Source organism: Mercenaria mercenaria, chromosome 8 (assembly GCF_021730395.1).
Source record: "Mercenaria mercenaria strain notata chromosome 8, MADL_Memer_1, whole genome shotgun sequence".
NCBI lineage: Eukaryota > Metazoa > Mollusca > Bivalvia > Venerida > Veneridae > Mercenaria > Mercenaria mercenaria.
The window spans coordinates 10,010,795-10,250,978 of record NC_069368.1 but is presented as its reverse complement, the minus strand read 5'-3'; the positions used below and the strand labels follow the sequence as shown (position 1 = coordinate 10,250,978).

Below are 240,184 nucleotides of genomic sequence, written 5' to 3'. Positions count from 1 at the left end.
TCTTTTCCATTTTAATAAAACTACATACGATGAAAATAAATTAGCATAATTGTATAGTCTACGTAAAAGAACCAAAAATATTGATAGAATAGGTTAACGAAACAAATAAGCCTGTATTATGATATCTAAATTTTTCATTAAATCGTTGGTTTTTTTTAAAACAAAACATAATATATTGATGTTTCTGGCACAACTTTTCATAAACGTTCCTTAAGACAATTGATTGCCTCAGTTTAATAAGAAATTACCGACACTTGTACAATATAACTTCATTTTCCATTAACTTCATTTTCCATTGCCCGCCCGCTTAGCTCAGTAGGTAGAGCGTAGGTAGAGCGTTGGTCTACGGATCGAGGGGTCGTGAGTTCGATCCTCAGGCGGGGCGTATGTTCTTCGTGACTATTTGATAAACGACATTGTGTTTGAAATCATTAGTCCTCCACCTCTGATTCATGTGGGGAAGCTGGCAGTTACTTGCGGTTTGTACTGGTACAGAATCCAGGAACACTGGTCAGGTTAACTGCCCGCCGTTACATGACTGAAATACTGTTGAAAAACGGCGTTAAACCCAAAACAAACAAACAATCAATCATTTTCCATTGAATTCCTTTTATGCCATTTACATATTAAAAAAACTATCTTTGATAAATATAGGATATATATTTGTTTATGTGCATGATTGAAATTTATTTCACCAAGTGAGCCGCAGACGCATTAGTTTCTTGTGTGAAATATATATCTAAATTTAAAATGTAAATATATATTTTTTCCTTTGCCTGTTTTGTAGTTCCTTACAAGTAAAAAAAATTCACTATAAAACTACCAGATCTAAATTTATTTCATTGTTATATTTCAATTCCTGACTTAATAAAAGGAATAAAATAGTTTTTTCTAAAAAATTTATAGACCATTTCGCGGCACGCTGTTATTCTGCACGCGGAAAATATATTTGACTTGAATGCAGACATTTCGCATACAATGAAAACAAAAGCTATTTATCGCTGAACCGCTTATAAACTTATTTGAATGTCGTCTGGGAAAATAATCTGTTCTAATTTGCAAACCGGCAATTGTCTACAATAAAACTCATTTGGGACTCGTTCCACAACTAGAAAAGGGTAATATGCTAAGTCCAATTTATTATTTAAATACCACTGAAAACTGGTGAGGGTAAATAATGATGGAATGGTATGTAATTTGAACTGGCGTACATGCTGCTTTTGTTAGTTTACTTAAGTGTTTACGTCACTTCTATCGGAACGATACATTATATTTAAGATACTGGCACACCTTGGCCAGGGCCTCGACATACCTGCAGGCAGCCCGAGAGGCTTCCGATTATGACAAGCAAGCTTGGTTTCTAGATATATGTGTCATCATGTGATGTACTTTACGAAACAAGACAACGCAACGGCAGTTTAGCCGGCTTTGACGTTAACGTCAACAGGGGCTTAGGATCTGTGGTCTTGAAAATTACAGAATGCTATCTTTTCATAATATAAAACAATTTATTTCAAATAAATGAACTTCAAGGAAACTGTGTGAAGTTATAATTATGTTCAAAACATGACCAATGAGAGTTTCAATAGTAAAACATACAATACTTCAAACAGGTTTGATGACGAAAATGTTAATGAAAAAACCTAATCAATATGGTGAAATAATTACAGAAGACTAAGGCAGTTTTGCTTTACAGTTTGTTTAAAGCTCCATCGTTATTACACGTTTGATAGAATTATTTGCCGTATACAATGCATAACTTCTGACAGTTAATGTAATATCTTAATTGTTGTGTATTTTCATTAACTACCCTTTCCGTACCTTTTTTAACTTGATAAAACAAAATGCTCGAAGTGATCTTTATAGCATACTTTATCAAATGGAAAAGGGGACCTCGTCGTTCATTTTCCTGCTTGTGTTCTAAACGTCTTTTGGCGTAGAAAGTGATATTGTTATCGAATATAATGGATATGTCACATACCTGTATATGACTAAAAATATGCTGACTATATGAAACATTTTGAAGGCGGATCGTTTACATTATTTTCTCAGTCGTGATTTAATGTTTTCTATTGTCATTCTTTCTCTGTGGAAATGGATGCTATTTACGACTAGCAATTTACAAGTTATGTTTACAGATGAATAATAGACGGCTATTTACGAAGAGTGTAAACCAAATCAATGGTATTATTTCTTTTTCTATTGTTAGTTTATGTCCGTTTTGTTAATGAACGTATCAGAAAAAATGTAAGATTGGTCAAGGATCCTAGGATTTAATGGCAAATGTGTACGACAAAATATTTCGTCTCCGGAGATATTTGAGATTTTGTGTTCAATGTTGAGGTGCAATGTTTTATTTCAATAATTGTAATTTTTTTTTCAAAAACACTTCTATATACTTTAGAAAAGATAGTAAAAACCAAATATACCATTGTTTTATAGGTGCAAATGTTTCTCTGACCTCTATATACCGCACGTGGAAATAAAATTGTTAGTAGTTTACCTTTGAGAAGGTTTGGAATACTGTTTGCAGCAGAGGCAACTTTAACTTGTGAATAATTCATACCTTGTAAAAAATGTACGGTTTGTACGGATGTTTTAGTTCACATAGTGTTTTAAGCATTTGCTAATCAGGTTCTTGATCTGATGAGAGGGTACATAGTTTCTATATTAACTTTACTTACCAATTTAACTAGCGTGCGTTAGTACCGATTTCCAGGCCCAGTTTTTGTACTTTTCAAAACGGTTTTCAATGAACAGATTAGCAAAGACCAATCACTTTTTCAATATTTTAGCCTCTTGTTGATCTTTTAAAAAGTGTTAGATTAAATGTACTTCGGTTGAATGCTTTTGTATTTGTATAATGTACTACCCATCCATAACTGAACTACTGTCTACTGTGGCACATGGGATCTACACCCTCCCCCGAAAGCTGTAAAAATGCCAATAATTGTGGCCAATAATTGTGTCTGTGTGACGTTAAGTCCACAAAAACAAAACAAATTACGTACAGAAAAGTTTTTAACAGTATTGAACTAAGATATGCCGGCATTCTTTCCAGATCATTTGGCTAGAATATGGTGTTTTGCCTATGGACCAAAGGGACTTGTGGATTTAGGTAGCCAAAGAGAGGCGACAGTAAAGACGTACTATAAATGGTTCAGATTTTATTTACTTCACAACAGCGGGTGTTAAATGCTGTGTGGCGACCGTAAAAAGTCGCCCCGACTTCATCTCAGTGTTGTTATATTTTCTGGTCCTTCGGGATCTATAAAAAATAATAATATAAAAACATATTGAAAATAGGACAGCCGCATTGGAACACTTGCAGTCCTTTATGACAGCAGTTGTTTGGTTAATTTGGGTTAACCTAACAAGAGTTCATGGATTCTGTACCAGTACACTCCTGTTCTCTGCTAGTAACTGCAAACTTCCCGTGGAGGACGCATGATTTCAGACACAATGTATTTTATCAAATCGTCACGAACAACATGCACCTAGCCCGGAGATCGAGCTCATGACCCGCAGTCCGTAGATGTGCGTTATCCCTATTGAGCTAAGCGGGCGGGCTTTATGACAGCGGTGGATCAGTTTAGGAAAAAAACAACGTTCTTTTTGTTCGCACCATGTACTTTTTTCGAACGTTTGGAGATTTAAAGTCACCTTATGCAAATGACAATGATTATAGTACCAAAATAATTTGATTTTTTGTTAAAAATAACGTCACCGTAGCGACTAAGTGAACTTGAAAAGTTATTTTTTTAAAAATTCTATTGGTACCTTAAGCAGTCGAACTTATCGAATTTTACACAAATATAACTAAAGTAAACCTGTAATAAATATTCAATTACATCGAAACTCAATATGTGTTAGTTTACCAAACAATGATGCAATTTACTTCCTTCTTTTGCAAAACATAAACCTATTTATTATCATTTCCTCATTCCAAGTATTGACATATTTGCATGTTTCTTATGAATCTACACATTCTTCTCTAATCTGTTTGAAAGAGATAGGACGGGCTTAAGCTTTCCATTTATAGACGGATTTGATATGACTTGCACGGATAACAAAGAATAATATTTCAAACGAACATATCGTTATCAACCCATTCATTCGATTTGGATGTGCTGTTATAAATAAACTGCAGATATTATCATTCAGAATGCTTGATTTATCAATCAATCCTTAGCTAAATGATTTGTCATGTTGATAAGAAAAAAATGAGATAATATATTATCTAATATTGTGACATTGCATGTACAACAAAATGAAGGAAAGGTGTTTAAAGGTACATTGAGCTTTTTATGTCACAAGAATATTCAGAAAAGTAATTCTACAAGTTTAGATAGGTTTATTATCATCATCGAATATGGTACAAGCTACTGACAAACTTTTAACAAGTGTACAACATCACAAACAAAAGAAATTTCCATACAGAAAATAAATGGAAAAGGTAAAATGAATATTAATGCAAACACTTAATAATGCTGTTTTTTTTATAATAAAAAAGTTCTACTTGAAACTCATCAAATAATAACGTAATATAACAAGGACATCTAATATAACACGTGTAAGAACTGAAAACGTTACAAACGGACTCAAAATTATTAGTGTGGCCTTCGTAGCTATGTGGTTAAAGTCTCTGACTTCAAATTACTTGCCCCTGTCTGATGTGGGTTCGATCCTTGTTCAGGGCCTTCAATTTTTCATGCAAAGAAGCCATCCAGCTGGCTAATGGAAGGTCGGTGTTCTATCAAAGTACACGCCCGTGATGAAATAATGCTCGGAGTGGCATCTTAGTTGTTTGTTGGAACGTCGCCACCTACACCTACGACGCTGTGAAGGTACGCCCCTTAACCCCAACCCCCAGAAAAAAAAAACAAAGAAAAATAGTAGTACTTTGGTACGTAAATATCACCAAGTATCTTTTTAACACCTAAACATTTTTTCTCAACATCTTTATCATTATTTTTTCATTCTGAACTAATTCAACCTTACTTTTTGTTCCTTAACTATTCAACGTTATTTCTTGATTGATAGGTTCTATTTACCTTTACTTTTAAATCTTAAACGTCTGAAAAGTACAAAATAAGAGAAGAAACAACAAATAATTATGACGAACTGCCAATGAATCGAAGTATATAAAACCATGTATTTCTTCATATATATTAATCCATCGAAAATTCTTACAACTTTGAGACTTATATCACGATGATCGATATTTTGACTACATTAATCGCTGTTGTTAAGCTACCTTAAATGAGTCAATATATTCAGAATAAAGCACAAATAAACCGGTAATACGTAGATAAATCTATTTATAGGCTATATCTAATGTTTGTTCTAGATATATTTTCCATAATATACATTTTGTAAAACGTTATTGTCGCACAAACTGGTATTATAGTTACTATTATTTGATATATGCTAAGCGTAACTGACTATTGTTATCGTTAATGCATGTTTAAGATTGTTGTAAAAAGTTTATCGGTGTGTATCTAGTACTGCATAACCTTCAATACGACATATAATAGTAATATTTGTTAAAAGTGTGATCGTCAATAAAACTTTTTACTGTGAAACAGAATATGATTACCATGTGACAATGAAATTATTATATATAAAATTGTTTGTACAAATGTAATGAGGTACTATATGTCTATGATACTGAAATAATATTTAGTTCTGGTTAAGAAACTAATTTTGGTTTAAACAATATTTTATTAACCACAAGTCATTTACAACATGTACATATATGAAAAAGGCATACAGGATGTTGGAAGCTGAACGCTTATTTGAAACTCTCTCCTTCGAGAACTAATTTTCAGGCTTGAAAAACCGAATAATATGTGAATTTGTTCGTTAACTCTTTGACAAAAGTGACCCCCATTGACTGGAAAACACGCCAAAAAAACCTCTAAAGGGCAAATAGTTATCATACAGGGTATAAATTGTATCCAAATATGCTGTGAATGTCAAAATGAAGGCACATGTAGCTTTTTATATGGCAAAAGAATTTCCCCAAGTTACCCCTATTTCAAAAATAAATAAAAATGACTTTCAGTTCTACTTACTTCGGAGACTGTAAAAACAAAATGTTTTGCAGGAGAGAGTCGAAACTTGTTTTGTACATAGTTTGTTTTTTTCTGGACAAAAAGTAAATACCAAGCGAAACTATTATGCTTGCCTTCACGTATGTTAGGGTTTCACCTGGCGGGGATAACTTTTATTTACACTGTCTTGTGACGTTGGAACATGGTGGGGTAAGAGTGAGGTTAGGTGCACCATAAACCGGTTTAAACTCCCCAGTGGTGGTTTTGCCCCTAACCGTTCCAAGGCGGTGACCCACAGTGTTCCTGTATTTGTTTGTTTGTCTTTATGTGTTTATTTTGTGTGTGTGTGTGTGTGTGTGTGGTGTGCGAGTGTTGTTCGTATGTGCCTTTGGGGAGGCTGCGTTATCTATATACAAGGATGCGTTTTGCTACTTTTCAACAGTTGAAGATTTATACAACCTTCTGCTCCCATTTAAGCTTCGTTTCGAAGCTAACATTACTGCCAAATTTAGATAGATGCTCATTTACAAAAAGTGTCTATAATGGTTTTGGCTTATATTGATCAAATATTTAGTCGATGTGGAAACATTAGTAACCAAGTAGGCATTGAAACTAAGAACACAAACTTCAAGTAAGCACTATTAGTTTTAGGTGTATATATATAGCTTACTGCATCAAAGTGCACAGTCAGACTGAAAAATATTTAATAAATCATTGCCTGAAAAAAGAGTAATTTCAGCTGAAAAAATTATCCTAAAAAACGGAGACAACTTTGCAACTTGTGACATTTTGTGGTGGAATTTGTCGAAAAAAACCCAGATGATGTTTTATCACAGTTAAAACCCACAGAATTTCACAAGAAAAATATATGTTGAGATAGCTACTGCTGGAAAGAGAAAAATATCCGTTACCAATATATGCGTCAAAGTATTGGAAAATACCTAGAAATAATGAGAAAATCAAAGAAAACAATTCCAGGACTGTTAGATGCATGACTGTGTTATTATGTATAGCAGTTGACACAGATAATTTACTTTTCCATCGTACTTATATAACATGTACAGGATTATGATTGATAAACGGTGTTCACTCAACAGTGTCACTCTATAAACAGATTGTTTCCCTTGTGTAAAAGGGGCTTAGGGTAAGTATCAAGATGAAGTCATACAAGTGCATAAATCGAGGTATGAACATATCAACCAGAACTCAGAAATGATTGAAGCAATGAAATGATTAATGTAAATACTATAGTTTCTTTACTTTCAGCGATTGACAAACGATGGGCGTAAAAATTTGCTTGAATGGTAACTCATCAAAATGTTAATAAAATCATGAATTCACAATTACACAAGTGGTGTGAAATAATTTCCATTACTCTTTGGATGAAGTAAAACGTAGAATTTTACTGAAAATTAATCATCACTTAGTCTACCAAACCATTGACAGTACAGATATTTCGAAACAAAATTAGTTCATGAACATAATATTCGGCTCCTGAAGTCAGATAAGTTTCTTCCTTCGATTTCGAAAAACGTCCCGTCATTCATCAGGCTATAGGCAGAGGACAAACATGATTTAGCAACATGAATATCGCATTGAAATTCATGCACTCTAGCTTTCAGCACAAAGTAAATCATTTTCCTTCGCTGCTCAAGAAGAGGCCCTGACTGGAAACAACGTTCGAGACATGTTAGAATATCGACAGAGTGGTCAATGTCCTCTTGAGATACTTCTTCTGATATGTCCACCTCAAAATTGTGTCCAATTTTCAACAGACCATGGACCGTGTAAAGGCTCATTATCCTTTTCATGAACGTGCAAAATTCAGTTTGAAAAGACGAAAAGAAACAAAGTCCATGGTAACATTCCGATTGAACTTGACGGCGATCATCGTCGGTTTTACGTCTCATAAATCGTAACTGGTGTACGTACCTTCTGTCATGCATTAGAAGAGACTTTGCGAGTGGATCGGAATAGATATCAGCTAGGCAGCTTGCGTTATGTAAATGCTCATCTGCGATATCACTATTTCCTTCAAGCTCAAAAGCAACGGCTTTTTTACTTTCTTTAACAATCTGAATTACGGTCTTGTCAACCCCACATGGCGTATACTTTTCCATATTAACAATCAGCTCTCTTATATCATTACTCCGTTCACATTGCTGTACACGAAGCCATGTGACTACAGCAAGTCTGTTAACTGCTGTTTGGATACGACTTGTATTATCGCAGTTAGAATTTCGTATGGACGAAATATGTTCATCTAACTTTTTCTCTAAGTCACTTTTTCTACACTTGAATCCGTTATCATCACACAAACTCTTAAGGCTGTGAAAATATCGCTGCAATTTAGAGCTATTAGTAAGCTTTGCTTGACCCATTTCCCTAACTGCGTTCCCTCTAATTCTCTCAGCAAGGCATCGAAAGTCAAGAAGCTGAAGAGTGCCGGATAACTCTGAAAATGGTACAAACTCCAATAAGGCGTAAATGAATAACAAAAGTTGCTCTTTATTGCAAACGACTTCGTCCGAAATCTTATTAAGTAAATGCACATATATATTAGTATCTACAATTATATTTCTTGTCTTACATTTGTGCAAGGCTGACAGAATATCTAAATATCCTTTATTCTGTTCAACGGCATCTATGATTGCTCTTTCCTCACTTTTTGAAATATTTGCCCGCAAAGCTCTTGTAGCAGAATTGTCACTGTTCAGACTTATTATCATATCATCAGCATTTAAATCCATTTCTATATTTGTATGTTCAGCTATCAAACTACTTAGGCGGGAAGTAAGTCTGTCCTATGCACGTGTTTTGTTTTGTTCCGCGTTTATAAAGAAGGCGAAATCTGGGATTCCAAAATTGCTAAAAATAGTAGAATTGTATTATCCAATTATTTGTATATTTTCCGATAACTTGGTTCAAAATCTAAATCCATGTATTTGTTTCTTCCAATATAAACTTAAAACTTCCTTAGAATAAACAGAAAACATGAATGGAGTATTTTCTTTCACCATACATAAATTTTTAAAAACTTTAATTCAGAGTTTCTTGAGCGGGAAGTTTAAACGCAATTTGACCTTGAAATGATAACATTACATTTACATTCAAGATCTATATTCCGTGAGAGGAGACAATAAGATAAGTTCCTTTTAGATTTAAAGAAAACTAACATGAATGTTTGAAAAAAAGCTGCAAAGACACGTCTCCAAACATCTTTTTTAAAGGAATAAAGTAATAAATTGTTCATATAAAACAGATATGCAACAAAGCGGATCAAGTTCACATTAGGGCAAGTGTGAATCTGGTTAACCATGAATGTGTTTAGTTTTCCAGTTATCTTTTTTCAAAGCCTACCTATTGTTTGCTACCAATTTTCAACCTTAATCTACCCATTATATTGTTCATTACGTATTTGTTTTACCATTTGTCTTGTTGTTGATTACATAATTTACTCTGCCATTTACACTGCCCATTTAAGCAAATACAGTGCCGCTGTGGATGTTGCTCGAGATTAAGTGTACTGTGATGTTGTTTTGTGTGCATAATGCTTCTGCAACTCGTATCTAAGCTTAAATGAACAGATGATAATATTTCGAATAAAACCGTTACATGGTCAAATTCTGACTCACCACCTTTAACTACATCCTATGTCTAAGTATAAATGATCAGATGTTTATATTTCGAAAAAAAAAAACACACACACAAAAAAAAACAAAACTAATTAGCTGCTTAAACTTCAACTCATGTCTAAGCATAAATGATCAGGTGTTTCTTATTCAAACAAGAGGGTCATGATTGGCCTATATTGTTCACCTGAGTTTAGTTGCTTGAACAAATTTCTTTGCTAAAGCTTCAGAAACAATAGGTGAATAGGTCATGGTAAAGATTAATAATACCTGTCATGTGTTTACAAATCGGATAGAAATATATATCCCTCGGCCACCTGCGCACTGGGTGGTAACGAGGCGTGCCGATGCTTGCTCATGCGCTGGTGGCCGAGGGACGGATATTTTTATCCGTTTCGTAAACACATGTGTGATATGTTTTCTTGAATATCGTATACATATAAACTTTTATTTTAACATATTACTTTTCTTACCGTACTTTACAAATAGTAGAAGAAAAAAAGCAAATAGAAATACTTTCTTTTTAGCACTCTTTCCTATAGTAGACGTTGTACACAAAGCGCGGGAAATTAACGTCCGTGGGCAGATGTGACGCCATGACGTTTCAGTGACACACAATAACAAAGTTCCAATTTAGTTTTATCGTTTGTAACCTAACGGTATGTTCTTACCGTAAAATAATGTATTTTTTTAATCGAGTAATACTATAAGGAACGGAGAGAAACTACCAAGGTACCTGATGTTTTCGTATTTTACATTAACAATACATAATCAATGCATGAATCGCTAGTTGCCATTTACAGCACGAGTGTCATCTGGCATGGGGGTGCCAGATGTGTTTAGCCGGTATGGGTGAAATCACCAGAAACGCCAGTCCAGTGTGCAAGAATATTCAAGATAACTTTAGCTGATGCTGCATACCAAAAGCAAGCCCTAGGACCTGTGGATTTGGACAAGAATATGTTTAAAGTTTTTTTCCTTTCGGCAACCATGAACCATGGCAACCAGAGTTCGTATGGAATTCAATTTTTTGAACAATTTTTTATGAAGACTACCCAAGGAACACCCCTCTTAAGTTACATCAAAATTTGCCGGGTCGTTAAAAGGAGATGTTGTTGAAAGGAAAGTGTGGACGGACGGACGGATGACGGATGGACGCCGGACGTTGAGTGATCACAATATCTTAACCCCCAAGCACTTTTTGCTCAGGTGAGCTAAAGAAACAGCAAAATAAACACCGTTATGTGTCCAAAATCTGATTAACAACCTTTAACTACAACCCATACAGTGTAAATAATCAAATGTTAATATTTAGAACAAAATAATCTGCTTTACCACCTTTAACTAGATATTAATACTTTGAACAAAATCCTTTCATAGCTAAAATCGTAACAAACGCCTTTCAAAAGTGTTACCTGACAATATTTCATATCAAGACAATGAAAAATATGACCTATCAGAAACTGAATCTAATTATCATTTAGACTTTTACAGAAATGAGAATATCTATATCAAATTTCAAGTAATATACTAGCTTTGTCTACACAGGTGGTTAAAATTCATAAATATTTGATGAATTTATAAAACACACATGCTGACACGGTGCGAAACAATGTTATGTGTATTTACTTGTGTCCTAACATTAAACTGGGTTAGTATGTCGTGACAACGAGATATGAAACTACTTCTGCAATTACAAATTACACACGGCAAATATTATGCGCAGTTGTATAAACAGATTACGTAAACATTACTAAACATTATGCGCAGTGTCGGTAAATAATATCTTAGTATAATTAGTATATAATGACGCGATCCTAAAATAAAAACAATGGGATCCCAAGTTTGAACCAAATTCATATGAAAAATTTACATGGGATATACGAGGGGCATTTCAAAAGTAATGCAACAGGGGTAATAAAAAGCGCGCAATTGATAGATTTTTTTTTAATTACGCGTCATACCCTAAAAACAATCACCCTTGCTATGTACACAAAGTTGCAAACTAATTTTAAAGACATTTTCATACTCATTTTTAGGTATGCCCAGCGTACACTGATAAACAGCGGATCCCAGGGCCTATCGGGACCTATAATGTCTACCAGCTAAATGTTTTTTCAGGGAACAAAAATAGTCACATGAGGCTAGGTCTGGGGAATATGGGGCATGTCGAAGAATCGAAACCTTTCTTTATTCAAAAACGAGGTCACAACAGCAGACTTTTGCGCATGAGCGTTGTCGTGCAGCAGGGATAGGTGCCTAAACCCAGTGTGTGGGCGTCGTTTAAAACATTGTTGTTTAAGTTTCTTCAGCACTTTCTCTTTGAAAAAAAAATCCTGTCAGAGATTTTATATTTTGCTCAACTAGTTGCATAATTGGATCACGAATATCAAAGAAAATAACAAACATTGCTTTCTAAGCACTCATCAGTCCTTTGCAATGGAGGGGCGGCAGGCGGCAGTTTTTGGTAGCCCATATTTTGTTGTTAATATTCCTAGTAGGCTCAAAAAGTGTACCCATGTCTCATCTCTAGTAATGTCAGAAAACTGCTTTCTATGGTATTTTGGAAACATTTTAAGCAGATTTATTTTAAATCGGACACGTTTATGTTTGTCCGACAATAAATGAGGGATCCGTTAACTGTAAAGCGCCTCATTTTCAAGTTAAGTTTTACTATGCGTCAGACTTAACCTCATCGCATACGTTTTCGAACATATTGTTAGAAGTGGCACTACAAGGACGTCCAGATTTTGATGCATCATTAATGCAGTCAAAGCCGCTTTCGAACTTCTTAACCCACCGCGTGACTGTTACAATCGACACTTCTTTCTACCCATGAACATCGCACAATTCCACAAAAATCTCAGCTGCCTTTACACTTCTCTTGCCGACCATTTTTACAATAGGGTCAATGACTATCTGTTGCTTTTGTCAAAGTATTAGCAATAATACAGCATGTAAACATGTAAATTTGGCATTTATGTGTAGAGAATGGATTTCTCGTTATACCGGTACGCTTTTTATGTGAATTTATGCAAAGCAAGGCGGCACGATAATCAGTTACACTATTTTTGAAATGCTCCTCGTATTTGCAATATATAAAACAAACTAATACCAACCAAGGTATTTTTATGTTTTAGTATGATTTGGCTAGGTGTGAGCCATGGAGGACAACAGATCACGTCCTCTATAGCTCACATCTGGCCAACTCAAATCCGGCCAAGTCATACTATATCACATACCATTTTACTTCTATTTTTAGCTCACCTGAGCAATGCTCAGGTGAGTTTTTCTGATCGCTCGATGTCCGGCGTCCGTCGTCTGTCTGTCGTCCGTCTGTCGTCTGTCTGTCGTCCGTCAACATTTAGCTTGTGTATGCGATAGAGGCTGTATTTTTCAACTTATCTTCATGAATTTTGGTCAGAATAATTACCTTGATGAAATCTAGGCCGAGTTCGAAAATAGGTCATCTGGGGTCAAAAACTAGGTCACTAGGTCAAATCAAAGATAAACCTTGTGTATGCGATAGAGGCGGTATTTTTCAATTGATCTTCATGAATCTTGGTCAGAATGATAACCTTGATAAAATCTAGGCCGAGTTTGAAAATGGATCATCTCGAGTCAAAAACTAGGTCACTAGGTCAAATCAAAGATAAACCTTGTGTATGCGATAGAGGCGGTATTTTTCAATTGATCTTCATGAATATTGGTCAGAATGATAACTTTGATGAAATCTAGGCCGAGTTTGAAAATGGGTCATCTCGGGTTAAAAACTAGGTTACTAGGTCAAATCAAAGAAAAACCTTGTGTATGCGATAGAGGCTGTATTTTTCAATTGATCTTCATGAATTTTGGTCAGAATAATTGCCTTGATATAATCTAAGCCGAGTTCGAAAATGGGTCGTCTCAGGTCAAAAACTAGGTCACTAGGTCAAATCAAAGAAAAGCCTTGTATATGTGATAGAGGCGGTTTTTTTTTTCAATTAATCTTTATGGGTATTGGTCAGAATGATAACCTTGATAAAATCTAGGCCGAGTTCGAAAATGAGTCATCTCGGGTCAAAAACTAGGTCACTAGGTCAAATCAAAGAAAACCCTTGTGTATGCGATAGAGGCTGTATTTTTCAATTGATCTTCCTGAATATTGGTCAGAATGATTGCCTTGAGGCTGTATTTTTCAATTATTCATCATGAATATTGGTCAGAATGATAAACCTGATAAAATCTAGGCCGAGTTCGAAAATGGGTCATCTCGAATCAAAAACTAGGTCACTAGGTCAAATCAAAGAAAACCCTTGTGTATGCGATAGAGGCTGTATTTTTCAATTGATCTTCCTGAATATTGGTCAGAATGATTGCCTTGATGAAATCTAGGCCTAGTTCGAAATTGGATCATCTAGGGTCAAAAACTAGGTCACTAGGTCAAATAAAAAAAAAACCTTGTGTATGCGATAGAGGCTGTATTTTTCAATTAATCTTTATGAGTATTGGTCAGAATGATAACCTTGATGAAATCTAGGCCGAGTTCGAAAATGGGTCATCTCGGGTCACAAACTAGGTCACTAGGTCAAATCAAAGAAAAACCTTTTTCAATTATTCTTCATGAATATTGGTCAGAATGATAACCTTGATGAAATCTAGGCCGAGTTCGAAAATGGGTCATCTTGAATCAAAAACTAGGTCACTAGGTCAAATCAAGGAAAAACCTTGTGTATGCGATAGAGGCTGTATTTTTCAATTGATCTTCCTGAATATTGGTCAGAATGATTGCCTTGATGAAGTCCAGGCCTAGTTCGAAAATGGGTCATCTCGGGTCAAAAACTAGGTCAAATCAAAGAAAAACCCTGTGTATGCAATAGAGGCTGTATTTTTCAACTGATCTTCATGAAATTTAGCCAGAGTGATTATCTTGATAAAATCTAGGCCGACTTCGAAAATGGGTCATCTGGGTCAAAAACTAGGTCACTAGGTCAAATCGAAGAAAAACATTGTGTATGCAATAGAGGATGTATTTTTCAGTTGATCTGCATGAAATTTGGTCAAAGTGATTGCCTTGATGAAATCTAGGTCGAGTTTGAATATGGGTTATCTGAGGTCAAAAACTTTGTCACTAGGTCAAATTAAAGAGAAATCTTGTGTATGCGATAGACTGTTTTTTTTCAATTGATTTTTATGAAATTTGGTCGGGATGATTGCCTTAATGAAATCTAGGTAGAATTTGAATATGGGTCATCTGAGGTCAAAAACTAGGTCACATGGTCAATTCAAAGAAAAAACTTGTGTATGTGATAGAGGCTGTATTTTTCACTTGATCTTCATGAATTTTGGTCAGAATGATTGCCTTGATAAAATCTAGGTCGGGTTTGAACATGGGTCATCTAGGGTCAAAAACTAGGTCATATCTAAGAAAATGCTTGTTTTATCGCAAGAGACCTTTTTTTGATCCTGTCTTAATGAAAACTGGTCAGAATATTTGTTTCCATGAAATCACTAGGTCAAACATGTTTTACACTGTTATGGTGTGTTTCTTAGGTGAGCGACCTAGGGCCATCTTGGCCCTCTTGTTATGTTTGAGATCCTTATGCCATATTTGTAATTTTTGTCGGAGTTTAAGACACAGGTATAGGTCAATGGTGAATTACTTTACTTGTACATCATTGTAGAGGAACAATACTGATGATGCGTTCCCACGACATATTTCGTAAAATAATCGTTCAAAATGTTGTTAAAATACATTACGTTAAATATGTTCAAGGGTCACATTTCACTTAACTATTTTTCTTTTTATGTAATAGTTATAGTATGTGTGAGAGTGTGTTACCAGGATATATCAGAGCTAGGGGTACATCGAGGGTATTTTTCTCTGCACATATCGTCGAGGCCGGTAGGCCGAGACAGATATGTGAAGAGAAAAATAACGAGATGTACCCCTAGCTCTGATATATCCTGGTAACACACGAGCACTACATATTATAACTGTTTTATCGCATAGTTTATCATTAAAATTTATATATCATTTTCATTTAAATTTGTTTATTATTATTTTTACTATTTTGATTCCCTTTCTGCACCTTGCTGACTGAAACACTAAAACTTCTGTTTTAGAAAATGTGTTCCCCAGATAAAAGTACCCAACAAATTTCTGCATTGCATTTCATTGGCCAGACATATTGTAAAACTTGTTGTTTTGTTTGTAAAAAAAATCAAAGAAAAAGAAACATTTGAGAAATCTCAGAATTTCATATATTTCATGTATTTCTGAATTTGGCAATAACTATCAAGTTTTTGAAATATTCTAGTTTATCTATTCTTTTACTTTATAAATGTAGGTGTTTGTGACAATTCTTTCTCTGTGAACTGTAAATTGGAGCTAAAATCATCTTTTCTTTGAAAGGAAAAAATTATACTCCCTTGATAGGGCCTCAGTAGAGAAAAAGTGTTCCGATATATATCGGAACAGTTTTACTGTGCCGATATATATCGGAACACTTTTTTTCTTATGAAACTCCATAGAGATTTCCGTGTTGATATATAACGCAACAGTTTTGTAAGATATCAGCACAGTTTTGTAGTAATAATGTGTGTTACTATGTATAACATGCTGCAAAGATCAAAGGAAAATTGCCCCACTATGCGATAATAAATTTTTAAACTCTGATCAAATCTGTTTAACTTTACTAAATATATAAATTTAGTTTGTGTATAGAGCTACAGTCATAGTTAAAGTAATGCAGTCAAGTCACAGTTCGTTGTCGCAAAAACAGCCAGGTTTTAGTGGTAGTACATGTACACACTTTATACTATTTTAAGCTTAATGCATAACACTGTTGACACACATGAACGTGTTAATTGTATGTTTACATAAACTATATGAGGTAATTGTTTTCTGAATATGAAATTTAGATCTGATATACCATTAAAAATTGTAATCTGAAATACTCATCTTATACACGAGTAATTCTGTTACTTACACAGCAGAGACAATTTGCAAAAGTACATGTCAAACGAATGCTATGATTTGACCAGTTAGCTTACAGATACTATGTTTGCAATGCACATATAGACATTATACATGTGATATTTGTGAATGTGTTATAATGCTTTATATGATGTATGTATATAAATGAGAATAAAGATAGAATCTACGGAGTTAAACTGTCTTTAAGTAAACGTCCTGAAAGAGGAATTTGTCACCGGTGTACTCAACGCCATAGAAAAATGTCAACATCTAGAAACAAGCATCACTGTGACAGGAAATATACACTTCATGCAATACGATGGTGATTCAATAAACTTTGTCATTAGTCTTCGTATGCCTTAATCATCAATAAGATTAACATAATTTTCACATCATCCCGTCATCCCTTCTCTGTGAGAAATACACTTTAGGAGTCTTCCCCATGATACAATGTTGATACACTGAAACATTGCAGAGCCAAGGACACTTACAGTGGAATAGCATTCGCTTCTTTTCACATTCATGCCATTAATTTATACATTATGGAGATAGATGATAAACTGTAGTGCTTAAATGTAAAATGAATATTTTCTGTTCTTTTTACCTGCAAGCATGTTCGTTAGTAAGGAAAATAGGAAAAAGTCACAGGAATTTACGTCAGGAGAATGTGGGTGATCAACCAGAATAACATTTTCATGTCCCAAGAAAGAATGTACAATCTGACTGTTGTGGGTGGACGCATTGGCATTTTTATGAATAGGCCGAATTTTACTTTAAATTTAGAACTTACTATGATAGTTTTACCCTCTTTGAATTTGTATATTAGGGCCACAAGAACTGAGGAAAATGGCATATCTTTTTTGCAATGACCGGCTTGTCTGACATTTATTCAGCCATTGATAGCGTTTTGCTCCAAATGATAAACTCAAGTTTCAATCCAAGTGATTAATTTTGCCTGAGATTACAATTCTATATCTTTTTCAGCATTAGTTGACACAGTCTAAACGTTTTGACTTTTGGTCAGGAGTCAGTAAAAGGGGGACCCACCCAGCGCAAGCTTTCTGTAACTGGAAACGGTTATATTCACGGTCCATTCTGAAAAATCTATAGCGTGAGCTATTTGGAAAACAGTATATTGGCAATCCATCTTCTTCTTCTACCATACCCCTAACGGCAGCAATGCTGCAATAACAGGTCTGCCTGAACGGTTACTGCCTATTTACTATTATTTTTACACCCTTGAAATCTTAACCCAACAACAAACTGTACTGACGTCTCTACAAGAACTACCATGGACACGACGCAATTCAAAATACCCACAAAGAAAACAGGGCTTAAATAATAACCCGGATTTTGTCTTTTCGTTTAATTATTGAAATATAGTGGCTGTATATGAGTATGCATAATTCAACAAAAGCATCACCAAACACGCCAAAACAGGTGCAAATGTACCAACCTTTCTGATATGTCTTTTGTAGCATAATGTTCTGTATATAATTTATTATTGTGATGACAAAGCAAAATTATGTTTAAATAATCCTAAAGTGAAAAGTGTTGGATAAATAATAATGAACTTGTCATAGATGCATAAAATGATTCTGGCCTTTCCATTGCAATAGGTGCATTTGAATCTTACACTTTTTAATCATTTCAGCATCCTCTAGTTTTAAATGATATCAGATTATTATTTTATTATTATTATTATTATACCACATTTATATAGCACTCTTTTCATACAAAATATGTGCGTTCAAAAGTGCTTTACTGTTACAAAAACATAAAGAACACATACATACATATACATACATGTAAATAAGTTGGTAAAGTCGGTTCAAGACCGGCGTGATGTGATCGCATCGTGGAGTCTTGGTTATGATGCGGGTCGCTGTGTTTTGTACACATTGAAGTTTTTGCAGTGTGTCCGTGGAGATTCCATACAGCAGCGAGTTACAGTAATCTACTTTCGATGTAACCAGAAAGTTCACAAGAGACTTGGAAGCATCAGCTGTGATGTACAGCCTAATGTGGCTTATTTGTCAAGTTGTGCATAACTAGCTCTACAAAGAGTATTAACATGCTGTATCATGACCATGTTTGAATCCATTCTAGCACCGAGATTCTTCACACAAATTGATGGTTTAATCTGAGAGGGTCCTACTTTCACGCAGATATCTTCGGGTATTTTTGTGTGATTTGTGTTCAAACACAATCGGATGCAGTTAAGTATGCTTACAGACAGATTCAACCCTTGCAAAATAATGCAAACCAAGGTATCAGTTTTCTATGTTGTGTTTTGAACCTTTTTCAGTATTTCATTAACGTAACGGCGGGCAGTTAACCTAACCGTTGTTCCTTGATTCAGTGGCAATAGTAACCTGTTACTGCAAGTAACAGCTAACTTAATTTGAATCAGAAAGGCATCAGTTTGAGCTAACATATTCAAATGCATGTAATATTTTTTTGTAAAGTGTTTCGTGTCCATCTTCGATCTACATGTACTTTCATACAATTTTCATAGCAACAGATATTCTTCCCTCTCAGACATGTTGTAGTGTAAAGAAAACATCTGCTAATTTGATATAAGCGTTTATGGTTTCGTTGGTTTGACGTAAATTAGCTTCTTCATGAAAATTTATAAACCTGTAAGGAAATTACAGCAAAGTCACTTTGCGTATGTTTTTGAATGGGGAAAAATTGCTTAAAATGTTTTGATGTACTGGAATTGAAACTTTTTAGCCCAAAGCAGCGTATCTGTCAATTTTGTAGAAAACCTCTCGCGATTTCGCATACTATAAAATATTACCGCGGGAAATCAGACGCAATAATTAGCTTCTTGTGTGCTCCCCGCGTGCTTGTCCATTTTCGTTTGACACCGACAGACGAATGTTTACCTATATAAGTCTATGTCATACGTATGAGCGATTAAAATTATTTCTTTCCTAATAGTGTATTAAAACAGAAAAAGATCTGTCATGAGAAAAGAGAAATAATTTGTTTCAAACTTAGAAATATTGATATTTTTCAAGACTTTTACATTTCAATAACAACTGCTTTAGATGAAATTGATATACAAATGACAAGAAGTATGATCTATTAGCCAATACATTTGATCTTCGGTGTAATCGTTTGTACTGTGTTATCTTAGCAGGACATTAAGTTTTCATTTAAAGAGGTTAATCAGAGTTTGGTAAGTAATGGATTTATTTAAGGCTTTAACAACTGTTTATTTACACTAAATTTAATTTAGCATAATCATAAATTTGTATAACATGTTTAGCCTAAGGAATAATATCAATATAGGAATTGCATTGTATATATAATGCAGAACTTTATCAACAAAGCTTGTAAATTCATTTTAGCCTTCTTTTGCCTATATTGATAGATAAATCAAAATAACGCTATCTAATTGTTTCATATTAAATTGAGTTTATTACAATTTTTTTCCACCCTTGCCCGAAAAAACAGTAATGAGTTTGTACACTGTTCAGACAATTGTGCTCTGTTGAAATTTAACCAAACACAAGTTTACCTGCATAAACAGAAAGCGTGATATGTAACCATGCGCGGATCCAGGGGGGGGGGGGAGGTCCGGACCCCCTCTGGAAAATCTTTAAAAAAGGAAAGAAGAAAAGAAGGAAAGAAAATGTTTTTCGAAAAAGGCAACATTAGGACTGCATGTAAAGTATATGCGGCTGCTGCTACATACGACCCCGACATAATTCATATTATTTATCTAAAAGAAACTAAGAATTTTACCTTCAAGAAAGCTTGATTTTATCATTTTTCCCAAATTTAACAGGTTAGTCCATAAAACTGCCCCAAAATGCAAAAACTGAAGTGCTAAATTTCAAAATGTCCAGGGTGTGTGGGGGCAGGGGATCGGACCCCCTCTGAGAAAATTGGCTGTGTCCGTGCATGGTCATTATACCTGTCCAGTACTGGACATTATGGTAAACGCTTCTTTCCTGCACAAATGACAATTTCGCAACTTCTGTCCGGTTTGTACAAATTTCTGGCCGCGATAAACCATTTGACTTCTTCGACTGATTGAATGAGGCGACAGCGGTGGCTTGTAAATAACAAAAGTAAAGTCGGACATCTTTCGGAAGCAAATATCTACAAAGGAATACAAAAACTCGGTTTTTGGAGTTGTCCACGCATGAGTAAATGACACGTTCATATCCCCTCACGCCCCTAGCATCGTCCTACGCGGAACTCTATTATACAAATTCATTGAATTCAATGATTCCAATGGACCAGAAAATATACCAAATGTAAAGCATTTGTACTAAGGAGATTTATTGTTGTAACAAAGCATCAAAATATGTACAGTCAGTCCTGTACTAAGAAACCGATTGAAGGAGCAACACAATCAAGCTGCTTAAAGCAGGTGGCTGCTTAAGTCATGTTGAATTTTGAACAAAATTTCAATTTTTACAGGATGCCTAAGGCAAGTGGCTGTTAAATACGGGTGGCCGGTAAATGTATACTTTCCAAGTATTATAAACAGCAGTTTTACGGAGTGAGAAATGAAACGAAATATCACCTAAGCATGCGCTAAGTTAAGAAAGATTAGTGATTTCGCCAACTAACATAATGCCGGCTTGTAATGACAAAGGAGTTTAAAACCCCAATGGAAAACAGCCTGCACTGACTTCGATAGAAATTATTTTTAGAAAACCTGATCTGATTAAGCGCAATATCATTGTGATTTTTATGTTAGCCGCTGGCAAAAAAACTCAAAAGACATCAATATAGAGGTTATAGAAACTCAATTTGAATTATTAGTTGTTTTTCGAAATTTGAAAACTTCAAGTCGATTGTAGAACAATGTGTCGTACAGCCAAGGTGAACGAAACCGAAAAGAAGTCAGGCAAGCTTTCGTAACCTTTGTTACGTTAAATAAATAAAATAAAGGAATAACCAATGCTGCAGTACTTTTCAAATGATATTTTGTGTCTCTGATGTCAAATACACAAGTCGATATAGCTTCAAATGCCGGATTGGCTAAGAAGTATTCACAATGCTGATGAGTGTTGTCTTTATGTCAATTACAATCCATTAATAACACAAATGAAATGCTTCCCAAGTTCTTGAAATATTTCAAGCAGTTTTTATTTTGATCGTTCGAAGCAACTTGCATTAAAGGGACATGTATTTACATACCCATGTATGGTATCTTATAGTAATTTGTTTTATAGAGTTGCGTAGATAATAAACGTTCCTTTGGAGTTTCTTTCACTAGCATACACCAGACTAAACATATAATGTCATATTTCAGATATTAAGAAAAATACAATCCTTAACAAAGTTCAGGAACCCTTAAGACTTTGATATAATATAGTTTAATTTTATTTACAAATTAAAGAATAAGCTTTCTTTATTCCGTGTCTTGTGCAAAGTTTCCTCTTTTGTCATATTTCAATAACCTGAACATTTTAATTTATTTACTTTTTGCATGTATGAGAGCCGAAGGTATTATATATTCAAAATTCAACTTTCTTATACGCTTTCTATGGATATACTTTATTATATAGAAGTCTACATTGTTAATATGTAGCCTTGCGATATTCTATAATTTCAACGGTGATAGTGCTATATCGGTAATGTGAAAACGTGGCATGCGAAGTCTTTAAGCAATTTAACTGACGAAGCAACGCTTTACTGCTTTACTTGAAAAGTTTTCAATAAAAGTTTAATTGTTGTTTCGAGAATATAAAAACTAAAAAGGCTTTTAAAACCTAAACACGTTTTCTTTCAGACGAAAGGCAACAAGAAATAAACAGGCTTTCGCTTTGTTGAAACGTCATTACTTTCACGCAAGATAATAAAAGACTCACTTTTAAAGATGAATCTGTCAATTTTATGACGAACGTTATTAAAATATTAAATTTTACATGGACGGTGACATTTCTTTAGGGTATAATAAATTAAAACTTAGATTAGTCGCAGTTCAGTGCAACGGTTAAATTTAACTCGGACTGATCTTCGTTGAAAAATTTGATACGGGCTAAACTAACGAAATAGTGGATGTAAAAACAAAACCCGTTTAATTATTTTGAAATCTATGTTGATTTTCTTTCACTGACATGCTTAATTAAAGTAGATTAATTGTTTCTTATTTAGACGACAAAGTGAGCCAAAAACTAAGCATACTACGTATGCCAGGTTAGACTTGCAATAAAATGTCCTACGTAACGTTTCGTTTTAAATTCTGCTTTTACATTTATACTATGGACAAGGTGAGAAAATATAGAGACAGATGTTTACATTAGTGATTAGACAATTTGTCACATGTTTTCGTGACCTTACATATAGTCATACTGTCATAAGCTGAGTAATTTCATGTAGATATATCATGGACCTATGTCTTGAAACAAAACATGAATATTCAGAATTGTTTTAATCGTAAATGATATGTTCAGAATTATAAATGAAATAGAATACTAGAAGTCAAACATACACACACAAATGAAACAATGAGACGTGTTCGAACGTCTACTGAGACGAGAATTTGTCCATAAAAATGATATGATACAGAATCTGGGGATAAAACATGACAGAATCATTGTTTCGGTCTGTCAAAGAACTCATCCTTGTTCTTCTCAATGTACTGCATATTGAAATTTTACACCGGACAAAGTGAGAACCATACACGATATTACAAGCCTGTTAGTTTGTAATACCGGGCCACTGGACTAACGTGTGTGTCCTTTTATTGAAAAGAAAATGTATTTGTTCATTAATCTTGTGAACTACAATAGGAGGTGTATTGCTGGCGGATCTGTTCAGATGTTAGGGTAGGATGAAGGTATCTAATTGTTTCAGTCTGTCATAGAACTCATACTTTGTACTACATGTGCACAATGGTAATGTCTATTCATTACTATAAAGCCGTCTTGATGGCAGTCGGACATTTCGATTTCTGGAAACTGTTATTGTAATTGCCAAGGTAAAACATTTGAAAATACTGTTATCAAGAATTTTTTTAAAATACTCTATTGATTTCCATAGTAAACATAGCCCCGCCGTGGAACCTAACTCAAAACCTCTCATTGGTAGTAATGTGTAACGTCTTTTGTAGCAGAGCATTGTGTTGTTAGGCTAAAGCGCTGCATACACTTCAAATAAATACAAACCAGTTAAACAAATGGCCAGATGTTCTGCAAGGAAAGTTATATGTATTCAAAATTAAAGTTAAAATGAGAAACTTTTCCTGAAGCTATTACACTTCAAAATGAAACAGAAAATACTACAGTCCTTGTTTTTAAAGCAGCATGCCTCCAGATCGTTCGACAACAAAAAACATTTTTTTAGATATCTTGAAATAAATGCTATATTTCTTAAGAAGGCTTTAAAACTTCTTTGCGATGAAAATCGAAAAGCGTTTGTCACGCTTTTACTCCAGGTAAGCTGTCTCCATTATAAATATCTATATTTTGAAGCCATTATTCACTACTTCAGCAATAGCGCTATTGGTTACGACGACGGGAAAATGTCTTCATTGTCGCGGCGATCCGGTGTTCGATTCCCGACGCGGTCATCTTTTTTTCTTGATTTGGAACTTTTAAAATATGTTAGAAACAAAAATGCATATTCTAATGTTCATAATATGACCAAACTTCAATATGAAAGAAAGATTATTTTTTAGTCAAATCTGGAGGCATGCTGCTTTAACATAATCTTTTAAACTGCATGTAACCAAAAAAACTAGACATTTTTTGTTACAGTATGAATTAATAATTAATGACAAAACAGAACTGAAAATATACTGTTTCTGTAACAGTTTCTGTAACAGTATAGTGGATATTTTGGCAATCATTACGCAAGATGAAAGAAGACTAAAATTTCAGAATATACAATCACACTTTTGGTGATAATTATATTACATTTTGTCAATTAACATATCTTAAAGACCGAAACTTGTACTTGCGGCTGCAGGCAAATATTCGTTGTTATCTAGTCATAGGATTCCTCTTTAATACCCCAGTCACACATATGGCGCGGATAGCTACATCTAGCTACGGACAGAAACGTAGTAATCCGTATCGATCCGTACCTGAGCCGTACCTCAGAGTAGTCATTCGTATTAATCCGTACCAAAACGCGGTCAAGACGTATTCAAACTTATTCCAATCTTGCAAGTTTCTCCAACTTTTGAACATGCACAAAAGTTTGAGCGAACCTTAGCCATTTGAGCGTGACTTTAGTCCAACTTAGCTGAAACTTATTCATGCGTAGTTAAACGTACTTAAACGTAGTTATCCGTGCTGTTACGTACCTCGCCGTAGCTGAACGTAGTTATCCGAGGCTGCTCGGACTTAAGCATAGTTCAAAGTAGTTTACTGCAGACCCGTCAGTGCGCTGGGCAAGTTGCAAGGCGCAGTAAAACGTAATTCAACGTAGTACCTCGTACCTATCCGTACTTATTCGCGTTCTGTATTGTTTTGTTTGTTTCCTGTTTCTCATCATTTTTCCCGTACTAAGACGTACTTCTCCGTAGTTATACACCCACAGACGACAAAGTGAGCCAAAAATTCTATCCGCACCGTACCTCAACGCACGGACATATCCGTATGTGTGACTGTAGCTTAACAGCAACAAATTTATATCTTAAACTAATATTTTCACCTTGTTTCTGATTCTATGTCCAATCTTTTTATTTGATTATTTATTGAATGAAGTCCATTTTCCAAGAGCGAAAAGATATCGTTTAAGATTAGCCGAGTACACTTATTTGTACATCATGTTCATTCCATTCCGTTCAAGGAATGGTAACGTATTGACGGTCATCAATTCAATTATCTACCCGAAATTGTTTCCTTAGTTAAATAATACTGTTTTTCAAAAACTCCAGAATAAATCGACCTTCTTCACAAAACACCATTTTAGGCATTTGCAGAAGTACAGTGTTCATGTGCGCTTTACGTAATTAAAAGCGCTTATTAGATTTAATGGGCCTCCGTGGCCAAGTGGCCAAGTGGTTAAGGTCGAAGGCTACAAATCACTTGCCCCTCACCGATGTCGCTTCAAGCCTCACTTGGAACGTACAATTCATCATGTGAGGTAGCCATTCAGCTGGATTACGGAAGTCAGTGGTTCTACCCAAGTGCCACCCGTGATGAAATAATGCCCAGACGGGTATCTTTGGTTTTCCTATAACATTAAAAGCTAGAAAGTCGTCACGTGACCTATAATTGTGTAGACGTGTCCGCATTTTTTTTCGGTCCCATATCCTAAGCTGAATACAAGAATACAAGAAACGCACTTCAGACTTCTCTACGCGGATATTTATCGCATCAAATATAATGCACTCGTTTAGTCATTTGTAAATTTTATAGCCGATAACGACTTTGTCAAATCATTTTTCTGACGGAGAAAAATTGCTACCAGCTGATCAGGAATTGAACTATTTCCGAAACATTCAACGGACACACACGCATGCCCATTATATATTTATTCACCAGTTCATCTATAACATGGCTTATCTATATTTAATTAATGATTGTTTATTTGATTTTCTTATAAAGCATATTCTCAAGACGGATTTATTCTAGCTAACATGTTTTCGCCATCTGTGCTGCAATCAACTTACGATTTGTTTCGTATTACATTTCGAATTTACTTATAATAATTGTTATCTGCAAAGATCTTAGACTATTGAAGAAACAATTGCGGTGCGCATGTTTGTATCGGAGACCTTCTGGAACAAATAAATATCTTTGTTTCGTAAAATGAAACTTTGACATAAATCAGGAGGCCTGACCTTTTAAAGAATTAATTCATCGTCTAAATTGTAATTGTTCTCTAATATTATTGAAATACCCTCTTTTGTCACGTATTTATTCAAAGTGTCCCCTGTCTCTTTTGACAAAGACATGTTTCTTAATTGAACATTTTGCAAGAGAGTATCCTCATTATGTTTACGTTAATTGGCATGCAGTTTAACAAAAACACTGTTTTATACGGGAGAAGAGAGGAATATTAAGGGTATGAAGTTTCAGACATTCACTTTGCAGTAAACAGTTACAACAAGTCTATGATGTCGAGTTATATTTCATCAAGTCTTATTAAACTAGGATATAGATATCGTTATACACATTCCAACATTGAAACACTCGGCGCCGGTAGGCTCTACACTAACTATTTTTAGGTGGGGTTTATCAGTATCATATGGCTAGAATCTTGTACTGAATGTACATTCTTCAAGTATAAAATAGGAGTATGAGCCTATAGAGTATACTAGCCTCTTGTGTATGGAGAGTAAAAAATACGGTTTTATAAAAAAATGCATTGCAATTATTAGGTTAAGTGTGTGTTGATTTTGAGTTGATTTTGCTTGTGTCGGAATGCAAATCCATAGTTTTGATTGAGCCACAATGCAGAAGCTTTATTTTAACCAAGGCCTAAAAAAAATTTTTTTTGTTTCCGGTAACATGCTCAAAAAAATTAGGGTAGGTAGGTCGGAAATTTTTTTTTTTTTGGAATTTTTTTTTATTAAGGGAGACTTTTCGGAAATCATTTTTTTGTCAAAAAATGATCACAAATAAGGGGGTTATGCCTTTAGAGCATCCTTAAGTTGATTTCTAACATCACTGGCCATGTTTAAAGCATAAAAAGTGCAGTTTTGCATCTTTTTGTTAAAAAGTTAAAAAAAATATTCTCCAAGGCCATAAAAACATTTAGGGTCGGGCCAAAAATTTAGGGTAGGTCGGGATACCGGAAACAAACAATTTTTTTTTTTACGCCACCAAGTATAAACTAAGTGTTACGAAGTTCGTTTTAAATTGTTGACTTGCTTCACAACAAACATGCATAAGGCAGTGTTATGAAGATTTACTTAATCATATTTATCACATTAGAAGATGCACGAATCATTTACTAGATATTGTACTTCAAATGCACTTCCATCCAACTGATACACCGAACGGAGCTTGAAAGAACTTCAATACCCGGTAAGAAACGTCATTTTCCTTTAAACACAGCCCTATAGTAATGTATTGATGCATGTGTAGATGATTAACATAATACACAAAGATATATAGACAAAGTAAAATATAAAACCAATGAGGACGAAGCGAAATATAAAGTAACACATTGGAGCAGCGTCTTGCTATAACAACCATTTAAAAGTTTAAATCATTATCGCTTGTAAGGTAATCTTAAACGAATTTTTATCGTTTTATTTCTTTAAGACAGGTTTATTACGTGTGTTCCTCCGAAAATGTATCTCAGATCTTTACACTGCAATTGTTATGGATATTCATTTCTGAGCAACTTCACCGTAATGAGCGAAAGTGGTTCAATTTATTTCAGTCGCAAAAGATGATATGAATTACATATTGAGCTATTTATTAACGTTTTCTGTTGATACTAATATATTTACCTTTTATCTCTTCTGCGAAGTGTTTCCTCTACATCAAGGAAATGCAATAATTTCAGTTACTTTCTGTGTTATTTTTAAAAAGAGATTCGTGTATTTTGTTTCCAAGTTATCGACAACAATAATCAAAATAATGCATTCCCTTAATACAAATACAAACTTTGACAGCATTTGTCTCGCCCTTTTATTTCCTTCGACATTTCTAAAACTTCTATGACAGCTTTCTCTATTCCTCTATTCCGCTATATTTAATAGAAATCTGGTAAATTCATACTTAAACTTTGTCACAATGTTCTCGAAATAATCTTATAGGAATTTAATCATAAAACAGATCAACAGATATGTAAAATATCAATTAATATAATCAATAATCATAATAAGTGGTCTGAGCTTGAATGTGATGCCATCTTTAAGTCCTATATGAATCACTCGCAATAAAACCAGTACAGGTTTTAACTTAGAGGCCTGTACTGGTTCTTCCCAGGAAAGACGGCCTCGCGTGTACCGGTGTTATACACCAGGCACGTTAAAGAACCAGACTGTCTATTCGCAAAGAGCTAGGCTAAGTTAGCCGCACAAGTCTGTATCTAAAAACGATTTCTCTCTATCTGTTCTGAGGGCTTTATCTCACTCTGTCCCTCTGGTCAGATCGCTCTGTGTCTGTACTAGTAGAGGTTAATTTGGCTGCGTTTGTTATATGTAAAGCGCCTTTGAACGTGTTTATCACGAAAAGGGCGCTATTAAAATTTGGCATAATAATAATAATAAATACAGGTGCCGTGCCATATGTAAAGTGTGGATTTAAGCTGAAACAAAAAGAAGTAATGATAATAATGGCAAAAGTATTTAAAATGACATTCACTGACTGATTTGAACCTGAGAAACAGCAGACATTTATTTGCTATTTATGGCAAACGAGAGTTCTTTTGGTTTACCGTTCGATGTTCTCATGATTAACTCGCTCGAACATTAAGCCCTAAGTGGTCTGCCCAACCGGAAACTACCTAGCATCTTGCGAACAACAACAACAACCACGTAGCTTAAACAAACTGAAATGCATTTTAAACGATAATATTTAACTATGTATATAACTATTTGTCATATCAGTGGTCTATTGGAAAGAGTTGATGGAATTTATTTTGAAAATAATTAATGTTTTGCGTGAATACACAAAAACAATTTAAGTCGGAAAAGTTAATTTGACATAACCTTTTGTGCTTTCGCTTTTATTCTGATGCAGTAAACACATTAAGTATGAACAATCTATTTGCATTTCATCTGGTATTATTTTAGGGTATTATTACACATTCTCTTAATAGATTCTTATGATATAACACTTGAGAACGCGTCTAGATAGAAGTTAATACACATTTTATATTGAAGCCAATATCTTATTTAACAGTATAACAAAAGTCTTAAGTTTTAAGTTAATACAAAAGAAAATTCACTTTGACGACAGTAAAACTAACTTAAAGAAAAGAAGGATAAATTTCCAGTAGGAAACGCAAAGTGCAAAAACCGCAGCACCCTCCCGACTCATATGTGTCTGTATGTATGCATATGATATGTAGAACAAAACGAAAACGAGGAAAAATGAACAAGAAGAAAAAAAACAACAGTAGGACTTTGCCTTGGAACGGTCAATATCAAAAGCACTTCGCGAGATTTTTACCGGTAACAGTTGCACCGCACAATTAAATCTACTTAACAGAAGCCATTGCATGTAAAACAAAGCGATGCTCTTGTAAATTCATAGAAAAGCAAGCCTAAAGGACTTTATTCACATGTATTCTGTGCCTCTGTAGACAGAACAGTATACGTAAGAAAGCAAACATACAAAAGAAGAGTTGTTACGGTCAACATTCTTACATCAGAAATAACAGTCGACCCTTCCTTTCATAGTCCTACGATAAAAAACATACCTAACTCAGTGTCTCAGTTTTGAATGCTAAGGAAACTATAAACCAACCGTCTTAGATGAACTTATTTGCTGTCTTAATGTCTATTAAATAACTATTCCTAGAAAGAAAACACTCAATACAAAGCAATAACATTATTCCAAATTAACTTTTGACTATTAAGGTAGTAGATCACTAATAGTAATGTTTTCAAAATGGCCTTTGCTTGGTATATTCTGAACGGTAACCGTGTTTTGCACTATTTTGCAATTTTTAAACAACTTTTACCGTGCCGTTTTTTTTTATAAATTTTGTACTGCTTATGGTATCTCCTCAAGCTCAAGTAGAGACAAATTTCAGTGTGGTGGCCACAATCCAAAACGTTTGCAGAGAACTCATTTTACCATTAATTTTAATAAAAGAAACATCAAACTATTGGTAAACAATTATAAAACACAAAATAAAAATGTCAATATCATTTTTTCTATTGTGCCTCAAGAACACGGATTTAATGAGACAGAATTCATACTTCAACATTGAAAAAATAAGGTCGAATGCTGTGTTTTTGTTTTGAATTTTGCTTACTGCATTTAAAAATAACCTTAGGGTAGACGTAAAACCTACCTAAATTTCTTCCACAATATATAATCCAAGAGTGAAAGCAAAAGAGAGAACTTTCACCGCATGTAACTCAATATTTTTAAAGATGTGTAACTCTACCCCTTCTGTTTAAGTAGTAAATTCACTTTTAACACCAAGAAATCGCTTATAAGATTCATCTTTTTCCATTTTTGTACAAGAAATCAATAATAAGCCTTGAAAGAAGTACAAACTTACTAGAAAAAAAGGAAAATAAGGAAAAAAAATTTGGTCCCAGTAGGGCTTGAACCTACGCACCCCTAAGAATTGCAGTAAAAGTAGGATTATGGTAGGAATTGAATACTCTTCAAAAAGGAGGTTCTCTATTAGTGATCTAATACCTTAAGTTGTATTAACATTTCCAATTTTAACACAAGTCAGTCCTTTACTTATAGAGTTTTAGAAAAGTTGCTGTATTGGTACTAGGATATTGGCCGAGTGGTTCATATTAACATTTTCCAGTTTCAAGTTAGTCCTCTATGTAATAAATAGTTTCACAATAATTCCAATACTGATACTAGTACATGTACAAATGGCTTCCTGTGCGGAGGTTTTCAATTCAATATCTCCAGTTTCAAGATCAATCCTCAGTTTAGATAGTTTTAGTCCAAAAGGGTAAAGACGCTGACTTCAAATCACTTGCCCCTCGTTGCTTTGGATTCAAAATCTGGGTTGAAGTGTAGAATTCCTTCATAAACGAGACCCAACTACCTGGCTACCTGATCGTCAGAGGTTCTGTCAACTATTGAATAGCTGAAAACCTCTCTATATGATCAAACATGTTTTAGTGTGACGCATATACAAGGAGCTTAAAATAAATAAATAAAGTTCGCGAGTTTGCAATTTACATAAATCGGATTAGCTCTAGATTGCTTAGTTAATCGATTTAAAAGATCACGAATGATTTGAACTGGTTCTTACTCTCAAGTGTCTTTAAATGTGTTTATCTATGGTGATGATGTGGCACTTTGCCACTTTCAAAGGAAATTTGACTCCGTTTGGTTAAGACATTTCAGACACTGATTACCCATGGCGATATAAACAGAGAACATTTACATTGCTCGATTCAGTTGTAATCCTCGAGCCAACGATGCTTTGGCCAGTGGTGTTTCACTGTAATAGATGTTTCGAACTGTATTGAAAATACACCGATTATGACATTATAGTCGGCAATACTAAGATTTTTGTTACGCAGGAAAACAAATTTCGTGCAAATCAACTCACTCGCACCCCTTACTTTTTCTGACGTTTTTACAGTTTAAATTATTTAGCCGAAATCACAAATCAAATGGCTTTTTGACTTTTTTTGTATCTTTGGCATTTTTTCCTTTACAAAATGCATAATGCAATTTGAAAGTCCTTGGCAAAACACATAACCTTGTCATACACTAATTCGGTTTTAAGTTTCTAATCGAGACGAGTCTATGTTATTATTAGAAAGCCATCTTGTCTGTTTCATTTTGCTTAAACATTAGTGCCAAAAGTAAGATAATTGGCCAGTATACTATTTAGTCTTAACCACAGACACTTTTAATCAATCATTTTATTATTTCCAACATTACTGATTTCAAAGTTGTCTCCAAGGGTATTGATCTGGGGATGACCCCACCTACCGTGTGTTGTTCTGGTGATATTATGCTTGTGATAAATGTGGAGTCTTAAATAAATATGTATGTTTTGTTTTGTTCTTTTCTTTAACCTTTAGCCTGCTGGAGGCAACAGATTTTGCCTTTGCGACCAGAGCAGACCAAGATCAGCCTGCACATCTGTGCAATCTGATCATGGTCTGCACTGCACTGTTCGCTATTCAGTCAGTATATTTTCAGTGAACACCCCTTTAATAATAAGTTGCACTGCCCAAATTGAATGATGTACCAGTCCATTTTAGAAATTTAGCAGGGTAAAGGTTACCGATACTCGATATAGATTTATTGGAGATTTCTAAAGTGTTCAGGACACACACTGATGGGGTTGAGTATATTTTTAACATTGTTATGCAGGGAAAATAGTATCCATAAACCATTATGCGCGAGTTCTGTGTAAACTGACCCAAGCTTCTAAAATGATGAGTTTATTGTAAAATTGACACTAACTATCATTCCATAAATGTACAACTGTCTGAAACAGGAATATTGTCAGGCGTATGAACGGAGATACGTTTTCAACGGTTAAACAACTGCTTGTAATCAAAGATATCTAGTTGCGTAATCCATGAAGTCGATTTTGCCAAGCATGTGTTTTCTCGGTTAAACACAAAACGTGCATTACTTGCATAAAGGAGTAACGACACTGTCAGTACTATTTTGTTATGCTTTTTTGCAGAAATGAATGACATTTTTTAAAGCGGGTAAAGAGATTATGTTGCACTGAGGTAAAAATATAAACTGTTTGTTTTACGACAGGAAAAATTGCACTTCTTATATGTAGTACGTAAATTGAAATAATAAGTTTCATCTTACATAGAAAGACAGCTTTGCCAATTGATATAACAGAAATACGAATAAATAAGGGAATACATATTTTATTATAAGAATAATATTTAGTAGTTAATATATATAATTTATTATGCACTTAATTTGTTTCCGATATCAACAGTCTCATAATACAAAGACCTATTCTAGACGTTTCAAGCTAGATATTGATCGTACGTTTTCATTATGGGGAAAAGGTAAGTAACATTTATCTGTATGTATCAGGTGCAGGACCAGTTACGGAATCGGACATCGGGGGAGGCGCTAGTAATATTGGAGGGCCGACTGAAAGCCCTGAACTGTCTTTGCGCATACTATATGAACTTCCAGATGGTTCAAATCCTGAGTGTTTTAACAAAGAAAGAGTTCCTTAACTGCTCAGTTTTACAGTGTCTTACTAATATACCTCGTGATTTGAATGTTTATCTATTAGTAAAAGAGGAATAAAAATAGTCCAGACTTTTAATATTGTAATATAGAAAATTTCTTTCTTTCTATTCCGTTTTGATCATTTTGATTCAATATGAGCCATGCCATGTGAAAACCAACATAGTGGCTTTGCGACCAGCATGGATCCAGACCAGCCTGCGCATCCGCGCAGTCTGGTCAGGATCCATGCTGTTCGCTAACAGTTTCTCTAATTGCAATAAACTTTGAAAGCGAACTACATGGACCCTGACCAGACTGCGCGGATGCGCAGGCTGGTCTGGATCCATGCTGGTCGCAAAGCCACTATGTTGGTTTTCTCATGGCACGGCTCAATTATATTTTACTTTTGAGAAAGTAGATAATTGTACAACAGATTCTGAAATTGTTTAGACGGTGCAATGTGTTAAGCTTTAGACAGGTTGTCAGGAGGTTAATAGGCCTGTGGTTATCTGCTCTTGACATGGCGTTAATGAGATCGTACTAGACCACCTCAGGATGGCTCTTCTTTTACATTTAGATACTATGGCAACCATTTCAACTCTTTATGTTGTTTTCTTTTGCTGAGTTTACTGTCATACCGAAATAATTATAGGTACTATAGCGACTTTCAGGCTTTTCATGTTGGAGGTGCCTCGCTGTGTATTATTTCCTTACAGAATGGCACCTTGATAGAACCATCGAACTTGTGTAAGCCAGCACACATATGAGAGATTCAACGCCCCAAGCGAAGTTCGAGCCCACATCGGCGAGAGTCAAGTGATTTGACTTTAACCACCCAGCCACGTAGATGTCCCTTTAGAATTTAGCTAAAACTGCTTGTAGCGGTAGTTGTTTATAAATCACTTCATTTTAACACATGATATCTACAAAAACTATTCATAATATTATAACAGATAGACAATTAAATTATGTACAGTTTATCTATGTTGCTTCAGTAGACATGGATACTTTTTCTGCACATTATATGAAGAGTTTATTTTCAATACAGCATGACCGAAAAAAATATGACACAACAATTAGCTCAATCAACCATTTTCTTGTCAACAGCGTTGAGAAAACATATTTAAACCAATGAGTTCATGCAAATGAAAAATTATAGTCTCTTAAAAAATCTTATTTCCTTTTATTTCTATCTTTTATCAAATGCAGTTGATAATATACGTGCACTAAAATGTAACAAGTTAATACAAAACGGCAATTTAGATTTCAAAACCTAACTTTTATTAGGGAAAATCGTTCCATCAAATGATTCCGAAAAAAAAAATATTTGTTCCGTTTTTATCGCATAGCGCTACGCCATAATAAGAAAATAACTTCATATTTTGTGCGATAAAAATAGACATGTTTACACTAAAAGCAATAAGTACAGTTGTTTATTCTCCTTTGCTGATTACTATTCAAGTGGTAATTGTATATTTATGAAAAAGTAAAAATAATATGTTAGGTAAACATGAGAGAAGAATAAAGAAATACTGCGCAGAAATATTTTGTTAAATGTAGAAAATTATTCTAATTCGGCAATGTGAAAATAATTTTTACACAAATTTATTGAATGGATTCAATGACCACAAAGGACCAGAAAAGTAATACAATGAAAATAAATATGTTGTTATGTTGATTTAATGTAACCAATCACAAACTTGGATATATTTGGTAAGAATGCAAGACTTAGTGTTATCAAATCTATGAAACATCATTTCTAATGCATTAAATATCAAACGTTGCATTATCTTTTTTTTTCTTCATTCAATCGTGCAACGTTTTTGACTGAAATATTTAACTACAATGAATGATTATTGGTCCCCTATTTTTCTGTACTGATTGTATCAAAACAACTTCCCCTACCTGCATTTAGACGGTATTATCAGACACACCGATCTTTTCCAAGTATGTACTAGACAATAGCAGTTACCTTACAGATAAGATGTTCAGCAGCCATGGTAGGGCCCCATTAGACCACTCAGTTCCTTATAAAATAGTTTGCAGATTCTATGATAAAATTACATCACGTTACAAGGGAGAAAATTACGGAAATATCAGATGAAAGAAAAAAATCCCATGGGAAATTTGAGTGATCGCCTTTAGACTGCACATGTTACTAAGTAATCCCGAACGGCGGCCCAATCATAGGCAGCTATAAATTTCTTTTTATCATTGGGCTAAAAGTTTATTCTTACTGAATTGAATAATCACTTGAATGAAAAAGCACACATGTACATTTTTCCAGTTGATTTCATTATTGGAATTCATCGGAAGTTGTTGTCATAGAAATACATATAACTGATATGAGTCTTTTTCCATTAGTAATACATGCATTTTTTTTGCAATAAAGACATCAAATTCAATCTAATAAAGTCAGTTAGACTGTGAGTTAATGAAAACTTATCATATGAATAAAATTGTGATAAATCAAGTCGTTGCATCGGCTGAAAAATTATTGAAAAAGACGTTAAACCCGAACACACACACGCGCACACGCACACACACACGCGCACACACACATGTACTGTTACAGCACGAATAGTTATACCTATATCGAGAGATGTATTAAAGTTATAAAAATGTCCATCCTAGAGATTTTGTCAACCATCTTAAAAGCTGCGTTTTGAGGTTGTTTCATTCTGTAGGAATATAATATCATGTGCATATAGGCATATCCGTCTCAATAGTAAATGTTTGCGCCGTTACGATGATCCGCAAAGTTATCGCGTAAACAGTTACATGACAGGCGAACATTCCCACTCTCACCTACAACAAACGATAGAGCATTTTTGTTGCCTTCCATGCTTAATAATAAATAATTGTAAAATTCAAATGAGTGACTTTTTCTTCTTATGTTTTTCTTATTAAAGCGTATTTAAACAAAGCGCGGACAATTTACGTCCGTAAACAGGAAACACGTTTTGACGTTACAAAAGCAAATAACAATGAAATGTTCCGATCATGTTTTTTTTTTATTTTCATAAAATATCGTTACTTCAATGAATCGAGAATTATACTATAAGGAACATAGAGAAACGGTCAAATATATTTTAAAATGTTTTATACCGTAAAGACTTACAGTTAAAAAAGCAAGAGCGTTATCTTATACCACATGGGCTTTCAAACAACTTGATATTTTAGCACGGAATACCTGAGCATTTGTAAGTAACAGATGACCTTTTTTATTCTAGTCTCACTCACATATTCATTTTCATTTTAAAACTGTTCGTCTTCTGTCTTGTCATATGTAAAAAACTAGTTCTTAACTGACAAAAGTTTACCAAGGAAACCTGTCTAGACTTCCGTATAAAGCAAATTATCGCAGTAAATGGGCAGTAGACAGTCCTTTACTCTGCTTGTAGCTGTATTATATTCACATGTCGCCAGACTTTCAAGACTTAAGCCTACACAAGTTGATTGGCATTGCTTTATTTCGTCTGTGATTGGCATAAGTTATTGTAATGCGTTTTGTTTGATGGCTTTTTAGCCAAATTCATGTTATAATGCAAGGTCCTAAGGGACGTTTATTGCGAAGTCGCCCTATCAAAAAAGTTGCGTCGGTGTGACTACAAAGGCAGCAAACACATTGAGTAAACACCAGTTTGCTTTCCGCTCGTTTACAGTTTTTTGTTACACAACTTTAATTTGATTATCTTTCACGATTTAGCAAGATAATCAATTTGATGGAGATAGTCTTTGGTTGTTATTATTTATCATGGTGGCAAAATTACTTTCGTGAAGACATTTACTAAAATTGTTTACAGTGGTTAGATCTTTTAAATACATTTGCAAATATTTACTTCAGTACAGACTCTATCAGTCCGTTTTAAGGTATGGATGCATGACCAAATTGAAATTGTTATTCAATTATGAGAACCATGAACTGAAGCAATCAATGAAATAAAAGATATTACATGAGTGTCTTTTTATATTGAATTTATTAAAAGAGTTGAATAAAATGATAAAATGCGAGGTTCTGCCGAGCATTTTATTAATTTTATTAATTTTATTCAACGAGTTTAATTAATTCAAAGTGGAAAGACACATGTAAGCTTAAAATGTTGAAACATCAAAATTTCTTCTTTCTTTACCTATTTTAGACGAAGTAAATTCAGCCAACGTCTTCTATAGATAAACGACGTCAACGTCAAAGCTTTATTACACTAGTGTATTATCACATTTTTGTAATGGCTTTATTACACTCATACGACGTCAAATGTGTGATAATTAAATATTATGACGTATGGATTTACTTTTCTTAAATTTTCTAAAAAGGAAAAGCATTTCAATGTGTTATACATTGGCTACGGAAACATGTTTCCTCCTGTTCGAGTTAATTAGGGAGTACGGCTCGTATTCCATTTGAGAAATATACAATTAAATTTGTTCTTCGTAACAAAATTTAGATGCTTGAATTGTATTGTTTAATATACAAATTCGATTATGACATGCGTCTTAATAGATGTGACGGCATAGGAATAATATTTATACATATATGAACAAAATGTACACTTGCACTCACTGTATTTCATGATGCCGTGATTGCTTTTCTATTAACAGAATGTTAATTTAATAATTACTGTTTTATGTTATCAGTATGGTACTTTTATTCTCTGCAATTACTTGTGTGTGTCATTGGCAAGTTTTCCCTGTGCAACCATCGCTACTGATTTTTTGCGCTGGATACAATTTTTATTTTATTTATTTATTTCATGTAATACTATCTTATATGTTCCTTGTAGTTTTCGCAGGGGGAAATGAAATTAGGCAATTTTCAGTATACATGTTTAGTTTTATGCACAGTGTATACATTTTAAACATAATTTCACCTTGCCAAATGCTTTGAGAATTCTTCTAATAAATTCTCGGCCTTTTCCCACTGAATTTTGTTTTAGTTTTCATTTATACTGATGAATTAGTTGTAGTGCCTATGAAAGACGTATTAGGTCAAACGCTTACTCATGTGCCAACGCAATGATGATATAATTAGTCATTTATAGTTTTAGCTATTGTTTTCTCTAAATAATCGGTGATTATTGCGTCTTGCTTATGGTAGCTGTTATACCCTGTTATATATGCACAGTCGATGTAATAATTCAATGGAAAGGCCTACCTAGTAAAACCTATGAAATTCTGCATTGAATATCTATTTCATTTTAGTATTGTACGATCGCCAGGCTGTTAAGACGGTTAAGACTAGACTGTAACATCACTATTATATTTCTTGTGATAAAAGAATTACTTTAGAAACCAGACAAATAATGTAATAGCTTATTTGGCACTAGCATACAGCAGTCGTGAATTTGCCAAGTTGTGTATCATTCTTTCACTTGACTTTTTAAATACAAAACACTGATGCGCACATGCACATACAGACAGACAGACAGACAGACAAAACCATACCAACACCCACAGTACAAACGAGCGTGAACATTCCACAAGTTCACTAACCCAAAAAGATTAGTTTCGATGCTTCTTTACATACACACACCCTAATTGTATTTCACATTCGTTCTGGTACAACGTTTGCATATAAACTTTTGCATATATAGCCAAATCTCTGTTATCATGTCTCACAAATCAGCGGTCTCATTTAAACCATTTTTAGCTCATCTGATTTTCTGAGAAAAGAAAATGATGAGTTATTGTTATCACTTGATCGGCGTCGGTGTCGGCGTTGCCTGGTTAAGTTTTATGTTTAGGTCAATTTTTCTCCTAACTGTCGAAGCTGTTGCTATAAAACTTGCAACACTTTTTTACCATCAATAGCTGACTCTGTACAGCAAGAAACATAACTCCATCCTGCTTTTTGCAAGAATTATGGCCCCTTTTAGACTTAGAAAATATCAGATTTCTTGGTTAAGTTTTATGTTAAGTTCAACTTTTCTCCTAAACTATCAAAGCTATTGCTTTTAAACTTGCAACACTTGATCACCATCAGAAGCTGACTCTGTACAACAAGAAACATAACTCCATCCTGCTTTTTGCAAGAAGTATGGCCCCTTTTGGACTTAGAAAATCAGATTTCTTGGTTAAGTTTTATGTTTAAGTCAGTTTTTCTCCTAAACTGTCAAAGCTATAGCTTTAAAACTTGCATCATTTGTTTCCCATCTAAAGCAGACTGTGTACAGCAAGAAACATAACCCCATCCTGCTTTTTGCAAGAATTATGGCCCCTTTTGGACTAAGAAAATATCAAATTTCTTGGTTAAGTTTTATGTTTAGGTCAACTTTTCTCTTTAACGGTCAAAGCTATTGCTTTAAAACTTGAAGCAATTATTTGCCATTAAAAGCTAACTCTGCACAACAAGTACCATAACTCTACATTGCTTTTTGCAAAAATTATGGCCCTTTTTGGACTTAGAAAATCATGATAGGACAGTATACAGAGGCAAAAAAATCAGATGAGCGTCTGCACCCGCAAGGCGGTGCTCTTGTTAATTGCTGGGATCAGAGGAGCTAAATTTTTTCTTCCTTACAGTTAACTGGATCTAAAGAATACTCTGAATTTATATAAATAGTTTGCATAAAGGGATATAATTAAATTCAGAACAGTTGACATTCCCATACTTGAAATCCTCGAGAATAGAAATTCGCATTAAAAATCATTATGTAAGTAGAAAAAAATTATATTCACCACCACAATACACCTGTCCAGAACAATTACGGCAAACCTAACCGCCTAGCACAAAAACGAGAGTGCACATTCCACAACAAGTAAACTAACCCAAAAAGGTCAGTCTCGATACTACTTTACATACACAACCAAATTGTAACAAACATTCATATTGCTTCAGCATTTGCATATATACTCGAATTTCTGTTATCATGTCTCACTACTCAGCGGTGACATTCTTATCTGTTTTAACTGATTGGGAACAGAAAAGCTATATTTTAATAATAGAAAGGGGGTGGGGAGGGGTCCCAGTTAGGTGTCTGCGCAAAATGTTTTTTGATTTTATTTATACTTTGTGGTAATATACCTACATGTATTAAGTTTCATTAACAAGTGTATGTTACTGTTACCAGTTTTGACTTACTTTTATAGATATTCACATTTAAAGTGGGTGGGGTAATCTGACATGTGACCAGCCAGGAACACAATTTCTGTTATTTTTTTAAAAAATGGTTCTAACTTTTTACCTGAAACCTATTATGATAAAATAACTATGCAATGGACATACACACAACATGTTGCATTTTAAATTGTACTGAATACTTTTTTCAGCACAGAGCCACAAAGTGGTCTAATCAAATTTACTGATTTTCAATGGACGAACTATACATGTAGGTATATTACCACAAAGTATAAATAAAATCAAAAAAACATTTTGCGCAGACACCTAACTGGGACCCCCCCCACCTTTGATAATTCGATCATTTTAACTTTTATATTAAATGTTTCCACAGATCGTGACACTACCTGCAAGTGTGTTTGTATTTTGATTTGTTTAATTTCGATTTCTTCTGTACTATTACAGTTCTAGTCGTATATCATAACATGTTTTGTTCCAAAACTGTCCTTTTCGGAAACGACTTCCGAGAAAAGTATTGTGACACTCTTTTGCCGGTCCATAGATTCTTTTTCAAAATTAACAGAAATATTTCAAAAGCTTTTCTCAACAAAATGGAAGAAGCAAAATGGTTGTCTATCGAGTTTGTTTTCGATCAATGAAGCTGCAAAAAAATAGGAACTCTGCAAAAGCGTTAAAGGCGGCAAATGACGTTTTATGTTTACCCACTCTATTTACGCGTATACGAAAATTGCAAGCGGATTGTAAATGTCACTATAAACTGCGTAATATGAAACTGTTAATCTTAAATTCTATAATATACAATATATGATACTATTATAAAAGTTGAAACTTTGTAGGAAATATTTAATTATTTTTCATTCGTATAAGTAGAATGCCTGCAGAATAAGTTCTAACCGCAATAATATCTTTCTGTGTCTTGGCCCCGGTGGGATTCGAGAGAGCCGATGTAACATTAAATATTGACCCCGTTGAAAATTGACCCCATTGCTCAAAATTTAATGTTGAAATGTTAGCGGGGTCAATTCTCAACATTGAAAAAGGACCTTTTGATCAAAATTTAATGTTGAAATGTCGGCGGGTCAATTCTCAACGTTGAAAAAGGACCTTTTGATCAAAATTTAATGTTGAAATGTTGACGGTGTAAATTCTAAACGTTAAAAAAGGACCCATGGGGTCTATTTTCAACGGGGTCAGTATTTTATGTTACACCGACCACCGTATAACTGGTCCACTTACAATTGCCACAGCATAAAATGTTGAAAGTCGAAATCAAACAACTATAAATAATGGATGCTGCACGTTTGTCCGCTCGTGTGGAGCTCGAACTCACAAAGAAGCGGTAGTTGCCGCTAACTTGAAAAATCGTTCAGTAAATGTGTCTGAAAAATACTGAAGATTTTAAATTTTTAAGTTGTAAGTTGATACTTCTATTGTTTTAGTTGTTTGTTATTCTGATAAACGCATTGTTTCATACTTTTAAATAAAAGAAGGCAAGTATAGTACAGCCGTAATTGTCCTTCTCTGGGTGCGTTGTGTGCTAGTTGAGAAGGAATACGGCTGGACCTTTAGTTTTACCCTTTTTCGATTTTCCATATTTCCATATTAGGATAGTTGTCATAATAATTCATTATTCGCAATATAAATAAATGTGCAATTTGAAGTTAACCGGAAAGTTGTGTACAGTGGCTACATCACTGGAAAGCAAGAAGAAGATATGCATGTACATGTACACGAATACGGATAATTTAAATGTCATTATTAGGAAACTTATGCAACTTGAAATGGATAAAATAACAGTATCTTTCGTATCTTTAAGACTGATTAATAAAATTGCGACTGCATTATTCCAAGCGTTATTTCATTTAGTATCCATTGTGGTGTAAATGACGGGAAATAATTTCTTTTGTGAAGAAAATGTCAGAATTGAAATTGTCTCTTTATTTGTTTGTGTTATTTGAAACATGTCCTTGCAAATAATACCTAGTGTCTTCGAATGGCAAGGCCGTGACAGTAGCCAGATTCAAGCCATCTTATTCCTGGTCCAATGGCATGCCGTTTTTGCTACACAAGTTATGATAGAACGTATACCGCCGCGAGATGTCTCGAAGCGTAATGTTTGGTGTTTGGTAAGGCGGCGCTGAATAACACCTTCTTCACCTGAAATTCAATGAACATTACTTTGTTTATTACAATAACGTTGCTAAAAATTACATGCCATCATTTGCACCAAATACTGCAATATAGCTAATGGGGGACAAATAATTAGATTTTAACGGTAAGCTGAAACACCAAATGGGCTAAAACATTCTCTGTATGGTATTTTGTAGTCTGTGTTCAGACCCAGTGTTTTGTTCACAGGAGATAACTCCTCAGGCTATTCAAATTTTGTATAATTATGTCCCTTTTCTTCTCAAAACATTGGATAATCAGAGCCAAGAAAGATCGGTCAGAATATATAAGAGAAATAATTAACAAAATTTAAAAAGATAATATAGTCAGTAGCCAGACTAGGTATTTTGAGACAAAGTCATGTTTGTTGTTATTAAAGTTCATGCTGTTGAACAATAGTTAAAACAAAAAGCAAATACGTTTTTTATTCGTTAATTTCAATTTCCATCGTAGGGTCCTACTTTTGCTTGTTTAACGTCAGTGTGCTTTTGTAGAAATGTCGAAAAGTAATGTAGGATTTATTCAAAATTAGGAAAATAAACCTTATACACTTTTTTTCAGTATATTCTTTTGTTATCAGTACATTTTGTTTCACGGTCTTTGTTTGTGTCTGTTAAAGTCAGAATTCCGATTAAATAATATTTATTATTGAAACTCTATTTAGTTATTAGTTATTATTTTTCCTCTCCAAAAGTAATGAATGCTAGTGTAATTAAGCCTAATGAAAAACGAAAAAGGATCATCAAAAATACTTGTCTTGCATATTTGTACACGCCCTTGATGGATTTCGAGAGTTCTGAGATATAATATGCACCGTTCTTTGATTATAATGTCATTATTTTTATCTATTTATCTACCCGTTATTGCTTTTTATGTTATCACACATTTCGTGCTCGGTCTTTCTCATTTTTACAGCAGAATCTACAGTCCCAAGATACAGATATCTGTTAACAAGAAATCATTGCCAATTTGTCTGCGATTCATTGCTCTAAGTGAGAAGTCCCATCTGACATATTTACCTATGCAGTTCGTCTCTCAACAATCATTATTTTACCAGATATTATGAAGTATTAAGAATAATTATCTAACAAATATCTGGTACCCTGGTATCATATATATTCAATCGAAATATTCTCTTAGAAATAAAAGCGTCCACCCATTCTTTGAATACTCTATACTAGCATTTTGTTTTGGAAAATGCATTCGCCCTGTAGTTGGTAAATATTATGTGAATTTTTTTGAATGTTTGAATTTGTGGTTGAGAACGCAAAATGAGTAAAATGATATCAAAGCATTATTTGATTTTGTTTACACTTTCATATAATTATTATTGTTAACGAAATAGTTCTCAATATGTTAGAAGATTTAATAAAATGTGAAAGTTATTTTCAAACTATCGAGGAGTGTGATAATAGAATCCATTAAATTGATAGTGATACATTGTATTAGTTTCATTCCGTTGCAATTAAGGATACTTCGCAAGAAACATTTATAACAATTCACATACATATCTTGTCATCTCTATATACCTATACAGATTTGAGATGGTAGACAAAATCACCTTTTTGAGATGATGTTTTTAATATGAAAGTGACAATACACACAAGTTTGACACTTATCGAACTGTATTCAGAAGATATTTTATTTGCAATATTCCTTTGTGGCCATGAAAATTCAATCCGGTTTTCAGAATTCAGAGTTTACAGTATTCAGAGTGCTTTTAAATTGAATATTTTTGACTTATAAAACCGATTTTCAAAAGGTCCTGGTTTTGGAGCTTTTACTGCAGTTTTCTCTGTTTTCATATACGTTAACCAGTCTCTGTTTCGTAAGAAACGTTCAATTATAAAAGCTTAGAAAATCAAAATTGTTGGTGCATCACATTTATTACTTTCCTTTTTATACATCGTATTAACTGTGTAAATCATCTTACGATGTCAGTAACTCAAGGATCAATATGGCACGCAGTTACTTTTGTCATAAATTTAAATTTAAAAGTACGACATATTTACAAACAGATCTTGAGATCGTGGGCTTTATTGGTATTTGTCTGAATTCACTCTCTTATGCTGTCAAGTGTTATATTCTTTGCGTTATTGGTTGAATTTCTGTTTCGACCTTTTTACCTTCTGTCGTCTGCATTTTCCACAAAATATATTTCGTAACATTTTGTGTGGCAGTCTACTTAAAGAAAGCTATTTTGTTGTATTAACACTGGCTTGAAACAGCACGAGGAAACGTGATACTGTTATAAATGCAATATATTCATATTAACTTTGTTTTTATAATAATTTCAACGAAGGGGAAATACTAAATTGCTGAGCACGGAATAATGACTTTAAAAGTTTTATCATTAGCCGTTATTGTGATAATCATCAGCTCAGGTAATTGGTAATTGTTTATTTTCATTTAGACTATGTCTTAATATTTATAAAATTAAATGTAAATCCTTTATTTTCTGATTGCTATTAAAACAATATTGCATGCCATCTACAGCACAAATACTTGTATTTCTGCATCCGCATAAAGGCAATCATTAATATATGTTGTTTTGACATCGTTTGCTAGTCGTTTTCATTTGCGTCATAAAATCGTAAATTCATAAATCGTTTAATAATAAAATCGTTATGTCTGCGATCTGAATGTTCACACTGATATAAATATAATAAAGGTTAATCTAAATTGGATTTTGTAAAAAGTTCTTAAGGGCAAGAAGATATATATATTCTTCCTTATTTTTTTCAATACTGAAGATTAACATATTATTACTGAATTTGTTTAACATTTTACTAAATCACAACCTGGACACATTTACAACACAAGTTCCGTTTATATGTTTTATGTTCATTAAACTGACTACAATTTATTGATATATAAAACATGCGTTTATGTCGACATTCACTTTGGATTTGATTGTAGAACATCAAATGACCTTTATAGAGGACCCATTTGTTGTTTTCATCGAGGCAATTACGGGTAGATTATTGTCATGTTATAATCTTAAGATTTCATAAATGATTTGTCTGTGAATAATTATTACGAAGCCGTTTTCTTCTGACATTTGGACATTGATCTGAAGTTTTGATGCAAATATTTCTAACGTTTGAAATGACAGAACATATAATTTGTTTCCGCAACATAGTATTATAGAATACTTTACGAAATGAAAGTAAATCTTGAGTTGAAATTAATTACATATGTTTTAAAGCTTTATCTTGTCATTATAAACCATATTTGAATCATTTCTAGGCATGTTAGTCACTCTTTACTTTTGCAGATTTGTTTCTAATAGTTACTGAAGTTTTAAATGCTAGTTTTCTGGCAAGACAATCGTGTTTCTTTCAAAATCGCCTTGTACAGAACCTTGATAGCAGCCAAAGCTGTTTTACACAATATGATGTTTTTACAGCAATATGGATTTTTTTATTTTAATGACATTTAAAAAATATCCGGTCACAAATGGCATGGATACACATTAAATAAAAATAGCCATGTTCCAAGAACGTATCCAGTTTAATCCATAACTCTTAAGCAGGGAATCAAAGGATATGTACATATAAATAGTATGTTTAGAGAAAGTAAACAGTGTAGACTCAGAGAACCAAACAAATATAGAAGGGACACAATTACAAAATGGACATCATCTTGGAACCTTACATAAGTAAATCGTAAATTTGTGAATATAAACAAACTGATTCACAGTTATGCAAAAAGCCCTTCCTCTTTGTACACAGCATATTCCAAAGCTACAAGGTTGTGAAAAAGTACATTCCCGCCAGATGAAACCATCCATTTAAAATGTAGCAGTTTTGTTCAGTATTAATCCATACTCTTTACCTACTTGACAAATAGTTTTTAATAGATATTTTTGTAAAACTTCCGTCTGTATATGGAATGTGCTAAAGAGTTTCCTATAATAACATGTACAAGCAATTAATTCGGAACACTTCTGTTACTGGTTAGAAATCATCTAGAATATGAACTTCTAAGTATACATCCTATTGTTTTAAGAATCTACATAACTCTGTCTGTGATCTCACGTTGAATTTGTAGACTACCGTTATAAGTATGTTTATTGACATTCCGTTAAAAGGCTAAGTAATTACATTAATTACAAAACGTAAAGTCGGAACACATACTGAACGTATTTGGTATTGTAATGAAATCTGTGTACTTTGTAAGCTGATTCATAACACTCACAATGAAAGGAAGACAAAAAAACGCTAGAAAATGAGCAGATTTTGTCCTAGCATTTAAATACTTAATCTCCTCTCCCTGCTGGTATTTACAGTTATGTCGTAATACAGCATAATGTAGTTGATTTACATGCAAATACTGCTAATCAATATGTAATTACTAGCAATCTGTATAAGGCCTGATGTAACAATTACCTCTAAGATTAATGAAATTATTAGAAATATACTGACCACCAAATACGGGCCGGTTTATTCAATACGCCGAAGACGTCAACTACCTATTTTTTTTTTTGTTATAACCTTAAAAGTCATTTGGCTATTAAAACGTTGAAATAAACATAGGGCGACAGAAGGCATTCATACAAATCCCCTTCTTCTGAGCAATATGCTAAACCTAACAACAATATTTGAAAATGTGAAGATAGCGAAAAGCCTTGCAATAAATGTCAAAGACGATTATCAAATTTGGTAAAGAGGCACCAGAAAAGTATCAGCACATGTGCAATAAGACTGCATTTATCTAGATAACAGCTATACATTTATAGACATTTACTACAAGAAAAAGAATGGGAGATCGATTCAATTATGTTGTCTCCAGTTTTGAAACTAACCTAAAAAGAAAGCATATGTTATGAGTCCAAGCTTTGTCATCAGATTGCTTGTATCCTTTTTCGAAATAATTGTTTTCAAACCTCACATGCCGCATTCCGATCAAAGTTTCACTGATTCTGTTTAATTAGCATGTAACATCTGTGGAAGTAGATACAATTGACGTCACCACTATTAAAAGTAAAATGAAGATATTCTCGCAAGCCATATGGCCATACCATGAGATTATACTTTGTAATTTGATTAAATTTACTCCGTATCGGGACTGAATATGTATGGCATGTCAATCGTTGCTAAATTATATATGTATGTTAATATCATTATTGTATGTTTGTTATTGTTATTCAATGTCTTGTCATTCATATTCTAAAAGTCATTATTGTTATTCTATATTTCGTTATTCTTATTTTATCTCTGATATTGTTATTCAATGCCGTGTCATTCATATTCTAAGTCTTACCATTGTTATTCTATATGTCGTTATTCTTATTGTATGTTCGATATTCTTATGGTAAAAGTCATCATTGTTGTTCAATATCTGACGATTCTATTTACAAAACGTGTAATTCTTATTCTATGTTATGTGATTGTATTTGTATAGCGTCGCTGTGCTATTTATATCGCGGGAAATCGCACATACAATAAGAATATCAAGCTTACAAAAACAATTATAATGAATATACAACTACAATAACGCCTTTTACAATAAGAATATCGAACATACAATAAGAATAACGACATATAGAATAACAATGGTAACACTTAGAATATGAATGACATGACATTTAATAACAATATCAAAGATACAATAAGAATAACGAAATATATAATGACATTAATGACTTTTACCATACGAATATCGAGCATACAATAAGAATAACGACGTGTACAATAACAATGGTAAGACTTAGAATATGAATAAAACGACATTGAATAATAATATCAAAGATACAATAACAATAACGAAACATAGAATAACAATAATGACTTTTACCATAAGAATATCGAATATTCCATAAGAATATCGACATATACAATAACAATAGCAAATTTTAGAATATGAATGACACGACATTGAATAACAGTAACAAACATGCAATAATAATAACATACATATATAATTTAGCAACGTTTGACATGCCATAAAATGCTTTCTACGAGCTAAAGGTTTAACAGTACAATAAATAAGTACAATAAAATGTACATATTATGTAAAGAGAAAAGAGTTTAAAAGTCAGTTGCTCTTTTCCACGAAGATTAATTAAAAAAATCTTTAAATATTAAGTATAAATTCTAGGCAAATTTTCAGTGAGAGAAGATTCTGTCAATTTGTTGTTTTTTTTTAATCGTTTTCTTTCAATGAGTTTTTGCTTTTAAATTATTGCATAGTTTGTTTCTGCGCTTGCCTAATATGTTTAGCCTAGAATAATCTATAAGTAAATATATGTAATATCTTAGTTGGGTATAGATGTAACATTAATAAACCTATTAATTTTATTGCTTGAAATAATAGAATAGCCATTTACTTCCATGAAACGTTACCTTTTTCAATTAATACGCTAATTTGCAAATAACATAGATGTGTTATAAATTATTGACTGGCTTCATACCAAACATCGTACTTTCAAATGTTTATTTATGGCTTTTACTAATGCTGTACCGAACAATATTAGCCCATGTTTACGTAATTGTTTTAACATATACTGAACAAAAAAATCTTCCGATTTCTATACATATGTTTTAATGTTATAAAAAGAAATCAACTTGTCAAATGGACTACATATGTTCGGGCGAACGATTATATGTCAAATAAAACCAATAACAACTGGATTGTACGCATTACACCAAAAAGAAAACGTTGAACTCGATTTCCTTGTGCATGCACGGACCAGTATAATTCGTGTTTATAAAATTCTTTTGGTTTAAGTACAATTTGTTTAAAATGAAGGATCAATTCTGATCATACAATTCTCTTACTGAAATCTTTCACCCGCGGAAGGATGTTTTTGCTTCGTTTTTCTAATAATACTGAATGCCAGTGTAACCAAGGGCAATGTAAATATGAAACAGATAATAAGAAAAATACTTGTATTGCATACTTGTAAGCCGTCAATGGATTTCCTATCCTCAGAGACATTAAATGTATACCTTTTTGATTATGAAATGGTTTACAGTGTTTTTTATGATGTTATTACTTGTTTCTTGCGTAGTGTTCTCCGTTTTCATATAACTGTCTTAGAGACGGAAAAATAAACTGTTACCATGCCAGAATAATTTGTATATTTGATGTATTGATAACGTAACACTTTAGTACAGGTTGTGCTTGACTCCCTTTTCATTCTACCATTGCAATGATTACAATTTGAACTGCTGTTGGTAATAAGGTTTGGGTTATTGATGGCTGATATTGGACAATTACTTTAATAGCTGGATCCACGTATTATATCATATTCAATAGTTAAGGAAGAAAAAGCCTTTGTTAGAGCGAGTAATCCTTGTAAAATAGTATGTATGAATTTCAGCCAATCAGAAATAACTGCTTTTATCTCGAATCAATTCTAAGCACCAATCAAAGCGAACTTTGGCAGATAGCACGAGAGTGCAAGGGTATAAATAGGCAGACGGATGACAGTGATTTCATTCTGTGTAATAAAAACGAGAATTCAAGGTATAATTTATCCATGGGTCAGTACCTTGATAAGAAAGTTATAGCAGCTGCACTGTCAAGGCGTATAAATGATTTGAAAAAAGGGACGTTTGTCCTTCATTGTCTAAAGAAGAGTTGCAGTATCATAACTAGGTTTTGAGCTCCAGGGTCAGCGCATAGAAGTTATATGGTCGTTGAATGCTAAAGACGATAGCATATACATTGTATAGGCTGGACATCGAACGCTGAGACAGAGGGCAGAGACACATAGTTTGGTAATCTACTAAAGCAGTAAGAAACTTCCAGCTTACAGACGAGGTTCAACGTTGTTGGTGAAGTACAATCATGGTATATTGGTTTTACCTATATGGTAGTTAAATGCTTTATATGATAGCGTACGGACGCTAGCCATAAAGGTGTCAGGGCAAACATACTGTTTTGAAACTTAAATTAAGAAGACATATGCCGAACATCTATGCGATAGAACTCGTATCTTGATGATTCAAAGATATCGTCTAACGGGAACTTCAACAAAGAACAGGCAAGTATGGTACCTCCAGCCTATATCATCCATGAACTTACTGAGTTCACAATTCAAATAATTCACAAATCATTGGTATACTAATTATTTAGGCGAGGTAGCCAGAGGAAAAGTTCTCACCAGCTATGCTATTCGATATTTCATTTCTCAGCCTGTCTAAGACACGGTCAACTTTGCGCTTGGACCCATTTCATTGCGGGAGATATGAAAGGTGTAGGCACTTCCCTGGGTAATACATCTCGTATCTCGACATACCAAGATGTGATCCCCCAGTCACCAGTGTTTCATTCCCCTGAAAAATCTATCTTACAATTTTATTATCTTGCGGGTTCATCTGAAAACAAACCTTGATGTACCAGACAATATCCTGTTTTAAGCGGAATATCTGAAAACTGAAATGTGTACCACGCTATCATAACTATTCATAGGAAATAGTTGTCTTGATTGTTTACGTACACAATTTTAAACAAGCGTATTCTTTATATTAGCTCAAAGTACGTAATAGACGTTCTTGTATATTATTGAGACTTTTTTAAAATGTTGTTTTATTGCTTGCTGAATGAATAATTGACACCATAGCTTTACTATTTTTCTAAATGTGTAAAATTTCATAAATATTCTACTAGTTACTAGAAATGCGTAGGGAGCATGAGGACGTTAAAACTGTGAAATTAGTTTATTGTGAGAAAATGTGCAATATTTGTTGAAGCAGGCAATATTTATCAGTATTTTTGAATGTCTCATCATGTCTATATACTTACATATGTTTAGTTACATTTTCAGTGATTCTCATTTAAATGTATATCTTCTGTCCATGAATTCCACTTAAGCAGGTAATAGGAATCGGTTCATAAAATGGTAATGAAATATGTACCACCCATCACGGGTGTTACACATTTCACTAGTCTCAAACAAATGGGATCTGCTATTATTTTACTTAGTTGGGTTCTGTGCTTCCACAAGGTCATGCTGTAGATTGTATTATAGCCATGAACAATGTAAGCTATTAATCATTCCCCGTAGCAGGCCATCGTCTTGGTTATGCAAATGCTACAATAACTGGTGAGTTCGTCATTTAGATATGATATAATAATGTAAAATGTTTGCACATAACTATAATAGCAGGTTTAAGAATTTAATAGCCCTTTACTGTTAAGTACAGTAAAAAAATAAAACACTTCACCAAAAAGAAATGAATCACTCGTTGTGCCAGATATAATAATACAGATAAATACAGTGGTTTCATTGTGGTTATACTTCTTTATATGTAAATAGTTAAAATGTGCTTTAGTAGTAAAGAAAAGTATTAGTAAAAAAAATACATAGAGGATATTTGTTTGTTTCAGTGTAAGATCGAAATATCTTTCCCCGAGAAAACACCAGAAGCAATATATTCCCTAGTGGTGCAGCCAGGAATGACAGTTTAAAATCTGATGACCACGAGAGAAAGATATTTCGATCTTACATGTAAAGCAAAAATATCTTTATTGTTTTTTCATGTCTTTTAAATTATTTTTATATCAAATTGTAACAGTTTTACCCACACAAATTTACCCGCATATGGTAACGTCATACACAGAATCATGAGTAAATTATTCTTTGAGATTTTATTTTTTTTTATACTTTTACACTTTTATACGATGGAACGCATTATTTTTTTAAATGTATTTATATTCTTCTATTTATTTATATGATTTATAATATTCTTGCATGTTCTAGTGTATTTACGTAACAGGGGATATTATAACATGAAAACACTACTGTTTGAAAAAAAAGAAAGAAATTTATGATTATAATTAACCATTTAAACAAACTGCTGAAAAACATGAAAATGTTTGTAAATGTTTTCAGTTACACACCTTTTGTAATGTTTTTATCAAGTATGGGTGCCAGTCTGCGTTTAACAATGCACGTAGAAATGTTTGTTTATCTTATTGCAAATCATTCTCGTTGATGTGCAACGTTCACTGTGTTCGTTACCCAACACATTGCTTGTAATAATGAATGGGATGCTCTTCTTGTTACATAATGCTCTTATCGTTTTTTTTTACAAATTGATACACGTTTTGTGAAACATTCTGATTTGTCTGATCTTACTGCTCTTGTATTGTCAACTGTTGAATGCATTGTCTTATTGGTTGAGTTTCTGATCCGACCTTTTTACCTTGCGTCCTCTATATTTTCAATTAGATATATTTCGTAACATTTACATTGAACGACAGAAAAATGTTTTTGTCTTATTAATATGGACTTAAAATACCACTCGGAAAAGTGTTACCTATGAAAAAGCAGTTTATCTACGAATGAAGTTTACTTTCTTTCTTTTAAATAGTTTCAACGATGGTGCAGTTCTAAATAGGTGAACACGGAATAATGACTGTAAGAATTTATCATTAGTTTGATACTTTTCAGCTCACGTAATTAATTATGTTTATTTGGATTTACTTTTAAAATCTAAATATTTTAATTACAAGTATTTTATTTCTTCAAAAGTGTGCCTGTCTTCAGTTTAGGAATCACAAAACCTGTTTGTAAATCAAGGCTCGTATCTTTAAATTCTAATAAGTGTTATTTGAAGAGAAAGGTACTTCCGTGTTTTTTCTTTCATGTTGAATATTTTGTTACATGAACCGTACACACTAATGGGACGGCGTTCTATGAACCTCGCCATTCTCTATGGCACCAGACCAGAAATGGCGTTTTCTCTTGGTCTTGATTCTTTTACATCTGTCCATTTTTGCCAATCACAAAATCTTATATTTGAAACCACTTAAAAATTTTACCTTTTACGTCATTAGTCAATCTAATCAAATTAAAGGGTTTATAAATTAAATTAATTATTTTAATGTTTTCATTTGGGTAAAAAAATTGAGTCTGTTATATATGTCTGGTTTCCATTGGTTACAGTTATGTAATTTACGATTCTTTGAAAAAGATCAATCAAGTGAGTAAGATATACTTCCTTACTTAAGTTATAACACAGATGCAAAATTTGCACATTCTTTCTGAAAACAGTTTACTAATTTGATTTCTTAAACTTTTCACTCGGGACAAATAGTAAAATTATCTACATTGTACTTCAGTCTCCTTTTTAGAATTTCACAACATAATTGCAAATTCGGTGTGCATGTTTTATGGTGTACATTCTTTGATATTTTTTCTGTCGGGTTTGTATCATTATTGATTTGTAACAGATGTGTATGTATTTCTTTTTTTCTGATTATTTTAAGTAAAACAATGAAATGACTTTTTTTGAGCTGTTAGAAATGAGCTCATTAAGGCAATTACGAGCAGAATATTGTCCCTCGCAAATGTCATAAAACTAAGTTGTCAGTTAATTTGCATTATCAAAAAATGTTCCCATGACTTTTTGACAGTAATGTAGGGAGATCTCTCCACGTATAAATATTTAACTTTCTCAACAAACATTTTACCAATCGGTACTACTTGAAGTGATCTACATTTTTGTATTTGTATTTAAAAGGTAGATTTGTTTCTCGGGATTTCCGCTACTGTTTCTGTTTTGGGTGTGACCTGGCTATGTATGCATAGATAATACACTTATGTTTTATTTATGAATATACATATGATTGACTTCTAGCTATAACTCATCACTATTTCACATATCACTTCGGATTCGGGCTAGTAACAGTTATAGTCATGATTTATAGGCTGCAAACAAAGGATGTTTGTGTGCAAATACAACAATAAATGTTACTTTCTCTAAGATATTTGTACAAGTAAACATGAAAGCAATGATTATGACCGATACAGTAATTTTTGTAGTTCAGTGTTCATTTCTTCAACTGTTCAACTGGCTAGACAGCCATCAGAACTTCATAGTACGTATCACCCTAATTTTTTTAAATTTGTTTTCATTCTTACCGTTTTTACAAACGTTGGGTTCACCACCCTTGTCCCGTTTCGACTTTAAATTGAGTTTATCATACGTATTCTTGCTATACCGAGAAAGTTTACATTTCCTAAATTGTAAAAGGATGTTACATTCTCTTCAAAAAGTTAAAAGGCTTTTGCAGTAGCTTTATCGTTTACGTTGTTTAAATTCTTATATTAATGTATTTATACCGTAGATCTATATTTCAAAACGGAGCAGGTAAAATAGATATGTGTTTCTTTGGTTTAGTTAATACGTGTTATTTGGTGAATTAAGACTTTATGATGATGCTGAAGTTTAACTGAATTTTAAATTCTGAGTGGCAAAAGATTCATTCACGCTTTTGCACTTTTATATATGGGTGTAAATTGAATTTGTCTCCGTACGATTTCGTTATTAAATGACATTATCATCTTGCGCACAAGGAATCCGAGACTATAAAATGTCCAAAACTTGTCATTGAATAAGATCTATAAGAAGATCATTTGGAAGTATATAATGTTACCAAGCAAATTAAGAGCTGATTCGATTTGATTAAGTATGTTCAGGACAGGTAATGAAATGTCATAAACACCCTAACGCCCTCTAGCAACGAGTAAGCGGGACTCTATCATAGTAAACCCGAATGATGCTAAAGGACCAGAAGATATTACAGCACTACATCTGAAGGGGAGACCATTTAAAGATGTCAAACGGCACTTAAAGGCTACTATTATTATAGCTAATAAATTCTACTCGACCACTACAATGAACCAGAACATTATGACTGAATGTGTGTTTAAAGTAAATATGTTAAAGAAAGATAAAGCTAAAGGGCAATAATTTTTGTTTCATAATTACATTGTACAGTGCCTTGATCGCACAAACAGCTGCTTTACAATATCTTTTATTTCATTGCTTTGTGCAGATTTTATTCAGTTTTTCTGGCTTATATCTTTACCTTTGTAACAAAAGCTAGCTTCCTTTGCATGTAAATGCTACGTTGACATTATCTTCTTGTTTATACTAATAAAGAAAGAATAAGTATGTTACTATATTTCATCAGTTAGTGTGTAGCATGAGTGAATAAATCATTCGCACCTGACCGACTGCCCATATTTCAATTACTGATACAATTATTGGAACATATTTATTATTTCTATTCTAACAACGGAAATAACTCGCGTTTTACAGTACGAAATTTTCAGGCTTTTTACGTCTTTCGGGTCATGCTGTTGCAATTTACCCACATGGTTATATTGGCATTAAATGTATATATAACAATGGTGTTTAAGGTTACATCCATTGATTACCAAGAATCGGACAGAAACAGTTATATATTAGGATTCTAGTGCACACTTTCTCCCCTAAATTGATGTCACTGTAGGCTATCAAAAATAGATTCAATACCTAGAGTTATTACATACACGTTTTATTACACGTTGAATTATCGAAATATCAGAGTGAAATTTATCTGGTATTTTCACAGGGAAAAAATGAAATATATTTTTCACTGATAAGAAACTATCAAATGGGCGAATGTAATCAACACATGAAATAAAAAGATTTTTTGCTTGTTTTTCATGTAACATCAAAATATCTTTCACTCATGAACACCATCTCGTGGCTATGTAACTATTGCATCTGTCGTTCACTCCTGAAATACATTTAATCTTACACTGAAACAAACAAATATCCTCTATATATACAGTGGAACCGAGAACGTCAAAAGTTTTCCGCATTGACGTCAGAATTTCATATGTTGTGCGTGAGGTAATTTTATGTGTGTCGTTGCTTTATACTTTCTTTAAGTGAGCATTGTCAATTTTATTCATAATATTTACAAAATATTAATATAAGTAGATACGTATGTAATAAAAAGTTTATTATTAGCTCTGCATTGAGAAATATGAACTTGTTTTTTAGCAGGATAATATTGCGCTCCTACAGTCGCGCCATATTTCCAATGCAGAACTCGTGCACATTTCTCGATACAAAACTAACAACTTAATATGAAGATATATAACTCACAATATCAAAAATTCTCACATGGTTTCAAACAAAGGGTCGTGTTTACATTACAAATGATTTAGTTGAATTTGATTTACCATGTGCAAGATGAATATTTGACAACGTTCGACTAAAGATGATTCTAACACGATCCGATTTATTTTCCTATTAAACAAAGAAGGCTGGAAACAGTGAATTATTAAACAACAATTATTTAATGAATGCCGTCATGGATGTACTTTAAAGTCCTTGGTAACGTGTTAGAATCGAAATAATATATCTCATTTAGTGATTTGCTCTTGAATAAATCATTGTTTGTCGTTCAGATGCGTATTATTATATCACTCAGGCTGCGCCCTCGTGATATAATTTCTTCGCATCTGAACTCCAAACAATGATTTATTCAGCGACAAATCACCGATGAGATATATTATTTCTTCAATAACAACATATAGAAATAACAACAAATATCAGTTTTATAAACTTCCGTTAAAACAAATCATGTCAGCGACAGCCGAAATATGATTGTGTAGATATTGCAGTATTAACAGCTGTAAAGCAGAACTATACTACAAATGTACTTTATACTCAGTGTTGGTAATTTATAACTCATGTAACCGTGTGATAAACAATGAGATAATTTATAGGTTGTAAAATAAGACTGCAGACGGCACCAGACCACTTTACATTGTAATCAACATGACATAAAATCAAACGTAAGCTTTTAACGTCGAAACAAATTAATTTTCAAAAAAAAAAAAAACAACAAAAAATCAATTCGCCTATTTTTCTCCATCTTTTTATCAGTGTAAATGTAACTGATCATTAATTAATGAGCGTTGCCCGATGGTCAATCTAAACTTCTAGTTTCGGTGCATCAAGTAATTATCTAGATAATAGTCCTGAGTTGACCATATTTTACTGTCTTTTACAAAATTTCCATATTGAAAAGCCTGAATACTGTCAGTTGTATTTGCAAATTAATAACAGGCTCGGCTTGGTTTTCTCAGATCAAATATTAAACTTACAACTTTTTTTTATAATGAATTGACCATTCCCCATGATCCCCAAAATTATATAAAAAAAGGATTAAGAACTGGAAGCATTTTACGGAGGACAAATGGAATGCGGCAGGTCGTGGGTTCGCCCGTTGGCTCAAAGACGTGAAAAATGATACTAGCACCTTCCCCGCTTGGTGCCCAGCATTAAGAAGATAGTAATCTAGAATGTAACACAGTTATATTTGTTCTTTTCACATTTGAATATTTAAAACACTCATTAAGTACTATGAAATTCTACAGTTATTGACATGGTGGGCATAATTCTGGACAGCTCCGACATTGTTTTGAATGTTTGTGAATGTTTAACTAAAATAGAGATAATATGTTTCAACTTGTACTTCTACAAAGTAATCTTCGTAATGCAAAACCAAAGTTACAGTTAAAAAACGAGTGTGTTACTTCCCGGGTGATTATTGGGCAAATAATTGTATTAGATGTAATTATACTGACGTGAATCTTCAGCCTTTACGCGCTCGGCATTCCCTTGAAATACGAAAACGTGGCATACAATCATCATTAGAGAAAACTGTATGTGGCATTGTCAGACTAAGACGGAAACCAACTCGTTGCGTTCATTTGTTTAAGACAAGTCCTTTGTGACCTTATAAACAGATTAACTACAAATTCCAGAGCAAAAATAGTCATTTTAAATCAGCAATTTGGACAGCAATTATGGAGATAGATTTTATGTTGTTGTTTTTTATTTTATTTTTGTATGTCTAAAATGGCAAACATTTGCTTAATAAATATTTAAAGTTATCAGTTAATTGCATTTTAAGTATTTGAATGATTTCTTTTTTAAATTGATAATTTAATTGCAGTCACGACTATGCTAAATGCTACCTTTGAAAAGAGACCACTTGGCCTTGAATACAAATAGTGTCGTTTTCAAGCTGTATGTTGTTTTAACATGTGAGTAAAGACCGCCTGTAAATAAAGACCATTTTTGTGGCCTTTTATTAATACAATATACATTTTTCGAAGTTTAACCAATAGGTACAAAAAAAAACACAAATCACAAATGTTATTTTTAGCATATTAATGAAAAATGGACCTCTGTGAGCCCTTCCCAATATAAATCTTATTCAATTATTGTCAGAGGTCCCATTAGCCGCACAAATACAGATTCCTCAAACAAACTATTTATGATTTAGAATTATATTTTTTATCATATTCATCATATTGTAACTATTTACATTAGTAACTATTTATGTTCTGTTAAAATTTGGTTTTCATGAAATTTAGACAATAGATTATAGACAAGAGCATTGCGGTTGAACCGTGTTGGACTAGAAAATTGATGTGGTACTTACGAGCCATGATTGCTCCGTATAACACATCAGCATTGAGGCGATATTCATAAGTCGTTAGAAGGAGCCTCAATGAGGTCTTTAACGGCATTATTTACACCGCGTCATGTCCATATAATCCCAGACTTTTATACTGAGTGAAAATGTACATTTTGAAGTTTCTGTATTAAGTAGTACAATGATTTTTCATAAAAGCTGACATTTGGCGACGTGTAAAATTTTATAAATTTCTTACCTTATATGCTACATGAAAAGAAATGTACAGAAATTAAGATTTTACGCGTCTGTGAATTAACATTCATTGTTAATACTGGTTTCACTTGCAACGGCACTCTTCAGGTTATATTACAGCTTTCTATTCTTAAATGATAGAGGAAGATCAACGCCGCCTATTTAGGCATCATTTAAGGTTGCATGGAGCGCCTTGGCAAAACTGCCGACAATCCGCAAGCCAGCTTGATTGCACCCGAGCATGACGACCTGAGCGGGTCTCGAACCTACATTGGAAAGGCAAGTGATTCTATGTCAGCCTTTTAAACCACTCGGCCACAGACCTGATTATTTTTCATGTAAATAGCAAGGAAATTACATGTAAATGTAATACGTCATTATATTATTTTTTAATTAATCCACATGTGTTACGTCATGCTACTGTTCACGTCAATGGAATTAATTTTACCAGCAGCGTAATTCGAACAGACAATATCCCGCGCATATTCAATACAATGATTACAAAATCTGGAATGTGATTTTAACACTACAGACTTCTTTGGTTTGTCCTTATTGTAAATCTATGTATTTTGTGCATATGTCATTTACTTACCTATCGATGTATATACTGCTGTAGCATTTCGTATCAGAGAGAATGCGTTTCTAGAATGCAAATATTTCTCTTTGCTATTTGTCGTCGTTTCACACTGATTTGTCCCTTTATATATTAAGGTATTGGACCCATAATAGTAATGTTTAAAAAATGGCATTTGCTTGGTATATCTTTAAAGCTGACCGTGCTTCGCACTGTGTTGTAATTTTCAAAAAAACTTCTACCGTGCCGTTCTTTTTATACATTTTGTATAATTTATGGTATTACCTCAAGCTCAAGTAGAGACAAATTTCAAAGTGATGGCCACTGTCTAACACGTTTGCAGAGAATTCATTATACCATTAATTTTGATAAAAGAAACATCAAACTATTGGTAAACAATAATAAAACACAAAATAAAACTGTCAATATCATTTTTTTCTAGGGTGCCTCAAGTAAACGTCTTTAATGAGACAGAATTCTAACCTCAACACTGAAAAAATTAAGGTCGAGTCCTATGGGGCTGTTTTAAATTTTGCTCATTTCATTCAAAAATAACATTGGGGCAGAAGTTAAACCTACCTACATTTCTTCCACAATATGTAATCTAAAGAGTAAAAGCAAAACAGATAACTTTTACCATATGTAACTCAGTATTTTTAAAGATGTCAAACTATGCCCCTTTCTGTTTTAGAGGTAAATTCACTTTGAGCAGCAAGAAATCGCTTATCAAATGAAAAATCTCCGCTTTTGTACAATAAATCAATAATAAATCTTGAAAAAAGTAAAAACTTACTAGAAAAAAAAAATGAAAATAAGGAAAACAATTTGGTCCCAGTGGAGCTTGAACCTACGCCCCTCTGAAAAAAATCAGTCAAAGTCGGTTTATGGTAGGAATTGAATACTGTCCTCAAAAGGAGGTACTCTATTACGGGTCTAATACCTTAATATAACTTTTAACATTCCAGGCGTGGTATCGTTTGACAATATTATTCAACAATGTAACATTGTATACGATGCTATTTAGTACTGCAAACAATATGAGATGGAACTGACTGAGAACAATTCAAAATTCAAATTGGCCAGTATTACAACAACAGGACAAATTAGAGAATAGATCATTCCTGTTGGTTATAAAAAGATATGATGATGTTATGTTATAATAATTATGACCTTATGTACACAAAATGGCATCTTCTAAATGTTTATACAGATAGTTACTTCACTTTAACTTATTTTCCATAGTCGTATCGGCCTTCGGTGGCCAGGCTTGATCCATCATGACCACCCTCTTAATAAGTTGTACAACAAATATGCCTTCACTTTATAAACAACTTTACTATAACCTAAACAGCTTTACTTTAACTCGGGAAATACTTTTCAGGCGACAGTTGATTCTAACTCTGAAATAATTGTTCGTCAGACATGTAATCCCGCTGGTATATCTATCTACAAAGTACTGAGTGTAATTATCTGATAGTAATGATAATTATGCAACAATGTCATCATAATATAATACATTTCTACTAGATAATCTTTGTGCTCAATGGTCTACATTAAATTAATAAAAAAGAATGTTCCATTTTTTAACTTGCTATCTAATTGTTTTACATTGTCTTAGAATTTTCTTACATATAACTTTATTTACTCACCAATGCTGGATTTTGACTTGCAGTCTTAAAGAAACTTTGGTATTTCTTTTCCGTATTCTTTCTTGCTTTTAATATAAACCTACATTTATCTCTCCAGGTATTTCACACTGTCACACCATGAATTATCAAGCTGATGTGGCAACTGCATCATAAATTAACTTATACCCAGTGTAATTACTGATATATATTAAGAAGCAAATTAAAAAAGGTGTTATAGTCATTGTGGAGTATATGATTTCAGTTAAAATCTCAATTTCCAAACCGTATTCACATCATTATATATGTAATTGTCTATATCAAACCTTAAAAACACACGTGACCATCTGTATTGATACAGTTGTAATAATTGCGATGTAGGAGATGAAGAGACAATACCGTATGTCAAGTGTAGAGCCCGAGCCCATAAATCCTTTAGTTTTTGGATGTTTATTGCGGTGCCAAAACAACTATTTTCCCCGAAAGATCAATAACTATTAACATGTATTTTATCTTGTAATATGATCACAAAGAGTAGATACCGTTGAGAACAGGTCTGCCAACTTCATGATAAAGTTTGCAAATGAGCATATCATATCTAAATTCTTTCTGTAGTCGATATGACGTTACAAAACGAGAAAATAAAGTAATAAAATCCTCAAGGGAAATTCCAGTGCTAACCATTTGACTTTAATTTGTGATACATGCATACACTCTATCTTAGTGGTGCAAACCTACTTTTGGAAAGTTTACAACGTAATACTATTTCACATTGAATTTATATCTTGCTACGTTTCTGTAAATATTTATTTTATAAAGCGCAAAATATCAATATAATTATCTCATTAAGAAATATTTCATGCAGGACTTTGTACCAAACAAAATATAAAGGCGTGGGGACTATAATAGCTGTTTTTTGGCCCCATCTCGGAACTTCAAGAAATTGACCCGAATAATAGATCAAGACATTTTTTTTGCCATTAAACTAAGCATACCCGAAAGATGGTTACCATAGCAACCAGTCTACATTAACACCTGAAAAGTGCAGTTTTGCACAGATTCATTTGTTTTTGGAGCATATACGTTAATTAATCGGGAAAGAGTTCAATACATATCATTATTTTAATGTCTAAATAATTCACTTAATGTTGATATCTTTCCGTAACTATGGTTACCGAAGGTTAAAACTATCAACAGCAGTATTTTAACGATATTAATACATTCCCAAGGTAACTGTTGTTCAGTGTAATATTACTTTAATCTAACAATTTTGACATTTAATCATTTATCACGTAATTTATCAACTGAATACCCCCGTTCTTCCATATAATGCATTTTAATCTATTCTTCTTTAGTTATATCTGTATTTGATACAGTGTTATCATCACTTGAACCAACGTCATTAAATTGTCTGTCAGCCTCTTGCACAAGGTAAAAAAAAATATATCAAACAGGGAATGCCACGTACCAAAGTACCAAAATCGCAGCCTCCCCAAAACGAAACCTACAGCACGCAGACGTGCACACCACAAAAACACACACACATACACATACACGCGCGCACACACAAAGCCAACATATGAGGACAAAACGAACAAACAAAGGAACACAGTGGGGCACCGCCTTGACGGTCAGTGGCAAAACCACCACTGGGGAGCTTAAACAGGTTTATGGTGCGCACCAAACCTCACTCTTACCCCCACCATGTTCCAAAGACACGGGACAGTGTAAATAAAAGTAATCCCCTCCAGGTGAATCTCTAACACACGTAATGGAACAAAAAGGCATGACATGTAAAACACAAAAATGCTCGTGTATAAATATATAAAAAGAAAACCTTTAGAACCAAAAACGTATGTACTCAATGCCTTTTCAGAGCAACAAGAGAAACACCCTTAAGGGCCCGACAAAACAGGACAGAAGACATATATCACAACAGTTCAGTCCTGGTAGGATTTAAAAACTGCTTATCATAGAGTCCTCCCCCTCTTCCGTCAGACACAATCAAAGCGGGAAGCGTAGTGTCCAACTGTAAACGGGTTGAACACTAAACATGCGGTATGTCTCAAAACAGTTGGGTCGTAACCTCTTTTAATAAAACGTTTTATAATTTTACCAAATACATTTGGAAAATTACCATGACCCAAGATCTTACGAAGTTCATTATAAACCACATCCGCATAAAAACGGGTTAAGAAATACCTTCTCGCAGAAGTGTCTTTAAATTACTATTGAATTTTAAAACTAAATCAGAATTACGACAGTAAAATTTAGCAAAATATTTACGCAATTTGTAATAACGGTAGCCTTGCTGAAGAAGTTTACTTGTAATATATAGATTACGTTCATTGAAATGCTTGACATGACTACACGCTCTGGCAAACCGGATTAATTGAGAAATATATACCCCATAAGATGTAGCCCGAGGTACATCCCCATCCAAATGGGGAAAATTTACAATACTGAAGTTAAAATCATCCCTCTTGTCATAAATTTTGGTATGTATAATATTGTCATAAATAGAGAGATGTAAGCATCAGTATCCGAATTGTTAGTTTTAATTAACTGAAGCTCCCTAGGATAGATAGTACCCACCAATTGACCAATTGACTAAAAACCGGATTATCCATATTAAGAATATCATCCAGATAGCGTGATGTATTATTAAATGCAGTTATAATATCTGCCTGCGTATCTGGAGAAAGGCTCAACATAAAGTCTCTTTCATAACAATATAAAAACAAATCTGCGACAAGGGGTGCACACTTTGTTCCTATGGGAATACCAACTACTTGTCTAAAAACTGCATTCCCAAGCCTGATGTAAATGTTGTTCAATAAAAAGGAAAGAGCTTTACAAACTTCGTCACAGGTCCACATTGTATAATGTTTAATAATATTGCTAGTAAAAAAAGCTTTATCAAAACTGCAAGCGAGAAATGTAGCATTCTCTCTGGCAAAAGTCTTTTGAATTAGGGCAGTTAGTTTGTCATTTATTAAGTTAAGTGGGATACAAAGTAGAAAAATCGTATGTACTGACTGTAGATACATTGTAATTATTAATTTTAAACTTATCCAGGATTTTGCCAGAATTTTTAATCGACCAAAATAAATGTTTACCAGAGTTTTCGTATATTTTATCGCAGTATCTTTCCACGTGGGTTTTCACAGCAGTTAGACATGATGTTAATAGTTTTGAAATATTTGTAGTTGTACAAGAGCTTGAATTAGCGATGAAGCGGGCTTTATATGGTTGTTTATGCAATTTAGGAATCCAGTACATGGTTGGTAGTTTAATTTGTTGATCGTCTATACGAACTGTTAAATTAGAAACTTCAGTGATGTAATCAGTGACCAAATTATTTTCAACAGAAGGACTCAGTGTTTTAGTGCTATTTAGTTCGTTTTGTAAAACATTAATATAATGTAGGCGTCAAATGATGATAATATTGTTGGCCGCCTTGTCTGCTGGAACTAAGACATACTTAGAATGAAATTCTTGGATTTCCTTTTTCAAATGTCTTAAAGTAAACTTGGGTTTTGGTGGAAGTAGGTGTTCATTAGTTTGATAAAATTTTATTCGAGAATCAACAATGTTAAAAATATTTCGTTTCCAAGACTTTAATAAATATTATCATTTAAGCCCAACGGAAATGGTGACTGTAAATTTTTAATCCATTTGAATTCTGCTACATGTCTGGCTTTAATTTTAAAACTAGATGTGGAATCTATATCATAAACGATTTGCTCTACTGGCTGCATTGTTACCTGATCAAATGTCTGGCCAGATTTACGAAAGTGTTGGTATAAAAATGTAGTAAACTTGTTCCGACTACGCATTTTGTATGAATGCTCACGGAAACGAATTTTTAAAGAATGCCCAGTTTGGCCAACATACTGAATACTACAATTGGGTGCGTTTCAAGTCAGTACATATATCATGTGGGACGTATTTCAATCAACGTCAGAATTGAATTAAGTTCCACATTAAAAGTTCTGCCGTTAACGTTTGAGGTAATTGTAGACCTGTGCGATAAATGATTGCAACAACCGCACCTCTTAGAATTGCACTTGTTAATAGAACGGTACTCTCTACATCTCTGTGGAAAATTTGTATGTTTTATTTTATATTTCTTCAGTATAGTAGAAGTTAAAGGTGATAGACAAATACGTAGATTATTACGAAAAACAGCTGGAGAATTTAAACTAGTACGTGGAAAATAAAATGATTGTACAGAAGTCAATTTTTATTTGCTTGCCACTGCTTTTCCTAATATCGAGCATACCCCAGGTACCAGATTAGTACAATGTTAGCACGTTCCAACAACCCTAATTCTAGGTCTGCATATACAATACCATGCGCAAACGTTTGCTTCGTTGTATTTGATAAAACTTTGTAAAAGTTTGATGATGTATGCCTGCTTTGTAATTTTGCTCTCAAAAAGTGTCCATCGTCATTATTCACAAAAAAGATCAAATCCACAATGCGTATCAAAGTGTACCTGTGCATATATTTTAGCCATGTTAAGTTGGTACACACCAACCGATAAACTCCTTATTTCAGAGTGACTAAATGCAATAAGAATTATCTTCTCGGCATGTCCAGTCATCCCATGAAGTATCAATATTCCGGGTCAAGTGGTTCTCAAGTTATGGATCCGAAGCGGTTTTTCATGTTCTTGCCCTTATGACCTTGACCTCTTAAAGAATTGCCCTAAGATCAATAGGGGTCATCTACATTCATGTCAGTAGTTAGATACATGGGGTTTTTGGCATTTTAACCCCCCCTGACCCCTTGTCCCTATTCTATAAGTGCACTTTAACCTTGCCCTAAACTTAAAATACTAACTTAGTACCCTTGATACCCTAAAAATTTTTTAAATCTTTAGTTAAACCGAATGAAAACCTTTGGTTTAACCAAAAAAAAGATTTAGTTTTTGGTCCGAACTGACCAATGCCGGACAATTTAAAATCCACAGGCTTTATCAAAGATACAAGCTAAAATAAAATTGACTTAAATATCAATACAGTACACCGTAAGGTATTTACTTCCTGATTGACAGTGCATATCAAGATAAAGATCAGGTTTCAGTTTAACTGGAGAACAAATACTACGCTATAGTAAATACAATTCTATTGTGATTGAAGCTTGTCCTATTTGTAAACACTATTTGCCCTTTATTACCTTGTTAAAAGGTAAATAAATGTTTTTTTTTTAAAAAGATTATGCGGGAAACCACAAATAAACCAATCAAAAGCCTGCCATTTTTTTGCCAAGGGGCACAATTTTGGCTTGTCGGCCAATTTGGGCAAACTTTGGCAAAATTTTTTGGCAAAACTTTGACAATTATTTTATTAAAAAAATGAAAGGGGTTTTTGACTTATTTTAAATTTAAATAATTTATATATTAGGGTACCTAGTAATTAAATTTAATTAAAATTTTTTTAAATTTCAAAATTTTTTTCTATCATGGAATGCGTTCATTCGAACAGGTTTACTTTCACCAAACGTTCCAAATCCGATACAATATTTATGTGGGTTCATCCGATATTATAACTGACTACTCCCCGGAAAAACGAAATGTTTCTTCTGAAATTTCGAATCGTTTAAGAAAATATCAAACATTTTCCATTAATAGATAAATTTTAAATTTTTTTCTTATAAAAAAAATAAACCATCATTCAAACCCCTCCACAATTTTTATTTCTCCAATATACCAAAAATTTAATCATTATCATCATCCACCCCCCCTAAATAAACTGCGATATTGGACTTTTAATGGGTTTTAAATCCGTTCACCGGGGCCCTGGCCCCCGTTTAAAAATTTAATATCTATTTTTTAAATTCCAGTTTTATTAAACCGAAACACCCCATTCAAAACCACATTTGGTACGCTACATTAATTGTTGGGTTTTGTGTAAAAATTTTTTGTAATCTACAAAAATTCCAAATTTTAAAAAACCCTTTCCATTTAAAAATTTCAATCATCCATACCTTCAAGTTGAATGTATCCAAGCCCCAAAGAGGGTTAAAAACTTTTTTCATTTTACATATGTTTTAAAACTTTTATATTCAATAAGAAACCTTCAGCCCCAATTTTCCCCCTACCCTTTTTTTTCTATTTTTGTCTTCTTTTTAAGTTTAAAATTTTCAGCAAATCATCAAGTCTTTTGTTGTACAATTTCAGAAGCAAAAAAATTTCACAACCCTTTTTTTCTACTTTGTGTTTCTTGTTTTAAAAAAGCATTTTTTACTTTTTAAAATTTTTTTTTCCCAAATTTTTGAATTTTTTTTCATCTTTAGTAGAAATTTTCCCCTTCGACATTAGCGTTATTGCTTTAGTTTTAGCAGAAATTACTTATATTAGCAGGATGATTCCCCTTGTTTATCCTTTTTTAACACAAGTCAAATCATTTATTTTTTTTTTTAATTTTATCATTAAAATTTATCTTTAAAATTTCTTTAATACTTTTTGTATAAACCAAGTTTATTTAAAACTCTTCGATTTATATTGTGATTGCATAACAAATTAAAATCAGGTCACAAGTTTTTTTTTCAAATTTCTATCGTTATAACTGTGTTAATTGCTTCAGTATAGCAGTAAAAAAACTCTCCTTGTTTAACTGTTTTTCAACTCAAAGTCCATTCATTTTATGTTCTTAAATTTTAAGCATTAAGCTGCGTCATATCTTCTTGAAAATTTTTTTTGTAAATTACTTAAGTTGAACTTTAAATTAGAGGGTTGTCAACATCAAACCCAAATTTGAATTTGTTTTTTTAAAGTCACTTTTTTAGAATTAATTTCTTTTTTAAAAACCCTTTGGGGTTCATGATCACACCTCTTTGTGAAGCTCCCTTTTCCCAATTCAATTTTATTCTGCAATTTTATTTGAAATTATTCAAAATAAATCTTATGCTTTTTTTTTTCAGTTTTTATTTATTTTTTTTCTGTTCAATTTCAACTGTACTATTTTGAAAATTTTTTTTCAGCTTAAATAATCTTTCTTTTAGTTCTTCATGTTTTTTTCATACTATTTTTTAATTCTAAACTTATGAATAAAATTTTTAAATTAACTCAAATATTTCTTTTTTTGTCATTGTAAAATAAATTTTCTTTTTAAAAGTTCTTAAAAAAATCCTAGTTTTCATTTCTTCTTAATTTTACCTTTTAATTTAAACTTCAAAAATGAATTTTTTTTAAAATCTTTTTTTTCTCAAATTTCTTTACTTCTGTTTCTAATGTCTTTTTTAAAAATACTTTTTTTTTAAAATTTATAGCATCTTTACCTTTAACTTTTTTATACACAAACCGTCTTAAACTAATCGGGGATTTATCGGGATTTCCTAAGTTGATTATTTTATTACCTCCCAACAAAGTCTTTCATTGTGTTATAAAGTTCCTTTTTCGTGAAAATGTTTCCATGTCCTTTCAAAATTTTTTATATTTTTTTTTTAGTACATAATCATTTTAAACAAATCAAATTAACTTTACTTACACTTCAGTTCACTTATTTGTTCTATATTATTAAAACTCCAAAAAATTTACCAGTAAAGTTTTTTTTTTAAAAAACCCCTTTGGGTTTGTCAATATATAAAAATCATATTTTTGATTTGTTCTTAGCAAAATATCACGATCTATATTTTTTTCACAAAAATCATATTTTTTTCTCGTTACCTGGATTTTTTCAAAAAAAATTTAAAAATTAACAGTTTTTTCAAATATCTTTTGGTGTTTATAGTGACGACTTAAAAAATACACAACTTTTTTGTGACGCCTTAAATAAAGTTTTTTGTTATTTCATTTGAACTTTTTTTTTTCACAAAAAAAATCATCAAAATACATTTTTTTTTTCTAAAATTCAAGTTTCTCAAAAGGTTAAATTTTGGGTTTTGGGAAACGATATTAAAGTATTTTTTTTGGGATCTATTTTAAATTTTTTTTTGAAATTTGATTTAAAGGGGGTTTTAAAATCCTGATATTAGATTGTTCTAGGTTTTAGCATAAAAGTATAATTTATCAAAATATATAAGAGGTTTTCGAAGAATCATTAATGTATTTTTTTTTTTTCCAGATCCAGAAGATCCACATTTTAAAATTCAAAAACATAATCGGGCAAAAAAAGGAAAAATTGTTTAAAGTTTTTGGGATTTTCACTTTTGATCATAATTTGGAATTTCCTTTTATAAATTTAAAAACTAAATTTTAAAATTTTATAATACATTTTTTTACAATATCTTACTTTTTTTTACAATATTTAAATATCTTCATTCCCTTACTTTATTATATAAATCCCAATAAAAAATTTAAGAAATGATAAAAAAAAAAATTAGCGGGCAAAAGAGGAAATCTTGAGAAAAATAATGAAGAAAAAATAAAAACCCCCAAATGGGGATTTTAACTAAATTTATAAGCCAAATTACTGAAAAAATAAAAAGTAAAAAAGAACAATTATAAAGTCAAAAAACATTACCGGAATTTAAGGGAAAATTTACGTTATTTTCCAAAAAAGTTTTTGCTGATTAATACATGAAATAAAAATCAAAAAAGGGCGACAAGAAAAGGGAAAAACCCCCCCCCCCGGCTACAACCACCATTACAACCTTTTACCGCTGGAAGATACTAGGGGTTTTGAAGAGCTTTTCCAAATCGACCCGATTAATACCGCCGAAAAATCTTTGGGTTTTTGGATGATAAAAGATATTTTTTAAAAAACAAAAAGAATTTCCTAAAAAATCAAGAAAATTTGGGGAGCAAAGACCAAAAAATTTTGTTTTTTTTAAATAAAGAATTGATTTAAAATTTTTAGTACAGAAAAATAAAAACACACCCAAAAGTTTTATTTTTTTTCACAGAAAAATCAAAAATCCAATGAAAAATGACTAGGGAAGAAGAAAGGGATATCTAAAAAAGACAACAAAAAATAAAAAAATTTGGTAATGAATCTGGTGCATATCCAGAATAAAAATCCCCAGATCTTGATTTAAAGCAACGAAAGCTTTAAAGCTAAGTGGGAAATATAACAAAATAGAGACGAAACATTGATATTCTAAAAACGGGAAAAAAAGTATAGGGGAAAAGGAAAAAGATATCACAACCATAAAATTTTTTACCAAAGGGACTTATGGAATTTAATTTTTACTTAAATAACCCCTTTTAGGGTCAAACAAATTAATTGCAAAGGATGAATAACGGGAAAAGATATTAACACAAAGTAATAATATTTATTATTTGATTATAAAAAAAATAACAAAAGAAAAGCATTAAATCATTCAAAAAAAAATATTTAAAAAATTAAAAAAAAAACGGATTCCCTATCAAAAAAGCATAAATTTAAAAAAGTAATTGAGGAAAGGGTTAGACTTTTTGTCCATTTCCAAAAAATTTGGTTAAAATGCTTGGGTTTTTATTTGGGGGTTAAATGATGCGGAAAAAAATGAAAAAAAAAAAATAAAGGGATTAGAAAATTGCGAACTATTAAAAATGAAAAAAGTTCCAGAAAAACAAAATGTTTATAAAATTTATTTTTTCGAATTTACACTTTTTAAATTTTTTAAAACTTTATTTTTAAATTAAAAGATATTTTTAAAAATTATATAAATAAAAAAAAAATATTTTTAATTTTCTGAAACTTAAAAATAAAAATAAACCGATGATTTTAAAAATCAGATTTAGTCTTTCTTTATTTAATAAAAAAAAAACTTATGTTGTTTTTGGGGGATAGTAAAAACACTAACCTACTTTTGGGCTAATTTATGATAATAGAAAATAAAAAATTCGTTACAATAATGGAAAGAATGAAAGATCATATTTACAATGGTTCTTACAGTTACACAGATATTAATAATATATTAGGGAAACTTAAAAAAGTAATATGATTTTAAATTTAAAAAATCAAAATTTGCCCAATAAGTTGGAATTTGATTTAAGTATTTAAGATTTTGATTTAAATTACAGATAATTTATTTGGATTTAAAAAATTCCCAAATTTTCATACTTCTTGTTTTGAAAAAAAAGCATTGAAAATACCGATGGGGAACAAAACCCCCGAATAAACAAACTCTGTTGTACTTTTTACATTCATTGTGATCTATTTGAAATTCACTTGTTGGGTAATTTCATGTTTTCTTGCTTTAAGACTGAAATTTAAAACAAAGCTTATCCATTTACAAAAAACCCAAAAGTTGGTATTCTAAAATTTAAATAAAAAATTTAAATTCAATTTGAATATAATTACAATGTATTTTAGAAAAATTTTTTTAAAGGTTGAAAAAAATTTTCCCTAAATTTTTAAAAGAAATTAATTAAAACTAAATTTTTTAAAAAAAATTTTTTAATTATAAAATTTAAATTTTATTTTAAAATTTAAAAAAAAAAGTTTATGAAAAAAAAATAAAAGGAAAATTTTATTTATTTGATCCAAAAAAGGAAAAGAAATCAACATAAAACGTAAACTTTGACACTTTAAAAAATTGTTTAAAGCGAGTTGCATCTTCAATTGCACAGCTGGAAAAAAGTTTTGGGAAAACGAAAAAGCCACTTGAAAGTGGAAAAAAAAGTTGGGCACAAATTGGGAAATTTACCCTGCTGAAAAAATTTTTAAAAAACTTAAAAAAAACCTGCTCCGGAGTTGTTTTTTTAATTCCCAAGGGAATTAAAGAAAAAAATAACAGTAAAAATATTAAAAAAAAAGGGGGGAGAATATCATATGAAAAAATAAATATTGTCAGGATCTAAAACTTCACTAAACAAAACGTATTAACAGATTAAATTTAAAAAAAAACAAAAGTTTTAAAACTTTAATAAAAAAAAAAAAAATAGAAAAAAACAAAAATAAAAAATAAAATAAATATAATAAAAACATGTTTAAAAAAAAAAAATATTGTAAAAGATAAAAATTTAACTCCTATTAAATTAGATACAGTTAATATCTTCCGGGGAAATAATGTTAACAAAAAAAAAACCCGGATACATTTTACAATTAATGATAGAAGTTCAATTTTGATTGGGTTTAATGGTTTTTTTGAAGTAAGTTTTAAAGTAAATGCTTGCAAAGGGTAAAAATTAGGTGACGAGGAGATGCCTTAAAAAATTGCCTAATAATAATGAGCTTCTTTAAATTATCATTAGGGGTTTAAACAAAAGGGAAAAAATTATTTTTTTTGTAAAAATTTATAAAAATAAAAATGAAAAAAATTTAGTTAATTTGTCTGAAATTATGAAAAATCAACTGGAACAAATAGTTATTTATTTAGACGTTAACGAATGCGAAGCGGGAAAGGGTCAACGGGATTTTAATTCGGGGTTTGCTACTAGAATTTTTAAATCGAAGGGCGAACAAATACAAAAATTCCTTAAAAATTTATTCATTTTTCAGGGTTTTAAAAACTAATATTTTACCTCCAGTAAATTCAAATAACACTGCCTGACGATGAGAAAATTTAAATTTTTTTAGAGCAAAGCTGCTGACCCTGGAGGGTAATTTTAAAAAAAATTAATCTATGTTCCCTTTATTTTTATAAAATTTGGTTTGACAATTACTACTGAAGATTTAAAAAAGAAAGAGGGTAAACCCTTGGGGAAAAGGGGTGACACAATCAACTATACACAAAAAAACTAAAAAACCTTTAAATAACGCTGGTGTAAAAAAAAACCCACAACTTTTTTGTTTTTATTTACAACGCCCGATAAAAGAAATTCCCCAAAGAACAACCCAAATTTATTAATACTTTAAAGTTAATGCGAAAATAAAATTCCCTTTTGACCCTGCCCGTCTTAAAGTTGTAATGGTGTTTTTTTACCAAAACGAAACACAAGTATACAAAAATTTAATAGATGTAATAATTATTATTAAAAACAAAATAATAAGACACTGGAATCTCTAAATGATAAAATTTTTTAAATTTTTTGGTTTATTCTTTTTAAATTTGGGAATAAAAAAAGGAATAACACAGAAGACCAAGCATATTACTTTAACACAAAATTTAAAATACCCACCACACTAATATCGTGTTTAGCAATTGTATTGATAAAAAAACATTGAAATAAATACTTTTGGAAATGAACTTGTTTTGTTTAAATGAACTTGCTTTGTTTAAAGAACTTGTTTTGTTTAAATAAACTTGTTTTTTTTTTAAAAAAAAATAAATAAAATTTAAAAATAAAAAAATAAAAATTTAAATTATAATACTCAAATTAATTAATAAAAAATTTAAACCTTTACGAGGGACAAAAGAAAAATTTACCCCGACCTACAAAAAAACAAAATTCCACATATTTTTAGATTAAACATGAAAAATTACATGGAAATTTCCCCTTTTACTTTTAAAAAAAACCAAAAATAATAAAATTAAAAAAATGTTTTCAAATAAAAAAGGGGTTTAAAATTCATTTCCCAAAAAACCAAATGTCCATCAAGTCAAAGGTGGGTTTTTAGGAGCTTTAGCTGGTTTTTAGGAAAAAAAATTTTTCCCAAAGGCACAAAAAAACTCCAAAAAAAAGCCCCTCTGGGATTGGGGGTTTACTGGGGTAGCCTACTGGGTTAGTAAAATACTTGGAAAAAGGTATTATTTTAAGCTAATGATAAAGAAAATGATACCCATATCACACCTAATCAAAGAAGCAATTAGTAGGACTGGGGTGATTTAAAATTAAAACAAAACAAAAAAAGACGGTGGCTTTTTTGGTATTTGGCTGCAGTCAAATACCTTTGATTACACTTTGTTAAGTGGAAAGGATTACAGATTGATTCACAACGGGGAAACCCTTAAAACAATTCCCCTAGTAAAAAAAAAATAAAATTTTTGTAAAAAGAAATAAAATTTTTAAACAAAACCTATTTCTAACTTTTTAAATTTAACAAAGGGGAAAACAAAATTTTAAAAAAATTTAAAAAATTTAGGGGTATTTTAGAAAAAATTTTTTTAAAATTTAAAAATAAAGGACGAGGGGGAATTAAAAAATTTTGGACGATTCTATTGGTCCCGGAACACATTGGTTTGTTACTAAATACTTTTACTTTGACCCTTTGGACTTCCTCCACCAAAAAATATTAATAAACCAAATTAAAATACAAAAATTCAATATCAAACAAAGAAATTGCTTTGCGGATATTTTTGTTTATTTTTCATTAAAATGTTTTCAAACAAGACCGTTGTTGATTTATTTTATAAATATAAAAATTAATAAAGTAAAACAAAATGAACAAACTAATAAATTTTTTTAACCAATAAGGACTGTAATTAAATTATTAAACTATTTTTATTTAACGGGAAAAATTAAATAATGGGAAAATTCAAAAAATAAATGAAAAAGTAAATAAAATGAAAAAAAATTAAAAGAAAACTCCATTTTTTTTTAAAAAAGTTTACCCAGATCTGATGGGGATTATTTCAATGGAAAACGTAAAATCTTCCTGGTTTAGTTCAAAAAGGGAATAATGAAAAATTAAATTTTAATTGCATTTTAAAATTTTTCTTGTGATGCAATTTAAAATTTGATAAAGAGAAGCTAAATTACAATAAAAAATAAAAAAATTAATTCTTCAAAGTTACAATGCAAAAAATAACAAAAAAAAAAATCTATTTCTATAATTATGCCAAATGAATTTAAAAAAAAATGAGTTATTTAATTTTTCTTTAAATGTTATAATATTCATTAACAAATTTTTGGGGTTCTTAAATTTAATTTTAATTAATTTTAATTTAAATTAATTTTTTTTAATTAAGAATTAATTAAATTTTTAAAAAAAAGCTAAAGTTCAATACCATTACAAGAATATTCTTTTTTTTGCATAACATGATAAAGATGTTTTATTTAAACATAACGGGAAAAATTGTGTTACAAACGAATAACCTTTTAAATGTGATTCTTTTGGTTAATTAAACAAAGTACTTTTTAATTTTTATGAACTATTGTTTTTTTAAAAAACCATTTTTTTTAAATTTCCTTTTCATTTTTTTAAAATTTAAATTCATTTTCTAATAAAATGAATACATTTTACTTCTTAATCCACAAATTCAAAATGGGGAAAGCCGGGGTTTATCTTTAAATTTTTCCCTTACTTTTTTATTATAAAAAAAAAATTTTGAATTACATCAAATCACAATAAATAAATCTTTGTCCTTATAAAAACCCCAATGCTCTTTGGGTTTTTATTTATAAAAAATGAATCATTGTCAGTAATAAATTTACATTACCCTCGTCTTTTCCTTAATATAATTTTAATGAAAATCTACATTAAATTTTTGATAAATCTAGAATGCACATTCCAACAAAAAGGTCGTTTTTTAAAAAAACTTTTTTTTATTCAGAATACCAAAAGGTTTGAGTTAAAAATCGTTTTAACTAACAAGAAGGTTTGGCTAGATTTTAATAAATATTTTTATCATGTGTTAATTTAAATTAAACCCCCTTGCGTAAATTCTCCTCTTTTACCCAATACAGAATTGGTTTATTAAAAATAAAAAAGTCCTTTTCAAAAAATTTTTTGCTTTAAAACTTTTTTGAGTATTTAATAAAATACTTTTTTTAAAACCCAAAGGACTTTCGTCAAAGTTAATACTTTATTTTTTTTGTTTCTTTTAAACCCTAAAAGTGTATATGTTCAAATTTTTAAATGAACTACTAATTTTTTTTTTCATTAAATTGGAACCAAATTCTTTACATTTTTTTTTCCCATTCAAATTCTTTTTTAGTTTTACTATAACAAAAGCCTTGGGCTTAAAAATAATTTTTTTAGGAGCTAAAAATAACATTATGTACGTATGTAATCTTTTGGATATTCAAGATCACATTTTAACTATAAAATTATTTTACCTTTTGCAAAATTTTTTTTTTGATTTTTTTTCGGGTATAAATTTAAAGTTTTTCCCGAGGGGGAAAGTTAACAAGCCAACCTAAAAGGGTTATTGGCGTCGAGGTAAAAGTATTTTCTTTCTTCTTTTTGAATTTTAAACTTCATAATTTATTGTTTTCTTTCTGTTTCGTTTGGAAATATAACTTTATTCTCCTCTCAGTCCCCCTTTTCAAAAAAAAGATACTACAAATCATTATTAAACTAATTTAATTCCAGCATTTTTAACATTTTCATCCCAAGAAAACCCGGGGTACAAAATAATGACAAGGGTCTAATTTGTAGTACTCTAAACATTTTTTCTAAAAATTTTTAAATACATCAGCTAAAAATAAACGCTTTTTAAAAAAAGATCAATATTCTCCCATTTTTTTAATTTTAAAATTTTTTCCCAAAAATTTTTTATGTTCGATTCATTTTTCAGAATAGGGGTTTTTTTTAAATTGAATAAAAACCTCTTTTTGAAGGGAATTTTTTTTTCTTTTAATTTTTTAAAGAAAACCATGTAATCATATGATAAAAACCTTTTTTTCTTTAATAATTTAAAACTTCACAATTAAAAATTCTTGAGATAAGTATTTAAAATTCTGGAATTTTTTTACAATTTTCCAATGGAAGACATAAATTGGGAAAGAATCAAAAAAAACCATCGGAAAACATAAATGCCATAACTTTCCAAATTTTTTAGGGAAAACATTAATTTTTTTTTAAATTTTCCCATTTTTTGATAAAAAGACCTCAAACCCTTAAATTATAAAAAAAGGAATTTTGTGTTATTTAAAAAATTTAAAAATTTCATTCTGAGTAAACCTTCCCCTAAATTTTTCCCGTTTTATGACAAGGTCTTTACTTTGATTGAAAACTTCTATATTTCTTTTTCACAGATTGACAAAACTTTTGTTTTTTTAATTTTACTTTTATCTTTTTTTTTGACATTCTTATTCTTTGTTTTTAAAAGTTCTTTTTAAAAATTTCTTTACAATATTCATTTTTTCCCAAGCCTTTTTTCAATAAACTTATAAACTGATTTGGGGCCCCTAAAATCCCGGTTTGGGTTTTGTATATTTTTCTCATAACAAAAAACAAAAATTTTTAGCCCAACCCAATCTATATGATTTTGATATGGGAAAAGAAGATTCTTTTATGGAAAAAAATTAAAATTTTTTTTGTTATTTATTCAAACAGCAAAATTACAAAAGGTACTCTAAACCCTTTTTTAAAATTTTTTAAAGTAATTTAATTCCCTTTTGGCATTTTTACACCTTGGGTACCAAATAGCTAAAAAATTTGGAATATTTTTTTAATATTCTTTCTTTAGTAAATTTTTTTAAACAACTTTTTCAGAAAAATTTTTTTCTTTATGTTGTTTTGTAAACATTAATCTATTTAAATCTTTTATCCAAACATAATGTTGACAAAATTCTTGAGGGGTTCGTCACATCTTATTTATCATTATTTTATCATTTATTTTTATCATTAGTAATTAACAACATTCACAGTGTTCTTCGTATTTATATTTTGAATTTCAAAGGATAAAACTTTTTCTCATAAACCCAAAAATTTTAAAATTTCTTTAAAACTTCAATTTAGGATTTGATTTAATGTAAAAGGGAAATTTTTTCCCTATAATAAGATCGTTTATATTTTTTTTAATTTTTTAAAATTTTTTGATTTTTTTTAAAAGGAAATTTAACAAAGACACCCTCTAAAACTTCGTTTCATCATTCTTTAATTATTAACCTTTCATTTTATGTTGTATGGTTTTTTGGGAATTTTAAATAATTGAACAGCCATGGCTATACTTTTACTTTTATATAATGACACAAAGCTCATTCTCCACCACTTCCTTCAAATCCAATTACCAAAATTTTATTTAAATTAAAATTTTTCAAAACTTGATGTAAAAATTTTTTTATTTCGTTTGTTTAAATAAATTTTTAAAAGCCTTTGATTGAAAATAAGCTATTTATATATTGTACAGTTTTTAAAATCCATTTTTTCAAAAATTATTTTTAAAACAACGTTTATTTTTTTTACCCTTTTTAAAATTTAAGTTTAATTAAGTATTTTATAAGGTCGTTTATATTTTAAAATAAAAAATGATTCGGGGGCTTTCTATAAATTTTTTTTTTAAATTTTAAAATTTTTAAAATTTTTTGTAATCTCTGTTTTCCTTTTTTTTTTTAGAAAATAAAATTTTTTTAAAAAAGGGGATTTTTAAAAAAAACTTAAAAATTTTTAAATAAAAAAATTTTTAAAAATTTTCTTTAAAAAAAAAAATATTTAAATTTTTATTTTTTTCCATTAACTTTTTAATTTTCCCCTTTTACTCGGTTTTCTCCCTTTTCAGCACATTGTATTAACCCCGAATTATACCCAAGGTTTTTAAAGCGCATAAATTGCTTTATATGTTTTTTTTCATTGTATCCAGCGGTTACAATAACTTTTTTTGGGTTGTTTTTTAATATTATTTGGTCTGGGGGCAATCACAAAAACTTTTTAAAACTAGAGGGTTTTTTTTACTCGAGGCACATTTTTTTTTCTTCAGTTTAAAAGACAACCACGGCCCATTCAAATAAAGTTCTTTTTCGAAGGGAAAGGGTTATAACATTTTGGGGAATTTATCAATGACATGATTTTATATTCATCGCTAAATATTTGATCAATTTGATTTTTAAAAACATTTTTTTTTTTTAAAAACTTTCTTATAGAATTTTTTTTTTGGGGTTCATTATTTCTCCTAAATGCTAAAAATTTTGACAAAACTCTATCTACCCTTTTTTTACCATCTAATAAATTACTTTAGAAAAAAATCTCTAAAAAAACACGTAAAAATTTAAAACAGCTCTTCTTCTTTTTTTTTTTTTATATCCGTTAAGTTTAAAATTCCCTTTATAACGTTTTAAAAGGGATAATATTTTTTTTTCTTTCGCATTTTTAATAGTATTGTAAAAATATCCTAATAACTTTTTTCTCTTCTTTTTTATTACTTTTTAATCCGTGCTTTTTTATTTGTTTTTTTAAATTTTTTTATGATTGCTTTTTAAAAAAATTTCTTTCGTCAAATTTAGTCTGTTTGTAAATATGGGAATTACGAGGAACACGCCCCGCAACTGCTACAATAAGGGTCTGGAACAATGCTAATGCAGCTGAACAACCAAAGACAAACCCGCTGTAATAAAACGTACTTACTCCCCCCACAAAATTATAAAAATTTTTCTGTAAACGCAGCTATTTAGGGTTAAATGAATGATTTAAAACTATGTTTCTATTTCCATTATTAAAATTAAATTTTTATGGGCCATTTAATAATATATTTTTTAAATTAAATTTTTTCAATTCACTAAAAGGTACCCAACTATTAAATTTTTTTATTGTAACCTTTCCATTTTACTAAACTTTTTTTTCTTTTGTCTCGTCTAAAAATTTTTTCATTCTAAAAAACTCTTGTTAGTAGGGAAAAGTTCTTGTTCATAAAAAACCTTGAATTTTTTCATCATTTAAAACTTTATAGGTTATGTTCTGGGTTGTATTTTTTAAATTTTATAATTTTAAAAAATTTTCCCCTGTCCATTTTGGGGTAATACCTTTTTTTAAAAGTCTTTTAATTTGCTTAAACAACTCGATCACCAATTTTAAATTTTGTTTTACCTTGGTATCTTTAAAATTTCCCTATAAATTAATAAAAAAATACCTTTTTTTTAAGTTTTTTTCACTTTGGTTGGTGTCATTTTTATACAGAATGTTTGTTTTGTTATTTTATCAACCAATCCTGAAATTATCTAAAAAGTAAATATTTTTTCTTAAAATTTTCCACATTATGTTTTTAAAAAATTCATTAAATCTTTTAATAACTAAGGCCTTTTTCCTTTTTAAAAGTATGAAACCTATTTAAACTTATTTTTATTCAAAAAAAATTCAAAATTTTTTTTTATAAAATTTCTTTTCCTTTTCTACCCAAAATTTACTGGGAATCGTCCTTTTAATATTATTTTTTTTAATGCTTTATAACAATTCTCCGTTTTATTTTTTAAAGGAATAACCCAAACATATTTACTAAAAAATATCAATCGGTTTAAAAAGTATTTTCCCCCTTTTTTAATTTTGAAAAAACTTTCATGTCAACTAAATCAGCTGACCAAGTATCATCAATATCATTAACAATCACTCTTCGTTTCTTAAATTTTCTTTTAATTGGTTTGTGTAATTCTTCTGCTAATTCATCGCTCCATGTGATTCCGGGGTTATACTCTACCCCCTTTTCCCGTTTTTTGATTTTTGTCCGAGACCAAGTGTGTATTTCGTTTTGATAGCTGTTTTACAACTAAATGTTTTGCAATCTTTTCTCCAAATGTTTTTGATTTAGTTTTATTTAAATTGGAAAGCATTTGCTTATCACATGTACCCTTTTTTACACCACTGTCATAGCAAAAATCATGGTCCATACATACTGCATCCAGTTCATTGACAGGGGGTCCATTATCTAGGGGATTTCCTGGCCCACAATAATTATATCCTGGAAGTGTTAAACCTTTCTTAGGTAATAAAGGTAACATTGCTTTGTGAATATCTAAATTACCCCCTGTACTTTTAACAAACTTTGATTTTATTTTTCCACAAGATGAACAAGTAGCCTTTATCATTTTTCTCCCGTTTTTTGTTATAACATAATGAGGATTTATATTATCAGTTAATCTTCTTTCTTTCAAACAATATATTTTATTCTGTAAACTCATCTATATCATATGTATTTAAAACTTTTTAGTTGGTTTTTACTGGGTTTAAAACCTGTGGGTTTTTAATTGTTCAGCATTGGTCAGTTCGGACCAAAAACTAAATCTTTTTTTTGGTTAAACCAAAGGTTTTCATTCGGTTTAACTAAAGATTTAAAAAATTTTTAGGGTATCAAGGGTACTAAGTTAGTATTTTAAGTTTAGGGCAAGGTTAAAGTGCACTTATAGAATAGGGACAAGGGGTCAGGGGGGGGGGGGGTTAAAATGCCAAAAACCCCATGTATCTAACTACTCATGTCCAATCATCCAGTGAAGTTTCAACACTCTGGGCCAAGTGGTTCTCAAGTTATGGATCGGAAACGGTTTTCCATGTTCTGGCCCCTTTGATCAAGTGAACCCGAAATCAATAGGGGCCATCTACTCTGCATGTCCAGTTATCCTATGAAGTTTCAACATTCTGGGTCAAGTGATTCCCGGTTTTTGATCGGAAACGGGGTTTCTTGTTCAGTACCCTGTGACTTTGACCCTTCAACGGAGTGACCCCAAAATCAATCGGGGTCATCTTCATCATTAAGCCAAGGACTCAGTACATGTCCAAACAACATATAGTGTACAACTTCTTATGCTATATAGTAATCCTTTAAGTTTTATGACTCTAGATCAAGTACATTTTGAGATACATGGAAAACGAAATTATGCTCTTAATGCGTACTTTTGACCAAATCAAGCGCCATAACCCTTCTTGCGCAGCGTGAAAACCTAAAACAAAAGTCTGGTGCATAAATTCAAACCTACATAGTTTCATGATAATAAATTATAATAAATTAAATGATAAAGTTGAAGGCGTCCGTGCAAAAAGGTACCTATCTCCATTTAGTAAAAATGTTGGAAAACGCATTTTAGTAAAATTTCGGTGAAGTGTGATATTTCCCAAAATAGTTGCAGCTATAGATTGTATGCTATTTAAACAGTCATATTACCAAGTTTCGTGTTTTTTTGCACTATTTATATAATTTTTATAACAAAAATGTTGCTTTTGTTAATTATGTTTATGCAACAAGGGTTCTAAGTCCATGAGTTATGCAACAAGGGTTCTAAGTCCATGGAGATAGGACCATTGTTGTATTTAAACCATGATTTGGGCATCACTTTGCCTAAATATATCAGTGAAATATATTAATTTCACGTACCTGATGAGTTTAAAAACCATTGATATAGCCCATTTACTATAGGCTTGTTATGTTTATTATCCGAAACGGCTATCAAAGCCCTGAACTCTTTGATGTAAACTCATTTTGGAGTTAGTTCCAATGTTGCATACCTTAAATACCATTTTTTACTCTTAAACAGAAGAATACACTGATGGGGGAAAGTTAATCAGGTGGGGAATGTTCTTTTTATGCCACAAAGGTTCTAACTCCATTTTGACCAAAAATGGAGATAGGTACCTTTTTGCACGGACCCCTTCGATTGTAAGTAAAATATTTTACAGACAAATGCAACACAAAACTTTAAAGGGACTGGCCTCCAGATCGTCCGACAACAATTTTTTTTATATCTTTTTTAGATATCTGGAAATTAATGCTATATTTCTTTAAAACTTAATTACTAACAGACTATATGTTACGGAAACACGTGAGAATTAGTTGTTTATACTACCTTTTACGATGAAAATCGAAAAGCGTTTGTAGCAATTTACTTGAGGTAAACTGCCTCGATTATAAATATCTATATTCAATGCGCATTTAGCTTTAAATCCTCCATAGCGCTATTGGTAGCGGCAGAAGAAAACTTTTATTGCCGCGGCGATCTGGGTTCGATTCCTAACACGGTCATCTTTTTTTTCTCGATTTGGCGTTTTTAAAATTGTTTAGAAACAAAAGCTCATATTCTGATTTTCATAATATGACCGAACTTCACTTTGAAAGAAAGATCATTTTTTAGCCAAAATCTGGAGGTCAGTGCCTTTAAGTACCTTAAATGTATTTTTCACTAGGCCAACGACTAATACTCCGGTCTGGCTGAGTGAAACACCAAGTAGAACAACAGATATGCAACTTCACATGCTATACAATAAACCTCTAAAGTGTAATGACTCTAAGTCAAATACTTTTTGAAATACATGAGACACAATGTTGTATGCCCTTTATGCATTATTATTGACGACCAAGAATCATATAACTCTGATCTTACCGATATAAATCCCAAACAAAACCAAAGGTACAAAATTTCACATGCTAAATAATATTCCTGTAACGTTTCATAATCCTAGGTCAAATACTTTTGAGATACAGGTGACACAAGCTTTCAGGCCTTTTTATGTATTTTTATCAAGGGCCATAATTCGTGTCTGAAATCCCAACTGAAACACAAGGTACACAACTTAACATGCTGAATAACACTCATTTGAGGTTTAATTACTTTATGTCAATGACTTTTTTGAAAACAAAATCGGACGGACGTACAGGCGGACTGATAGACAGAAAAAGACAATTCTTCAGGAGTGAATCTCCCAAAGGGGGAGGGGGTGGGGAGGGGGGTGAAGGGTGTGTGTGTGTGGGGGGGGGGGGGGGGGGGAACAAAAGCATTTGCTTTTAAAAGTAAACCACTCAAACGGGAAAGTCGTCATATCCAGCTGCATAGCAAAATAAGGCAAAACACATTTAATATAACATTTAGTAACACTACTGCACGTGTACAGTATTTAATTTAGTTTATTGCCCTGGTAACTGCATAATTGTGTGCTTAGTTCCACAAAACTTTCGCGAACATAAAACGTACTTCTTATTCAATGTAATAAAAAGAGAAACTGAAGGTAATCAATTGACAAATAAAACCGCTATATTGCATTTAAATCACCTACGCATCGACTTTTAACTAGCGCCGTATTGTAAGCCAGAGAGCAAAACCCCAGTACCGTACTCACAGCGCGTCATGACAACGTGTTTACAATAACTTCTTGTTTATGAATTTACATATCATTAACATGTTCGGGAACTATAATTAAACTGAAATAAAATTTCAAATCAATGTATAAATATATGATTTTTATGTTCGTTTATTTCTAGCATAAAATCTCTCTGATATTGAAAATGACACCAAATCTAGACTAGATCTATTGTACTGCATTTTATATATTTTGATACTGTAATGGTAATTATACGTTTACCGGATTGTTTACACAGTTTATAAATAATTGTGTTTGAAATTAGATTTCAAGTTTTATATTTAGTTCCATTATCCCCGATATAATTATAATGGCAGTCTGGCCGTACTCATCGGCTAAAGATACGGCCGTGGCGATACAGTAAAATAAGCCTTTGTGTATACTGATTAACGATCGCTGATACGTAGAATCATATGAAGAGATATAGCTTTTATTGGGTTGTAAGCCTACAGCTGATATACCCGTAATGTCTGCTCTTCTGGCGAACCGGGTGATCCGCGGCTATGAACATCAGTTGGAACCGTGCAAACCTTCCGAACAAACTGATTAGATTTCTCTTTTGATAGTTGTTGAAAACGACAAGCGTTTTGATTTATTAAAGAACAGATTCATTGACACTGTCGCCCATAGCCAGGTGCGTATACACCTGGATATCGTTGATTAAAGATTAAACTCTCTCCGCATGCAAGAACCAACACCAAAATTACTCAAAATATTTATTAAAGATCACGAAATATGTATGTATACTTTGAAAATTTCATTGGTTCTGATTTGCGGAGGTATGTAAATTTCACCAAATACGCCAAAATTACGCCTGAAAATAGTTTAAAATAACATTTCTTGCTACATTTAGACCGTTGGCATAGAAACGGACAATTTATTTCTAAACATTTCTGCCTGAAATATAGTGGTGATCACTAAAACTAGATGCTTTGTTGTAGTTTTCAACTGACTTTTAATTTTTTAAATTTTGGGGCCAGAAACAGCCATAACAGTCCTAATGCCTTTACTTTGAAGAAAACAGATAATCGACTTTTGGTCTGTGTTTTAAATGTTATTTTTGAAATACATAAGTAAATCGTATGTCGACGATTAAACAAGATGTATGTAAAGTTACCAATTGGTTAAGGTCGCTGGTTTCGAATCACTTACCATTTATTGTTTGGTTTTAGAATTCTCTAATGAGAGAAAGCCATCCAATTGGCTTACGGGAGGTCGATGCTTGTACCCAGTGCCCGCTCGTACCTGCAAGAATTAGCTTGAGGGGCATTTTGTTTCTTTCTTTACTACCAAAAAGCTGGAAAGTGGCATTTTGGCCTTGAATTGTTTTGGTGTGGTATCAACACATCAAAGATAACACAGATATGCAAATTAATTTTGGAACTTACAGTTTTTACTTTATTCTTTTCAGTGTAAATGTGACGTTTGTGTCGTTTGTGTGTTAAATTGCAATTGCGTAACAACGGGACGATGTCTATAAAAGTTTTACTCACAACTCTAATCGTGATAACCCTAAGCTCAGGTATGTAAATCTATAAATCATTAATTCTTTTAATCTTCGGCAGACACCAGCTTTCAACTGTTTTCAGTTTTTTGTTTTAGTGCACAACGTATACTATGATTATGCACAATTATAATTAGATTTCGCCTAAGGTTATTTACTCATCAGAACAAAGACTTATACTTGTCTTGAACTTAATGTCAAACCTTCATACCTTTTCAACAGAAACCACCTGATCCGTCAGCTCTTATTCTTTACTGGTGTTGTTCCCTTTCATTTGTCTGTATTTTCCTAAATTTATCTCATTGCTTCAGTAATTAAACATAAAGTGTAAAATATTGTTGTGTCAAATGATTGGTTTATAACAGCAAATGACTCAGTGTCCTGAATAGAATCTAATTTTACAAAAACGTCGTTTATGGTATGCAGCTTGATTGATAACTATTTCATCTTTGGGCCTCCTTGGCCGGGTGGTTAAGGTTGCTGACTTCAAATCACTGGCCCCTCGCTGATGTCGGTTCGAGCCGCACACGGGTGTTGAATTCTTCCTGTGAGGAAGCCATCCAGCTGGCTTACGGAAGGCCGGTGGTTCTACCCAGGTGCAAGCTCGGGATGAAATATTGCACGGAGAAGCACCTGGTGTCTTCCTCCACAATCAAAGCTGGAATGTCGCCATATGACCTATAATTGTGTCGGTGTGACGTTAAATCCTGCCTCCCCTCCCCCAAAAAGAAAAAGACTTTATTTTGGATTTTGATCGACTCTTACCAAATGCGCGGATATTAATAAACGACTTTAATTGTCTGTGTATTCTGTAGAGTATGTCATCCGTAGAATACTGTTTATTTTCTGGTAATTCTTAAAATAAGAAGACAATATCGACAACGTCTTATTTTTTATTTTCATAAAATGCTGAAAATATATAGTTTTTAACAGTAAAAATAGATAAACGCAGGGATGTAGTAAAACTTTTCGTATGCAACGATCTAATCCAAGTTTATTCGTATGCATATAATCAAACAGGTCAAACATTACTTTAAAAAAAATTTTGTTTTATCCACTTAATTAATTAAAAAAACGTGTAATATAGTTAAATAAATTCAAATTTATAAACGTATAAAGATGATTACATAAAGTTATTTATTTTGGTTTTTCAACGATTCGGACCTGAGCAAACATAGAATGAAATGAAAAGGTGTTACTTCGCAGCTGAAGGAATTTGTAACGAAATTTGTTTTGAGAAATATCCGGACTGCTGCTTCGAAATGCAACAGTATTGCACACCAAATCGTAATTTATCTCAACAGACGTTGAGAGCATTTTACTGCAACTGACAAAAATTGTAAGAGACGGCGTCCTCTTGCAGTAATATAGCTGTTTCTCTCAGTTACGTTCAGTTACATATATTCTCTGACTTTGTTAACATTTGAAGGGCAAATGTCTTAAGAATTACTCCTTGAAATATACCGTATTGTGCGTTAGAAATGATGATATACTTCCGTTTGATGTGAAGACGACTGAAAGTTACAAAGATACAAAGTCGGGTATTTTTTAAAATGTAGCGTGCGTTGGATTAAATTCCGATATAAAAAAAAAACAGATCAGGTTAAATAACTGTTGACAAATGCACGTCGCTATGAATTGCTTGTAGCTGAGAGTTTCAGTCAACAGTATTTCTCTTATTGGAGGAACAGATTAATGCGCTTCAGATACTTATAATACTGCGTTCAGACTACGTTCTTAATCCTATATTAACTTGGGTTTATTTTTTAAACTCGTATTATGTAAAGGTCAAGTGGGTTCTGTAATATAGCATTAAAACTACCTCGGGAGGTGGTTTTAATACTATATTAAAAAGTAATACTACATTATTTTACAAGTGGGAACGCAAATGAGAGTTATAACTGGTTTTACAATCCCAAATCCCTAGATCTTACATTTTGGCCGAAGAATACCATGTGTTTCTCTTTTGAATCAAACAATTGATGCCATGGCTGGCAAAAGTAATTGGAGTGTTGATGAAACAAATGCATTAAATTGTGATATGGAGTCATGCTGATGCCCAAAATGGACTATAGACGGAATTAACAGAAATTCTTAGATGAACACGGAAGTTTGAACATTGATGACTCCTTCTTGTTTCTGTCAGCCTCCTTCTTTGTAACCTTTTTTGCTTATTGGAAAATATTTATTTACTTCTAACATTGCATGTATATATTTAAACCACATTTCTTTGCCAAGTGTGGACGCAAACAAAATTATATTTTTATGGGTTTTAAATGTCAAATAACAATTATAGCCAATTAGTGCCTGATAAAAATAAAACCGATCTGCTAGTGTAGAAATAAAAAGTCGCTTTTGTAAGTAACTACAAATTAGAACAAAAACAGTTTTATAGCCAAATACTACATATTATATACCTCCCAAGAATCTTTGCGCTCCTATTTTAGAAGATAAATATTAAAACCCTAACATGAAGAACGGAACGACTGTCGTGTCACATATTAAATTTTCTTCCTTCTAATAAAACACTCCCACATGGCCATGTAGGAAGCAATGATTTCTTTATCGACGGGTGTTCGTTTAATTTGATATAACTGTGACAAGATTACATTAACACTAGTGGAATAAATATAAGTGACCCCGCCGGGGAACAGCAGACAAAGAAGGAGCAAGCAAATATCAATATTTCCTGTCTGATGCGAAAAAGAACTGCTATGTATTTACAGTGAAGAATTTTGTCAATAACATTTGATAAAATGGTAACGTAGGGACAGTACCTTATTTTTTTAAAACATAGATATGAAGTTACGAGATTTGAAGTACATGCACACATCCAAATATTTGTCAAAAATATGTACATTTTTAATACTTGATTTGTAAACAAAAAAGTCATAGTTATGAGCAATCAAAATTGTCGTATGAATGCAAATTTTGTGACATAATCTATTGGATGTTTTCTATTGGATGTAATTCACTTTCTGTTCCAGAGTGATTTGAGTAACGTAACAATGTTCTAAAATACTGTTCGCAATGTATATAGAGCAATGGAGCAGTTCGATTCCTTGTAAATAATATTTTACAGACAAACAGTATTTAAGTTCAGACCGGGACTTGAACAAAAGACCTCTCATACTCTCATGCGTAGAATAGTCATACTACCACAGCGTTATAAATGCATGTTCTATTGTAATGCAAAGTAAGTTCACATTTATTCTCTATCCGACTGGAACAGTTTTGTGACAAAGACATATTCAGTCTGTGAGTATACTCCTCATCATCGTTGAATTATATCTAGTTTTCACACGTATTCAATTGGTGAAAGGGGCTCAAATTTCAATTTCAGTCACGTGTTATTTCAATATGAACTTACTAACTGGCAGGGACACCTTTTTCGTTCCTATTTTAAGTAATATGTTAAATTACTATTTTCTTTCTTGCAGTCTGCAAACAAGTAAAGCATAGATTGTTAGTTTACGGCTTTGTTATGCCTGGTTTTAATTGACGCTGACTTATTCATAATGTAATCACATCTGGTTTTCAAGAAACAAAATTGATGCTTTCTTGTAGTTTGACAGCTGTAGGTATTGCTTTCACTGATAGTTACAAAGTTTTGCAAATCAGTTTTCATATACTTGGGTCGAATTAGGTAAGCAGGATACAGGCATAACATAGTTTAAGTCGATTGAAATAAGATTGTTAACATGGCCCGACTTTGTTTCTTTCAGATAAATAGGTACTTCTCCTAAACGAACTTGATAAAGAGTTTACATATAGTAAATTATCAATGTATTATATTATATCTTTGTAATATGTGTGTATACCTGTCAAGATCAGTAACTATCAAATATGAGACTTATAAGTAGACAGACTCCATTGAGGTGCTTAATAATGAAACACTTATACAAAACGTGCATTACCTACTTTTTCTATTTTACCAGTTCTTTGATCATCTGGCGGAATGCGATTTTTATAGTTTGTTATTATAATAAAGTTAGCGTGGATCTTAATTAGATGGTGCTAAATTCACTTACATAACATGGTGTTATAATGAGAAGCTAACAGACCGCCCAAGCCTACTGTCTAGAAATGAAATGATCAACATACCAAATTCTTATTACTTCATCATTAACATTTGATAACATCTACAGTCAAACCTGTATTCAGTAGCCAGCCAAAAAGAGCTACACAGATAAGCTGCTTAATACAGGTGGCTGCTTAATGCGAGTCAAAATTAGAACATAATGTCAATTTGAGATGTACGCTGACTTGCTGCCTGCGACAAGTGGCTGCTTAATGCAGGTGAGTGAGTGAGTGAGTTGGGTTGTACGGCGAATCGACACAAAATGGTCATATATCGCCGAGAAGAAGTCATATTGCAAACGCCAACTTTAAAGCATAAACATTGATGTATAAATTGATGCAGGAGGCCGCTAAGACAGTTTCGACTGTATATTTAGTTTAAAACTTCAGTCAGATTATGTTATTGTCATACATGAGACACTTCGTTAATAAATGTGATACATGCAGTATTCAAGAAATAAATTCAGTTGTCAACATAGCTGTTCCAGTTATATGTTTTAAGAGTAAAAAAACAACGTAACAATTTCACAAAACAATATTTACTTTTCATTCGATCATATGATGTTCTACAGTTTCCTAATACAACTTTTCTGCTGTTGAGATTGGATGAGTTGAAGTATGCTAGTATTAGAAAAACCATGCGAGTTTGCAGTATGATACAGAAGAAATATATGAAATACAGCAATAACATTTTATATAAATGTTTGTCCCCGTTCAGTACATTTAGATGTTACAAAATTAAAAAACACAGCATTGAATAATGCAAGCTGCAAAGAAATAATCTCAGATAATATCTTTATCATTTGGAATAAATGAATTTCTTTCCTTCTAAGTGCCGCAAGTTTTGTAATGAGGACAGTTCCACAGAATTCAATACCAGTCATCTGCTTAACAGACAATTGTTGTTTTATCAAATGGAACGGCCATGGAACTATTTTTTAAGGAACGGTTTGTGGTTTATAGTATCAAACACAGCCAAACTGATGTAATTAAATTTCGTCCTACAGGTTACAAGACAAATATTTGAGTATGTTGATGTTTTCATACAAGAGTTATTTACATTTATTCCCCCGAGTTGACTTAATATTATATCTTAAGATCTTTATAAAGTGTTCTTTTCAGATTATAGCATGTAACTGAAAGCAGCTCTACCATAAACGTCCGTCTTTAAAGATATGTTACTTTGGTACAAGCGCCACTTCTTGCCATTTTCACATGGAACTATTGATTATTGTATTTCATGATTGTACACTTATTTGTTAAGAATGAATTGAAAAACACTTTTATCAAGTGTACTCAATAGAATTTTGAATCGACCACCTGGTTCTTTTACAACTTGAAGTCAACTGATGAATCTACAGATTTAGTGTTAACAATTTGTTATTCAAAATTGTCGCTGAAAGCTGATATTTTTCCGCTATCTCATGAGACAACATGTCTACAAGGATTAGCGAAATCAGAAAATTTTCCTGAATCCTTTTTTTCAGATTATGTTCTGTGGTGACCACGCTTCTTGACAAAAGTGTCTCAAACGTGTAATATTCTGTTTAATGCAGGACTAGTGTTGTTAATTTCTTCGCTACCGAATTACTGATAACGAATTAAAATCCACCAAACTGTTGCGTCAGTGAAATATTGGCGCCGTGCTGATACCAATGCGTGATATAAAATGATCTTAATTTGTTCTTTCATGATGTTGTAGCTTTTATAAAGGCGGCACTTTTTAATTAATTATTGACAATTGAAGTTTTTATTATATTGTACAACACCTAGAACTGTCGCTCGTTTTTACAAATTTTAAAACTCACACCTCTACGTCTATCGTTTCATTTATAATAACGGTTGTGTCACTGATACAACGCTGAAACACGTACATGTAAAAATGATGTGAAAGGGTTCATCGGTTAATCGATGGTGAACGACTCGGCCAAACCAATGAACTTATTTGAATTCATAGATTTTGGAATTATACACTTTTAACTTGATATAAAGTCACGGACGTTCTGCCGTTAGAATAAAGGGACGAACATATGAGCCGTGCCATGAGAAAACCAACATAGTGGGTTTGCGACCAGCATGGATCCAGACCAGCCTGCGCATCCGCGCAGTCTGGTCAGGATCCGTGCTGTTCGCTAACAGTTTCTCTAATTGCAATAGGATCTGAAAGCGAACAGCATGGATCCTAACCAGACTGCGCGGATGCGCAGACTGGTCTGGATCCATGCTGGTCGCAAACCCACTATGTTGGTTTTCTCATGCCGCGGCTCATATTATGTTATAAATATTCCTTTCTAAGACTTTAAGTGCTATTTGTATAAGCTTAACAGTTACTGTTGAAATGCTTAGGGTGTTTGACTATTATTTCAGTTTAAATACAACAATGATTCATTTTATTCGTGTTCTCTACCAATTTCACAACAGAAACAATGTAAGTTTGTATATCGGTGCATTCTTCAATTGTTATAAGCTGGTTATGTTTGTATTACTGTCTACGGTGTAACACAACAGCACGTTGTTACGACCCAATCATTAAATTGCATCGATATGCTACCTACAAGCTCTGCGGTTGAGATCCTGAACTCGAGTTAAGCTGAATAACTCTATGGCAGGGTAACTTGTCACACATATATAATTACTCCAACCTATAAATTAACTGACCAACCACAGTATTGGTCCTGGCAATAAGTAAGGTCGTGCTACCTTTGCAAACTGAGAACGAACCTATTATATAGATATTCCTACGCCCCATGTAAAGTTTACGATTATTGTTTGATAGTGACAATATCGAACCCTGTTAATTAAGATATTGCATCTTTTGTCGTATTTTAACTACTCAGCTCATTCGAGAGCATGAATATCCAATTTGTTAAGGCATTCGAATTTGTCTCAATGCTATAACAATATTCACAATTCATTGCATTAACATTGTACTACTTTTGTTGAACGAATCCATTTTAACTTTTAATTACTCTCGTGAAGTTATCGCTCTTAATAATGGCAGAAGTTTTCAATTTATTTCGAAATGTTTCAACTAAATACTTACATATTCTACACAAATATATCATATCTATATTAGTTTGTACACCTTTATTTCATTCTTATATTATATTCCAAAATATCGATTTTAGTTGGTTTTATGTGACAGATATTTTCCAATAAATCTTCGTCTAATTTCGTTTACATTTTACATACTAGCATTGAAACAATCCCATATCTTGCTCTACAGATTGGAAATATTCATTATTTAATTTCATTTGTCTGGACAAAACCTGTTTCAATGACATCAGAACTGCAGCGAAATAAAACAATCATGCACATTCAATGGGACCTAATTGCATCAAAGAGCACAAATTGCCTAACTCATTTGGCAGAAAGTGTTTGCGTATGCAGTAATAAGGTTTGTCTGATGTTTAATTACACACATTTTCACCAGAGCATCAAAAGCATTCCTCAAAATGTTGTATACAATGCATTCTAATATGTTTGTCTCTGTTAAAACACGCTTACGCTAGAATGACGTCACGTTAACGTGCGGTGACGTCAAAGTTTTTGTTGCGACCAAGAAAGAGCGCTGTTATATTTTATCTACTGTTTTAGATTAAGGGCTTATTAGAATTGAAATAGTTTATAGCAAAACCGTGTGTTAACACTATACACTCGGGCGGTAATACGTCGTACAAATAATTTCACTCGGGTTGCGCCCTCGTAAAATTATTACGGACGACGTATAACCGCCCATCGTGCATAGTGTGAAAAGACTAGAAGCGCGGTGAAGTCACTTCGATTTAATTGGACATTGATTGGCTGACACTTACGAAAAAAGTTTATTCTAGTTTAAATTTATATTTGTTTAACTTGTCAGAATCATTTAAATGTAATGATAATACATTTTGTTGAAAAGAAAAACTTAACTACACCTTAATCGTACAAAAATCATGTAATTATTTCCTTGATTACTTCATATGAAAAACTGACGGAAGGCATGCATAGCTTATTCTAGAGGACGAAAAAACTCGCTTTTGTATATTCAACAGTTAATAACAAAATGAAAACATAAATGATTAATGTATTTTATAGTCAGACACTTTACAGGTTTACTTGTCCTGTATAAGAAAAATAGATATTGGACCTCTAACAAAAAGAAAGTGTCGCCTGTCACATCACAAAATATATCGTCTTTCTTGAAATATAACGTTCCAACAGGGATATGTATTTACTTGAAGCAATATTTTCTGTTTTACTGCAGTTTAGTTTTATTCGATATGAAAGTAACAAGATTATATTGATACAAGTAGAATAAAGATAAGTGGCCCCGTTGGGGTTCAACAGACACATATTACTATAATTTCTTCTAGTCTATCAGCGTGATATTTAAAAGTTTGTTAATTATGAATGTCTTTACTCTTGTTAAGTAAGCCTACAAGAATAATATTGCAGTCTGCCATCAAACTAATCATATAAAATTTAGTGTTGTACATTATCAATAATATTTGACAATTACTGTTATTATTATAAGAAGTTGCAAATTAAAAGCAAAGTTCAGTTTGGAACATAGAAACCTTTCATTTTACGTACTGAAACGTATTTACATGCGGAAAGGTGTCTTATACTTTGCTTGTTTGCTGATTTTTAAAATTATTTCTTTTGTTTGGTTTTCATGTCAAACTGCTCAAATGACAAACACAGTTATCAAAACCTTGCTTTAAACAAATTACTTCGATGCTTTCAAATCAGTCTGACAGCGGTGAAATAACTTTTTTTGGTACCAAACATGAGGCAAAGTGCAATATCTGGGTATCAAAATTCAGTTACTTTAAAACTTAAACCCTACGATTTTTTAAAATAGATTTATACACACCAACTTGTAATTAATGGACGTGCCAAGTGCTATTATTCGACAGCAAACGGTTTATTACGTTGATAATATGAATAACATGTATTAATGCATAAGAACAATAACTCTCAGATAGGCCAGTCTCCTTTGAACTATTTTAGTGATGAATTACTGTTACAGACTGACTGTTTTACTTAAGTTTTCTCTCTCAATCGTTTGATTAACTGTCGGGATATATATAATTTGATATCGTAATACAGTTGGCGGGAAATTTAATTTGCTACCATTATAGGCCTGTAATTGTCGGCACTTGTGAAAAAAGGAGAAAATAATAAACCACCGAAGCCTCTTGTCAAAAATGGACAACATATATAATTCATTTAACGCTTTAATCAAATTCTGTAGATAAACACCTCTTTTCTTTACAGAAATATACATATATGCATATTTCAAAAATGAATTGATAATAAAGAGACAAATGTATGTTTATACATATAAAACAACTGAAAGATGAAAGACATGAAGAGATAAGTTATATCGTTGATTGCTTACACAGTAAGTTCACTTTCCTGTAAAATGGTCTCCGGCGGGAAAACAATCAATTATCAAAAAAGATTTTGAAAACTATGGATGTGCTTGTCACCAAATATATCCGTCGTCTACCGTGAAAACTGCAGATTTTGAAAAATCTGGCTATGTTTTTCATCAAAGTTAATTGTCGTCAAAAATTGATTCAGTTTGTCAAATGATACATGTATGTATTGTTTTGTCTCTATCAAATGGACATATGTCTAACTGTTTATTAAGCCTACGCCTTATCCTTATCATCTCATTTCTGGTATCATTGGCATTCCTTCTGACACTACATTTTCCTAATACTACTTTCATTGCTATTGAGAATGTAAGAACGTGCCAATATGTCGCTGCGATAACTCCCTGTATATGATAGAATCAGGAGTATATTAAAGTAGTGATTGACATAAATATCTCGTGCAGTTTTGGCTGTTTGAAACTGATTAACATATGAGAAACTCAAAGTAACGTTTGTAGTACGAAGGAAAATAATTTCAGACACCATATCTTATATCAAATACATAGAAACAAGAAATATCTTTAAAAAGGATGGTCGGCGAATTGTAATAAGACAAGAAGTTTATGAGGTTTTCACATCATTTGTGTTATTCTATCATCTTTCTAACATTTTGCCAATAGCAAAACTAAACACGACACTTAAACAATTTAAACACTTCTTTACCTGTAAGACTTTAATCGATCGGCTAATCACACCCTTATTCATGTGATACGCAGACCGTATTCAGCTCTCACGGTAAATTGATATCTGTTGATATTTGAACAGGTATACTTATCATTTTTAGATGATATCAATATTCTTGCTAAATATACAGAGCGAAACTTACTTTAAAACTGTAAACAGCGCCATTAAGGATAAACGCTTTGTCTGACATTTCACTCAACGTTGCACAATCGGCAGAGTGAAAAAAGACACTCTGACACTCTCGTCCAGTCAGGCAGAGTGTTGCTAAATCTTTCATTTTGATAAATTATCTATAATGTGTTATCAAGTAATCTGATTTGCAAACTAAAATCACGCGGCATGGGATAGTCCAGGTCAAGAATTCGTTCTTAGACGGCGTTTGCCGAAATACTGGTTTTCATGGGATCTTCCAGCATCTACTGACATAACCAATTTCAGCCTTTACAGGCTAGTACGTTCAGTTACTCCAGTTTTTATTTTCAACATGAAGCTGGATAAAAATCAAAAGCCTTTACAGTAATGTTGTACTTTGATGCTTACAGTATGTTCTTCATTGAAAGGGAAAAGGTTTTCTCACGACAGATGCATGACGTTACGCTACGAATGATAAAATAAAACGGAACCGTATAAAACGTTATGACGTCAACATCACCACTGACGACGTTATAATTATTAGTTATGACCCTTGTGCTAACTACAAAAATATAATAATGCCACAAGCAATAGGAGAACCTATAGTACGAATTTGTTTCCATTTACAACTTCTTATGTCACAATACAAAATGTCGAACAATAAAATTTATGCAATGGCTAAATGTCAGGCACCTTTTAGCTATATGTAAAAATTATCTAAAAAGGAATAGGTTTTGGTTATTGCATAAGTTTAAAATTAAATTGATTCGTGGAAATATTACAGTAATAATACAATAAGGAATATATTCGAAATATCTGCGATTTTTGTTTTCTACCTGACATATACAAGGTCACATTATTAAATTAACATATTTTCCATCCTCTTAGTAAGGTGGAAATGAACTTTGTGTTCCATCCTCGGATTTACTAACTTCTTCTTCGTTTATACAAAGTTATTATACAATGTAATTGCTATGGAAATTGAGCAAAACTTTCCTTTCCTACTCATTTAAATCCGCCCTTACACAAAGTAGTTATATATTAAGAAATGTTCACACCTTACACTGTAATCCCAAGTGAAGGACTAAGACTACTTTCCATATGTAATAAGGAAAGAGAAGTATAGTGGTTTCATACAAGCTATTTTCCACCTTTTCATAGTTACTTTGTCACATTTGTAAGCGATAATTGTTCTTCATGTACATAAGTTCAGAATTGCAAGCAAGGAAGTTTTTTTCAATAGCATGCCATTTATACCTTAGGATGCATTATGCTTATATTGGCATTTATTTCAAGGCGATGCTTCTATGCTGCTGAATGTTGCACACTTTTTCAACACTTTCACGTTATTGGTTGAATCTTTAAATGAATATTAACTTTACGTGCACATTTCAGCTGGATATTTCTGTTTATATGTTGTATTACAAATAACGAAACAACCTATATTTGATTCAAATGTATTGACTTAAAGGAGTGATGTAACGATAACATTTTTTATAGACAGCGACACTTCTTACATATTCTCGAATTGTTGGAGAAATGCTGCATAATTTAAAAAGGAACAATGGCAATAAAAGTTTTATTAACAACCCTAATTGTGATTACCCTCAGCTCAGGTAAAATATTTTATATATTTAGACGATATTATAGAACTGTGAAACACTGTTTTTGCTCGAGTATATGAAATACAATATATGTTGCCTAGATACTATTGTTATTTCCAATGACTCGGGAAGACGTGTTACATTAAATACGTATGTTCAACTTGTTTACAAAAATATGTACTATGTATATTTACTAATTACTGTATTTATGTTATATTTTATATAATTGTATTGTTTATAATTGTTGAAATTAAGAACAAAGTATGCAATGATTGTCGCACCTGTATATGCTGAAGAATATTCGGGTCATCCACATGTTAGCTTTGACTATATTTATTTGTGTCATCCGTTGAAAATTTTCTAACATTATGTTAGCAAAATGTAGAATATGACTGCGACAAACTGTTAACGATAAAAGGTCATTTTATATAAACCCTGTAAGTTTGACTTGCTCAGTGCAACGTAGTAGTTTTTAACTTGAGACGTGAAGCGTGGAACTGGAAATGGCAGAAGACGATCTAAAAGTGACACAGTATCCTACAGGTTAAAAAGCAATGGTTACGGACAGCATATAATTGCTCTATAATTTGCATAGCTCCGCTGGATATGTGCTTTCTGAACAAATACGCTATGCATATTTTATTTCATAAGGTACTCAAACACAAATTGGTCGGGACTAGTGACAGAATTAATTCATGTTTGCAAAGGAACATGTGAGAATTTTTAAATAAAATGTATAGAAAGATCCTGCGTTTAGTTATTTATATTTCTGTTCGATTATAGCATACAAATAATTATTTACTTGTTACGTTTGTTCGATGATAAAAACAAAATGTATTTGATTATCGCACAGACATTGTTTTTAAATATATTTAGTTGTCCCATTAACGAAGACATATTTGGTACAAACTTCTAAATGTGTGTCCAATAATCGAAGACATATTTAATACATACTGCTACATGTAAACAGATGTAAGATAAATTCTGTTTTGAGATGCTGTTCCAAATCATTCTTTAAAGACTGAAATGCTTTCCACCAGGATTTACCGTAGTCAGCCATTTTAATTGTTGACGTAGGCAAAGTGTTGTGGTTCAACCAATCATTATCGAACATAAATTATCGGACGCATATTTTATTAGTGTCTTTCAAATATGTCTTCGATTAGCAGTATGTATTAAAAATGCCTTCGATGATCGAACACATTTAGCAGCATATATTAAAAATGCCTTCGATTATCGAACACATACAGTAACATGCACTAAATAAGTCTTCGATTATTGAACACACATTTAGAAGTTTGTACCAAATATGTCTTCGATTATTGAACGCATATATACAGTAATGTATCAAATAAGTCTTCGATTATTGGACACATTTAGCAGTAAGTTTTAAAAATGCCTTCGATTATCGAACACATTTAGCAGTATATATTAAAAATATCTTCGATTATCGAACACATATAGTAACATGCACTAAATAAGTTTTCGATTATTGAACACACATTTAGAAGTTTGTACCAAATATGTCTTCGATTATTGAATGCATACATACATTTATGTATCAAATAAGTCTTCGATTATTGGACATATAAATATAGTTAAAAACAAAGTCGATAATAAAATACATTTTGATTTTATCATTCGAACAAACGTAACATGAAAATAATTATTATTTGTATGCGATAATCGAACAGAAATATAAACAATAAACGCATATGTGTCCGACTATTGAACATAATACAAAAAATGAACATAGACACAAATCTTCTGCCCTACGGCTTTGAAATAAAAACAGAAGTGTGAAAAATAGTATTATCATGCACCAACAATTGAAATAATTCTCATCAAACCAGAAGCAGAGTAGGTAATTGTGCGCAATTTTACCTTGATTTAAGCTTCCAAAGACATGTTTAAGGTTTTGCTGTGATATAATGTCTAAACAAACACATTATCTAAAGTAGATTTCTTTTTTGTCTTAAAACTCGCGGAGGTGCTCTTTGAACGTTATAACAATGTTATTGAATTTACTTGATTTTTGCTTTGCTATGATGTTTAAGTAAACACATTATCTGAAAATGACTACTTTTTTGCTTTGATATTCTCATAAGTGCTTTTGAAAGTTATTATGAGCTCTTAGTTGCAGCTGTTGCAATAGAGGTAATTCTTTAACGATGTTTGCTTTTTATACAGGCATTGGCTGACATTCCAAATTTTACCAGAATACTGTTTCTACCGCTTTATATTTTACTGATATACGAAGACGTTTTCCTTCCTGTGGGGTAATGAATTCAACAAAATTGTGTAATCGGTTACATGTGTATGAAGTAATAAAAAAAACTGTTAACTGCATAATTACTGATTGTTTGACTTTTATACATGTAGCATTATAATTATTATTTCGTCATCCAATTTATCTTGGTACTATGCTCTAACTATTCAATACTTATTTCTTTTTGAGAAAATCGGTGATTAGAATATATGGACCTAACTATGAAATACAAAATTATAAGTTGTAATTCCTATATTTCATCTTATGGAATAGTACTCCGATGATTAAAACAGATGAAATACATTCAAACCAATCATTGCTTAAGGCTTTGGAGGTATAAGCAACTTTTTATTCTTGTTTTTGACTTCGAAGCAAACATAAAATGATTGTTATTCACTTCTTTTCTGTTTTTGTCTGCTTCACTTATTTGGTATAAAACCTAATCGTGTTCAAAATATCAACCATTTTCGGAGTTTAGAAGTTGTTTTGGTTGATGTGCTCTACCGAACATATATCTATTTTTCATGATGATTTGCCTAGGTTAGAACTGAATGCCGATATATGTAATATTGATTAAATGTAAAAGTTTTTGTTCTTTGTAAGAAAGTTTGAATTTAATCTTGTCTTAATAGTGGTTAATCAGACTTTGGTCAGAAAAATACTTTTTTGAAACTTGTGATCACTGACACTAACTTTGTTTACTAAGCGCTTAAAATTAGTAAGATGTTCACTGCTGGTGTTTTCAAATTTTGACTTTCCTATCCTTATTGCCTAAACAAGATTATTTTAGCATATTAGTATAAATTTGGTAAACAAACCTTGCTTAAGGAATGATATAAATATCAGATCTACTATATTATATTTGCAGTAACAACAATACACTTATCTGAATTCATTAGAAATGCAAGTTTAAAAACTGTATTTATGTAGCCTGCATTTCCCTATCTTGGTTGCGCAACCATAGAATATTGATAATATTGACTAAAAAGAAACGCTTATGTGATTGACTACCTTTAAAAGAACGTATACAGTTGGTAAGAATTAATCCATTTCTGCATAAAAGTAACAAGCTATGTATTTTTATTCTGAATGAATATTTAACGCATAAAGCATACATCGGATTAACAGAGTAGCTGTGTCGTTTATGTTGATAAACAAAGATGTTTCTCTTCCTTTACGCGAAATGTCAACATTCCCAAAGGGTTATGTATTTACTTGGAGCAATGATTTCTATATCACAGCGCTTTTGCTTAATTCGATATAAATGTGACAAGTTCACATTTACAATAGTAGAATAAAGATAAGTGACCCCGCCGGGGTTTACAAGCACACAAAGATAAAAAGTACATAACATATATGTTGAACATTTTCGTCTATGATAACTGAGAACGTCCAATGATAATACATTTTTCAGAATTTTCATTTCTTGAAAAGATATTTCAAGTTTTTCGTGCATCTTATTAACTATATAACCTCTAATAGTGAGTAGGTTATAGGAAAAAGATGTTTCCTTTTGTGAAGAAAGCACCAAACTTTGTATGTAACTATTTTGAAGTATGCTGAACCAAAAAAAAGGAGGAGACACGCAGTTCGCTAACCCCAATTAGCTTAAAATGAGGCCCCAAAAAGGGACCTATATTTTATATATTTTAATCATATATTTTTGAAAGCAATGTCCAAATGGTTAATTTAAAACCAAAATAAGTAGCTATTATTGACATAATATTTATTTAGTTACATTTTATTTACATTTGATATATGGGACACTAACAAATGGCATAGATGAGGCCCTAAAAGGGGGAAAATTGTTTAAAAATTTCATTTACAGGATGACTTTATTTTTAAGTGTGAATATTATATCACTCGGGTAAACAAAACTAATTTTAGTATTTAATTATATCAAAATATTATTTAAACATTCTTTACATTTTGAGGTTCATTAAGGGTATTTTATAAAAACAAGTTCATATATACGTAGTAGTACATACTGTAATTCATATAATCGATTTTACAGTACTAAGACTTACATGGGGTACCGATAGTTCGATTTCCCTATGCATATTATTAAGCATTTAAAAGAGCAGCTATAGAAGGGGTTATTATGTGTTTTTCTTGTAATTCAATATCTAATTTAAATTCATGTAAAACCTATGATAAAAACATAATTTATATATTTTTCAAGACAATGACTTCAAGCTAAAGCGTACGATCATCCTAACGCTTTCTTTAAAACAAAAGAAAATGGAATGTGAACTAAATGTATTGTTGTATTTATTATTAATTTATACTATATTCAACACTAATTTATTTGAATTAGATAAAGATTTGAAGTTTTAGAATCAGTCTAAATTCCGCTTTCTTGAAAAAAGCACTTATATTGTATGATAGATTAACCTTTGCATAGTTTGAACCAACGACCTTCCTATTGATCTGACAATACCTTTACCACTAGACGGTCTCTCTCACTGAACCCCTCCCCAGAGCTTATAATTTACTATAAACATTTCTAAAGTGCAGTGATTTACTGCAGACACCCTAAGAACGCAAATAGTTACATATAATCAAAGCACTGAGAGTACTGATGGGGCGGTGCATTTCAGCTGTTTTTGTAACATTCTTAGATGAAAATCAAATATTGAGATAGGAACCTGTGGTTTGCGCAAGAGACTTCGTCTGACTGACGATGACACTCATGCCAAATATAAGATAGATTGCAGAATAAAATGTGAAACACTACATTTTATCAATTACATTCAAAGAGTTTAATAAATTCAACGTGGATAGTCACAAATGTAAGATGAATTCTTTTTATCACATGTTAGCCTTTCTTGTTGAAACACCAAATATTCGACTTTCTTCTGCTATATAAACAAGTCAATTTGACCGATGTCGCCTATACTATAAATGACGTCAATGTCAAAGCTTTATTACAATAGTGTAGTATCGTTTTTATTTAATGGCTGTATTACACTCCTGCAACGTCAAATATGTAATAAATAGAGAATATTAGGTTACTGTCATATAAATTTAATTTTTTTAATCGAGTCAGAGAAAATATAAACAAGAGGACAATGAAGGCCCTGTATCGCTCACCTGAGCTATTGACCTAAAGATTATCAAAATTAACATTCTGACCAAGTTTCATTAAGATATGGTCATAAATGTGGTCTCTAATGTGTAAACTAGCTTTTCCTTTGATTTGACCCGGTGATCCAGTTTTTAACCCGACATGACCCAAGTTCGAGCTTGACCTAAAGATCACCAAGATTAACATTCCGACCAAGTTTCATGAAGATACAGTCATAAATGTGGCCTCAACAAGCTTTTCCTTTGATCTGACCCAGTCACTGGGTTTTTACCCCCACCTGACCCAAATTTGCACTTGACAAAAAGATCATCAAAATTAATATTCTGACCAAGTTTCATTAAGATATCTTCATAAATGTGGCCTCTTTAGTGTAAATTAGCTTTTCCTTTGATTTGACCTGGTGATCTAGTTTTTTTTTATTCTAGATGACCTAGATACAAATTGGACCTTACGATCTTTAAGATCAACATTCTGACAAAGTTTCATGAAGATATAGTCATAGATGTGGCCTCTACAGTGTTAATAAGCTTTTCCTTTAATTTGAAATGGTGACCTGGTTTTGACCCAAGATAACCTGATATCAAACTTTTCAAAGACTTTATTGAGGGTTACATACTGGCCAAGTTTCATTAAGATTGGGCCCAAATTGTGACCTCTGGAGTGTTAACAAGCTTTTCCTTTAATTTAAACTGGTGACCTAGATTTTGACGCCAGATGACCCAATGTCAAACTCTTGCAAGATTTTATTGAGGGTTCCATTCTGACCAAGTTTCATTAAGATTGGGCCAAACATTTGACCTCTAGAGTGTTTACAAGCTTTCCCTTTGATTTGACCTGGTGACCTAGTTTTAGAGCTAAGATGACCCAATCAAGAACTCATCAAAAGTTTTATTAAAGGTAACATTCTGACTAAGTTTCATTGAGACTTGCTCAAAAGTGTGAAAATTTCTGCGTGATAACTGTTCAGATTGGGAAAAATGCCATTTATGGAAAGATGTTGTTAGTGTAAAATAACTTACGGTGTTTTCCTAAAAGTTGAGGGCATCTACGGCGCTATTTAAATCATATGACTTTTAAAACAGTTATTCCTTTTTTAAAAGATATTTGAACAAGAGGGCCAAAATGGCCCTATATCGCTCACCAGTTATCATTGCACTTAAGGACAAGACGATCAAACTAGAGGTCAAAACGTTTTTCTATGTTTAGACCTAGTGACCTTGTTTTTGACCGCAGTTGACCCGGTTTCAAACTTGACCTAGATATCATCAAGATGAACATTCAGACCAACTTTCATACAGATCCCGTGAAAAATATGGCCTCTAGAGTGGTCAAAAGGTTTTTCTATTATTTGACCTACTGACCTAGTTTTTGACTGCATGTGACCCAGTTTCAAACTTGACCTAGATATCATGAAGATGAACATTCTGACCAATTTTCATGCAGATCACATGAAAAATATGACCTCTAGAGAGCTCACAAGGTTTTTCTATTATTTGACCTACTGACCTAATTTTGGACGGATGTGACCCAGTTTCAAACTTGATCTAGGTATATATCATCAAGATGAACATTCTGACCAATTTCCACGCAGATCCCATGAAAAATATGGCCTCTAGAGTGGTCACAACGATTTTCTATTATTTGACCTAATGACCTAGTTTTTGACCGCAGTTGAGCAAGTTTCGAATTTGACCTAGATACTATCAAGATGAACATTCTGACCATTTTCATGCAGATCCCATGAAAAATATGACCTCTAGAGAGGTCACAAGGATTTTCTATTATTTGACCTACTGACCTAGTTTTTGACTGCAGTTGACCCAGTTTCGTATCTGGCCTAGATATTATCAAGGTGAACATTCTCACCAATTTTCATGAAGATCCATTGAAAAATATGGCCTCTAGAGAGGTCAAAATGTTTTTCTATTTTTAGACCTACTGACCTAGTTTTTGACCGCATGTGACCCAGTTTCAAACTTGATCTACATATCATCAAAGTGAATATTCTGACCAATTTTCATAAAGATCTCTTAAAAAATGTGACCTCTAGAGAGCTTACAAGGTTTTTTAATTATTTGACCTACTGACCTAGCTTTGAACCGGATGTAATCCAGTTTCAAATTTGATCTAGATATCATCAAGATGAACATTTTGACCAACTTCCATGCAGATCCCATGAAAAATATGACCTCTAGAGAGGTCACAAGGATTTTCTATTATTTGACCTTCTGACCTAGTTTTTGACCACAGTTAACCCAGTTTCAAACCTGACCTAGATATTTTCAAGATGAACATTCTGATCAATTTATATGCAGATCCCATAAAAAATACGGCCTCTACAGAGGTCACAAGGTTTTTCTATTATTTGACCTATTGACCTAGTTTTGGATCGGACGTGACCCAGTTTCAAACTTGCCCTAGATATCATCAAGATAAACATTCTGACCAATTTTCATGCAGATCCCATGAAAAATTTGACCTCTAGAGAGGTCACAAGGTTTTCCTATTTTTAGACCTACTGACCTAGTTTTTGACCGCATGTGACCCAGTTTCAAATTTGACCTAGATATTATCAAGGTGAACATTCTCACCAATTGTCATGAAAATAAATTGAAAAATATGGCCTCAGAGTGGTCACAAGCAAAAGTTTACACACGGAAGCACGGACGACGGACACTGCGCGATCACAAAAGCTCACCTTGTCACTATGTGACAGGTGAGCTAATAAAATACAAGTCCTGGGCAACTTTGGTAACAATCCAATAAGAAATGATGCCACTATTGCATGTCAAAGATAGCGAAATATGGACGGTCCCCCTATTTTAAAGCCCGAAACTCGGGCCCAAATTAACCGACCCATCTGGTTTTCGAAAGGAACCAAGATCTTTCACCAATCTAACTTCTGACCAAGTTTGGTGAACATGCAAAAATAAATAAAAGCGCTATCGTGAACACAAGGCTAAAATCTGCAATTTTAACCATTTCAAGGAGCATAACTCCAAGACCCATCGTGCAATATGGCTGGTTTTCGAAAGGAACCGAGATCTAATAGAGATACAAGTTATGTGCAAGTTTGGTTCAATTCAAATAAGAAATGAAAGCGCTATCGTGAACACAAGCTCAATTGTGGACAGACGGACGACGGACAAAAGACCTTTGGTCAGGTGAGCTAATAACGAAACATGAATATTGTTAGCATTTCGAAACTTTTTGGATTTTTTAATATCTAAAAATGAACGAAATTATTAAGAATTAAAAATTCTAATCCCACACACAAACAATGTAAATTATTTTTGTGCCCACCACCAGATAAACAGGTGTTGATGCGTGACGTCAGGGTGATCTATCATATTTGATAAGGAAAAACTGTGGCTACAAACAACAGTTGATTTCTTTCTTAATTAAGATTTAATTCGACATGAAAAAGGTTGTGAAACCAAAAATCGGTCATGTGGTTTACGGAAAACCTAAGTTATTATCGATTCCGAAAATGGCAAATCGACAGGATACAGTTAATTGGAGTGGTATTTGTTGCACAAACAATTTGTTTTTCAGTGTACACTTTAAATAGAATGAGGTCCAATTGATTGGATACCAATTTGTAAAAATGTGCGTTTTGTAATATTATTAAACCGGATGTGACTGGAGCCGTACACCTGTTGACTTTCAAAGAACAACTACCTTTGACGATTTAATTTAATGCTCGTTCATGATCATCATCAAATACATTCGACTACCCAGGGGTGGCAAATTCAATTGTCCGTATTGCCCAGGTTGTCCCAAAGCTTGTACTGACGAGTCTAATTTGACTACAATTTACTATATAACTACTATACGGACAAGTACACAATAGCAACTGACAAAAAGGACAAACAAGTCAAAATCAGATTTTGCCACCCCTGCTACCTTGCATAGAAATCTGAAGATTAATACGTCAAACCGTAACAATAAGCGTTTAGTGTTATCTATCTATTTATACTGCATTACCCCTCTTTACGAGTATTATGTGCAGCTGCGCACCTGTACAAGAAATTTAAAAGTAGAATTGACAGTAGAATACTAGAATACACAAACAGCTAAATTATTGAATACAGCCTTTGAAATAAATCAAAAATATTATAAAATAAGAGTAGTCCAAACTATTAGATGTGTACATGCTCATTTTACCTTCAACATCCATTATTTTATATTTCATTTTTAATCTGCATTGTAACGTCTAAAAGGGCCCTAATATGTAGAATGTAGCATTTTCTCAAACGTAAAATATACGATGTACGCAGATTTAAACAGTACTAGTTTAGCCTTCGATCCTTATTCACATATGCAGTTGAAAAAAGGATTGTTTTCGGTGTAAGTAGTGTTCTTTCACTTTGGATTGGGTTATGTTGATCGTAATTTGAAGAATAAAGGCGACATGATGTGTGTTCACTTCTGACAACATGTTATAAATGGCAATCCGATAAGACCTGACATAACCGATAGACATCCGTCAAAGTGTTAAAATATGTTATGTCAGGTCTTATTGATAGGACTAAAAATATGAGCTGATAAACAAACGCTAACCTTGTTTAGCTTTTTTCCCGACCTCTCTGTTCTACATTCTTGAATAATTTTGATTTGCTGCCATGCAAAATTTTGTCCGAAGTTCAGTTGTTTACCGAATTACCTATCTTCACCAAGCAAACAATTGACGTGACTTATACACACGCCATAACGCCGCTTGACAGAATAGGCAACCCGTATCCTCGATGATTTTATTCAATAACACTCCATTCCAGATGCAATATCTTCCTAGATTGAATTGCAGAAAGCTAAAATCCTGAACAAATGCTAACATGAGTCACTTTCCGTTTCCTCAAGCGTTTCCGTTATAAAAACTTTCATGTAGCGATAGTAATTGCAAATACGGTATGCATACACTACACATTTGTACCATGGTCTCACGAACCTAATAAAAGTCCAGTTTATAATAATAATCGCGTAGATATGTTGTTTTTTGTTGTTTTTTTTTTTTTTTGCTGTTATTCGAAAGAACAAGATGGCGTCGTTTTAAGAAAAAAATTAAAAAAGTAGTCCGCCAGGCTACAAGTCACTGACTTGTATATATTTTTAGACAATTCAGATTAAAACCAAGTGGGGTTTTCCCTCATGACGTCAGAGTGTAAAAATTATCTGGTTTACCTGCCCCTCTTTCACTGTCGTACTAAAATACATAGATACGACGGGAACCAGACAAGTCTAAAATAGCTGCAATATAGGTCATATTCATCCGCTTTGTTTTAGGAGCTCTTCTTTATGAGAGGATGTAGAAAGTGGATGCGCTTTGCCGTTTTGCACTAAGAAGTGACGGGCTTTCATTTTCCCGTCTTAATTCCATTGGAGGCGGAGCTTACATGTACGCACCGCCCCAAAAATAGTTTAAGATGAAAATGTGATACAGAAATAAAGAAGGTCATACCAAATAGAGTTAGATGTAAATTTTTGAAGGTAAAGATTAATCGATTAGTTTATAAACAATGTCTCCTTAAAATGTATTAGCAACTAGCAACCTGTTTTACTATAAAAAAATAACAGTGTGTATTAGTGTTGGTTGCTCGTGACATTATGCCTTTGTGGTTTTGTTTTTATGCATCTACGGCAAACAAATGTGTACCATGTCGCATACCAGTTAGTGCACCACATGTTGTGACTTCAAACTTTTGGAACAATACATGGTAATGTTATGAACACAGGTATCAATCTGTAAGTCAGTAAGTGGTGCCAGATGAAGTTCTAGGTCCTAAAGGAAGTAGACAGCATGAAAACGTCTAAATTACCTGATTTTCACATTTCTAATATTTATATATGAAGCCATGTTTGTGGAGAGACATTAAGGTATGGACATACTAAAAAGATGACCTTCTTTATTCTAGATAAAATTGACAAATTTCAAATGGCTACAGCACAGAGCAGGACCCGTTTTAAATGTCTGTAGCTTACATTTTTATGCCCCCAGCATCTACTGATGCGGGAGGCATTATAGAGATTGTCCTGTCCGTCCGTACGAGGTTAACTAAATGGGATCGTTTCGTCTAGCATCAATACCCCTTAATAGAATGACTTGATACTAATGCAGATGTAACCTGTGACCATTCTTCATCTTCAGACATGATCTGTTCTCAGTTTGACTTTGACCTTGACCTCATTTTGAACTTAGGTTGCTTTATATGGGCCATCTCTTGGTTAACCAAATGGGACCGTTTCGGATAGCATCAATACCCCTTACAAGAATGAATTGATACTTATACATATGTAAACTGTGACTATTCCTCATCTTCAAACATCACCTGACCTCAGTTTGAGCTTGACCTTGACCTCGTTTTGGACTTAGGTGTAAAATCTATCGACAAGGATGCCACTGGGGGCATCAAGCGTTTATTGAACGCAGCTCCTTGTTACATTTTCTTAAAGAATATTGTCAGTGCTGAAAAAAACATCAAATGGGAGTCATGTTCTTCAGTCAAACAAACCAACTACAATATCAACTAAAAATGATACCCCAAATTGTATGACATACATTTCCATAATAAATCTGTCATGCTATCATATTATTGCGAAAATGCTTCCTATATGTCAAGGATAGATCTGTTATGTAATTTCAGCAAACAAAATGTAAAAAAGGAAGGAAAAAAGCTCAACAGAGCAAAGAAGGAGGACTCTTTGAATGCGCCATTTTGCAACCACCATGATTTTTTCCGCGCCCGTTTTCTATTTAGTGTCTGTATACCTTAATTGTGACCCTTGCATTGCTTAATTCTGTTGAATCTGGATTGACCAGTAATGACACTTGACTTTCATTATTATGTTCACTTCATAAAACCAATTAAATGCCAGTGGAATAACACATTCATGTATAAGAAATATAAATTTGTCAAACAAATGTATTAGAGAAGTACTGGGAAACCTGTTACAATTCTTAGATATCTATTGAATGGGTGTAAATAAAAGTTTCTTTTATTTTATGGGTCCTTGGATGAGTCATTTAATTTGAAAACATGGTTATGTTGTATATGATTATACTGTTATGTAACATACAAAAATGATCCATTGAAGGGCCTCTCTTTTTATATAAATCTATTGCTCTAATAAAAATACAGATATATAGGTTAACTCATGGACCTAAACATGTGAATATGTTTTCTTTTTTGATGATTTATACATTTGATCCATGAATTCTGTTTGTTTTTACTCATGTTAAGTTCAGAAATATGATATTTTAACGATTGAAATAAATTAATTTGCCCTTAAAATGTGATTTTTAACAACATCTCCTTTAAGGACCTCATATTGTTTTTCCTGAGTCATGTATATTGAGTGTGTATAAAATGTAATTGAATAAATATTGTGCCAATGGTTATAATTGGTTAAGGTAATGAAGTAACATTTTTGAAATTGTAGATATATTTAATTGAAATAAATAAAAGGTAGTTCCCCTTTGGGGCCTCATGTTTTGGTCTATTCAAGCCAACAAATCGTATATGTAGTCCATTTCTGATCCAGTATACTTTATAACACTTTATAATACAACTTTCATTTTTTCTTCATAAGAAACATCTTTTCACACGCAGTTTTGAAATTAAACATACAGTAAAATCTGATTACCTCCCTTTTTAGTATGTATCTTGAGAAATATGAGTGTTTTGTAGTAAACTTTGTATATTGTCAATACCAAATGGTTGTTTGGCTATGTTATTGATATGTTATCCATGTTTAGATCATAAGAAACATTATTTTATAGACAAATTTCAATTTAAAGGAAAAAATATTATTATTTTCAAGACATTTTACCTCCCTTTTTAAAACTGATTTAAAAGGAGGTTCCAAGTGAGATATAGCGTGTCTCCTCCTCTTGTAGGATTTGGGATACCTTAAAGTAATTTCATGCAAACTTTGGTGCTTTCTTCACAAAGGGGAACATCTTTGCCATTTTTTGTTCCATATCTTACCCGCTATAAAGGCTCAATCATAGTTGTATAAATCGCACCACTTGCTTTATTCTTATTATGTACGTATATAAAGGTTCATATTCTGTTTACGCATTTGCCCTTATATGATGAATGTTGCTTATCATATATTACTTAATTAGCAATTGAGTGTAGCGCTTTCATCTATAAATAAAAGAATTGTTTGTCCTGATAAGTTATATCACGTCTTCATGTGACTCTTGGCAATACATTTAACTTATGCCCATGATACTTTCACGGAAAGTTCAAACTCTACCTATTGATGAAAACTTAATAGTTTGTCTCTCACTAGAACAAATACCAAGAAAGTATAAGAATTAAGAACAACAAATTAATAAATAAATTTTTGAAAAATTTTCAATAAGGATTAATTTGCTTTCAGCTTAATCCTTTTCATTTTTGTTGTGTTCAATATGTTTTCATGTAGCTGTATATAGACGAATAAAATATGTTTAAACCAAATTAATAAAAATACATCATGTTACAAAAACAGTCGAAATTAAATGGACAAAATGTTTTCAGTTAATGCCAAAGTAAGCAATAACGCAGCAGATTAAAAATGTTAATGTATTTATTTAAGTTTAAACTTGAAAAATAACTTACTGATGTCATGTGATAAAACACTGTAATTTTGTTCTTTCTGCTGCTTCGCCCCTGCAACCATATGACATTGATACCAATAATACTGATTTGTAATTCCTTGCTTCGTAAAATTTCACACGAGATATAACCACAATAGTATATCTGTCTACAAGTTTTGTTTTCTCAGACAATGTAGAACGTTAAGTTGAATTAACTGAACGCCGACTAAGAACCAATTCGTGACCTGGGGCCGTATTCATAAAGCATCTTAAGTATAAGTATAAGAAATTGATTATTTACTTAAGTATTACTTAGGTAAGAAATTTATTTTACTTAAGTATATTTGCTATTCATAACACAACTTAATAAGTAATTCTTGGCTTTTATTGTGGACGAAAACATTAAAAAAAATAACATTAATTTCAGATAGATGCAGCATGCACAATTATGTTTAAAGTGCTTTTATCTGAAAAACAACACTTTAATCGTACTCGCGGTGCCATTTTGATTTCTGACTTAAGTCATTTCTTAAGTTTAAGCTGTTTTATGAATAGGACTTAAGTATTTTACTTAGACTTAAGCTGAAATCACCACAAACTTAAGTAAAATCTTCAACTTAAGTCAAAACTTATACTTAAGATGCTTTATGATTACGGCCCCTGATGTCTCTAATTTAAATGTCGATCTTTTGCACAAAGAGTTGTTAAGTTCACTTTCTTAGTACTCTGATATGCGTAACGATCATGACAACACATGGCAACATAAAAGAATACCTTTACAGAGCCAGAAGAGATAATAAAAATTCTTCAGACGACTTGCTTTAGGAAACACTTCATAATTATTTTCCCTATCTGAAAATGAAAGACAAAGGAAAAATGAGTGTAACAGTTTCAAAGATAATTAATTCTAACGCTTTGTTCGTGAAAATAAAAGGCGAACACTTAAAAAGCCATTTGTCAGTTTGAAGATGGATTCACGACTGAAGTTTGAAGTTGCTGTAACATTCATCAACATGACACAATAATCCTTTTTACTACAGTTAATTTAATTGATGTTTGGAAAATAGTTAATATAAAAATGTAATATTGGAGTCAACTCCTATTCGTGTTTTAAATTTACGTGTATGGTTATAACATAGCCTTGTTGCGTCCTTTCTTTCCAAAGAATCCAGTTTTGCACATTCGATAACACATTTATTATCTTTACTTCCATATCACTATTTACAATAGTATACATTTTGTCTTGACAATAAAATGCATTTTCTTGCTTTATAATACAGCAAAGCATTTGCAATAATATGATAGCAATATTATTATTAGATTTTTTGGCAGTTCTTGAAAAGTTCGCCTGACATATAGATATAGCCCCATTGAGTATCTGTCTACAATTTTGGTTTCCCAGACATTATCAAGAATGTTAAAGTCTTAAGTGCAATTACCAGTGATTAGAGATGACCACTGTAATATCATATAATATTCATTCAGGACAAAATGACCTAGATTATTAGACTGAGTAGGCAAAACTGGAAATCTGTGTGATACGATATAATAATTTTGAATGGTCGAACCAAATTCAAAACATGGCGTTAAAACCGCACAACACGAACGACTTGAAACAGTTCAAATGGAATAATTCGTCTGTAGCAACCAGTTTTTTCATTCCTTTCCTCCATTAACAGCGAACAATGTCAGTCAGTTACACTGAGAATTGTTAAGATCACATTTGTGTCACTGTGATATACAATACGATTAAATAACAACACAAAGGAACTTATTTACGAAGCCAGAAGGGATGATATAAAAAGAACATTCACAGGAGCGTTTGTTAAACGACACTCCGTTTTTATTTGCTCTATGAGCAGATACAATACAAATAGAAAAGTGGGTGTAGTAATTTCAAAGGAAACGAAATCTTCCAAACGTTATTACCGCGAAAATAAAAGGCAAACACTTAAAAACCTATTCGTCAAATTGGAGATGAATGGATGATTGAAAAGCAGCATATTTTGAATGGCTTGTGCTAGTACCATTCATCAACATGGCAAGATGTTAACTTCGCCTACATTAATTGATGTTTGCGGAAGATCTGATTACTTGAGAGCCAACAACGGTTCGTTTCGTTTTGGACAAATAAAAGTATAAGGCAGGAAAGAATTACAGTTAGAGTTTATGTTTAATTTTGGCAGGGTTATTAAGAAGCATGTTTGATTTACAAATTTATCTGGAATAAGTTGTATGCTTCTGTACAAATAAAATCAAAAGGTTACCGCCAGTCTAAAGGTCAAGGTCAAATAGTTTATTTATATCTCTTCATATGTACAGCATGATAAAACAGTATACTATTAAGACATTATAAAATACCTATGCCTTTCTATACAGAGGCGTAAGAGACAACTTGATCTATACATTAGTTTTATACATTTACACATTTTATTGAGTCATTAGCATAAAACTATTAAAATCATTATTAATAAGTATACATTTTATAATAAAAGATTTCCGTACACATGGTGTCTTTCTCCACATGATATAGCTGTAAATTACCAGATTATTTAAAATTGGGCGGATACAACTATAAACCCATGACGAAAATACATTTAGTTGGTAAACCATATTCTACCTAATTCAAATACAATCTATACTAAATTGTTTTAATGATAAAACAAAATTTAACTGCTTTCAGTGTTTGAAAACGTTTAAGATTCACAAACCATTGAAAAATGATAGTTTTACAGTCGCTTATTTAAAGCTTTATGTGGCATTTATTTCTCTTTAATTCCCATGCCAGTTTAGTGTAACCATTTGTGTTACTGTTGTTTTTGTTGAAACTCTTTTAGATCACTGTACAGTGTTTCTGCACTATGCGTATTAGCTTGCAAATGTCATAATATAAACTTTACAATGGCTTTAAAAAGCTATTGCTTCATTCGGACACTACTTTATTTATATACCATTAAATGAAAATTAGGACCATATTAACGAAAAAACTTTATTATGTTTAACATATGGCTGACAGTTATTCGGAACGAATATTCGTTGCATCTTTTCGAATTTGGGTTCCGGTTCTGTGGGGTAAGGCTGCATTTGCACTTAATGTCGTCAATGCTATCAGTGGCGCTGCTATTCCTTTTTATATCGTTTTAACTATGGTCCTTTATGTGCTTTTTGTCCTCGTTGTCTATTTGATATACATACATACGTTGATCTGTGGTTTCATTTTTGGAGGTTGCATTATGAGAACGAGGTTATTTCTATTGGATTATTTGCCTTTTCTCTTATAGCAAAAACGAAATGTGAGAAATTCTTACGCTTAAGTCCCTGAACGTAAAACACCACAATTGCCTGAACATTATTTTCTTCCCTTGTCAATGGGGACAGGAAAAGTTCAATTGTTTCAAGCTAGCAATTAACACTTATCTGTACGCCGCTGGCATGCCGTTCTTTTAGAAGGCTGGTAACTTCATTTGTAAAACATACTGTATTGTCACAATTCAATTATCTGTAGAATTGGTTTCTTGTTTAAACACATTTTTAATTGTTTTTCATTTTCAGAAATTGAAAACGTCAAAAAGAAGCGTTCATAAACAGATCTTTTGAAAATTCGGATACGTATGGTTCTCTTGGAATTTGTTTAAGGTATTAGGCCCCTAATAGTAGCGTTTAAAAAATGGCATTTGCTTGGTATATTCTTACAGTTGACCGTGCTTCGCACTTTGTCGCAAATTTTTAAAAACTTTTACCGTGCCGTTTTTTTTTATAAATTTTGTGTAATTTATGGTATTTCCTCAACCTCAAGTAGAGACATATTTCAAAGTGATGGCCTATATCCAAAATGTTTGCAGAAATTTCATTATACCATAATTTTTTATGAAAGAATCATCAAACTATTGGTAATTAATTATAAAACTAAAAAATAAAAGTGTCAGTATCATTTTTTTCTAGCACCCTCAAGTAAACGGATTTAATGAGACAGAATTCTATCTCCAACATTGAAAAATTAAGGTCGAATCCTGCGGGTCTGTTTTGATTTTTGCTCACTTCATTCAAAAATAACTGTGGGGCAGAAGTAAAACTTACCTACATTTCTTCCATAATATGTAATCTAAAGAATGAAGGCAAAATATAGAACTTTTACCGCACGTAACTCAGTATTTTTATAGATGTCTAACTCTACCCCTTCTATTTCAGAGGTAAATTCACTTTGAACAGCAAGAAATCGCTTATCAAATGAATATTTTCCATTTTTATACAATAAATCAATAACAAGTCTTGAAAGAAGTAAACACTTACTAGAAAAAAAGAAAAATAAGAAAAAAAATTTTGGTCCCAGTGGGGCTTGAACCTACGCAACCCTGAAAATCGCAGTCAAAGTAGGTTTATGGTAGAAATTGAATACTCTTCAAAAAGGAGATACTCTATTATGGGCCTAATACCTTAAAACATATACACTAGACGATGTCCTGTTAAATGTTGAATACTTTTGAATCGATTACTGAAGTGTTGATTTGAGCAATCAAGTCAACTATTTCTTCAGTTGCCTGCTTGACATAGAAATGGATAAATTGTTTTTGTGTCCATTTTATGGACTTTAAACAGCAGAATTGATGTAAATGGTAAATGTTTTATATAGGGACGTACTTTAAAGTTTAGAAACCTTATCTAGAAGTAACGAATAGTTTGGAAAGAACTATAGCTATAAGTTTGCCTACAGTTCTAATCATGATTCCAGTCAAATCAGATAAACTATTTATATAGGTTAAGACAACCGTACTGTTACTGTTAGTGTAGAAGAGATGTGTATCACCTAGAAACAAACCATTCATACATTGAGTTATGTAGAACGTTATCATTAAGTGTAGCAGCACTATTTGTTTATGATGAAAGAAATGTAATTCGCGATTTATAATTTTTATTTAATAAAATCTATTCATACATGTATGTACAACACGTTTGGGTCAGTTCCCGTACTCGGCTTGCATCCAGTGTTCAGATCCGTCTGGTACAGTTTTCAGTAGTATCGGCTAGACTGGATGCTATTCAGATACATATATCACCTTTCGAGTGCTTGCCTCTATTCCATGTGGAAACCTCCTTCAACTACCACGCTTGACATAACTATATTTACTATTATCTTTATGAGCATCTTTACTTACAATGAGAACTATTTATATATTTGCCATTGATGCAATTTAATTTCTAACTTGTTGGTTAAATCTATAAGATACTTGTCATGATTAACAATTACCAGACAAGGGACTTAAATCTTGTCAGTTTTGGTTTCCTTTAGCCGTTAATCAAGCTTATTCATACTTCACTTTATATGTAATAAACAAGAAACTAAAAAAGACACAGCACAGTGTGAAAGTAATGATTGGTAATTGCACATTTTATTTTGCCTTTTGGTGTTCTATAAAAACATTCGATTGAAACAAGATAACTGTTGCTTATGTTTCGCTAAGTTGGCAAACCTATTTTTAGATTGTTACCCATTTCCATTTGCCCTATAATACATTATTTTTGGAAAATATGATATTGTTCTATAATTTGCTAGAACACAAGACAAGATTTTCCTTGACATGCGTACACAACAAACATTTATTAGGTAAAAAGGTTTTTCCACATTTTCAGGTCTACATTTTATTCTTTTACAATAACAAGAAAACAAACTATTCAGTCAGACGTGCTGTAACTCGTCCAGCCTATCAAAGAAAACGCACTATCTAAGTGTATCCTTCAAGTTTTCAGGGTATATTTGAGTATGATTACGTCCGTGCATTTCTATAATGTTTAATTACAAACACTCCCTGTATGCTGACTATGACTTTGATAATCTTAAGATTCTCGTAAATGCTAATCGAAAATGATTACACGTAATTGACTACAACCGTGCAAAACACGTCCTTCTCGAATTGTTTGCCTTTGTCACAAGCACTGTTAAAAAATTCCATTTTTTTTCATAAACATATTGTTTTTCCTCCTTCACGGTGGAATGTTGACATTTTTGCTTTTATTTCATGCTAAATTCTTTACACTCTTGTATTAAACAACACTCAACAAAATTTCCAAGGATCTTTGAATATTGCTTCATCTGTAAATACAAATATTAAAATTAATATTGATTTAAAATATCTTTTTGAAATTGTTTTTGAAATCAAACCTGAATTTCAATTTGAACATTTCATTCAATAATAAGTCATAAAATCAGTAAAACCAAAGCAAAGTTACAGTGATACAAGGTCTGTTAGTTTAGCCCCAGTTTGTGAAAACAACACCAAAGACACATTACGAAGAGCCACAATTACGGAACGCAGCAAAACAAAAATAAACATCACATCACCGTCTGTACGTATGTGTAAACGATAGGCATATGCATAGAGACTCGCAGACTAAAACACATTAAGGAATAAAATTGGGCAACGTCTTGAGAATTTCTCCGAACTTGAAATCAGCACATCAAACCGAAAATAGGTTTGCCATATTCTTGTTGGATTACTGTCATACATTTAGCGGTCAGTGTGATAGGATGAGCTTATAGGACGGTTTCTACTTTGAATACATAATAATCGTTTTCTTACACAAGTGAACGTTACTATGTATACGATGATTAAAAAAATAACATGCGACAGTCATTGCATTATGCTTTTTTCTTCGGACAACCATGATTAAGTGCAACAAAGGGTCAGGTTTCTAGACGAGTCATTAATATATGTCAAGTGGCATGTTTGGATATTAATGACCGCTCCATATGAAATACTATTAGGCCATCTCTCGAACGTGTTTCGTGGTCGAGAATGAACACAAAAGATAATAAGCATTTATGTACATGTGCTTAAAACAACGTGAAATCAATTCTAAACGTATATCATCTAACAGTTAACATTAATATGCATTATGTGCGGAAGCCAGGCATCATTCTCTCAAAGTTCAAATGAGAAATTCCCACATTTAAGTAATAACAGCTTTGATTTCACATTATTTTGCATACTCAGTACTTAAATATGTATGATGAAATATTCAAAATTATATACTGGTCGCTAGAATGAATTGAAAATAGACGTTTGCTTATAGCTACTTTTTCAGATCCGAAAGTAACTGGGAAGACTTATCTGAAGATGTTCTTCATCAATATTTATAAACTTTTATTATACTCTAGATACTTTATTGATTTAGCGAAGAACATACATTTAAAATAGCTACAGTTTTTATTGCTTTTGAGAAGTTTGACAGACATACTCTTAATGTAAATGTGACAGGAAAATATAAATATTACATTTTCCTCGAAAGAAAGTAATATAAAAAATGTTTTTGTTATAAAATACCCCGAATGAGCTAAGGGCACACGGACGTTTAATCAATTATACATGTATCAGTTAAAGGGTGCTTACCTTAAAGTGCCACGTCAAACAGGTATCGCGGCAACATGTCAGTTGGTCGCTCAAAAAAGAAACACCCAGCGCCCTCCGGATGCATGGTCGTGCATGTAGGGCTTTGATATAAGGAAATTTATTTTGAAAGTTTTTGTATCACACAGAATATGTTGTAACTACTTGAAATTTGTATAAAGAGGTACTTAGCATTTATCTGAGAAGCTCCTAATTTTCGAAAATGTAAAAACTTTTTGACAACATGTAAAGTGACTTGTTTCTGTTACACTGTCAACTTGTCTAATGAAGTGTCATAAAAAGCAAATATAATCTTGTTTACATTTTATAAGTGGTTTACAAATCTCCGGAGATATAGATTGTATCTACCATTGTGTGGAGAAGAAGACTTTCCTTTTCACAATTCTGCCTCACAAAACATTTCCTTTGTCATACTTTGAAAACTAATCATTATTATAGAACAAAAGAATTTCAAAAAGGAAATCAAAATGGTGAAAACATAATGTCTATACTTACTGAAATTCCAGAAATTGTGTACCATTTTCTTATGTAAAGTCTGCATAAAGTTTTTTCTGAAAATAATAATAAAAAATAAGAAAGGCAGAATATCAACAGAAACACAATTCAGAGACTGCAAAAAACCCAGAAAAAGAGTTAACTCCATAGATCAACCGACATGACAAAATATAAAGGTTGCAGGTTCGGTTTTATTGAGTCTGTTCATTGATGGTAGAGGAAATGGATGTAACCATCTCTTTGGTTGCACAGAACTGGTACAAGTACATCCGCAGTGTTACAGGGTGCAGTACATGGATCCATCAATGATACACGTGAGTGTAATTCCGAGACAGCGGCGTATGGCCCCCAGTTAGAATAATGGGTTGTTTGATATTTGTCTTTGTTTTTTTTAGCCCTAAATGAGAAGATCGACATACTTGATGATGTATACTAGCAATCAAAACGGTACAAAAAATAAATAAATTGACAAACAAATAGCACAAGTGGAAAAGGTTAAATGTAGGACAACAGTAATTGAAGCCTCGTGTACATGTAGTTATTTCAATTGTTCTTGTAATTACGGTCATACCACTTCATGCCTAAATGTCACTTGGAATTTATCAGATTTAGAACATATGGGTGCCACTAAGCAAATAAAAATTAATGTTTTTAAGGATTACTGTCTTGGATACTTACATTTTATTTTAGAGATATATTGCCCAAGTGTTAAAAACAGATAACCCTTCACACAAATAATGCTTACGCTGTGGGGATATTAGTCACATTTTGTGATTGCTCCAGACTTTAAAGCAAACATCAAACAAAACAATATAATAGATCAACTTTCTATTTGTGTCTACTCAAGAAATCTGAATTTAAATCTAAACTAATATCTTTTGAAAGGATAAACCTTTCATACTAGGAACATAAATTGCATATCACTATTTTCTATCTTTTAAGTTATTGGTTTGTTTCCTCTATCAAACGTGTAATGTATCATTTTAATATCAAGATTATACTGTAATAGAATTGTATGGACATACCCAAAATCTCCATGCATGAAAGAAAATAAAGGAAACCCCCCATGCATAAGTGCAAACAGATTTTTGATGCACGAAGCAATAATCTTATTTTAATGCTTAGCCTACCTATTCGTAGGACACTGCTCAATTCCTGTTGCAACATTGCTTGTCTGTCGTCTTGTATAAATCATAGTCTTTTATGTATTGCCGTCAATGTTCCCACAGGGGTATGTTTTTACTTCGAGCAATGATCTTGTATCACAGCACCTTGCTTAATTCGATATAAAAGTGACATGATTATATTAACACCGGTAGAATAAAGATAAGTGACCCCGCTGAGGTTTCATGGCAGCAGACAAAGGCAGAGAAAATATAACAGATAATCTTCAAACATTTTCGTCCATTTTATGAGACCATTCAGTAACAAGACACTTTATTACACTACTTCTTCTTTGAGATGATAGTCTTTGAAGCTTAGAAGGCTCAATCAATAGACATTTTGTTTAAACTCCAGCACTTCCTTTGTTTCGCTATTTTTAAGTATATTTCTGTATTTGAGAGTTAACCCTAGAAGGTTCGGTGCTGCTGTGTCCAAGTTCTATAATTAAGTTATTTTTTCTTCCTACGAGAATAATTTATAAAATCAACATATCCGTGTGGCTGTGCTAATGGTGATTGGAGAATAATGAAGATGACCCTGCAGCTATATTGAACTTGATGAGAAGTTAATAAGAAAGCATGATAAAGCGCAAGTTCACAAATGTTGGTCATTTCAACACAATTACAAGATTATGGTATTTTATGCTATAATTACCATAAATATTATTTTCAAGATTAAATTCATTTTGACATGTTCATGCTAGATGTTAAAAAGAAACATTAATTGTACCTGTGTAGCTAAGATATCAGGAACAGCTATTGATTTTATGTGGTGGCATTTGTAGACCCTCTTACAGTCTATTTTGTTCCAATTAATGAAATTCATGGAAACTGAACACGCAACGACAAGGCATTGTAAAAAGAATTGTTTGATATGACCCAATACATATTGCAGTATCAACAGCATTGTAAAGTTGGTGACAAAACACCATTGGTAGGTTGTGTGTGTCGGACGTGGGGAGGGGGTCTTTAAACAGGTTAATGCTGTGCACCTGCTGCAGTTAGTGTCTTAAGCCATTCAATATGGCATACACGTACATACAAAAGATAGACGGTAAGGGTAGATTTCTCGGAAGCACAGAGCACCACAAACACAGCCACAGAGCCAAGCATTTGCAAAGTAGGCGCACAAGAAGAAGATACGCTGTAACGGAAAAATATTATAGACGGGTTGCCTCTTAAATCCAACAAGTGCATTTGAATTGTATGCAAAATATAGACACAGGAGGAGAAAAGGGTAGGGGAGAGGAAGGGGTGGGGGATGAAGGGGAAAGTAGAACAAAGATGAATATCCAAAAGAGAATGCTACGTTCCTTAATCACAGTTACCCTGCAACGTAAACCACAGCAGCACAGACGCTCACGTACAAATGACAACGAACACATACATAACTAACTTACATAGTTAAACAAACAAATAGACAAGTAAGACACACAGACGCACAAGCACACACATACATACACAATGTGTAAAATGTCATCTCCGTAGAGTAAGTGAGTCCCTAACAAACTAACGAAGTAGTAATATTAACAAAATGCACAAAATATACAAACGTGCGTGTGTAAAATGTGTAAAACGCAAACCAATTTCTATTTTTAGTTTGGGCCTATGGTGCCATGCATAGCTTTTTGGCTGTTTTTGGAGCTCTGTACATCCGGGCAATCTACCTTAACCTTTTTTTTATTTTTAGATCATTCTTAGGGTACATTGAGTGTGTGAGAGCTGATATTTCATTATGCGTAAAATATTTTCTACTGCCGAAAATAGATGAAGAATCAACAATTTAAACATCACAAAGCAAACGTTTCCTTACAATTTCTCTAGAAATAAGGTTAAAAGAAACAACAATTAAAAAATTACAGAAATAGAAGTTTCCTTGCAATTTCGAATTTCAAATGAAGAAGTTTTAATCATTTCAAGTAAAACGAAAAATATATAATTCGTCTGTAGTAATGTTCTATGTCATCGTGAAAACTGTAAATCTAATTATTATTTACTGAAAAAGAACAGGAGAAAGCACATCTTAAGAACGCAACCGCCAATACAGCACTCCACATGGAAATATTGGTATATGACAATTTAACAGCATCGCATGCATAGTGGTTGTGCATTTTATTTGGACATTATTCATCAACATGAATATATACCTCTCCTACATTAACTAGCTTTGGCATTTGTCTGTTTAGCAAAATAATATTGCTGCGCGAACACTTTTTCGTTGAGCTCAATGGAAGAGTTGTTTGGAGCAGGCAACTGTATTTTTAAATGTGTTTTAGCAATTGTGAAACAATAAAGAGGACCAATGATAGTGATGTCTCGAGGAATACGACAAATGAATGTTTCATATGTCAAAATTCTTCCATGATATTGTATGTCCAGTTTAAGGATTTTGGTAATTCTTTTAGCATCTTTGAGCATCTTGATAAGCTTATTCTGGACGGCCATATTTTTATGTGAAAGTAAAAGAGTGGATTTCTACGGTGCCCATAAAGTGACATGTTACGCACTTTTTTTTCCACTTAGGTAATGTGAGACTTTTTTTATTTCGTTTAAACGAAATCATTTCGTTTTAACGAAATAACTATTTCGTTTAAACGAAATAACTAATTCGTTTAAACGAAATAACTAATTCGTTTAAACGAAATCATTTCGTTTAAACGAAATAATTAATTCGTTTAAACGAAATGATTTCGTTTAAACGAAATAACATTTCGTAAAAACGAAATGATTTCGTTTAAACGAAATAATTTCGTTTAAACGAATTAGTTATTTCGTTTAAACGAATTAGTTATTTCTTTTAAACGAAATGATTTCGTTTAAACGAAATATTTATTTCGTTTAAACGAAATCATTTCATTTAAACGAAATAAAAAAAGTCTCACATTACCTAAGTGGAAAAAAGTGCATAACATGTCACTTTAGGGGCACCGTAGATTTCATTGTACGTTTTACTTTTTAAATAAAAAAGAGCGATACAGTATCAAACAATATATTTGTCATAATATAAAAAGAACTTTTAATTTCGGAGAAATGTCATATTTATAATTGTTAACATCAAATTTTAAACTTCACTTTCATCAACGCTTAATTAAAACAAATAAGTTTTATCATGCAACATAAAAAAATACCCATATCCATAGAATTATCACAATGTTTTTCGAAAAAGCCAAATGGATATATTATTGGACATATTGTGAAATTCTCCAAAAGCCGAAAGGATCATTCATAAAAGTGGTGGTCTGTAGAATTATTATCTAATTTGATATGTTGTTCATTGAAATTCTTGGTGAAAAAAACTCCGTGTAAAAATTAATTGATATACCTGTTAATGTTACAATTGATGTAATAATGTATAACATTAAATTTTGAATGTACCACATAGATTCATACGTGCCATTACTCCTTAATTATAATATTATACTATAAATTACAATGTATATATATTGCCTAAATAAAAAATGGTATAATATTAAATTTCATAACTATTTAAAGTAACTGTACCAGCGTTTTATCAAACGTATATTTTCTGTCAAATGTGTGTTTCTTTTAAATGCATATTTATTAGTAATTATGATCACTATTCGATCTACTGTTTAATTGCTATTTTCAAAGTAACATGTAATTTCTTTTTTTAATTTATATATAATAAGAGATAATGCCAGCATTTTGTTGCTTCAAAACTTCAAACCCTACCAATACAGAGCTAGCACTTGCAGCTAATTTCAAAGAGCAGTTTCGCAAAAAAAAAAAATCAAAACATGTAACAGTCTAGTACTTAATTGTATACATAAATACATGTTACATTGTTTATTAAGCAAACAATTGGCAAAAAGCTGATGACATTCATGTCAATATACAAGTTCATTAGCACAGCTGATGACATTTATGTAAGTTTGTTCTGTTTTGTGTTTAACGCCGTTTTCTAACAGTATTTCAGTTATGTAACGGCGGGCAGTTCACCTAACCAGTGTTCTTGGATTCTACACCAGTACAAACCTGTTCTCCGCAAGTAAATCCCAACTTCCCAACATGAATCAGAGGTAGAGGACGAATGGTTTTCAGACACAGTGTCTTACATCAAATCGTCACGGAGAACATACGCCTCGCCCAGGGCTCGAACTCATGACCCGGGATCCGTAGATCTGCGCTCTTGCTATTGAGCTAGGCGGGCGGGCATATATGAGTATAGCTAATCCGTCCGCTTAGCTCCGTAGGGAGAGCGTTGGTCTACGGATCGCAGGGTCGCTAGTTCGATCCCCGGGCGGGGCGTATGTTCTCCGTGACGATTTGATAAAAGACACTGTGTCTGACATCATTTGTCCTCCACCTCTGATAATTCATGTGGGGAAGTTGGCAGTTACTTGCGGAGAACAGGTTTGTACTGGTACAGAATCCAGGAACACTGGTTAGGTTAACTGCCCGCCGTTACATGACTGAAATACTGTTGAAAAACGGCGTTAAACCCAAAACAAAACAAAAAACAAAAATATATGAGTATAGGAGCCTGTTAGCACAGCATAATAATTTCATGCGGTCTTATAACTAGGTTATTTTCAAAGATACCTACACAGTTCTCATTATCTACAGCACAGGCATTGCAAAGGATTATAGAGCATTTTATAAGAACATTTATAATATTGATAGTTTGTACCAATATTTTAGTACATTCATTTAAGTTATCTGTGAAACACAAAAACGAAAACAAAATTCTTAAGCGTGCAACATTCACTAAATGTTCCATTTTGACAATTATTTCTCATTATTCAACACTAGCACACATAATGGGGAGTGAATTTTCCGCTATTCTTCCATCCATGTCATCTAAAATACATTAGCACTTATTTGGATGAATAAAGCTGTCAGTCATACAAACATTCTATTAGGCTGTAACGATTTTGTATTAGCAGAAATATCCAGAGGCTGCAAGTTTGTTGTGGATAATTGTTATTTAATGACAGTAGCATTAGGATATTTAAGGTAATTTGTCTGTTTGATTAATCTGATGTATAATCTCTAAGTTTGTTGTAGTTCTAAAGATAATATTTTTGGACAAAAGCATTGATGGCATAAACTCGCGAGTTCGAGGCTAACGGCTAATTATTGTATAGTATGTAAAGGTTTGGAAAATGCACGGAAAATGCACGGACGGTACTGGCGTCCTGAAAACTGGTATGCAAAAACTGGAAAAAACTTAGTCATTTGAATAAAAGACAAACATAATGTTAAATATACGAAAGATCGTTCACTGGAAATTACAGTTGTGCACACAAACACTTTGACGGGCCTCTTTTTAAAAGATTTCTTTACTCCTGACGTAATTTATAGCAAATGGCGTCTCATAAAACATGGAAATGTCAGTGATTGCTAGGCAATGTTTACATCGTGATTTGTAGAAATATTTATTAAGTCTTTTAAGTATGTGTAAAGTATGGTCATTTAACAATTCATCAATGGGATACCAGTATCAAGGTTCAAGGAGTAGTTATATAAGGTTAATGATTTAATTTCTTTTCTTTTATTGCAGCATAAATGACATATCCGATTTTGTAATTTTGGATCAGCTGAACAATTATCATGTTTGTCCATGTTTTTGGTAATGCAAAGATTATTAAATTATTTTAAAAGTAAAATTTCCTTCTTTGAGATGGTTTTTAACTGACAACAATCCGTGATCATTTGTCTTCAAAATCGCCGTTCATAAAATGTAACCTGCATAATATTATATATTTTATAAATTAATTAAGCTTCAAACACAAGTCCTTAGAAGCGTTCTTCGCTCCCAAATTATACAGATCTCCTTTAAGACTTATTTTCATACACTGCACATTTATGTAGATTCGTAATATAATACTTCAAATACGTCTACAAATGTGTTATTGTGTTGTTAAACATCAGTCGAAAAAAGGTATATTTGTAGTCAACAATAAATAGTCGTTAATTCACCTTCATGGATAGACATTCTACCATGTGCAAATTCGATGACTGATAATTTTTGTCACCGATTACATACATTTGATAATGCAAATGGAATACAAAATCGGGGAAACATTATCTCAAGAAATATTTACGTTTCATTTTTTCACAAACTTGGCCAGAACAATTATATCTGAATTTAATGAAGAAGCAATTAGTTTATACAACCAACTCTGGGGTTATACGGGTAACTCATTATAATGCTGTGTATAGAAATGGTGATTTAATTACACCTGAGTGCTGATGCGAGTTGCCATGCTCTACTCATTTTAGTCTGTTATAATTATATTTATTTGTATTATCTGTTTTCAATATTGTGACGCAATAAATGCAGTGTCTTGTAATTCTTTTGTTTTCTTCACACAGTGGTCAACATGTCCTTTAAGAGCATTGAAAACTAAGAGGCGTTAAATTGTGACACTTTTGATACATCATAAACATGGTATTTTGAAACCTTCGCTGCCAATGTAACGCCGCTGACTTCGAATCACTTCCCCCCTCAACTTTGAATCGACGTGAATTACACCTATGGGGGAGAAGGAGAATGAAGAATTCTCCATAGACAGTCTTACGGAAGTTCAGTGTCCTTCCTAGGTGTGTACCATACTTGAAGCAATGCCCGGAGGGGCTCCTAGGGTCTTCCACGGCCATCAAAAGCTGAAAAGTCTCTACATGACTCAAATTGTAGCAGTGGGACATTAAACCTAACCAACCGTCATCATTTACATTTGCATGTACAAGAAAATGTATGATATGAATCTATGGTCTCCTGTGAAGTCATTTCTTGCTCAATGAGACATTGTTTTACTATGAGTGAGGCTAGATGCTCATAATATTTTTGGCCATCGGCTGTTCCTGAGTGGTGCCCCAATCTGCTGTTTTTCCTGCGTATCTGTTTGTTTGCTATGTGTGTGTGTGTTTGTGCATGCGTGCGTAAGTGTTTGTCTTCTCTACGTGCGTCTTTGGCTCCGCGGTTTCAGAGCGTGGATATCCGTGTTGTGTATTCATCTTTACCTTTTTCAACTTTTAACAACACTCCACCCTTTTATATACCCTTTACAAATTTTTGTAGTTAGCATATAATTAAAATATACTTGTTTTAATCTTTGAAGCAACCTGTCTGCTATATTCTTTCGTTAAAGTTTCTTTTTGTTGATAACTACATTGCGATGCATGGCTCTCTGACTGTGCTTGGGGTACTCAGTGCTTCCGGCGAATCTACCCTTACCTTTTTTAGCTCACCTGTCACATAGTGACAAGGTGAGCTTTTGTGATCGCACAGCGTCCGTCGTCCGTGCGTCCGTCCGTGCGTGCGTAAACTTTTGCTTGTGACCACTCTAGAGGTCACATTTTCGTGGGATCTTTATGAAAGTTGGTCAGAATATCACCTTGATGATATCTAGGTCAAGTCTGAAACTGGGTTACGTTCCCTCAAAAACTAGGTCAGTAGGTCAAATAATATAAAAGCCTTGTGACCTCTCTAGAGGTCATATTTTTCATGGGATCTGTATGAAAGTTGGTCTGAATGTTCATCTTGATGATATCTAGGTCAAGTTTGAAACTGGGTCAACTGCAATCAAAAACTAGGTCAGTAGGTCTAAAAATAGAAAAACCTTGTGACCTCTCTAGAGGCCATACTTGTAAATGGATCTTCATGAAAATTGGTCAGAATGTTCATCTTGATGATATCTAGGTTAAATTTGAAACTGGGTCACATGCCCTCAATAACTAGGTCAGTAGGTCAAATAACACAAAAACCTTGTGACCTCTGTAGAGGCCATATTTTTCATGGGATCTATATGAAAGTTGGTCTGAATGTTCATCTTGGTGATATCTAGGTCAAGTTTGAAACTGGGTCAGCTGTGGTCAAAAAATACGTCAGTAGGTCTGAAAATAGAAAAACCTTGTGACCTCTCTAGAGGCCATACTTTTCAATGGATCTTCACGGAAGTAAGTCAGAATGTTCACCTTGATGATATCTAGATCAAGTTCGAAACTTGGTTACGTGTTGTCAATAACTAGGTCAGTAGGTCAAATAATAAAAAAAACCTTGTGACCTCTTTAGAGGCCATATTTTTCATTGGATCACTCTGTACTTATACAAACATACTTGAAGCTTTGTACACAGGTGAGCGCTTTAGGGTCAATGACCCTCTTGTCTTTTGTCTGTTAGACAATTGACACCGATACCAGTAATACAAGTTTGAAATTCTTTCATCTGGTAACATTCCATCGGCACAGCAGTCTAAATCTTTTTTCTTCCAGAAATTTTTACTTGTAAAGTAGAATTGGCTCGGTTAATCAAAAATGACCGCTGCAAAACAGTATAACTTTCATTCAGGACAAAGTTGTGCTTAGATTATATTGGAGCAACTATTCAAAAATCAAAAATTCAGAATGGCTGTACACATTTAGAAATCTGAATAAACGTTATCATTTTACATAGCACATAACAAATATTTATATATAAACAGCTGAAAATGATAAATAAGTATATATTTGTCTGTACCTATAAAACAAGGCGCATTTTCCTGCTCTATATTTTTATAACCTTTGGTATTTCACTTTGGTTCTCTTTTTATATTTTATATTCACTCTGATAATTTGAACTCTAATCACACACTTTCCTATTATCCTGTTACAATCGCATATCGTTTATATAAGAACAGAAAGATTTATTACTTTCGTATGAGCCTGACATATGTTTGATAGTGACAACTTAAAAGAATTTATTTATGGAGCCAGAACAGATAATGAAAACAGAACTGTCGAACAAAATGCTGTCAGAAGACACACATTAGTGATTTATTTGCTCTACAAGAATATGGAATACACAGACTAAAACAACTGTATTTGTTACAGGAAATTAAATCCTCGAAAAGCCACTAGCAAGAAAATATAAGTTAAACAATTTATCAATTTGGAGATTCGTTCAATTAATATTGAAAGTTTGTCTATTCATCAGAATGTCAGTGTTAACATCTCCTCAAATTTATTTATGTTTGGGCAACAATTGATTTAAAATTACAGGTTTTTTTTTAAATAATTGACAACAATGTTATTGTAAATGAAGCAGAAAAAAATGGAGAGGTGAATATTAGCAATGCGGTGCATATGTTGTTATATAGAAGATGTATTGTTTAAGAAATAATATATCTCATCCAGTGATTTGTCGTTGAATAAATCATTGTTTGGAGTTCAGATGCGAAGGAATTATATCACGAGGGCGCAGCCCGAGTGATATAATACTACGCATCTGAACGACAAACAATGATTTATTCAAGAGCAAATCACTAAATGAGATATATTATTTCGATTCTAACACGTTACAAAGGATTTTTAAGTACATCCTTGATGACATGCATTAAATATTTGCCCGTTTTTAATCGGTTTCTTTTCCAGCGCGCCGCTATGCCGTTTGACGCCATCACGTAATAATTGTGACGTCAGAACAGTGATTTGTTGTATAATAATTCACTGTTTTCTGCCTTCTTTGTTTAATAGGAAAATGAATCGGATCGTGTTAGAATGAAGAATATATCTTATACAGCGGGAAAAAAGATATAAACATAGTTTAATAGTTTAACATACGACTTTATTTTATTACTCTTAGTTTTGTATGTTGATGTTATTCGTTTATTAGTATTTTTTCGTAACGGGCACCTGCGACAGAAAGGTTAAGATAGCATGTGTAACCATTACATTGCTATCAACAATCGCAACCGTAGAATTCTTCCAGTTAAGAAATTCCTTGTAATAATGTAGATGCAAACAAAACCTAAACATTTAAAATCCAGTAATGGAAATGGTTGAAATCTCAAGACTTGGCAGGCCATATTTAGCATTATTTTCAAAAATCCAGTTATTTTATTATTTCGAAAAAACGTAGTTTAATTTAAAACACGGTTGTGTTGTAATCCTTTGTTAGTTTTGTCAGTTATGTATATTATTGTTTCCTCACTGTTCTATACGCGCGTTACTTTAGCGTAACTATCCATTCTTACCTTGTAACCGTCCAGTTTTTAGATAATGGATATTTTAAGAAATGACGGACGTGTCTAGAAAACTTGTGCGTTGATAGGTGTGAATACACCAAACTCCAACTTAAACATTCATAAATAAGTTTCGAAATGTATACCGTTAAGTGTCACAGAAATCAGAGCTGAAATAAAAATCTGAAGGTGTAGGACTTTGACCAAAATCAGCTAAAAAATTATCAAACAAGTTAATGAATAAGTCAAAAGAAGTTACGCACAGTAAGTATACACCTAAATCACCCTAGAAAAGTATCACAGAAAGACACATAATATGTCGTTTTCGTTTCGGCTGAAATAAGCTAAAAATGGGTAACGTTATGTAGCATTCTCATTTCTAATCAGATATTGCATGCTTGTCTTTCTAATGTACTGCGCCTGTATAAAGTTAATACATTTGCTTAAACAGACAGTTACTGGAATCCAACTCGGACTCGTTCCCCAAGAGTTTCACTTTTCACCTTAATATCAGTTTGAAATATATGGATCTATAAGCATATTTTAAAGTTTTGAAAAATCAGAGTTCAATGAAATCGTACATTGCAGAAAAAAACCCGCAAACGTGCAGAACTGCCTTGACCAGTCAATGTAAAGTGATATTCTGCCTATAAACAAAGATATGATACTGAGATGCACAAAAGAATATGAACTTTTAGAAACTTTTTGTCAAATGAAAAGCCCAAGGGAAATTTCAGTGATTGTCTTTGGCATTAAACGATAACACATGAAAACAATCTGAGTGGTAACATAAATGTACTAAAATTTGCCTAACACGACATTTAAGACGGAATGTTACCGGTTTGATTTGATTGAGCCTTTTCGCGGACGAAAGTGGAAATGCATGCTACCGTCCATGCCCTATAGTCTTGGACTGAGTAGATCTCAACATTTGTACATGTTACCTTTCTGGGATTCGATTGTTTCCAATTTGTTTCATTTTTCATTCATCAAAATAGAATAACAGCCAAGTAATACAACTATTTATCCACTGCATAAATGACAGTTTTCTGATTTGATTCTTTATTAACACCTTTATTCATTTTATAAGTGGTTTGCCACTTTAAACTTGGTAATGAGATTCACTGGAAAATATGTTAACTTTTATTAACATTGATCACGATGATGGTGTCGAGTTGGTACTAAGAATGAAGTATTGTGCACACCATTAACCGTTCTAAACTATTCAATGGAGTATTATTTTCACTTTTTGATTGAAGTACTTATGGGGATAATTGTTTCAGTTAACTTTATATTTGTTCAATTCATATTAGTCCATAGCTATTTGTTTTGGCGGCCTGAAGGCCTTTTATGGATGTGTACAACATTTTTATTTCAATACAATAATTTCAAGGACAAAACACAATGAAAAGAATCAACAAGAGCTTAGAAGTAATGTGTTGCGCTTGTTTATGATTAGTTTTGACATTCTCATAAATGAAACACTTGCAGATATAATTGCCGTATTGACTTTCGCTATGCCTCTATCCATTGTCATGTAAAGTGCATTAGCACTTAATTTAATAAAAATGTCAGTCATACAAACATTGAAGCCGATTTTACATTAACGGAAGGAAATATCACCAGATTTTACCAATAAAGTTGAAAGCTTTTAGGATATAATTGTAATTTAATGACATCATTATTAAGATATTTAAGGCCTATTAACCTGATATATAATCTATAAATTGTACCGTGTAAGTTATGAAACAAGTCAAAAGATTTTCTGCGGCCAGAAGTTATACAGACAAGAAATTATTACGGATGTATGTGTGCACAATTGTTTTTCCGGAAAATTACGAACACTGACGGAAATGAAATTAATTTTCAAAAGAAAACAATAGTTTCTTGCTGTTCTAAAACAGTATCCAAACCTGATTTGTATTTACTTTTATTGATTGATTGTTGCCTGAAAATTATCTATGGCAGATTATTTGGGAAAACGGCTTCCATAAAAGTAATAAGCCAATCGCATATTGGTAAAAGTTACGTGAAAACACCCATGCTACACTACTCGTTGCTTTCCAATATACAATCTGGTACACATTGTTTTAGCATCATTTCTTTCTTTAGACCAGGTTTCTTTTAAATAATAGTTACAACATACCAATTTTAACCTGGATAGTGCGATAACAGCTAAGTACTTATTAATTCCAATAACAAAAGCAATATGTAACAAATTCATTATTTAAGAAAAAAAAAGTCTCGCTTAATAAAAAAAATCCAAAAAAATATTTTTTTCCGACCTACCTACCCTAATTTTTTTGAGCATGTTACCGGAAACAAAGATTTTTTTAGGTCTTATCTTGCAAATAAACATGATTTTCATGTTGATATGCTTACAAATAAAAATGGCATTGAGGTTAAAGTATCAGTTTATTGATTTAACAAATAATACAAATAATAAAATGAAAACGTTAACTACTGATACATGCTGTATCTTTGCATAGCACAGAATAACATGAGGACCGTCATTTAGGACCAGACGCAACAGGTCAAAAGACAAACATCAAGCGTAAATACGTAATGCTTCTTTTATCGAAAATACCTTTTGCGTGATACTGAAGAAAGACACTTGATTTTCAATTCTTCTTTTCTAAGTCAACTTTCTTTCGACGACTATGATGCATAGCTTAAAGTATACTTGTACATATATTTTTTTCTTTCAATTTTATAACATGTGTCTACAATGTAAATAATCTTTCCACGAACGAATAATAGATGAGACAATATACAAAATGTACTTAAAGTCTGTCAGTTTGGTTTCCTTTAACTGATCATTCCCCCTATAACACTTGACATACCAATATAGTCTTAAGCATGTATTAAGTGTGAAACTAGAATGCTGAAGCAAATAATTGGTAATTGTATAGGACAATACATGATCATCTGCTCAGTGTTCTCTAAGAATACGATCAAAGTGTACTAGATAATAGCATATAATTTGGTATGGTTTGATAGCAAACAGTGTTCAATTGTTACTAGATTCTACAGATGCTAGTCGTATTTTAATTGGCGTATTTGTACAATATGTTGGAAAGTCCAATCATGGCTTTTCTTTGTGTGTTTGATTCTAAAATTATTTATCTTTCATGGCATTGTTATTTGTATCAGATTCTGTAGATTTGATACTGATGTTACTCCAGCATAGCTATTTTGTAAAATGCGTAAAAATCTTCAGAAAACTGGTAACATAAGTTAAATTTTATATTTACGACTATACTAGGAAGGTGTTATGCATTAATTAAATCCTTAATAATCGAACCAGAAATGTAAATAATGTCAAAATGTGATATATTCCATAATCGCCTAAAAGCTGCTGAAGTTTTCTTGAGAAATATGGGACTTACAATAAAAGCGGTATAATTATTGTACAATTAATGATAAAGCGATATGATTATACTCACCAAAGGTTAAGACAATGGATTTTTCACCTCTTAACATTGTGAAAAGAAACAGGTGACGAAAGTGCTAAAAAGTACTTGTTAAATAAAATGTGTATGACTTAAATCGTACCGTAGATTACATATCTATCTGTAACGCTTATATATTGCATCAATGGTTTCGTATAGAATGTAAAGATTCTATGTACAAATGTTTTGATAATCCTTCAAAGAAGGTGCCAGGAAACAGCTTCCAGTATAAGGATGTTGTTAAAGGCAGTTCTGCACATCCGGAAAAATTGTTTTCTACGGTCTATAATATACTGATATAGAATGTTTTTGCCGTAATATGCAGACTTCAATTTGAATTTAGGATAATTCATAATAATTTACCATGTCCAACTTTAGAACGATACTAAAGAAAATATAATGAATATACTCACGGGTTGCCATTCATCTAGTGAATGATTTTCCTTTCCATATGCCGAGTCAATGCTGAATTCTACGCTCTCTGGATAAATGACGCTACAGCATTACTTCCGGTTTATCAAACGAGCAGAAAGATTGTCATTATTTATATGCAGAAGGTACTAGTAGTTCAAGAAACTCTTTTGTAACAGTTCTCCTAATAACTTCCACAAGAAAACGTATTTCAAACCAGATGAAATTTGACTTCATGCACAAAACAGTCATATAGAGGATTATGAATTTGTATCACAAAAGGGAAGTAAATGACTGTTCCACCAACTCTACTCTATTGACTTCTATCAATATGAGTTATTGTTTAAATTGCAAAGAGTATTTCAAAAAATTTATGTTGATTTGAAATAGATAAATTACTGTCTGGCCTCTCTCTCTCTCTCTCTCTCTCTCTCTCTCTCTCTCTCTCTCTCTCTCTCTCTCTCTCTCTCTCTCTCTCTCTCTCTATATATATCGTTTGTCAGGATACTGGTTATATGACCCAGGGAAGTTCCTACGCCTTTAGTATCTTGAACAATGGATTGGGTCCAATCGCTAAGGTGACTATGTCTTAGACTAGCTGACAAACGATGTAGATTGTCCTTTGTTAAAACGTAGAGCTGGTGAGACCAAATATCTCATATATAGAATTTTCCTCTGGCTGCCTTGCCTAAATGATTCGTGTACCAATGATTCGTAAATGATTTCTTATTATAAGCTATACAATTTCAGGGATCAGGCAAATCACTAAATGTTTCAAACTAACAATTTTCAATTAACTCAAACTCCTATAGGCTGGAGACTCTATACTTGACTGGTCTTTTTGTTGAAGTTCCCGTCAGACAATGTCTTTGAATCAACAACATACGAGTCCTATCGCATAGATGTTCGGCCTCTGTCCGCTCAAACTCTATAAGATTGCCCTGACTCCTGGATGCTCAGCGTCTATATGCTATCATATGTAGCATTCAACTACCATATAGGTATTATCCCCGATGCCTTGGCTGTACTTCGCCAATAATGCTGAACCGTCTATAAGCTGGAACTCTCCTACTATCTCAGTAGATTACCAAACTCTGGGTCTCTGTCTCAGCTTCCCGATGCTCAGCCTATATATGCTATCGTCTGCAGCATTCAATTACCTTTAAGGTAAAACTCCTATGCGCTGGCCCTATAGCTCGAAACCTTATCGAAATTCAGCTACTCTTCTTTAGTCTAAGAACTTCCAAAGTCTTCTTTTTAATAATTTATCCGTCCTGACAGGGTAACTGCAATAGTCTCCTTATCAAGGTACTGGGATAAATTATTAATTGAATCCTCGATGTATCTTCTTCAACCGCTGGATACCGAATGAGCTCTCTGTCATCCATCTACCTATTTATACCCCAGCAGACGTGCTGTTTTTAGAACTTGTTTCTGATTGGTCCAAATTTTAACATAACGTTTTACAACGAGTACCTGCTCTATCAAATATCTGGTTCCCTTTAACTTTTGTATATGACATAATGTGTGATGCTGGGATCCAGCTATCAACAAAATGAACCCAAATCAGCCATAAATGACCCAAATCCTTTTATTAACAGTAATTCAACGATAATTAGAGCAATGATAGCATGAAAAGGGAGTCAAGCACTATCTGTGCTTAATGTGTTACGTTATCAATATATCAAACATACAAATTATTCTGACATCGTTTTTACCAGTATTTGGAAAGAAACATTTTATCTTTCATTCCATATTATCAGCAGCTGTTTATGTATTATCTATATCATACACTTGCTATAAAAACCGTTGCCACGTTTGAGGCAACTCGTCTGCTATATTTTTCCGTTACAATTTCTATTTGTTGCGGGCCTACTTTGCGACTCATGGCAATATTTTAGATTCTCTTTGCTTCCGGGAAATCTACCTTTACCCTTTTTGTAATATTGCTGATTTTGGACGACTTGCTTTTACCGGATTGGGTGGTTTGAATTCCAATAAGGGATGTAGGGTGTCACTCACCGCCCTATATGTTTGGTTTAATAACATAACGCCAGTTATTCGATGCTTCTGTTTACTCTATTTTAGGATACGGATCTGAAGTAGAGCTTTATACTAAGTCTAAGGAAAATTAGTATAAAATTATTGAACGTTAGAATAAATATTCACTCAGCAGCTGTTTACGGTAAGCTTGTTCAATACCCGTTGTATGTGTAAGAGTTATTAAGTATTGGTATAAAGTGAGCAGTTCGAGAAACATCATTTTAGACACTTGTACAAAGAAGGCTTAGATGATTGTAACTTGTTAAGTGACTATGTTTATAAGATAACTTTGTTGACACCCATTTCTTTCCTTACGTTTTCAAATACTTTCAAGCAAGAAACGGCTGGTGTATTGAATAGAAGTTCTGTACTTAGTAAATATAATTACAGGAAATCTGTTCTTTGCCATGAGAATTACCTTGTGATATATTACCACGGAGTTATAGAGTGAATTTTTTTCGGATGAAAGTCTCTGTGCATCCTCTTAGAATACAAACTGGAAGGTATGCAAGTGATAATACACCACTTGAACAGAGATATTTTCAGTGTTGTAACCTTTAGATTAATAGGATAGATTAATATCATTTTGTACGTATATGTCTAAGTTTTCAGGACAATCCTAGAAGATACTTGAAAAAAGTTAAACCATCTATGTATAAATATATCGACTGACCTCCAGATTTTGGCTAAAATTATATTTCTATAAAATGGAAGTTTGGTCATATTATGAACATTAGAATATGAATTGTTGTTTCTTAACTATCTTAAAAATGCTAAATCAAGAAACAAAAGGATGCCTGCGTCGGACATCGAACCTGGACCGCCTAGGCAATTAAAACTTCTCCGCTGTCTTTACCAATACCGCCATGAAGGACTATGAAGTGCGTTGAATATAGATATGTATAATAATGGCAGTTTACCTCGAGTAAACGCTTTTCGGTTTCCAGAGTAAAACTTAGTAAAACAAGTAATTCTCATGTGTTTCCGTAACATAATAAATCTTAAATTTTTCTTAAGAAATATAGCATTAATTTCCTGATACATATTTTTCTCCTCTTTTTGTTGTCGAACGAATTGGAGGCCAGTGCCTTTAAGAGTCATAACTGTCTTGGTAAATATATCCAAATACATTAATGAAGCTATGTCATGAAGAATCGCAATTTTGAATTCACAATAAGTATACATAAATCATTGTTCAGTCTTAGTACCTGTACAATGTGTGTGTTTCGTGTGTTTTCTTATATATATTCATTTACCCTGTACATATTCACGTGATTATGATTACGAATTATATTGTATGGACCAAATTATGTACTGGAATAAACTTATGTTCTGCTCTGTTCTGTTTTGTTTTTGATTTGTTTCATTTTTATTTACAATGTGTTATTTATGCAATTAGTGATAGTTCTGATGCAAAGTATGTAGAAACTGCTCCAGCGAAATGCATGAAAGAAGTTTATTCAAGTGTCGTTTCGACATTTTATACTCGCGTCGTGAGTAAATGTTTTATTTTGGACGAAAGATTTCTTGTCTGCAAGAGTTTGAAAATGCGTAGGTTGTTAAGGTATCGATGATTATATGTGTACGAAATGCTATGTTTCAGTGGCACATAATTATACCACAGTGAAATATATATCTTTTTTGTTAAATAAAGCAAGATATATTAATTTTGTTTACTACAGGGGAAAAGTATACGTATATTTAGCTCTTTTTGCAGTGCTTAGAAACATGAGGAACGCGCAGTAACAAGAAGACATTTTATATAAAAGATAATACAGAAAAAATCATGATTAAACTGTGATTAGATGAGAATTTTTCATCTGAAATATCTTGCGAAGTAAAGATGATACTATCAGGTTTGCACACGAAGCGAACTTACATCAATACAACTTAATTATTAATCTTAAAAAATAACAGCGTTTCCTTCCTATAACACTAACAGCAATGTGATATGGAGTATCTTCGCCGATTGGCTTTCGCATTTCTGCACTACAGAACGATATGGAACAGATTTAACTCTTAGCCTGCTGGCGGCAAGTGATTCTGCCTTTGCGACCAGTGCAGACCAAGATCAGCCTGCACGTCCTTGCAGTCTGATCATGGTCTGCACTGTTCGCTATTCAGTCAGTAAATTTTCAGTGAACACCCCTTTCAATAATAAGTGGTACTGCCCACATTGAATAATGGACCAGACCATTTTAGAAATTTAGCAGGGTTAGGGTTAAAAGTGATTACAAGTTCAGACAAATGTTGTGCATGCCGTAGGGATATTAATCACCCAGTCACCTGATTGCTTCTAAATTTAAACTAATAATCAGCGAAAATCTTATTGCTTGTATGAAGCCAAACAGTGTCTTACTTTCCAAATACTTTTTTTTGCATAATTACTTAAACAATTTTATGACGTCATGTGATACGTTTTGAAAAGCATCTAACGCTTATTGATCAACATTATGTATACAATATGCAAAACATTTTAAGTGTATTTTAACAAAAATGAGATCATACCTGTATCTATTGTAGATTTGAAATTCTTCTTATCATTTGCAAACTCCAAAAATTCTAGATATATACAGTTCTTATGAAGAATTATACCGTCTTAAATTAATCTGTGTGTAGTTTTTCTTGGAACTGTCAACCTTCCTATAGGATATGTATTAGCTAGGAACAATGATTCCTGTATCAATACGATTTAGTTTAATTTAATACATAAGTGACAAAATTACAGCAACACGAATGGAATAAAGATAAATGACTCCGCAGGGGATCGGCAGAAAAATGAGTGGACGGTTATAGTTGATATCATCTATACGATATATTTCCCAGCGTTGTTGAATTGCGTGAAGCTATATTCAACATTCTTAACGGTTTGCTTAACAGTTGATCATTTTAAACACAGAAAAGGAGTATAAGGGACTTTGTCAAAAATCAACCCCTACCCTATGAAAAATAAATATATTCCACTTTATCCTTAACGATCCATAAATGACAAGATGTAGTCTTACAGATGAGTTAAATGCACCGCACCGCACAGCGCCAGCAACACCCCCTCGCTCGCAACCTCGCTCATCCGACAACACACACACACACACACGAAATGTAGTGTGTGCCCCCCTCCCCCCCCCCCCCCCCCCCCCCCACACACACACAACAAAGACATTATATATATTATTATATATATTACCCTGGTATAGTGCGTCCGCCACATTTAGCAGAAAATAGTTGACATAATGATTAATAAGAGTTGTTCGAATCCTCCGTTGTCATTTTTATTTACAATAAGCTCAAACAGTGAGATGTGGACACACTGTCTTTGAATTGAGTTATTTTTCAATATAATTTGACCGAAGGCATCCGTATGTTATGTATCTATTTAATCGTGATTTAAGTAACCGTTAGCTTGATTGCTCAGACGTCGCATCTTTGAAAACTTTGAAGAGTTGTAGTATACATCAATAAAATCTGTGAAAAAGACACTTTGGAAGCATAAAACGCAGCCGAGCCACATAATAGCAGACTCGGTTTGATGAAATACTGATTCCTGTGATAGTTAAATAAAATCTGTGAAAAGTAGCAATCCAAGCAACATAATATTACATAATAATCAAGTCTTAAAAATCACATTGATACAGGATTAAGTAGTTCTGTTAAATGTAAAAATATGTAATTCTGATTTAATGTTTGATCATTTGTGTTAGATGCAACAACAGTCACGTTCTGTCTGGAAGGTATTACTTTGTTTGATAGCAGTGTTTGCTTCTAAATAGCCTTCGTTTTGATTTGATACACAGTACAAATGAGTCATCTTCTCTGGAATGAGGGATACACGTTCTTACTTATCTTCTATTTTAGTACATACTTTATAGCACTAAATGTTTTTAAAATGAATTCACCGACTGAAGAACTGGCTTAACACACATACTGAAATTTAACAAATACTCAGAGAGCCGATCAGCGTTCGTATATTAATATAAAATTATAGTAGTAATACTATCCTGCTTTTCTAAATTGGTTGGCAAAGATATACCGACTAGTCAATTTACAATGATTGCCTTGGTGCACCTTGGTGCTGCACTCAGCAGTTAATCTGTTTATAAGGTCACAGTGGATTTGTCTTCCGCAAATGAACATAGTATGATTGCTTTCTTATTGTCTGGCAGTGCCATATACAGTTTTCTGTAATAACTGTTGTTATTCCTGGAATCGCTCTGATTTAACACGCATACGGAATTTTAATATGTACGTTCATCTGCTAATTAAACTAGTACAAATTGCTTAACATTACCCTGATAAATTTCTAAAATGGACTGGCCCATCATTCAGTTTGGGCAGTATCATTTATTATTTAAAGGGGTGTTTACTGAAAATTTACTTATTGAATAGCGAACAGTACAGGCCATGATCAGCCTGCACGGACGTGCATGCTGGTTTTGGTCTGCACTGGTCATAAAGACAGAATCACTTGCCTCCAGCTGGTTAAAAGTTAAATTTGTGAAAATGATTAGAGCCCTTGTTAAGAATTTCATTTGGCAAAATGACAGTGCCGTGTACCGTATCGGAATATTTCAACATGCCGGGACTGTATATAAGCAACATTGCACAGTTACAATGCTCACAGAAGAAAATACACGATGTGACCACACAATATGAAAGATGCAATCAGCCACTAAGCAAGTTGAAAGTAAGCATAATGCAAAGTACAACATTGCACGTCACATTTTGCTACCAGGGGGCGCAAGTTCGTAGTTTTCACGAAAGGTAACTGGAATATCCGGCCTATAACGGATTTTAATTAGCTCTTGGCTAAAGGTCAAAACAGTCATCACTGACTCAAGTTCATATTCTACATGTTCAAGATGACAGTTTTACACATTATTAGCAATCTGCAAAATTCTGTCCTTAACAGCCAGTTTAATTTGTGAAATCTCAGGAATTTCAAACTGTAAGTCTTCCATTTATATCGCACGTCACTTGTAAATAAACGCAACATTAAAAATAGATAAAGTTAAGACAAATTGCGATTTGCAAAAAGGGGAAGTAACTATTGTTAGATCTATATACATATTCGGATATCCTCGATAATCTTTTCGGTAAACAATTATTCAAAGTACGGAAAACCACGACCACTTGAACATAGCGCCCCCTGTTATTAAAATGTGACATATACTTTAGAAATGACATTATGCTTACTCCTATTTTGCCTAGTGCCTGATTACATTTTCCTTGTTGGTTGATCACTTCGTGAATTTTGTTCTTGGATGCATTACAGATTAACCAGTATAACCACAGCATGTTGAAATATTCCAATACGGTACACGGCACTGTCATTTTGCCAAATGAAATTATGATATAGACATCAGAGTCTAAGCAGCAAAGAAGTTGTAACTTCCAGCACGCATGGTATCATTGTCAGCAGGCATGGTATCATTGTCAACAAGCATGGTATCATTGTCAACAAGCGTGTTAAAGGTGCCAGCATGCATGATTACTATACCAGTAAGCACAATGGGAGTGTCAGTGAGTAAATTGTAACAGTAAGTAGGCATTGTGTAATATTTACCTAAATATCATTCCATAGCCCAGTGATTTATATCTCATGCTCAAAATCGTTATTTTCTGTTCTGCGCATGTGATATGATTCGTAATTTCATATCACATGTCCAACAGCACTATTTTGTTTCTCATGTGATATTATTTTTCATATTTCCTACTGAGCGATTGATACTTTCGCATTGATTAAAAGACTGCGACGATCAATACTGAGTAGGGGCTTATATATATTATAGGAGTAAATACATGCATTATAGAACCATGCCGTTTTTTCTTTTTTATTGATCTCTCCGTGCCAAAGATTTCTTAAGCAACTTTTTATCAAATATTGATTCGAAACTATAATAATCGGATAGGAAATGAAGTATTTTAAACTTAGAAAATGAGTGCTCACACTTATATGTTTCGTTTAGAAATAAGAAAGTTATCGTCGTTTTTCCAATGCTACTGCTGTCATTTACGGCATCTGACAGAACGTTGAAATACGCGCATAAATAATTATTATACGGGTTAACGATATGTAAACGTCTTGGCCAAACCTATCATATTGTTTGAAAAGTTGCAAAGTCGCCACAATTTCTGAATTCTAACAAGAAAAGACCCCTACTGTCTTTATTGTTTGGTTAGTAATGACTTTATAATGTTAATAAAATGATTTAACTCATTATCTTGATTTTCCAGTAAAACGTTTCAACCTTTATATGTTTTCGGTATAATAAAGTAAATATTGCATTTTTGAGAGGGTGATATGAAAAATGTTCACCGCGAGATATATGAATATCGACTGAGGCGCTAGTGATTCTAGTTGATATACTTTATGAATTATAAGCATTTTCAATTTTTGTTTCAATCAGATCAGGTTGGAAAACTCTGCTTTTATTTTATCAAGGGGAATAATACTATGTGTGAGCAAAGGCTATTTGCTAATTAATAATTCCGTGCGGTTTGGTGATTCTAGATGAAATTCTTACGAACGGATCTTTATTGGATATTTCTTTTGTGATAAAGTTCCCAACAAGCGACAGAAAGTACCAAATAAACAGTACGGTATGAACAGACTTTGCCGTTACATGTTATCCTCAGGACCCAACAAATGTTCTCTCGTTTGCTCGGACGGACAAACATCCGGACGGACAACGCCAAAACAATATCCCTACATCTTCGGAGGTGGATATCTATCAGAAAACTTCTTTCAAACAATGCAGCCGCCCATACATCACTCAACTGGAAATACAGATATATGTAAGTATAAACATTGTACACAGGCCACAAATGAATGCATTAATAAAGGACGGAGTGAACAGATACACCGTACAAAGCAGGACTACGCCTTGGAACAGTCCGGTGTCAAAACCACAATTGGAGCTTAGTAACACCAAATCCCACTCTTTAAACCCCACCGTGTTCTTATTCACACATAACAGTGTAAATAATACTTAAAAAGCGGTAACAATTCGTCTGCTTACAGCCAGAATGTGATATCAGCATATGAAATGAAAAGGCTGTTAGCACCTCCTGACGAATTGCTAGTTTGTTGGCAGCAAAATTGTAGAAGAAGAAGAATTTGCCTATACGATATAGTATATTATGTGTGTACGGTTACAAACAAAGCAATATTGAGTCACTAAATGATTATTATGAAAACTTACTTATTCAGTATACCATTTTTTCATATGTTTGACGTCGCTGGAGTTTGACGTCGCTGGAGTGAAATAATGCCATTGCATTATTTTGGTATTACACAAGTGTAATAAAGATTTGACGTTGACGTCGTTCGAAGTATAACATACGTTAGTCAAATCACTTACTCTATAGTAGGTAAAAAAGAATAATTTTTGATGTTTAAGCGGGGAAAAGCTAAAACGTGATACAAAGAATATTACTCTTTAGTCTTCCCACATTGAATTTATCAAACTCGTTGAATTACATGTAAAAATAAAACGCTCGACATAGCCTCGCGTTTTATTGTTTTATTCAACTCTTTAATAGATTCAATATGAAAAGACACCCATGTTTATGAAGATATCATGACCATTATCAATGAATCCTATCAAATATATTATTTAAGAATGTCATGCAGCTTTGATTCTCTTTCCTAATCAAACGTCTTTGTCATCAGTCAATCGTGTTACAAAGATCAAATCATGTTCTGTCGAGGTCTAGATCTAAATTGCTTCCTATAGCTACTTAACTTGCTAGTGCAGGTTACACCTTATCAACCTATGTATCATTTCATTGACCTGCGTTCCGTTTATTTAGTGCAAACTTTCGTATGTTGATGTTGTCTCATGACAGATTCATTGTTACTAAATTTGTGCTGAATATCTAAGATATGTGCATCATGCAAAAACTGACATGAGCCGTGCCATGAGAAAACCAACATAGTGGGTTTGCGAATAGCATGGATCCAGACCAGCATGCGCATCCGCGCAGTCTGGTCAGGATCTATGCTGTTCGCTTTCAAAGCCTATTGCAATTAAAGAAACCTTTAGCGAACAGCATGGATCCTGACCAGACTGCGCGGATGCGCAGGCTGGTCTGGATCCATGCTGGTCGCAAACCCACTATGTTGGTTTTCTCATGGCGCGGTTCACATAATTATTTCTTAGAACTTTATGAAGCATTAATGTTTTAATCAACTTTATTTTGCAGTACAAACAGCAGTAAAACGCTGTATAGATATTAATATAAAGCTTTCTTGATAAAACAGTTTTGAAAACCCTAAGTATCTTTTTCACTTTCTGCATCAATAACAATGTCAAAAAAGGACAACTATTTAATAATAAATGTCTGATTTTACCATTATGTGTTTAACACGATGTTAATAGTGTGCGAGTTTGCCGACAAGTATCATTTTGGTCAATAATTTATGAGTGAGATCTTTACCTTACCTAGACGTTTTTCTAAGACCTTATTATTCTTCATTAATGTTTAAAGAACAATAGAAAGAATACTGATTTTGACTCAACACTAAATTGGAAAAATATTCAAATACAATAAGAAATACTGCAGAATTACGTATTATACTGCAACAAGAAAAAGACGTTTTGAAAATTATTTATCAATTTCAATACGTTCGTTTTTGATAAGACGCACTTTCAGTGAAAATTCTTTTGGTTCAATGACCAATAAATAATTCACAAGGCATTAGGACGAGTGCTTATTTTATTAGGCAAATTATGGGTTTAATACTAAAAAACAGACGAAACGCATTAAATGATGCATATAACTGCAACATACTACAATCTCTTTACGTCTAAATGAACTGTACCTAATTGAAGGCATTGCCAATAAATGCTCATGAAAATAAACAATAGCATTATCAGTTTCTCCAATATCATCATTTCAACAACGCTGTAAACATCTCTACTGTAGGCAACACACATTTGATTTTACTGGAATGTCTTTATATAAGTGTTTCACCCATGAACATTTGTAATATGTAATTTCAGCATCGTATAATTTCTTTACATGTGTCTTTAGGTAATTTGTTTCATATTGTGTGCAAACTTTATGATTTGATAAAGTATAAGCCAATAACAAAGTCTTACTAATTTTTATTTCTTTACACATATTGCATTCCTAGTAATGCTGTATAATATAAATGTGTAATGAAAATTCGTTTAACGAAAATATGGAAAAGCTGACCGGAGTCAGACATGCATAAAGGACAAGAGTTTCAAGAAATAAAACCCTTGGTTCAAATCAGAACAAATGGCTTCTTTTGGAATTCTCTGAACATGCCCGCTATAACCTAGATACGTTGTCAGAGTTACTATAGTGTCCTGAATGGCATCTTTGTTTTCAGGATCTTCTGAGCACTTGAGGTAGTCTAGTGCAATATCGTCTCCTTCTATGTAATATTGCCTCCACAATCCTATGCCATCTTAAATACAAATGTAATCAAGAAAACATATTCTGTGAATATTAGATTGAAGCAACTACAAACATTCCCGCCGGCACAATTGTCTACAATTTTTGCATTTCAAGACCTTATCCAGGGTCTGCGATTCCTCTCTAAATTTAAACGCATTTGACATACATCCCCGCCGGTACAGCTGTCTACAATTCCTGTTGTACCAGACCTTATCAAGTGTTAAGTGGAATTAGCTGACAATTATTTGAAATGACTGCTACAGAATCATAAATATTCATGGAGAGTATGCAAGACAAATTGCCTAGATTAGGTTTTTGTCTAAGAAATAACTCATTCTTGTGACTTGTGTATATAAGCACGTTTATACGTACAGTGCAGCAAAATGTTAAAAACATCGTACATGTTCACTTTACACTTTATATACAACAATAAACCGTTTTAAAAGGTGTTCGATAGGACGTGTAATGTCTTATATTGAAAGAGAAGTAAATGTTGCACATTGTTACAAAGACGCAATATCAAATACATGGAACATCTTCTGCTCACTTGTTTTACCAGTTTAATGGTAATGTTTGCGGGTTAAGTCTTGCTGGTAAGTAACGTAAATGATAATGTAGGGATATGATATTGCTTTTTTTATGTTTTCGGTGTTTATCGAAATAAACGGCGAATATAATCTGATAAACTCCTGCCACTCATAAATTATCAAATCTGATACCGATTACGTCACAAAAGTTTACCGAGCGTACTGAAAGCCGGAAACAATATGACGATGACGTCGTTAAAATGACGTCATCTTTGCGATGCTTCCTGATAAAATTTCCCGCAAATTTCGACATTTTATTGAAATAAACACAACAAAAGTAGAGTTTTAGACATAAAATAAACAGAAAAATTGTTGGTATCGATGTAATATCACGGTAATTTCACTCGTGAACACCAAAAGTTGTTATTTTCACTCGTGGCTGCGCCACTCGTGAAAATATCACTTTTGGTGCCCACTCGGTGAAATTATAACGTGATATTACACCGAAACCATTAATCATCCTCTATTTCTTTAGGCAGCAATAAAATAGAATATAATCGATCCATCCTAGCATCTATTAATCCGAAAATAAACTTTACTACAATTATTTCAACTTTAATCTACGATTTAAGACACATATGAATAATGAATATGCCCTAAGGCTTGTCATTTATTAAATATAACAGCTCTAAACTGCCAAGGAGGATTAAAAGAAGATATGGATAATATTATGACGATATATATCAATATAAATAACGTATGATTTCTTTAGACTTTAAAGTTAAACGGCGGTAACGTCCTAACAAAACTTTTAAATATTTTTTCTTGGATTTCAGATCACACCGAAACATTTATAGGTCATGTGTCGACTTCACAGGTTTTGGTGGTAGAAGTTGATTCCATGTGCCGCTACGGGCATTTATTTAGACAAGAGCGGCTACCTTGGGGAGGTTTCCAAACGTTAACACAATAAACGATATATGGCAGTACCTTTACAGGAAACCTGAACACAAGCAACTACATACGATTACGATATACGACCGTAATCTCTATATGAATCGTTAACACGGTAAACGATATACGGCCGTAATCTCTATATGAATCGTTAACACGGTAGTAATCTCTATATGAATCGTTAACACGGTAAACGATATACGGCCGTAATCTCTATACGAATCGTTAACACGGTAAACGATATACGAATCGTTAACACGGTAAACGATATGCGGCCGTAATCTCTATACGAATCGTTAACACGGTAAACGATATACGGCCGTAATCTCTATACGAATCGTTATCACGGTAAACGATATACGGCCGTAATCTCTATACGAATCGTTACCACGGTAAACGATATACGGCCGTAATCTCTATACGAATCGTTAACACGGTAAACGATATACGGTAATCTCTATATGAATCACTAACACGGTAAGCGCTATACGGCCGTAATCTCTGTATGAGTCACTAACACGTTTAACGCTATACGGCCGTTATTTCTTTATGTGTCGTTAACACAGTGCACGACATACAGCGATACATTCTCAATGAAACGTTTGAACATTAGCTAATGAAGGGGATGATTGAATATTTACTAATATGTGTATTTTGTATAGAAAGAAAGAAACTTTTATTTTCGTGTTAATAACATTGGTACAATATTATAATGGGCGATCCTTTCCGCTGGACGGCGGACATAAACACAGTAGCGTTCGAAAACGCGGCAGTCAAAATTTCAAACAGAATGTTCAGCGATACCTTGAACTCCTTTTCCTCACGGTTGAGATTAAAACTGAAGCTTCTCGTGTGTTCCTTTTTTGCTGTTTTATCTATTTATTGTAATTATAGACAGTTGATATTTTTGTAGTAAGATGCCGTAAAAATTTAAACATAACGACTAGGTGGTATTTCTAGAATGTGTGCATTTATATGGATTTATATAACTTTGGGACTGGCAATTGATCTAAAGAGAGCCAACATGTTTTTTACAGATTTTATCATACCCGTATAAACGAACAAGAAATAATCTTAAATGGAATTTCTTTATAATTTAGTGGTGACTTGTACAAGCATCTCAAACTTTAAACGTTTCTTTCTTTTCATGGCAATGTGAAAATTTATTACACTTATGTCTGTGCCATTTCTTCAATATTCTGCATACCAGTGTTAACAGCAAAAAGAAATGTTAACTGCTGAAGATGCGCGCAGTTTGTATCATAAGTAAATATATAAACAACAACAAAAACAACAGCTAAATGACTTGCATACTCATCAAAGGAGGTGTTATGACTTTTTAGATAAATGTCAGAATTGCAATTACTCCTACAAAAGATATTACACTTCATATAATTAGAAAATCTTTCAGTGTATTAGCTAATTAGTCTTTAGCACAAACAACGAAGGTTTTACTTCCCATTATTTCTCAAAATAATGAAAACAGGACGGTGTAGCTATTTAGAGTTGGCATTTTAAAATTTTATTATCGAAGTAAACATATTTGTACACCTAGTTTATTGTCTTCCTTTTAAGTATCTGTAACTCAATTTGTAACATTTGTAAAACATATTGCCATGTCACCAATTCAATTATCTGTTCGAAATTGTTTCCTGTTTCAAATAACACTCTTACCATTTTATACAAATTGAAAAAATTAGGGAAGAACTGTATGTACTAACTGGTCTGTCGCAAAAGGATCACTGTCTTTAAATGGTATTCGCTGCTGTACAGCTATAAGCGGTAAGTTACGCGTTATTGGTTGATTTCTCCATTCGACCTTTTTACCTCTCGTCGTCTGCTTTTTCAGCAGCCGAATGTTTCGTCTCTATACGAAGTATGACATGGGACGCTGGAAACACAGTTATGTTTTCTGTATATATTCGTATATGTAATGGCCATATAAGAATAAAAATGATAATGATATAAATGCAATTATTTAAATTGTATACAAGAACGATATCAACATTTGTTTTCCTTGGAAATAGTTTAGACGCTTGGGAAATGCTTAACAGTGTAACTATAAACGATGGCGATAAAAAGTTTACTTACAGTTCTTATTGTGATTACCCTAAGTTCAGGTAAGTTAATATAACTTTGTATAAACAACAGTGTGTGCAAAGTTACTTTGCTTTATTATTAATTCTGTCTCTGTTAAGGTATCATGACTGTCTCGGTTTCTACATTTGTTTAGACGATCGGGTAAAAGTTTACCTAATATGTTTTTGTACGCGCACCCATATCTTTTTCTTTGGAGTCATGAAAAATAATTTTCAGTGGAATCAAATTATATATAACTTTTAATAATTGTTCATAGACAAAATATATTCTGTCCATTGCTTTACAGAGCATATATCCAGCGAAAAATACAGTTAGTCCGGATCCAGTAGTCACATCCTCATTCATTTGTTTTAACATTACATCATTTTTATTACATTGTAATCCTGTATAGAAAAATATACCAACATAATCGTTTTCGTCGTTCAAATTGCAACGTTTCTGCGAACAATTTTCGTTTCTTACTTTGAGCTGATTTGTGTGAATGTTTGTTTTTTGAAAAGTTGAGAAAATTAAAAATAAAAATGCATGCCATTTAAGTAGTCTTTTCTCTATTGTATAATGTAAGTGTACTGCAATTAAAAAATTCTCACTTTGACCCATACGCATATGAGCCGTGCCATGAGAAAACCAATATAGTGGGTTTGCGACCAGCATGGATCCAGACCAGCCTGCGCATCCGCGCAGTCTGGTCAGGATCCATGCTGACTGCTTTTAAAGCCTACTGCAATTAGAAAAACTGTTGGCGAACAGCATGGATCCTGACCAGACTTCGCGGATGCGCAGGATGGTCTGGATCCATGCTGGTCGCAAAGCCACTATGTTGGTTTTCCCGCGACGCGGCTCAATTATCATTTTAACGCCTTTATCAAGGTAGTGCAAGTGCTAAGTGTCACTTGCGGACTTCTTAAAATTAACGAGTGTCTGATTGTATTTATGATGAAGTAATTCCATGCTCTATATTTTGCAAGTCTTCTAGAAGTGAACTGCCAATGCAAGGTTATTTTCTTTACAAAAGTGTTAATTTACCGAATGATATCCAATACGCTTCAGTAATTATGTTATGCCACTGTAAAATATGGAAAGTTACTGAATATTCAATTAGACAAAGTATTCGGCTTAAAGTTACTGAATATTCAATTAGACACAGTATTCGGCTTAAAGTTACTGAATATTCAATTAGACAAAGTATTCGGCTTAAAGTTACTGAATATTAGATTAGACAAAGTATTCGGCTTAAAGTTACTGAATATTGAATTAGACAAAGTATTCGGCTTAAAGTTACTGAATATTGAATTAGACAAGGTATTCGGCTTAAAGTTACTGAATATTCAATTAGACAAAGTATTCGGCTTAAATCCTTGCATGTATCAGTGCTATACACTGGGCACGTTAAAGAACCAGGCTGTCTATTCGCAACGAGCTAGGCTAAGTTAGCCGGACAAGCCTGTATCTGATTTCTGATCTCTCTGTCGTGGGGGCTTTGTCTCACTCTGTCCCTCTGGTCAGATCGCTCTGTGTCTGTACCAGTAGAGGATGAATATTGCGCCCTGTGTGGCTGCATTTGAACTATGTAAAGCGCCTTTGAACGTGAAATTGATCATGAAGAGGGCGCTATATAAATCTGGTATAATAAATAAAATAAATAAAATAAAGTTACTGAATATTCATTTAGACAAAGTATTCGGCTTAAAGATTAATCGTGTCACAAATCAGTTTAAGGCCAACATGGAGGTAAATGTTTGTCGCCATATATCATTGCATGTAAGAACTCTTGTTCAGCCTTCGATATAAAAAAATTATTTAACTGATATTAAGTATACGAGGAGTGTTCCAAAAGTAATGTCATTTGCATCGGTTCTCCTATACTGCAAATGTTCTGATCATTTTAACTTGCTCTGCCCTTCAAAATACTCGCCGTCATCCTGAATACACCTTTTGAGCCGGTCAGTCCTCTTTTGGAAGCATTGTTCATACTCTTCTATGGGAACACCCATCAGATACTGATAAACAGCAGATCCAAGGGCATTTCTCGATTTGTATCTCTTTCCAGACAGATGATATATAAGTTTGGGAAACAGAAAATAGTTCCAAGGGGGCCAGGTCTGGCGAAAACGGAGGGTGTGGAAGGATGGTAACCTTCTCTGACTCCAAAAACTCAGTCACAATGCGTGCCTTATGAGCGGGTGCATTATCATGCAAAAGTCGGAGGTACTTAAGTCCTGTTTTGGGGCGGCGACTTTTGTAGTAGTTCTTCAATTTTCTTAGAACAACTTTTTTATAGAATTTTCCTGTGACCGTACTGTCTTTTGGTACCGGAATTTGAATGATTGGACCCTTATGAGTGAAAAAAGTACATACAAAATCTTCTTCACCGTTCGTTTTCGTTTGGCAATACTTGGGCGTCTCGCAATTTTGGTGACCCAAGTTCGGTTGAAATACTTCCGCTTTGGTTAAAAAATAATAAACCCAGGTTTCATCACCAGTAACTATATTATCAAAAACTTTTTTTGCTGTAATTTGGGTACATGTTCAGAAGTTTTTTTTTGCCATTGTTACACGGGTCCTCTTTTGTTCATCTGTTAACAAATGGGGTATCCATCTTGCATTTATTTTTCTAAGTTTTAGGTGTTTCTTCAAAACTCCATGAACTCGTGCTAACGACAAGTTTGTCATTCGAGCCAATTGCCTTACGGTGGATTGGGCATTCTTTTTTAGCAAACTGAGGATTTTTTCGATGTTACCTTTCGACGTAGTTGTTACAGGACAATCTGTGCGAGCAGCATCTTTGTGGTGCTGCTGTCCGGTCCTAAATTTATCTACCCACCTACAAATAGTCCTGTGAGACATTTGCCCCTCCCCATAAATGTTGCACACCTCACGGGGAATATCTACAAGCTTCATGCCGAGTAGCGACCTACCTTTTATGTAGGCCCTAATTTCAAGCACATTTTCAGCTCTTTTCCCAGTCATTTTGTGTAAAGTGTAATGAATACGCTATAAGGCAATGTATATTGTACCAAGGTCAGTGAACATGTGAGCGAGATATTTACCTATGTTACGATTCAGTGATCATTCTATCGATACGAGGTGGTTTTGTGTACACATGACACGATTTCCGCGAAATAAAACACAAATGACATTATTTTTGGAACACCGCTCGTATATTTTATGCTATTTAAAAAGAGATATTATCTTTGTTGAATTTTACCATCGTTTATGATATTTTAAGAAGTTCATTATGCTGTAAATTATTTTGACCAGCGTTGTTTTCTTGCAGAAGAAGGCAACAGGAAATTATTTCAAACAATAAGACACATTTGCAAATATAAAAACAACATTTTATCCCTCTGCATTTAACCTATGTCAATAAGTATTTCTGCTAGTACATGTATTTTGAAAAAAAAATCTTTTTAATAACACTTTTCGTAGACTTGACAGATATCTTCAAATCCCTGTTGATTAATCTTCTATGTTGATCGCTTTCTTGTATACAATGCTTGTAACTGTTTGGCAAATGAGTTAACTTTAACTTCATAGAAGTTAATAGTCGTCAACATCCAACCTCTTTTATACTCTTTTATAAAGTTTTCAAGTTTATTCAACAAATTCTCAGCTTGTATACATACAAAAACATGAGACAAATACAAGATTTTAAAGAAAACATTACAAAATAGTTACGCAAATATGAGGGCAACACAAGGAACTGATCCCATTAATTGAATCAAAATGTTTTAATTAAGGAAACTGTTAATAGAAATGGAAGCATTCCAACTGTTGCGCCTTCGAGGTTAATTGTATATGGAATGATTTAAGCTGTATGTATTCTTGTTAGTGAATCTTCTTTTACTAACACCATCATAATAGCTCTACAGTACAAAAAGGGCTCATTCCTTCCAGTTCTTTTGATAAAATAAAATAGACCTTTCCATGACAAAACCTGTATTAATTGAAACAAGTCAAAATTGAGATAACAAAATATTCATGAAGAACATTCTTTTACCTCTCAAATCTGAATATTTAAAGAAATTGTCTTCACTGTTTAAACACTTACAATGCTTTTAATTAAGTCACCAAAGCCATTTAGACAAGTGACCTTATGAACATCATGAAAGCAGTATGACGTCGTCGTATATGGTTTGTATTTTTATGACATTTATGCAACATATTATGCGTATCACTAATTAATCATATTACATATAAATAATTAAAAACAGTTTAAAATGATTTTACTGAAAAATAACTTAACTGTATTTTTGGTTTCATCAAAGGCCTTTTATCTAAACACCTCTTAATTCTCATGGTGCATTGTACTTTGGAATTTTTGTTGCCATGACAACACAAATAACATTTATTTGTACAGTATGGTAGTTTTGCTTTTAGATATCTGAAATACAATACTGTAGTTTCTATTTTAATTTGTGCATGGCCATAAGAAAACAGTGATTGTTCAATATTTTAAACTATTTAATTTTATGCAATAAATATAATCATGTCACTAATACAGGTTTTCTCATGGAACGGCCCAAATATTTTGAGAGTGTCAAAAATTCTTATGACGCTTTAATACGTAATGGCTGTTGAAAAGATATGCCTAACTTCAAATTTATCCTCCAAACTTCAAACGGGATTCTTGCAACAAATAAAGATGCCAGCAAACAATTCAAATTCCATTTGCCCTCATGCGTTTGGGCTAAGGAATAGAAGGTATTTATTCAAACAGGTATTTTGCATTATTAATTCGTCATTATAGTTAAACTTTACTGAATTTAAACGTTTTAAGAGTATGTTTGCACTGATTAAGTATAATTTCGATAGCAGCTGTTCCTTAATGCATATTTAAATATCATAATCATGCTTCTATTCAGCTTTTATTTAATTCATATATTCTCTATCATCATGATTTCATTTATCCCTTCTCATTCGTCATGACTCACTTGACGAACTTGTTTCTTAATTGATACTTTTAGGGACGAAATCCACTTTAGTTTTGCCCTAATTACATGCATTTTATCAGATACTCTAGCATTACTACCAATTAGATCGAAAGCAAGAGGTTATGACGTCTTAAATCAAACTGTCGATTACAGCCAGTGACCTTACTTTAACATTACATAGCGTCTCGTTGTTATAGACTAGTCTCTAGATTAGCGTCAGATTTATTGTTATAATGTCAAAATTGAAATTGGGAATTGTTGTACCAATGGTATAAATAAATGCAGTCTTAATGGGAAATTATTTCGTTTTTCGCTCTACAAGACTAGGATTTGGATTTAAATAATATGTTACCAATTAAACTATTAAACGGTAAAGATAATGAGGACAGGTATAATTTCAGTATATCAAAAATAACAATATACTTGTAATTTATATACCGCGACTGAAGATAGGTGTTATGCGGCCAAGCTTGAATTGATGTGACTTAGTCCCAATTCCCAGCCCAATTAGGAACAAAAACCACAAACAACTAAGAAAATTATGTGAAATAGATAAAACCCTCTAAAAGGAGACAAAAAAATATCCTTTTGTCAGTGTTATTATACACTGTACTGGTGACTTGAATATACGAAATCATTTGAATATAAAATGATAAAACTGAAAAACATGCAAACACTGATCATGGAATGTGGAATTTGCCTTAATGAAATCCCATTAGATTCTTACAAACAAGATAAAAGGCATTTTTGAGATAACTGTTATTTGATGGCTCTGTCAATGAGATATGAAAGCCAACATTTCTATTCAATCACTTATTTTACGTCTGAATTTTTACCGTACATGTTCCAGCGATGATTTAAAACATAAAAGAAGTCATTAGAGATAATAAAATTAGAGCGTTTGTTTCCACAGATACGCTAATCACAAAACACTAATCATAATGTAAAAATAAGCTGTTGTTCTTTGCAATGGCAGTCAGAGAGACTGTATTTCCAGTGAAGAAAGCATTGATAAAGGAGAAAGTTCACTTATGCACCAAAATGGCCTAAAAACTGAAAGTCTCTAAATGGAGTAAAGAAAATGTTTTCTTTCATCAAGAAGTATTGTTTTATCAAACTGCACAAAATATTTTACAATATATTCATTATAGACGAAAATATCGGACATAACTGAAAATACGTTTAACATCATGGGTATGGGAAACCTTCAGTTTTAAACCAATTTCTTAAACATATCTGAAATATTCGCTATGAGCACAGCTGTCGACCACAATAAAAAATGACCATAAATTCCGTGAAATAAGCTGGACCTATGGTCAAAAATTTTTTGTGGTCCTTGAGTGTGCTCACTACTAAAAACATTCCCAAAATGACCTAATTATGGTAAAAAATGCCCGTTTTCTTAAAATTATGTGCTTTCAGCAATATTCAGTTCAATAATAAATTTGTTTATAAAAACTAAATTCCTTATAGTAGATAAACATTCTGGTAGCTAACAATAATGTAGTTGTCAAATTATAGCCAATTTGAAAATTTAAAAAAATTGCATAGGCCATATATATTAAAGGCTTAAATGAACTTTGTCCTTTATATGTTCAGTTCATTGCTTTGTTGTATTCTTATTCATGAGAAGTCTAAAAAGGCACGTGACACAGTGTGACATCTAAAGATGGTAAAACAGATATGTACAAGTAACGGATTTGTTTGAATAATAACAAGTGATAATTATTTTACACTTATTCAAGGAAGAGGTATACAATAAAATATGAATGTGTGCCCAGCTGCAGGATGTCCAACTGAAAACCGAATGTGATAATTTACGACAACATTTAAGTCAAAATTGATATTTGTTTATAATATTATTTTTTCTTTTGAAAACTTACATAAACCTGTCTCAGATTTGATGCTCAATGTTATAATTAATCAGTTACAGCAGAAACGCTAGAAAAACATTATTGGGTTCAAATGACATCATAGACGTCATGATGTTCAGTGTCAGTAACTGTGCAAAATTAATAGCTTGTATCTAGAAAGTACGTGATTTTGAGCATTATTTGTTTTCACTTATTTTAAGCAGCCACTATTTGCCGAAAGCGTCCGTTTTGATTAATGATCAGTATTTGTGGCTTGTATTGTTGTGGCATGCGGAATGTAGGGAAATGGATGTTGGCGACTGGTTTTACTGTGATGATCGGCGGGTTCAATGTTAATTTTTACGTGCAATTTTCAATAAGAAATTGAGTAGTTTGATATGCAATACCTAGTTTTCCATTTTCATAGGTCATTTTGGTATTTATATCCTAATAACTATGCAAAAATTGTTTATATTTCAGTATAAAATATTGATATCGTGAACTAAATAAATGGAAGCGTTCCTCGCAGCCGCTTTGACACAAGCCTATTTAAAGACAGAGTTTCAGCTTTTTATTAAGTGTATTTGAAAATGTTCTGTGTGAATTGTAATTGCAAGACCATGTGATTGTTTTCCATAACAAATATCAGACGAGAAGTACTGTTGTAGGTAGTTAAGCTCACATAATCATTTGTTTAAATAAATGAAAAAAATAGGCCAAACAAACATATTACTTTAAAATAAAATGTTTGAAACTACGTGAAATTGAAGTGATTGATTTAATACTTTTAAAGAAATTAAAGAAAAATCAAGATGTAAGAAATTTTAAACATCCCTTGTTTCTACGGTTACTTAAAACTTTACGACAAAATATGATGAAATTTTAACTGTTTGATATTCTGCCTCTATATTAACTCTAATGTTTAATTTAGGCCCTGAATAAAATGGCACTGAAGCCGTCGAGAAAACAGCTTTTATATAAAGTTGTTCAAAACTGAGCGATAATTCGTTACCATAGAAACACGAGCCCGGCCACACATACATTTTAAACTTATATTAGAAAGCGTATTCATATACTAACGCAGACTTGTGCGGACAAACAAAATGAAGTAAGATAAAAAGTGTTTCATATCCATATTTTCCTTCTTTCATTATGAATTATATTTAGAGGGCCACGTTTATGTTTCTTTACTATAAGGGGGAAAGATTTTCGCAGCTAAAACATTGAATTACACGGAGCACCAAGAATTGCTACAGTTCAATAAATTTGAATCCAACCTGCATATCTTGTCGTACGTGTTTGATATTTACTGAAGTTTTTTTTTAATTTGTAATTTTCTAGCCTAGTTGCCCAGTAAGGAAATAGTTATTTTAGCCTGTTGAACATACTTTACTTAAGTATTACGTATGAAGATAAAAGGATTAAAAGAAGATAAGTATCGGATATCTTCAAACTAGGGCACTTTTAGTACGCAAAATAGTTTCTTTATTTGAAATGTTTGTGAACACTCTTCTCATGATGTAGAAGGTAATCATCTTTTAATCAAGGCGTTCAAAAAACTCATTATTACACATAGTTTATGATTGTAACAGACCTATTACTTCAAGAATTCTCTGGAATTTTTGTATCCTCTCAAAGTATCTGACAAATCATTTAGTGTTCTGCTAAAATTGAAACACACAGAGTAAAATTTTAGCGAACAATAAAAGTAAATAATGACGTGAGTTGAAAGTAAATTCACTAAAACATGTCTCATAATTGGAAATCGAAACCAAACTGTATTTTGACTAAAATGCATAACGACCATACAGATGAAAACGGGTCCTGTTCCTGTTATCGGAAGTGTCAATTCACAAACTGTTCATTTTTGATTTGCCGTTTAAAGTTAAAATAACAAAAGCGGCACATAAAATAAACATACAACATAAAGCTAATATGGCAGTGTTAAAGTATCTCAAATTAAAGATCAATTGACACCAGGAAAAATATCTGTTGTTTCAATATGTGATAAATATTTCGAAGTGCGGTGGTCATTATTCATGCACTTACCTCCAGGAACCTCTGTAGTGCTCCTAATCACATTCCACATAGAGAGCATGGGTATCATTGTTTAAAACAGCGGAAGTCATTTTATACCTGGTACTAGGATCGAATTGATGAATGACATATTAATTCAACAATGCTTTAAGTGGTCTGTTGATTGTAATTAATAGGCGTCTTTTACAAATGCATTAAAATGCAAACAATACCAAATGAAATAGCGTTTAAAAGTGTTTAATGTCGGCTTTTGTTGAGGTAAAAATCAACATTCCCGTACCATTGTTGTATATTCTGTTTGATATTCAGCAGGCTAATAAGCACTTCTGTAGCATTTGGAGCCTTGCAAGAATGATCGAATACATAATGAACAGAAAGTGAACTTTTCAACGATTGGAGGCAATCGAAGGATTCGTCGGAATATGTAATGTGTCTATATAAGAGGCTGCGTTCTTTAAATCTATTTTTCATGTTGGGCTTGTGTCCTAGTTTTCGACAATATATTCGTGTCGTACATTCAATACGTTGTAATTTAAAATACAAAAAAAAATATAAGTCTAGCGTATAGTTAGTGCTGTTATAACGTTACAAGTACAAGTTTTTATCATAATCTGCATCGATATTTAAATCCTGAAAAAGTGTTTCTTTCGGAATTGCCTAGTCACTTGCACGACTGATTTACTTCAGAGTGTCCGAGGCTTATACTCTTAGAATTCACACACATAAAATTTAAATTCCTATAAATGTATTTCCCTGATTTCAATTATGTATTTCAATTGCACAGATGTTTATATGTCTTATTGTGTAGCACTCTAATTCCAACAAACAAAAGTTATCGTTATACGTGAATCTGTGTCTTCATCTGCACATGCTATTGTTTTTGAGAGTAGTGAAATTTCAGTGCTTGAGTGTACTGCCTTTGTAAAATTCAGTTCTTATGCAAGCACGCTGTTCTTCAGCTTTAAAGCTAGTCTTGGTGCCTGTACAGATGTTATTGTGCATAAAGTCATGACGTCAAAACGTTTGGCGCCAAAATCACTCTGTATAATAACGTTGCCACCTACATGTAAAATTTTATGAAGAACCGTTGACCCGTTCTGGATTTGACCAGTCTCACTTTTTATCGACTGACCCTCGTAGAAGGTATTGCAACCGTTCTTATACTGTAACAATGATTCAATAAAGGAATTAAGGATAAAATACAAAATAAGAGAAATATACTCTTGCAGACAGGAAATGTATTGTCACGAACAAAAATATTTATTGACGGAATGTATCCAAATACGTAAATGAAAATATCCCTTTGGAAACACTAACTTGAAGAAAACTTCTCTAAGAATTTTAATTGACAGACGTTCTCTTTATTTGCAAAGTAAGAATCGCTTGTCGCGTAAGTAACATAACTAAAAAAGATTCAGAACAAATGTGTTCGGTTAAAAAAGAGAGAAGAATTCTTTCAACCTTAGCACTGATGTAATGTCTATATTGACAAATGTCCCAACACGGGGTAATGGAATCTATAAGACGATCATTTGGAGGCGAAACACTCAAGGAGGCAAAATAATTCCCTCGGTTTGAGTAACAGACTGTTTATGAGAGGTGGTTTATTGTATAACTTCCTCACGTAAAGCGAACTAAGACACGCGGTTGCAGACCTAGTATGTTAATGAGGGTATAGGTTAGTGCATCTGCAACACCCATCACGCCTTTTTAATTGCTGGAGTAAAAAAGAGAAAGTGTAAAAGAAGTTTTGAGATGTATAACATATAAATAAACCTACCATTTGTCAAAATTTATCGGTCATTTCTGAGAGTTTCGGATACTTTAGAATCTTTTCCTCGGGAGATCACAAACTGAATATTAATATAATTGGTTTGTTTGAAGAAAAATTGAATGAAAGCTATTTTTGCCACAGAACTTTATAATATAATGTCATTTTCTTTATAACAATGACGAATGTTATAAATGCACGTATTATGTTTCAACAAATAAAAATGCCGAACTTCTAAAGAACGATTTATCAATATCTAGACGTGCAGATGATTAATAAGGAGCAATGTCGGTGTTAACTCTACAGGGTACAATAAATCAAAACTTTAGATTCACTGGAAACTTTCAAGGCGTTTTACATTACAAAACATTGTTGTATAAAAAGCCCTAACACTGAAAACAAATATAGTCAGACTAAATGCATTGATTGATGCATATGTCAAAGTGTGAGAAAAATGTGCAGCCAGATCGGGACTCAAACCCGGGGCCTCAGAATACCGTTCCGATGCTCTACCGATTGAGCTACCCGGCCGTCTACACATTTTCTCCCCGTCCTATACCCTAACAAACGCTGCAAAGATATTTGGTCCATAGTATAATTTATGGTGTCAGTGTGATGATATTGGGAATTGTGTAATACCTCGGCACCCCATCCCTCTTTAATCACACCTACCCAACATATCAATGTTTAAGGTCACTAACACTAACCGAATAATTACCTGATTATAATTTCAACGTCTTATAATTACTTCACATTTTGTATGTTGTTTTCAGCTATCTGTGATATTCTGACAGTTTCATAATATGTACTATTTGCTATTATTTTGATAGTCATGGTACTCAATGATTTAACGTTTTCAAAGGAATGTTTATATCCTGTCAAAAATATTTACGAGGGTAATGTTAAAACCAGTAGATAGAGATGGTACCTAAAAATCAAAACCATCTTTATAGATTTTTTTTTTCAGAGTGAAATGATAGCTAAGTGCACCAGTTTACTAAATGTATTTATGGTTTTCCTCCTCTCCGTGTAAAAATAGAAATATTTGATATCTAAGAAAACGACTTTCTCAAAATATCTGAAGCAAAATGGACAACTCTTGTATCATTGTACCGTTTTTCAATGATTTTAGGATTTCCCCAATTATAGTCTATATCAAAAGTCTCCACAGCTAAATAAATTCAATAGAGTATAGTGTAAGTTTAGTCTACTTTCAACACTTTGAAAGGGCCTATACTGAACTTCCTTTTGTCTTTTAATAAAGTCAAAATCCAAGACTAGCCAAGAGTCTAAAACTGATAAAAAAAATCTGAGTGAAAGAGAATGACCTGCTCTTTATAAAAAGCTTACCAAAACCATACCAAAAATTTACCTTAAAGAAGTTATTAAAGATTTTATAATGTAAACAAACCCCTACACCATATTACCATCAATATTTCCCACTCATGAATGCACTCAATTCAGGTGATAATTGTTGATATAATTGTAAATGAGAGGCCCCAACAATAATATTTTTTCAAGTTGTGTAAACAGTTTAAGTTGTAAATTAATGTTGATATCTGAAGTTACCCGCTTACTTTGTTTACAATAATTATAACTAAAACACCTTATAGGTTGTAAAAGGTAGTTGATATGCTTTGTCAGCATTTATTCGTTTTTCATGAAAAGCGATGATCGTGATAGTTCCATCCAAAGAATGTTGAATTGCATAAAACACTTTGCAGAGAGTCATTACCTATCAGCTACCTTAACATGTTGTTATTACAAGCACTACCTTAAAATATTGTGATTTCATTTGATGACAATGACTTTTTGTGTTACATTATTTGCAGCAAAGTACTCTTAAACAGCAAGAGAAATGCTTCAAAATGATTAAAGCGTAAGAAACACTTTCAAAATGATTCACTGAAATGATGAATATAACCAGTCTAGCTACGTTGTTACACAAATGTTATACCAATTTAACGATTTTGTTTTAATTTCTCATTGTTGGATATATACATTTTACATTTTAATATATAAATATTGTGTAAAACAATGCATCATCATAAAGAACAATAAATAACTTTGGCTTTTAACTTAATAACGTTTCTTAATGTCGTAAATTTTTTTAATGGAATTTAATCATTATTTTACTTTATTTTCATGTACTACTAAACTTACTATCAGGGCCTCATTACAACTTATAAAATAGCTGTCAGTGTAAGCCACGAGGAATGTGTGCATGTTTTATATTGAATACAAAGAGATTTAAACAAATATAGGTCATATTTTGTCTGCCTGGTCAGTTGTTGGTAAAAGGACCTATTTGATTGTTCTTTCACTTTTGACCAATGTTTCATGTTGGCTTCAGTTTATTGGTCAATTCAGAGTTGTACCCCTTAGATTTTCTTGGGTAGGTACCATCTCTACAATAGAAATGTACTAAAAATTCCTATTACCCACCCTGAGAGTTGGTAACACTAATGTTGATTATTGATGTATCAAGGACAAATCAAATTCCCTACAAAAATGAATAGTGTTTGACGTGCAGAATACATGGTAGGATATAATTTGCTCGTGACTGAAATCACTACAACAAATATTTCGGAACATTTTATAAACTTTTTTGTAACTCTGTGCACACGTAATCCTAAACATCACAGTTTAAATATTTAAGTGTTTTACGACAACCTGGACCTTTAAGGTGATGAATATAAGTTTTCTTGAAGCGATATGTTATCAATATAGCCTCATTAATAATATGGCACTAACTCACAAAGATCTGAAATATATTCTTCTGCGATTCCTCGTTTGGATTTATCGGCATATTTGTACACATTTCTTTGTGAACCAGACCTAATAAAGTGTCTGTAATTTTTCGCTCGATTTAAATGCATCTGACACACAGCCCCGTTGGTACATCTGTCTACAGTTTCTGATGTACCAGACCTTATCAACTGTTAAGTGGAATTAGCTGACAATTATTTGAGATGACTGTTACAATATCATAAATATTCATGAGAGGCCTGCAAGACAAATTGCCTAGATTATGATTTTGTCTCCGAAATAAAAACGCATTCCTGTGGCTTGTGCGAATAAGCATGTTTTTTAGAATAGTCTTATCTTTGAGATGCGTTGCTCTGTGGCTGTGTTTTGGGTGCTTTGTATTACCGGAAAATCTTACCCTTATTTTCTATTTTTATGTATAATGTAGAAAATAAAATAGTGTATGTAAACTGTTAATATTAGATAAAATAATAAAATTTGAAAGAAAAATCCGTATTTAAAAAAAAAGAATCATCATTAATATATCTAAAACTCTAAATGAGACGCTTCAGGACAGAATAATATAGGTTTTATTTGCTTAAAGTAAAATAAAAGAAAAAGAAAAAAATATGTGCTTAAAGTAACGGAAAACGGGCCAAATAATTGTTTAATATCAAGTAAATGATTGAACGCTGGGTTAGAAGTTTTCAGGTGCAAACGCTTTATGTAATAGAAATCAATTTTCAAAATAGTTTAGGTCACTGTTGATAAAGAGACCATTGTTCCATTTTATATACTAGTAATTCTGTCTTTATATATATGGCCTTTTATGTTGCTATCAAAGTAGACATTACGATTAGCACATATCAATCCGTCATCAATTACATTGAACGTGTTTTAAGAAACGCTTATGACGATGATTGCAGTGAACTAAGCAGTTATTTACTATAAAAGAGGTTAAAACATAAACACTTCCGGAATAATTAAGACGAATGCGTCGCAATGCTAATTGAAAAATAAATACATTGTATAATACAAGAAATTAGTTGGTTAATAGCTACTAGTAGTTATCTTTTAACGAAAATTGTTAAAACATGCTGTCGTTTTTTCCAATAAATATGTAAGGATGATTAAGCGAAACTACGTTTTATTAAGTTCATTTCCTTTCCTTTTTCGTGGCTGTAACTCAATTTGTAAAACATATTGCCTTGTCACCAATTCAGTTATCTGTACGAAATTGTTTACTGTTTTCCTTCTCAATTAACTGACACTCTATCCTGTTTTCAAGAATTGAAACATTTCGAACAGAAAACGATTCACCAACAGGTCTTGCAGGTCTTGCAAAAGTCTTTTTGCCATAATGGTATATTGATATTTATTTGACTCCAATGTGTAGTAAGCTGGTTCACGCTATTGGCTGATATCCTGATTCGGCCTTTCTATATCTGGTCGTCTACACTTCTAGCCGACCGTTACTCCTTAATATGAAGTGAGACACTAAACGCAGGAAACGCATTTATGGTTTCTGTACATGGACTTTATTATAAGTACCATGTAAGTGCAAGACGTGATTAAATGATGTAAATGCAATAGTAAACGTGAACCATATTTACTGGAGTTAGCTTCTGGAAATAATTTCGGCACTTGGGGAATGCCGAATTGTTTAATTAGTAACAATGGCTATTAAGGTTTTACTAACAATCCTTATTGTGATTACCCTAAGTTCAGGTAAGTAATCTTTAGTAAGGCTTTACATTTATGCAAAGGTAACAGCGTTTCCTCGCCCTAAACCATAATTTACACCTTTTGTCCCCAATGTTGTTCAAATTTTGTATTGTTAATGGTTACGTAGTCAAATTGAATGTTTAGTAACGGTACCATATCTTTCTTCAGCTGATAATTAATCAACAATTAACGGATTATTATGGTTTGATTCTCTAATTTAAAGCTAACTTCACCTACCTAGTTTACAACACGTTGCTTACCCGATCAACAGGTAACTAAATCTACCGATTTTCTATGTTATAGGTAACTGTTCTGTAAGTTGTTGATATCAGTATAAATTTTTTGTAACGTTTGCAGATACATACTTGTAACTTTGCCAACATTTTGCGTCTACCTTCCCATGTATTTATTTATCAAATACGTTACAGCTACATTAAAACACTAATTATAACAATACAACACTGTCGTTGTTTATTTACTTGGCAAAAACCTAGTCAGGAATTTTTTTGTTATTTACACGATGAACAGTTGATTTGTTTCAAACAGCACAAATAAATTGAAAATATGTATAACGCCATTTCTGGAATTCGTCATTTAGTTTAAGAAGACTTGATGATAATTATTGTCTTAATAAAATATAGTTGTGCATATGCCTAAATTGTTTTCAGAGAAATGCAATTTTCAAAATACCCTAAGTTTTAGACTCCAAGTCATTGTTTGAATTTTGTCGCTTGCAGTGTGGCAATTTCAAGCTGAAAAGTGCCATTTGGAAATTTGTTTATGTATGGGTTTTTTTCAGTTAATGTGTTTTTATGTCATTTGCTAAATTCAAAACATTGATATGAAGTGTGAGATGAATATTTCAAATGAGATGTGAATGTGGTGGTGAAAGTAGTACATATTGATATCTTCTAACACACCTCTTATTTTTTTTCTAATTTGTCTTAAAATATTTTGAATGAAAAATATGTTAATAATTTAATATCTACCTTTAACAAAATCAAAAATTGAAAAAAAGGTCACAAATACACATGCACATAGACGAATCGATGTTATAAACAGGCAAATTTATAATTCGGAAAATTGTTGTAAAACCTATATTTGACTGTTTTTCTTCCATTGCATACATAAAACTTGTGCATTGTGTCGAGGTGCGAGTTTATTTTCGTGAAAGTAAATAAGGATACCCTTATTACATAAAGATCTAATTATCTGGACCATTTAATCCGATACATTTGTACATGTTTATTTTTTAAGAAACTTTAAAATGGTCTTAAATTAAATGTAGAAATCACAGGATTTGATATTTCTATGATATTTATATTTCGACAGAAATTCCCACTGTGCATAAAGCATGTGATATTTCACAAAATATTGCTACTATTTTAACGTACAAAAATGTAAACAAAGTTCTTAAATGTATAAGAAAGTTAGCTTATCATGCATTTCCACTTCCATCCATAAACAGGCTCGACTGACCGGGCCGGTAACATTTTCCATTTTTGTCCTTTTGAGCGACCTGTAGAGTTTCAACTTTTTTTAAATATTAAACAGAAATCCATTACGTTTATATGTAACCGTAAACAATTCGTAAAATGATTTCAGCTTCTTTTGCTACATCGTTTGTAATTTAAGAAAGATAGTTGATCGATAGTTAGTAAAAGGTAAATGTGCGTCACTTTTAGTCTAGTAAGAAATAACAAGTAAGAGTAGACTTCCTGGAAGCACAGCAGACACGGCCAAACCCATATACCGCAAGCAGACAAGCTAAACTTTCACTCAAATCTGAAGCGGACGCGTAAGAGACTGTAAACCTTAAACTTTACAAATCTTTAACTCATGAAACAAAGAATAAATATACAAAAACTCTATTGAGATAATCTCTGACATTAGTTTTAAGTAGGTTAATAAAACATAAATCATTACTTAGTCTAGTATCTATACTGTAATAGTTTCTTTATTCTAATTTACAGGCAAAATTAAACAAGCAATTATTTGCTATAAGGACGTTTTTAAACACATGAACTATTTTCGGTATCTGATTATGAGTCTGTTTATTCATTCACAGACCTTTAATTCACTCATTTTCCGTGTGCAATTTTATCTTATTTATTTCCTTTCAATATGAGTATATACATTCGTTCGCTTGTCTCATTTTTATAATTGATACTTTTATGGGCAGAATCCACTTAAGTTTTTGTCTTAATTACAGACATTTGTTTGGCTTAACCACACAGTTGTAGGGAAATAAGAGGTTATGACGCTATATATTTGTCACTTTAAACAATTGACCGCAATTCAGTATTATTAGGTTATTAGTCCCCTACTGGTTGAAAACCAGTTTCGGGGACTATAGGAATGCACTTTTCCGTCATTCCGTCCGTCCGTCTGTCCGTCCGTCCGTCCGTCCGCAATTTCGTGTCCGGTCCATAACTCTGCCATCCATGAAGGGATTTTAATATTACTTGGCACAAATGTTCCCCATGATGAGACGACGTGTCATGCGCAAAACCCGGACCTCTAGCTCAAAGGTCAAGGTCACAATTGGAGGTCAAAGGTCAACAGGGCTTTTTTCCTGTCCGGTCCACAACTCTCCCATCCTTGAAGGGATTTTAGTATTACTTGGCACAAATGTTCCCCATGATGAGATGATGTGTCATGCGCAAATCCCGGACCCTAGCTCAAAGGTCAAGGTCACAATTGGAGGTCAAAGGTCAACAGGGCTTTTTTCCTGTCCGGTCCATAACTCTCCCATCCATGAAAAGATTTTAATATTACTTGGCACAAATGTTCCCCATGAGGAGACGACGTGTCATGCGCAAAACCTGGACCCCTAGCTTAAAGGTCAAGGTCACAATTGGAGGTCAAAGGTCAACAAGGCTTTTTTCCTGTCCGGTCCATAACTTTCCCATCTATGAAGGGATTTTAATATTACTTGGCACAAATGTACCTCATTATAAGACGATGTGTCATGCACAACTTTCAGACCCCTAGCTCAAAGGTCAAGGTCACACTTAGCAGTCAAATGTTAACATAGCATGAACAGGGTCTGTTTCGTGTCCGGTCCATAACTCTGACATTCATTAAGGAATTTTAATATCACTTAGCACAAGTGTTCCCCATGATGAGACGATGTGTCATGCGCAAATCCCAGGCCCCTAGCTCAAAGGTCAAGGTCACAATTGGGGGTCAAATGTCAACAGAGTTTTTTTCCTGTCCCGTCCATAACTCTGCCATCCATGAAGGGATTTTAATATTACTTGGCACAAATGTTCCCCATGATGAGACAACATGTCATGCGCAAAGCCCAGACCCTTAGCTCAAAGGTCAAGGTCACAATTGGAGGTCAAAGGTCAATAAGGTTTTTGCCCTGTCCGATCCAGAACTCTGTCATCCATCAAGGGATTACAATATTACTTGGCATAAATGTTTCCCATGATGAGACGACGTGTCGTGCGCAACACCCAATACCCTAGCTTAAATGTCAAGGTCACACTTTGAGAAAAGGTCAAGAGGATTTTTTTCCTGTCTGGTCTATAACTTTGTCATGCAAAGAGGATTTAGATATCAGTTGGCACAAATATTCCCCTGGATGAGACAACATGTCATGCGCAAGAACCAGGTCCCTAGGTCTAAGGTCAAGGTCATATTTAGAGGTCAAAGGTCAAATTCAAGAATGACTTTGTACGGGACATTTCTTCTTCATGCATGGAGGGATTTTGATGTAACTTGGACCAAATGTTCACCACCATGAGGCACCCTTGTTTTTAGAATTACGTCCCTTTGTTGTTACTATAAATAGATTTTATTGTAACTTTTTTATTACTGGCGGTAGAGAAAAATCGAGACCACTTTTCTGTGGTACACCATGCATGTTACATCCAATTTTTAGGTGTATTTTGACCTATCTCTACCTGGTAAAGAGTTTCTTGTGGACTTGTATTATATAGATTTTTCTTTTTTTTTTAAAGATTAATTTCCCTCTGTTGTTACTATAAATAACTTACATGATAACATTTTTATAATCAGCCAAAAAAATTCAATATGAAAACAACTGTAGGTTTTTATATATATAAATTTTAATCCAAGTGTTTTGTTATAACATATTGTATATATAGTACAATATTGTTTATACATCATTGACAGATATCAGTTCATTATGTCATACTGCAGTAGAGAAAATTAGGTGCCTTCCAGTAGGGGACTTTGTATTGCATGGCAATACTTCATTCACTTGTTTAACATTGTTCTGTACAATACGGAGATATATTTGGATTCGTACCCAGGTGAGAAATCCATTTTGGACGAGCCACTAGGCGAGTCCAATATGGTTTTCCCAGCTAGGTACGAATCCAAATTTATCTCGTATTGTACAGTACGGTGTTAAATAACCTTTTTATTCTATATCTGTTTTATTTTAGTTTAAATTAAAAATGATTCACTGAATATTGTATTTCTGCCTTTTCCGATTTCAAGCTGTACATAGAGCGCCTACTTCACCCGATTTACATTTGGAACATTTTCACGCGTTTCGGGCTTTATCGTATGTTAACATGGGACTGTTGAACCGTCCAAATACGAAAAAAATACAGTTTTTTGTACTCACATGCGTCCAGTACGGTAATATATTGTACGGTCACGTGTTGCAAATGAACGTTCACGATTGGATAAATAAAATAGATATACAATAAATCGCAATACCTTATAGACTCTCTCCTAGATTTATGTCCATGTTATTATGCAATAATTATGAAATGGGAAGTGTTTTCTTCATGACTGATATAGCAATTATTTTAACGCCATTTTAACAATGCTTTCGTATTGTGATATTGTACAAAAACTATTCCGCATTAAACTGTTGTTTCTACAAATATTTACAGCCGTTCAATCAAATTGTCCATAACATGGTTTTCCTGAAACTAATTAACTATAATTTCAGGGCGAAATTCCATACCAGAGTCTACTACGCCCATTTCAAGTGATAAGAACTTAAGAGATAATGATCTCAATACTGCGATACCATTACCAAAACCTGCCCCCGCCTCTCCTCGAATTGTATTGTATTGATGGGACTCTTATCATACATCCCAACAAAAAGAAACATGCTGTTGAATTACAGCAAAATAATTCAAACAATTTGACAGGAGAAATAGAAGTTTTAGTTTTAACTACTGCAGTTACTATGTTTCTTTTTGTCATCGCGTTAAAATCCCATTATTGGTAGCAGTGCAGTATTTATCACCATTGGCAAATACAGGAACTTAGGAAAAAAGAACATTGTCAAAATATGTAGTTCCAAACGTTTGATTAACAGTAAGTGACTGCGTCCCCGTTGCCATTGTACATGTTGGATAAATGTAACCGGCAATTTTTTATGTTCCGTGTATAAGTTTTAAAAATTCAGCGCCACTGTCTTTCTAAAGCTTAATTTTGAAAATAGACATGTTTTGATACAAAGTAATTCAAAATATTTACATTCATTTTGTATTTATATAGAAAGAAAAAATGCATTTAGTTTCGTATACAATGATTTCAAGCATGGCCTTCTTCGCGAGATTGCACGCGCGATCTGACGTCGTTCAAAGCATAAAAAGAATGAACAAATGGGCAATATTCGTTTCAATACCGGGCACTAAAACTTTAAAAAGAGCATTAAATTGTATCTAAAACTAATTTTACTGATGGTGAAGATCAAAATTGAATCGACGTAACGACATTATTTTCCTCTGGATTTTTCGATATTTTTCAATAAAGATCAAGGACTGTATCTTTCTCCGAAGGCGAATAACTTTAATTTTTAACCTGTTTAGTTGTTCTATTTAGATGTTGAAAAGGCGATATCCTAACATTTTTGTTTTATTTGTTGATACTAATGGAAAGCAAACCATTTATTTATAAAGCAAGTTACTGTAAAAAAATTAAATTCTGTTTCCTTTACGTTTAGACGAGTATAAATCACATTAGGACACAGGAATCACTAGTACTACAGTCACTGTTAATCAAGAAACAGTTTTCTTTACAGAGTAAGCATATGTTTTGTAATATAAGATGTACATTTTTTTTCTGTTTAATTTTTTGATATTTGTTTAATTGTTTACTGCTAAAGTATGTCAAATATACAAAGCGTAAGAAACGAAGCAGACAATATCAAAGACTTTCACACATCCCCTTTAAGATCGATTTTCTTTAGTAACAGTTGATAAGTTCACATCTAGATCTCACTATACTTGTAACTACAATGAAGTGTGAAATATCTGAAATCAAATAATTGGTAATGGCATACGAAAAGTACACGAAATGCAAACCGATCAATTGTTTAAGATCTAACGTTAAGAGAAATAAGTCAGAACGAACCGTAAAAGTATATAGCAATGTAATTTGTTTCGTTGTCTAAAAAACGGATAAAAGTGGTTTTTGTTTCATCATAAGCTGTAACTGGTTCAAATGAATCACATTTATTCATATTCGAATGAATAATTTCATGATGGATTATGTGTCTTAGCGGTCAGCTCAATGACATCGTTTCACATACCCCTCACCATTGTTAGACAGAAACATTGCTTGAAATGTAGAATTCATTAAAATGTGTCACATCTGTCTACCATTCGGAAGGCCGGTGGTTCTAACACGGTGCCGCCCCATGTCCTTCACGTTCAAAAGACCCCCACGGCACTAAAGTTAACAAATCTGTGTTGGATTAGTAAAACACATAGTCTTTAGAGTTACTTGTGGATGATAGTACTTTTGTAAATCGAAATGTTCATGAAATACAATGTTATTCAGGAATTTACAAAAAAATGTACCTTGTTTTCATATTTAGGTACCGTAGAAACATTTTAAATGACACCTTTCTGTCTGCCTTTATAAAACATTTATGATGTCAGATGCATACACATTAAAAATTGCTAATAAAATTGCTAATAAAATTGCAATTTTCACGCATGTTACATCGAAAATGATCTCATTGTTTTCCTGTCTAATTCTGTCGTACACGCTGTCAAGAAGAGTATGAAAATGAATGCCAGTTTTGACACAGTGAAGTTATTCTTTGATAATTTATCACGTCTATTTGCAGTTTATATCTTATTTTCAGCTTTTAGTTTCAAATTGATATAGCAACGTGTTTATTTTGTTAGAATACGAGTATGCAATATACTGCGTGTCATTGAAGGTTCCATATACACATCTGCGGATATCTCCAAATTGTTTTCTCGTACCGTACGTTCAACATGTGCTAACCTTGCGTTTTGATCAGTCCGAGGCCAGAGGGTGCGGACGGTAGCATGCATTTCCATTATCGTCCATTAACCGACCATGCCAATTTTTATGCCCCAGCATCTACTGATGCGGGAGGCATATAGTTATTGTCCTGTCCATCCGTCCGTCCGTACGAGGTTAACCAAATGGGACCGTTTCGTCTAGCATCAATACCCCTTACTAGTATGACTTGATACTAATGCAGATGTAACCTGTGACCATTCTTCATCTTCAGACATCACCTGACCTCAGTTTGACCTTGACCTTGACCTCATTTTGGACTTAGGTTGCTTTATATGGGCCATCTCTTGGTTAACCAAATTGGACCGTTTCGTCTAGCATCAATACCCCTTACAAGAATGAATTGATACTAATACAGATGTAAACTGTGACCATTCCTCATCTTCAAACATCACCTGAGATAAGTTTGACCTTGACCTTGACCTCGTTTTGGACTTAGGTGCAAAATCTATCGACAATGATGCCACTGGGGGCATCAAGCGTTTATTGAACGCAGCTCCTTGTTCCTTTTGTGTTGGCGGCCTGTGGAGGTTCCACCTTTTCTATTTCAGGAAATAACAGAGGTTGATATTCATTTCATGTACTGGTGTGGATGCGTGGACAATTTTAGTGTGCACCGTAGTTTTCTATTTTTTTGGCATTGCAACTTGTTCTCCTTTCAGCTAGACATACTGTTTAATTTTATGAGACAGCGTAATCATAAAAAAAACTGTTTTCCGCATTTTTATAGTTTAAAATAACACCACTACTGTGGTCAAGAAGTGTATTGAATAGTATTTCAAATTATCTTTGTTGGTAGTTTACTGCATTTTATGTAGTAATTCGGATTATTGTACCAAAACTGAACATCGAAATAACCACATAATAGATCTGTATACAGCGGAAGAAAATGTTTGTGCATAAAACTGAATAAAATTGACGAAGCATTTGTCAAAATTTGCAAATCACGTAACAGAAAATCGACATGGTCTATATGGTGTTTAAATGCATGTTCCTCGACTTGCTTAATATGCTCTCCAGTTAACAATTCATTGCGTTTGATTTGTCGCTTATGGTATAAACAACTGTAGTGAGTCGATATTTAAAGTCATAACAGCAATATCAGTGTTAGTGCTTGATTTAAATAAACATACAACATGGTATAATATCCCTGATTATACATAAAATAGCACCAGGAAACATATATCTAATTTCAGGATGTGATAAATATGTAAACGTGAGGTAGTCATTTTTCATGTGGTGTTTGTCGAAAGTTTATTTCTAGGAACGTCGGCAGTTCTGCTAATTAAATCCCACACATAGAGCGTACCGAACAGGAAGTCATACTTTAAAATAACGGAAGTCCTTTTACCTCTTGCCAACAATACTAGCGTATTTGTTATGTTATTTCATATCAGAATCAAGATTAAGGCATGTGACTTCACAAATGGTTTCAAGTGGTCTCTTGATTATTATTGATGGGCGTCTTTGAAATACATTAAAATGCAAATCGGTTGTCAATAACATGCATTAAATGAATGTAGCGTAGCGTTATTTCATTTATGATGAAGTTAAATAAACTTCTCAGCAATTTTGTTTAAACCTTGTATTCTTGCAATATTTATTGAAGTTTATGCAGAGTTATAAGTGCTTCCTGTAGCGTTAGTAATCAAATGTACATTCAAAAAGAAAAGACAGCTGTCATCGCCAATCAAAGGCGTCACCGCAAGGTTAAGTGGTATTATAGGTTACGTCAGTGGACAACTTGATAGAAACATACGTCCTGACAAGGTACATATGCTGCAACACAATGTTTTGAAGTTATTTAAACAATGTTCCGTATACTTGGGAGTAATCCTAAGACGAGTATCCAGCTGAACATTCATATATCAACTATCTCGCATCTGTGAAACCTAAGGTATCTACGGCCTGCACACTTATATATATGACGTTTAAAGCTACTACATCCTTAATGTTCTGACATTTTACCTTGAGACTAATCATTCGGTTTAGAGTCATATATCCCCAGAGTGAAAACGTTCGCACAATTGATTTTGACGTTTTAGGGATATTAGTCATTTGTCTGATTGCTGCAGACTTAAAAGCAAACATCAAATAAGGACACAATTCATTTTAAGCGGTTAAAATATCCAAGTTCAAATTGAAACTGATTTTAATATCAAAATCAACAATTGTATATAGCAATACCTAAATGAAATACATGTAGCTAGATGCTAGAGGGTATGTGGGGTCTTACATCTGCTTTTTATGTGAGCAGACGCAATCAAACCGAGTATACTATAAGATTTCTTGGCTTGGTGGGATTACGTGCTTCCATAAGATCGTATATATTTAATTGTATCACAAGTGTTTCAGCTTGTATCGCAACTAAATGAATTGGCAAGCACAATACCTTTTTGTTTTGCGTTGTCTCAAGAATGCTTTAGTGCACTATGAAATACAAGTGCCTGTAGTTCTTTCAAAACAGTGAGAAATACGACAATATATTTTGTAGTTTTTAATAATACAATGTGTTTTCTTTTAAAAAGTTAAGGATATTTGTCGTAAGTACATACTGCTTCGTTCAGGAATGTAAACGATTCGCCCTGAAGATACTTTTAGCTAATTGTCATAAACTAGAGCTGATTTTAAGAAAAGCGCATGTCTCCCACAACTGCCTAATCATCTGAATAGTTATGTATCTGAATCATCCATGCACAAATACATGTATCACTGGCATCTGTGTACAGAGTGATTTTCGGTAATTCAAGGGCCGTAATTTTGAAGTGCCTTGGCCGATTTGGCTAGTTATCGAACTTGGCCGCGGACTTATTGGCAAACACATTTTGTTCAAGTTTGGTGAAGATCGGATGAAAAATGTTTGACTTAGAGTACGGACAAGTGTGTACAGAGCGATTTTCGGTAATTCAATGGCCATAATTCTGAAATGCCTCGGCCGATTTGGCTAGTTATCGAAAATGGCCGCGGACTTATTGTCAAACACATTTTATTATAGTTTGGTGAAGATCAAATGAGAACTGTTCGACTTAGAGCTCGGACAAGATTTGTGTCAGACAGACAGACACACACACACACGCACACACACACACACACACACACACACACACACACACACACACACGGACACACAGACAGGAGTAAATCAATAGTTCTCCCACACCACTGTGTTGTGGGAAACATAATTAGTAATAGCTTCTCAGAACATTTATTTGAGTTTTAAATGGTGCCACTGAGAATATGTCTCCTTTTGTTATATGTTAACTTGTAAGCCTATGTACGATATGGTAAAACAAAAGTTTAAACCAGCCTCTGTGCCTCAACCCATCAAAATTAAAAAAGGAAATAGAAAAGCATTGACCTAATTCGACGTACAATAATGAAACATATCTCTTTTGCAGAATCCACACTTTTCTGGACTAAAGCAACAATCTGTGTAAGGTTGCTGTCGTAACAAATATGTTTATTTATCAGTTTCTCTGGTATTACCAGCCTTCCCACAGGGCCATGCGTTTACAAGTAGTATCACTGCGCTTTAGTTTAATTCGATATAAACGTGACAACATTACGATATCACTGCTTGATCTTAAAGATAAGGTATAGGTTTTCTGTTCAATCAATAATTGTCTTTCAAATATAGCATCGTCTCCAAAATCGGAATCAGAACTAAATTATATGATATAATTAAAGTCTGTAACATTCATCAATTTCTATATTTAACAGGAAAGACCATTTTAACACTTTTTATGATAAACATACACATTTTCAGTCCTGATTTGGTCAAAACGCCTTTGTTTACATGTGAACGCGTGTTCACTGCCTTATCAATTTAACGTCACATACAGTGATGCTATGACACCTTCATGGATCCGTGGGAATTGATTTCGTTTAGTCTTAGGACATACTAAATAATTAAGAACCCGCACTGAAACTAAATGGAAAACTTCATAAACAGGTAAAGTTTTACTCGAAAATCCTTAGTACTTTGATACATGCAAAAAAGTAGATTTTACTGGAATTTATCTGAAAAGAAACACATTAATATGTTTCCATTTTTTTCCTGTTTAATATTTCATGATAATTATATTGAATGTACATGGCACAAAAATATGTTACTTTTATTTGAATATACAATTATTTTACGTTTTTTCTGTACATAATTACTTCTTATATTTATTGTTCGCTATTAATTGATCAGGGACGTATCGTTATATTTAGGTAATGGCCCCGTAATAACAATCGGTAATTAACGTAATCCCCCGATACATCTTCGGCATTCTTCGGCTGCTAATGTAGCTCAGTCGAGCAACAGACGGAGAATTCCAAAATTCCTTACGGAGAATACGTGATCGCACCAAAATGACCAGTATTCAATACGGGTCCATTACCTTAATGCATATATTCTCCAGAATTTAGTCGAGATTACGCTCGTGAGAAAAAACAAAAATCCTTTAATACTGACCAAGAAATATAATGAACGTGGCAAACGTTAAGTCTTTGCGACCACTATGGATCCAGGTCGGCCTGCAAGTACGTGCAGTCTGATCTGGCTATGTTACAGCGCATATTTATATAGATATACATAAAGAAATCTTTTCATGCAAATGCAACCAATATTTGAAAAGGCCTTACCACTTATATTATTAAAAAGTCCTTAGAACCTCGCAACTTAGAAACACTTATAATACTCTTCCATTACCTCAGAATCTATTTGTCCTGGAGGGAATGAAATTAGGAAGGTTCAATCGTTTCAGGTTAGAAACTCCCACATATATGAGCTCTATGATTACTACCTTCCTTTCAAGAGACTGTAACTTAATTTGTAAAACAGATTGACCTATTACCAACGCATTGATATATTCTTCACTGCAGTCAATGTGTAGTTTAAATACCACCCTGATATTTTCAACAAATTACTGAACTTGAGGGTAGGTTTCAAAATGTGTCTTCTTTTAATTGTTTTAGTATTAGGTATACACTGCATACTAGAATCATATATCAATAATCTGCGCTTTGTTAAGTATTTCCAGTATTTACCGTTATTCACTGAGATTGGCTTATCAAGTAATACTTGTTGTCTGGTGTATCCTTTATTATAATGTTGTATCAAAGCAAAGCTCTGATTATGAATGCTCACACGTCAGGTAAATTTTTCGTTTCTTTTCGTCTAATTTTACTTTTCCTCTAATAGAAGTAGGCTCGTAGGATGTTGCAACTCATGAACAGAGTCAATCAAACGTTTGATTGACTCTGTTCATGAGTTGCAAAAAGCTACAAGCCTACTTCCCCATAGACCGGGATAGCTCAGAACCTTTAAAAATCCTAAACTACACATTTTCGCTTTATATTTACAAGTCATTTAATAAAATCAACATCGAGTCCTTATGTCAAGTTAAAACAGGTACAGTTTAGCAAGCTTCGTTTTAGTTTAATAATTTGAAAATAAAAGTAATCCGAACTTCAACTTCTCTGGGTGCCATTTAACCAGTTTCACTGTGTTTCAACAGTATGCTATTAGTGTGCATAGTTTCGTTCTATGTAAATGTATCTAAGGGATTTTCTTACATATTGTATATGCTATCATAAGAGCTTGTGGCCCCGAAATGCTTTGTCTCAGTGTTGTTATATTTTCTAGTCTTTAGGGATCATGACGAGTTATGACTGTATCTTTAAGTCCGTGAAGGGTGCGTTAGGTATGCCCGAGATTCCGAAGGATCTTTTCATGCGTAGATTTAATTATATTTTCATATACTGATATTTTCATAAGACGATTTTTATGATATCACATGCCAGTACGCTTCCTTTAATGACACCAAGTTGATCCCTCTGCAACTTTCATGTATGTTATAGACTGGGAACAATCCCGTCTAAATCAGCTGGTTTTTTTCTAATCTTATTCCTACGTGCAATACGTCAAGAAAAGGTCTTGAAAAGAAAATGATAACATCTTGATGTAATGAAGTTTGTACTCTCCGTTGAATTTAATCACGTAAATACATTATGGTTTAAGTTTAATTAAGTGTTCCTTGAAAACTCTAGCATGCTCACACTATAAATGTATGCTTTATTTTGTCAGGAATACCAAGACAATAGATATTTGATATCTATATTCATAATTCTATGATATGTTTTAACTTTAACTAGCGTATGGAGGGTTATAGCAAAGCGTCCGTCTTTTGTTCTTAAAAATGAAAAACATGTTCACGATTCTAAAAGGTTTCTGTTTACAGTTCAGCCAGTTGGAATAGCCTGTAAAAAGCTTTTCGTCTGAAATGAGTCAATATATAACAAAATAATATCAATATCACGTATTTCATACTTAAAATAAATAAACCGCATATGAAAGTATGAACATACAAGTAATTATCAATGACTTTGTATCAGGAAACATATCTCTAGTTTCAGGATGTGGTAAATATATAGCAGGAAGGCCGGTCTCTATGTGTGTTGTTTTTATAAAACTCATACGTCAAGGAACTTCTATTGTTCTTCCAACTACATCATTATATAGAGCGTGTCTGTCTGGAGGTCATTTCCGCAACGCTTTAAGTTATTTTATCTCTTGCCCTAATTAAAGGATTGTATGAAGGGAACTTATCAATAAAAAATAAGAAAGCTTGTAACTTGAGTAATTCATCCTTGCTTTTTTCCCCCTTTCCACCAACACCCACACCCTTTTGACTACACCTTACCCCCCCCCCCCCCCCCCCCACCACCACCACCCCCCACACACACACCTTTTTCTATTTTGCAGAATTTTATAATTAAAATGTACTTGTTGTTGGATTTTTGAAGCAACCTGTCCATTATATTTTTCCGTTACGGTTTCTTTTTGTTTCGGACCTATTGTGCAATGTTTGGGGTGCTCTGCACTTTCTACCTTTTATCTTCTTATGTTCATATTAAGGCTAGTATGTGTTTGCTAAACTTTTTTGAAGTATTTAGAAACTTTTTAGAACTTTTAGAATGATCGAATTGTAAATGAATGGAGCATTTACAAAGTATTTGCAAATCGATAATGGATGAGGCGGTAGGGCCAATTAAAGGTATTTTTAAGACGGTAAGTAGTAAGAATTATATCCCGTATTGTACCAAACGATTATAAAATAACAGTTTTATTCTATTTATGTCTCGAGACAAATTGATTTTGCCTTCGCCGTCTGTCTGTCCGTCCGTTCGCATTAAGCTTGTCCGGCTTTCACAGGTCAAACTGCAGACCGGATTTCGACGAAACTTCACAGGAGTGATCAGTACCAAGCCTAGTTGTGCAAATCGCTGACACGTTCCGCTTCGCTGCACAAAATGGCCACCGGAGCTAAAGGTATACATAGGTCGGGAGACATATATTTTTGTGTCAAAAACACCTACTAGTTTTCCTTGGTATGGAGCCTATTGACTTAAAGTACATGTATACAAGAAGTGTGTATTAAGCATTTATTTCTCAAATGCAATTTGTGTTTCGAAAGATTTCTTGATCTGAACATGGTCGCATCTGTCACTTTTACAGCTACTACATACAATAGTGCAAAGTTATCTAACATTACTGTGTACAATATTGTGCACCATTTAAACGATTATTTGGCTGAAAATGCACGTTGGGTGAATATTAATCACTCTAAAAACCGTTGCTTACGATACTACAAAGTTATTGAGCATTTTTGTGTACAATATGGAACACCATGTAGAAAAAATACTCAACTGAAATTGATGTACGATGAGCATATATCACTCTCACAGCAGATGCTTACAACACTACAGAGGTATTTAACATAATGGTATTTTACACAATATGGAACACCATTTATACGATTTCCTAGATAAAAATTCCTGTTGGACGAATATATATCACTCTCATAACCGCTACATACAATACTTCATAGTGATTTAATATTATTTTCTACAATATGGAACGCCAATCAGAAGTGTACTGTACTCAGCTGAATGTTCATATTTAACGAGCATATATCACTCTCAAAATTGGTACACACAATACCACGAATGTATTTAACAAATGTTTATTTTTTGTACAAACAACAATATGGACCACCAGTTATACGAATTCTCAGCTGAAAATTCCTTTTTGTTGAGCATATATCACTCTCACAACTGCTAGACTTAAAATCCCTACGGCTTACACTATTTAAGTGCTTAAATATATTTGACATTTTGTAGCCTTTTTTTATGTCAGAGTTGCGGCATTTTACTTTGAGACTTATCATTCGTTTCGGAATTTTTTCTCTTAGGAACTGAAAAGTGATAAACGTTCGCACAGTTGATGTTTACGCTATAGGGATATTAGTCACCTTTTATCGATTGTTTCAGACTTTAAAGCAAAACGCAAAGAAGAACGCTGTGTCAATTTCTGTCTAAACTATCCGCACTCAAAATGAAATACATGTACATTTACAACGTATAACATTGTAAAAGGGCACAACTGAGTTACGTACATTACGAATCTATATGACATTGTATTTAAATTGTTTCTGTTTGCTTCATTCGTAAATTATGTGGTACATGTAGTGTCTTATGAAACAGATGTTCTTGTCGTTATTTGTATTTTAAAAGTAATGAAGACAACACATGCTATATGTTATAAATATCAAAAAGTACAATTATTTATTCTGGAAAATAGCAAACTGTTCAAAAGAACAATTAATATAAACAGATATAGATCCATATAACATTCATCGGAATTTCATTGTTGTCAATGGGAATGTATCTCATTTTTGCTATATTTATTGGAAAGCAATGTATAGTGTAGTCACAGAAAAGCTGTAAAAGTGAAAATAAAACTATGCGTAATCCACCAAAAACAACAGTAGAAAGTTTTAGCAAATGTTTGACATTTTGCTACAATACTCACCATGCCTCCATTGCCACACCATACAATCATGTTGGTTGAATTAAGAAAGGTAGTTCCTGTTGGTAATGGTAGAACATTCATTGCCAATATATTTAACATTATTCGTCTTCAGTAAGAGGCTTACTGTTCGTTAATGATCTTATATTATCTGACATATCAGTAAAGAAAGTTGTGTAAAACTTAAAAGTAAATTTCTTGTACATATTTTTACAAATTATTATGTAGATCTATTCACCAATTCCTGTTTTAAGCACTCTTACACATTATTTTGTAATATATAAGTGTATATATAAGTACATTTGCAATCTTAATTTGTCTCCTTATTGTAATAATATGATTTCTAGATATACAATTGTTCTTAGCTTTGTAGAACAAAGCCTGACCAGAAGAGCTGATCCACCATTCCGATAAAATTTTGCATTTTCATTGACAAAAATTTGACATTAAGTTTTGTAAAATTTCCCAAATCTAGACATTCTAACGGAAAATTTGCAGTGCAACAAGAAAGAACATTAATCATAACATCAACATTAAGGGGATCTTTCAAAGATGCGAAAGGTGTCTATCCACGGATGAAAATGTAATATCTGGTGTTTACTATATATTGAAAGCAATACTGACATTTTATATAAATATATCGTTGTCGTTTATCTCATGTTTTTGTTCAGTGATCCAGTGATAGTGGGAGTGAGGGGTGTTTCATAACATCTCGTGAACAGACTCAATCAGTTTCTGCTGTCGGTTTTGTTTGGATGCCTTCTGTGCTTCAAAATATTCTTCTCACAAATTGACCAGATTGTACCAATGTTTTACTTCTGCACCAGAGCAAAATATTAGATATGATATTTTCACTGTAAAAGTATGTGATCTGTTTCATTGATATATTTCTCTATTTCACTCATAATCATATGTATATAATAAATTCATACCATTATTCATGTGTTATTTGACAAGCAATTTACACCGTTCATGTGTTCGTTTTTTGACAAACACCTTACAATATTCATGTGTTATAAGACAAACACTCTAAAATATTCATGTGTTTTTCTTATATTTGTCTCTTTTTTGTTCCTAAGATACAAAGCAAGTGACAAGTGACATTTATACAAAACAATTATGTCAATTGCTGTCGTTATTTGAAGAAAAGCGATACCTTATATATCATGAAAATCTTATAGAATCACTAGACCTAGAACCTCTTACATTTTTTAGTCTGTTTCTACCCGAGATAAGAATTATCGGAATGCCCAATCTTTTCTAAGCACATATTTGAACGCCATGTTTATTACCTTCTGTTCGAAGGATGATAACTGTTTGTAGAGCAGACTGATTTATTACCAATTCAGGTATCTATTCTGCTACAGTATCATCCTTACCGTTCAGCTGCTTAACTACATTGAGTAAATTTTATCATAGTCAACACAATTAATAATATAAAGTTATTAATCAAGCAATTACGGCCTCGGGCCAATACGACTGCCCGAGGACAAATAACTAGGCCAATATGAAACTGCTTGATTAATGATGATATTATTATTCAACTTTCGACTGTTGGGGTAACAGTATAAGAACTCTGTGAGTTACCTTATTGCAGCTATGCGCGTTCAGGTGAAAAAAAAACTTAAGTTGTTTAGACTTATTTTAGAAATCATAATCATTTTAGCCGGTAAAACAGAATGAATTGTATGTAGTAGGTACTTCAGAATAATTTTGAAAGATATTTTTGATGTGACATAATCAACATGATCAAGAGTAACTAGAACTTACCTTATTTCTAAATTCCTATTTATTTTCTTTAGTGAGTTATCTTAGCATTTGAACTGTGATAAAAACTTCTTTAAAAGTCATTTTCTTTTAGGCTGCAGGCAACGAGACACAAAATTGTACACATATGTGTTGATCAAGATAATAGAACCAACCAAGCACAAATTATACACTCCCATGCCTCGTTTAATTCTTAATCTTATCCGAAATTGTTTGAAGTTCACAACTGACACTCTTGTTCGCAAATCTATTCATCCACTTTCCAGCATTTGAATCGCTATTTATCATTGCACAAATAGTCCACACTATCAAAATGCCTGTTAAAGATAAGTCTCATCCTTTTAATTAATCTGAGTCTCCGTATTTTCACATTATTTTCCTTGACAACTGCCAGAATTTCTGACAGGAAACACTTGCATTTTACACAATACCGAATAAGCGAAAGTATCGCTGTAATCTATGAAGACGTACATCCCGCTCAATCATACTTGTTTATTACATGAACATGTAAGATGATTTTTTGTCAAAATTTAAAAAAAAAATTGTAATCTATAACTCTGATGTAAAACAAAATGGCGTCATTTAAAAATCTAACGGAAGTGACTTCTCCGTATTGGCCCTCTCTTTTGAACCAATCAAAATGCTTGAATTCCGTATTGGCCCTGTTTTTCTCATATTGGCTCAGTTATGTTTTGTATTAGCTCTGTCTGTTTCATATGATGTTTGCAATTGATCTTATACAGTGTGTAATATTGTAAAGTTGAATAATAATATGGTTTTTAGATAGATATTAGATTATGTAGGTGATATTATGTCTTATGTCTCATAACCAGACAAAACTTTTTATAACGCCACCAGAACTGTTTAAACTGAAACTTCCATACATATTCTATTGTGACTAATTTAACCTAAACCATGTTTTGTTTTATAATCAAATTTCTTAGTACAATACGTCAGGAATTGCTTAAAGTAATCACATCTTGATATAATCAAGTTTATGCTCTCTGCTGACTGTAAACACGTGCAATTACTGTTGCAAAATCTTGTTTGAACAGATAATACATCAGGTAATGATCGAAAACTTGATAAATGGAAGGCGAACAAGTACTTCCTCATCAGATATCTGTACGACATCTGCACGATAGTGTAGTGCTGTAGATTTAACGTAATGAAGTTCCTTTATATACTTAAGAATTGAAATTGATATATCGTTTTATACCTGTGGTTTTGTATATGCGAATAGTGGTCGATAATTACGTGGAGTGACTCTACAACATTTTTGCCATGCAGTTCGGTAAAACTGACAACGTTATAACCAGCTCCAGAAGAGATATTTTCTAAACTGTGTCGTATCAATGGTAGTTCTGCAGGGAAGTAATGAACATATTTTTGTTGGTTTAAAAATGTCAAGGGGTTCAATGTATTCTTCAAGACAGTAACTGTCCAGGTAGGCCTGTTTTTGCAGCAACAACGATAAAGGTTTACTACCGTTTGATGTTTGGTGGAATGATATTGTCGATATACTGTTTCCAAGATAGACATTACAATTGGATCGTCCATCATATTTTGACTGACAATTCGGAGTTAAAGAAAATCTGTTCTAGAATGGTTGCCAATGTTTTGACGCCAGACCAAAAATCCAAGCATTTAGGCTGCGCAACAAAAAAAAAAAAACAATACAAAACTTGTAATCACACGAAAAAATATGCGTTGCACACTGGAAATGTAACTTGGGTTTATTATCAAAATAAACGCACAATTAAAAGTTGGAAAGACATACAGTTTATTCATCACAAGGCGTCCTCTCACAAAAATGTACCGTCATTCTGAGAGCAAGAAAGAAGTTTTCAGGTTGAGCACTCATCTTTTCCTACGACCTTTTCTTTTGTTTAGTTTGCATGCATTTTAATATTATGCGACTAGAAGTGATTTGGTTCTGCAAGTTTTCAGTTTCGCAACAGTATTTCAAGGGAAGCCTACTTTACAGCACTTAGGTCATAGATAGCAAGACTTCAAAAGTGTTTTTTCTGTGGAGGGAGAATACTTTGAGAGGATGAGGTATAAGTTGTCTTTATTGTCTTTATCTGAATGAATATTTAGATATGCGAATCAAAAAGACAGAATTTATTGAATTACCCTGGTAACAAATAAATAATAGAACAACAGATTCGTATAAAATTGAGCAGATTTAAAGGATGTCATTTAGAAATTATCTCCGTCTTATTTTTATTCCCTGTGAAATACATGTTTAAAATTTTTTATTTAGCAAGACAGAAAATCTAGCCCAACAAAAGAAAAGCTCAACCAATGATTTTCGTCTCGCATCAAAGCCCCTGCCCCATTAGCAACACCCTACACAAATGATATCTTTTAGGAAAATCAAGGATGATTGGCTGTCGTCTCAGATCAGTTTGTTTGGTGTTGTCAACGTTCTATAGGGCTATGTGTTAACAAAACGTGTCAGTGCGCTTTCGTTTAACTCAATATCGACTTAAAAATAACAAGGGTAGAATCAAGAAAAGAAGTCTCGCTGGAGTATGGCAGGCTGATAACCTGAGTTTCCACTTTTCTATTCTATTGTATCAATCAAACTTCTGTGAGAGGTGTTCAGCTGAAATTTGAAAGCTTTGAAGCACAAGTATTCAAAAATGTGCACATTGCACAGTATTTTATTAGAATTTTTTTAAAATGTGACACATGCACTTTGATTTTTAAGTGATCTGCGCCACACAATGGCAAACTGGCGAGCATAGGGTTTGCCTATGAAAAAAATTAACAATGAGCTAGGATATATCATTTCATTCACAGTATAAAATATCCGCCACGTAATTTGGTTACAACAAAAGCTTAGTGCCGCTAGAAGTCTTATGAAAACATCAGCAACTGTTACCTCAAAATTTTTACAAACTTTAATCTATTGACACAAAAGACAGATGTCAACAAGGTAAGGAGTTTCTCTCAGACCTTTACACCGTTGACGTGTTTGCTGTGCTCAGTTCTTCTTCTAGTGAGTTTTCTTTTCCTTTTTAGTCTTTGCTGGCATAACACTTTAACCATAATACAAACTGAAGAAATGAAAACAAGAAAATAGTAAAAAGCAATTAGAGATGTATAGGCTTACTCTGTGCATTTACAGTAAAATTAACTTAACTAACGATTTGTCACATCAAAAGAAACTTACGCACTGGCTTACTGAATTAAAATGTACATTGTCGTTTGTTATTTAAAATTTAAAAAATTCTGTCAGTCCTGAAAGTGCCAGTTTGATTTTCCGTTTGTCTGCAATGAGAGGATTGTGTTGTAAAACCAATGTCAAAAGAGCTGGCTTAAAATAAACATATCACAATCAAACAGATAAAGCAGTATGAATATACCATAGATCATAGATGAATTGTATCTCTTATTTCAGGATGTGCTAAATACGGAAAAGTGCGTTGGCCATTATATATATGATGTTTTAAATTATAGAATGCTTTCTTCCAGGAAGCTCTATTGTTCTATTAATTACATCCCACACGTAGAACGTATTAAACAGGAAGTCCTTCTTTAAGACTATCGGAACTCGTTTTATGTCTAGTCTACAATGGAAATATGGATTCTTACTTACTAGAATAAAAAACAAAGGGAGCGGAGTTGAGAAAAGAGGCGTAATTCAAATAATAAGTTTAAGTGGTTTCCTGATAATGAATACTTCAGATAAAATCTTATCACAGTTATGTAACATTATAGAATTTTTCACCATGATTGCTGGAACACTAACATCATTATTGATAATATTTTCTTTAAACTTTAAGCAGTTATTATTTCTTTATCATTTGAAACCCAATACTAAATTAGTATTTTTTAGCAGTCGATATTAAAAATTTAAATTACTTCGAATAACATTAACCAGATTTTCAATGATATCTTTTTCAGATCTTTCTTTTCTCCCATTGTTTTATATCTAAAGTAATATTGGTCATGGTTGAATCAAGAAAAGTAGTCCGGTTATGGTACGGCGTACACAGTTGAAACAACTATCGCCAATATCTTCAACTTTATTCTATTCCAATGTAAGGTTAATTGTTCATTATAATTATTGCCTTAACATTCGAAATCAAAACTAATATAGAACAAAGAATGTCAGTGGTTTTGAAGATCTATTATCGGTTCTTATATATACAGAAGGCATGGTTTGTCATGTTTTTAATAAATTTTGCGTTTACTTTTGAAATGTTCGCTTGGTAATAATAGTTAATAATTTGATATATTATGACAAATGTTTATAATAAAATGAATTTTATCTATAGCAGTGATACAACAGAAGGGTATTTATTTTACTTTTTTAAAATATATCAAATACTAGTATTACTGTTTGAGGGGACATCATTCTTGGAACGTTGCATTTCCTATTGAAGATTCATCCTTATTTTTAAACCTTTGTTGCGTTTACCCGATATATTAGCGTATGATGTCATGATATAACAATATCATACATTTATGGCTATATTGTATGTAAACAATTGAAACCATATATTATTTTACATATTGTTTTCACGTTTCGTTGAATACCTAAAATGTTTGAGTGAAGCTTCACTTGTTTATAAAGTGTTATAATGTTATATGTTTCTTGCTTCTAAGTAAAAAAATTATATGCGATACACTGAAAGATCGCTTCGTAATGGACTAGAAAGTTAGCGAAAGCAGTGAATTATTTTATCGCTCATCATCTTAAAACAAATATTGCCATGCATTTTCATTCAAACAATTTAATAAAGCCTAACTTGATTGTCTGAATCAAAGTTCATTATCAAAAGTTAAAATGGTCATTCCTCCCTCCCTCTTCCAGCTCAGTATTAAACTGTCAGTAATAACTGATAAAATTTGATAAATGTTCTTGGTAAACCACGTGTCGTAATCAAATTTAGCTATCGTGGAATTTAGACAACAGAACAATCTTTTCGTACAAATCTTGAGTATATTTGATAAACTAGTACAAACGGGAAAACAATATTATTAGTAAATGCGCGATCACTGAGCATTCATACGGACTTTGGTCCTCTGGGATTTCTTATTAGACATAGTTGGATAAAAAAATTAGATTAAGTTGAGAATGGAAAAAATCATTAAAAAGACTAAATTTTTAGCGGAAATACAAAGATGAAACCATGTCTAAAATAACGAAATAAGTAACAGAGCTTAATGTGCCTTAAAGGAAGTATTGTTAATCCAAGCAACGCATGCAACGCATTCCGTATTCATTATATATTGTCCATATTTGACGGTCAGTCTTGGTACAAATGTTATACTTGTATAAAAGTGCCAGAATCAGGTATTTTTTTGTGTTTACTATTATTGAAAGTTTACACTTTAACATCGAGCTCGGCTAAATGATGGAAACAATATAATGCGTATTGCCTAACACAAATAACATAAAAGCTCAAATATCTCTGCATTAGAAATATTCTGTCTGACATATTTGTCATTAAATCCTTGGATGTGTTATGTCCGTTTTTACGACTTGACCAGTCTGACGTTTCTGTGAAAAGTTCATTAACGCAACGAACATAAACTAGCGAATGAGAATAACTGAATACCATTGATTTGGTACATAACCGTAAATAACCGTCCATTATTCATCTAACAACACAACTTGTAAATTATCAGGCGTAAAAAGAAGCGATTTGCGAAGAGAAAGAATGACAATAGAAAACATATTAAATCACTACAGAGTCGATAGCCTAAATGATCCGCCTTCAAACTGTCCCATTTTTTCAGCAATTTCTTAGTCATCTTGTTATTCATATACATGTATTTTGCACATTTGTTATGGCTGAATGAATCGTATATTTTTACGACATTCAGCAGGTAGATGAAAGGACATGGTTCACTGAAGCAATATATTTTGCCTACACTATAAACAATATACAATTTGGTGATAACTGTAAAAACTGTATCGTTTGCTACAATAATGTTTATCAACTATACTGAATTTAGTTTTTTTTTAAATCAGAATTATCATTACAGGCATACAGACACTAAATAGAAAAATGGCGCGAAAAAAAATGGTAGTCGCATAATGGCGGACACAAATAGTCCTCAGTTTTTTTGCTCTGTAGAGCTATTTTCCTTATTTTCTTTGCAATGTTTTTGGTAAAATCACATGACAGATCTATGACTGACGTGTAGGTAGCATTTTCATAATGAAATAACAACATGACAAAATTTTTCATGGAAACTTAGATCATACACCACTAGTATAATTTGGGGTCTCATTTTTTTAGCTGATTTTGCAGTTTGTGTGTTTGACTGAAATTATTTTTCTTGCATCAGACATGACCCCTACTTTTCTTTTGATTTTTCTTTAGCACTATCAATATCCTTCAAGAAAATGTAGGTTACAGACATTTTAGAAAATAAGAACATTTTGCCATATTTAGATAATATAGTAATGATTTTAGTTGTTGGCACAGAGAAGGATTACAACAATATCTTGACCATAGGTCCAGCTTCTGTCACAGAATTTACGGTTCACGGCATCTTTTTGTTGTGGTCGACAGCTGTGCCCGTTTCAAAAACTTCTGACTTTTTTCAAAAATAAAAAGAAAACAGTTAAAATTTTTAAGTTAACCATAGCGGAATTGTTAAAAGTGTTATTTACAATTGGTAATTTCTTTATTAATGAAACAATTGGGACAATAGCACACTCCCGTATGTAAGGATCTGTGACGTCACCGACAAGGTCTGCTATCTAAAAATAGCACAGGACTCAATTTGCGGACAAACAATCAGTGCATTCATTTTGATGTAACAATAGTTCTTGATGGAAGGAAACTTAAAACTAACTTATTTTAAAGACTTTCATTTCAGGCAATTCCTAAGCAAAAGTGTCTCTTCTTTATAGTATTAACGACATCGACTTTTATATTCGATAACATATGTTCTATTAAACGCATTTTATGTTATCAAGATATAAATGTGTTCGAATTTAGACAGACATACTTTAAGCAAAATGACGAAAATTCCGTACAGTTTTAGTGTTGAGAACAAAGTACAATAAATATGCAGTTAATAAATGTTATTTAGAAATATGGATTGAATAATTAAACAAACAGTATCAAACCACATTAAAGGACCACACTTAAAAATAGTGACAGAAATAATGAAAAAAAATAATCGTAATAACAGTCCGAATTTTCCGTTCGATTTCGGTATTCTTCGGATATTATGGCATACAGATGCCGCATTAGCATTGTTTATTCACAACGGAAACGTAACTTCCGTAATTCTATAGAAAGTCTTTCTTTAGTAAAATGTACCAAGTTTTAACACAGTTGCACGTTTAACTAAAATAATCTCCTTGAAGTCCGGGTATTTTAAAGGGGTGGCTTTATACAGTACAATTTTAGTATTTCTCTTTTTTTTCAGTCATGTCTGCAAACTACAGACCTCTGTTCAATGAAGCCCTTGTTGACATCAATGTCATAGCTGGTCAAACTGCCGTGTTGCCATGTTCTGCACTTCATAAAGGAGACCATAAGGTGAGTCATACAAAATCAATTTAATTTTTTTGGAAATGTCATCCGCTTCCTACAAATTCTAGCCTGCAAGTGAAAAATTATTATCTCATACTTTGAAGTTATGGCGGGTCGGTTTCAAAAGCAAGGTGCCCCCTGGTAAATCTGAAATAATATAGGGAAAGGCACATAAAATCTTTCGTTCACCACATAAACTTATATGGTCCAAACTGCTTCGGTGTAACATAAATACCCAGTAAGACCAATCAAGACCGTACCATTAGTATGCTCAGAGGTATTTGTATACCATGCTGGACTGTGCATAATACCGTTGATAGCTATTAAACGATTTCTCATTGACTTTCACTGCAGACAATTGACAGTTTGTAAGAACAATTGAGCCGTGCCATGAGAAAATCAACATAGTGGGTTTGCGACCAGCATGGATCCAGACCAGCCTGCGCATCCGCGCAGTCTGGTCAGGATCCATGCTGTTCGCTAATGGTTTTTCTAATTGCAGTAGGCTTTAAAAGCGAACAGCATGGATCCTGACCAGACTGCGCGGATGCGCAGGCTGGTCTGGATCCATGCTGGTCGCACACCCACTATGTTGGTTTTCTCATGGCACGGCTCAATTTTTTTCCGAGACGTCTATCAAATAGGTGCAGTGTTTTGGGCAATTGTTGTGTTTAAAAAAAGAGGAATTTTTGACTAAAACAATTTTTATCTTGAAATCGTTTAGTATATTTTCGATGTGCATAGTAATTGTCTGAAATTGAAACGCTTTATCTTTTTATCTTCAGTTTATCACTAAAATATAACGATGTTATATAACTGACAATTTAAAAGAAAATCAAATATATCTAACTACAGTACCAAACTAAAATGATTTGATCATTACCTTTGAAAAGACCTGTTTTAAAAGCTTAACACTTGTTTATTTAATTATCTTTTACGCGTGGAATTATTGCATCGTCAGTTCATATAGGGAAAAACATATCTAAATCGTACACTAAAAGAATAAACACGATTATATTTCCGATCGGTTTTGGTGGATATTTAAGATATTGACAGGTTTTAAAGCTGTTTGGTAGATTGTTCTGAAATAAATGTGTGTTATTCTTTGCCAAAACTTCTATCGGTTAAGATCACATGGAAAGTTTTTTAAAAGCAAAAAAATCATATGATTGTGCACGTTTCAATCTTTAATGAAAAAACTACAATTACTGGCGATTTTATAAAAGATTCTTATATTCTGGTCTAAGATTATTCAATTTAATCGACAGGATTAATACGGTATTTGCTATTGAACATAAACCATATTATTGTTGAAAACTATTTTCATAAAGTAGTAATTATTAAAATGAAAATGTCTTGTTAGGTGTAAAAAGACGCTAAAGAAATGTCAGACTGTATTGTCAGAAACGAATTTTGGATTTAATACACTTTTAAAAATGAACAAAATACTCCATTCATAAGTAATTAAAAAAAACTCGAATGCATCTCAAGTGTAGTGTAAATGTTTTGAGGTCTGTATAAGAACACGGATAATCGCACGGAGAGCACTTGAAGCTAATTTGGTGTCTGATTCCCCGCTGAATTATTCTTTCGTCTGCGGGATGCCTTGCAACCGGGAGAGATTTTTCTACGAACTGTGACATAGACGCTTCTTTGAGCAAGTACAGTTGTCGGGAAATTCACTTCCAATATATCAAAGAGAAATGTGATTACGTTTGCCCGCAAAACGTTCTAATTGGCAATGTGCTCTTTCGCCGCGATCCCCAAGTCAATTGTAAACAAGATGATAATTTTATTTGTTGTTATTTCCCAAATGTTTTTATTTATGGTCATAGTGTGTCTTCAATAACGGCGAAAACATTTAAGGCATTTGTCAGAATATGTCATGATTCATGTGGGACATAAATGTTTATATCAAGTTAATAGATGTTATCACTACAATAGCTTGTCATGCACGTCTGCTTCAAAAGAATATATTCCAGCTAATCTATTTAAGTAAAGATCGAAAAAAACAAAAAACAGATGAAATAATACACATATCTGTTATCATTTTTCGATTGCTCATGACGCATTCTTGCAAAGGAGAGAATGAGTCGCTTTGCCAAAAAAAAAAAAAAAGTATTGATAGCATTACAACAGTCATTCAATATATATTGTAACAATCACTTTAAATTCTATAGAGTCTTAGATATATATGCCATTAAGGCCGAGGTATCCACGCGGTCATACCAATTATTTAAGTTATCCGCACGATCGTCGTGCCGATTATTTTCGTCGTCGTGCGCATATTTTGTTATTAGCACAGATATGTTGAGTTACCGTTATTTAAGTTAATCTATATGACGAACTACTGTATCATAGTAAAAATATTGACAAGTTTGAGCATGCACCATTGGTAGTTAACACCTAGACGGTGTGCGATCACGATGCCTGTAAATATTACATAGTTACGTAATATGAAAAGTAAGAATATATTGTTTGATATCTTAAACAATGAACAAGAAAAAATAATTGGCATGACCGTCGTGCGAATAAAAAAGATAATCAGCACGACTGTCGTGCTAATAGACACTTTCATGATTAAATGCATATCGATTAATTGTTTCCTGTGTGTTTCAATCGCATGTGTATTTCTTAAACTTCGTGAACGGTTTTCGTTGCCGGGCAACGGAAGAATGCATATAAATCCTCTCTGACCGGGTGATATTCAAGGGTCTCCCACTGGAGCACCAACCAATTTTTATGAATATAATAAATAACATAAAGTGACAATAAGACCACCGAAAAACAGAATGACCAAAAAGTCCTTGTAGAATAGTTATCCTACTTGTTGCATGTCTTTCTGCAACGTGATAGATATGTTTTAGATTTATCTAACATACTTCGAATAATATTTAGGCAGTTTCATTATCTATTGAATAACACAGTTATTTTAAGAGCGGGTACGTCTTAAGTCTAAAATATTTTTCATTTATCGTATAATTAAGGCGAATCTGCACGTTTGAAACAAATATGCTTGTACAATGTAGAATTTTATTTAAAAGTATGTTTATCAAAGTATCGCTGTATCAAAATGTGCAGAAATATTGTTCACAGTTCGCCAAATATTAATTAGATTAGATTAATTTTGTAACACTTTTAATTATTTTATATCGAGATATATTTGTTGTCGAAAGGAACCTTTAGAGGGACAGCGATGACTGTTATACAATAAATACACGGAATAAAATAGAATCCTACCCGTGTTGCAGCTACAAGGCATTGCTTTAGGTTTTCCGGATAAGTGAAGTTACGTCGCCACTTTAAGTTATTTAAACGTGCAGAACTAACATAAGTATGAGCTGAACGCTTTTAAGCGATATATCATTAAAAGAGTTTACCCATAAAGTAAGTGATTCTGCAAAAAGTAAATTTGTAGAAATCTTAAATAATAATAATATGTTTTAATTGTTTAATGAGTTATAAAACGTATGTTCTCCATGTTTGTTTTTCAGATTATATGGATGAACCCGAGACGTATATTATTCAGTAATGAAGAGACTATAGTTATAGACGATCGTAGAGTTGGTGTTGAGAGCACGAAACAGGGTGACTGGAACCTTCGTATTAAACACGTGCAGCATAATGATAGTGGGGAGTACACGTGCCAGATAAACACGAGTCCTGTCAAGATAAAGCGAGTGCGATTACATGTACAAGGTACAAATAACCAAAAGCATTTTAAAATTACATTGAAATTGCTTATTGAGTTATCGCTTGTCTAAACAGCGAGAGCGTTAGTTACCCTTGCTGTCAAAAGAAAAAATTCTATTTCGTTTACAAAAATTCATTATTTAGAAAGTTTACCCGTTACCGGACCAAACAACCTCCAGCTTCATTTGTTACAATCCATGCAAATACAAAATGTATGATGTTTATTGTTATGATATAAATGGCATTATTGAAAACGACTTCATTCTCGAAATTAAAAGCAAAGACCAAGTCATTATCACGTTTTTGTTCTCACTTGCCTATTAATTTTCTATGATCGATAGAGGAAGACGTGAGATTACCAATTTCGAGCCAATACTTTGTGTGTATAGTTCGTTTAAATACAGGTGTAGATAATGTTTAAAAATGTTTTACACGATAAAATTCTTAATTAGGAAATCTTTTGTCAAGTTAGTGTAATTTATATTCGCGACCCTGGTTGATAGATTTCGGACACATTTATTTTAGATGATAACGTTGATATCATGAAGACACTTTCTGTGATTTTTCTTTTATGATTTTGTCTTTAAGGATAGTTTAAACAATAGAAGGTTAAGAATGAAATAATGAAGTTAAATTTAGGAAAGGAAGTGAAAACTTCTGTTTGATTGAACTACATATTTGTAAAGCAGTATAAATATGTGCAACTGGTTAATCCCACAAATTCATATCTTATCTAACTTCTTATTCGGTCAGCAACTCTCAAGACTCTTGAATCCGTTTATGAAATATAAATTTCCTGTCTATCTCAGTCTATACCAATAATACAAACTATACCTTTTATCTAAAAGAAACATATGCACATAATAATAGGGATACTTAACATAGTTCATTACTGTCTGCGAACCTGACTTACCATATTGGAAGAACAGATAGACATTTAAATTACAAAGATAACTCAGAATGTACTGTTAGGCAGAATCGTGCACGTATGTTTTGTTTCTTATTTCTAATATGCACGTTGGCCCAACATGTCGAAACATATTGCCATATTGTACAGAACATGGCTTAGTTTACATACCTCGATATTTATAAAATCAATTGTAATATAGCTATATACATAGCAGGAAATGATAACTAAAGCTTCAGTTGGTACTCCAACATATTGTTTGGTGTTCATAGTTATATTATTCATTAGCTCTAAGTGTTGTGATGAAAAGCTAGAAGTTCAGTCACTAAAACCCGTGTCTATAAATTATACTTGTTGAACTTTGACGGTCACAGAGCACAAAATAATTATCTTATAACGAACTACATGGTAGATTAGCCAACTGCGCTAGTGACTCTTTTGGGAGCTGTATTCGTCCTGTACTTTTTTCAGATCAGTCAAACCAGTCAAAGAACCGAGACCTTTTGCTTTGTCTCATAAAGAGTTAAAATCAAATAAGCTATCTCATTAAGCCAGGACATGCATTCAGACATAAGTGGCTGTGATATAAAATATTAAACTCATTATGTAATGGCGGTTACATGAGGTCAAAGTACTTGCAGACGAAAAGCGTAACTGGAAAGGAAAGTCAGCATCAAACGTAAACACAATATTTATTAAAAGAAATTAACAGATGACAATATAAATGAAGGAGCACATGAAACACCGTCCTAAAATTTATGATAGCCATGCACAGAATAAAGTTCACTGATCCTGGTTTTGTAGCTTGAATAAAGTTCCACAAAATTTTATCAGTATCAAGGAACACTAAAATCTAAAACCACTGTCGAAATAATTGCCGGAAGTTGCCAAAAGTAATCATCACTGAACAAATGTTAACTGAATCTCATATTCCGGTAAGTACTCCTTTTATAAAAAGCTGTTAATGTTATTAACAGTAACTAAAGATCTTAACCTCAGTGATAACCAGAACAGGTCTTTTTTAACAAAATAATTATAATAAATCAAATCTACCTTATTTAGAATTAAGTTTTAATTAGTTTTCTTAACGCTCTACATATGGAACAAGTAGTAACTGCTTTAATATTATTCTATTTTAGGCAAATAAATACTGAAAATAGAATGGGGAAATGATATAGCTAATTAAACAACTACATCTAATTCACAAATCAATAAAACACATCATAGAACAATGTAACATGTACAGTGTAACCATATGTTTATTTTTAGAATAAAAATGACTTAAGCTCATTAATCATATCACTTTATGTGCGAAATAGAATACAGTATAAAGTTTCATAAGCATGCATTACACATCATTTACCTTGCATGAGCCTTGATATAAAATTAAAGCGAAAACAAATCTTCATTGTGTACGGTGAATTAAAGATATAATGTTTTTCCAAACCTTCAAATATTGTTCTAGAACGTCGTTTTGTCAGTGCAAGTCGTTAATGCGCTATGTGACTTTGAATTTGTCTTCAATTGAAAATGTGAATTAGATATGGTGTTCATAAGTGTTCAATTTGATCTTACATGTAAAACAAACAAAGTTTCTTTCAATGTCATGCTTTGCCTAAATCTACCCATTCTATAATTTCTTAACGGTGAAATCTAGATCTGATATTTTTCACTATTAAAATACCAGATATATTTCACTCTAATATTTCGATAATGCAATGATAAACATGAAATTATTAAACGTTACCAATTTGATATTTAATTCAAACGAGATCTAATTTGATACATTTAATGATTTATTTCATGCACAGTTCCTGCTCACATTTTGAACGAGCTATCAAGCAGGGATGTTGACGTTCCAGAAGGAGGTGACGTCGTTCTGACGTGCAAAGCCACCGGAATTCCACAACCAAACATAACGTGGTTTCTGAAACCAATAGGAGCGGAGCAAAATAAAGAATGTACGTATTTCTCTTCTTAACTGGCCTATCTTTTGATATTTTCACGTCTATTTTTGTATTTCAATACACTTGAGCTGATAACCATGTTAACAGTTCAAATGAACTTTAGAGCCTTATGTACTTAGCGACGAAAACAAGTAAATGTTACATTAAAAATATGTAGTTATTACTTGAATTACTCGGAATAAGACGTTCTGAATGCGATCCCCTAGACGTAAAATTGACATTACTAAAATTTATTGAGATTTAGTCTTGAAATGATTATTCCAAATATTTCATAACATTAATATCAAGCATTAATAAATGAAAAGTCTTGCGCAAATATAGAACTATCGAATAGCTATGTAGACGAGGTTTCGAATTGAAACCTCTCGCAGACAGTTAAATTCCGATTACCATTTTAAACATAATATGCAGCAGAAAAGCAATAAAAACGTACTGATGTTACCCTCGTTTAAGAAAAGACAAAAAGTGTTAACAGTATTTACAAAATTAAAATGTGTTTAACTTTTAATGGTTGCGCTCGAGATGATATAGTCTGGTTGTTACATTTTATTCCAAAACATGCGAATAGGTATTTCTTTGTTACTGTTCGCATTCACATAATATTTAAACACATAAGATAACACGAATGATGGCGAGGTTCGAACCGTTACTGCAAAGGGCAAATGAATCGCTTTGAGAAACTTTAGACTCTCGGCATGGGACGACCCAGTGCGATAAGGTAGCTACAAAATATTACTGAGAAATAAATTTACAGGTCCTTTTGCAGATCTGAATACTGAAGGCGAATCGTTATACATTCAGAATATAAAACGGTACCAAAGTGGACATTACGTATGCCTAGCATACAACGGTGTACCTCCTGCTACAACCAGGGAGATGCTTGTCAAAGTGCAATGTAAGTTGTTTTAAATGTCATTTACTTTACGATGGCTGTGAACTTTGTTTAATGTTGTTTTATGTCATTAAATCTAGTAACACTTGGACTTCATTCAAACAAAACTTAAATTCCACTGTCTTAATCCCAAAAGTTAACCTGTTTGTTAAGTTTGTCGCATGGACCTTCTTTTTTGTTGTTAATGTAGTTTGCACGTTTTATTACACGGAACTGACGGCGTAACGCCATTTATCAAGAAAAACCTAGAATAAGGCCTGGAATACGTTATACGGCAATAATAAATGTACCGGGAATCTACTATATCCCGTGTTATTAGTGTTAAACAGTCAGCGTTACTCTCTTTCGGCAGATTACTTTTGACAATAGATAAGTTTTGATGTAAAATTATTCAAAATGATAACAAAATATAAGCTGAAGTGTAAGATCTCAAATTGATATTTGGTGAAATTAAAGAAAAATATCAGCGCACGTACCTAATAAATTTATTAAGCGTATAGCTGAAAATTGATGAAATTAAAAGAAAATCTACATTGTGGAACTTTTTTTTTCAAAACGCGAAAATGGCAATATTCCACATACTAGCCCTTTATGGAAATTAAACGGAAGACCTATATATTCAAATCGGACTTACAAAAAATCAAGCACACGACCCTTTCTCTTTTACTTGCTAAATTTTCTTTGGATATAATGATGCTTTTTATCGTTTGATAAAATTCTGTATTGCAGAGCAATTCTTGTTTCAAACATGCAGATCTACCTTAATGAAAATATTGGAAGTTGTGTAACAGAATCAAAATTAGGCGGGAAAAAATGGATGTATTTAGCGAGTGTTATTTGCAATTAGTTTTGTTTGTTAAACTTGTCGTATATATGCCTTTTATTACAAAGAGCGCAAATGTTCTGACGGTTAAATGTCTTACAGATGTACCAATCATAAAGTTGCTGAATTCTCGACTTGGTCAATCTCTCGGCAAAGAAACTATCTTAGAATGCAGTGTGACGTCACATCCACGAGCCAAAATAAGCTGGTACAAAAATGGAGTGCAGATAAATCATAGTTATAAATTTAGACAAGAAGTGTACCCAGGAAAGCATGACACATATTCATTGACACTTCAAATATTGTATATAAATAAACATGACTATGGTGACTACACGTGTGAGGCAGAGAATCGGATGGGAACAGAACATGCTACAATGGTTCTTTATGGTATGTTTAATTTTGGCTGTCTTACGCGATAATTTTACGATACTTGTGATGTCACGTTGGTTGTTTAAAATTCTCTTGCATAGCTCATTTTGATAAAAAGAAAATTAAAGGATTAGCGAAAAAGTTGGATACATCCAACAGAGTTATACATGTAATTTCAGTCCCGGAAATACTATCCGTACTAACATGTACACGGGAACTCCCACGAAGGATGTTCGACTTATTTACAGCAATTAAAAATACTTTGTTACCAAATTGTGTTAAATCTTATATTCTAACTCTGAAAACACAATTCGAAAAACTGTAAAATCATAAAAATAATAGCTTTCTGGTGTAACACTGCATTATTTTAATTGAGTTTATGCAACACCCGTAGTAGCGTTTTTTACGATTGCTTTTATGTAAAGGGTAGAAATAATTAGGCATAATAAAAAGGTTGTTTATGAAAAATAGAAATTCAGCTTTAAAGAGAATCAGCTATGAACATCTCCTGTGAGATGTTATAATTGTCTTTGTCGTTAAACCTGACGCTTGTAGATGCCATGGATCAAAGAGCGTTTGTAATGTCATGAAATGCCGCCGAGCATGAATTTTATTGGGGTTTAATTTCATTGGACAAACGCCTATGATATCTGGCACCCGACATTCTAAGAATGATTCATTGAAATGAATTTGACCTATTCATCTTATTGTGTGGGTTTATGCGTGCAGCTATGTACATTAAAAATTTGCAGAGCAGAAATATTTGATATTTCTGTTAGGGCATAAAATAACAAATGAACAGTTTATTTCTGAACTGCATAATTACAGTCCGTTCGTAATTCGCGACCGTTTAATATCCTTTAAAGTCATACAACCCCTTCAAGACAATGTGCAGAGCACTAAACCCAGGTCCCTAGGTCTACAGTCAAGCTCATATCTGAAGGTCAAAGGTCATGATCACAACATTTTACTTCCCCTGTTTCAAAGAGCCATCAATGGGTATTACTCACCTTTTTAATAGCTCCAGTTGAACTACTGTCGTAATGCGACATTGTCTCGGATAAAATATCATCAGTACTATTGTTTAAGAATATTATTAATAAGATATTTTTCTGCTTTTACCTAATTATTGATGAAGTTTACTAAACAGAGCTCTTCAGATGTTTACGTGTGAACTTCTGCTATTTAATTATCGATCTTTTGAAAAATTATAGCGTATTTAAGTTCAAATATATGTTTAACTTAAAGGAACTATTTTTGGGCAATGCAGGCGCAGACGCTGCAAATCATTTGTTTATTTTGTAAACTGATTCTGAACAGCAGCAACAATGTTTCGAATTTTTACTCAATTTTCATTTCGAATTTCCCTTCTTTAAAATATTCCTGTGTAAATCTGATCTTCGAATTAGGGGTAAACCATGTACATTTTAAATTAAGATAAAACAACATTACTTAATGTTATAGCATTAGCAATAACAGATGCAACTGCCAAACATTTATTCTGGGAAGGCCTTAAAAATCCTTTGCAAAACTTATTCCAACACAATATTTGCATACACTTTAATTACTTTGCCTAGAATACAAAGAGCCAACTTCACGAACAAAGAGAACGACAACATACATTCCATTTACAACGAAATCATATGATGACGATTACTATGAGATGATTGACAAGTTCAATCAGGAAAAGAAAACTGATGAATATGTCGCGGACGGGGAAAAATACACTCCACAAAACTCATACAGTAATAACAACAACAAAATCTACGCCGAGAATGCGGATAAGAGCAGTGAGTATTATTAACATTAGGTAGTTTGTTTTAATTACAGCAATACTTTGTTTTTTCTTTTTCTACTTAGGTTTAACTTTCAATTTCATAAGGCAGTTTTCCAACTTGAGACCTTCAGTAATACCAGGGCATGCCAGCTAGATGGCTTCTAACATGAGTGAATTCTAGATAACATGCAAAGTGTCAACGTACTGCTGAGAGGGATGAATGATATTTGAGGTAGGTGCCTACGGCCATTCGGCTTCAGAGGCCCCGTTACACCAGTAATTGAAACACTATAGAGGTTTGGTGTTAGAAAACTGTTGTATTTACTTGATCGAAATTAAGTTTCTTATCTTTTTCAAACAGATTATGTTCTTTTACATTTTGCGTCTATTTTACAGATTATCTAAGGAACACAGACTACAACACAGCGAACCAAGCAGTCATGAATATTGCATATATAGCCATTTCCGTACTCTTTAGTAGTATTTGCCACTGAAAACTGTAACAGTGTTATCCAAGAAGCCGAATTCCATACAATGGCCGTCGCTGTACATATGATATCTTGCACAAACATATAAATATGGAGACATTGCAAGTCGTCACTGACAGAATAAGCGGTATCTACAGAGGTACAGAACCTGAAGTTACATTCCAATCAAGATTCAAAGGACTATTTAACACTAGCTTTGTTCAGATACAAACGTTATTATTCAGGATTGCAAAATTTTTGTCATGATTATCACTTTGTTTAACAATATTAAACAGATATATTATGCTGATGAGGTTAATATCGAAGTTTACGGCTTCAGTCAATATCAACTTGTACATGTCCATAAGCTTGGATATTTACCGACAGAATTGACTACACCGAAAACAGAGCAGTGTGCTTAGTATCTAATACAAATTCAATGATATATAGTTTATAGAGTTTACATACAGGCAACCCACACTTACCTTATATCAGCTCCACATCTAAAACCTTTCTCAAGACGATTTAAAAATATATGTATACATGAAAAGCTTGTTTGTTTGCAAGATAATCACTTTTTGCGGTAAATTTCACTTTCAATGGTCCTTCATGTGACCAATTACCGACCAATGAGATAAGCGGAATCAACGAGTTATAGTCTACTCCTAGATACATACTTGCTGCTACCCTTAACGGAAGCTAGAACTTACACATGATCGTGGACTGCTGAAGTGGAAATAAATCACGTGATGATAATGTTTTAAAGATATATTTTAATTGTTTCCGTATGTATACTTACTTAACACATGCTGTTGTCACATTGAAAACACCACGATAGTGTCATGACACTCGTCACAACAACCTTACCCACTTTTTAAAAATCTAAACCAGAAAATGACATTCAGAAATATCTTCATGAAAGAGAAAACGCTGGTTGCACAAATTCAAATGTATATTAAGTCAATTCAGCAACAAATGTTTCTTGTAATAGGTGTAGTAAATCGCATCTCACTTTTGCAGTTGTAACGTAAAATGCTAACACAGAATTGAACTATATAAGTAAACATGTGGCTCTGGAGCTACTTTGTACTCGAGATTGAACCGTTCAGCCACACCATTCAGTTTCAGCCAAAGTTGTAAATAAGACATTTTATTATACCTGTTCTTTTTTCAAATGGCTAAACTTCTTGTGTTGGACCTGGAAAGAGTGAAATTGTGTACCTAAGTGTTATCATTACAGCATTATTTTAAAATGCATTACTTTAAATATGTACAGTTTGTGCATTGTGCTATGAAATCCGTGTCGTTCATATGTCAGTATTATGCAAAATGTGGAATAAAATATTTTCTGTGTTTGTATATATATGCATTTTAATTCAAGAAGCGTTATAAAACAGCGTAATTATCTTATTGTATATAGCATAGGAAGCTAGTCATTTGACCATGTTTCAAAAAAAAAAAAAACATGATGAAAAGTAAATTGACATGAATTTTAGTAGTAATTTTATTTACAGGTTAACAAATATAATGAACCTTCAAAACTGGTAAGCTTTTCCTCTTCGTTCTTTTTTGTGTATTATTAACATTCCTTCTCAAGTTGCATGATGACATGCAGAAGCTGCGAAGAGCCGGGAAAATTCTTATACATTTAGAATGGAAGAACTCCTGATCTATCTATCAATTCACTGGGAATATAGACTTTTAAGAAGACAGCTGCTTAAAGGCGCCAGGGCATGTTTTGACTTGTCGCATATTTGCAGTAAGCATATTTCAAGTGCCATTATAATCGATGTACCATTATTCTTATGCTATTTCCTAATTTTTCTTCTTGTTTCTTCTTTCTGTGTTATACAAGTTATGTATGCATAATGTGAAAATAAATGGTTATTTTTCATTTTCTTATCGTATCAATTTCTTTCTTTAAATGGTTTCATCATATCTGTCCATACTTACAAACAGATTGTATTCTGTCGAACAAAAGTGCCTCAATAAAGATAATTGTATTGTACATGTGACTCTAAAAACCCCTTTGATGTGTTTATGTTCGGTCAGATTTTCCGACAAAGGAAAATTACCCATTAGCATTCACTTTCTATTTACAAAATGCAGTATAAATAAAACATTTGATGCACTTTAAAATTGATCTGGTCTGTTATGACTATAATGAATATGGACAGATGATAATCTTAAAATATTATTTTGAAGCAAATAATACAAAGCGATGTGAATACACCACATTGAATGGAAGTTAGACAGAAACCTACATGATTCTGGTAATCTTTGGAGAGAAGATAACTGGTCATTGTCGATGTACTTTCCGAAAGATTAAACCTTCATGATCTCAATATGAATATGCAAATCAATCAAATTATCAATAAGCGCTATAATCATTTATTGATCTTGCTTTGCAAATAAAGTATAATTTTAGAGAGACGAAAACTGAGATTTATTTTAGCAGCAGTCACAACTGATATTTTCGCAGGCCGTCCGAAGACCATCTTCCTTTAAGTTAAATATCAGCAGAGATCATCTATTGATACACTCAGACCTGAAATAGATAAAAGATATTTGAAAAATCTTATTTTTAAAATTAATTGAAATCCATTTGCAGTATGTGTAGTTTATGACACAACATAGTCCTTACACAGTTATAATTATCTGACCACGACTAACTTTTCAAAATATGGTGGCACGAAAGTAAGAGGGCGGAAAGAATATTGCTTCGCAATTAATGTTTAGCAAAGCAAAGTTACCTGCATATAGAAGGACCCGACTTATCAACAGATTTAAACATCATACTTAACTGCTGTGTGGTTGTTAGAAATTCCTGCTTGAAACAAAAGTAATATATACAAAACTCATTTTGATTTGAGGTTCATGAACCCGAAATGCAAGTTATTTTGCTCTTGTTTTAACAATTACGATTTCGTAAATATTAGACACGACTTTAACAAGATATATTTAGTGTTTTCGAATTAGCATTATGTAAATTGCTAACAACAACGACATGACGATTTAATCGAACAATTGATAAGCCACACACACATATACATATGTTTTGATAATTAGTTTTACAGAACAGTTAAAATCGTTGTGTGATTTATATCCTATTTCAGCACATCAGTGTTTTTTTCTTCTGAAAACTAAATTACGATTCGAGTGGGGGTCAATAAATTCAATAATTATATTATATGGGCTAAACTTATTGTGAGCCTATTTATCCTTTCGTCGCCTTACAGATTAGTGAGGACAGGAAATTTAATTGGATATTGCATTTATCTGCTCTAACCACGTTGTAATCGAGACACGTAATGGACCACTGCAAGACTTTTGCCTTAAACTGAGCCATCGTTAGACACAGCATGTTTTTATATTTTGCGTATGAACCCCACGTTTTATGATGCCGTGCATAACACCACTTCAAGCTTTACCGAAATTCAAACGTAAACTCATGAAACATAGAAAATCGTTGCGAAACAAATGAGAGCATGTTCAAAATGTAACAAAATGGAAAAAATAAAAATAGGTTAAGAGTTAAAACAGAACGTAACTTAGTTTTAAGACAATCTACGTAGCAGTACCAGCTGCTTATTACAGCTGAGCACGTGTCAGCTGAATTTATATTCACCTACATTATAAATAAAGTTAAATCCAGCTTTATCTATGCATTAAATATTATCCGCATGGAGTACCATGGGTTTTCTTCAACACCTAAAAAGCAGGAAACTCACGTGACCTTAACTTGTGTTGCTGCGAAAACTAAATCAACAGAAACGTGAGCCGACACATATTGTCAGGGTTGAATTCCTTTACTGCAGGAGTGTAAAACGAAACATTTTACACGGTTAATATTGCTCTTACTTGGTCAGAGCTTAAGCACAGTGTGAAACATATTCAACATGCAAAACAAAAACAAGGAGTAAAAAATAAACTTAGCCCCATAGTTTATCTTTATAACAAATATTTTACGAATGCACGGTTACTATGCGCTAGGACTAAGTTATATAAGTACAACATAAGCCAATGCTGTTGAGGAGCTTAATTGGTCAAAATGTATGCATGGATTATGTTTTTTCTAATTGTATAAACAATAAGAAATTTGATTACTAATAAATCCGGATACATTGTACAAAGTCTAAATCTAAATGTTTTAGTGAAATCAATGATGTTAAACTATTTGTATAATGCGTATGTTTTTCTGTATAGTCCGAAGTCCTAAAGAATAAACATAGCGACTGATTTTGAAAAATCCAGAGGATTAGACCAGCAGAAGAGGCGGTGACATCATTCAATAAAAAAGCGGAAACCACGTGACGCGATATGACAATATTGTTGGTGCTGTATGTAACAAACACTGTTCTGCAGAATGGACTGCAGATAAGAACACTCACAGTCGCTCAAAACTTCGAAAGGTAAACTAATTCTATGATATAATCATTTTGAAGTATACAGCTCAACAAAGTAGAACAAAACAATAGCAGCACCACGGACTGATTCAGTATATTCCTGTGAGGTAATTTAAAATTGACAATCGGTTAAAGTGGCCTATCAATTAAAAAATATCGGCGACTCATCCTTTCCACATGTCAAAAGTATTACAAAGAAACCTTGAACACCTTACAATTGGATTAACTGAAGCTTTTAAGGACATTTTGTTTCCAGGTTATGCAGACAGAAATACTAATTTGATTTATTGCCTTATTAGGTAACATTCTTCAGTAACCTGCACTTTGATTAATTATACCTTCAACTGACAATTTGTTTTCCAATTATGCAGAAAAGTGTTTTGAAAGTGAAAATTACTTGCGTACTCTAACAGTAGCTAACATTCCATCATAATGACACCATAGTACTACTGGAGTAACAAATGTATATAAACACTTTTTTGATGTATAACCTACAACTTATCGAAATTTTAAAATTTTTCATTGTCAACTTTAGTAAATTAAATAAAAAATGAATCCGATTTAAGAATCAAGGCATATGAATTGTGTTAATTCAAGAAGATAGTAAATAGTAACATACGGGGGATCATGGATGTCTTTTTAAATAATAAAATGCGAGGCTCCATTTAGCATTACAGTGTCATTTTTATTGAAGTCCTTTAATAAATACATTGTGGAAAGATTCTATTAGAATATTCCTACCATCATAAGTAAGCCATTTTCTGCTGAAACTGCGAAAATTGTTCTTTTTATTGAAGATTTTATAATAATGTAATAGAAAATAAATAGAGGTTGATGTCTTTATAAACGCACACACCCTAAAGACCAGTTTCGAAAGTTGAAATGTAACAAGACAATCGTGAAGCGAGGCAGTATTCGCCTGAAATTTTATATAAAACAGGGAAGTAAAATCTAAGGACAGAATGCGGGGGTGGGGTAGGGAAAATGTGACGATGGGTCATACTTAGGAGTTGAGGCGGATGGGGGCATTTGTATGACAGCCTCAACTGGATACTAAGACGCTAGAAACTAAATGTGAACAAAACATTTTTGGCGGTTGTTAATATGGTAATTAATGGTGATAAGTATCATTTGGAAGGCCGGTGTGCCATACTAATTGCCAAATGCTAAATGACAAATATTTCATGCAAAATACTATGTGCCAAATGTTTAATGTAAAATATTGTCTGTAAAACGATAATTTTCAAATGTTAAATGGTAATCGTTAATTATGAAATGCAGAACAATAAATGGCAAATGCTTATTACTTTAAATGAGCTAATTTGTCAGTGGATGAATATATCCTTTAATGGACATTGGCCTCCGTTATTCACTTTGTCTCTGGTAAAAACTTTTTTTCTAAACATTTTAAACAGATTCGATCCCATGTTCTCATGACCAGTAGAACATGTTATTGATTTAAATCATACCGGTAGAACATTATATGTTTTCAAATTTCATTACTTTAAGAGATACAGCTCATTACCTCATAAGTTTAAAAATCTGACGATTACCATTTATCATTTGGCAATAAACATTATATATTTCACATTTAGCATTTGGCATTTAGCATTACATGCATGGCTTATATCATTTAGTATTAAACATTTAGCATTTAGTATTTCACATTTAACAATAGGTGATAGATATTTAGCATTATATATTTGTTATTTAGCATTTGGCAATAGTACGGTACATCGGCCTTCCATAACCAAAGGCTCCACCAATTATTCATATCCTTGAATGGTACAATATTTATACAGAACTGAGTTATTTCTACTTCATGATATACTTTTGTTATTCATCACAAAAAGTATCGTTGTATAAAAGACAATTAGCGAAAAAAAAAACAGTGAAATCTTATCACTCATCATTTTGAATAAAAAGTAAACTGCCCTAATGTATTTACTCTAAAACATCTAATAAAGCAATCTCTATGATCGTTTGAAATAAAGTGAATTATCAAATGTTTACTCATTCTCATTTTACTCTGTCTGCTCCATATTCTGCTGACAGTAACAACTGATAAGCTTTGATGAATGTTCGTGCTAAACCAAGTGTCATAATCAAATGGAACTCTCATGGAATTTGAATAAAAGGCAAAACAAATAGCAATCTTTTTGTACAGATCTTCAACATATTTAATGAACTTTCTAAGTTTCTGTAAACAAGAAGACAATATTGTTAATAAAAGGCCTGATCGCTGAGTCATTCTAAGGGATTTTAGGGTTTCGAAGGGTGATGAGGCAAGGATCACTTAAATGAAAGGAAAATGAATTTAAAAATAGAAATCAGGAAAATGAGAATGTAACGTTGATTTTTTTTTTCAAAATTGACGAAGATATATTCTGTTTGAAAAATTTTGAAAGAGCTTCAATGTCTAAATGAAAAGTCCTTGTTTGGAAGGTGTTTGGTTTGTTAGTCAAACGGCGGATTGTCCAGCTTGCCAAAGAAAGACCGAACGTGTTCCTCCTGGCTTTATTTCTCTACACACAGGCACCTTAGCGGAACCATTGACCTTCCGTTAGCCAGCTACCGCACATGAAAGTTCTACACCCTAAGGGGGATTTCAAACCTACATTGGCAACGGGCAAGTCAGTTGAAGCCAGCGACCTTAACATTTGACCACGCAGACCTCTTCTAAAATAAACATTGAATTTTATTATTACTATGTTAATCTGTTCGCGTTTGCACTACATGGCCCAACATGATGTTTCCATATCATATACATACAATATATGTTTTCCATATTTGAGGTCGACTTTGGTAGAAATCCCATGTTAATCGTTGAAAAATAAGAAATATTCGTAAGAAATTCAATTTCAAAACGTCTTGATACGTGCGTTTTCGCTACCAGTAGTTGTGACTTCTTTTTGCAGAAATAAATATGCATACAATAGAAAATTATTTAACACTTTTAAAAACACCCTAAATACTCAAAAACATGTACCTTGGATCTTATCATTGATTTTATGTCGCATTAAATTGCCATTTTACATACATTAATTGTGCATGTATATGATTTGTTTGAGTCTAACAAGGGTTTTACAAATATGACACTTTTCACGTATAATGACAGTGGTATCTCTGGGACATACTCTTTTTTCATACTAGAGCCCATTAGTGTTTTACTGTTATTGGTACCATGTATCCAAATCATCAACTCTACTAAATAATGAAAAAGTATTGTCTATATTGTCAATACATAAATCACATCAAAGATAAGATATCCGCAAATGAGGACCTTTTGTCTGATATGTTTATCATTAAATTCTTTTGACGTGTTATGTCCGTTTTTACGACTTGACCAGTCTGACGTTTCCATAAAAAGTTCATCGGCGAAACGAATATACACTAGCAATAAAATGGCCAAATGATATTGACTGTGTACACACCTTCGCAAAGTGCCGTCCATTATTCATCTACAAACACACCTTATAAATTACCAGGCGTAAAAAGCAACCATTTGCAAAGAGACAGAATGGCCATAGAAAACATATTAAATCACTACTTAAGTCAATATCGTAAACGATCATCCTTCAGACTGTCCCATATATTTAGCAGATTCTCAGTCATATCAATATTCAAATACATGTATTTCACATATCCCATTTGCTCGATTACACTATATATATGTGTATACATATTTTACTTTATTGCAATCCCTTATTAAGAATTTCGACGCTTATATAGTAAATAAAGCGTAACATTACCACAACGTTCATTACATATCTTATACAGAAGTTTAAAATAATTAGTTTTACATTTTATGTAGCAAAAGCATTTATTGCAAGAAATATCAAGTTAATATAAACTTTTAGTTTGTTCTCCATATATATACAAGCCACAGAGTTAGATAAAAAAATTCATAGAATGTTGTTAAGAAAACACTGAGGCAAAATTGAAACATAACAATGAGAAATTCAATACACGTTTGATCATTTACATTGTAGCTACGACGTTCTTTGAAGATTATAAAAGCATTAATAAAGTTAAATTATCTCAATAAGACTTAATAGGCCTTTACAATGTGTTTTCCTTTACCACAATAAAAATGTATTTGTTTTCGTCCTTGTCTTATGTATTCCAAATCATAACTTTGTATTATCATTAATTCTGTCTTAGTTTCTTATTTTTGTGCGACCTCTGATTTCCTTAAAATTATAAGTTATTGTAAACGTTGTGTTTGACTTTATCAAGTGATAAAAGTGTTTATAGATATCAAAGGATACTATCGAGAAACGGATTAGTTACTAAGAAACCTAGGATGTACATGCCGATAATTTAGATTTTAAAGTATAAATATTTGATCAAAATAAAAACACGTGTACCTTAAATGTTCCTAAAGGAACAAGGATCATACTAAATGCCAGTGAGAGTTCTATCCTCATAGGAAAAAGAAATATAATCATGAATTTTAAACACTATTATAAACTTAAAAACTTTTCTATGGGGTGTATATCATTTTTTCCCGTTCTATAAAATAAATAAGTAATTTTACATTAAGTTTTCAGTTTTTTTAGCATGATTATTAACCTCTTTACCTTAACGCCTGTCAATACAATATTGTTTATCTAATCCTCATAAAGGAAACTAATAGCTGAGCCATAAAAATATTTCATGAAAATGTAGCGGAAAGTCCTCTCGTTTGCTCTGGATTCTTGTAATACCATAGTTTAAATCTTTAGCGGTTCTTTTGTTCTACCAATGTGCGCGCCTATTTCAAATACACTATCCAGAAAGACATCTATAATTAAAACTGGAAAACTCGTTATAATTATGATCCAAATTATTTTATACCCAAACCTTATCGACAGTTTTATTTCTGTTTACACGAACAATTTTTCCAGCTGTAATTAAACCAATATTACGTATGCCATATTACCATTTACAGTAATTAAATGATTTCTAATTGACTTTGACGGTAGACAATTGACGGTTTGCAAGAACAAACTATTTTCCCAGACAGCAATCAGTCAAGTTTGGTAAGTGTTTTAGTGATAAAGTGAATAGCTCTTGTTTTCATTTTCAGAGAAGTCTTCTTTCAAGCGAAATTAATTTCTTTGGTCTGGAAAATATCAAGCAATTATTCAGTGTATACGAAGATTAATAAAGGATTATGATATTATAGTCTATGATTATTTGTTTCGGATAACTGACCAAATTGTTATATGTTTCACTCGTAGGCAAAACAATTGTTGTAAATTATTTTCATCGTAAGTAGTAAATACTGAAACTTGAGAAGCCTTGTTATGTAAAAGAAACATAGAAAATATGAAACTTTATTTGTTTGAACAAGTTATTTTTCCTACCTTTGACAGCTCTGTTTTATGTGGAAATAAATAAATTCATGCAATCATAAGCAATTTAAAGTCTTATACACATCTCAAGTATGGAGAGCAGATATTGGGACCTGGATCACCTCGTTGAGAGCACATGGAACTTATCTGGCGTGATATTTCCCACGGGTTTATTCTACCGTCTACGGGATGTTTTCCAACATTGACAGGTTTTATATAAATTGTGACACAAACGCTTCTTTGAGAAAGTGCAATTGTTGGAAAATTCACAGTTTCAACAGTTTATAAAAAACACCCAAAAACCCTACTTCGCAATGTCCTCCTCCTGTGGCGATCTCCATGTCTGTTATAAGCAAGATGATAATTTTATTTGTTTTTATTTCTTAAATGATTTATTTTCATAGCGCTTCTCCAATAACGGAAAAATCTTTGAGGACATTTGTCAGAAATGTTCATGATTCACGAGGGACATAAAAGTTTATATCAAGTTAGTAGATGTTATCATGATTGTAAATGCATGCCGTGCACGTCTGCTAAAGAGGAAAAGATTTCAGTTAAATTATTAAGGTAAAGACCGAAATAACAGATGAAACAATATTTTATCATTTTCAATTGCTCATGACGCATTCTTGCAAGGGAACTAATGATATAAACGTTACTTGACATTTTCTTATTTGATACTTCAATTGCCAAGAAGGGATCTGGTACGCCTGTATTTTGAGCTGAGGCGTGTGGTGAAATATTTGCAGAGAAAAGCAAGGACGAGTATCCAACAGGTAAAAATCACTTTCAATTAATGCAGCCTCCTCAACGGCAACCTACAAGACACACACATGCACGCACGCATGTACACATGCATGCACGCACACAGACAAAGCAAACACACATTTGAACTGTCAGCGGCAAAGACAACATTGGGGATCTTAAACCGGTGTATACTGATTTAACCTTTCTCATAACCCTCATCATGTTCCAGTCTCAGGACAGTGTAAATAAAAGTTATCTTGAAGATGGATCTTTAACAGAAGTAATAGCATACATAGTAAAACTATGTAGAACACCAAAAATGGTCTTGTATATTTATTTAAGAATCAAAAACATTGAATGCCTTTGCAAAAGAGAAAGCACAGAAAAAAATGGTCAGATCAAACAGGCCAGATGACAGAAATGGAAAAGCTCCGTCCCGGTGGGATTAAGAACGTTTATCATAGAGTATTCTGCCTTCATCAGACACGGTAAAAGAGGAAGGCGTAGCGCCCAGCTATAAAAGGGTTGTACACTTTGAAACCCGCCCGCTTAGCTCAATAGGGAGAGCGCAGATCTACGGTTCGCGGGGTCGTGAGTTCGATCCTCGGGCAAGACATATGTGCTCCGTGACGATTTGATTTGTGTCTGAAATTATTCGTCGTCTTTCTCTGATTCATATGGTGAAATTGGCAGTTACTTTTGGGGAACAAGTTTGTACTAGAACAGAATCCAGGAACACTTATGTTAACTGTCCGCCGTTAAATACTGAAACTCTGTTGAAAACAAACGGCGTTAAACCCCAAACAAACAAATAAACTAAACAAACGATGTATCTCAAAACGGTTGGGTCATAATCTCTTATTATAAAACGTTTTATAACTTGAAAATTGTCAAGACGAAAAATCTTAATAAGTTTGTAAACAACATCTCCTTGAAAAGTGGGATTTGATATACCTTACGCTTGCAAGTTACTTACGTCCTCAAAAGTTTGCCTAGCTCTAAAACGAGTTAGTAAAAAGCTATTTTGAAGGGTGATTAGAACACGTGTTCAGTCAGCAGGAGCTAAATCCCTGCTATCCCAACAAAACTTTAAAATCCTATTATGTAAAATTCATTGGAATCAGGAATCACAACCTCCAACTGAGCTGAAAGGAATGTATCAACTAAGTATGTTAATAAAGGGATATTCTGGTAATCTTTTAAGACGTAGATTCGTGATTTGTCTATACTTGATTACACAGCCAATTAAATGAAACTAAAAGAGGCTGTACTGACAAATTAAATTACATTATTTTCGTGACCTTGCTTTTTCGATTTTGGACACGTTAATTGTACATTTTGAAACCAAAAGCTTGCAGAAAGGATTTTGTTATGCGTGACCTTAAAGATAGCTTAAACAATAAAACTTAAAGAATAACAGAGTGAAGTAGATAGCTTAAGAAAGAAATAAAAAAAATCTTTCTTTTCCTGACTATCGACACCAGACTAGAAAGAAAATGTCACTGTATATATTATACCCTACCCCTAGGTATACTATGAGAACCATTGTCAAGAACGGGAAAATATGCTCACCCATTTCAATCGCGCATTTCTTAGTACAGTGTTCAGTTCGGTACATGGATACTAAACGTATTGAACAAGTGATAATATATTTTCCATCGTGTACCTGCCACATTGCCTCACTATTTTTTATCGCAGAGAAACTCCGCGTAGCTTATGTATAAATATATAGAAAAAAATACCTTGATGAACTTCCCTAATTAGGTGACTGATATGGAATTGTATGTCAAGCGTCGTTTGACTACATGTGTACGCTAGAATGTGTATAAGTAACATAAATGTGCAATTTGAATTAAATAAAAAATACAAACTTGTAACTGTATAACTTCAAATTAAATTAAAAATCATTTCTAGGATGACTTTCATTCATCATTTCGAGTTTTATTGTATAATTTTGAACATTTTGCATTCTTTATTATTTGTTTACATTTCGCCTATCATGTGCAAACGGCCGTGTCGGCAATACCGGAATTTTAGGGAAGTTCATTAAAAGTTTGTTTTGTAACGTTGACGAAAGCATAAACTATGCGGGGTATCTCTATGATATGAAATATTAAGACAATGTGACTAGTGCTCGATGGAAGATGAATTACCACTTGATTAACATGCATAGAACCCATCCATCGAACTGCGCGTTTTAGGTGAAAAATGCGCGATTTAAATGGGTAAGTTTCCGTTCATGATTGTGGGTCTTATAGTATACTTAGGGGTAGGGTATAACATGTACAGTGGCATTTCCTTTCTGGTCTGGTGCCAGTGTACCTGACCTTGAAGTTTGTGCAAAAGAATTATCCAACAGGTTTAGTCCAGAAATTCTAACACATAGGATTTTTGATAACTAAGCGACTCTCACAACATTTTGAGTTTTCTCTAAAAGAAACATAAGCTTAGGATACAAATATTAGTTATCAGTGTCTATTTCAATCCGGGTTATACTTTGGCTCATACCCTTTGAATGGGTAGGCCGGTACCGTAAAATACATATACATATTATACAAAATAATGTTTTATATAATTTTATAGTCCTAATTTTAAAAGTTGTTTTAATTCAATGACATACAAAGCATTAAAGAGATGAGAGGTTATTTTTACTTGGATATTAATGAGCTTACAATATCATTATGTAATGACAGTTGTTATTAAATTATTTTACCACTGTGCCCTTTTACTATATCTTCTGGGTTTTACTGGTCACACAGAGTAAAGTAGTGATAGCAATATCCACTACATAGAAAAGCCCACTGCGTAAGTGACTCTTTTGAGAGCAGTATTTATCCTGTACTGTTTCAGATCTGTCGAACCAGACCCTACAATCAAATAAGTAATCCAATTATGCAAGGTCATGCGATCAGGCAAAAACGGCTTTGATATGAAATATGAAAACCCTTTGTGTAATGGCGGTGAAATAAATTTAAACTAATTAGAGACGAAAATAGTATAGTTTAATTTCTTATATCCAAGTAATTTCTAACCACATCCTAGTCATTAAATCAATGTCAAAATGGATTTAGGCTTCTAGTATACGCATTGGAAATAAGTGTCTTTAAATAATCTAGATGCAGGGCCGATGTGAAAAATATTCAATATGCATTAATTGATGACAAAGTTTTAATATTCAAAGTAAAAAAAACCCTTGTCTTATATTATTCAAAGAAGGTCAATGTACAGTTAGTTTCAGTCATTCACAAAAATATATTTTCGAGATATAAATCATCTGCAATGGATATATTTACGACAAATACAACCAGATAAATACTTTCTGCTTTTATCGACTACAGATTAAAGAAATTTTGAAGTTTGAATATGTCGGACAAGTAATTCGTTTGTGTTTATAAACACAATATTTTTACTTATCATTTTAGACATACCATTCAGTATTTACTTTGAACAAAGTTTTGCGCCATAACAACGCAGTTGACTAATATTTGAACGAAGTTCTATGCATGCGTGAGTAGACTGTATCGGATTTTATATGATGCGACATGCATATAATTACGTACAATTTAATCGGGAAAATGTAAAATGTAGTTAAATGACGTCTAAATATAATGAGACGTAATTTTATTATATACCTATATAAATTCTGTAAATGATTCGGCTTGAATATCACAATTAAATATGAACAGGCAGAAAAATATCCGTTTTATACCTTTTACATTCCGTATTGTACCTTCCGTATTGTATGCTGCCGGACAACTTTCATTAATATGCATGACCTGACGCAGTTCTATAAATAGCGCACATAAAAATTTCATTTAGTTCCATTTTAATATCGATAAACATTGAAGAGTTGCGCGCCTCGTGAGATCCGATCTGGCAAAAATCCACTCGAGCCGAATACAGCATCCCAAACAGAGCTACGGTTATAATAACCCTATTGTATTACATAATTACTATACAAAAGCTTTAATCTGATTTGAAAGCTCTGACCATATACTTCTGACACATAGTTCTAGCTCAAATTTGGGACTAGCTCTAAAGAAGACACTTTCTGTCGTTTCAGAAGAAGGTAACTCCGAATTTAAATCGTCGTAATCAAACAAAACGTGATTTCTTGAATCGATATGAGGAATGTAAACGTCTAAAATGCCGACTATCCTTATAACGCGTTTTACGGTCTGCATAATATACAGATGAAAAAGACTATATACTAGTGTCATGGTTCTGTGAAAAAGTTTGTTTTTATTAAACCAGCGAAGATAAGAATATTATATGCAGCTTAACTACTCCTTCAAGTTAATACTTAACCTCCTTGACACATATGAAGTTGACAAAAATCATAAGCTCGTCAATACTTGATTTAACTAAAATTGATTAAGATAAAACTAATGAAAGATAATTTCCAAATTATAACTGATGTTTTTCAGGTACATACTTCCAATCTGTCACAAAATATAACTTTAAGGAGATATGGTTATACTTTATTTTATTTTTTTGTTGGGTTCGCAATTATAGGTCATATGGTGACTTTCCAGATTTGATGGTGGAAGAAGACCCAAGGTGACCCTCCGTGCATTATTTCAACACGGGCGGGCACCTTGGTAGAACCACCGACCTTCCGTAGGTCAGCTGGGTGGCTTCCTCACATAAAGAATTTAACGCCCCGAGTGAGGCTCGAACCCACATTGGTAAGGGGCAAGTGATTTGAAGTCAGCGACCTCAACCATTTGGCCACGGAGGCCTCAGATTGAGCTTTAAGTTACCAGTATTTGTTAAAGGAATAATGTATGATTAATTGTTTAATACTATCTTAGCTCATTGAAGTACAAGAATACGTATGTTATACAGTTTAGGTCTGAAAGAGTATAAGAATGGGTAAGTGAGCATACAACCTTGAAATAAAAAAAAAATGTTTCACTGATTATGGTTTAGATTGTGCAAACAACATTACTATGAAGATAACATTCTGGCTTAGCGTCCAAATGAAACTGCAAGCATACCCATACGGGCGAACATCATCTGCTTTGTGACTGATCTGATTTTGCATTAACCTTTAGCCTGCTAAATTTCTCAAATGGACTGATGCATCTTTCCAATTGGGCAATAACATTTATTATTAGAAGTGGTGTTAACTTAAAATGTACTGACTGAATAGCGAACACTGGTCACAAAGGTAGAAACACGCCAGGAGGCTAAAGGTTAAACCATTCGAATGAAACATGTTTTGGCAAGTTTCGAACCAAAGCTGTAAAGGGCAAATGGTTCGTATTATGGAACTTTGATCATGGAAAAGCAAACGAATAATTTAAACGAATTTTAACGATATTGAATTTTCAAAATAAATCTACTTTATTCCCTAGATTTCAGTAACATTTTGTGTCATCAGTTTCATTTATCTTTAGTTGTTCAAAATCAATCAATTGTTTTAGATGCAGTTATATACAGTTTTCTCTTCAAGGCAGTTAAGATTATCGACAGAAAATGCCTTGTAGTTTTGATATTTAGTTTTGATGAACCTATACAACACGCTGTTCTTTGTTATTACGGTATGGACCTTAAACAGATTGGTAGTAGATGGGAAATATTAAAAACAAAAGTTTTCTGTTATTCGGTTGTAGGTATTCTGGTAATTAAGTGGTTGCATTACGCGTTATAGATTTTTACTATTGCTTTGATATAAAGAATAGAAATAATTAGGTTCTATAAAAAGTTGTTCAATGAAAAATAGTAAAACATTTCAACGGAAAATTAGATAATGGCGTTTCAAATGGGAATGCTAATGTCTTATGACATTAAACTTGACGTTTGGTATCATAGATACTATAGACTTAATTCAAAGAAATTCATGTGGCATGTATTTTTAATTAAGAGTCAGTCGACATGTGCCTAGTATATCTGATATTTGACATTTGATGAATAGTAGATAAAGAACAAATGTTTTTAAAGATAATGTATGCACCCTCAACTGAAATTGACTATCTACAGTTCCGTACACTTTTTGGAGCAAAATTATGTGATGTTTTTAAAAAGAAATTACAAATAAAATGTCGACCGTTTGTTCATATTACAACTTTTGACAGGGGTCTAGAATTGTATTGCTAATGAACGATCATATATCCAACCAATTCAACAGAAGTACTTCTTAACTGTATTGCTTTTCAAGTATCCAGACTAGGAACATAAAACCACTTCAAATAAAGTGCATACAATAAGTAGAAAATGAATTAATTAACGATTTCATACTTTCCAAGTGTAAATTGTTTATACATATATGCGACAAAAAGGAACAGATGTTAAAAGTATAACGAAAGTAAAAGGAAAAATAGGTTAAGAGTCCAAACAGAACATGACACAGTTTAATACTAGCTGACACGGCAGGGTTAAAAGTGTATCAATTAGATTAATCTGTAATGATATTCATCATTGAATTAAGTTAAACGAAAGTTTGTTTATTCGTATGGCATATTTTTTCGGTTTATTCAGAATTTAATTGAAATACATAAATGTTGACACTCTCATTTGATAAAAAATTATTGCGTTGGTGTCGAAGGCATCCACTCTATAAATATGCAAATAAGTCAACACTTTGAAATATATGTTAACATGTCATTGTTTAGTTTGTGAGCTTCTTATGTATATGCATCAGTTAACGAAATGTTATTTTAAACATTTTTTGAAGGTGATCAAGCTCGATTATATCGCATTATCAGCAAATTACGTTTATCTGTCGATCGCCTATCATGCAAGTTCCACTAATTCACAAATGGCGAACCTACAGTTTTGGAGTCTGCTCACAGTAGCACTTTTCAAAACGAAGATCAATGTATCATTTACATTTTTACGGTTAAAATTAAGATGCCACATTAAATGGAAGAGGTCATTAAACATTTTATAATTATATAATTGTTAAATGTTAAAAGACTGCATATCTGACGTATTTACGTACTTCATTGGCATTGTAATGTTAACATGACATTATTATTCATTTATAAAGCAATGAAACTAGTTCACCTAATCGTCCAAGCAACAGAAAATATCTAAGTCCTATACAAATCAAATAGAAATATTGGAAAACCACAAGCCGCTCAACACGGCATAAGCGAAAAAGTTGCATGCTCGGTTTGACTGATCCTGTTCATTGACGAAACTGAAACTGAAACTGGTTTATTTGCTTAAACGCCTATTTCTACATTTAAAACATATTCAATGGCGTTTTACAATACAAGTTGAAATAAAATATTAAATATAAAATATTTTAAATAAGATTAATTAAAACGAATCAAAATAGCAATTATTAATTTAAAGTCAATGATAATACTATATTTTAAAATATTACTAACATACAATTATCACAGACAAACATTAAATTTCTATCACTGTCACCAGCATCACTGTTTAAAACTCAGTCAAAACTTAAAATAATGCAAAGTAGTCTCTGAAGAAATGCGTTTTCAACTTTTTCCTAAAGCAGTCAATTGAAGAACTTTGTCTGATGTTCAACGGCAAATTGTTCCACAACTTTGGCCCTATAGTACTAAAGCTTCTATCACTAAAAGTTTTTCGCTTGTTGAAAGGGACGATGTAACAGTCAACTGATGACTCCGTGGATCTGAGGGAGCGCTGGGGGATTTTCGGTGTTAAGAGTTCAATCAAATATGCAGGCGCATTTCCAACATGGCAATTGAACATGTACGTCAAGATCTTAAAGTTTATTCTGGCTTTGATCGGCAGCCAGTGCAAATCGTAGAGTGCCTGCTTAGAACTGTCTCTTCTACGATTCAGAACTAACTTCGCACACATATTTTGAATGCGTTGCAGTTTTGCGATGTCACAATCAGAAATACCGTATAAAATAACATTACAGTAGTCTAAATGCGAAATAACCAGCGATAGCACTAAGGTTTCAGTTGCATCCTGAGTCAAATATTTGCGAATGTTTTTGATTCGGAAAAAAATTCAACATTGCCGTTCTACACTTTATTTTTATATGCTCTTTGAAAGTTAAAGTTTCGTCCAAATAGGCCCCCAAATATCTGATGTTACTCTGTCTCTTGATTTTATCACCACAAATATCTATCTCGTGAATGTTTAACTTATTCAACTGAGGGGCACTTCCAAAGGCAATAGTTCAGTTTTTGAGGAATTCATTTTTAGTTTGTTACTGTTCATCCACTCATTTGAATCTGTAGCAAACTCCTCTAGTTCACCAATGGATTTAGCCTCGATGGATGGTTCGGGCTTAAAACGTGTGCTTGCGGTGTGGTCGTCGGCAAAGCCAAAGACGGAAATGGACGGGGGAACAATGTCAAAAATCGTTCCTGCGTACGTGAGATAGAGCCACGGCCCTAAACAGCTTCCCTGGGGGACACTACACGTAAGCTCACGTGCTGATGACACTGTTTGATTCACACTCACGCGGCAGCTCCATGGCCTCAGATATGAGTTCAACCAGTCCAATGCAACACCAGAGACACCATACTGACATTTCAAAACGTCCAAAAGAATATCGTGATCTACCGTATCAAAAGCTGCACTAAGGTCTAATGCTATCAATACAGTCACTTCTTGATGTTCCATAGCGTCCAAGATGTCATTGATAAGTCTCAATAAAGCCGATTCGCACGAATGATGTTGCCTGTATGCGGACTGATTTTTCGGAAGGAGATTATGTTCATTTACATGTTTATTTAGTAAATACAGTGCTGCTTTCTCTATCAATTTGGACAAGAATGATAAGTTGCTCACTGGCCTATAGTTTGAGAATATAAGTTCGAGACCAGCTTTCTTTAACAGAGGTCTAACTATTGCCTGTTTCCACTGCACTGGGAAGACTCCTTGAGTCAATGAAAGATTCACTAGTCTAGTTATAATTGGGAGGAGCTCGTTTAAATATGACTTCAACACTTTTGTTGGAATAACATCAATTTCACACGACTTTGTTTGTAACTGGTTAATGAGTTTTCTAACTTCATCCTCACTAAGTTCATCAAATTTTCCAAATTCCGGCACATTTCTCATTGATGGTTTATAGTTTTCAAAATCTTTTAAGCTGTCCCGTATTTTCTGAATCTTTTCCATAAAAAAGTCAGCAAATTTGTCAGCTAGCGTATTTTCATTTTCAACAACAGGCATTGGATTCTCCGACTTGCCGCCGGTGAGATCTGTCACAAATTTGTAAAGTTTTTTGGAATCACCTTTGTATTCGAGCACTTTTTGGCTAAGAGTTCTCTGTTTTTCTAGTTTCAGTTCATGGTGATATTTATTAAGAGCAGTCTTGAAAATTTCATAGTCCTGTGGATTTTGGTACCTCCTCCACAAACGTTCGGATTTGCGCAGAATTTGTTTTAAGTGGCGGATATCCTCATTAAACCACGGTTTCGGATTTCGACAAATAATAGTTTTCTCTTTTAAAGGAGCGTGCTTGTCAATGATATTTTTCATTTCATCTTGGAAAATGTCAACATATGTCTCAATTGAATCACTATCAATTTTCAAATCAGCAAGGTCACTAGCAAAATCTGAGTTATTTATGTCATTAAAGTTCCGGTAAGTAATAGACTTGCTGATGATGTTTTCCTTTTTCACTTTTGTAATGACTTTTACTACACGATGGTCGGATAAGAAAGGACCGGGTTCACATGAGATAAGTTCAACACCATTTGCGACCTCTGTGATCACAAGATCAAGACTCTGACCGAACACTTGTGTTGGGAAATGTACATGTTGTTGCAACCCCATAGCACATAAACAACTGTTGAATTCAGAAATAGTGTTGGTGTCGTCATGTATATGTAGATTGAAATCTCCCATTATCATGAGATTGGGGTACTTGGAAATAACGTCTTCAAGAAATTCGAAAAAGTCTTTCACAAACTGCGTAGGTGTCGCCAAAGCTGGGGGTCTATAAATGCCTACACAATTAATGGTAATGTTTTTAAAGACCATTTGCCATACTCCGTACTCAAAACTTTCGGTGGTGCCAGATACCATTTTGCGCATTTGAACACTACTTTTACAAGTCAGAGCAATACCGCCACCCGTTTTGTTTCTGCGATTCGCAACACTGAGTCTATAACCATCTTGATTTAAATCTGATGTTTCGAATTGGGATTGTTTTTCATCGGAATACCAGGTTTCCGTCAAAAGTGCAAAGTCAATGTTCTCGTCACGAAGCAATTGTCCGACTAGCACATCCTTTTTGACTACTGAATGACAGTTCAATGTTAGACAGGTGACATTCTCAATAGTAGTGGAAATGCAAAGTACCGTCCAAGACATCTAGCCACGGGTAGAGCAGAACTCAATATTTACACATGTTATAATCACCAGATTATAATTTAGAGACATCCGCAGATGTATTCATACGGCTGTGCACATGGAACCTTTAATGTGCAATTCCACAAAAAGCGGTGTATGGTCCCCAGTTAAAATAATGGCTTTGCCCTAAACGAGAAAGCAATGAGCCGAACTAATCAAACTGGAATTTAGAGAGGGGATTTGATGTTATGGAGCCTGCATATCACATAAACTGCCAAAAAGACAACATAAAAATGCAGGCAACACAGCTTAGGGGTGATTAGGCAATACCCCAAAGTCTATCGATATGTGTTCTCGTGAGACATCAGTTGAAAGGCCTAGTTAAATATGAATGGATTACGTCATTTACAAGAAAAAAAAAGAACAGTAGAATCATAGAAAATGTTCATTTTATTCCCATAAGGTTTTACTCTGTTTCCTTGTGCAATACATAAGAGACTATCATGGAATTAGTTTAAGCGGGGAGATTTTTCTAACAGTTTGCTAGCATGTTCTTTAAGACGTAACGAATGAAAGCACACTTCAGACGTTGAGACTTTTGCACTTTGTTTGTAAAACATCACTTTTCGACGTTTAACTAGAAACCCGAGACAATGTTAACAATATCATAAAATGTTGTATTATACTTATAACAGAGATGCCAAGTAGTAGCTTCAAAGATCTTTGATGATATATGTGTGTTGTTTGCTTTAGTTTTGATTTAAGCCACAATTGGTCTATGTGTAAATCTGAGATAGCTTTAACTGTATCAGTTACTTCTAATAAGATATAAATATTTCTTAAATAAAAAAAATCTAGAGCGAAACCGTGCACGTTTTTTGTGTAGATTGACATATATGAAGAAAAACTACATATCGCCTTACTTATTTCTGAAATAAATAACATTTAATTACCTACAATCTGAAAAAAAAAAAATGAAAATAAATTTAGATTTTATCAAATTTGGCAATTAAACTTACAGACAAGTAATTGGTATCCTGATGGGAACTAACTGCGCCCCACTCATTGCTGATTTATCTTTATACTGTTATGAATGAGAGTTCATGCTTAGTTTATCCACTGAGACACAATTTGAAGTTATTGAAACTTTTAATGGAACCTCGAGGTATCTTGATGATATTTAAGTACGGACAACCTATACTTTTTAGAGATGGTGAAACACATTTACCCAAACGAGTTACAACTTAACAAAGCTAATACTACGGAAAGCTTTCAGTAAATGTTACTACAGATCGCCCGAGCTGTTAAAGAAATATAATACTTTTAAAACTTGGACTTACCCAACCGGAATACTATGGAGATGTAGTTTATAAAATTCGGAAAATTAAACATAGTCCTTATTTTAATCATATATTTGTAAAATGTGTTAAAAAGTTTATCTAAAGAGGATACGATGCGAAAATCGTGAAGCCCAATGCATGTTTGGTGATTGACCCCTCTACAGTTAATCGCTACGCTTTCCTAGTTGATGGTGCGACAACTAATAAAGTGTAAGACTCCATGATGCTGTTCTCCTAAATCCTACATACAACGGACGGAGAGAGTGGAATTTTGTCTTGCAGCTTTCTTAGTCGTGCCCTTAAAAGTTAGGCTCTTGGTGCTCTGACTTCAGACAAGGTGTTGAGTACATTGGTGTAATTTGACTTAGTTTTACCATAAGTTTATGTTTTACTTAATATGATCTGGTATTTTTTCACAAATGTTAGAGCCTTTCTCAGCGGGGAATGATTTTATTTACACTGTGTTATCTAACTTGTTGAAATTTATGGTAAGTGCAAGGTTGGCCCTAAACGCGTTTAAACCCCCAGTTTTCTTTATATAGGTTACTGACCGTTCCCGAGCCCCTATTTTCAACTTGTTTTCTGTCTGTCTTGTATATTGTCTTGCGTATGTTGTCTTGTTTGTTGTTAGCGTTTCTTTCCTCTTTCTCCTCACTTCCCCTATCGCCCCCATCCTTTCCCCTGCAACTGCGCATCCTTGCTTTGGCATCCCCGCCCCTTTTACTATGAGTAAGTTAGTGTGCCCACCTTAATTTTGGCTGCTGGAATCCTAAGGCGGTGCCCGATTGTTGTATGTGTGCGTTTGTGTGCTTGTGCGTCTGTGTGTCTTGGGCGGTGCCCTAGAGTGTTGTTATGTCTTACTTGTCTGTTTATCTATGTAAGTTAGATTTTCCATCTCACAATTTCTTGATTGATCTATTCTATCTAAACCACTGCGAGTAAAGCCCAGTTTCAAATACTGGAGAAAAAGTCTGCCGTTTTTTTTTTTCACAAAGTCATTTGACTAAACCTTTTCACTTATCAAGCAACATAACAGTTGCATTATTTATCATAACTTTCAATAGTTATTGATGAAGTAATAAATCCACTGTGTTTTGCTAAACTATATTCATTAACCGCGGTCATTCTCATTTTTATATTCCTTTCAATCATAGATATTCCACAATTCGTAAAATCTTAAAACTCGGGGCAGTACAAACGAAATAAAACAAATATACCAGACATAGGAGAATAACACTTTCAGACAGTGTCTTTCGTTCTAATCCTATCCATACAGATATAATACATGTCTATATAACTATATGTACATTTATGTGGAATAAATATGTTTAAACTAAACAAACCGCTGTTTGTGTAACATTAAAAAGAGAATGCGCGAAAATGTGCGCCCTAGGAACTCCAGGGCCGCATATGAAATATCTAAATGAATTCAAAAGAAACAATTAATCAGGCAAAAACTTCCCCACATTATTTGTTTTTCGAATTCGAAGCAGAAAATTGAAAATTTATAATAAAAGTTTTCACAAAGTTTATGAAAATATACTGATGACATTAATTTAATTTATTCTACAAAAGAAAATCAACATGTGTCTGGAAAGTTTCAGACTTAAAAAAGATTGTAACGGTCTATCAAGTACATGCAAAGCGCTCTGTCAGTTTGGTTACCTGTCACAATATGCTAACATGTTCACTGGTTAATGGGTGGTCACATGGTGATCCTCTATATTTCTATGGGTGGTCAGTGGATTTTCATGTCAGATTAGGCGAAAATAAGTTCTCGACGAAACAAATCAAATGCTGCGTTTGTTAGAGACCCTCCACGAAAGTATATGGTGTCAGTATAATGATATATAGACAGACCCTAAAATTTTCAATGATAGTTATACATTAAATAAAGTCTAGAAAGTTATTTCCAAGTCCTTCAAATAACCAAAAATGATTTCACAAATGTGAAGTTTAAGATAGTTTTGTTAATATCAATAACAGAATATTTAATGTTTGATTTAAAGTTGTGATCCACAATGACAACTCTTGCCTTGGGCTAGTACTTATAAGCAGAGATATCAATTAGTTTACTTCCCTTGCAATTATACAATTGAGTGGAAAATGAAAACTGTTTTAGACAAAATATCATACTTTTTTGCACAACAAAAACATTTAGGATTTATTCATATGTGTTTGATTTACCCCTCAAAATAGGTTCCTATGATTCTGTCAACTTACTTATGGTAAAAGGTTAACTTTTATCAAGCCAATAATAAAATGAAATACAAGTAAGTAAGTAATTGTTCAGATAATACAGTTTTGCTTGTATCAAAATGTCACAGTAGAAGCACTTTTGTAAGACATAACACCTGGTAGGATTAGTAAAGGTGTAATTATATTGATCTCTATTTCCTATGCCTAAATGATATTGGGACTCGGCTAATGCATCGGCTCCCCGTTCCTCATTTATTACACTGACCCAAATGTCCATGTTGAAGGTTACTAACAAACCAAATAATTACTACAAAATGTAATATCTTTCTACTGAGATGTTAGTTCGTGGGTGACTCGGTTGTGGTCGTGTTTCGTGCTCTCTATGCGTCCATCGTTCACTTCCTCTTTCTAATAACGGCAAAAATGGTTTTCTATACAACAACAAGTTGATGTTCGAACACGACAATAACATTAAGCAAATCTATAATGTTAGATACAAGCGAAAATATAAACATACGAAACATTCACGCTGTAATTATTAACAAATTATATTTGATTTATCATCAAAGTCAAAATTAATTAGCAATCATTTAGATGCCTCTGATGTTTCTATCCTCTGTATTTACCAAATTCAATTATAAGGTTTGATGAATCACAATCATTATATTTTGTCTGATGATTAGGTTATTGAAGAATGAACATTCTCAAAGCTTTCTGGTGAAAAGATTTAAAAGTTTCATTTAGTCGGTTCGAGTTGCCTCCAATACAGTAACCCGAGAGCTAAATATTCCTATTGTCACCCTGGACCATTGTAGGATTATTTTTCTATCATACCATAGTTTGCCGGCATGGGTAAAATACATGGAAACAACAGCACAGTGTTTCAAAATATATACAACATGAAATACATCTAAAATGTCTTCTTCTGATATAGCATTTACTTTGTGTGTTTGGTCAACGTAAAATCTTTCATTAACCAGCAGTGTTTACCGATCGTTTAAAAGTTTGTGCAGTTGCATTCAAAATGTTACTCCTACTGCATTATTTCAAATATCATATGACAAGTGTTTTAAAAAAATTTGAAAATGCTACACTTTAACTGGTCCTACCAAGTCTGTACCCTTATGTCTTCCTATATATACTCGACTCATTATCGTTTTCTTTATGTTGTACTTTACCTATGCTAGATATCCCAAATTTCGAAATATTCTGTCTGACAGACACGTATGCCATTCAATCCGCGGATATATAGAAATAGAAAAAGTGAAAACTCTACAGGTCGCTCAACACGTCAAAAACGAAAATGTTGCAGACTCGGTTTGATTGAGCCTGTTCATGGAAGGTAGTGGAAATGCATGCTACCGTCCACACCCTCTAGCCCAAGGTTGAGCAGAACTCAACATTTACACATGCTACAAGTACAAAAATCAATTTAGAAACATCCGCAGATGTAAAGTTTGTTTTTACGAGTTGATCATGAAAGACCTGAAAGATCATTAACGAAACGGACATAAACAAGCAATAGAGAATTACCGAAAAAAAATGACTTAGTACACATTAAAACATGTTAAATCATTACCATATCAATAATGTAAACGATCCGCTTTCAGGCTGTCTCATATTTTCAGCAGATTCCTTGTCCTCTTGTTATTCACATAAATCGTTATAAATCCCTTAAAGCCCTGAATATATCTTTATTGACAGTCTGTCTATTTAAAGAGCTACAATAAGAACTCCGACACTCAACATGTACATAAAATGTAAAGCTGAACAAATGGAATGGCTGAGTTAAAATTTATAGTTATACAATACATATAATATATAACACATATGTTAGCACAACGATATGACCCGAGTTAAACTATTTTCATATTAGAAAGAATATTTAAATATTAGTTAGTTATTTTAGGACTTATTACATTTTAACCGCCGATATTCAAAGTTTAAGTCAATGCTTCACATACAAATTGAAATGCAAAATGCAAAACCCTGGAAGGGTAGATGTTATCAATGGTTATTAGAAACGAAAATCAAAAATTGACCACTTCGAAAGAAAAAACTAATGCACGTTCAGCTAATGACGAAAGATTGTAAAAAGTAATTTTATATTTGTTTTCATGAACATCTGCAAACCAACAAGGCTCTTGTAGGAGTTAATGTGTCAGCTGATCGCCGTAGTGCCATGCACTGTTCTTCTTTTTGGAAGACATAATATTATATTAAATTATTACTTCCGAATGTTTAAGAAAGTTCTTCACAATGTCATGCTCGGAATTCCATTAGCTTTCGATATCTTGTTGTTTCAGGTTCGTAAGCTATTTAGACAGTTTTGTATTTTTAATAAAAGCTGGCGCAAGTTTCTGAAAAGATATTCATAGAGGAATGTGTCTTTTTCACCGCTAGAACCCATAAAGGCGCCATGTGGCCTATATTGTGCTAATAAAAATTGACCGACAGTTACATTATCACTCGCTTTATACTGGTGCCTGCTCATTACCACTTACAGTTATCAAACGATTCCAAATTGACTTTAATTGTCGATATGACCAAAATTTATTTCCCGGGCGACATTCATATAAATATATAAGTGTTTCAGTGATTATGTATATAGCTGTTGTTTCAATTGTATAAGAAATGTCTGCTATCAGTCCCGATCTGAAAAATATTGAGCAAGTTTTTGTTTGCAGAATTTATATCTGACACATGTTTCTAGGTAGAATAAAACGACAAACTGTTTTTACAAAGAATTATTTCTTAAATACATATCTTTAGTAAGGGATTAAGTTCTTTTTGTTCTGAAGGGGCGTGGAAGAATTTTTTTATAAAACTTATCAAATCTCCTACGTAAACTAAAGCAAAATTGTGATATATTAAATATCTTATTTTTGTATTGCTTTAATGTGAAACCGATATAATTAAGGTCATATGACGACCTTCAAAGCTTCTGATAATGACAGAAGACCCAAGGTGTCTCTTCGGACATTTTTTATCGTAAGGGCGAACCCCTGGGTAGAAAAATCTAAGTTTGAACCCACATCGGCGAGAGGCAAGTGATTGCAAGTCGGTGACCTTAACCACTCGGCCATGGAGGTCAAGAGTATATTAAAGTGTAAGAAAAGCTATGATTTTATTGAAACTACAGTAATCAATCACTTTTGATAAGGCAAATGATTCAAGAATCATAATAGATGATTATTTTTCGCTTAAGCGGCCAAACTATAGTTGTATTGACTGTATATAATTATTGTTGAAAATCGTTTTCATTGTAATTATTTATTATGGAAATGGAAAAGTCTTGTTTAGCGCTAAAGAATTGATAAAATGTAGGACTGTATTTTTCGGAAACAATCATTCGTTTCCTATATGAGTTCGTTTTAGCTTTTTATTCACATTTGGAAAGAATCAAATACTTCAGTCCTAAGTGAAGTGTAAACATGTTAAGTCTGTGCCGCCGCGATGGGGGAACATTAATTTTAGTTTTCATAGCTTATTCTATCGGCTGCGAGATAATTTGCTACTTTGATCGACTTAATACAAACTTTGATATTAACGTGCTTTTTGTAGATAATGCAGTTTTCGTGAAATTTTCTTTAAATATACACCTGAGAAAATTGTCCGCAAAAAGTCCTGTACTATTTTAATGTGTTCCTTTTTTGCAATGCACTTGTCAGTTGCTAATTAGATGATAATTTTTGTTATTTCCAATTTTTTTTTTATTTATGCTTCCTCAATAACAGCAAAACATTTTGAGAAATGTCAGTATGCCATGACTGATGTTGGACATAAATGTTTATAACACAAAACCACCTGGTTTCAATGCACTGTCTTAAGCTTCTGCTACTACTAGTGGTATTTTTAGGGAAAGATCGGAATCACAAATGTTTCCATTTTTAACGTCCGATTAAACGTCTTTGCAAAGAAATGCTGAAAAAAATAACTACAATCCTAAGGATTATAAATGTTGTGCTCGCGTTGTCATTTTTATTGTTGGTTTGTTGAATAGATTCCGTAAAGCATTAATAATTAGGCTGAATTGGTTAAAATGGTATTTTTGTCTGAAGAAACAATACATACATGTTATAATTAAATAAGTGCAAACAGCTATTTACTTAAAAAGTCACTTTGATGTTACTGTTTTAGCATCACAATCAATGAAACCACTATAACTATGCATAAAATGTCAACATATATATTAACACAGAAAATTTTTGGATCATGTAAGCTAGAACTAGGACAAAAAAGTACTAAACCAAAATAATTAATTTCGACCCGTGCTTGTTTTCAAGAAAAATTAAGATATGTTCACCCCACCAACAAAAACTTGAACAATTTTTTTTCTTACACAACACATTGCACAATGTTATAAACAGTTTTATAATTAATTGTCTTACTCACATGCTGAATAATACTCCTTTAAGGTTTCATGCCTCTAGGCCAAATACGTTTTGAGATACGTGCTACACTAGCTTTCATGCCATTTAGTCAAGAGACTTAAATCTTGTTTTACTGAGTGAAACCTCGAATAAAACCCCTGGTGCACGACCTCGCATGCTGAATTAAATTCTTGTATGGTATCATGACTCTAGGCCGTATACTTTTTGAGGTACATGCGACACAAACGTTTAGGCCCTTTATGTTCATTTTGACTGTCAAGGGCCATAACTCTGGTCTTACTACGTTAAATCCGGGACGAGGCACAAAAGGTAAAACGACATTGTTAGTAAGTCACATTTGAACTTCAAGGAGATAGATCTACGTTAAGATTTTCTTGAATTTAATGTGACTGCGAGTCGGCTGGATCATTACTCGACGAAATAGTTTAACTTGGCTGTCCACAATGTTTTCGATTCGAGCAAGATAATTTCTTGGACACGAACTTCCTACGACTACTCCTCCCATAAAACACCATCACTTTTAAAGGCAAAATATGCATGACCTAAATTGTCAGTATATACGCTATTTTTTGCGCAAGTGCGCTGCATATCCGAGAACTATGCACTTTCGGCGGCGAATCGTGAAAATTGTTACTGTGGTTATCGCTTGCTGCGCGACTGAGTTGCGCACAAAATATTGTAAAGAACTCCTTTAATTTATCTAGAATACATCATTGCAAGTGTGTAAATCTCTGGACTTTTTAATAATAATTAGATCTTTGGTTTATAAGTTTGTAGTTAAAAGTATGTTGCGTGTGTGTGTTCTTTCAGATAATATGGATAAATGCAAGACGCATGTCATTCCGTTATTACAGAAGTCCAGAGTGTAGGCGTTGAGAGCACAGAAGAGGGTGATAAGTACAATATTATAATGATATTATAATGGTAGGGAGTAAAATTGCTAAATACTTCTTAATCCAAATAAAACGAGTGAGCTACACGTACAAGATGGACTAATCGAAAGCAACCTAAGTTCATACAATGAGATGTGGAGGAAATTAGGCATTTAATGATAATTTTCAATCGGGATATACTTGTCCTGGAATACTGAACTGAAAGGCCATACTGGACATGTCAATGGGCTGATATTTACCACGATAATGCTACCCATTCAGCGCTTAGCAAAACTTGAATAAATGTGTGTGGCCTTGGACTGCAACAAAAAGAAAACAATAACATCAGACTTGGTTGCATTGAGTCTGTTCATGATAGGTGAAGCAATATGCAAAACACTTGACGTTCCTTAGCTGAACTTAACTGTGCAAACACATTAAATGGATTCCATGAACTCGATGGACCAGACAAAATTACGAAGATGTGTCTAGCACTTTTACCTTTATATGAAATGATAATTTATTTGATAGCTATATCAGACGAAATGAATTGACAAAAAAACTTTTATCTGATCTGAAAATCAACCTTAAAAATCGAACGAACATAAACATGCAATATAAAAATGAGTCCTTGAAAACGTACAAGGTTCTATGGTCACAGTGCAAAAAATGTTTACATGTCCAAGTGAATCTGCGTAATAGCGTAATTATTCAGCTGCATTGATGATTCCTTTGTGATCTGTATTTGAGGGTCGATCTATTTAAAGAATTTAAACCTTTTGTCATGTCTCGTCAAGTGTTAGGATCAACTGAGTGATCTAACTACGTTAGAGAATTCATATTAACATAAACGACATTGGCAAAATATCAATACTCGATATGTAATACTCGAGTGCAAACTAATTGGACATGTAGACTGAAAATTTTATGAAATCATCGCCAGAAAGGATTTACGCATTTGTTTCAAAGGATCTTAAACCTGTATAACACGTAATGCGCTTTCAAACGTATTTTATTATCTGTTAAGTTTGCCTCGTTCAAGTTGTTGCATTTTGCCAACTATACGAAGTTTAATGTAAACGTCAATATTATCTCCTGGAACGTATTTTCAATAATACCATTCGATCGTTTTGTCGGATTAAACATCCTGACAGAAAGCTTCATTTGATATACCTGTATACCTGCACTAATTCGCACTTGATAGAGTGTTAATGATACCGTAATATGCCACCTCAAGACGTTGCCTATCATTGAGGCATCATCAGACACGAATTCAAAGCTCTCTTCAGCACAAACACTAGTATTTGTAAAGTAATAGCATCAAGTGCTATGATGACGTGCATGAAGTCAATTAATTTGACAAAAGCCAATACAAAGGAAATAAACATAGATTAAGTAGAGAAAAAAATAGTTGAAGGATTCTGTAGCCTTCTTTGTTAATTTTCAAGTGTAAGTTATTTATGTGGGAAATTCTTTGGGCGGTATAGGTTTTATATCTAGACGAAAGAAAAACCGGACCAAGAATGACGATAGATTTAATCAGTTTATTCAGCAGTATTTAACACGGGTAAAAACAGCTTGTATTATTTGAATTTTACACTGACCTCTGTTTTAGCCGGTCCATAATCGTTTTGAAATATTGTTTCGCTCTGCCATTAAGATATGATTTAAATAGTATTACTTGAGGCAATTCTGGGCGTAAGGATCACTTTTGTTTTCAATACATAAATAGATTATATCTACGCAAAGACTAACATAACTATTTATAGAAAACAAAATTATATACTATGAGCTAAATGTCTATTTATAAATGACTAAATACTTGAAATTCTAAGATATCATTTGCACTTAGATTATTTCTTGGGGGCGTGAGAGATGTTGCATTACCTCTCATAAACAGACTCAATTAAACGGAGTAAGCTATTATTTTGCTTGGTTGCATTCTATGCTTTTCAAAGGATCTTTCTACAGATTTTATTAACTAAAACAATTCTATAACAACAGCAATCTTTAAGTGCCGTGTGGCGGCCGTAAAATGTCTCCCCGTACTTGGATTTAGTGTTGTTATATTTTCTGGTCCTTTGGGATCATGGAGTCCATTCAACATCTTATAGAATTCCGCTTAAGCCGGTGCTAGGGGGCGTGAGAGATGTTGCAACTTCTATTACCACTCATCAACAGACTCAATCAAACCGCGTCTGCTATTATTTAGCTTGATTGCATTCTATGCTTCCAAAGGATCTTATTACAGATTTTATGTGATAAATTCAGTTCATTTCTCTTCAGCACTATTCGAGAATTATACTGAACCACAGAAAGAGGAAGCAAAAATCATGAAAAGGAAATGAAAAGTTAAGTTATCGAAAAAGCATACTTATCCACAACACCTAAACGTTCGGTAGACCTAGGCAGACGTTAATACCACATACTAAAAACAAAGTCTGGAGACATTAACAGAAAAGATAAACGAGTTTACATTTACCGTAATTAATATAGTTAATTGTACATTATTGTCCAAGACTTATTTAATTCGGATTCCTACTGAAGCGCTTATCTTATAAAACATATTTGAAAATATTGACACCGAAATCTGGTGATTAATCAACAAGATATAGCTGGTGATGCCTGAAATACTCAAATATCAGAACTATTACCTCGTGACGCGTCAAGTTAATTAGATTGCCCTGAAAATGATCATAAAGTCATCATTGAACATTAGTGTAAAACAGCGTTTCCTTCGCAGCCATCGTTAAATGACTGGCCATTATCCATCCATAAGTTAAACCTGTAAATGACCAGGCGTTAAAAGCATTAAAAGAAATTCAAATAACTGGGTCAATAATGTAAACTGTCAACTTTCATACTGTACATATCCTATTCAGTACATATTTAGTTATACAATTATTAATTATTCATTTTATATCTATAGCTTTAATAGTGGGAACGCATAGTTTGTTTTAAGTAGTTTAGGATCCACTGAAGCGACAAAAATCAAACTACATTCCAAATTGATAACTCTTCAGGTCATAAGAAGGGAGACATTGGCGCAGTGGTTAGCAGGTTGGACTACAACGCCAGCGGTCCGGGTTTCATTCCCGGTCGCGGCTGATATCCCGACTAGTGTTTAGAGCTGGTTGTTTTACTTAAACTGGTACTGTTTCCAGCAGTATCGGCCTAGACTGGATGCTGGGGAGGTAAATATGACGCCTGCCGTGGGCTCGGCTGGAAATAAAGTTTTTCCATCCACTTCAGGTGGGGACTTTCGTTGACTACCCACGTTAAACAAGAAACTTTACCTTTTTTCTTGAAGATGCCCGGAGCTTTTGAGTTATATATGCTACGCTTTATGCAATATCAATATCTAAAACACTATTGAAGATCTAACAATTCTTTTACTTTCTTTTTTGCCAAAAACTATCATAGTTTAAAGTATTTATGAAACATAGGCTAAACATACATCAAAGTAATGGATTGACCGTTCATATCAATAACAGTGTACATTTTTTTTCAACATGTGTTTCTCGTGTTAATAATAATGTATCATTTTTGGATCGAGTGTGCTTGAAAGGTATTTCTCTGATATTTGTTTCCCTTGTTTTCTCACTCATGTGTCTATTGTCTCAACACCATCATATACCCTGTTGTTAAGGTTATACTTTGAACGAGGCAATTTCAAATGGGTATTTTTATGTCTTTTTAAGAAAGCAATCCGATAAAGAAAATAGGCGCACTTTTAATATGTTCAGAATCAAGAATAATTGAAACTTTTTGCCAGAAGCGATTGCAGTCATATGGAGCTCCAAGAATATATTTCTGAGCTCTCCGTCTATGAATAAATGTATCGTTTAAGCGTTAGAACTGTAATATTATTCACTCTATTGCTTTGGTCATATAGAAACTGAAAATTATTTTCATCTTAAGTAGTAATTATTGGAATGGGAAAGTCTTGTAAAATATAAATGGTGCTTGAGAAGGCAAGGGCTGTATTTGTCAGAAACAAATTATTGTTCAGTTTTAATATTCTTTCGAAAAAGAATAAATTACTTCAATCATAAGTGATAGACAGACTTATCTATTTATTAAATGTAGTGTAAACAAACTTCTGTCGGCATCTAAAGATTGTAGACAAGTACTCGGGGAGCACATGAAACTAATTTTGCGACTGATTTCCCTCGGGATTATTGTATAGTCTCCGGAATCCATGAGAGTTTTTCGACAAACGTCGACAGAGATGCTGCTGCAAGTATGGTCGTCGAATAATTCAATTTTTATATATCGTAAAGAAATATTACTTTTAGTTGGCACATTTGCCGTGAACGTCATTCTGTATTAAACTACATAACAAGAGCTCCGCCAAGCGGGACAATATATGCCCGAAAGGTTATATCAGAGGAGGAGAGCAACAAAGGGAAGCAATTCCAAAATAAAATTCTAAGTCCACATAAAAAATTCTAAGTCCAAAAATAAATTCTTACCAGGTAAAGATATGTCAAAATACGCCTGAGAATTGGAGGTACCATCCATGTTTTACCACAGAAAGTGGCCAATAATGAAAAGTTACAAAATAAGCTCTTTATAATAACATAAAAGGGAAGTAATTTTAAAAACAATGTAAGTGAACAAAAAAGGGTTTTGCCAAATAAAAACAAGAGCACTGCAATGCAGAGCAATATACACACGAAACAAAGTCATATGACCTTTGACCCCTAAGTGTGACTTTGACCTTGAAGCAAACCATCCAAAACATGCCCTCTGTATGTCGTCTTGATGTGGTGAACATTTGTGACAAGATTCTTTAAAATCCTTCAAGCAGTTCCAGAATTACAGAACGGACACGAAACATGCCTAAACATTTCCCTCCTCATAAACTGAACTCCAGATATCAAAACAAATTTATATATATATATATTTCCTGATTTAATGGTACTTTAATTTTAAACGTATTTAATAGTATATCATGTTATAACTCACATGTATACAGTCAAGTTTACCATCGAATTAGTGATTTTGTTAAATTTTCTGGTCCTTTGTGACTATGGAATCCATTTATTTAAGAACTCCACTTAAGCTAATGCTAAAGGTCGAGAAGGGAGATGCTCACACCATTATCTCTACCAAACTTAGTCAGTCTGCTGCGACTGTGGTTTGCGTTCTTAGATTTAAAAGGATCTTCATATACATTTTGTTTCATAGAAAACTAGAGCTTTTTTTAGGAATTATTAACGTTTTTTTGTGTATGAACGTCTGCAGAAACCTACGGGAATGTTTGTGACCGAGGCCTAAAGGTTAAGTGTTTCCATGTGTTAACTGGTGGATTACTTAAAGATAACATTGATTAAAATTGATAAGATCAACAATTTTAATCAACAAACTTAACGACAAAGGGAATTTAATTATTTTCAGTTAGTGTAAATCAGGTACTTCTCTTTACCCAAAGAACTTGCCTTGCTTTACTTTTCCATAAAATTTTGTTCTTAATATGTGGAATATAGCATACATACTGAGCTTTGTTTAGACCATATTTATTCATGATGAATTCATAGTTAAGTACAAAGCAAGACAGTGTATTTGACCTATGCAAATAACATATTTATGAATATCAAAAACTAAGGTGGTACGAATCAGTGAATATTTATCATTTTACAAACATACAATGGTATACAGCTTATGGCCACTAAATGGGATGAGCCCGCCCGCTTAGCTCAGTAGGGAGAGTGTTGATCTACGGATCGCGGGGCCGCGAGTTCGATCCCTGGGAGGGGCGTATGTTCTCCGTGACGATTTGATAAAAGATATTGTGTCTGAAATCATTCGTCCTCCACCTCTGATAATTTATGTGGGGAAGTTGTGCGGAGAACAGGTTTGTACTTGTATAGAATCCAGGAACACTGGTCATGTTAACTGCCCGCCGTTATATGACTGAAATACTGTTGAAAAACGGCGTTAAACCCAAAAACAAACAAACTAACTGGGATGTTGATACCTGTTATCATAATGTTGACTAGCCTGATGCAGTTTTCAATATTTTTCATTATTTTGGTTATACCTGACACACGTGAGCATCTTATAGGAAAATGATTTTGAGATTATCTGAAGACAGGCTATACAGTGTTTTCCTGCTCCAAGAAGCAGCTGCATAAATTTTATCTGTTATTTCAGTAATTTGTCAAGCTATTTAGACAAATGCCGAATCGGAATAAAATGTTGCTTTCACAAGATATCAAATTTTGTCTTGTATTCTTCCTTCGCTCAATTTTTACGACATACATGTACATATATACAATTATAACCTAAACACTACCAGAAAAGCAGCTAAAACTGCAATTAAGTTCTCACTTTCTACTTAAGTACGCACTGTTGTTGTTGATCGCATTTGTCAAAATGAAGTGGTTGTATAAAACATATACAAAACCTAAACAGCTTAAAAAATAAGTGATTGTGATCAAGTGTCTTGCTAAATATGAGACCAGAACAATGAGGTGGTCTATTACGGTCTCGTTAACATCAAGTCAAGTGCAGATAGCTACTCATATCAACTTGAACTAAATTGCAAAATACTTCTGATTTCGGGATCATTTTTCTGAAAAAGCTGCCACATTAACAAAACAATAGTCATTAAAAGAAGAAATTAAAATATATTACGACGATCATATGAATATTAAATTTAATGATCTGCAATACTCAACGAATATGTCACAAAATAAAGTGAAAAATATGTCTTTTTGTAAAACGTATGTCTTTCTGTTGGCGTTGCTTAACATGCACACATTTATTCAGCAATATTAATCTAATTTTAAAGAAGCTATTAATAAAGTATTTATTTTACATTTGTTTGTCGTTACGGGTGTGTCAAATTTCTAATCTGGGAGGAAAACTCGATTACTGAACACAATAATTATATACATATTTCACTGTTACTGAAAACATACCATGCTTAATTGAATTTGTCGCATTATCATAAATAAGTAATACAGCTCAAAGCATCACATTAATTCAATATACGAATGACCTTAATCATTCTGCTCATAGATTCCATTAAATAACAATTATCTCCTTCAAACTTTCCTTTTGCCTGGAGAATATGAAATGACTTCCATTAAGGCAAAACTTGTTATTCCAAAATATGTGCTTGCTGTAATGACGAAAATATTGATAAGATAGGAAACAAATGTCAGTGAAAAAGGGGAAACTAAGTTAGTGTTACATTATGTAGTATTATTTTCATGTTGTTTCTACTTTCATTGTTTTCTATGTGAAAAGAAGTATTTCAAATAACCATTTTATGTATGGAAAACTTTATAAACTCTCTTGTCTCTTACCTTTGTTTTTGAAACAATGTGCCATCGAAGTGTATGCTTATTTGCCTAAAATATGTTTTTGGAAATTAATGTTATATGTATAATTTGCAAGTGGTTGGACAAAGGGTAATTCTCGAAGTTTTGTTGTTCTTTGTGGTACTTGTATCATGTGCTAAGGTTGAGTCTTCCTGTACCTGAGAAAAGCATGCATTTCTACTACCGTCCATGAACAGGCTCAATCAAACCGAGCTTTCAACATTTTTGTCATGCTGAGCGACCTGTTTCCACATTTTGTTTTAAGTTTAACAAGTGATGAGTGGTTGTTTCGAGAAATAAGACTATTATATCGTTGACCTCTAGTTATGTTCCGCTGTAATCACAGTAGTTTCTTTATTAACTTCTGCTTTTAAGCGAACACCTTGAAGAGACCACCGGAAGTAGGTATCAATTAAGGAATATTTTTTCCCGTTTGATCATTGAGAGAGATATGAACAATTATATGTGGTAAAAGAATTTATTAATGTGATTAGAATAAAACTATAACCTACAAAAAATACAAACAGGGTCTAAGCGAGTGGAAAGAGTGGGCAGGAACTTAAAATTGCATGAATAAATTATTTCTTTTAATATCACTTTTTACTTATTGCGTTTTTGATCTCTTTTAACTGATTAAAAGTCACAGAATTAGGATTAGTATTTTATCAGTTTAAAATCATGGTTAAAATAAAGTAGTAATTGCTGAAATTGCAGCCTTCACATGGTTAAACATTAAGAATGCTGCACAGACGCATACACAATTCCAGTTTTGACTGTTATTGAAAACAAACTTTTTTTTCCCACCAAAAATATGAAAAGACGCAACATGTGACAACTTTGAAGACAGTTCATATGAAATACAAATTGCGCATACAAAATATCCTCCACGAAGATTTAACAAAAACATATGTTAACTTTTCGACAATATTATTTTATTCTGAAAATGTAATGTTTGAGATAGGACTTTTTCTGTTTACCACGTCATTCTTTTTATGACTTGGCTTAATGATTATATATTAAATGCTTTATTTTTTTAATTCTTATTTCTACAATAACTACATTACCCCTAGACATACATACATGATAAGATTAAATTGCCAATGGATGTATTTATGCCGACAAATGCACAATAGCAAGAAATTCATATTACTTCTTTACATTTCATATATCAACGGTTCTATTAATGTTAAATGAAATCGGCTGGAAAATGTACGTGAGTGCTGCATCATATTTATTCTAATATATTCAAATATGTATGGAAAATATAAAAAGGTAAAGGTCTTGTTTATTATAGTGTCACCCCTTTCGAAAGGGCCAGCCAATTTGACTTATGAGATACCTATATTGTGCGTACCAATTACCTCCCAACTCCTACCACTATGCCAAGGCGCCAGGCGGACAGAAGTCGGTAACCATTCATTTAACTAGCTCGCGGCTCACGAACCGGCCTTTTCGGAACGAGTCCCATGACAAACTTATGGAAAATATATTTAATGAATTCAAAAAGGAAATTTAGACTTTTTATGATTATGCCGACAAGAGATTGTTCCATGTGCATTCAATAGGCGAGGTCAATGTAATCTCTTTGGGATTTGTCTTTCATCAAGCATTTCCTTTATTTTCTCGTTTGTAGCGGAATATAATTTTATCACAGAATCTGCCAACTATGTGATTATAACAAAACTGTCAATTGGGACCTTACTTAAGCTGCTTAACAGCTTAGAGCTTTTATATATTTTGTTTATTTGTGATCATCGAGTCAGGTCTGTTTGGTAGAATTCCCCTTAAGTCGATGCTAGCGAGAGAATTCTATCACAGCAAAAATCAGTGTATTCCATGGCGTCAAGTTTTACAGCAGCAGTTGGATCGTTTCCACCTTACAGTGTGGTTTCATTTTTGCAAGGGTGATGTTTCATAGCAGAATTGGAACATCTATTTATTCACGGCACTGCAAAGTCTGCAATTATGTTAAAACTTTTCCATTTATAATACGTCTTGCTTTTGTTGATCGCATTTGCCAAAATGAACTGCATGTCTTCATAATAATTACGTGACTGCGGCAACCTGAAATATAATGCTTGTGTTGAAGTGGTTTGCGTTTTTGTCTACCTTGAGGTGGCCTTTTACGGTCTCATTAACACCATGTCAAGTGCAGATAACCGCGGGCTTATAGCAATATCAAATTAAATCTTCCTGTCAACTTTACTAAAGACGGCAAGATACTAGAACCGCAGCATCAAAACAGCTTCTGATGTAAATTTAGTTTTTGGTCTTTAGAAATAAATATGTAGTAGCCTGACGTTATCTATAACATAGAAATTATATTTCAAACATTTTTACACAGGGTTGTTTAAATATTATTGCTCTGCTCCTTTCCCGATAAATATATAAATATATTTCATAAAAGCATCAATGTATTTTTCTGATTTGAAAGTGGACGGCTGATATCTACCTTCTGGTATTATTCACATAATTACTTTTGTTGAAACTTTTGAATATATTATACTTAATATGAACGAGTACACGGTTCTCTGTCATGTGTTTCATCGAGGAAAAAAGAATGTTCATATGAAAATAAAATAGTCATTTCTTTAATTTGGACTGAAAAATATTGCATCTATGCAGAGAAGGTTATAGACATTCCATAAACAATACTAACATACTCGGTTTGATTGAGTCTTTTCATAAGAGGCAGTGGAATGTGCAATAACCCTTTTAAAACGAAATTTGACATATTTCTA

At 32.9% G+C, this 240,184-nt stretch overlaps 1 protein-coding gene across 5 annotated transcripts; it reads left to right on the top strand.

Annotated features, from left to right (window-relative positions):
* Positions 1-44,850: 44,850 nt before the first annotated feature.
* On the top strand, positions 44,851-202,449 carry LOC123523074 (limbic system-associated membrane protein-like). 5 transcript variants are annotated; one of them, XM_045300687.2, is made up of 9 exons: positions 44,851-45,037; positions 85,275-85,385; positions 189,551-189,663; positions 193,152-193,356; positions 196,069-196,218; positions 196,979-197,119; positions 198,042-198,329; positions 199,889-200,101; positions 200,485-202,449. In XM_045300687.2, the coding sequence occupies exons 2-9, from the start codon at positions 85,334-85,336 to the stop codon at positions 200,580-200,582; spliced, it is 1,260 nt and encodes a 419-aa protein (XP_045156622.2). In that variant the 5' UTR covers positions 44,851-45,037; positions 85,275-85,333; the 3' UTR covers positions 200,583-202,449. The 5 variants fall into 5 exon arrangements, with proteins under 5 accessions (XP_045156622.2, XP_045156623.2, XP_045156620.2 ...); XM_045300688.2 differs by lacking the exons at positions 44,851-45,037; positions 85,275-85,385 and adding an exon at positions 97,100-97,305; XM_045300685.2 differs by lacking the exons at positions 44,851-45,037; positions 85,275-85,385 and adding an exon at positions 148,944-149,193.
* The last annotated feature ends 37,735 nt before the right edge of the window (positions 202,450-240,184 follow it).

Excerpts from the sequence above, each read along its gene's own strand:
- LOC123523074 (XM_045300687.2), top strand. The coding sequence starts at position 85,334 with ATGTCTATAAAAGTTTTACTCACAACTCTAATCGTGATAACCCTAAGC. Across the intron at positions 197,120-198,041 it reads GATGCTTGTCAAAGTGCAAT|ATGTACCAATCATAAAGTTG; the intron begins GTAAGTTGTTTT and ends AATGTCTTACAG. Across the intron at positions 200,102-200,484 it reads CGAGAATGCGGATAAGAGCA|ATTATCTAAGGAACACAGAC; the intron begins GTGAGTATTATT and ends TCTATTTTACAG.